This window comes from Pan paniscus, chromosome 5 (genome assembly GCF_029289425.2).
Source record: "Pan paniscus chromosome 5, NHGRI_mPanPan1-v2.0_pri, whole genome shotgun sequence".
Lineage (NCBI taxonomy): Eukaryota > Metazoa > Chordata > Mammalia > Primates > Hominidae > Pan > Pan paniscus.
The window spans coordinates 97183885-97472242 of NC_073254.2; the positions used below are offsets into that span (position 1 = coordinate 97183885).

Sequence of the window (288358 nt, forward strand, 5' to 3'; positions counted from 1 at the left end):
TAACATTCAAGATGGAGAAACAAATTAAGCATTTATATGGACCTATTTCATAAAAAGTAGGCAATAACAAAAGTGTTCAAGTAAGAAAAACAACAGAAAGTCAGAGGAAAATTTTGTCATCTGTTATTTTCCTCCTGGGCATGTGTGTATTTGGTCACTAACTGCACTTATACAGCAGGTGTAAAATAAGGCTGTTCAAAGATATATGAGTATCTTAGTTATAAAATATAAAATTATAACAAAATGAAGATCATAATTTAAAAATTGTAAAATACAATGAATAGTATCACGTAAAGTGGACCTGAAGGACAAAAGCACTGACAAAGTGATTGTCTACTGAAGAAGATAAAATAACATAGCAGAGAAGCACATAAAGGAAAGAACTACTGTAAATGTAATGAGAAATTCATGTCATTGAAATACTCATCTTTAAGAATTTATCAGGCTGGGCACAGTGGCTCATGCCTGTAATCCTAGCACTTTGGGAGGCCGAGGTGGGCGGATCACTTGAGGTCAGGAGTTCAAGACCAGCCTGGCCAACATAGTGAAACCCCACCTCTACTAAAAATACAAAAATTAGCTAGGTGTGGTGGCGTGGGCCTGTAATACCAGCTACTTGAGAGGCTGAGGCACCAGAATCGCTTGAATCCGGGAGGCAGAGGTTGCAGTGAGCTAAGATTACCCCATTGCAATCCAGCCTGGGTGACAGAGTGAGACTCCATCTCAGAAAAGATAAATAAAGAATTTATCAGATGAAGTAAACAAGAATAATCATAGATTTTAAAGATTTTCAATAGTTAATAAAATTTAATATATATAAATATATTTATGTATATGCATGTACATATTTGTGTGCCATATATACTACACATATATGTAATACCTATGCTATACATATAGATGTAGCATATACAAATATGTGGTATACACACACATGCCCAAGTGTTCATTATAGTCTTACGATATGGAATATCTTGGTAAATATGTCTTACATTTGTCAATATATTTACAAAGTAATGGATATTTTAGGTCACAATCTAATTGCCCTAAAATAAAACTAGGTCAGCACAGAAAAGATGGCCAAATAATTTGAAGTTTCTGGGAACTAAGAAACAAAGTTGCTATACCAATAGAATGTTGTCAAATTTCACGGAAACCCCTTCCCAGGCCAACCCCAACTCAATTTCAAGTGCTGATATTCAAAACCACTAAGGATTTCCAGTAAATTATTTTAGGGTTCTTTTATCCCTATGATTTTAGTAGATATTTGAAGTCAAGTTAACCCAAAACCTGGCATGATTTTCTACCAATCAGTAAAAGAGCAAAGCCCCAGGGGACTCAATTAAATTCAATATCAAGATAGAATATGGTGAACATATCTGTGATGAAAAAAATTATCATCAGCTAAGGATGAGCATTTAAAGAATAGTACAGAAGAACTTTATGGGAAGTGTCCAATATATAAAATAGAATATTTCACAATGCACTTTTTATATATAGTCATAGGCAATAATTCAGGCCAGCATACATCTACCTTCCAAAGGAATTATACCAGAAGATTTCCCTTCCTGGAATGCATGATGTAGCACGGTTTCATGTAAGTAAAATTAGAAACCAAAACAGAACTTGCAAGAACAATAGAAATAGAGTTGTTGAGCTCTTTTAGAAACAGAACAGATGGCCTCTAAGGTAAAGAAACTAATAATTCTTGCATGAGCAGGAATCTTTGATATTAGTAATAGGTCAGAGCAATGAGATGGTGAAAAAGGAGAATGGAAATCAAAGCCACAGAAACATGATGAAAAAAGATGATCAAGTTTGTGAACAGGACCACAATTCTCTTTTTTCCTAACTATAAAAGGCTTCAGCCCCCAAGTAATCCATACTAGGAAATGATTGATTAGTAGTAAAATACTACTGCTAAAGTTATCCCAGGACATTATTCCTAATTTTATTGTTACATATCTGAACATTTCTTTGAATTGTTTTCTTCATTTATTTAAAACTTTTTTGTTGCATTTTACTGATATTTTGTGTTATATCATAAAAATAGAAATAAATAGGAAGTCACACATAAAAACATCACCCATAACAAAGCCCACACCAAAATAACATTTTGATTTTATCTATCATCTATCTATCTATCATCTATCTTTTAGCTTAACGTGTTTTGCAAATTTTCTACATCATTAGTCACCTCTATATAGAATGACATATAGCAACATATTGTAATGACAACATATAATTTAGCTATATTTATTCAAAAACAAATACTTAATGAATACTTGCAATGTATCAGGTAGTAAATTAAGTCATATGAGAATTACCAGGTAGCAAATGGTGTCCAATACCAGAGAATACAATAAAATAATAAAGCAGGTTAAGGATAAAAGGGGCAGGATTAGTGTAACTTTTCCATGTAAGGAATAAGAGACCTCACTAAGGTTTCACTTGAGTTGGTACCTGAAGGGAGTGAGAAAGTGAGCCAAGTGAATACATGAGGCAAAAATTGCAGACAGTAAGAAGGGTAAGGCAGGGATGGTGAGGCATGGATGTGTCTGGCATTTGAGAAAAAACAAGGAATTCAAAGACGTTGGGGGGATGGTTGGTAGAAGACATCAGAGAGTGCGACAGGAAAAGCATATTTCAGATGTAGGGTCATGGAGAGGACTTTGAATATGAATTCTGGGTGAGACATTATGCCACCGGAAGATTTTAAGCAAAGAAGTGACATGATCTAACGTATTTTGAAAGTGTCACTGTAGCTACTGTGTTGAGAGTAGGCATTGAGAGAAGGTAAGCCAAAGGACAGAAAAAGGGAGACCAATAGAATAATTAGAATAATTCTGGACTCAGAGATGGGAGCTAGGATCAGATAGAAATGGAGATGATAAGTATTTAGGATCTGCATATACTTTGGAGGTAAAGTCAGTAAGATTTACTAGTAAATTCAATCTTGGGAAAAAGCAAGCATGAATTTAAAAAATATATTTAGCAATAGTTTTGTATTAGACAATTTGATTGAGGTATATTTGTTCTAGATGCAGAAGATGTGACTGGTTTGGCTCATTCAATATCTATGAAGTCCAGTAAAATACCAGACCTGTAACAGATACTCAAGAAATATGTGCTGAATTAGTGAATGAATGTAGGAAACTGTATATTTCTATTTACTGTTTTATAAAGTGAATATATTCCTATTCACTGCTTTATAAAGTGAATAGAATTCACATAGTCATTCTAATATCACATATTGTAAAAGTTCCTGCAAATATCTTTAAGAAATGGTATCTAATCAAAACCCTATGAATATTGCTGTCAGCATTCTGAGGTCCGGGCAGGATGGATAAGATAATTAAGATAACCTTGTCATAGAATAAAGCTGGAACTGAGATAAGCCTGTTAATCTCATTTTATTTAAAAATATCTGCATATTTTGTCTTCTGTCATAGATCCTTAGTTATTTTATAATGTGTACCTCACAGAGTGATGTTTTCCTTACAAATTAAAATATATGTGGATATGAATATGTAAATAAAGTATCTTTTCCTTACATAGATTATAAAAGAGTCATTTAAGGCCATTTAATGCTTCTCTTTGCAGTAGCTCTTATCTCACACAGTATTATCTTTCTCCCATATGAATGTTGTATTAGCAATAGTGAATCTAGATAACCCTTATAATTAATTTTTCCAGACATCAAAAATTTCCAAAAAGTAAAAAATCCAAACATATTTATCTTTTCTTTACTTATACTATTTAAGTCATACCCCAAATCTTCTGATCATAAAGGATTTTATAATTAGATGAAAAATAGGATTAATAGTGGTATTATTTTAAAGTTACAATGCAGAATGAGCTAGCTATGCTTTATATGAGGGCAAAATTTTCCTGAGTTATTTTGCCTTTGTAAATGCCTTCCTTGTGCTTGAGTTACCAAATGCATGTACTCCAGCCTACCATATTGTTACACAAATTGGTTTGGTAAGAAGACCATAGGTTTTTTGTAAGGCAGACTGACATATCTAAAAGTTTGGCTCATTCCAACTAGCCAGGTAATCCTGGGCACATTATTCAATCTCTCTGAGCATCAGTGTTTTCAGAGATGATAAAATGTGCTATTCATGAAGTTTTCCATTCATTCACTTATTTATTTAAAATATTTTAAAGGCCCTACTATCTAATTATTTAAAATAGTTTAAAGGCCCTAATATCTAATAATATCTAATAAAGGCCCTAATATCTAATAATGAATATACCAGAAATCTAGCAGCATCTAAAATATTTGATGTAAGGACACACAAAATAGTTTTCCCTTTCATTTGAAGGATATATAAATACATATATACATACACATTTATATATTTAACACTTCACCATTATATAATTATTTTATTTAAATTATTTTTAAGTAAACATATACTTTACCATATTTTAAATATTTTTTGAAAAATATAAAATATTTATATTTTGATAAATATAAAATATTTATATTTTGAAAAATATAAAATATTTATATTTTGATAAATATAAAATATTTATATTTTGATAAATATAAAATATTAATATTTTATATTTATTAAAATATATTAAAATATATTAAATATAAAATATTTATAAAATATAAATATATTTTTCAAAAAATATTTTGAAAAATATATAAAATATATAAAAATATATTTATAATATATAAAATATATAAAAATATATAAATATTTTATATTTATAAAATATAAATATATATCATATAATATATAATTATAAATATATAATATATATTTAAATGCTTATACATTATATTTTTCTTGTTTGAGATAAGAGCTACTAAAAAGAGAAGCACAAAATGGTATTTAAATGACTTCTCTTACATATATATGAAATTAAAATTTTCATTGGAAAGAAGGTCATGCAAAGAGCAAAACAGAGTTGTTATGTAAGGGACAAGTTTGAGAAAATAAAAACAAAATTTTCAAGTACAAGTAACATTGGCTGGGTATTAAACCTCTCAAAATGTGGCAAGCCAGGTTTCCATCAGCAACCAGAGCAGTCGGCCTTCACCAACACCTTAATGTAACTCTGATGAATGTGTAAGTTAAACATTAAAAGAAGAAACTGGTACCTTGGTACAAAGGCTAGAACATAAAAACAAGTCAATTAAGACCACACCTATGCTTTCTCAGAACCTTAGAGTTTAATTAAAGTAATGGATAAGGTCTTACACACCTTGTACCAGAACCCACTTTAGATAGATAATTTTTCCAAGGGTCTGAAGTAATTGTCTAGACCCAGTACCCTAATTAAAGATTAGATAGAGTAAAACACTTTGGTTTTCGGTTTGTAGGTGCATCGAATGTATACAAGCACTAGAGTACACTTTTAACTTTGAGTTGGTCTGGTGAGTTACTCCGATCTTCTCACTGTAACCAGTTGTAGAAATAAACTCCCTTCTTTCCCAGTCTGCCTGTATCTTGTTATTGGACCGTGAGAACAGACAGCTGGACACCACTCGGTCTGAACTCAGAAATGCTTGGCAAATTTCAGGTGACATTTTGGCTTTAGAAAGAAGTATAATTTCTAGTAAATTTGGTTTTACTATAATACATATGTAGAGTTAGGAAAATCAATAAAATTACTTGAAAGGGCAAAGCCAAGTTATGGTAATATATCTAATTGTGCATTTTAATTTTGTTTTGTATTTTTTATCACTTTTCTTATCAGAACGCTGAATGAACAAAATTATGACATACTAATCACAATGCTAGAGAAAAAGAGATAACTCATTAGTAAATGGTAGTATATATTCAGAAAAATGATCGTTTTTAACTTCTTTAAAAATTCATTTTAGAAAGTAGGGGTAGAGTATTCTGTAACCTAACTCAGATAATCAAAATATAGAGAAAAATTAAATGCAAGATAGAATTTGTTTATTGTCATGATTTTAAAACAGTATACCAGCATTGGTAATTTCTTTCATGATTAAGGAATTGTTCTTTATGAAATGGAATCAATAAAGCTTAAGCAAACTTAAAATAAGCTTAAAATTATAAAATAACATTTCTAGAAGTATTTATTTTGGTAATAACCAAGAAGACCTTTCACGAAAAATTCTTCCTCCTTTCTCTTAATACTGTACAATGAAATTAGTTAAATTATCATATTAAGTAAGGCCTTTGTGTTGCAGAATGGAGGAGTGGGTTAAGAAGAGAAAATCATCTCTTAATGGCAAAATTAGCAAATCTTATGCAATTTCCCATCAAAATGTCATGTTAATCTGTCTAGGCCTAGTTAGAAGCAGACAGGGCATAAAAGTTAACCAAACCTATGGAAAAGAACCAAAGTTTGCAGAAGAGGCAGGCAGCCCACCCTGACACACACCCACTCATTGACTCTCCTCTGCCCCCTCACAAGAAACACTCATGGACCTATGAACAGAAGATATTTGAATAAAAATCTGGTTTGATTTATTCTAATCAGATTTTAGAAATATCAGGTTATTATTACACTTATGAATCACTCTAATTTTTTCTATATATATCTTAAAATGCACTGTAATAGGTAATTTTAATATTATTCAAAGACCATAGACTCTAAATACTTGATGTTTTAATGCATTTTTTAAAAAGAGAAGGGTTTAGATTCTAAATCTACTCACTTGGGAATTGTCTCGTGATGAATATTTGAAAGCTTCTTAGACCTGTGAGCTCTTTTCTAGACTGCAAAATGAAACCTTAGGATCCTAGGAGTGCTTGTGAAACTTCAGCTTTTATACTAGAATTTTAGAGTGTCCAGATTTGTAGGAAAAAGATCATTTTTGTGAGAAAATAAGGCATCTGTGATTGTGTGTGTATATGTGTGTGTGCTTGTGTGCTGGAGTTTAAGCACTGTGGTGGATCAGCAGCCATTAGTATGAAAAATATGTGGTATAAAGGAGAAACTTTGTGTTAAAACTATTGAGGAATTAAGGAGCATCATCAGAAGAGAAGAGACTGGCAGGGCAGCAGGAAGAGGAGCATCATGACAAGAGTCTGGAAGAATTCTTTAATTCTGACATGAATAATGAAAGAAAGCCAGTCACAATAAATCTGGATTTTGATGCCTCATCTAATGTCCAAGAGTTGCTACAATTACTTCAGAGTTTGCGAACCACACATACCACTTAACTCATGGATATCATATTACTGAGGCATATAAGCATATTTGTTTGTGTAAACTGAGATGCAAATTAAATTAGCAATGATAAACCACCTTTTATCTATTAAATTGTCAAGCATAAAAAACAATATTCAGGACCTGGATGTGTATGATAAGATGGGGCTTGTGATTCCATTCTGATAAGGATAAAATCGGCATGAAATATCATGAAAGAAGTTTGGGATTATATATCAATACATTTGAAAATTTTAACATTCTTACTATTTAATGTGGAACCCACTTCCCTAGTATCTCTCAAGAGAATAATAAAATGTGTCAAAGTTTTACAAAAAAAGATAATTAACTGCTGGAACAGTCTGGCTCCTATGAACTTGAAAAACTGGCCCTCCAGCTCTCCACTGGGGGACAAGGCCTCAGATTAAAGAAAAACTTCTGAGAGAAGAATCAAAATTGAGGAGGACAGGGGCAGTAGAGACAAATAAAAAAAAGATCTAAACCAAAGTGGGTGAGGAGTCTAGATGCAGAATATCTCAGAAAGTAAGCTGCCAGCATTTGAGCATTACAGAGAACAGCAGAGGGGAGCCATGTGAAGTTATCAAAGCTTTCTTGAAATGTCCCTTCATCCTAAAAGTGTATGGAGCCTAATTTTACATAAAAATGTACAATATAAAATTATTACAAGAAAAAGAATAAGAAGAATATACCCCAACAATGAAAGCATATCATAAAGATACACCCATAAGAAAGCTAAATGACACTAAGGAAATGATACAAGACATAAAAGAACAATATAACATAAATAAAAATTTAAAAAAATTCAGAAATAATATGTCAGTCTTCAGGAAACAAAAATAAAAATAATTATTTAGAAAATAATACTAAAGTAAGAAGAAAATTATAATGAATAAATGTAGATAATCTTTAAGAGAAACAGAATGTATAAAAGAGTACATTTTAAAAGTAGTATTAAAAATTAGAAGAGATGAAAATAATTTTAAAAAATGACAAATATCAAAGATAGGCAGAAAAGGTTTAAAGTATTTAATAGAAGTCACAGAAATGAAAGCCAAAGCGAGATAATAAAATAACTTCCCTGAAATAATAATTTAAAAGACTTGAAATATATACTGACATAGCAAACCATAAATCTAAGAGTGTTGCCCCAGAGTCACCAATACCATTACACATTCCAGTAAAATTATTAGAAAAGGACAAATTATTTATGCACCTAGAAAATATAGTATTTGACTTATATGGGAAAGTATATTAAATTATCATGACAATTTCCAGAGCCACACTTTAAGAAAGAAGAAAATTGAGAAAAATGTTTAATTTATTCAAGAAAAAAAATGTATAAGCCAATGGTTTTATATCCAAAACAACGACAAAGTGCACAGATAAGCTTTTAACAACATGAAAGCACTCAAAAAATAATGTTCCCATGAGCATTTCCTCCAAAATATACCATAGAATAACATATAGATAACCACAATGACCAGAGAGACCCAGACATAAGGACTGATGTGAGCATTAAACATATGGTTGCCCATAGAATTAAGATGACACGAGAGCTAAGACGAAGACAGTATACAATGACTATGCATTCTGACCATTTGTTTATGAAGGGATTGTGGTAAACAATGGAGAAAGATAAAAAGTAAAATGATCAATAGTCATTTAAGTGCTAATACTTGTACTGTTATTCTAAAAGTAATATATAACAAATGAGAAATTATTGAATATCCAAATTTTATCATCTTCTTCTTTAGAACCAAGAGATAACAAAAACATCAAAGTTCTGTAGTCTTGAGTTTTACATAAAAATATCAATATACATTTTTAAGGTGTTATATCTTGGGTGAATTAAACTACAAAGCGATAGTATTCCATACCAACTAAAATAAAATGATAAATTAAAAAGAACTCTGACTACTCTTAAGTGTAAGTGTGGGAGAAGATGCAGGCCGACTGAAGCATCAATTTTCTTCTAGTGGGACTATGTATTGATCTAACCTCTGGCAAAAACCCTGTTTGATAGTATCTTTTGAATCTGTTACAAGTTTTACTCTTTTGTATAACTACAACAGAATTACATATCTATTTTCACCAAAATATAGGTGTAAACATGTTATTGCTGCATTATTGATAACAGTAAAAAATTAGAAACAACTAAAACGTCAATCAAACTTAGAATAACACATTGTAATATATTCATACAAAAATATATTTAATGAAAAACTGATGTATATAATCACTCCGGTGAATTCCCAAATCATAATATTGAAAGAAGAATGTTAGACACGAAAATCCCACTGCTTTGATTCAATTTATGCAAAGTTTGAAAACAAGCTAAACTAAGCTATGGTGCTAAAAGTTAGGTAATTTATTTTTATTGTGGAAATGGGGTTAATAACTAAGTAGGCCCTGTAAAGGTTTCTGCAGTTTAAAGGTGTTACATTTCTTGAAATGTATAGTGGCTATATGTGTATGCTTTCTATATAATAATTTATCAAATATAGGTGTACACATACACTTGTAAATTTTTCCGTGTGTATGCTATAATAGATAATTGACGCTCTGGTAAACCTTGTATACCCCAGCTACTGAGGATGTCTGAGACTGATAGCTCAGAGGTGACTTCCTCCCTTGAAATTGCCCTTGGCCACAGAGAACTCTATTCTAAAAGTATTCTCCTACTAGGGAGACACCATACTCCGTCACTGGATCATGCAATGATATAAAGGCCTAGACACTATATTTCATGTCAGAAAAACACTGAAGAGCCATTCCAGTTCTAAAGCTTTATTGAAACTGTGTTATGGGTTGACTTCTCTTTCTGCTCAATCCTGCTTTTTTTGGTTCATCACAGATAACATCTACCAAGAGCATTCCCCAATAAATCCTCTCTGCATAAAACTCTCCATCTTAGAGACTATGTCTAGGGAACTTCATATGATTCTGTTGTTACTAGAAGGGGTCCTAGAAAACAAACTGTAGAATAATATTCCAAAGCTGGATCAAAATGTTCAGGCCATCTAGCAATGAGGGCTGCATTGCTGGTGGTAAATGGAGGATGAGTAGACTTCACATTTCACAGTTGATAAAACTGTTGCAAGTAGTGAACTCAGAACTCAAGTGCAGTACTGGTAGAAGAAGACACACTGGCTATGTAATTACTTCTGGAACTTAATGTCATATAGAAAATAGTAAGTATAAGGACTACAAAGTAAATAGACTTTATTGAGAATCATTTTATTTTAATTTAAGCGTTGATAATGATGAGCTCAGGTGATTAATTAGTTATCATTCCAAGGTAAAATGTGAAAGCCAGAAGGATTCTTGGCAGAATCTAAGGAGACTCTAATCATCTGCCACTGGTGGGCAGTCACTAGAGGACTAAATTCAAAAGTTAATAATACAACTAGTGGAGCTTCAGAGATAGTTGGATTCTCAGCCTCAGCAGGTTTCGTAAGCCAATGTCAAGATACTAACAAGAAAGAAATATTCCTCTTAGATTTGGAATGAAGATAATTGATTAGACGTAGATGAAAACCTTGAAGTTCTATTTTCCCCCCAAATGCTCTTTTTTGGTGGAAGCATCTTCTAATTCCTTTGATACAAGACAGTGGTATTATTTTAAAGAAAGCATTGCTTGGAGATAATACAGAAATTTCAAATGACTTAGGTCCTTTAAAAGACAATGCTTCCGTCTAAGACCCCCACACACTAAGGAACTATCCTTTTTCCCTTCCAGGCAAATATTCCAATAATAAGGGTTAAATACCAGCACATTCCAATGAGACAAGTGCTGAACTAGTTAAGGGAAGAAAGAGACTATATGTAAAGGAATTGTAGCAGCTGTCTAATAGGTACCATGGGAGCCAGGCGAACATGAATGAAACTGGATCCTGAAGGTGATGTAAAAAGGAGCATAGAACTTAGAGTTGGATATGAGATACTTTATCAATATGGAGCACTCTCTCATGATATGTAATTTAACACACTGGCAAGGACACCAGGAAACACTGATATATTAGCAGAAAGGCACTAGGGAAGTTTGAAAAAGTAATGGCCCATATAAATGTAGCAGAAGTGCCAGAATTGTGTGACAGATAGAAGACGAAGGCATTAAATGTGCATGCTACAGTGGCATACTATGTAAGATCAGAATAACCATCAGTAAACTATATTCCAAGAAAGATTAGAAGCACAGCTAATTCACTAAAGCAACACGCATTACACTGGTGAAAAAGGCACTGTCATTTCTGAACTCAGTATGGTTCTCCTCTATAGGCCAGGGAATACTGTGACAGGACTGGCCTCCCTGAAAGAAACAGGTATGAGAGTATCCTGAAATAAAAAGAAGCCAGACAGTGGCTCTTAACTGTCAAAGCAAGAAGGACACATTTACCACCCTGGGAACCAAAGCTGAAGTGGCAGGCAGAGGAGGCGTGCACCTCAGAGATGTTATATATATGATTATATATATGCATGATATATGACTAGTGATATGATTATACATATGATTAATATAACACAATATTTTCAAAGACAACTTAGGAAACCATCAAATATGTTTCTAAATTTACATAATTAAAATAAATAAAGAATGGATAATTAGGAGACTGAATGCAACTACACTAATAAAATATTGTTTTCCCTTTCCCAGTCCTAAGACCTGAGTGCAGTTCTCAGATCCAGAATCAGTGGCGTGAGAAAGGATGAGGCAACACCACAAGTATATTAAAAAGTAATTCCTCCTATTCTTTCTGAAAATAACTGACAATTATGTAGTAAATAAGGACATTTGAAGGAAAGGACGTAGCCACACCTTTTGGGGATTATTGGATATGGATCTGAATTGGCATTGATATCTGTGGACCCAAAGCACCACCATTTTCCTCTTGTTAGAGTGACATTATTAATGAAGTTCTGGAACATGTCTGGTTCACTATGGATCTAATGGATCTATGAACTGTCCAGTGGGCATGTTCCTGATTTCTAAATATAACCTGAATAAAGAGACTTGGTAGTTGGCAGAATCCCAACATTGATTTGTTAGTTTGTGTGATAAGAGGTATTATAGTGGGGAAGGCCCATTGGAAACTTCTTAAACTATTCATTTCCCCAGAAAAAAAAATAAGAAACAATATTATATATTTGAAAAAATTGATTAGTGTCACTTTAAAATATTAAAAGATAACTGGTGTCTTGCCTGCTTTGTGCTGCTATAACTGCATAACTGAGACTGGGTAATTTATAATGAACAGAAATTGGTTTGGCTCACTGTTCTGAAGGCTGGGCACTCCAATGGCATGTTTCTGGCATCTGGTCAGCCACTGATGAGAACCTTCTTGCTGGGTCATCCTAGCAGAAGACAGAAAGACAAGAGAGCAAATGAGAGCTAGAGGGGGCCTAACTAGTTTTTATAGCAAATGCATTATTTTGATAACAAACCCATACCTGAGATAACTAACCCACTCCAGTGATAATGGTATTAATCCACTCATGACATCAGAGCCCTTATAACCTAATCGACTCTTTAAAGGTCTCACCTCTAAACACTGTTGCATTGGGGATTAACTTTCCAACACATTGATGTTGCGGGACACATTTCATCCATAGCAACAGGTGTGATTGTCCCCACCAGATTCCCATATAATTCAGTGCTCTAGCCCCTAAAAAAAATAGATTATATGGATCACAGTGGCCTCATATAAACTTTACTTAGTAGTAGCTCTAATTACAGCTATTATGCCAAATACGGTATCTTTGCTAGAGCAGATTAATTTAGCTTATGGCACATGTAGCTATTGACCTGGCTAACAGCTTATTTTCCGTATCATATTTAAAGGAGCATAACAAATAGCGCCACATGAGATGAACAACAGTATATACTTATGATTTAGTCTCAAAGCTGTTAATTTTCTGAAGGTAAACACCCTCTGGACATTCACCAGATAATTACTTTGGTCTATTTTGGTGTTTATATCACGTTGATAGGAGGATGAACAGGAAGTGGCAACTCACAAGGAGGGCGAAGTAAGATACACAGGCCCTAGAGGGTGGGAGATAAACTCTATAAAGATTCAAGAATGTGCCATGTAGGTGAAGTTTTGTGGCTCCAGAAATCCAGGTCATATTGGTACACCCAATCGAATGTATAGGACGAATAATCAAATTTTGCATATCCCACAAGTAAGAAACACAGGACCTCATAAGATGCTGATTTCTGGAGGCAGCATATTCTTGGGAAACTTGGTCCTAATTCATTTCCTCAGTGATTTGAAAGACTGTCAGCTTTCAGTGATACCTAAAGCAAGAAAGGCCTCAAAAGGGACCAGGCTATGGTAAAAGGAGACATTCCACCTAGGTGCTATGACCTGGGAGTCCTTACGGCTCTGCACCATTTTTTACAAAATTTTCAATAATAATGAAATTATTTCATATTTTCACTGTCCAATATAATAACTAATGGTCATAAGTCTGAAATAAAGCTTCCAGCAGGTCCATGGCCACTCTGGAGATTTTGGGGAGAATCCTTCCTTGCCTGTCCTAGATTCTGGTGACTGCTGATATGCCTTGGCATCCCTCATTGTATGTCTCAAAACTCCTTCTGCCCCATTCACACAGATGATTGTCTAGGATAAGCTGCTTCTCTCAAGATCTTTTACTTTATCACATCCTTTGCTATATCCGGTAATATTCACAGGTTATTGATATTAGGATATGAGCATATTTTTTTTCAGAGCCAAATTCAACCCACTACAGGAAGCCTGTGTTATTTGTCAGCTCTTATGAAGCTTATAGATGGGTGCAGATGCAAGAGAGACTACAAATGAACAACAACAACAACAAAAATCAGCCAGCAACTGGTACCTGCAGATAATTGAAGCTATATTATAGAAAGTCACTAGGTAACTGTTTAAGATTAATTTTTCTGGAAAGTCTCTAGGAATTAGACAATAATCCAAATCACAAGAAAAAATTAGGAGTTCAAATACCTTGAGGAAGAGCTTCCTAGGCAAAGGGAAAAGTTAATGTAGAGACAAAAGCTACAACAGGTATGGCATATTAAATAAATGAAAAACAAAACCATATAGCTAGAAAATAGTAGATAAACTTGGAGGTGTAGACATGGACCAAATCATATAGTACCTTGTAAACCAGAGTAAGGAATTTATCGATTAGTAACACTTACGTTCTGTAGCCTCACATAGCTTCCAAATTTCTTAACATAGTAAACATTATGTGTTGCTCCTTAGACACTTGTTGCAATCTGATATCCTTAAAGTAATTTCTTCCTAACCTCTGTTTGTTATCAATGTTGGGATGACGCTTTGCATAAATAATTTATTTCAAATTACTATGTCACCTGAATCGTTATATTAGCACAAGATGTGAAGTGTCTGATTCCAATCATAATTATAAAAATGATTGGTCCATGTTATGTATCTCAAAATCCTTGCTAGTTGATTAATTTGCTGAGTGAAACTTTTTATATTAAAAACTAACAAGTACAAATAAGAAGGTATGCTTTTATTTACATAGCATTTCTCATAAATCAATCAACAAGGGCAGGATAAATTGTTTTGATTGAATAAACAGAGAATTTCCAAAGGTCACTTTCACTTTGTGTTAGAGTAACATATCTGTTTAATTTCTATCTTTGTGGGTACATAGTAGTTGTATATATTTATGGGGTACATTAGATGTTTTGATACAGACATGCAATGCATAATAATCATATCATAGACAATGGGATATTCATCCTTTCAAGCATTTATTCTTTGTGTTACAAACAATTCAATTATATTATTTTATTTATTTCAAAGTGTACATATTGACTATGGTCACATTTGTGCTATCAAATAGTAGGTCTTATTCATTCTTTTTAATTTTTTGTACCCATTAACCATCCCCACCTCCACCAAGCATCCCCCCTACCCTTCCAAGCCTCTGGTAACCATCATTCTATTCTCTATGTCCATAAGTTCGATTGTTTTGATTTTAGAACCCACAAATAAGAGAACATGTGATATCTGTCTTTATTTGCCTGGCTTATTTCACGTAACATAATGATCTCCATTTCCATTCAGACTGATGCAAATGACAGGCTCTCATTCCTTTTTATAGCACAATAGTACTCCATTGTCAACATGTACTACAGTTTATTTATTCACTCATCTGTAGATGGACACTTAAGTTGCTTCCAAATCTTGGCCATTTTGAACAATGCTACAACAAACATAGTAGTGCAGATATCTCTTTGATATATTGATTTCCTTTCTTTTCAGTATATACTCAGCAGTGGGATGGCTGGGTCATGTGGTAACTTTAATTTTACTTTTTTCAAGAACCTCTAAACTGTTTTTCATAGTGACTATACTAATTTACCTTCCCACGAACATTGTACAAGGCTTCCCTTTCCTCCACATCCTCACCATCATTTGTTATTGCCTGTCTTTTGGATATAAGCCATTTTAACTAAGGTGAGATGATATCTCATTGTAGTTTTGATTTGTAGTTCTCTGATGAACAATGATGTAGAGCATCTTTTCATATACTTGCTTGCCATTTTTATGTCTTATTTTGAGAAATATCTATTAATATCTTTTGCCCATTTTCAAATCAGATTATTAGATTTTTTTCCTATGGAATTGTGTGAGCCCCTTATATATTCTGATTTTTAATCTCTTGTCCGACGTATGGATAGTTTGCAAGTATTTTCTCCTACTTTGTGGGTGTTTTTCTTCACTTTCTTCATGTCTTATTTGCTGTGCACCTAGAAAATATAGCATTTGACTTATATGGGAAAGTATATTAAATTATTATGACAATTTCCAGAGCCACGCTTTAAGAAAGAAGAAAATTGAGAAAAATGTTTAATGTATTCAAGAAAAAAAAATGTATAAGCCAATGATTTTATATCCAAAACAACTGACAAAGTGCACAGATAAGCTGTTAACTTTTTAACTTGCTGTGATCCCAATTGTGCATTTTTGCTTTGGTTGCTTGCACTTGTGGGGTATTCCTCAAGAAATTTTTTGCTCAGACTAATTCCCTGGAGATTTTCCCCAGTGTTTTCTTGCAGTAATTTCACTGTTTGAGGTCTTAAATTTAAGTTTTTAATCCATTTTGTTTTGATTTTTGTGAATGGCAAGAGATAGGAATCTAGTTTCATTCTTTTGCATATAGATATTCAGTTTTCTCAGCACCATTTATTGAAGAGATTATCTTTTTCTCAGTGTATGCTCTTGGTAACTTCGTCAAAAATGAGTTCACTGTAGGTGTGTGGATTTGTTTCTGAGTTCTCATTGGTCTATATGTGTGGGGTTTTTTGTTTGTTTGGTTGGTTGGTTGGTTGATTGTTTTTTTTGTTTGTTTTTTGTTTTTCGTTTTTTTGCCAATACCATGCTGTTTTGTTACTATAGCTCTGCAGAATACTTTGAAATCAGATATTGTGATTCCTTTAGTTTTTTTTGTTTTTTTTTGTTTGTTTGTTTGTTTGTTTTGGATAGCTTTTGCTGTTCTGGGTCGTTTGTAGTGGCCTATTAATTTTAAGATTTTTCTCTATTCCTGCAAGGAATGTCATTAGTATTTTGATAGAGATTGCATTGAACCTGTAGATTACTTTGAGTAGTATGGACATTTTACCATATCCATACGGTAAAATTTAACAATTTAAAATATTGTTTTTTTCCAATCCATAAACATGAAATTTTTTTTCACTTTTTGGTATCTTCTTCAGCTTCTTTCATCAATGTTTTATAATTTTCACTACAGAGATCTTACACTTCTTTGGTTAAGTTAATTCCTAGGTATTTAATTATTGGCTATTGTAAATGGGATTACTTTTTTGACATTTTTTCAGATTGTTCACTGTTGGCATATTGGAATGCTACTGAATTTTGTATGTTGATTTTGTGTCTGGCAATTTTAATGAACTTGTTGATCACACATAAAAATGGCGATAGTTTCTAATGGTTTTCTTGTGGAGTCTTTAGGTTTTCCTGAATATAAGATCATATCATCTACAAACATGGATTATTTGATTTCTTCCTTTCCAATTTTGATGCCTTTATTTCTTTCTCTTGTCTGATTGCTCCAGCTAGGACTTCCAGGATTACGTTGAATAACAGTGGTCACAGTGAGCATCCTCATCATGTTCCAGGTCTCGGAGAAAAGGCTTTCAGTTTTTCTCCATTCTGCATGAAATTAGGGTGTGGGTTGGTCATGTGGCTTTTATTATGTTGTTATTCTTCTATAACCAGTTTTTATATTTTTTTATCATGAAGGAATGTTAAACTTTATCAATTGCTTTATAGGCATCAGTTGAAATGATCATATGGGTTTTGTCCTTCATTCTGTTGATATGATGTATCACATTGATTGATTTGCATATGTTAAACCATGCTTGCATCCTGGGATAAACCCTACTTGGTCATGATGAATAATCTTTCTAATGTATTGTTGAATTTGATTTGCTAGTATTGTGTTGAGTATTTTTACATCAATACACATCAGAGTTATTTACCAGTAGTTTTCTTTTTTTGATGTGTCTTTGTCTGGTATTGGTATTAGAGTAATACTGGCTCATATAACGAGTTTGGAAGTATTCCCGCCACCTCAACTTTTAAGAATAGTTCAAGTAGTATTGGTTTTACTTCTTTAAATGTTTGGTAGAATTGAGCAACAAAGACAATGGGTTCTGGGCTTTTCTTTACTGGGAAACTTTTTATTATGGCTTTGATCCCATTACTTGTTGCCGGTCTGTTCAGGTTTTGGATTTCATCATGGTTCAATCTTGGTAGGTTGAATTTGTCCATTTATTTTAGATTTTCCAATTTACTGGCATATAGTTGCTCATCATAGCCTCTAATGATCCTTTGAATTTCTGAAGTATCAATTGTAATGTTTCTTTCATCTCTGATTTTATTTATTTTGGTCTTCTTTCTTTTTTCTTAGTCAGTCTTGCTAAAGGTTTGCCAAATTTGTTAAATGTTTTAATAAAACCAGCTTTTTATTTCATTGATCTTTTGTATTTTTTAATTTTAATTTTATTTATTTCTGCTCTAATCTTTATTTTTTTCTTCTACTAATTTTGGGTTTGATTGGCTCTTGCTTTTCTAGTTCCTTTAGATGCATCACCAGGTGATATATTTGAAGTTTTTCTGCTTTTTAAATGTAAGCACTTAATAGCTATAAAATTTCCTCTTAGTACAGCTTTTCTTGTATCCCATAGGTTTTAGTATGTTGTGTTTCCATTATCATTTGTTTCAAGAAATTTTCAATTTCCTTCTTAATTGCTTCATTGAATCACTGGTCATTCAGCAGCATGTTGTTTAATCTCAATGTATCTTTGTGGTTTCCAAATTTCTATTGTCATCGATTTCTAATTTTACCTTGTTGTGGTCAGAAAAGATGCTTGATTTTATTTTATTTTATTTTTTTATTTTTTATTATTATTATACTTTGAGTTTTAGGGTACATGTGCACAATGTGCAGGTTAGTTACATATGTATACATGTGCCATGCTGGTGTGCTGCACCCATTAACTCGTCATTTAGCATTAGGTATATCTCTTAAAGCTATCCCTCCCCCCTCCCCCCACCCCGCAACAGTACCCAGAGTGTGATGTTCCCCTTCCTGTGTCCATGTGTTCTCATTGTTCAATTCCCATCTATGAGTGAGAATATGGAGTGTTTGGTTTTTTGTTCTTGTGATAGTTTACTGAGAATGATGACTTCCAATTTCATCCATGTCCCTACAAAGGACATGAACTCATCATTTTTTTATGGCTGCATAATATTCCATGGTGTATATGTGCCACATTTTCTTAATCCAGTCTATCATTGATGGACATTTGGGTTGGTTCCAAGTCTTTGCTATTGTGAATAGTGCCTCAATAAACATATGTGTGCATGTGTCTTTATAGCAGCATGATTTATAGTCCTTTGGGTATGTACCCAGTAATGGGATGGCTGAGTCAAATGGTATTTCCAGTTCTAGATCCCTGAGGAATCGCCACACTGTCTTCCACAATGGTTGAACTAGTTTACAGTCCCACCAACAGTGTAAAAGTGTTCCTATTTCTCCACATCCTCTCCAGCACCTGTTGTTTCCTGACTTTTTAATGATTGCCGTTCTAACTGGTGTGAGATGGTATCTCATTGTGGTTTTGATTTGCATTTCTCTGATGGCCAGTGATGATGAGCATTTTTTCATGTGTCTTTTGGCTGCATAAATGTCTTCTTTTGAGAAGTGTCTGTTCATGTCCTTCACCCACTTTTTGATGGGGTTGTTTGTTTTTTTCTTGTAAATTTGTTTGAGTTCATTGTAGATTCTGGATATTAGCCCTTTGTCAGATGAGTAGGTTGCAAAAGTTTTCTCCCATTTTGTAGGTCGCCTGTTCACTCTGATAGTCGTTTCTTTTGCTGTGCAGAAGCTCTTTAGTTTAATTAGATCCCATTTATCCACCATGATCAAGTGGGCTTCATCCCTGGGATGCACAACTGGTTCAATATACGCAAATCAATAAATGTAATCCAGCATATAAACAGAACCAAAGACAAAAACCACATGGTTATCTCAACAGATTCAGAAAATGCCTTTGACAAAATTCAACAACCCTTCATGCTAAAAACTCTCAATAAATTAGGTATTGATGGGACGTATTTCAAAATAATAAGAGCTATCTATGACAAATCCACAGCCAACAGCATACTGAATGGGCAAAAACTGGAAGCATTCCCTTTGAAAACTGGCACAAGACAGGGATGCCCTCTCTCACCACTCCTATTCAACATAGTGTTGGAAGTTCTGGCCAGGGCAATTAGGCAGGAGAAGGAAATAAAGGGCATTCAATTAGGAAAAGAGGAAGTCAAATTGTCCCTGTTTGCAGATGACATGATTGTATATCTAGAAAACCCCACTGTCTCAGCCCAAAATCTCCTTAAGCAGATAAGCAACTTCAGCAAAATCTCAGGATAAAAAATCAATGTACAAAAATCACAAGCATTCTTATACACCAACAACAGACAAACAGACAGCCAAATCATGAGGGAACTCCCATTCACTATTGCTTCAAAGAGAATAAAATACCTAGGAATCCAACTTACAAGGGATGTGAAGGACCTCTTCAAGGAGAACTACAAACCACTGCTCAATGAAATAAAAGAAGATACAAAGAAATGGAAGAACATTCCATGCTCATGGGTAGGAAGAATCAATATCGTGAAAATGGCCATACTGCCCAAGGTAATTTATAGATTCAATGCCATCCCCATCAAGCTACCAATGACTTTCTTCACAGAATTGGAAAAAACTACTTTAAAGTTCATATGGGACCAAAAAAGAGCCCGCATCACCAAGTCAATCCTAAGCCAAAAGAACAAAGCTGGAGGCATCACGCTACCTGACTTCAAACTATACTACAAGGCTACGGTAACCAAAACAGCATGGTACTGGTACCAAAACAGAGATATAGAGCAATGGAACAGAACAGAGCCCTCAGAAATAACGCCGCATATGTACAACTATCTGATCTTTGACAAACCTGAGAAAAACAAGCAATGGGGAAAGGATTCCCTATTTAATAAATGGTGCTGGGAAAATTGGCTAGCCATATGTAGAAAGCTGAAACTGGATCCCTTCCTTACACCTTATACAAAAATTAATTCAAGTGGATTAAAGACTTAAACATTAGACTGAAAACCATAAAAACCCTAGAAGAAAACCTAGGCATTACCATTCAGGACATAGGCATGGGCAAGGACTTCATGTCTACAACACCATGATGCTTGATTTTATTTCAACTTTTTTGAATGCTTTCAGACTTGTTTTGTGACCTAATGTAAGATCTATCCTTGAGAATAATCCATGTGCTGAGGAAAAGAATGTGTATTTCACAGATCTTTGATGAAATGTTCTCTAAATATGTACTAGATCCATTTGTTCTATAGTGCAGATTAAGTTGGGTGTTTCTTTGTTAATTTTCTTTCTGAAAGATCTGTCCAGTGCTGAAAGTGGGGTGATGAAGTCTCCATCTATTATTTTATTGGAGCTTATCTCTCCATTTAGCTCTAATAATATTTGCTTTACATATCTGAGTGCTCCAGTGTTGGGTGCATATATGTTTAAAATTGTTGTGTCCCCTTGCTGAATTAACCTCCTTATCATTATATAGTTACCTTCTTTGTCTCTTCCTAATGTTTTTGTCTTGAAATCTATTTTGTCTAAGTATAGCAACTCCTGCTCTTTTTTGGTTTCCATTGGCATGAACTGTGTTTTTCCATCCCTTTATTTTCAGTCTATGTGTGTCTTTATAGGTGAAGTGCATTTCTTACAGGCAACAGATCAATGGTTCTTGCTTTTTTATTCATCCAGACACTCTATACGTTTTGATTGGTGAATCTATTTACATTCAATGCTATTTTTGATAAGTAAGGATTTAATCCTGCCATTTTTTAACTTTGTTTTCTAGTTGTTTTGTGGTCTCTTTCTTGTGAGACATACCTTTTAAACAATGGTCAGTTTTTCACATGACTTGTTTTTTGTAGTGTAATTTAGAAGGCATTGCTTAAATAAATCTCCTACAATACCTTACGGTGTTTCTGTGAAATTTCCATGGGGTAAAAATATTCATCTTACGAAATTCTTTTCCAAAATGTATATACCTTAAAAAGGTAACATATTAAGCCATTGATGTGCCGTTGTTTAATAAGAGATTAGAAAACAAGTCAATTAATTTACCCAAACACAGGTTGCAAACCAGCTGCTCTTAGCAGAATCTGGCTGCAATCTTGTTTTGTTTGGCTAACAAAAAAGTGTTTGTGCAATGCTTGAATTTTAATGACTTTAAACAAGTGTTTAAATGCTTCTTCCCATTTTCCAGTGACCCTTCTGAATTTCTATCTTGTTTATACCAGGCTCAAATTATGTATTTATGTTATTTTTTAGCATTTGTGTTTGTGACCTCCATCAAAGTACCAATATGTTTATGGAGTGAGAGAAGGCACCACCTCAAGCTAGTGTAGTTGTGCAGCTCACAGAGAACATGTCTAGCAATTATTAGAGTGCCTTTCTAGGTCCTCTTTTATTAACATATCCCCACTCTATGCTGATAATCTCACCCTATGTTGATGACTCTCAAATATACATAGTTGTCCTTTCTTCTGAACTACGATTATATACAATCTTCTCTTGTACTTGGCACTTAGATTTCTGCAGACATCGCCAAAATTTCACTTTCTAGCTTGCCTCTTATGTTTTCCATTTCAGTTAAAGGCCCAGTATTGCTTTAATGTGAGCTACTTGGGGGCAAAGATACCCCTATATCTCTAGCAAAAGAGACCTAGTCTTGGTCATAGTGGGTGCTCCATTTTTGTTTTTAATTTTTTATTTGGAGATAAAACTCACAAGAAGTTGCAAAAATAGTAGTTTTCATGTAACCTTCACTCAACTTTTTCCCCAATAACAACATATTATATAGTCATAGTACATTTTTTAAAGCTAGAAAATTGATATTGGTATAAATATTATTAGTTAAACTATAATTTTTTTCAGATTTTACCAAATTTTACACACACTTGTATTCCAAATTTTACACACATTTGTATTCTTCTTTTTAGGGTATAGTGTGACAAAATTTTATCACATGTATAGATTGGTTTAACAACCACTGCAAACATTACACAAATATGCTACATTGCCGGAAAGAAACTCCCTCTTGCTTCCTCTTCATAGTCAGACTCTACCCTATCCCTAAACCCTAGATACTTATTCTCCATCAATACAGTTTTGTCATTTTGGCAGTGTTGTATAAATGAAATCGTATAATATGTAACCCTTTGAGATGGGCTTTTATTTTCATTCAGCATTATACCCTTTCAATCCATCCTACTTGGTGGGTGCCTGTATAAATATAATTTATTTCTTTATATAGCTAGGTAATATTTCATAGTGTGTATGTATGTATGTACCACAGCTTGTTCATACATTTGCCTATTCAATAACATTTTACTTGTTTTCAGTTTTATCTATTACAAATAAAGCCGCTCTGAACTGTTATGCACAGGTTTTTGAATAGACACAAATTTTTATTTCTTGAGTATAAATATATACACAGAAGTGATCACTAGATCATACAGTAAGTGAATGTTTAACTTCATAAGAAATGGACAAAGAGGTGACAAATACCTCTTCAAGGTGGCTATACCGTTTTACATTCCTACCAGCAAAGTCAGAGAGTTCTAGTAGCTCTGCATCATTGCTAGCACTTGATATTATCAGTATTCTTTTTTTTTATTTTAGTCATTCTCATTGCTGTGTGTGGTATAGGTATCTCATTATGACTCTAATTTGTTCTCTAATCTGGCTTATGATGTGAACATTTTTTATATATTTAGTTGACATCTGCATATGCTTTTTGGTGAAACATCTTTCTCTATATATTGTAGAAGGGATTTGACTAACTTCTTCTGTGCTTTGCAAATGTTATCTCCCAGTCTGTGGCTTAACTTTTTATCCTCTTCACTAGGTGTTTGACGGAAAAATGCTAATTTTGATGAAGTTTCAATTTATCCTTTTTTTCTGGATCACCTTTTTGGTGTCATGTTTAAGAACACTGAAACTAGCCTTTTGTTACAAAGATTTTCTCCTAAAAGATTTATAGTTCAATGTTTTAAATTTGTATCTATTATCCATTTTAAGTAAATTTATGTGTGACATGAAGTTTGGGTTAGATTCATACTGTTTCAAATAATGTATTGAAAAGGCTACTCTTCATCGAATTGCTTTTGCTATATATTTGTGGGTCAATTTATACATTTTCTATTCTGCTCCATTGATTTACATGTCTGTCCCTCCTCCAACACCACACTGACTTAGTTAGGGTGGTTATATAGTTTTAAAATTGGGGAATATAATTCCTTAAACTTTAGTCTTCTTTTTCAATATTATATTTAGCTAGTCTACTTTCTTCATCTTTCATGTAAGTTTTAGAATTAGCTTGTCTATATCTGAAAAACATCGCTACTGAAATTTTGATAACATTGCATTAAAATTATAGATCAATTTAGGGATAATTAATATCTTTACTATGTTGACTCTTCTAATTCATAAATATATGCCTTTCTATTTATGTAGGCCTACTTTAATTTTTCCATCTGTATTTTATAATTGTCAGTCTATGGATATCAGGCATTTTTAAAGTATATAACTATTTCATTTTTTGGAGTAATTTTAAATTGTATTGAATTTAATTTTTATGTTCAACACTGATACAGTCATATGCCACTTAACAATCTTTTGGTCAACATTGAGCCACATCTCTGAAAATCATTCTATAAGTTGTGACATAACAGAACTAAAACATTACTATTACTTATCTACATCATAGCCTTCCTAACATCATAACAATGCATTACTCACATGTTTGTGGGATTCTGATGTAAACAAACCCTCTCAGCTATCAGTTGTATAAAAGTATAGCAATACAATTATGTAACGTACATAATACTTGATAATGATAATAAATTACCATGTTACAGGCTTATGTATTTACTATACTACACATTTTGTCATTTTAGAGTTTACTCTTTCTGCTTGTTAAAAAAGGTAAAATGTAAAAAAGCTTCAGGCAGGTCCTTCAGGAGGTATCCCAAAAGAAGGTATTGTTATCATAGGAGATGACTGCTCCAAGCAGGTCAGAGACCTTCCAGTGAGACAAGATGTGGAGGTGGAAGGCAGTAATATTGATGATTCTTAACCTGTGTGGTGTAGGCTAATGATTGGGTTTGTGTCTTAGCTTTTAACAAAGACATTTAAAAAGTGAAAGAAAAATAAAGAAACAATGTAAAAATAGAAAAAAGGTTAAATAATGACATAAGGAAAGATAATATTTTTGTATAGCTGTACAATGTTTATGTTTAAGTATTACTACAAAGAGTTATGAATTACTGAATTATAAAGAGTCAAAAAGTTAAAAAATTAAGTTTATAGGGAGGCCGAGGCGGGCGGATCAGAAGGTCAGGAGATCGAGACCATCCTGGCTAACATGGTGAAACCCCGTCTCTACTAAAAATACACAAAATTAGCCGGGCACAGTGGCAGGCGCCTGTAGTCCCAGCTACGCAGGAGGCTGAGGCAGGAGAATGGGGTGAACCCGGGAGATGGAACTTGCAGTGAGCCGAGATCGCGCCACTGCACTCCAGCCTGGGTGACAGAGCGAGACTCCGCCTCAAAAAATATATATATATATAAATAATTTAAAAAAATTAAGTTTAGAAAGTAAAAAAGTTAACAGTAAGCTAAGATTAATTGAATATTGATGGTATTTTATTTTTTAATTTAGTGTAGACTAAGTTTATAGTGCTTATAAATTCTATAACAGTGTACAGTAAACTCCTAGGCCCTCACATTCATTTGCCACTCACTCACTGACTCACCCAGAGCAGTTCCCATTTCTGCAAGCTTCATTCATGGTAAGCTCTATTTATATATGTTACATTTCTTTATTCAATCATCCACTGATGTAAACTTGATACCATATCTCTGCTATTGTGAGTAGTGCTGTACATGTATCTTTTCAAAATGATGATTTCTTTTCCTTAGGTAGATACCCAGTAGTGGGATTACTGGATGAAATAGTAGTACTATTTTTAGTTCTTAGAGAAATCTTCTAGCGTTTTATGTAGAGATTGTAAAAATTTACATTCTCACCAAAAATTGTATAACCATTCCTTTTCTCTGCATCTTCACCAACATCTGTTATTTTTTGGCTTTTTAATAACACCCATTCTGACTGGTATAAGATGGCATCTCATCGTGGTTTTAATTTGCATTTCTGTAATGATTAGTGATGATGAGCATTTTTTCATATGCTTCTTGGCCATTTTTATGTCTTCTTTTGCAAAATGTCTATTCATGTCCTTTGCCTACTTTTTAATGGGATTGTTTGTTTTCTTCTTGTTGAGTTGTTTGAATTCCTTGTAGATTCTGGATATTTACCTCATTGGATGCATACTTTGAAAATATTTTCTTTTCCTGTACGTCTTTTTTTTTTTAACTGTTGATTATTTCTTTTGCTGTGAATAAGCTTTTTAGTTGAATTAAGTCCCATTTGTCTATTGTGATTTTTGTTACATTTGCCTTTGAGGCCTTAGTCATAAGTTATATGCCCAAGCCAATATCCAAAAGAGTTTTTCCTAGCTTATTTTGGAGGATTTTTATAGTTTTTGGTCTTACGTTTAAGTCTTTGTATATGGTGAGGGAGAGGGCTACAGCTTTATTCTTTTATATATGGCAATCCAGTTTTCCAAGCACCATATCTTGAATAGGGAGTTCTTTCCCCAGGTTATGTTTTTGTCAACTTTGTCAAAGATCAGTTGGATATAATTATGTTGCTCTATTGGTTCTCTATTCTGTTCCATTGATCAATGTATTTATTTTTGTGCTAGTAGCGTGATGTTTTGGTTACCATAGCCTTGTAGTCTAATTTGGAGTCAGGTACTGTAACGCCTCCAGCTTGTCGTTATTATTTCAGCTTAGAATTGCTCTGGCTATTCAGCCTGTTTTATTGGTTTCATCTAAATTTGAATTTTAGATTTTTTTCTAATTCTATGAAAAGTGAATTTGGTATTTTCATAGGAATTTCAATGAATCTGTAGATTGCTTTGGGCAGTTTGGTCATTTTAATGACATTGTTTCTTTCAATCCATGAACATGGAATGCTTTTACTTCTTTGGTTAAATATATTTCTAGGAATGTCTTAATGATTGTAAATAGGATTCACTACTTGATTTGGTTCTTAGCTTTATCATTATTGGTGTTTAGAACTGCGACTAATTTTTGTATATTTATGTTGTAGCTTGTGACTTTACTAAATTGCTTCATTAAATCTAGCAATCATTTGGAGGCACCTTTAGGGTTTTCTAGATGTAAGATCACATCATCAGCAAATAGAAATAATTTTACTACCTCTTTTTCCAATTCAGATGCATTTTATTTCTTTCTCATTCTTGATTGCTCTGGCTAGGACTTCCAGTACTATGTTAAGGAATAGTGAAAGTGGGTATCCTTGTCTTGTTCAAGATCTCAGGAAAAGTGCTTTCAGCTTTTTCTTGTTAGGAATGATATTTACTCTGGATTTGTTATAAATAGCTTTTAAGTTTTTTTAAACAGGGTCTCACTTTGTTGCCCAGGCTGGAGTGCAGTGGTGCAATCATGGCTCTCTATAGCCTTGACTTCCAAGGCTCAAGTGATCCTCCTACCTCAGCCTCCTGAGTAGATGGGACTACAGGTGTATGCCACCACACTCAGCTAATTTTTGTATTTTCTCTAGAGATGAGGTCTCACTGTGTTGCCCAGGCTAATCTAAAACTCCTTGGCTCAAGTGATCCTCCTGCCTCTCAAAGTGCTGGGATTACAGGTGTGAGCCATCACACCTGGCCATGAATGACTTATTATTTTAAGGAATGTGCCTTTGATGCTTAGTTTGTTGATGGTTTTCATTTGTTGAAGGTTCTCATCATGAAGGGATTCTAACTTTTATTAGGTGCTTTTTTTAATCTATTGAGATGATCATATGGTTTCTGTTTTTAATTCTGTTTATGTGATAAATCACATATATTGAGTTGTGTATTTGAGCCATCCTTGTTTCCCTAGAATAAAACCCACCTGATCACAGTGTATTATCTTTGTGATTTGCTGTTGGATTCCGTTTCCTCATATTTTGTTAAGGATTTTTCATCTATGTTTATTAGAAATATTAGTCTTAAGTTTTCCTTTTCTGTTGTGCTCTTGCCTGGCTTTGATTTCAGGTTAACACTGGCTTTGTAAAGTGAGTTAGAAAGCTTCTTCCTTGATTTTTTTCAAAGCATTTCAGGAGGATTGGTACTAGTTCTTCTTTGCACAGTTGGTAGAGTTTGGCTGTGAATTCATTTGGTCTTCACTTTTTTCTAGGGGTACTAGGGAGATATTATTGATTCATTCTCACTACTTGTTATTGATATGTTCAGGATTTCTACTTCTTGCTGGTTCAATCTTGGGAAGTTTCCAGGAATGTACTCATTTCCTCCTGTTTGTGGACATACAGTTTTCCATAGTAGTCTGATAATTTTTTGTATTTCTGTCATATCAGTTGCAATGTTTCTTTTTAAATTTTTGATTATATCTGCTTGAGTCTTTTTAAAAATTTTATTATTATTATACTTTAAGTTTTAGGGTACATGTGCACAACGTGCAGGTTTGTTACATATGTGTACATGTGCCATGTTGCTGTGCTGCACCCATTAACTCGTAATTTAGCATTAGGTATATCTCCTAATGCTATCACTCCCCCCTTCCCCCACCCCACAACAGTCCCTGGTGTGTGATGTTCCCCTTCCTGTGTCCACGTGTTCTCATTGTTCAATTCCGACCTATGAGTGAGAACATGCAGTGTTTGGTTTTTTGTCCTTGCGATACTTTGCTGAGAATGATGGTTTCCAGCTTCACCCATGTCCCTACAAAGGACATGAACTCATCATTTTTTATGGCTGCATAGTATTCTCTTATCTTGGTTAATATAGCTATTGTTCAATCAATTTTTTGTATCTTTTCAAAGAACAAAAAGAGCAAACTTTTTGTTTTTTTGATCCTTTGTATGATTTTTTCATTCTCAGTTTCATTTAGTTCTTCTCTGATCTTTGTTATTTCCTTTCTTTTGTTAGCTTTGGGTTTGGTTTGTTCTTGTTTTACTTCTTAATTGAGGTAAATGAGATGTTTGGTTGCTAATTTGTGATATTTTGATATAGGCATTTAATACTGTAAACTTCCCTCTTGCACTGCTGTGCTTTATCTCAGAGTTTTTTGTATGTTGTGTTTCCCTTTTTGTTTCAATAAAATTTTCAAAATATGTCTTAATTTTGTTGTTGACCTAAATATTGTTCAGGAGTATGTTGGTTTTTTTTATATTTGTATAATTTCAACAGTTTGTCTTTAATTTATTTTTTAGTTTTATTCCTCTGTGGTCTGACAAAATACTTGGCATAATTTATATTTTTTACATTAATTGAGACTTGTTTTGTAGTATAACATATGGTCTATCTTGGAGAATGTGTCATGTACTGATGAAAAGAATGTGTATTATGCAGTTCTTGGGCAGAAAGCTCTACAAATTAAGTTTATTTGGTCTAAAGTTCAATTTAAATCTACTGTTCTTTCTTGATTTTCTGTTTCAATTATCTTTCTAGTGTTGTCAATGGGGTGTTGAAGTCCTCCACTATTATTGTATTGTTGTCTGTCTCTTTTAGGTCTGGTAAAATTTGTTTCATGAATCTGGGTGCTCCAGTGTTAAGTGCATGTATATTTGGAATTTTCATATCTTCTTGTGAATTGGTCCCTTTACCATGATATGAGTTTCTTTTTCTTTTTTTTTTTTAACTGTTGATGATTTAAAGTATGTTTGATTTGATATAATGGTAGCTACTCCTGCTTGCTTTTTCTTTCCAATTGCATAAAATATCCTTTTCCACCCATTTGCCTTTGGACTGTAACTGTCTTTACCAGTAAGTTGAAGTTTTTTATAAGTAACATATAGTTGGTTTGTATTTTTAATCCATTTCACCAATTTATTTCTAAGTGGAGCATTAAATTTATTTATGTTCAAGGTTAATCTGAGTGTTTTGTTCCTGTCATGATGTTAATTGTTGTCTAGTTGCTGTGTAGATTCATTGTTTTTTTTTCTCTTTTTGTCTTTTAGTTTGCTTGAATTCTGTCATATTGGTGTTTGATTTCTTTCTCTTCTTCACTTGTGAAATTGTTTTTTATACTTGTGAGTTTTATAGTTTTGTGTGATTTTATGATGGTGAGTATCAGTCTTTTGTTTCCATGTTTACAACTTCACTGAACATTGCTTGGAGGTCTGGTCTAGTGGTGATAAAGTCCCTCAGCATCTGCTTGTCAGGGAAAGACTTTATTTCCTCATTTATAAAACTTATTCTAGTAGGACACAAAAATCAGGATTGACATTTTTTTTTCTTTATGCACTTTGAAAATAGAATCCTAATCTTTGCTGGCTTGTACTGCTTCTGCTGAGAAGTTTGCTGTTAGTCTGATGGAGTTACCTTTATAGGTGATAGATGCTTTTCTCCTCCTGATTTTAATATTTTTTTCCTTCACATTGGCCTTAGAAAGTCTGATGACTGTATTTCATGATGAGGTCTTTCCTGCAATGTATTTTTCTGGGTTTTGTTGTGACTTTTGTATCTGGATACCTAAGTCTTTTGCTAGACTAGGGAATTTTTTACTAATTACTTTCCTAAATAAGTTTTCCAAACTTTTTGCTTGACTTATATGTTTGGCCATATTTTGTACTCCTTTTTCATTATTTTTAATTCATTTTTAAAAAATATTTTTGTCTTACTGGATTAATCCAAAAGACTTTTCTTCAAGTTCTGAGATTTATTTTCTTCTGCTTCATCTAGTCTGTTGCTGAAGACTTTATCTATTTTTTGTAATTTCTTCAAGAGATTTTTCATTTTCAGAAGTTCTTTTTGATGTTTTAAAAATCTGTTTATCTGGTAAATTTGTCATTCATGTTCTAGATTGATTTTCTGATTTATTTGTAACCATTTTCAGTTTGTTCTTTATCCTAATTGAGCTTCTTTAAAAATCAGTATTTTGAATTCTGTATCTGGTATTTCAATAACTTCATTTTGCTTAGGACCCATTGCTGGAAAGTTAGTGTGATCCTTTAGGAGTTTCATAAAACAGTTTTTTAAAATAGTTTTAGAATTGTTATTTTGGTTTCTTTTCATCTGCAGTGACTGTCACTTCTTATTTTTGAGTGTACTTTTAAAAATATTGTTTTTAACTTTTAAGTTCAGAGGTATATGTGCTGGTTTGTTACACAGGTAAACTTGTATCATGGAGGTTTGTTGTACAGATTATTTCATCACCCAGGTATTAAGTCTAGTACCCATTATTTATTTTTTTCTGATCATCTCCCTCTTCCCAACCTCTACCCTCTTATAAGTCCCAATGTGATTTGTTTCCCTCTGTAAGTCCCTGTGTTCTCATCATTTAGTTCCCATGTATAAGTGAGAGAATGTGGTGTTTGGTTTTCTGTTCCTGCATTAGTTTGTTAGAAGGTAACGGCCTCCAGCTTTATCCATGTCCCGCAAACAACTTAATCTCATTCTTTTTTTATATCTGCATAGTATTCCATGATGTATATTTACCACATTTTCTTTATCCAGTCTGTCATTGATGGGCATTTAGGTTAACTCTATTCTGTCTTTGATATTCTGAATAGCGCAGTAATGAGCATATGTATGTGTCTTTTTTTTTTTTTTTTTTTTTTTTTTTGGAAATGGAGTTTCGCTCTGTTGCCCAGGCTGGAGTGCAGTGGCACTATCTCAGCTCACTGAAACCCCCACCTCCCAGGTTCAAGCAATTCTCCCTCAGCCTCCCAAGTAGCTGGGATTACAGGCGTGTGCCACAATGTCCAGCTTTTTTTTTTTTTTTTTTTTTTTTTGGATTTTTAGTACAGACAGGGTTTTGCCACGTTGATCAGGCTGGTCTCGAACTCCTGATCTCAAGTGATTCACCCACCTCGGCCTCCCAAAATGCTGGGATTATAGGCATGAGCCACCTCACCTGGCCAGCATGTGTCTTTATAACATAAAAATATATATTCCTTTGGGTATAAACACAGTAATAAGATTGCTGGGTCAAATGGTATTTCTGTATGTTGGTCTTTGAGGAATTTCCACACTATCTTCCACAGTAGTTGAACTAATAGACATTCCCACCAACAGTGTATAAGTACATCTGTTCCTCCACAACCTTACTGGCATCTGTTATTTTTTGACTATTTAGTAATAGCCACTCAGGTTGGTTTGAGATGGTATCTCATTGTGGTTTTTGTTTGCATTTCTCTGATCATCAGTGATGTTGAGTTTTTATCTTTTCATATGATTACTGGTCACATAGATGTTTTCTTAGGAAGTGTCTGTCCATGTCCTTTGCCCATTTTTTATTTTTTTGTGAGTTTGCTTAAGTTCCTTATAGATGCTGGATGTTAGACCTTTGTCAGATGAAGAGTTTGCAAATTTTTTTTCCCATTTTGTAGATTGTCTGTTTGCTCTATTGACAGTTGGCTGGGCAGAAGCTCTTGAGTTTAATTAGATCCCATTTGTCAATTTTTGCTTTTTATGTAATTGCTTTTGGTGTCTTTTCATAAATTTTTTGTCTGTTCCTATGTCCAGAACGTTATTGCCTAAGTTATCTTCCAGGTTTTTTAAAGTTTTGGGTTGGTTTTACATTTAATTCTTTAATTTATCTTGAGCTAATTTTTGTATATGGTATACAAAACGAGTGAGTTTCAGTCTTCTGCATGTGGCTAGCCAGTTATCCCACCACCATTTATCGAATAGGGAATCCTTTCCCCATTGCTTGTTTTTGTCAGATTCAATGAAGATCAGATACTTGTTGGTATGCAGTCTTATGTCTGGGTTCTCTATTCTTTTCCATTGGTCTATGTGTCTGTTTTTGTACGAGTACCATGCTGTTTTGGTTACTCTTGCCCTGTAGTATAGTTTGAAGTCGGGTAGCACAATGCCTCCAGCCATGTTCTTTTTGCTTAGGATTTCTCTGGATATTTGGGCTCTTTTTTGGTTCCATATGAATTTTAAAACAGTTTTTTTTTTCTAGTTCTGTGAAGAATTTCATGGTGGCTTAATAGGAGTAGCATTGAATCTGTAAGCTGTTTTAAGCAGTATGACATTTTAATGATATTGATTATTCCTATCCCATAAGCATAAAATATTTTAACATTTCTTTGTGCTGTCTCTGATTTCTTTGGGCAGTGTTTTGTAGTTCTCCGTGCAGGGCTCTTTCACCTCCCTAGTTAGCGGTATTCCTAGGTATTTTATTATTTTCATGGCAATTGTGAATGGGAGTATGTTCCTCATTTGGCTCTTACCTTGACTGTAGGAATGCTAGTAATTTTATTCACATTTATTTAGTATCCTCAGATTTTGCTGAAGTTGTTTATCAGCTTAAGAATCTTTTGGGCTGAGGCTATGGGGTTTTCTAGATATAAAATCATGTCATCTGCAGACAGGGATAATTTGACTTCCTCTTTTATTTGGATGACTTTTATTTATTTCTCTTGCCTGACTGTCCTGGCCAGAACTTCCAATACTATGTTAAATAGGAGTGGTGAGAGAGGGCGTACTTCTCTTATACTGGTTTTCAAGGAAAATATTTCCAGCTTTTGCACATTTATATGATGTTGGCTGTGTGTTTTTCATACATGCGTCTTATTATTTTGAGGTATGTCCTTTCAATACGAAGTTTATTCAGGGTTGTTAATATGAAGAGATGTTGACATTTGTTGAAAGACCTTTCTGCTTCTATTGAGATAATCATGTTGTTTTTGTCTTTGGTCCTGTTTATGTGATGAATTACATTTAATGATTTGTGTATGTTGAACCAAGTTTGCATCCAGGGATAAAGCCTACTTGACTGTGGTGGATAAACTTTTTGAGGCACTACTGGATTTGGCTAGCCTCACAAGCAGGAATGATTGTTCAGGGTATGGGAGGATCCACTGTTCTCTGCACAGTGTTAGTGCAGGGTTGGGGCACTGGTGGGGATGGGGCTGGCTGGCTCTGTGCTCACCAAGGCTTGCTCTGCAAAGGTGGCAAGCATGGAGAGAGGGGATGGACTGCACTCTCATTTGCTAGTGGTGCAAGTAAAGTAAAACGCACCCATACAGACACATACCAGTCCCATTGCCATGGGCTCAGGGGAAGCTGCAGTATAGGAAGAGAGCATGCAGGCTAGTGTGCGGCCATAGGGGTCACCTCACTGGAGCTCTCTACTGGTCAGGCACAGAAGCTATGGTGTGGGCCCCCAGGGCACCCAAGACTGCCCTGTAAGCAGATGTGGGCAGGCTGGGCCCCTGGGAGAGGCCAGCAGACCAATGGGTGCTCAGGTCCGACCAGCACCATCTGATGTGCAAGACCATCCTGCAAAGATCACATCAAATAGTGCCGCTGGGGCTAAAGTCTCTTATGGGAGAAAGTTGAGCCTAGAAGAATGGCTGTCCCTGGCCATGCTCCACTACAGGTGCTCCAGCACCAACCCTCTGGGCTCCACATCAGCTGGTTGCTGCCCCGCCCCACTTCTTTAAGCAACTCTCCCAGTCATCTCAAGTGTCTGTGGTGGTCGAGGGGTCCCTTCCTGGTGGGGTTTCAGAGCCCATGGTGAGAGTGGGTTGCTCCTTGCCAGTTCAACTCACCCATTGCCTCAGAGCTATTGTGGTTAAAAACGAATCCTGCAATAACAAAAGCCAAAATTGACAAATGGGATCTAATTAAACTAAAGAGCTTCTGCACAGCAAAAGAAACTACCATCAGAGTGAACAGGCAACCTACAACATGGGAGAAAATTTTTGCAACCTACTCATCTGACAAAGGGCTAATATCCAGAATCTACAGTGAACTCAAACAAATTTACAAGAAAAAAACAAACAACCCCATCAAAAAGTGGGCGAAGGACATGAACAGGCACTTCTCAAAAGAAGACATTTATGCAGCCAAAAAACACATGAAAAAATGCTCATCATCACTGGCCATCAGAGAAATGCAAATCAAAACCACTATGAGATATCATCTCACACCAGTTAGAATGGCAATCATTCAAAAGTCAGGAAACAACAGGTGCTGGAGAGGATGTGGAGAAATAGGAACACTTTTACACTGTTGGTGGGACTGTAAACTAGTTCAACCATTGTGGAAGTCAGTGTGGCGATTCCTCAGGGATCTAGAACTAGAAATACCATTTGACCCAGCCATCCCATTACTGGGTATATACCCAAATGACTATAAATCATGCTGCTATAAAGACACATGCACACGTATGTTTATTGCGGCATTATTCACAATAGCAAAGACTTGGAACCAACCCAAATGTCCAACAATGATAGACTGGATTAAGAAAATGTGGCACATATACACCATGGAATACTATGCAGCCATAAAAAATGATGAGTTCATATCCTTTGTAGGGACATGGATGAAATTGGAAACCATCATTCTCAGTAAACTATCGCAAGAACAAAAAACCAAACACCGCATATTCTCACTCATAGGTGGGAATTGAACAATGAGATCACATGGACACAGGAAGGGGAATACCATACTCTGGGGACTGTGGTGGGGAGGGGGGAGGGGGGAGGGATAGCATTGGGAGATATACCTAATGCTAGATGACGAGTTAGTGGGTGCAGCGCACCAGCATGGCACATGTATACATATGTAACTAACCTGCACAATGTGCACATGTACCCTAAAACTTAAAGTATAATTAAAATAAATAAATAAATAAATAAATTAAAAAAAAATAAAAAAAAATAAAAAAAAAAAACAATAACAATTACAGAAATGTAAAAAAAAAAAAAAAAAAAAAAAAAAAAAACGAATCCTGGTGCATGATAGCCCATGCGGGTTCCCAACTTTCTCTCCCTTCATCCCAGCTTCTGTGTCTTTCTTCCGTCCACTCTCCGAGTTTATTTTCACTGGGATAGGACTTTGTTTTCCTTGAGGATGTGACTATAATGTATGTTGATTATTTGGCTTTGCTTCTGTATGTTTTCATGGATTATTTGGCTTTGCTTCTGTATGTTTTCAATGGTGACGCACCGTATGAATTCCTTGGTTATAGATAGCCTTATTGTGGTGGCTCAAATGCTGGTTGTAGAAGTGGTACACTGTGCATGTGAGCAGTCTCACAGCCTCCTGTGAAGCTGAGGTGGCAGGATTTTTAAGAACTGTATGTTTTTCCCAAGTGCCATATAGTTGTGTCAGCAGATTATGTATTGGGTTGTTCAGGCCTACCTCTAGGCCAGTAGATGACGCTAGCAGGCAAAAGCTGGATGTGGAAGTAACAGTAGGCCTTCTGCTTGATCTTTGTTTACCAGGAGTTCTCCAGTGTCTCAGGCAATGGGCAGGGCCATGGAATGTACCGTCACCCGGGCTCCATACTTAGCTCCAGAGTGGGGGAAATGAAGCTGGGCAGAGCTGGACTGGACAAGATGACACGTGAGTCCCCCAATGGCTGGTGCAAGCACCAGCTTCAGTGGGAGTCCAAGGGGCAGCCACCAAATGCCCAGAGATATGCCCAGGCAAGGAGTTGAGAAACCACTGATGCACCAAGTTCCCCGCACAGGAAGGGAGGGGTGGCCCACGCTTTCAATCTAGGCAAGTAGGATTGGGATCAGCCTCCCTCCCACTCCTCGGAATCAGCAGAGTTCAGTCTCTTTCCTAAGAGAGCAAGATGAGGTACCCTGCAATGTCACACACAGACTGGTCCCCAGGTACAAAGCTGTTGCTGTCTGCAATCTTGCCACCCAGGCAAAACTGTGGCTCCAGCAAAATCTCCTCCTGCTCTAGTCCCATGAGGGAGAGAGCCCAATTCCAGTGCCTGCAGCTGGAGTACATTCCACACTTGCCTCTCAGTTCTGCTGATGGGCGCCCTTCCCATACTCCAAACCAAGTGCTTCAATCTCCAGCCCAAGACTTAAATGTACTCAGTGGCCACTGCAGCCAGATTGCCAAATATTACCTGGCTTGGTATGTGCCTGGATAGAGAATGGCATCCTCCTGGGAAAATGCCTGAAGCCTTTTCTAGCGCCCTTCCTTTTCACAGTCACTCAGCCACTCCCCAAGTCAGATCCAGCACTTGGGAGGGACAAGGTGCTCTTCCATGGCCTGGTTGTATGGTTCCCCAGTTGAAAGGTAGATCACAGAGGTACACTCTCTGTCCTTCTCCCATATTGGGGTTACACTCACAGTTCTCAGCCAAATGTGATCATAAAGGCTGCTTGCCCAACTTCTCTTTCCCGGAATCTGAAGTGTACTTCACTTTTCCAATGAATTCTCATTTTCCTTCTTGAATAAAAGATCACTGTGAAATTCCACACACTATTTTGCTATTTACAAGTAGATGAGGCATGCTAACAAAGCCTCTAATCCACCATCTTGGGGAAAAAAATAAGTTCAACCTTTAATCTCAATAGGTGTTGGATTTTTGTTCAAATATTTTTACATCCATTGATAAGAAAATGCGACTTTTCTTCCTTAGACTATTGATGTGGTGGGTGACATTGACTGATTTTCTAATATTAAACCATCCTTGTATGCCTGGACTAAATCCCACTTGGTCATGGTACATTAGTGTTTTAGTATGTTTTAATATATTCATGGGCATTATTTGCTAACATATTTTTGAGAATTTTTGCATCCATATTCATGATGGAAATAGGTCTGTATTTTCTTTTCTTTTTTATTATCTGTATAATTTTGATACAAGGCTAATCCTGACTTTATAACATGAGTTAGGACGTGTAATCTTCTCTTCTATTCTTTGGCACAGATTGTGCAGATTTGGTATTATTTCTCCACTAAGTGTTTGGTAGACTTTATAGTGGATATATCTGAGCCTAGAAATTTATTTTTCAGAAGGCTGTAACTACAAATTCAATTTCCCTAACAGTCATATAGCTATTCAGGTTTTCTAATCTATCTTGTGTAACAAATGAATCACATGCCTATGATTTCAACTGGCTATCCTGGAAACAATGGTGAAATATGGTTTGTTTACTTGCTTTTTCCTTGTATACTTTAGTAATTATTTGGCACTCTTATATTGGTAAGTGCTATGGTTTGTGAGAGGATGCTTTGATCATTCAGTTCTTCATGGTACTAAAGGGATCACACAAAGATCTACAGGAAGAACATTTCAAGTAGAAGCTAGAGCTGTTGCAAATGCTCTGGCATATTAGAGGAACAACAACAATAAAAAAGATTAATGCCACTACAGCTTAGTGAATGACAGAGTAAATGACATGAGGAGAGGAAAGAGAGGTAGGACCTTCTATTTTAATTGTGATAAAAATTATTCTAAATCTTTTTTTTCTTTTTCAGATAGAGTCTCACTCTGTTGCCCAGGCTGGAGTGCAGTGACTCTATCTTGGCTCACTGCAACCTCCACCTCCCAGGTTCAGGTGATTCTCCTACCTCAGCCTCCAGAGTAGCTGGGATTACAGGCATGCAACATCATGCCTGGTTAATTTTGTATTTTTAGTAGAGACAGGATTTTGTCATGTTAGCCGGACTGGTCTGGAACTCCTGAACTCAGGTGATCTGCCCACCTCGGCCTCCCAAAGTGCTGGGATTACAGGTGTGAGCCATGGTGCCCGGCCTCTCTAATTCTGACAGAAACCACTGGAGAGTTGTAAACAAGAAAAGTATATCACCTGATTTGTATTCCTAAAATATTACTTTTGTTAATGTGGAGTGGATGGATTATAGGGAAAAATAATTAAGTAGGAAGACTAGATAGTAGGGTACCACAGTAGTCCAGGTGAAAGACTATGGAGAACTGGATTAGAGTTTTGACAGTAGAAATATGATAAATAATTATATTCAGGGTATGTTTTCAAATAGCACCAACAATTCCTGTTAAAGAATGCTGCAAATACGTGGCCACAAAAATTGCCTTGCCCAATATGTATTGTATTATAATATTATATGTATTATGTTACATATGGTAAGTTTTGTGTAAATATACATTATAATATAAACATTATTAGTTAAAATCATTTTTCAGTTAAAGCAAGGCTCTGTTTTAATTACAGCTACAAGAAGGGATTACAGATGTTTTATTAATATATTGGACAATATGTGGTTAGACAAGTACAAATATTAAAATATAATAATTTAAATATTCAATTAATTATTGCATAGTTTAATAGTGTGATATTGGTGTGCTTTCTCACCAATTCTGTCTAAGTCAATGTTAAACTACACATTTTAGAATTAACTTTCTTTTATGTGATATTCAGAATGACTACATCAATGATTATTTTATGTTCATGTATTTCTTTGCATTAAGTTGGCAGAAAATGGTATGGTATGGCATTTCACTTAATTATTAGTAAACAAATACCTATTGAATTACTTGAATTATTTTGTCTTGGTTGAATATTAAACAATTTGGTAAGGAAAAACAATATTTTAAAACTAAAACAAATGAATGAGTGAGCAATTCCCTGTTAAGGGTATTGTTTTTAGCAAATGGAATAAAGCCAACTATGATTATAGAACCAACTTCTTTGCAGAAAGACTAAATAAACTCTCAAAGACATTCTATTTTCTTTGAGTGAAAAAGGTTTAAGGTAGGGATAAATAATCATTTAAGATAATTTAACATATCTAACAAGTATAAGTAAGTAAATGGGGGGTCCCATTACAGAGATTCTTAATCCTATCTAATTATCTATCTATGGATTTTTGAAAATATTAATGCCTGGTCTCAACCTCAGGACAATTACATCAAAATTGCTAGGAATGCCTAGCATCAGGTTTTGAAGCCCCTTGGATAATTCTGATATGCAAACAAAGTTTAAGCTGTGATTCTTAACTTCAGTATATTGAAATTATCTTGGGAGTTTTAAATAACATTGATGCCCCCCCTGCCTTCCCAGGAGTTTCTGATTTAGTTGGTTTGAAAGGTGTCCTGGGAATTGAAAGTTGCAAAAGCTCCTCCAGGTGATTGTAATGGGATTCCCAGGCGGTAACTACTGTCATTAAACCACTGCATGGTTCGCCCCTACTAGGCAGGTGAAGAGAATGGACCTATTGAAAAAATCCTCACCTGCTCTTATAAATACAACATAGAAAACATACTTATGATGATAAGACTCTTCTCTAAATTCTGGATGAAATTAATGTCCACTTCATTAGGTTTTGTGAGAACTTAATGTAATGTATTAGTACCTTACTCATTAAAAACACTTAATAATGTTGGCTACTATTATTCATACATCAACATCACTAAACTTTAAATGTCTTGTGTGATTTAAGTAAGTCAGTCTGACCTACTCAAAATTGTATGACATCATCCATCCCAGTGTGTGGAACATTAAGTAATAAGTATGTGTTGAAAAAACATATTTATGAATGAGTGAGTGAATGAATGAATTCCTATTGCCATTAGAAATGAGAAATAAGGGCAAAGCTCAAAGGTGGAATTTTTGGGAATATTCATAATAATGGAGAAACAAGAAGAAAGGAAGCCAGAGAATAGTACTATCAGGGAGGGAGAAAGCTGGACTATAAAATGTTTTGTAAGGCAAGACAGAGAGATTTAAACAGGAAGATAACTCTACTGTGTCAAATACGGCAGAAAGACTGACGTTAGCATTTCTCACTAATTCTTATAAAAATGGTATCAATTCAAATTAGCAAAAGACTAGAGGTTTTATGCTCAAAATAAATTAGTCTACAAACTAAGTTACTAGTAAACAATGATTTTAATTAAAATATAAAACAAATCACATTATAAGTAATATACTTTATCAGGCTACTAAAACTCACTGACATCAAGGGCATTGTCATTAGGCTTCCAGCATGTGCTATCCTGACTATTCTGTCTGATTGTGAGAAATTATTTTGTCTGTAGTAAGGTTAAATTTAGAAAACTAGACAGAGAAAGTACTGATCTACAGTTCCTTAAAGAGTAGTCTGTATAAACTGGCTTATAACTTGCTTTGGCTCATTTAACAATATAAGGAAAAGTTTTTTATGTTATCAGTTAATCTTTCGCATCATTATTTTTAATGATTTTATCACCCCCCGCCTTCAAAACGAAATACTAGTCCTTTCTAGGACAAACAGTAGCTTCAAATGTATTGCAATTATAAACCATTCTGGATCTGAAATCACTAAAGATAAAGATTTGCAAGTATCATGAATATGTTCTCAGAACACTTTTTCTTGAAGTTTAATGGTTGCGTCAATAGGAAAGCGCCGTTTTAAAGCTTGTGATATAAATTCTACTAGAAGCAGTGAAAAGGAGTACTGACTTCCACACATCTTCATCAACACTGTGTTTTGTAACTTTTTTTTCTTTCTTTTAATGTCACAAAAAATTGTCACATCATGGTTTTAATTTGCATTCATATGCCTAATGCTGGGTGAATCTTTTGGGAGCTGGTTTGAGAATTTTCACACCCAAAGCTGGAGAGAGTGCTGAACCTGGATGGGTGGGTAGTGCCAGGGACTCAGTTGGAATCTGTTTCTACAAAGAAAGAGAAGGCAGTTTAAACTCAGGAGACCAAAAGTAGACATGATAATCTAAAAATGGAAAGAAAAATATCCAAGAATTAGGCCGTGGACAGTGAGCAGCCAGAGAATGAGACTTTGTGGGAAAGTCTTGCCAAATTGCTTTGAGGAAGATTGTTGACTCACAGTGAGTCTCATGGATCTTCAACAGTGTAGCGCATGAGTGAGAAATCTGTACTTCAAATAGAGGTGTAGGCCAAATACTTTCTAAGAATAGAAAACTTAAAGGAACTCCAGTGCACTGATAACATGAGAAGTGATGCAGGAGTAGAATTGATGCTTGGTTCAGAGCAGCTATGTTAGAACAGTCTTGGTTCAGAGCAGCTATGTTAGAACAGTAAAACTTAAAGAGAATCTAAATACACACCAATAGGGAAGTGGCTTAATGTCTGGCATATTCATAATTAGTACACTGGTAATTAACAAGATGACTTAGATCTAAATGTATTAACACACAAGGATCACTGTGGCATTCCAGGCTGTAAAAATCATGTTGCAAAACAGATTTCTATTACAGACCAATTTATGTTAAACATTTTCCAGTATGTGTATATGTAGAAAAAAAGTCGAACAATATTTCCCAAATAATATAGGAAAATTGGCTAAGAAGAGGGGATCAGTTATGAGATAGTGAGTAGAGGAATGAAAGGGAATTATAGGCTTTTAACCAAATTCCTTGGTAGTATGATTTTATAAGCACATGTGTTCATGAATAATAAATATATTAAAAATAAAATATTTTGTTTCTCCTTTATGAATATACTAACATTGCACATTCTTATTACATTGTTATTTTGAAGGAAACATCAAATATGTAATTTGGCATAGACATAAAAGTGAAAACATTCCCAATAATTGTCTTTGACTAGTATAATCATAACAACTTCCTATTTTCTTGAATTTTGCATTTTTATGATAAGTATTAGAATAATGCATATATTGAAGCAGTTCTCTTATACTGTCTTAGCTGAGGTCTCAAAGACCAAAATCCCTTTCCAAGTGCTGCACTACTTATGCGGGATATGCTGAGATTACAAAATCCATTTCAGCCAATATTAATCCATCTTCCATATTGAAGTTATAAAATAGTAGAGGTGAAATAAAACAATGCTCTTAAACTTTAATTTGTGTACAAATCACTTGGGGATCTTGCTAAAATGCATTAGATCTGAGGGGAGACCTGAGATTGTATAATTTCAACAATTTCTTAGGTCATACTGCGGCTCCACAGACCATACTTCAAGAGTGAAAGAGAAATTTAAGAATAATTTTTGGTGTGCTCTGTGGAGAATAAGAGTGCTTCCTTTTTATATTAAGTCCAGGGACAGAGGCTGCAAGATGATCACTAAAACAGCATGACATAGATCTCATGGAGTTAAGGGACGAAAGCACAGGACTCTGACCTATATCTTAAAAGTCTGAAGAGAGAGGCTCTGACTATATTGCTTTAGGCTGCCAAGACACGGCTGCATGAACAGCAAGTGGCACTTTCATTAACTTGGAAAATGTTTGTTTTCTGGTGTCTAGCTGTGATACCTGTCAATCAGAGCTGGCCTGGAGTTATCTTAAAGACCCTCCTCTAAGAGGGCCAACTGGATGAGCTAAGCAATGAGTCATAAGCAATCAACCAGAAGGATTCCTCAATCATGTTCTCATGACAGAAAAATTAGTTTTCAAATATGCCACTTCTCAAGCATTCCAATGCCCCAGAACAACTCTATCAGTGACATGTATCTGTGCCTTTTAACCTAAAACTTCTTTCTTAAGGGCAGAAACAAGGGCTGGTGAACCTGGAAGGAGGTCAAATGAGGGACGGGGAACTACCCATCTACTTTTTTACCTGAGGTAAACTCAAGTTCAGAGATGAGAAAAAATTTAACTGGGATGTTACAAATTTCAGTTATCACACTAAAATGTATTCTTTAAGATTTTTGAAGTGACCAGACAACTTTCATTATTTAGATGGACTGGGAAAGCAATGGGACTTACACAAAATTTCATTCCAGGGGAGAAAGGAATTGTTAAGCAAACTTAATAGAAAAAAAAGAGTTTCTGTTGTTATCCTCATGTGTGTTGTGCCTTCAAAATAACAGGTCATAATATATATTACATTTATAAATCTTTATGTAAAATAGTTGTGTTAGAATACTATAAAATATTTCCAAGTGTATGTTCTAGGGGTCTTGATAACATATTAACAGTTGTACTTTGTGAAGGATGTATTAAAATACAGTATTATCCAGGCCATTTTTAAATTGAGTATTTGAGAAAAATTATCTGCAAAATTGCAAACTTTTTAGAATGTTCTCCCACCTCAACTCAACCCCTTTACTCCCAGCCACTTCCTTTTCCCAGATCAAGAGGCATCCACAGAAGCCATCTTCATTTATAACCAATCATTCTGATTGTGGCTAATTGCACAAGGGTTGGAAACTTGATCCAAACTGGTTTAATCAGAGTCCCTTCCACTGGAATTTAGAATTTAGTCAATGAGAAAAAGAGAGAGAAAGAGAGAGAGAGAGAAAGGGGGGCTGGTAAATGGATCTATAATATGTAAACTTGATGGCAGTCACATTTCACTAAGTCATTTGAGAGAAATGACACATAGAGAAGGCAGAAGAGAGAGATGGACACAGAAAGTATGCAATCTGGTTTCTCAACAATTAATGCGTCCTCCGCAAGAGCAGTGGCTTTTGCTTATGCTACCGCAGTTAATTTATATGAATTATAACCAAAACAGTCTTAACTAATGCATAGAGATAATGGATACATTGAAATTAAAGGAAGTGCGAGGTCTCAAAGACCAAGGATTATATATGTAAAATGAAAGCTATTTGTAAACTGAAAGTACTCATTCTTAATTTAAAGGTGTGAGCTATATAGTTTTAAAGAAAATGTTCTTTGGTTCAAAACTGTAATATTGGGGTGTAAGAATATTACGTAAAAGAATCCATAAGGTATAGAAAAACTCCAGTTTTCAGCAATACACTTGATCTCCCAGAGCAATTGTTCACTTTCTGAAGCACATCTTCCAGTTTCAGAAGGAAACAGACACTGTTGCAGCTCAATCTGACATGAGACCTGCATAGTTTCATTTTCCTAATTTGGAGGGACCTTTGAAGAAGATTTAATTTCTCATTTAGCTATAGACTTTTATTTTCTAAATAAATGTCATTTCATCCACTCTTCTTCATTTCACCTGTCTCCACCATGATCCATGATAATTTAACTCATCCTAACTATGCTAAATCCCTCAGCAACTGCCCAGTGTTCTTAGGATAAAAATAAAAATTCCTTGCATAATCCATAGAGACATGGCATCATCTGGCCCTACCAATTGCATCTAATATTCTCCTGCTCACTTTATAGAGTTACAGCTTCTTTAATAATCTTTCAGTTTCTTAGGCATTTCAGCTGCTTAGGACACAAGGGTTTTACATAAGCATTTCCCTTTCTTTATGACACTCCTACCTCTCTCCTTCAAACTGTCATTCTCACTAATACTTCCAAACTCATCTCAAAAATTACCATTGCTAGAAAGCCTTCCCAGACCACCACTCCCTCATCAACATAACTGTATTCCCTATTCCTGCATGCTTCCATTAAATATTTTTATTCTATTAGATTATTTATTGCATTTATAAACTCCTCTTCCTTAATGTGAATATTTGAATGTTATGTGCTACCACTTCCTCCCATAATAGAAGGAGAAAATGTATGTTTTCTGCTCTTACTCTTCATTGCTCATTTTTGTATCCCCAGTGTTCTAGCATAGTACCTAGAGTTAAATTTATTAATAGATTAATATAAAAACTAAACAAATGTGGGTTCAGTATTTAGAAAAATCAATTTTATTGAGATACAATTTATATACAATAAAAAGTACTCTTTCTAGGAGTTGGTTCCACATTTTCTAGATGTTAATTATATTGAACTGAGATTTAAAAGGGAAAACAGTACTTTAAAATTTCTTCACAGAATTTCATCATAAAACCACAGGTACTCTGATTGGAGATCAGGATTTTACAATCAATGATATTGGCCTAGGATAGAAAAATTAGGACAAAGCAATTTCATATGATGTAGATTCCTATGGTAAACTGCCATGTTTCCTATCAACAGATTTATTAGGTAATATGACAGATTATGTAAAACAAAAGCTATTTATAAAACTAAAATACTCAATTTTTCATTTAAAACCTCAAAATAAAAGTGAATAATATTTGTGAATAAGAAATGAATATGTCTACCGAGCATGCAAAATCATAGATAAAATGATAAAATATTATAGATAATAAAGTGCCTAAGAAAAGGACCACGGTATTCACTCTAGTTTTTTATAATTATTATTCCTAAAAGTTTTTAACTATAAAATATGTCTGGAAATAAACCAAGATAGTGTAATCATTTTTTTAAAATGGAAGTCCTTGTAGGTAATATGATTACATGCTTAGGACATGCATTAAAACTAGTTTATATGTTGTTACAATAAATAAAGTGATTAAACAAATGTGCTATATATTATATCAGTGTACAAAAATTAATAGTATCATTATATATACTAGTAATAACCATTGGGAAAATAAATAATAACCCATTCACAATAACAACACACCTGTGAAACACCCAGCAATACCTGCATGAATTAAGAGAACATTGGCAGTAGCCTGACAGTACTTCCTGTGGGCCTGTGATGGTGGTAGCCATAGGGTGTGGCTGTTCTACCTTTGGAAAGGGTAAGAAGGAATTGAAAGTACTGCATTTCATGGTTTGCATCAGCACACCCACAGTACAGTAGAACACGGGGTAGACTTCTAAGGTTTTGACTGCATCCCTGGCTCCTAGACAGCACCTCTGGACTCACCTAGGGCCTGGGGGAACTTGCCAACCTGAAGGGAAGAACGAAGCCCCGCTGGCTTCTCCACATGCTGATTGTAAAGCCCCAGGGCCTTGAGGAAACATAAGCAATAGCTAGGTAGTAGTTACAGCAGGCCTTGGGTGAGGCCTGGTGCAGTCCTGGCTTCAGGTCTATCTGACCCAGCACAGACCCAGTGGTGGTGGCCACAGGGTGGCTCAGGTCACTTCACCCCCAGCTCCAGGTAGTTCATAATGAGAGAGAGATTCTATTAGTTTGAGAGAAAGTACGGAAAGAAAACAAGTTTCTGCCTGGTAATCCAGAGAATTCTTCCAGATATTATCCAAGGTCAACAAGGTGGTGCCTCTACAAGTCTGCAAGAGCCACAGTGTTAGTAGGCTTGGGTAACTACATGTTAGTAGGCTTGCCCCTTAATGCAGATATGACTTAGATCACAATACTCAAGATCTTTCAAATATCTAGAAAGTCTTCCCAAAAAGGATTGGTACAAACAAGCTCAGACTGCAAAGATCACAATAAATACCTAACTCTTCAATGTCCAGAAACTGACAAACATCCACAAGCATTAAGACTGTCTACAAAAACATAACCTCTTGAAATGAACTACATCAGGCACCGGAGGCCAATCCCAGAGAGACAGAGATATTTGACCTTTCAGACAGATAATTCAAAACAGCTGTTTTGAGGAAACTCAGTGACATTCAAGACAACAGAGAAGGAATTCAGATAGGAAGTGCACAGAAAAACAAAGAATATTGTAAAACTGTAAATGTTGTGTGTAAACTACTCCTATCTTAAGTAGAAAGACTAAAAGATTATTCAATCAAGAATAATAACTACAACTTTTCAAGACATAGACAGTACAATAAGATAAATAGAAACAACAAAAAGTTAAAAAGTAGGGGGATAAAGATAAGGTGTAGAGTTTTAAAATTAGTTTTCTAATGGTTTATTTATGCAAACAGTATTAAGTTGTTATCAGCTTAAAATAATGTGTTGTAAGATACTATTTGCAAGCCTCGTGGTAACTTGAAATAAAAAAATACAATGAATATATAAAAAATAAAAAAGTAAGAAATTAAATCATAGTAGGGAAAATTGCCTTCACTAAAAGATATAGGAAAGAAGAAAGAGAAGACCAGAAAAGAAATGACAAAATGGCAGGAGTAAGTTCTTACTTAACAACATTGAATGTAGATGAACTAAACTCTCCAATCAAGGATGCAGACTGGCTGAATGGATATAAAAAGAAAAGCCAATGATATGTTGCCTTCAAGAAACACACTTCACCTATAAAGACACATAGACTGAAAATAAATGGATTGAAAAAGGTAGTTCATGTCAATAGAAACCAAAAAAGAACAGGAGTAGCTATACTTAAGGTGGATGAAATAGATTTCAAGACAAAAACTATAAGAATAGACAAAAAAAGGTCATTATAAATGATAAAGGGGTCAATTCAGCAATAGAATATAACAATTTTAAAAACATATGTGCCCAGCACTGGAGCGCTGAGATAATAAAGATAATATTATTAGAGCTAAAGAAAGAGATAGGCTGGTTGTGGTGGCTCACGCCTGTAATCCCAGCACTTTGGGAGGCCGAGGCAGGCAGATCACAAGGTCAGGAGATCGAGACCATCCTGGCTAACACAGTGAAACCCTGTCTCTACTAAAAATACAAAAAAATCAGCCGGGCATGGTGGCAGGCGCCTGTAGTCCCAGCTACTCGGGAGGCTGAGGCAGGAGAATGATGTGAACCTGGGAGGCGGAGCTTACAGTGAGCTGAGATCACACCACTGCACTCCAGCCTGGGCAACAAAGCGAGACTCTGTCAAAAAAAAAAAAAAAACGAAAGGTAAGACTTAGTACAATAATAGCTACAGACTTCAACACCCACTTTAAGCAGCATTGGATGGATCTTCTAAACAGAAAATCAACAAAGAAACACTGCACTTAATCTTATATATAGGATAATCAACCAAGAAACATTGGACCTAATCTTCATATAGACCAAATGGACCTAATAGATATTTACAGAACATTCCATTCAATGGCTGCAGAATACACATTCTTTTCCACAGCACATGGACCATTCTCAAGGATAGACCATATGTTAGGTCACAAAACAAGTCTTAAGACATTCAAAAAAACTGAAATTAGATCAAATATCTTCTCTGACTATGATAAAATAAAACTAGAAATCAGTAACAGGAGGAATTTGGGAAACAATACAAACACATGGAAATTAAACAGTATGCATCTGAATGATCAGTGGGCCAATGAAAAAATTAAGAATGTAATTGAAAATTTTCTTGAAACAAATGATAATGGAAACACAACATACCAAAAAATAACAAGGGTTTTAATGATATGAAAAATTCATTTAAGAAGTAGAAAACCTAGGCAAGGCAGGTGGATCACTTGAGGTCAAGAGTTTGAGCCCAGCCAGACCAACATGGAGAAACCCCATCTCTATTAATAATACAGTTAGCCAGGTGTGGTGGTGCATGCCTGTAGTACATCTACTCGGGAGGCTGAGGCACAAGAATCACTTGAACCCGGGAGATGGAGATTGCAGTGAGCTGAGATTGTGCCACTGCACTCCAGCCTTGGCAACAGAGTAAAACTGTGACACACACACACACACACACTCACACACACAGAAAACCTAATTACCGGAAAAAATAAATGTCATTAAAGGATAATATTTTTCTTTTACTATGTATGACAATTTCATATAAAAACAAATCTCAAACATAAAATGCAAATATTGCACATTGTTAAACATACTCAACTTGAAGATACTGAACAGAAAAAAACAGTTTTGGGCCAGGTGTGATGGTTCGTGCCTGTAAGGCAAACACTTTGGAGGCTGAGGTGGGAGGATTGCTTAAGCCCAGGAGTTCAAAGCCAGCCTAAACAACATAGTGAGACCTTGTCTACAAAAAAAAATAATAAAAAAAAAACCCCTGAAACCCTAAGTGACACAGCAAAAGCAGTATAAGAAGGAAGTTTATAGCTATACGTGCCTACATCAAAAAAGAAGAAAAACATCACATAAACAAACTAATGATGCATTTTAAAGAACTACGATAGCAAGAGCCAACCAGATTCAAAATTAGTAGAAGAAAAGAAATAATCAAGATTAAAGCAGAAATAAATCTGAAATGAAGAAAATAATATATGAAATCAACAAAACAAAGTTGATATTTTGAAAAGATAAAGAAAATTGATAAAGCTTTAGTTAGACTAATTAAGACAAAAAGAGAGAAGACCCAAATAAATAAAATCAGAGATGAAAAAGGAGACACTATAACTAATACTGCAGAAATTTAAAGGATTATTAGAGGCTAGTATGAACAACGTATATGCCAATACGTTCCATTCAAGAAGAAATGGATAAATACCTAGACACATACAAATGACAAAGATTAAACCATGAAGAAATCCAAGGCTTTATCAGACCAATAACAAGTAATAAAATTGAAGCTGTAATAAGTCTCCCATCAAAGAAAAACCCACGCCCGATGGTTTCACTGCTGAATTGTAGCAAACATTTAAAGAACAATTAATATCAATTTTACTTAAACTATTATGAAAAATAAAGATGGAGGGGAAACTTCCAATCTCATTCTCTGAGGCCAGTATCATGCTGATACCAAATCCAGACAGAGACACAACAGAAAAAGATTATAGGCCAATATCACTGATAAATATTGATGCAAGGATCCTCAACAAAGTACTAGCAAATGAAATTTAACAACACATTAAAAAGATTATCCAACTTGACCAAATGGGATTTACTTGAAGTATGCAAAAATGATGAACATATGCACATCTATCAATGTGACACATCATATTAACAGAATGAAGGACAAAAACCATATGAGCATTTAAATTGATGCTGGAAAAGCATATGATAAAATTCAAATGATTTCATTTAAAAAACTCTCAAAAGTCTGGGTATAGAAGTTATTAATACATTTTGCAACATAATAAAAGACACATAGCTAGTATCATACCAAATGGGGAAAAACAAAAGCCTTTTCTCTAAGGTCAGGAACATGACAGCATGTCCAGTTTCACCACTGTTATTCAACATAGTACTGAAAGTCCTGGCCAAGGCAATCAGGCAACAGGAAAAAATAAAGGCATCAAAATTATTCTTGTTTGAAGATGGTGTAATTCTTTTATATTTGGAAACAACTAAATACTCCACACAAAAAAAACTCTTCGAATGGATAAATGAATTCAGCGTGGTTGCAAGGTACAAGATAAAAATTAAAAAATTAATAGCAGTTTGATATGCCAGAGAGATAACAATTTGAAAAATAAATAATTCTACTTACTTTGCAATAGTTACAAAGAAAATAAAATACCTAGGAATTAACTAACCAAACAAGTGAAAAGTCTCTAAAATGAAAACTATAAAATATTGGTTCAGAAAATTGAAGAGGACACAAAAAAGTGGGAAAATATTTTCCAATGGAATAAGCAGTACTGGTAAAACATGCACATTTCCAAAAGCAGTCTATAGAGTCAATGCAATCCCTATCAAAATAGCAATGACATTCTTCACAAAAATAGAAAAATATCCTAAAATTTATATAGAACCACCAAAATTCAAGAATAGCCACAGCTATCCTAAGCAAGCCAAACAAAACTGAAGGAATCACTTTACCTGACTTTAAATTATACTGCAAAGCTATAGTAACAAAAACTGCATGGTATTTCTATAAAGACAGACATATAAATCAATGGAACAGAATAGAGAACCCAAAGCTAAATCCATACATCTCATTTTTGACAAAGATTCCAATAACATATATTAGTAAATGGACATCTTTACCAAATGGTCTGGGAACACTGGATATCCATATGCAGAAAAATGAAACTAGACTCTTATCTCTAACCATGTATGAAAATCCAATCAAACGTATTAAAGACATAAATGTAAGACCTCAAACTATGAAACTACTATTATACAAGAAAGCATCAAGGAAACTCTCTGGGGCATTTGTCTGGGCAAAATTTCTTGAGTAATTCTCTACAAGCAAAAGAAACCAAAGCAAAAAAGGGACAAATCGAATCATATCAAGTTAAAGAACTTTTGTATGGCAAAAGTAACAATCAACAAAGTGAAGAGACAACCCACAGAATGGGAGAAAATATTTGCAAACTACCCCTCTGACAAGAAATTAATAACCAGAATACATAAGGAGCTCAAACAACTATATAGAAAAATGTCTAATAATCCAATTAGAAAATGGGCAAAAGATCTGAATAGACAATTCTCAGATGTACAAATGGAAAACAGGTATGTGAAAAGGTGTGCAACATAATTGATAATCAGAGAAATGCAAATCAAAACTAAAATGAGATATCATCTCACCCCAGTTAAAATGGCATGTATCCAAAAGACAGTCAATAACAAATGCTGGTGAGGGTGTGGTGAAAGGAAACCCTTGAACACTGTTGGTGGAAATGTACCTAAGTAAAACCACTACAGAGGAACCCACAGTTTAGAGGTTCCTCAAAAATCTAAAAATAGAGCTACCATATGATCCAGCAATCCCCCTTTTAGCTATATACCCCAAAGAAAGGAAATCAATATATTGAAGAGATATCTGCACTCCCATGTTTAGTGCAGCACTATTCACAATATTCAAGATTTAGAAGCAATCTAAGTGCCCATCAATCAACGAATGGACAAAGAAAATGTAGTACATATATACAATAAAGTAATGTTCAGCCATAAAAAAGAATGAGATCCAGTCACTTGCAACAACGTGGATGGAACTGGAGGACATTATGTTAAGTGAAATAAGCCAGGCACAGAATGACAAGTATCACATATTCTCATTTATTTGTGGAATCTGAAAATCAAAACAATTCAACTCACGGAGACAGAATAGCAGGATAGGTACCAGAGGCTGGGAAAGGTAGGGGAGGGGCATGTAAGGAGGAAGTGGGAATGGTTAGTGGGTACAAAAATAGAAAGAATGTGTAATACCTACTATTTGCTATCACAACAGGGTGACTATAGTACAAAACTATTTAGTTGTTCATTTTAAAATAACTAAAAGGGTATAACTGGGTTTTTTATAACATAAAGGATAAGTGCTTGAGGTGATGGACAGCCCATTTATCCTGATATGATTCTTAAACATTGCATGCTGATATCAAAATATCTCATGCAACCCATGAATATATACACCTACTATGTACCCACAAAAATTAAAAAATAACCTGCTCAAGCATTCTGACAGTATTTTATGAAGAAAAGTATAAAACCATGTGAGCATATATAAAAGAAAAAAAAGAGAAATATACCATGCTCCTAAACAGAAAAAAAACTTGAAAAATATTAATTTTTTCCTGATTAAATTATAGATTTAGCAGATGTGGGAAGAAAAATATTCTGAAACCCATCTGTAAATAAAAATGAGAATAAGATATTTTTAAAAGTTGATATATGAAGGCTGATTGTATTATACAAATAAAACAGTATGAAACTATAATTATTACATCAGTGCACTTTACAATACAGATATTGATCAATAAAATAAAGTAAAACATGTTTTTTTAAGTAAACATTAGTGTTATTGGTTGAATTGCATCCCTCTCAAAGGACACTGCAATTCTTATCCTCAATAACTATGAATGTGACCCCATTTGGAAATAGGGTATTTAAAGAGGTAATCAAGTTAAGCTGCATTTATTAGAGCAGGCCCTAATCCAATATGATCAGTGTCCTTATAAAATGTGAAAATTTGGACACAGGAAAATGATGCAAAGACACAGTGAAAATGCCACCTGAAGGTGAAAGATTGCGTGATGTATCTACAAGCCAAGAAATGCCAAAGACTACAGGCAAAACACCAGAAAAAAGGAAAAAGCAAAGAAGAACACTAATGTTTACTTTTAAAAAACACTACCTGGTAATGGGATCGCTAGGTTGAATGGTATTTCTGTTTTTAGGTCTTTGACGAATCATCACACTGTATTCCACAATGGTTGAACTAATTTAAACTCCCACCGATGTATAAGTGTTCCTTTTTCTCCACAACCTTTCCAGCATCTATTTTTTGTCTTTTTATTAATAGCCATTCTGACTGGTGTGAGATGGTATCTCATTGTGGTTTTGATCTGCATTTCTCTAATCATCAGTAATGTTGAGCTTTTCTTATATGCTTGCTGGCTGCATGTATCTCTTCTTTTGAAAAGCATCTCCCTGTCCATGGCTTACTTTTTTAAACTTTATTTTAAGTTCATGGGAACATAGGCAGGTTTGCTAAATGGGTAAACTTGTGTCATGGTGGTTTGTTGTACAGATTATGTATGGGTTGTTACTCTCTATGTGCCCATGTGTTCTCATCATTTAGCTCCCACGTATAAGTGAGAACATGCAATATTTGGTTTTCTGTTTCTGCATTAGTTTGCTAAGGATAATGGCATCCAGCTACATCCATGTCTCTGCAAAGGATATAATCTTGTGTTTTTTTATGTCTGCATAGTATTCCACAGTGTATATGTACCACATTTTATTTTGCTCACTTTCTAATGGGGTTGTTTTTTCTTGTAAATTTGTTTTAGTTGCTTATAGAGGCTGGATATTAGACCTATATGAGATTCATAGTTTGCAAAATTTTCTCCCATTCTGCAGGTTGTCTGTTTACTCTGTTGACTGTCTCCTTTGCTGTGTAGAAGCTCTTGAGTTTAATTAGATCCCATTTGTCAATGTTTGCTTTTGCTGCAATTGCTTTAGGTGTCTTTGTCATGAATCTTTTGCCCATTCCTATGTCCAGAATGATATTGCTTAGGTTGTCTTCCAGGGTTTTTACAGTTTTGGGTTTTACATTTAAGTCCTTAATCCATTTTGAGTTAATCTTTGTATATGGTATAAGGAAGGAGTCCAGTTTCAATCTTCTGCATATGGCTAGCCAGTTATCCCAGCACCATTTATTGAATAGAGAGTCCTTTCCCCATTGCTTGTTTTAGTCATGTTCATGGAAGATCAGATTTTTGTATCTGATCTGATAGTGTGCAGCCTTATTTCTGGGTTCTCTATTCTTTTCCATTGGTCTATATGTCCGTTTTTGTACCTGTACCATGCTGTGTTGGTTACTGTAGCCCTGTGGTATAGTTTGAAAAAACTTATTTTAAATATGCTAATTATTTCACTATTTAATGAAGCACTGCCCAACCATACAGTTAAATGAAATAAGATATATCTATGAAATTGAATATTTAAAACCAATAACTTATTTATTCAACAATTATTTATTAAATATGTGGCCGGGCACAGTGGCTCATGCCTGTAATCCCAGCACTTTGGGAGGCTGAAGTGGGCAGATCACTTGAGATCAGGAGTGGGAGACCAGCCTGGCCAACATGGTGAAACCCCATCTCTACTAAAAATACAAAAACTAGCCGGGCGTGGTGCCACATGCCTGTAATCCATACTGGGGAGGCTGAGTCAGGAGAATTGTCTGAACCTGGGAGGTGGAGGTTGTGGTGAGCCGAGATCGCAACACCGCACTCCAACCTGGGTGACAGAGCAAGACTCTGTCTCAAAAAAATAATGCTAAAATAAAAAAAAATTATTATGTACTACACATCAGACATTAGTCTAGGTTCTCTTAATTGAGCAGTCAATAAAACAAGACTCTACTAGAATTTTGGGGTGTGTGTGTGTCTAAAATCAGGGAAAAAAGTAGACTACAGGAAAAGAAATACTTATCACAGGTAATATGAAGAAAACCAAGTAGACTAGGAAGACACACAGTGATGGAATGAGAAACTTTATTTAGATAAAGCTTCTTAAAGGATAGGCTTTCTTATGAGGTGTTATTAGAACAGACGCTCGAATTAAGAGGGAGAGCAAGCCATATATACACTAAGAGAAAGGGCACTGTGAGCAGAGGGGATGGCAAAGGCAAAGACCCCAAAAGAAAGAGGTGTTCTTGGCATGGTTGAGGAAGAACAAGTAGGTATTGGCTGGCTGGTGTGGAGTGAGTGAGAAGAGAGTGGGAGAAAATAAAGTCCCATGGTAAGCCAGGATCATTTATCTCATGGCCAGTACAATGAAAACCCACTGCTTAATAAGTTTTAATAACAGGGGTGATTTGATACTAAGGGTAAAACTTGGAGATATAAAATCAAATAAAAATAATTAAAATACATATAAACAAAATTGTCTCAACTATGTTTACAAATACAGAAAAGGGCTTCGAAGTAAATATGCCAAACAGAATCAAGGATTTGAATGATAATGAGAGATTGGGTGCTTTTTTTCTTTTCACATGCTGCTAAATTTTCCAGAAGTTTTATAGTGAGAACAATTTTTATAATCACAAAAAGATGTTTAAAAAGAAATGTATGCACATGCATAGTTATACATTTTACATTTAGAAAAAATTTCTATTAATTTGAATCTTTGTATAAACCATTTACCTTTCAACTCTCAAAAATTGTTTTAGATTGCTACATCTTTTCATTATTTGTCATTATTTTTCTCTTATTTTTTATGTATTTATATTTTCTTTCTTTATTTCTATGCACAGATTAATGAAATGAAGTCAGGTAACATTACACCAATTGTGGACTGAAAAGTAGATTTGTTTCTAGAACAGAGTAAAATTATTAATGGAAGTGCCGTTTATTAATATAGCTTCCTTTCTTTGAGACTCAAAAATATTAACTGCAACCTAATTGATTTACAGCATCCATTCTACAGACATATTCTAATATTAACTCTAATTTAAGTAGTCCTGTAAAACATTGTGTGGCCTAGCCTACACAATTTGCTAATATGGGTATTGATCAGAATAATCTATACAATAAAAATAAAAGCTCATTTTATTTGTTTATGTCTAGGATTGAAAGTGTCTGGAAGATAGAGACTACAGCTGTGCATTTATATGCCTTTGGTACAATACTATTCCTATTCTTTGTCTCCTTTATTAAAGCACTTTGATGTTGAAAAATGTCTATGACTGACAAAATTCCAGGCAATTATAATTCACTGATTAAAATACATTGAGAAGAAAACGTATATAATACAAACGTTAAGTATGCAGCTCCAGTATAAGGGCATATGTGATCTTTATAATCAAACTATCTTAAAATTCTGAGTTGTATCCCAGAAAATAAAGCATAACATAAAATACAAGGAATGTTTTCCTATTCATAATGGAATTTTGCAGTTCTGCATTTTGCGAAGTATACTTCAAACCTACGCCTTTTGCATTATAGCACAATACCTTTATCAGGAGGGAAGACGTGCCTACTCAATTAGTGTTAGGAATTTCTTTCTTTATTTTTTCTCAGTTAAGATTGTACAAGGGCAAGGGCCCAAGGCAGGAAGACAGAGGAAAAAGAAAACCAGAGGTATCCACATATACAGTGGAAAGAATCTTGGTGCCCTTAGGCATGGAGTTCACAAACTATAATAAAAGATTTATTAACATTGCTGGGCATCTAGGTTTATTCCGTCTTTGCTGTTGTGAATTGTGCTGTGGTGAAAATTACAGTAGAAGACTTGTGTATATCCAGTTCTTATATGTTTTCTTTCCTTTGACCACAAAATTTCACAAACGACTCAATTATTCTCTTATTAATGGTGGATATACACAGGCCTAATTGTCATTATTTCTATATACACTTGCTAGTAGCACCTGAAACATTCTCCTTCTCTCTTGGTGAATTCATCTATAAGCAAAACATGTCAGCACAACTCTAAAAGGCTTTGCAGACATAACAATATAATTCACCTTTGATCCTGTATTTTAACTTTCCTCAAACAACAAAAGCTCAGCTAAAAACCTATCTTTCCATAGGAAACTTGCTCTTGATTCACTAAGGGATGAAATTCAGAGCTTGGAGTGTGATTGCTTTCCTGTAGCTAGCAAAATGTATTAAGTTATCTCTAACATTATCTAACGAAGTGCTTTTATTCAGTGGAGACACTCTCATGAGAACCACGTTGTAAAATGAAAATGCAGCCTTGAGAAATTGCAACTACTCTGAGCCAAAAAAGAGGGTCCTTTATGAATACTGTTTACAAGTAGAATAAAACATAAAAATTTCCCCAAAAGTAGCTTTCATTATCATCCAACAGAAAATTTTTTTTAAAAATCATGGGAAAACAACAGACAATAAACAACTCAGCCGTCCTGTGTGCTAAGGATACAAAGTTGAAAATGTAGCCCTGGGGTAAGGGAACTTACTAGTATTGGGATAGGTGCACTGAGTTGTCAAAAGCATGTAGTTATCATTATAGCTTTATTATTTAAAAGAAAAACATTTCCAAAAACTTCAGATTACTTTAATAGAATACTTCATTACTATTTCATAGCATATTATATTACTATAAAAATGATAACTGAAATGTGGTGAGATGGAGATATACTGTTAAGGAAAATAAGAAATATAAAAACTAGATAGATATATAGACAGATATATAGGATAATACTATTTTAAAGAACTATATTTTATATCTATCCATGTACCAATTAAGAGTGAGAGAAAGAAATACACCAAAATATTGCCATTTTACAAGACCACTGGACCTTTCATTCCAATTTTCAATACAGACAGTGTTAAAGAAATTATAGTCCTTTTTAATGTATGATCATAGAGGCACATATTTTTAAAAATACCATTTAAATCTAACAGATTGCTATATGTGATTACAATACCTAATAATCAAGTATTGTTTATCTCAAGAATGCAAGGATGATTCCATATCAGAAAATATATCCATGTAATTGGCCACAGATAAAAGTAGCAACTCATGATTACTTAAGAGATATAGAAACAGCATCTGGTATAAATCAACACATAGCATGAGGAAGGAAACCAAATAATAAACAGAAGAGAGTTTCATTGATATGGTCAAGTTTCTAATCCAAAACACTGACAGTGAATATTTCATTTAAAATAGACATTTTAGATATAGTCTCCTGTTAAAATAAGGAACAAGACAAGAATGTCCAAAATGTCAGTTATAATTTTTATTGTTTCACAATAATAAGAATACTGGGGTTCTGAAAAAATACAATAGGAAAAGATACATAAGAAGTATCAACTTTGCAAATGAAGAAATTAACTGTTATTGTTTAAAGATAATAAAATAATTTACCAATTATTACCAATTAATTATCGAACCAATAGAATGAATAAGGTATCAGAATTTAGTATGTTTTCTGGAACAAGATCAACATATAAAAATAAATGCTGCTTCTGTATATCAGCCATAACAAACTACAAAATATTACCAGTAGCAAAATATAATTTGTAATATCAGTTAAAAATTAAAATACCTAAGAATCAACAAAGAATACACCAAAAATGTGGAAAATAATCTAAAACTCTAATAATATATAAAACCTTTCAAAATGGAGAGAAATCCCATGCTACTCCATTGGAAGATTAATATTATGAACATTTCAAGTGTTACAAAAGTATTACCAAAAGTCCTAATCATATATCTGCTAGATTTTTAAAATAAATCTAGCAAACATGTTTTATAATTTATGTAAATATATAAAGGCACATGGTTAAGGACTTAAATTATATCACATTCATATATTCTTCTTCAATTAAGGACACTATGAGAAAAGTTAGCAGATGATTGATGGGCTGAAGAGAGATGCCTGTAGTATCTGAAACTGATACAAATATAATATCTAAAGTATACCCAAATGCTTGCAAATCAAAAACAGAAATAAAATTTTATAATAAATTAACAAAAACTATAATCAGGTAAATTATACAAGGTGCTTCAAATGTCCAACCAGTTTTTGAAGAGATCTTCAAATTCATTAATTAGAAATGCAAAATTAAGACGAGTTATCCATTTACACTGAAATGTTTGCAAAAGTTAAAATACTAGCTGTTGCCAAGTATTGTTAGAGATATGATGATAGAAGAGCTCTCCTGTTCCTGTTGTTACTCTTGGGAATAGTCTGATAGTTATTTACATTAAAATCACATATATTCCAGGACTCAGTAATTCAACAGCTGAAAAACTGTTTCAATTATGACTCTATGTGAATATATTCAAGAATATACATTACAGCAGTCTTTGTGTTAACTCCAAGTTGAAGTAAAATGTAGAGAAAGCACACCAGGGATATTATGAAGTTCTTAAAAGCAACAGATTAAAATGTGCAATACAACCTAGATGTCTACATATACTATACAGATATATAAAATATCTATATCTATAACATATATGTATACATATATCTATAATAATATATAATACGGGTATACTATCAATGGATATATATGTCTATGAATATATTTATTTTATATATATATCCATAGATATAGATATACTACTTATGGATATATAGTGAGATATACAGGTCTATATACTATATAGTACATATGAATATATGTCATATATATGGATATATATGATATATAAGATATATATTCATATGTACTATATAGTGTACAGATATATAGCCTATACATCTATGAATATATGACACTATATGTAGATATATACACACACTATATATAGGTACTATATATATAGTATCTATATCTATATATAGCCTATATATCCACAGATATATAGGCTATATATCTACATATCCATGTATGATATACATATGCATATATATACTATATAGTACATATATCTATGAATGTACATATCATATATGGATATATACTATACAGTATATATACCTCTATATATATCTCTCTATATACTATAATATATAGTATACTATATTTTGTGTATATACATATACTATATATATACTACACATATAAATACTATATACACTATATATTGTGTATGTACATATATACACACACTGTATATGTATGAGTATATAGCTATAGACAGATACTATAGATATATTCCCATACATATGGATACCTATATACCATACATATATACCCATATATCAATGGATTCTATATCTATCTATCTATGTCTAGATCTATATATAGATGTCTATCTCTTTTTTCGACCAAAAAAGAAGAAACACTTTTAAGGTACATTCTTTATACCATACTTTTATGACAATAAATAACAGATACATGAGTATGTTACCTATGGATGGGGGAGAAGAATGCAAATGGGAAAAGAATGATGATGTACCATGAACTAAAGAACACAATTAATTCTCTGTACCTGAGAGTCAATAAGAAAAAATACAACAACTATGTTCTATTAAAAGTAAATAAATAAATGCAATCTACAATGAAAGAGAATAAATGATTAGAGGAAAATATGATAAATTAGGTTAAAAAAAACCTGTAGGGTAGAAAAGATAAGTGAGACAACACACGTAGAAGTCAAGTAAAGTTTTCTGGGCATGCTACCTAGGAATTGGGTATTGAAGGTTAAGCAGCAATGTGAAGGAAGAAAATTTAAGATGAAGAAAAAGGGATATTCATAAGGGCTTCTATAATGACAGAATGTTAGATTTTGTGGAAAGCTTTTTCCACATCCACTGAGATGATCATACAGTTACTGTTTTTAATTCTGTTTATGTGGTTAATCACATTTATTGGTTTGCACATGTTGAAAAAGCCTCACATTCTAGGAATGAAGCCTACTTGATCACAGTGGATTAACATTGTGATATGTTGCTGGATTCAATTTCCTAGTATTTGGCTGAGTATGTTTTGTCTCTAGGTTCATCCTAGCAATTGGCCTGTACTTTTGTTGTTTCCTTGTGTCTTTGTCAGGTTTCAGAATGTGTTAGGGAGGATTCTTTCCTCCTCAATATTTTGGAATAGTTTCAGAAGGATTGATACCAACTGTTCTTTGTATATCTGGAAGCACTCTGCTGTGAATTCACTGGGTCTGGGCTTTTGTTGGTTGGTAGATTTTTTATTACTGAATCAATTTAGGAATTTGATATTGGTCTATGCTGGGTTTAAATTTCTTCCTGATTCAATTTTAGAAGGTTGTGTGTTTTAAGAAATTTATCAATTTCCTCTAGATTGTCTAGTTTGTGTGCACAGAAGTGTTCGTAATAGTCTGAGGATCTTTTGTATTTGTGTGGGATCAGTTATAATGTCACCCTTTTTATTTCTGACTGTGCTTATTTGGATCTTCACTCTTTTTTTATTAGTCAAACTAGTCAGTCTATCGATCTTGTTTATTCTTTCAATTAACCAATTTTTTGTTTTGTTGGTACTTGGTATAAATTTTTGTGTCTCAATTTCATTCAGTACTTTTCTGATTTTAGTTATTTCTTTCATTCTGCTATCTTTAGAGTTACTTCATTATTGTTTTTCTAGTTCCTATAGGTGTGATGTTAGATCTTTAATTTGATATCTTTCTAACTTTTTGAGGTAGGCATTTAACTCTAAAATTTTACCTTAAAACTGCTTTTGCTGCATCCCAGAGATTTTGGTATGTTGCATTTCTGTTTAATTTAAATGATTTTTACATTTATTATTTAATTTTATTGTTTATCTAAAAGTCATTCATGAGTAAATTGTTTAATTTCCAGGTAATATGTGGTTTTGAGAGATACTCTTGATATTGATATTGATTTCTATTTTTTTTCCACTAAGAAAGCGGTTGGTATTCCTTTGATTTTTTTTAAATTTATTGAGACTGGCTTAATGGCCAAGCAAGTGATCAATCTTAGAGTATGTTCTATGTGTATATGTGAAGAATGTATATTCTGTATTTGATGGGTGGAGTATTCTGGAGAAACTAGGCATCAAAGAAAAATACCTAAAAATAATAAGTGCCATCTATGACAAACACACAGCCAAAATCATACTTAACAGAGAAAAACTGGAAGCATTCTCCTTGAGAACTGGAACAAGACAAGTATCTTCACTCTCACCACTCTTGTTCAATATAATCATGGAATCTTTGCCAGAGCAATCAGGCAAGAGAAAGAATTAAAATAGATCCAAATAGGAACAGATAAAGCCAAACTCTCTCTTCATTGATGAGATAATTCAATAAATAGAAAACCCCAAAGGCTTGGCCAAAAGGCTCCTGCAACTGATAAATGGCTTCAGTAAACTTTCAGGATACAAAATTATGTACAAAAGTTAGAAGCATTTCTACACCAATCACATTGAAGCTGACAGCCAAATCAAGACTGCAATAACATTTACAGTAGCCTCAAAATACAAATAAACAAAAAATACCTAAAAATATATCTAACTGAGAAAGTGAAAGTTCTCTACAAGTGTAACTACAAAACACTGCTGAAAAAGGTCAGAGATGACACCACAAACAAGTGGAAAAACATATCATGCTCCTGGATTTGAAGAGTCAATATCATTAAAAGGGCCACACTGTCCAAAGCAAACTACATATTTAACATCATTTCTATTACATTACCAAGGTCATTTTTCACATAACTAGAGAAAACTATTCTAAAATTCATATAGAACCAAAAAAGCCTGAATAGCCAACTAAATCCTAAGCAAAAAGAATAAAGCCAGAGGCATCACATTACCCAACTTCAAACTATACTATAAGGCTACTAACATGGTTTGGCTGTGTCCCCACCCAAATCTCATCTTGACTTGTAACTCCTACAACTCCCACATGTCATGGAAGGAACCCAGTGGGAGGTGATTGCATTATGGATGCAGGTGTTTCCTATGCTGTTCTCATGATAGTGAATGAGTCCCATGAGACGTTTAAAAATGGCTTTAAAAATGGGAGTTTTCCTCCACGAGGTCTCTCTTTGCCTGCTGCTATCCATGTAAAATGTGACTTTCTCCTCCTTGCCTTCCACCATGGGAACTAGAGCAAAGGTAACTCTTGTTATGTTTTAGCAAACAGACTGGTGCCATTTTGCCTCTGCCTAGAAATTTGTGAAACTTTGAACTTGAGAGGCATGATTTAGGGTATCTGGCAGAATAGATTTCTAGGCAGCAAAGCATTCAAGAGATAACTTTGGTGCTGGTAAAGGTATTCAGTTTTACAAGAGAAGCAGAGCATAAAAGTTTGGAAAATTTGCAGCCTGACAATGTGATAGAAAAGAAAATCTCATTTTTTGAGGAAAACTTCAAGCTGGCTGTAGAAATTTGCATAAGTAATGAGGAACCAAATGTTAATCTCCAAGACAATGGGAAATATATCTCCAGGGTATGGCAGAGGTCTTCATGGCAGCCTCTCCCATCACAGGCCTGTAGGCCTAGGAGGAAAAATGATTTCATGATCCAGACTCAGGGTCAGTATGCTGTGTGCAGTCTAGGGACTTGGTGCCCTGTGTCCTAGACACTCCACCCATGACTAAAAGGGGCCAAGGTACAGCTTGCACCATGGCATCAGAGGGTGCCAGCTTCAAGCCTTGGCAGCTTCCATGTTGCATTGAGCCTATGGATGCACAGAAGTCAAGAATTTAGATTTGGTAACCTCCCCCTAGATTTCAGAAGATATAGAGAAACACCTGGATGTCCAGGCAGAAGTTTGCTACAAGGGCAGGGCTCTCATGGAGAACCTCTGCCAGAGCAGTGTAGAAGGGAAATGTGGGGTTGGACCCCCCACATAGAGTCCCTACTGGGGCATCACTTAATGGAGCTGTGTGAAGAGGACCACCATCCTCCAGACCCCGGAATGGTAGATCCATGGACAGTTTGTACTGTGTGCTTGGAAAAGCCACACTCAATGCCAGCCCATTAAAGCAGCAAGGAGAGAGGCTGAACCCTGCAGAGCTACAGGGTTGGAGCTGCCCAAGACCATAGAAACCCACCTCTTACATCAGCATGACCTGGATGTGAGACATGGAATCAAAAGAGATCACTTGGACTTTAAGATTTGACTCCCCTGCTGGATTTCAGACTTACATGGGGCCTGTAGTCCCTTTGATTTGGCCAATTTATCCCATTTGGAATGGATGTATTTACCCAATGTCTGTACCTTCCTTGTATCTAGGAAGTAACTAACTTGCTTTTGATTTTACAGGCTCATAACCAGAAGTGACTTGCCTTGTCTCAGATGAGACATTGGACTGTGGGCTTCTGAGTTAATGCTAAAATGAGTTAAGATTTTGGGGGACTGTTGGAAAGGCACGATTCATTTTGAAATGTGAGGACATGAGTTTTGGGAGGAGCCAGGGGCAGAATGATATAGTTTGGCTGTGTCCCTACCCAAATCTCATCTTGAATTGTAACTCCCACAATTCCCACATGTCATGAGAGGAACCCAGTGGGAGGTGATTGAATTATGGGGGCAAGTCTTTCCTGTACTGTTCTCGTGATAGTGAATGAGTCTCATGAGATCTGATGGTTTTAAAAACAGGTGTTTCCCTGCACAAGCTCTCTCTTTGACTGCCATTATCCATGTAAGACAGGACTTGCTTCTCCTTGCCTTCCACCATGATTGTGAGGCCTCCCCAGCCACATGGAACTGTAAGTCTATTAAATCTCTTCTTCTTTCCAGTCTCAGGTACGACTTTATCAGCAGCATAAAAACGGACAAATACAGCTATAGTAACAAAAATAGCATGGTCCTGGTACAAAAGCAGACACATACACTAATGGAAAAGAAAAGGGAACACTTAAATCAAGCCACACACCTACAGACATCTGATCTTCAACAAAGTTGACAAAATTAAGCAACAGGGAAATAATTCTCTACTTAATAAGGTGCCAGAATAGCTGGCTAGCCATGTGCAGAAGAATGAAACTGGGATCTTACCTTTTTCTATATACAAAATTAGTTCAAGATGAATTAAAGATTAAAATGTAAGACCTCAAACTGTAAGAATTCTAGAAGAAAACCTAGGAAACACCATTCTGTACAATGGCCTTGGGAAAGAATGTATAGCTAAGTTCTCAGAAGCAATTGCAATGAAAACAAAAATTGACAATAGGACCTAATTAAACTAAAGAGCTTCTGCACAGCAAAAGAAACTATCAACAGAATAAACATACAACCTACAGAATGAAAGAAAATATTCACAAACTGATCATCCAACAAAGGTCTAATGTCTAGAATCTGTAAGGAACTTAAACATTTCAACAAGCAAAAACCAAATAGCCTCATTAAAAATGGGGAAGGCATGAACAGACGATTCTCAAAAGAAGACATGCTAGTGACCGAAAAACATGAAAAAATGTTCAGCATCACTAATCGTCAGAGAAATACAAATCAAAACTATAATGAGATACCATTTCACACCCATCAGAATGGCTATTATTTAAAAGTCAAAAAACAATACTAGTGAGACTCTGGAGAAAAGGGACCACTTATACACTATTGGTGGGAATGTAAATTAGTTCAGCCACCGTGGACAGATGTTTCCAGATTTTTCAAAACACTTAAAATAGGTCTATCATTTGACCCAGCAATCCTCTTACTGGGTATATATCCAAAAGAAAATAAATCTTTCTACCAAAAACACACATGCACACATAAGTTCTTCACAGCAGTATTCACAATAGCAAAGACATGGAATCCACCTACGTACCCATCAATGGTGAATTATATAAAGAAAATGTCATATATATGCATTATGAAATACTACATAGCCATAAAAAAGAATAAACTCATGTATTTTGCAACAACTGGATGCATCTGGAGGTCATTATTATAAGTAAATTAACAGGGAAATGGAAAAACAAATACTAAACATACTTACAGGAAGGTGCTAAATAATGAGTACTCATGGACATAAAGGTGACAACAATAGACACTGGGGACTACTAGAGGGGTGAGCGAGAGAGGGAGATAAGGGTTGAGAAACTTACTATTAAGTACTATGCTCACCACTGCAGTGACAGGATCAACCATACCCTAAACTGCAGCATCACACAGTACACCTAGGTAACCAACCTGTATGTATACCCCTTGGATCTAAAATAAAAGTTGAAATTATTTTAAACAATATATTCAAAGGCTCAAAAAAGTAAAAGAATGGCCTATTTTTATTGTCTGAGATAAAACAATAAATTTTCTACTTTTTTCATACATATTTTCCTGAGGGTATGATAAAGTAAAATATTAATTTAGATGGAGTTATTTTTAATTTATCTGAACCAATTTTGGCCAATGTTTTGCAAAATGAAATGCATAAATTCACATGTATTTAGCTATTTTAATTCCAACATTTATTCTAAGGTCATTATTCTTTGTAATATAGAAAAAAATTACATTTCTACCAATTCTTTAGGATGAAATTTTTTTTTCACACCTCATGATGCCATCTTGAATAGCAGATGCTTTCAAAAATCGAAAAATATCACTATCTATTAGTCATCATTTCATATCACTATGAATCACCATTTCATTTCACCATTCCCTTAAAAAAATCACATTACAAAGTTTTTATCAGATAAAGTGTTTTGTATTTGTTTTCCTGGCACATGTATATTCTTAATATTTTGGGGCATTCTTGGTCCTGCATGTGTTATCTTATACTATTACTCTTTATGCTTTCATAGCCCCTCCACTTATACCTATTCTGATTCTCAAATCAATATGTTTATCTAGACTTCTCCTCTGAGCCTCATATTCCAGCTCTTTTCTGTTTATCTTCACCTAAAAAGGGATTTGAGTATCTCAAACTCAACATGGTTACAACTGTACTGGTCATAAATTACCCACAAACCTTCCCTAGTTTTATTATCTATTGCAATTAATGTTTAAATGGTCGTCTACGTTAAAAACTGTGGAGGCATCCTTCACTTCTCTTTTTCTTTCATACTCCTCATTCAATCAATCACCAGGTTCAGCTTATTTTACCTGATCATTATTTATCTGTTCAGTCTTTTCCTCTCAGTCCCCATTATCATCCCCTCTAGATCAAACCCTCACTACCTGAAGAGAAGAAGTTATTGACTGCTTAAACTGCTTTTCAGTGTCATCCCCACCCCTGTATTCCAGTGAATTTTCAGAATGAGCTCTCTGAAAAACAATCTGACTTTATAATTTCCATATTTAAATTCCTTCAGCTGATTTTCAGCTTCTCAGGGATACCACCTAATATCCCTACCAGACAGTCATCTTTCATCTACTGAATAATTCAGTTGACTGAAGCAATGATCTTTAAAATCTTATGTTGCACAATTCTATTCGCAAATATTTTAAATACACCTTCATAAGTATATAATTGCTTCATAGCACATAATTGCTATGTTATGCATATCTTAAAATATTTTCCAAAACAAATAAATAAGAACATAAATAAACATGCCAATATTTTTTTTTCTGACAGTGGCCTCATAGATCACATTGTATACTCCTGAGGAGTTTGTAGACCCAATTTGGTGATCACTATACTAAATAGTGTTGTCAGCAAATTGAAGGTCATAGCTTTGATAGTTCTTACGGCCATTTAATATCTTTTTATATATACAGACTATGTCCTTCCTCTCAATCAGGCATGTTAAAAATGCGCAATTGGATCAGAGTACCTTGAGATTTGAAAGGACTTCAATTGTCCTACTGTATTACTTTCAAGAAGTAGTATAGAAAAAATATGGAAAGATCAGTATAAATTTATCCCTACAGCCACCAAACCAGACAACGCATAGAGTCTCAGAAATGCATGCATCATCTGAAAACATGATTCATTACCCTATGGCTCAAAACGGACTTTGAGCCTTTATGTCTTCCTTCAAAAACCCTCCCTTTGAGCTAGCTTTTTAAGTTACTATTTTCAAGCACATCATAAGCTTATTCCTGGCTTCAAACTTTCCCTTGAACCAATTCCCCTACCTGTATGTCTCTCATGTCCCTTTTCTGACTAGATGAGCATTTATATGTGATTATGATTCTCATTCCTCCCTAATGACTTTTGGATAAACTCTTTCACTCAGTCCTCTCTTCTGATTTCAGTACTGCATGTCCAGTCTCTGACAGTCTCTCTTTGTCTTAGCCAGCTTGGGCTGCCATACAAAATACCCTAGACTAGGTGGATTAAACAACAGAAATTAACTTTCTCACAGGTCTGGAGTCAGAAAGACCAAGATCAAGATGTCAGCATGTTTGACTTCTGGTGAGGGCTCTGTTCTTGGCTTACAGATAGCTGCTTTCTTGCTGGTTCCTCACATGGCAGAGAGAGACAGACTGAGCAAGCCCTCTGGTGTCTCTTCTATATATGCAATTATTTCTTAAGGACCTCAACCTAAATACCGGTACATTTGGGGTTAGGGCTACAACATATACCACTGTATCCCTGGCCTTCCAAAATCCATGTCCTTATCACATACAAAATGCATTCATTCCATCCATTAGCTCTAATAATATTAACTTGTCCCAGCATGAACTCTAAAGTCTAAAGTGCAAAGTCTCATCAAAACGTCATCTAAACCAGAAACGGATGAGACTCAAGGAATGTTTCATCCTAAGGCAAAATTCCTCTCATGTGAACTTGTGAAACCAGACAACTTATGTCTGGCTTCCAAAATACAATGGTGGGGCAGACATAAGATAGACATTTTCATTCCAAAAGAAATAAATTGAAATAAAGAAAGTTTGATGTTTCCCAAGCAAATCCAAAATTTAGCAAAGCAATTGCCATTATAGATCTTAAGGCTCAAGAATCATCCTCTTTGACTCAATGCCTTGCCATCTAGCTCCATAAGAGTGGCAGAATCATCCCAGGTTGAGGCCATCTGGCTGCTGAAACTTAGCCAGTGGCCCGGATATATGAATCTCTTTCAGGGTCATTTTTCTCTCTTCTTTAAGAAGAGGATACATTTGCAGCCAAATAACTCTATCGTCTTGTCCTGTCAAATTCAAGAAGTCTGATAGTGTTCTTTCCTTTTGTCCCATCTTCATCCTCTTCAGTATGAACTGGCAGTGTTTCTACCTTCATAATCCTATTAACTCTCTATCAATTAATAGTCTAGCCACACCCATGATGTTCTCTTTAGAACACTGTTTTCTCATTTTTTGAATATAGGTAGGCTACGGATTATCCATATCTTCAAGTTCTAGTTTCTTTTTTCTTTTTAACAAATCCTTCAATTTGACTTTCTCCTTTTACATTTTAATGAAGTCAGGAGGATCCAAGCTGCTTCTTCAATAACATTGCTTAGAAATTTCCTCAGCTAAATATCCAGCTATATTACTCACAAGTTCAACTTTCTACAAAACACTAAAGCACAGTTCAGCCAAGTTATTTGCCACTGTATAAGAATTTCCTTTTCTCCAATTTTCAGTAATATATGCTTCATTTTCATCTGAGACTCACCAAAATCATTCTTAACATCCATATTTCTACGTACCTCAAAACTTTTTCATCCTCTACCCATTACCTAGTTCTAAAGTCCCTTCCTTATGTTTAGGCAATTGTTATAGCAGCACCCTATTTCTTGGTACCAAAAGAACTGCATTACTGTTCTCCAGAGAAACAGAACCAAAGAGAGATTCAGAAAATCTATCTCTATAATGGCTGAATAGGAACAGCTCTGGTCTACAGCTCCCAGCGTGAGCGATGCAGAAGACGGGTGATTTCTGTATTTCCATCTGAGGTACCGGGTTCATCTCACTAGGGAGTGCCAGACAGTGGGTGCATGTCAGTGGGTGCAGCGCACCGTGTGCCAGCCAAAGAACGGCGAGGCATTGCCTCACTCGGGAAGCACAAGGGGTCAGGGAGTTCCCTTTCCTAGTCAAAGAAAGGGGTGACAGACGGCACCTGGAAAATCAGGTCACTCCCACCCGAATACTGCGCTGTTCCGATGGGCTTAAAAAACAGTGCACCAGGAGATTATATCCTGCACATGGCCCGGAGGGTCCTACACCCAAGGAGTCTCGCTGATTGCTAGCACAGCAGTCTGAGATCAATCTGCAAGGCGGCAGCAAGGCTGAGGGAAGGGCACCCGCCATTGCCCAGGCTTGCTTAGGTACACAAAGCAGCCGGGAAGCTCCAACTGGGTGGAGCCCAGCACAGCTCAAGGAGGCCTGCCTGCCTCTGTAGGCTCCACCTCTGGGGGCAGGGCACAGGCAAACAAAAAGACAGCAGTAACCTCTGCAGACTTAAATGTCCCTGTCTGACAGCTTTGAAGAGAGCAGTGGTTCTCCCAGCACACAGCTGGAGATCTGAGAACGGGCAGACTGCCTCCTCAAGTGGGTCCCTGACCCCTGACCCCTGAGCAGCCTAACTGGGAGGCACCCCCCAGTAGGGGCAGACTGACACCTCACACGGCCGGGTACTCCTCTGAGACAAAACTTCCAGAGGAACGATCAGACAGCAGCATTTGCGGTTCACAAAAAACCACTGTTCTGCAGACACTGCTGCGGATACCCAGGCAAACAGGGTCTAGAGTGGACCTCTCGCAAACTCCAACAGACCTGCAGCTGAGGGTACTGTCTGTTAGAAGGAAAACTAATACACAGAAAGGACATCCACACCAAAAACCCACCTGTACATCACCACTGTCAAAGACCAAAAGTAGATAAAACCACAAAGATTGGGAAAAAACAGAACAGAAAAACTGGAAACTCTAAAAAGCAGAGCACCACTCCTCCTCCAAAGGATCACAGTTCCTCACCAGCAATGGAACAAAGCTGGATGGAGAATGACTTTGACGAGTTGAGAGAAGGAGGCTTCAGACAATCAAACTACAAGCTACAGGAGGAAATTCAAACCAAAGGCAAAGAAGTTAAAAACTTTGAAAAAAATTTAGATGAATGTATAACTAGAATAACCAATACAGAGAAGTGCTTAAAGGAGCTGATGGAGCTGAAAGCCAAGGCTTGAGAACTACGTGAAGAATGCAGAAGCCTCAGGAGCTGATGCAATCAACTGGAAGAAAGGTATCAGCGATGGAAGATGAAATGAATGAAATGAAGCGAGAAGGGAAGTTTAGAGAGAAAAAAATAAAAAGAAATGAACAAAGCCTCCAAGAAATATGGGACTATGTGAAAAGACCAAATCTACGTCCGACTGGTGTACCTGAAAGTGACGGGGAGAATGCAACCAAGTTGGAAAACACTCTGCAGGATATTATCCAGGAGAACTTCCCCAGTCTAGCAAGGCAGGCCAACATTCAGATTCAGGAAATACAGAGAATGCCATAAAGATACTCCTCGAGAAGAGCAACTCCAAGACACATAATTGTCAGATTCACCAAAGTTGAAATGAAGGAAAAAATGTTAAGGGCAGCCAGAGAGAAAGATCGGGTTACCCACAAAGGGAAGCCCATCAGACTAACAGCAGATCTCTCGGCAGAAACTCTACAAGCCAGAAGAGAGTGGGGGCCAATATTCAACATTCTTAAAGAAAAGAATTTTCAAGCCAGAATTTCAAATCCAGCCAAACTAAGCTTCATAGGTGAAGGAGAAATAAAATACTTTACAGACAAGCAAATTCTGAGAGATTTTGTCACCACCAGGCCTGCCCTAAAAGAGCTCCTGAAGGAAGCACTAAACAAGGAAAGGAACAACCGGTACCAGCTGCAGCAAAATCATGCCAAAATGTAAAGACCATTGAGACTAGGAAGAAACTGCATCAACTAACGAGCAAAATCACCAGCTAACATCATAATGACAGGTTCAAATTCACACATAATAATATTAACTTTAAATGTAAATGGACTAACTGCTCCAATTAAAAGACACAGACTGGCAAATTGGATAAAGAGTCAAGACCCATCATTGTGCTGTATTCAGGAAACCCATCTCACAGGCAGAGACACACATAGGCTCGAAATAAAAGGATGGAGGAAGATCTACCAAGCAAATGGAAAACAAAAAAAGGCAGGGGTTGCAATCCTAGTCTCTGATAAAACACACTTTAAACCAACAAAGATCAAAAGAGACAAAGAAGGCCATTACATAATGGCAAAGGGATCAATTCAACAAGAAGAGCTAACTATCATAAATATATGTGCACCCAATACAGGAGCACCCAGATTCATAAAGCAAGTCCTGAGTGACCTACAAAGAGACTTAGACTCCCACACATTAATAATGGGAGACTATAACACCCCACTGTCAACATTAGACAGATCAACAAGACAGAAAGTCAACAAGGATACCCAGGAATTGAACTCAGCTGTGCACCAAGCGGACCTAATAGGCATCTACAGAACTCTCCACCCCAAATCAACAGAATATACATTTTTTTCAGCACCACACCACACCTATTCCAAAATTGACCACATACTTGGAAGTAAAGCACTCCTCAGCACAGGTAAAAGAACAGAAATTCTAACAAACTATCTCTCAGACCACAGTGCAATCAAACTAGAACTCGGGATTAACAAACTCACTAAAAACCGCTCAACTACATGGAAACTGAACAACCTGCTCCTGAATGACTACTGGCTACATAACGAAATGAAGGCAGAAATAAAGATGTTCTTTGAAACCAATGAGAACAAAGACACGACATAACAGAATCTCTGGGACACATTCAAAGTCGTATGTAGAGGGAAATTTATAGCACTAAATGCCCACAAGAGAAAGCAGGAAAGATCTAAAATTGACACCCTAACATCACAACTGAAAGAACTAGAAAAGCAAGAGCAAACACATTCAAAAGCTAGCAGAAGGCAAGAAATAACTAAAATCAGAGCAGCACTGAAGGAAATAGAGACACAAAAAACCCTTAAAAAAATTAATGAATCCAGGAGCTGGTTTTTTGAAAGGATCAACAAAATTGACAGACCGCTAGCAAGACTAATAAAGAAAAAAAGAGAGAAGAATCAAATAGATGCAACAAAAAATGATAAAGGGGATATCACCACCGATCCCACAGAAATACAAACTACCATCACAGAATACTACAAACACCTCTACGCAAATAAACTAGAAAATCTAGAAGAAATGGATAAATTCCATGACACATACACTCTCCCAGGATGAAACCAAGAAGAAGTTGACTCTCTGAATAGACCAATAACAGGATCTGAAATTGTGGCAATAATCAATAGCTTACCAACCAAAAAGAGTCCAGGACCAGATGGATTCACAGCCAAATTCTACCAGCAGTACAAGGAGGAACTGGTAACATTCCTTCTGAAACTACTCCAATCAGGAGAAAAAGAGAGAATCCTCCCTAACTCATTTTATGAGGCCAGCATCATCCTGATACCAAAGCCGGGCAGAGACACAACCAAAAAAGAGAATTTTAGACCAATATCCTTGATGAACATTGATGCAAAAATCCTCAATAAAATACTGGCAAACCTAATCCAGCAGCACATCAAAAAGCTGATCCACCATGATCAAGTGGGCTTCATCCCTGGGATGCAAGACTGGTTCAATATACGCAAATCAATAAATGTAAACCAGCATATAAACAGAACCAAAGACAAAAACCACATGATTATCTCAATAGATGCAGAAAAGGCTTTTGACAAAATTCAACAACACTTCATGCTACAAACTCTCAATAAATTAGGTACTGATGGGACGGATCTCAAAATAATAAGAGCTATCTATCACAAACCCACAGCCAATATCATACTGAATGGGCAAAAACTGGAAGCATTCCCTTTGAAAACTAGCACAAGACAGGGATGCCCTCTCTCACCACTCCTATTCAACATAGTCTTGGAAGTTCTGGCCAGGGCAATTAGGCAGGAGAAGGAAATAAAGGGTATTCAATTAGGAAAGGAGGAGGTCAAATTGTCCCTGTTTGCAGATGACATGATTGTATATCTAGAAAACCCCATTGTCTCAGCCCCAAATCTCCTTAAGCTGATAAGCAACTTCAGCAAAGTCTCAGGATACAAAATCAATGTACAAAAATCACAAGCATTCTTATACACCAACAACAGACACACAGAGAGCCAAATCATGAGTGAACTCCCATTCACAATTGCTTCAAAGAGAATAAAATACCTAGGAATCCAACTTACAAGAGATGTGAAGGACCTCTTCAAGGAGAACTGCAAACCACTGCTCAATGAAATAAAAGAGGATACAAACAAATGGAAGAACATTCCATGCTCATGGGTAAGAAGAATCAATATCGTGAAAGTGGCCATACTGCCCAAGGTAATTTATAGATTCAATGCCATCCCCAACAAGCTACCAATGACTTCAGAATTGGAAAAACTACTTTAAAGTTCATATGGAACCAAAAAAGAGCCTGCATCGCCAAGTCAATCCTAAGCCAAAAGAACAAAGCTGGAGACATCACGCTACCTGACTTCAAACTATACTACAAGGCTACAGTAACCAAAACAGCATGGTACCGGTACCAAAACAGAGATATAGATCAATGGAACAGAACAGAGCCCTCAGATATAATGCCGTATATCTACAACTATCTGATCTTTGACAAACCTGACAAAAACAAGAAATGGGGAAAGGATTCCCTATTTAATAAGTGGTGCTGGGAAAACTGGCTAGCCACATGTAGAAAGCTGAAACTGGATCCCTTCCTTACATCTTATACAAAAATCAATTCAAGATGGATTAAAGACTTAAACGTTAGACCTAAAACCATAAAAACCCTAGAAGAAAACCTAGGCATTACCATTCAGGACATAGGCACAGGCAAGGACTTCATTTCTAAAACACCAAAAGCAATGGCAACAAAAGCCAAAATTGACAAATGGGATCTAATTAAACTAAAGAGCTTCTGCACAGCAAAACAAACTACCATCAGAGTGAACAGGCAACCCACAAAACAGGAGAAAATTTTTGCAACCTACTCATCTGACAAAGGGCTAATATCCAGAATCTACAATGAACTCAAACAAATTTACAAGAAAAAAACAAACAACCACATCAAAAAGTGGGTGAAGGACATGAACAGACACTTCTCAAAAGAAGACATTTATGCAGCCAAAAAACACATGAAAAAAGGCTTACCATCACTGGCCGTCAGAGAAATGCAAATCAAAACCACAATGAGATATCATCTCACACCAGTTAGAATGGCAATCATTAAAAAGTCAGGAAACAACAGGTGCTGGAGAGGATGTGGAGAAATAGGAACACTTTCACACTGTTGGTGGGACTGTAAACTAGTTCAACCATTGTGGAAGTCAGTGTGGCGATTCCTCAGGGATCTAGAACTAGAAATACCATTTGACCCAGCCATCCCATTACTGGGTATATACCCAAAGGACTATAAATCATGCTGCTATAAAGACACATGCACACGTATGTTTATTGCGGCACTATTCACAATAGCAAAGACTTGGAACCAACCCAAATGTCCAACAATGATAGACTGGATTAAGAAAATGTGGCACATATACACCATGGAATACTATGCAGCCATAAAAAATGATGAGTTCATATCCTTTGTAGGGACATGGATGAAATTGGAAACCATCATTCTCAGTAAACTATCGCAAGAACAAAAAACCAAACACCGCATGTTCTCACTCATAGGTGGGAATTGAACAATGAGATCACATGGACACAGGAAGGGGAATATCATACTCTGGGGACGGTGGTGGGGAGGGGGGAGGGGGGAGGGATAGCATTGGGAGATATACCTAATGCTAGATGACGAGTTAGTGGGTGCAGCGCACCAGCATGGCACATGTATACATATGTAACTAACCTGCACAATGTGCACATGTACCCTAAAACTTAAAGTATAATAAAAATAAATAAATAAATAAATAAAAAAAGAAAAAAAAAAAAGAAAATGTGGCACATATACACCATGGAATACTATGCAGCCATAAAAAATGATGAGTTCATGTCCTTTGTAGGGACATGGATGAAATTGGAAATCATCATTCTCAGTAAACTATCACAAGAACAAAAAACAAAACACCGCATATTCTCACTCATAGGTGGGAATTGAACAATGAGAACACATGGACACAGGAAGGGGAACATCACACTCTGGGGACTGTTGTGGGGTGGGGGGAGGGGGGAGGGATAGCACTGGGTGTTATACCTAATGCTAGATGACGAGTTAGTGGGTGCAGCGCATCAGCATGTCACATGTATACACATGTAACTAACCTGCACATTGTGCACATGTACCCTAAAACTGAAAGTATAATAATAATAAAAAACGAGCAAACAAGCAAAAAAATAAATAAAAAATAAAGAAAAAGAATATAAAATTACAAATGTAAATAAGTCAGATCCTTGGAAGGGCTGTGGCTGGACAGTTCAGGGAGATCCCAGACAGGGGTAATTATCTAAGGAAGGAAGGAAGGCGAATCTCTGCTGTGTTCCCTGTGTTGGGCAAAGAAATGCAACTGACCTTGCTGTAATATGGACTCTGCTTTTGGTGAAAAAAAAAAAAAAAAGAAAATCTATATCTATATCTATTCAATCTATCTTTATATCTACATTTATCATCCTATCTATAAAGAAAAAGAGAGAGAGATTTACCGATTTATTACAAGAAACTGGCTCACGTCATTTTGGAGGTTGAGACATCTCATGATCTGCAGTTGGCAAACTGGAGATCCAGGAAAGCCAATATGTTTTTCCAATCATAGTCCAAAACCTAGGAAGACCAGTGTTCCTACTCAAGCAGTCAGGCAGAAGTTCCTCCTTACTCAAACTTTTGGTTCTACTTGTGTTTCTAATTGACTAGATTAAGCCAGCTCACATTAGAAAGAACAATCTGCTTTATACTCACTCTACCTAATCAAATGTTACTATCATCCAGAAACACCCTCAGAGACACACTCAAAGTAATCTCTGACCAAATGTCTGGACATTCTGTGACCCAGTTAATTTGACAGATAAAATTAATCATCACATACCTGATGCTCCAAGTAGTCAGGACAAAACTGAACTCAACTGCATAGATTGGAAGGTTATAGTTTCTACTGAAGGCTGATGAGAAAATCTAGAGCATGAATATGATGAGTCGTTCCCAGTTCACTCAATTACAATTTCTTTCCCTGAGCATTTTAATATTGACCAGCTGTTTCAATTCTAATCTCTCTTATAGATTGTCATTCTCAGCCTCATTATTCAAAAGTTCATCTTTGGCTTTTCCCTCACTGTTCCTGCGGCAGGCCAAGAAACTAGCATTTGGCTTGGTCCTTGTCATCCCTTCCTTAGCAAAATGTCTGCCTGTTAAGCACTGGCTGCTGGTGAGTATGCTGTGATACTGGCTTATGTAAGCACTCTCTAGATGGCCTCATCTGCTGCTTACTATGAATGCTTGTGCCCTCTCAAAATGTATATGTTGAAGTTGTAACCTCCAAGGTGATGGTATTAAGAGGTGGGGTTCAGAAGGTAATTAGATCATGAGGGCTTCAAACTCATGAATGGAATTTATGCCCTATAAAAGGGGCCTGAGGGAGACTGTTGGCCTCCTCCTCCATGCGAGGACACAGCAAGAAGGCATTGTTCTGTGAACCAGGAAGTGGGAACTTGCTGGATCTGTTGGTGCTTTGATCTTGTACTTCCCAGACTCCACAACTGTGAGAAATACATTGCTGTTTCTTTATGAGCTACTCAGTTTATGCTATTTTATTATAGCATCCCTAAAAGAATATGACACCTACCACCTGCAAGAAGGGTTGAACAGCATTGCATTGACAAAAGATAGAAATATTTCATTGATTTGTTACTTTTACTCCCAGCATTATAGACAGTATCATATACTTATGCATTTCCCAATCAATTATATTAAACTGGTGATTTTACTTCTCAAGTATTTTTTTCATGACACACATTATTTGCCACCTTGTTTATTCACAAATTGAATTCAGTCTTCTAATATCTGGGAAGCCCCGTCTAAAATAGCACCTCAGTTTTGTCACTATTTCCAATATCTCATCAGTTTTGAGTGATGAGAAATTCTGTTTTATCAATGCATTGAGAATTAATCAGTCTCTCTGGGATAGATTCAAGCTAACCAATCTCAAGGGGCTAATGCATAAAATTGAAATTAAAATGTATTCATTTACATAAAAAGACTCTTCCAAGTAGAATGAATATCTACATTTAATGGTTAGTTTATTCTTTCCCTGTGGAACAGCCACATGGATAGTCAAATTAAAATCTGAAGGTTGTTTGATAAGTATCGTATCAGAACACCAGGAAATAGGCAATCTAGCTGTGTCCTTGGTAAAAATAATTAGAGGTTTTCTCTTCTACTCTGTTTATATATGCCCCTTGGATGGCAAATATTCATCTTTTTGAGGGAGAGTATTCTTTTTCATGAATAATAATATGGCAGAATGACCAATTTAGCCCCAATTTAGCCTCCCAGAAATGTGTTATATTTTAAATAGTGTTCACCTTCTTTTGCTCACACATTTTATATAGTTAATACAATAAGCTAGACTACAATATTTTTTAGTTAATTGAATTAGACCTCTACTTATAACAACTCATTTAATCTAAAATTGAAATATACTAGAAGGAGGGACAAGGTATTTTAAAGAACAATGGTGAAAACCACAGTAAAACAAAAATCTCATAACTGTTCATGGTTTGCAGATGGAATTATATATAATTTAATTTTTAAAATAATTTTATTTTTAATTTTTATGGGTACATAGTAGGTGTATATATTTATTGGGTATAGAAGATACTTTGATACAGGTATAAAATATGTAATAATCACATCAAGGTAAATGGGCTATTCATCACCTCAAGCATTTATCATTTCTTTGTGTTACAAACATTCCAATTATACTCTTAGTTATTTTAAAATGTACCATAAATTAATGATGATTGCAGTCACCCTGTTGTGCTATCAAATAATAGATCTCATTTTTTCTATCTAACTATTTCTGTACCCATTAATGATCCCCATTGCCCCTGCACTCCACTACCTTTCCAACCTTCTGGTAACCATTATTCTACTCTGTGTCTACATGAGTTCAATTGTTTTTACCTTTAGCTCCCACAAATAAATGAGAATGTGCCAAGTTTGTTTTTCTGTGCCTGGCTTATCTCATTTTGCATAATGTCATCCTCCAGTTCCATCCATGTTGTAACAAATGACAGGATCTCATTCTTTTTGTATGGCTGATTAGTTCTCCATTGTGTATATGTACCACATTTTCTTTATGAATTTGTCTGTTGATGACATGTAAGTTTTTCCAAATCTTGGCTATTGTGAATAGTGCTTCAATAAACATGGGAATGTAGATATCCTTTCAAAATACTGATTTCCTTCCTTTGGGTATACTCCCAACAGTGGGATTGTGGGATCATATGATAGTTCTATTTTTAGTTTTTAGAGCAACCTCCACACTGTTCTCCTTAGTGGTTGTAGTAGTTGTAATTCCCTCCAACAATGTAGGAGGATTCCCTTTTCTCCACATCCCCACCAGCATTCATTTTTATCTGTCTTTTAGATAAAAGCCATTTTTACTAGGGTGAAATGGTATTTCATTGTAGTTTTGATTTGTATTTCTCTGATCATCATTGCTGTTGAACACCTTTTAATACATCTGTTTGCCATTTGTATGCCTCATTATTAGAAATATCTATTCAAATATTTGCCCTTTTTAAATTCAGGTTTATTAGACTTTTTCTTATAGAGTTGTTTGAACTCCTTATATATTCTGGTTATTAATTTCTTGTCAGATGGCTAGTTGTCAAATATTTTCTCACATTTTGTGGGTTGTTTCTTTACTTTTTTATGTTTCCAATGCTGTGTGAAAGCTTTTTCACTTGATATGATTCCATTTGTCCATTTTTGCTTTGGTTGCCTGTGCTTGTGGAGAATTACTCAAGAAATCTTTGCCCAAACTAATGTCCTGGAGAGTTTATCAATGTGTTCTTTAAGTAGTTTCACAGTATGAGGTTTTAGATATAAGTCTTTAATCAATTTGAATTTGATTTTTGTATATAGTGAGAGATAGGGGTCTAGTTTCTTTCTTCTGTGTCTGGATATCCAGTTTACCCAGCACTATTTATTGAAGAGACTATCCTTTTCCTAATATATGTTATTGGCACCTTTGTTGAAGATGAGTTCACTATAGATGTATGGATTTGGATTTGTTTTTGGATTTGTGTCTCTGTGTCTATTTTTATGCCAGTACCATGATGTTCTGTAGTATAACTGGAAGTCAGGTAATGTGATTACTCCAGTATTGTTCCTTTTGCTCAGGATGGCTTTGGATATTCTGGGTCTTTTGTAGTTCCACTTAAATTTTAGGATTTTTTTCTATGTCTGTGAAAAATGTCATTGATATTTGGTAGGGATTGCATTGAATCTGTAGATTACTTTGGGTAATGTAGACATTTTACCAATGTTGATGCTTCCAATCCACAAACATAGAATAGTTTTCCATTTTTTCGTTGTCTGCTTCAATTTCTGGTATCAACTTTATAGTTTTCATCGTAGATAACTTTCCCTCCTTTGATTTAGTTTATTGCTAGGTATGTATTTTTTTAACTTTGTAAATGGAATTACTTTCTTAATTCCTTTTTGGGTTGTTGCTGCTGGAACATAAAAATGCTACTGATTTTTGTATGCTGATTTTGTATCCTGCATTTTTATTGAATTTGTTTACCAGTCCAAATACTTTTTTGGTGGAGTCTTTAGATTTTTCAGCAGTAACATTTTTGTGTGTATATTTCTATCCCAAATCAATTTATTACTACGAAGTTATGCTTTTTGGTATTTCTTTTTTAAAAGAGCAGTTAATGGATGTTGTAGAAAAGCAAAGCTCCATTTCACCTTCCATTTTAAAAATAAAGGCATAAAATCATTGTCCTGTGATTGATTGTTCACACCTTTTAGTTTCAACTTTTAGTTTTCTTAAAATTTTTGATACAAGATATTTAATTGCAACATAGTTGAAACATTTAGCATGGCAACAAGAAGTTTATTTGTTTATTTTTTCATTTGTTTATTTACATTAAGTAAGTTCAGAAAATGAAGTTTCAGTGAGCTGAAGGAAATGAATATGTATATTGGGATTGGAAAGAGAATGTCCCATATCCTTTTTATGGGCCTAAAATGTATATTCTTTGTACATTTTTCACTTTAAAAATAGGTATTTTGTTTATTTGTTTGAAGCAAATTTTTATTGCTATGCTTAACTTATATGTGCACCATTACCTTAGAAGAGTATAAATTATAACTAACAATGAAAACAAATTTATAGCACCTATGCCCAGCCTACGGCAGGAGGTAATAACTATGGGACTCTTTATATAGACCCCAAACCCTGGCCACACAGCAGTAGAATGGTGGCAATTTGGACTAAAAATTTTTGACAGGGTGCAGTGGTTCACACCTGTAATCCCAGCACTTTGGGAGGTCGAAGCAGGCAGATCACGAGGTCCAGAGTTCGAGATCAGCCTGGCCAACATGGCAAAATCCTGTCTCTACTAAAAATACAAAAATTAGCTTGGAGTGGTGGCGAATGCCTGTAATCCCAGCTACCCAGGAGGCTGAGGCAGGAGAATTGTTGAGCCCAGGAGGCAGAGGTTGCAGTGAGCCAAGATCGTGCCACTGCGCTCCAGCCTGGGCAACAGAGTGAGACTCCGTCTTCCCCCACCCCCCAAATAATAATCATAATAATAATAGTAATAATTTCAAGCCAAGCCTCTATGCGACAGCCATGATTGTAAACATTAAAATAGTTGGTAGTCAGATAATTATATGACTTATCTTTGATTTGTAGCCCTAGACTTGCCATATTTGTAAGATGAACAAAAAATAGGTAAACAAGGGAAATACAATATTTATTTGGCCTAATTTAGTTTATGAGAGAAGAAAAAGAACTCACTCTTCCTTAATAGCAAGATGCTGGGATCAATCTTTGTTATTCTTTGTCTTCAAAGCAATAGCCACATAAAGACCTAATAGAGTGATAAGAAGAAGGGATAAAAAAGATACGAGTAATGGAAAGGATTCTTAACACTTCTAATTTCATTTCACTGTCTCCCTCTTTTTCTTTTTGCACTAGCCATCTGAGTACGTGAGTTGCTATATTTAATCATCACAGTTTGGGGCAAATGGTAGTTGTGCTGTCATTTTTTAAACCTTGAACATGAGTCATTTAAAAATGAAAGGATAATTTGAATACTTGGAATTTAGGCAGCTGGGAGATGGATGAAACTAAGCAAACAGGCAAGGTGAAGCATGTAGTTTAACTCATTGACTGAGATCATTTGACTTTCTATATTGGAAGTGTTATTAGATAAGCCCTATATCCATTCAGAAAGATAATGCTGACTTGGACTCAACTAAAACAACTGACAAGGAAACTAAACACTTATCAAACATGGCTTTAGTTAGCATATCCTCTTTACCAGAGTGCATTTAGTTCCCGACATTACTGGAAGACATTGATTTTTAAAAATAAACAATTAGAATTCATTTTATCCTACTGCCTCCAGTCAGCAAAATTGATCAAGCTATCATCTAGTGCAATCCATTCCAAACTAAATTATTAAAAAAGAAAAGAAAAAAAAATCCCTAAACACACACTTTCAGAATATATTAGGAAACTATATTCCTCCATGATTTTTCATATACTGCATTTCCTTCGGTATTATAAATGCAACCAGCAGTTCAGTTTTCATTGGTTAGTTTGTGGTTTATGGGCACTAATGTCCCTTATGTCATGTAACAATTTAGAGGCTGGAAGGCCTAATTCAAAGGCCTCCTTCATGTTTCTGCTGAAGCAACAGTAAAATACTAAGTAGCTAAAAACTGAGTCACCATAGAAATATACATTTATCAAACAGGAGGAAACAAGAGAGAGAATGGAGAAATAAGATCCTGAGGGCCGTGGTACTGAGCCCACAGGCTTTTAACCAGAGAGAAATGATGTTCTTTAAGAGCTAAATTTGTGAAAAATGACAGAGCCTAGTATTTATACTATTTCTTTTATTTAAGTTAAATAAAAGGATGGCAAAAAGACAGGCTATCTAGATTTTTTTTTAAATTTTGTTCTGTTTTCGTCCAAATATGACAAATCCCTGCTGTTCTAAGCAGTGTATTACAGATTCTCAAATTTAATTAGCAAGCACACAGCAGACACCTGGAAAAAAAGATAGAAGAATAATCTTTTGCAGTAGCCAACTATTTCTCAGTTCAGAGCATTTAAAAAAAAAAAAGACTCCCCAACTAATCCACTAGTCCTCATGGCCGTTGTGTATCGACCAAATCGAGCACTGACCCAGCACTATAGCCTCAGACTCCTCAAGCCTTCAAACTTCCAAAGCTAGGGATCTTGCTTTCAATGCAATCGCCCAAAACCTAAGTAGAAATCAGTCATGATAGTTATATTACTTCAAACTAGTTGTCATGATGATGGCCCCAAACAGCATTGCTTAAGTTAGCAGTTCTCAAAGAGCTTCAGCATCACTTTGGAACTTGTTAGAAATGCAAATGCTTACATCCCACCCCAAACCTACTAAATCGGAAACTCTGAGTTTTGACAAACCTCCAGGTGATTCCGATGCAGGCTCAAATGTGGGAACTACTGACGTATATTTAGAGGTTGATAATAAATGGTTATTTAATATGAAAGACAATTGACTTTGAAAACAGTCTCAAAAGAAAAGTTTTAAAAATAACAACGAGCAAATTGAGGACCATATTAGAGATTCAGTCCAGAATACAAATGGTAAAGAGAGGTCATCAGAGGATAAAGCGAAGAAAGAAATTAGATAGCAATGGAGGTGACTCAAGACTGTTTGGAAAAAAAGGGAAAAAGTGAGATAAAAATGAGTATTGATTTTCCTTTCTTCCTTGTTAAATCTTGGATGTTTTCAGCCACATGCAAGCCTTAGGTAGAGAGTCTATTTATGGCCTATGGATACGCCACAGTTGAAGACCAGAAATGACACTTGAGCTGAGACATATTCAAGAGTTTGTCTGTCTGCCTCTAAGACTTTGTCTGTGTTCTTTGGCAGGGCTCGATAGTCCTGGAAGTATGTGTTTACTCTTAATATATAGGTCAAGAACTTGAAGAAATTTTCATAAGAAATAAATGCATGTCTTTAATTGAGAGGCAAGTGCACCTCATGGGTTTGCAGGCCAAGCCAGGATGAATTAAGTATTCCTGGCTGCAGGTGAGGTGAAAGGGCTTTTAGACACAGGGGCTTCCCAGGAATAGTCATTGCCTATAAGCAAGCCACAGAGTGTTTAGAAAAGGTGTTAGACAGAATTTTCTCTTAATTGAACATTTAAACATGAATCCAGGGCAAGTGGGTCCCTAATATATATGGTATTTATGGAAGAATTTGAAAAGAAGAATGCATCAACTTGACAAAATTATCTGAAAATCAGTACTTGAAGGAAATTTGCATAAAATATACTTACACAGGTTGCTACTAAATATGAAAGTAAAAACAGAGAGAGACTACCTTGACACATACAGTGTATACTTGGGCAAAGGTGCTTTGGTATGTTTGTTGCATACTTACTCAACTTCTTTACCTTCTTCTCCACAGATTGTCTACCTTTCAGAAGCTTTTTCTACCAGATGATGAAGTTAATCATGTATTTCTTCTTTTAAAGATATTAGGCAAGTTTCCATTCAGCCAAAATGTCTAATCAAATATTTAAACATTCAAAACATAATTGAATAGTAAAATAATACAGCTTCCTATAAAACAAGACAAATAAAATACTTATAATATTTACTATGAATCAAATACTTTCAAAATCTCCCTTATTGGTGGATACAGATATTGCCAGATTTTACAAGTGAGAAAATTAGAGCTCATGAGGTTAAGCTACTTGCCAAAGACAACAAACAGAAGCCTAAATTGTCAAAGCAGCATTAGAACTCAAAATAGTGAGCATGAAACAAAGGCATACTCTCTTTATACTCCTTCAAAAAGAGGGACATCAATGGGTATAATAATCATTAGGCAGAAAGAATTAAATGTTTTGCATAGCTATTTTATTGATTACTTATTGTTTTTAATCCTCTAAGTCAGTGTTTTCCAGGAGAAATATAATGTGAATCGCATATGTACTTGTAAATTTCTCTACTGGCCACATTAAATACATAAAAACAAATAAGTGACATTTTAAAAATGTATTTTAGCTAGTTGCAGTGGTGCACTCCTGTAATCCCAGCTACTGGGAGGGTGAAAAGGGAAGATCACTTGAGGCCAAGAATTCAAGACCAGCATGGGCAACATAGCCAGACCCCATCTCAAAAAAAGTATTTTATTTAACATACTATATAAAAAAATTATCATTTCAAAATGCAATCAATATAAAAAGTATTCATAGTATATTTTACATTCTCTTTTATACATTGTGTCTTGGAATCAGTGTGCATTTAACACATAACACATCTCAATTTGAACTAGCCACCTAAGTTAGTGATTACCATATTAGACATTTCAGCTCTTTGTGTTTTTTGAACACCAGGATCTATACAACATGGAGTTATGTTCTAAGATGAACTGATAATAAGACCATGGTTTTTGTTCTTATGGCTCCTTTACTATTCTTGGAAATAAAATAACCTGCCATGTTTGTTAAGCACTCTCCCCACCCACCGAAAAAATAATAATAATAACAAACCACTCTTTAGTGATTTCTTTTCTGAAGGTTTTTCTTTTTTCAGCAAAAGAGATGACTCCTCCATAAATAATGATGTTCTTATTAAGAAAAAATGGGGGAAAAAACAACAAACTAAAACAAGAAAATAAAATAATAAAAAAAAACTTATGTGATAGATGTCCAATGCCCAAAAGGTGAAATGTTGCAGGTTTAAGAAAAACATACAGAAAGATTATGCTAGAATTGATACTTAGTTAATGAACTGTGGAGACTTCCTTAGTAGAGAAAATTGAAGAAGTGATGGTATTAAAAGACTTCCTAGAGTCCTGACCAGAGAGTTTCTAGCAGTGGTTAATTGCCAAGCTCCAGAGGAGAGTAAAGCAGGCAGCTCAAATGGCTGCTAGAAAGACGGGCAGTTGGCTTCTTGCCTTTTAGAAAAAATGTGAAGTTGGCCAAAAAAAAAAAAAAAAAAGCTATCTTGAAAAGAAAAATGAGTTTTCCCTTGGAATTTTGTGGTGTAGAGCATCACTCTCTCAGATATAAAGGTCAGAACTTTCATCTCTGATAATAGGGTCAGGACCGAGACCTGCATCAAGAGACTATTGACTCTCTCCATCAACCTGTTAGTGGATTTTGTGGTCTGATATTCCAACCCAAGCCCCATTCCCAGATGGATCTGCACATTTCTGTAAGAAGTTAGCCTCAAGTCATTAATTAAATCATACAGTGGAGATTTATTGAGTGTCTAATGGGAGTTAGGCATTGCTAGGTCATGAGGGGTCACAACTGAACTTAGATATGTAAAAAAGTCTGAGAGAAAGACAATGGTAGCTGTCTCTTCTGACCCTTAAGGGCATAATGGCATCCTCAGAGGTCTCAGGAAGGAAGTGAAGTAGGAGGAGAGCCTTGAAGCATAAACGGAAGCATAAAATATTGGTGGAGTGGGGCAATCCTGACACAGGAGGAAGCTTCTTGCCTGAATTCCCAACCAGCATCACTTATCAATAGGATAACTATGCCTCATGGATTGCCTAAGAAAATCCAAGTTTGCTTGTATCCTAAAGAAATTATCAACTATATCTTTGATTCTCAAGGTGCTGTTCTCTAGGTTCCTTTGAATAGTAAACTTTATAGTCACTCTACTTATCAAATATCAGAGGCCTTGTTGAATGATAAACTCATTTTTGTAAAACTGTAAATGAGGACATAATCATCAACTGCTTCCTAATAAATGTCACCTGATCAAATGCACATACAAAGGAGATTTTTAGATGTTCATATACATGGCAGATGAAGTAACCTGGAAGTGGCTATGTGTGCATGTGTGTGCACTTACATGTCATGTGTACATGTGTACATATATTATGTCATGTGGCATTAAGTATAATTTTTAAAAAGAATAAAAAATAGAATAGAGAGTGACAGTTGGCAAATAAGTGCTATTTTATAGATGGAGGTCAGAAAGTCTTTCTTAAAGAGAAAAATTTAACAACAAAAACAAAAACCCCGGAAGATAAGTAATCAAGCCAGAAGGATCTATAGTGGGGAAGCACCCCAGACAGGGAAAACAGCAAGTACAAAAACTCCAAGATGAGAGAAATCTTGGCATGTATGATGAATAGCAAGGTGGCCAGAGTGGCTGGAGATGAGAAAATGAGTGGAAGAATGATCACTGTTGAAGCCAGAGGGATAGTAAGCAACCAAGTCATAGTGGGCTTTATATGTCATGGAGAGTAAATTTGGGTTTAGTTTTGAAAACTCTAGGAATGCACAGAAAGAATTTTGAGCAGTAGACTGATAGGATGTGGCTTAGATTTTAGAGGAATTATTCTAGCTGCTATATGGAAAATGGACTGAAAGTGGAAGGGGGATGGGAATAGTTAGAAGGCCTGAGTATTTTCTTTACTGTTTATTCACTTGTTACTGCAGCATAGAAGCATATTTCATTATTTTCTTTGATGACTTTACTTGATTTCAATATTCTCTTCATTTAAAAGAGTGTTTTCTCATTTTAGCACAATTTATTTCATCTTTCCAGCGACACAAATTGACAATAGGACTTTCCCTTTTCATATTCTAGGGTCATTGAGACTGAACATAAGCCCTACCTTCTCCTCATGCTAAAGACTTAAAAGGCATTAGATTGTTAATTTCAAAAAGTAAAATGGATCATTGTCTCTTATAAAGTCCCTTCATTCTTCTCTGAAATTATCCTCTCTTTTTCAAACATTTTCCCTTGAGATTCCAGTACCCCTCACTTTCTACATATTTCTGCATCCAGACAACACATGTGTACTTATTCTCCATAGACTACTCACATTCTGGATCTATCCCTTTCTTCACTTTCCCAACACAGTGTTATCTCCTTTGTGGCCTGTCAAGAATGCTGAATGGTTTGTGATAGCATCCTACTTGTAAACTAATGAGTTAGCCTGCTTCAGTTTCATGGATGCTGGTAGAAAATATGAAACACTTGTTCAGAGAAAAAAGTCTTCATTACTCACAGCACAGCAAGCAGCATGAGTTTACTGGTTACATTTGTTCCTTTTGGCACTCAAGTCACATGGAAATGATATATAGAAATCTAGATGGATGCTCCACACAGTGGGTTTTGTTAAGGAATTTCAAGCTTAGGAAAAAGTCTTTTATAATGGGCTGCAAGAAACCTACCTAAACTTGGCTTTGGTGAAATACATTAATTTATTATACTAGGCAGAAAACAATTTCTTGCTCTGGAAAGAGACACCATTTCTATCTTCCAAGGTAGTTTGCAATTGAAAAAAATCTTTGAAAAGAACAAAGGGCAGTCAGTGACCTTACTGTCAAGACATGCAGAAACATAAAAGACTCATAGACAATTATTTCCCAATATGGTCTCCTGAAGAGCCCAGCTAGATGAATGCAGTTAATATGATAGCCAATGCTATGATGATAATAGATAATTGATAGTTATTAGCTAATGCCAGGGGTACCTACATTTTAACAAGTGATTCCTAGACCTCTATCAGAAAAGATTACAGTGAAAATGATCTGAATTCTGGGAATTCTAACCCTATTAACAGATTACCTAGTAATAATGATGTAGATAAAGTGGCTTTATTCAACATACTTTTATTCCAAATAAGTAAAGGGTCACCATGTCAGTTAAAAACTACCAATAAATTTCTGTTAGAAAGCTCATTATATGAAAATATCCCATTGATATCCAGGAAGCAAAGTAGCTTTCCTAGTGTTACTCATTTTACATGAATAATTATTAATTATTGAGACAATTAACTGGTGTATAATTAAAGAACAGATTTTTCCATAATTGTAAATATTTCTGTGCATGTTTTTGTTGAAAATCATGTGTCAATATATATTTATTTGCAAATGTGTAAGTGTTGGCTCTGGCTGCTTACCTGCTGCAGTAAGATTTATTTTAACAATGTTTACAAATTATTCATGCATAATAAAAATATTTTTTCTAGTTTATCAGTAAACACCTCATTTCCAAATAGTGGTTGTTTTAAAGAAAATAAAATCTAAGGGTAAAGAATTGTATGCTGTTTAAAAAAACTTACTGACATAAAGGATACTATTTACAAGCAAGTTGATGTAAGTTCAGAGATATCATCCTTATACTGTAATCTTACACAAGCAGTACAATTCAGCAACTAATTATCAAAGAAATTGAAAAGAATCTTCTAGGACTCCACTTATGGAGACTGGATAATATTAACATATTCTCTATTGACTCTCCAGGGAAAGCAGAATTTGAAAATAGTCTCTTATTTAATGCATCATCTCCCAAAAATTAGTGTTAATTAATATTTTTTCTTATTTCCCTTATACTTCTATCATATTACATAAACTCTTTAAAGAGCCTGAATAGCCAAGGCAATCCTAAGCAAAAAGACCAAAGCTGGAGATACTATGTTACCTGTCTTCAAACTATACTACCAGGCTATAGTAACCAAAACAGCATGGTACTGGTACAAAAACACAGACCAACAGAACAGATTAGAGAACCCACAAATAAAGCCACACACAACCATTTGCTCTTTGACAAAACCAACAATAACAAGCAATAGGAAAAGGACTCCTTATTCAATAAATAGTGCTGAAATAAAAGGCTAGCAATATGCAAAAGAGTAAAATTGGACGCCTTCCTTACACCATATGCAAAAATCAACTCAAGATGGATTAAAGACTTAAATGTAAAACCTAAAATTATAAAAACCCTGGAAGAAAACTTAAGAACTATCATTCTGGACATAAGACCTAGAAAAAAATTCACGGTGAAGATGCCAAAAGCAATTGCAACAAAAGCAAAAGTTGACAAATAGGACCTAATCAAACTAAAGAACTTCTGTACAGCAAAACAAAGTGTCAACAGAGTAAACAGATAACCTATAGAATGGGAGAAAATATTTGCAAACTGCATTTGACAGTGGTCTAATATCCAGAATGTGTAAGGAACTTAAACAAATTTATAAAAAAAGAACATGCAACCCCATTAAAAATTGGGCACAGGGCATAAACAAACACTTCTCAAAAGAAGACATACATGCTGCCAACAAGCATATAAAAACTGCTCAACATCACTGATTATTAGAGAGATGCAAATCAAAACCACAATGAGATACCATCTCACACCAGTCAGAATGGCTACTATGAAAACATCAAAAGATATCAGATGCTGGCAAGGTTGCAGAGAAAAAGTAATGCTTACACACTGTTGGTGGGAGTGTAAATTAGTTCAGCCATTGCAAAAAGCAGTGTGTCAATTCCTCAAAAATCTTGAAGCAGAAATACCAGTCCATTTAGCAATCCCATAACTGGGTATATACTCAAAGGGATATAAATTATTCTACCATAAAGACATATCCATGCATATGTTCACTGAAGCACTATTCACAGTAGCAAAAACATGGAATCAACCTAAATTCCCATCAGTGGTAGGCTAGATACAAAAAATATGGTACATATGGTACATATACACCATGGAATGCTATGAAGCCATAAAAAAAGAATGAGATCGTGTCCTTTCTAGGGACGTGGTTGGAGGTGGAGGCCACTCTCCTAAGCAAACTAATGCAGGAACAGAAAACCAAATACTGCATGTTCTCACTTATAAGTGGGAGCTAAACAATGAGAATGCATGGACACAAAGTTGGAAACAACAGACACTGGAATCTACTTAGGGTGGTGGGTGGGAGGAAGGCAAGGATCAGAAAGGCTACTTAGTCAATACTATACTTATTGCCTGAGTTAAAAAATAATCTATACACCAAAGCCCTGTGAACACACAGTTTACCTATATAAGAAAACTTCAGATGTATCCCCGAACCTAAAATAAAAGTTTTTTTTTTTTTTTTTCTTGAGATGGAGTTTTGCTCTTGTTGCCCAGGCTGGAGTGCAATGGCATGATCTCGGCTCACTGTAAGCTCCACCTCCCCAGTTCAAGTGATTCTCCTGTCTCAGCCTCCTGAGTAGCTGGGATTACAGGCACCTGCCACTATGCCTGGCTAATTTTTGGTATTTTTAATAGAGACAGGGTTTCACCATGTTGACCAGGGTGGTCTCAAACTCCTGACCTCAGGTAATCTACCTGCCTCGGCCTCCCAAAATGCTGGGATTACAGGCATGAGCCACTGTGCCTGGCCTAAAATAAAATTAAAAAAAAAAAACTAATATACACATTGAGACACTAAGGGCAAAGAAAACATTTAAATATTGATATGGTTTGGCTCTGTGTCCCCACCCAAATCTCATCTTGTAGCTCCCATAATTCCCACATGTTGTGGGACAGACCCAGTGGTAGATTATTGAATTATGGGGGCAGGTTGTTCCTGTGCTGTTCTCGTGATAGCAAATAAATCTCATGAGATGTGACAGTATTATAATGGGGAGTATCCCAGCACAAGCTCTCTTTGCCTGCCACCATCCACATAAAATGTGATTTGCTCCTCCTTGCCTTCCACCATGATTGTGAGGTCTCCCCAACCACGTGGACCTATGAATCCAATTAAAACTCTTTCTTTTGTAAATTGCCCAGTCTCTGGTATGTCTTTATCGGCAGCGTGAAACAGACCAATAAAGTAAATTGGTGCCAATAGAGTGGGACATTGCTGAAAAGATACTCAAAAATGTGGAAGCAACTTTAGAACTGGGTAACAGGCAGAGGTTGGAAGAGTTTGGAAGGCTCAGAAGACAGACAGATGTGGGAAAGTTTTGAATTTCCTAGAGACTTGTTGAATGGCTTTGACAAAATTGCTGATAGTGATATGAACAATAAGGTCCAGTCTGGGGTGGTCTCAGATGGAAAGGAACTTGTTAACTGGAGTAAAGGTGACTCTTGTTATGTTTTCGTAAATAAACAGGTGGCATTTTGCCCCGCCCCAGATATTTGTGGAACTTTGAACTTGAGAGAGATTATTTAGGGTAACTGGCGGAAGAAATTCCTAAGCAGCAAAGAACTCAAGAGGTTACTTGGGGGCTCTTAAAGACATTCAGTTTCAAAAGGGAAACACAGCATAAAGGTTTGTAAAATTTGCAGCCTGACAATGTGATAGCAAAGAAAATCCCATTTTCTGAGAAGAAATTCAAGCTGGCTGCAGAAATTTGCATGAGTAACGAGGAGACAAATGTTAATCCCCAAGACAATGGAGAAAATGTCTCCAGGGCATGGCAGAGGTCTTCAAGGCAGCCTCTCCAATCACAGGCCCAGAAGCCTAGGAGGAAAAAATGGTTTTGTGGGCTGGGCCAAGGGTCCCCATGCTGTGTTCATCCTAGGCACTTGGTGCCCTGTGTCCCAGCTGCTCCACCTGTGACTAAAAGGGGCCAATGTACAGGTTAGGCTGTTGCTTCAGAGGGTGGAAGCCCTAAGGCTTGGCAGCTGCCACATGGTGTTGAGCCTGTGGGTGCACAGAAGTCAAGGATTGAGGTTTGGGAACCTCCACCTCGATTTAAGAAGATGTATGGAAATGCCTGGATGCCAATGCAGAAGTTTGATACAGGGGTGGGGCCCTCATGAAAAATCCCTAGAAGGGAAATGTGGGCTTGGAGCCCCCACACAGGGTCCTTACTGGGGCAACACCTAGTGGAGCTGTGAGAAGAGGGCCACTGTCCTCCAGACCCCAGAATGGTAGATCCATTAACAGCTTGCACTGTGTGCCTGGAAAAGCTGCAGACACTCAATGCCAGCCCATGAAAGCAGCCAGGACGGATGCTGTACCCTGCAAAACCACAAAAGCGGAGCTGCCCAAGACCATGGGAACCCACCTCTTGCATCAGCATGACCCGGATGCACGACATGGAGTCAAAGGATATCATTTCAGAACTTTAAGATTTGACTCCCGGCTCGATTCTGGAATTGCATGGTGTCTGTAGCCCCTTCATTTTGGCCAATTTCTCATATTTGGAATGACTATATTTATCCAATGCCTGTACTCACATTGCATCTAGGAAGTAACTAACTTGCATCTGATTTTATGGGCTCATAGGCAGAAAGGACTTGCATTGTTTCAGATGAGACCTTGGACTTGGACTTTTGGGTTAATGCTGAAGTGAGTTGAGACTTTGGGGGGCTGTTGGGAAGGCATGATTGGTTTTGAAATGTGAAGATATGAGGTTCGGGAGGGGCCAGGGGCAGAATGATATGGTTTGCTTCTGTGTCCCCACCCAAATCTCATCTTGTAGCTCCCATAATTCCTACCTGCTGTGGGAGGGACCTGGTGGGAGATGACTGAATTGTGGTTATGGGGGTGGGTCTTTCCATTGCTGTTCTCAAATAAGTCTCAAGAGATCTAATGGAATTATAAGGGGGAGTTTCCCTGCACAAGCTCTCTTTGCCTGCCAACATCCATGTAAGATGTGACTTGCTCCTCCTTGTCTTCTACCATGATTGTGAGGCCTCCCCAGCCATGTGGAACTGTGAGTCCAATTAAACCTCTTTCTTTTATAAATTGCCCCGTCTCAGGTATGTCTTTATCAACAGCATGGAAACACACTAATTCAAATATCATATTATATCTTTTACCGCACACACTTGTCAAGTGTTACATGTGGTGAATAACTATTTTATGCATTATTTTATTTAATCTTTCAAGCAAACTTGGGCCTGAAAACTGAAGTTTGTTTCTCTAAGTAACACAGCTAGTTTGCTTTAGAGCTTAGACACAAATCTTTGCTTGTCTAGATGACTGAGCTTAATCAAGTAAACTTTCCTCTAACTTACAAAGTAAGAAAAGAGGGCAAGACTTATATTGTAGTAAATGTTATGGGATTTGTTTGCTAATACCTCATTTTCAAATTTCTAGCTTTCTCTTATTTTATTGACAGAAAAAAAGTGTTGGCATGCATTTGCATTAAGATATGAAAGATAAGAGATAAAAGCTTCTTTTCCTTTTTTCCTTCATTGGAATTCAGAGCAAAGCATGGCACTTCAAATTAAGGACTACCATCTTTTATTGAGATTATTTGGATACCCTGCATCCAGTTCTCAAAATAATCATTTAAAAACAACTAAGACAACATTAACAGAGATTAGAAATAGCTATCTACATTGGGACAGTTTCTGTGTAGAAATGTCCTTACATCTAATTCCATGTCAATGAAGATAGATAAATATATAATTAAGTACTGTTGCACATGCAAATCCAAAAAGCTCACATGGATCTTTAATGGTTGGCAGAGTTGGAGGCCTTGTATTTTTACCATAAAGGGGTAGAAGTCATTAGCTCCATGCCCAAAAGAACCTGGTTTGTCATCAACAAAACAAAACCATACAGATTTTGTCATCCTAAAGTCATGTGAAGATAATAATACCAATAGATAAATGTCAAAGGAGGTCAATATAAAAGCTCACTCCTCCTTTAACGCAGGATTGGAAATGAACAATAAAATTATTCCAGGCAGAGAGAAAATTAAAGTCTCTGTTAGGCAAACCCCAGAGGTTCTTTCAACTGGGACTTCTTAATTATCACTTCAGTTGAATTGCAAGAATTCAGGCATGTGGTAGGAAATCCTCTTTCTTGGTTATTTCTTGAGAGTACAAAAAGAGAGAATACACTATATTTTTAGAAGACAAAGCTCAAAAATAATTTTTCTCCATGGTAAGAGAAAGGAAAGAGAGAGAGACACTGAAAGAGAGTGTGCTTCTGTCATTAACACATTAAACTAATTGAATTAAAAAGAGTCGATGCTTACTATGAGTCTGTGGTAGGGGAAGGGGTAGCATTCAAAGATGTGGGGTGTGATAATCATACTCCTCATTTCACAATATGTTATCATCATCAGTCCATACAGTCCCTCTACTGTTTTATTTTATTTCAGCTTCCCACCCTGTTTGCAAATCCGTATTCCCGTTTCCCTCTATAGCTATAAGAACCCATCTGGTAGCTTGATAATTACTTAAATATGCATATGTCTTCATCAAATAAGTGCACTGTTTTGTTTTAAATGGTATTATGCTATAAATTGCATTCTGTGTCTTCTTTCACTCCACACTAGAGATCTAGTCATGTTACCATATACACATTTAGAGTGTCCATGTGTTGACTGTAGCTGCTACAGAGAACACTACAGTATGCAGTGGCTGCATTTTATTTATCCTTCCCTGAAAGTATACCTAGTTTGCTTCCAGCTCTCTACTATCCGGAACATAACAAGAATAATTGTCCCTGTTTATGTTTCTTACAATCTGTTTGTGAACTAATTGGTTTATATATCCAGGAGTGCTACCTATAGTGACACTGAAGATACACATTCTTAATTCTGTTAAATACTGCCAGATTTATTTTTTTAAAAAAACAATTTTCAAAAAACATTAGACTTGTACCAGAACATAGTGCCATAATTTTGGCATGAGAATTTTTACCCCAAAACTTATTGTCAACATTGTTATTATTGTTTTTCTAGTTTTTGTGATTCAGATGAATATGCATGTTATTTCAATTTGCATTTTTCAAATTTGCTACTGACTTTTAGCATCTCCATATGCTTGTTATATACGTGAGTTTCCGAATCTATGAATTACCTATTAAAATCTTCTTATCTTTTAGCCATCTTTTTAACTGGGTATTCTGCCATATATTCCTTGGTTTTGAAATATTTCACTTTACAGTAAATATATAAATCCCTTTTGTGGTTTTAAGAATTGTAAATATCTTTTCCTAAACAGTCATCTATTATCTATCAATTTTGTTCATGTAATCTCATTGACCTCAGAGCTATTATCTTAATATCAACAAATCAATCAAGTTTTTTGACATATGATCTATGCTTTTTGGACCTTTTAAAAAAATCTACCCACTTTTAAGTGACAAAAATATTCTCATAAATGTTGTTTTATTAGCCTTATACTTTTGTTTTTTACATTTACAGTTTTTACGTATGGTATAAGCTAAGTATCTTGCTTTGAATTTGTTTATATTTGAGACAGCTTCCTAACCCTACCTCATTTTTTTGTTGTACTGGTTTTACTACCAATCGATTTTCTATACTTATGTAGTTCTTTTCCTGATATCACTATTCTGCTCTACTGCTCTATTTTTCTATTCCTGAACCAGTTCCATTTGTGTTATTATCATAAATTTTAAGTAGATTTTTAAAATATGGTTGGGCAAGTTCTTACTTGGCTTTTCTTTTTTAAAATTGACTTACCTATCTTTTATTCATTATTCTTGCACATATATTTTAGAATATGCTTGTCCAAAATTATTTAGTTCTGAAATCATCTAGTTGGAATTTTTATTCTAATTGCTTAATAGTTTTGGGAGAGATTGAAAATCTTTGTACTCGAGTGAATTCAACAATGATTAGGCCAGGCGCAGTGGCTCACACCTGTAATCCCAGCACTTTGGGAGGCTGAGGTGGGTGGATCACTTGATGTCAGGAGTTTAAGACCAGCCTGACCAACATGGTGAAACCCATCAGTACTGAAAATACAAAAAAAAAAAAAAATAGCCAGATGTGGTGGTGCACATCTGTAATCCCAGCTACTTGGGAGGCTGACGCAGGAGAATTGCTTGAACCCGGGAGGCAGAGGTTGCTGTGAGCTGAGATTGCACCACTGCACTCCAGCCTGGGCAACAAGAGCAAAACTCAATCTCAAAACAAACAACAACAAAAACGATGATAGTAGTATATCTCTCCAATTATTGTGATTTCATGTTCTTTAATAAAGTTTTTAAAATTATTATAAATTCTCTCTTGCTTTTACTATGTTTACTATTAATTTACTGCTTGCATAGAGGAATACTATAACTAAACCACATTAAAGTCCTACATTAGAATTCACCATTTGTTTCTTCTAAGACACATTAATACCTATGTTGGCCTATGTATTAGTCAGTTTTCATGCTGTTGATAAAGACATACTCGAGACTGAGTAATTTACAAAGAAAGAGATTTAATGGACTCACAGTTCCAAGTGGCTGGGGAGGCTTCACAATCATGGCAGAAGGCCATGAGAACAGCATGGGGGAAACTGTCCCATGATTCAATTATCTCCCACTGGGTCCCTCCCACAACACATAGGAATTATGGAAGCCACAATTCAAGATGAGGTTTGGGTGGGGACACAGCTAAACCATAACAGCCTATAATACATAATTTTCAGAAAACATTTTAATATATTTGTGTTATAATACTTAATATATTTGCTTTATATTCGTGAGGGAAGTATTAAAGTGATAAAATTATTTAGAAAAGTAAAGTAATGTTTTGGAAAAAAGGTTGTGCAAGGGAATCTAGGCTTTAGAAATTGATCTCCACATTGAAAAAAATAAAGAAATAAAATTAAAGAAAAATAAATCTATATTACAAAAGTTATCTTCCAGTTAGTCAATTTATGGTGGAAAATTAACTATTTTCATCAGATATTTACTATATTTGCAAAGGTTATTCTGTATCTTAGACATAGGCACTATGAAAGTCAGGAATACTGGTGGATTTTTAGGAAGTCAATCAGTAACTTACAGAAAAGTCTCAAAGCTAATTTATTTGGGAGACCAGAAGTATACAGGGTTACCATGTATTTTTTGTTTATTTCAGTTTTAAAGGTGCCATTTTCACTCTATGATTGTGGTTTGTGATGTGCACACTATCTTATAGAGGCAAGAAAAGGTGTCAGATTTGGTTCCATATTGAATGCCACAAAGAATACAGATTGCTTTAAACAAGTCATTCTTGATTAAAGATTTTTCTTAAATCTGACAGTTTTTAAAAAAATTTCTAAAGTAGCAACAGTTTTACTTTTTCTTATACAATGATACATTTTTCAGAGGTCTTCTTACTGTGAAATAAATTACTTCTTTTAAGCTAGGTGGATCTCTTCACCTAAATTCACCTTCCCACACCCCACAACAACATTCTTAGAAATCTTGCAGACTTTCAAGTTAAATGTGACTCTCAGGAGGACAATAAAACCATGCTCTTAGGATATAAACTATTTATTAATTTGTTCAACAAATATTTACTGAATGCCTACCAAGTGTTTGGTACTGTTTTAGGCAGGGAGAGTCAGCTGTTACCAAGTAAAAGCAAATCAGCCTCTTTTGTTCTCTTAATAACTTCTTTAGACTTCAAATCAGATTGAACTGACATCTGAGAAGAGAGTGAGAAATTATTCTCAGAGAAAACACAAGTCTTAACTTTTGAAATTAGCAAACAGTGTTTGTGTTATCCTGTATCACCAACCACTCTACCTCTCTAGGTCATTCCACTCCAAGAAGCTCTCTCACTGATAGTTTCACTTCTGTAGTGAATTTCACTTTCCCTATCCATAGGCCTAATCAATCTGTGCCTCAGGCTTTCTATTCCATTTCCATCCCTTCTCTACTGCTGGAATATAATAACTAAATAAAATAAATAAATAAATAAATTTTTCTTACATTAATAGGATCAATGTACTGTACCTGAGCATACATGAACAAAGTCTATTAGTCCAGGCACAATTATTGACACAGAAACTTACCTGGCCCTAACCCCCAAAGGCAAATAGAGTACTCTACTTAGACTGACAATGTTTTATTATGTTTTTAAATGTCTAAATGCAGAGAAAATCCAAAGGTTCTAATTATTTTCCCTGTCTAGATATGAACATGTTAGATTGGTAGATAGATATATGTGTGTGTGTGTGTGTGTGTGTGTGTGTATGTATGTATATCTTCCTATCTACATCTATGTTATATACCAATCTTATAGATTATATATAGATATAATCTATAAAATCATATAAAATATATTATTGCAGACTTATAGATTATATAATAAATATATATATTTATTATATCTATATAATCTATAAGATAGGTAGATTATATATATATCGATAGATAGACATAATCTCTCTATAGATAGCTTATATACATATAGCTGGAAATTCTTAGAGGTCTTCTAGTTTTTCTCTCCTTTGTCAGGATGCAAATTTGTACTACTATTTAATTAAATTATTTTACTCAATAGTGACATAATAACAATAATCATTATTTTCTGGCTTCAAGAGATCTCCTCAACTGGGATCCAGTAACTCAACCTAGTTTAAAATCTCTAATATAAATAATATCTTCTATTTATTGTCCTGTTTGAGAAGATTTGCATATTTTTTTTCCATTTTACTCTCCTAACAACCTTATCAAGTAGATATCATCATCATCTTAAAGCAGGAGCATGGAAGATTAAATAGTTTGAGTATTTTGCCTAAATTAATGCAGCTAGTGTGTATTTTGCCAAAACTGGAAACAAAGTTTCTGATTTCAAAAACCACGATTTTTAATAAGATGCTGGAAAATCTCTTGGCCTGTAAACTTTAGAATTTAGGTACTGTGTTAATAGCCAGATCACAATTCTTGACAAATAGTTTACCATAATTGAACTCACTAAACATTTAGATGAAAAAAATTAATATGTAAAAGGTAAAGTTTACATCTTCCAAAATTAAAGACCAACCTATTATATAGTCTGTTTTGTTCTCAATAAATTATGGAATTGGGTTATCAAATAGATAACTTAGATGAAAAGCAAGAAAATGTAGGGTACAATTATATGTATCAGTTATGACCAGGCCACAGATCTAGTAGCACATTTGTACCTAGTCTTAAAAAACAAACAAAGAAACAAAACAAAAAAACTTTCATCTGTTTCAAACGGCAAGGGGCAAAACACACTTTTAAACAAAAGACCTCATTTTGATTAAAGCAAACGATCATTTCCCTCAAACCCTTCTCTCAGAAGGAAAAGAGGGTGGATCTCTAGTGGAAGGCATCTCCTATATTTTCATGCAAAAGTTACCACCCCCAAATGGAGAGAAAGGAATGTAAGAGCTCATCTCAGCAAATTTGGTTCCAATACAATACTAAGTCAGCTTCTTCTAGTCACCATACCCGACCATGGATTCCAGCAGTAACTGCAGTGGGCACGGCTGCAAAGTGAAGACTTCTGTATAGAGCCTCTCAGAAAAGGAGCCTTGAGATATCCCATTTCTTATAAGGCTGAGTACAAGTGTGGCCCCATCAGTCACTCTGGTGAAACCTGCTATTTGGAGAGCTTGTCCAAATGGCCCCAACCAATCACTCAATTATGCTGATTCAAACTTCAGACAAACATTTATATCAACATAATAAAACTCTTTACAGATGGTGGGGGGCATTAGATGCTTCTACCAATTTAGTCAATAATGTGAAAATCAATTCCAGAAAGTCACAAAATAGGATGAATTACATAGAGAAAAACAGAACAACAATGTGTAACTGAAAGCTACATAAAGGCTAATGAGTCCTTTTAATTTATATTTACCAAACTGTAAATCTTTTTTCCCCTTTACTTTGAAATATATGAAAGGACATAAGTATATATATATATATATATATATATATATATATATATATATACTTATGTCATATATATATATATATAAAATAACATCAATACTTAAAATTATCCAACTTAAGAGCAAAAATCTGCTAACAACACTAAATCAGTTATACCCTTTTAGATCATGGTGAAGGGAGTGAAACCTATGTCATCAAAGTCATTTGAGCCAACTGATGAGTCATTTAAGGGTGAACCACATTGTCAGTATGGATTTTTCCATAGACCATTAATGACTCTTTCAGCCTTTATCAGAATTTTGGCTTTTGCAGAAGTGCATTCATATTTTGGATAGCCATTTAGTACCTGCTATAATAGTTATATTCAAGAAAAATCAAATGCTCTTGATTTTAAAATACTTTATCAGACTAGAGATTTGCCTTCACCAAAAGGCAGAAAATATGAATGATTATTTATTCAAAAAATATTTACTGAGTGCTTGCTTATTGAGGCATTGGAGATACAACAGTACACAAAATAGATGAAGACTTTTCTTTGATAAAGCACACATTCTAATGTTTGTGTGTTGGGGAGAGGGCTGATACGGTTTGGCTCTGTGTCCCAATCCAAATCTCATCTCAAATTGTAATCCCCACATGTCAAGGGAGGGACCTGGTGGGAGGTGATTGGATCATGGGAGCCATTTCACCCATGCTGTTCTTGTGATAGTGAGTTATCACAAGATCTGATGGTTTCAAAGTATGATACTTCTCACCTCTCTCTCTCCTGCCACCATGTAAGACACACCTTGCTTCCCCTTCACCATCCACCATGATTATAAGTTTCCTGAGGCATCCCCAGCCATGTGGTACTGTGAGTCAATTAAACCTCTTTGCTTCATAAATTACCCAGTCTCAGGTAGTATCTTTAAGGCAGTGTGTGAATGAACTAATACAAGGGCTCAGTTTACAAAATAATTAAATCAATAAATAAGCAAAATCACATGAGATTATATAAATAAAATGCTGTAAGATGGTGTGCTAGGGAATGAATAGGGCTACATTAGAGATGGAGAGAAAACAATAACTTCTGCAAAAATTGATTGGCCAGATGAGTCATCCATGGGAAGATCTGGCAGCAGATCTGGAGCAAAGCATTCCAGGCAGAGAAGAAAGCCAGAGAAGACCCTGATGCAGGAAGGGAGCTTGGCATGATGAAGTCAACAAATGAAAGCCAGTGTATCTGGAGAAATAAGCTGTGGCAATCAGCTGAAACTGGGCATTGTGGGCATGGGCAATGGCAATGCTGTAAGAGGAAATAAGAAATAACTACTGAAGTCTTTCAAGTGCACTCAGGAGCAAGTCACTGAGGTCTGAGTGCTTTTTATCAGTTTGCCAGCTTGCACCAAGTTGGTGCTGCCTTTCTCTACCTCTGCTGAACTTCTAGCTGCAGTGTGTTGTTCCCTGGAAACACAGCTTTCATTATCACTACATTGTTAAGTAGGTGGTAATGTCATTATGTCAGCCTTTATGAAAGAAATTACCACCAAAAGGCACAGAGTGCAGGGTCTGGGAAATTGCTCCTTCAACCAGCCCAGCAGGAATGAGGAATGCTTTTCTGCTGACTGTTAAGCTCAGAAAAGACCCAAACCCCAGGGCTTTAACCCCTCTCTATTCTGATTTAGTCTCAGGAATAGTCTTAAAGACTCTGGCTCCTTCTCATTGGCAAACCAGGACACAAATCTCTGTTCAGAAACTAATGATTACAGAACTCACATTCAAGGTGTAAATAATCTTCCATTTGATCTGCATCAACTGAAATAGTTCTTTGGTAACATTTGGGGAAGGGGTAGAACCTAATTCTGAGTGCAGACAACAACATGTTATAAAACATTTCTTCCAAAATGGATTTCTTTGTCTCCTTCCAAGATTTGCAATACAGAGGCAAAGACAGAGATAGAGGTAGAGACAAACTTTTACTTCATGATTTTCCCCCAATCAGTGCCTCATACATATAGCACAAGACAGCCTTCAAACAGCACACATGGTAGGGTAAAACTCCACAAATACATTATTTATAGTCACAGATATCTTTTACTCCCTGTTACCTGCTGTTTATGTAGAACTAAAAAATTTGAAAAGAACAATCTCTCATATTGGAAAGAAGATCTATTTTGAGTATTTGCCACCAGAAATCAGCTTTCCCCCTTTTGTTTATTCTAATAAGGTAATCACACTGCTAGGAGCAAATAATTGTAACTCAACCCAGAGCACAAATGTAATTCCAGAATTCAACAGAAGCATGGGAGACTTTGGGATGAATTTCTTCCACAGCACAAATGCTGGGTCTAAAATTCAAGGATCCAGAGAGGGGGTTACCCAGAGCAAAAGCTATACTTCATTACTGAAGGGATTTGGTTGAGAAAATACACAAGCTGTACCCCCATTGCCATCAGTGCAATGATTGTTTTATAACTTCTTCCTCAACCCCTCAACCTGCTATCCACAGTTACTGAATGCATCAAAGTGGAGCTATCCATTATTTTCTAGGGTAGTTGTTTTTTATCCAATGTAAAATTTTACAAATTATAAAAGGCATACAGAGTTCAAAGTTATTATTGAGTATGTCTAAAACCCTTTTGAGTTATAGACATGAGTACTTATGAGTACTTTGTAATTGCTTTTTGTTAATTACAAAATTAACTTTTTTTAAAAAAAGGACTAAAGGCAAAGTAACCTGGACTACATTTGACAAATACCAAATGTGTAGAACTTTTCACAGCATTTTAACATTTAGGAGAATAGCAATTACATGGCAATTTGTAATGCTAAGGTTTGAATCTGATGAACATTTACTTTTTGAACATTTAGAATCCACAAACTTCTTTACTTTCTATTTTGAACATAACATATTTTTAAATTACTTCCCTTTGTGTTGGAAATATTGTAAGAGAAAAAGTTAAATAATACATTTCAGCTCTTTATTTCCTATAGTAAATTCCCAATAATGTCCTTCAATGGAAATAGAAAAGTAAGTTTTATATTAGTGTACTAACTGGAAAGACAGAGACAGAAGCTACATGCTTCTTAGATCTACCTGAACCTTTCAATAAAAAAAGCCAAAAATCAAAGGACCACATGTCAAATGGTACTATGAAAAGGAGGAAAAACAAAAGGTGGGAAAACATAAGCTACTAGTTAAATGTAATATTAATTATCAAAGTGAACCAAAAGATAATAACCAAAAAAGAGAAAACTACAAATATTATAAGGGTACTACCATAAAGATAACCATTAAAATCAATATACAATATTTCTTTAAACAAAACAACTAGATAAATAACAAATAAAGTAGAAACCCTAGGGAAAGCCTACTAATATAATATTTAGCTAAGAAGAGAAAAAAGTAAATATATGCACATATGTGTATGCAAATATACACATATTTTATATATGTATATATGATACATACATGGAGATATATGTAAATATATGCAATACTAAAACAAGAAAGGGTAAACTCTAACATATGTTCTAATGATTATCTCTATGGGATACATACACTGTATATATTATGGGATTAAGTAATTGAGTGTGCAATTTTCAGGTTCTATCATTCACAGAGTGGTCAGGATTATTATTGTGGGAGAAAGGAGAGACATATATAAATTAGAAGAAAGTATGATCTAAATGTTTGTCCCCACAAAATGCACATGTTGAAATTGAATCCCCAGTGTGACAGTATTAAAAGATGTGGCCTTTGGGAGGTGATCAAATCATGAGGGCAGCCCGCATGAATAAAATCTATGCCCTTATAAAAGAGACTTGAGGGAACTTCTCAGTTTTTGCCCCTTCCACCACTTGAGGACAGAGCAAGAAGATGCCATCTTTGAAACAGAAAACAGCAGGCTCTCCCAGACACTGAATCTGCTGGCATTCTTATGACCTATCATCTCTTAAACGGCTAGCTCTTCCACCTTGGGAAGGCACAGCAAGAAGAATCCATCTATGAGGATCAGGAATGGGCTCTTACTAGACAATTAATCTGCTGGCACATTGATCTTAGACTTTCCAAACTCCAGAACTGAAGAGCAATGAAATCCGTTGTAAATTTCCCAGTCCCTTAAGTATTTTGTTATGGCAGCATGAATGAACTAAGACATTAAGAACTCTGTATTCTACATTTTAATGAAAACTATCAATTTTTATTTATTATTTAGTATTTAATCTTTAAAAAATAAGCATTCAAATTTATTTCCTAGGTTCACTGAAGATGCCTGTAAATAGTAATAATCTAATAGGAATCAATACCTCTAATATGTAGATTCAGTTTTTCAAATATCCCTTCCTACTAAAATAAACACGAATTCTTTGGAGTAATGGATAATTCCATACTTAAGGCTTAAAATATGCTAGATCCACATGTTTTACTAAACAATAAGAAGTCCACCAAAGTAGAGTAGATGTGATGGTAAATACTGAGTGTCAACTTGATTGGATTGAAGGATGCCAATTATTAATCTTGGGTGTGTCTGTGAGGTTGTTGCTAAAAGAGATTAACATTTGAGTCGGTGGGCTGGGAAAGGCAGACCCACTCTTAATCTGGGTGGATACAATCTAATCAGCTATCAGAATGGCTAGAATATAAAGAAGGCAGAAAAACAGGAAAAAACTAGACTGGTCTAGCTTTCCAGCCTACATGTTTCTCTTGTGCTGGATGCTTCCTGCCCTCCAACATCAGACTCCAGACTCCTCAGTTTTGGAACTGAGACTGGCTTCCTTTCTCCTCAGCTTGCAGGTGGCTTATTGTGGGACCCTGTGATTGTGTGAGTTAATACTACTTAATAAACTCATAAAAAATATATATATATATGTATCTCCTATTAGTTCTGTTCCTCTAGAGAACTCTGACTAATACAGATTTTGGTGCCAAGAGTGGTTCTAGAGGAACAGAATATTAAGGACAGAGTTCTTTCATTGGTTTTGAGGTTGCTGGATTTGGCAGCTTAATATGATTAGACCCAAAAATGCTAAGCATTATACTTCTAATATTATGGAGAATATTGATAGTCCTTGGCATGAACTGTTTAGATAGTTATGCAAAATAAATGCATTTGACACTGCTGACGCACTGTTCATGAGAGAAAAGGTGTTTAGTGCCTCTATACAAAATACTTTTGACTATATGTGGAGAACTAAGGATTATAATTAAGTTGGTTGGTTGTTCCTAAGTTCACTGGACAAAGTGATGAAAGAAAATTATGAATTCAGGGATTCTAACTCCTGGCTTCATAAGCAGATACTGAGCCTCAAATCTGTTAAGATTACCCTGAGTGAGAGTCTTATCTCCTTTAGAGAAAGAGCTGAAATTGTGGAAAAACAGACACAAGTTCTTATCATGTAAGTGGCTGACCTGCAACAAAAGGTGCATGCACAGCTTTGCCAAGTGTCTACTGTTAAAGTGAGGGAATTGATTGGAAAAAAATGGGACCCTGTAACTTGGAATGGTGATTTGTGGGAGGACCCTGATGAAGCTGGGGACACTGAGCTTGTAAACGCTGATGAACCTTTTTTGCTAGAAGAAACAGCTTCCCCATCCCCAGTAGTGGCAACATCCCCTCCCGGACCCATGCTGCCATCAGCCTTTCCACTTTTGTCTGAGGAGATAAACCCTGTGCTGCCTGAAGCAACAGTGATGGCCTCCCCTGAGGCAGTTGCCAGGCAAGATAATGTTGATTCTCCTCAGGAGCCACCCTCAACACCCCTGTCTGCTTCTAGACCTATAATTAAAGTCCTGGTGGGCCCCTAAAGGTGAAGTTCATAGTGTGACCCATGAGGAGGTGTGCTACACTTGAAAAGAACTGCTTGAGTTTTCTAATTTATATAAGCAGAAATCTGGAGAACTGGCATGGAAATGGATATTAAGAGTGTGGGATAATGGTAGAAGGAACACCATTGAATCAGGCTGAATTTATTGATTTGGGCCCACGAAGTAGGGATCCTGCATTTAATGTTGCAGTTCAGGGAGTTAAAGAAGGTTCTAATAGTTCTTTGGCTAACTGAAATATGGATTAAAATATGGCCCACTGTGAGAGAGCTGGAAATGTCTGATCTCTTTTGGTTTAATGCAGAGGAAGGTATCCAAAGGCTTAGGGAGATTAGGATGGTGGAGCACATTAGTCACTTTAGACCTACTCATCCCAGCTAGGAGGGTCCAGAAGATATATCTTTGACAAATGCTTTGTGAAATAGATTTGTGAAGGCAGCACCTGCATCTTTGAAGAGTCCTGCAATTACTCTTCTCTGTATATCACATCTAACAGTGGAAACCATAGTCACTCAACTATAAAATTTAAATACAATGGGAATAATTAGATCCCGAGGTAGCAGGGGCCAAGTGGCAGCACTCAACCATCAAAGACAAGGTGGACATAGCTACCATAATGGACAGCAGAGGCAAAGCAGCAATCAGAATAGTCTGACTTGTGTAGAACTCTGGCATTGGCTAATTAATCACGGTGTTCCTAGAAGTGAAATTGATAGGAGGCCTACTGCATTCCTACTTAATTTATATAAGCAGAAACTTTAAGGTTGAATGGATAAAAGACTAATTTGTATTATAAAAACAGAGAATCACAGCCCCTCAATCAATATCCTCATTTGGGTGTGTTACTCCAGCCCATTTATTGAGTGACCCGGACTATCAGGAATGGACAAAAGACTAATTTGAATTATAAAAACAGAGAATCACAGCCTCTCAATCAATTTCCAGACTTGAGCAAGTTTACAGACCTAGAACTCATTAAGTGAAGGGGAGGCTGGGTCCCCTTAAGGAAGGACCCCACTGTACTACCAACAATTTATGATGTTAATCTTTCTCCTGTCTTTCCCCAAGGAGATCCCCAGCTTTCTACCAGGATAACTGCATTGAGGAAAGGGAAATGATGAGAAATTTAAGGGACTACTCGACCCTGGAGCTAAGCTGATATTGATTCCAGGGTACCCAAAACATTATTGTGGGCCTCCAGTTAATGTAGGGGCTTATGGAGGTCAGCAATAATGGAGTTTTAGCTCAGGTCTAATGTCCAGTGGGTCCAGTGGGTCCTGGGACTCATCCTGTGGTCATTTCCCTAGTGCCAGAATGCATAATTGATATAGACATATTTAGCAGTTGGCAGAACCCCCACATAGGCTCTATGATTGGTAGAGTGAGGGCTATTATAGTGGGAAAGGCCAAATGGAAGCTATCAGAGCTGCCTCTACCTAGAAAAATAGTAAGTCAAATACAATATAGTATCACTGGAGGGATTGCGGAGATTAGTGCCACCATCAAGGACTTGAATGATGCACGGGTGGTATTCCCACCACATCTGCATTCAACTCTCCTATTTGGCCTGTGCAGAAGACAGATGGATCTTGGAGAATGACAGTAGATTATCATAAGCTTAACCAAGTGGTGACTCCAATTATAGCTCCTATACCAGATGTGATTTCATTGCTTGAGCAAATCAACACAGCTCCTAGTACCTGGTATGCAGCCATTGAGTTGGCAAATGTCTTTTTCTCCATTCATATCCATAAAGCCCACCAGAAGCAATTTGCCTTCAGCTAGCCAGGTCAGCAATATATTCTTACTGTCCTACCACAGGGGTATTATCACCTCTCCAGCTTTGTGTCATAATCTTATTCACTTTTCACTTCCACAAGATATCAAACTGGTCCAATACATTGATGACATTATGCTGACTGGATCTAGTGAGCAAGAAGTAGCAAACACACTAGACTTATTGGTGAGACATTTTTGTGCCAGAAGGTAGGAAATAAATCCCACTAAATTCCAGGGAACTTCTACTTCAATAAAATTTTTAGGGGTCCAGTGGTGTGGGGACTGTTGACATATTCCTTTTATGGTGAAGGATAAGTTGCTGCATTTGACCCCTCCTACAATCAAGAAAGAGGCACAATGGCTAGTGGGCCTATCTGGATTTTGGAAGCAACACACTCCTCATTTGGGTGTGTTACTCCAGCCCCTTTATTGAGTGACTTGGACTATCCAGATGAAATCAGTCTACTACTCCACAACAGAAGTAAAGAGTATGCATGAAATACAGGAGATCCATTAGGACATCTCTTAGTATTACTATGCCCTGTGATTAAGGTCAATGGGAAACTACAACAGCCCAATCCAGGCAAGACCACAAATGGCACAGACCATTCAGGAATGAAGGTTTGGGCCACTCCACCAGGAAAAAAAAAAAAAAAACAGAACCTGCTGAGGTGTTTGCTGAAGGCAAAGGGAATACAGAATGGGTAGTAGAAGAAGGTAGTCAGCAATACCAGGTACGACCACATGACCATCTGCAGAAATGAGGACCATAATTGTCATGAGTATTTCCTCCTTTTCTTAAAAACGTGTTTGTGCATGTATACACTTGTACTAACAAAATATACTTTATTTCCTTTTCCCTTTTTCATGTGATGCAAGATTTATTGACTTCATGTCAGCATTTAAGTATTGTTAACTTTATGTAATAGTATTTGGGTTGGGGATTGGTGTGTTTCCAGTTGTACAAAGTATAGTTGTATTATGTTAGGCATAATAATGACCTTATTATTGTCTTTATTAGAAGATTATGTATGATCTCCGGAGATGTGTGTGGGTTCAAGTTGACAAGGGGTGGACTTGTGATGGTTAAAACTGAATGTCAACTTGATTGGATTGAAGGATACAAAGTATTGTTCCTGGGTGTGTCTGTGAGGGTGTTGCCAGAGGAGATTAACATTTGAGTCAGTGGGCTGGCAAAGGCAGACCACCCTTAATCTGGGTGGGCACCATCTAATCAGCTCCAGTGTGACTAGAATATAAAGCAGACAGAAAAATGTGAAAAGGCTAGACTGGCCTAGTCTCCCAGCCTACATCTTTCTCTGGTGCTGGATGCTTCAAACCCTCAAACATCAAACTCAAAGTTCTGCTTTGGAACTTGGATTGGCTTCCTTGCTCCTCAGGTTGCAGATGACCTATTGTGGGGCCTTGTGATCATGTGAGTTAATACTACTTAAAAAACTCCCATATATATATACACATATATGCACACACACACATATGTGTGCATATATGTGTATATATATGTGTATGTATATTAGGATATTATATAATAGGATATATATATATACACACACATATATATCTCCTATTATTTCTGTCCCTCTAGAGAACCCCAACTAATACAGTAGGGTTCTATCTAAAGATTCAAGTGTAATTTGAACCATTTCCAACTGGCCAAAGTTGGGACACTTTGAGTAATAATGATAATAATTGCAATGCATTGAAGTATCAAATATATTTTAACTCTTTAATTCATTATAATAATCAAAAAGAAAAGTCATTGTTAATGGATATCAATAAAATAATTCATTAGTTTGAAAAGTAGAAAATTAAGGACAGAATTTAGGTATTTATTTTGACTCCTCTGTACTAATTGTATATAGCCAAGGAAGGAAATTATTTTATAGAAATATTTCAGTAATAAATAAAGCAAGGCCAGTTTTAGGATATCACTTTTTCACAGGTACTAATAAATGAATTGATATAGAAACTAAGTATCAATTGAGTATCACAAAAATGATACTGACATATGATACTTGTCATATGACAGAAAATCAAATCTCCATTTTTGATAATTTTTTGACAAAAATGTTGAATCTAAATTTTATTACTATTTGAGATCCAACCACTAACTTATAAGAAATACACAGGATGGAAGAACATGCAGTATGATACTACAGGGATAAAATCAGCAAAATCCAGACTTTGCAACACTCTTCAGAACAGAAGACAAATAATCTTTAACAATATATTGAAAAGGAAAAATTACAGAAGACCTACAATATAAAAGAAAATTAAGGGTTATATTAACCAATTTCAATACATGTAATTTGTTTGTATCTTGACTCAACAAGAAAAATAATGATGTATATGTAACAATTGAAAATATGAACACTGAAATTAAGAAATTATTGTTAAAATTTTTAGGATGACATTTGTGATTTTGTTAAAATAGTAATTTAGTACCTATATTTAATGATATATATAGAAATATTTAGAGATGAATTCATATACTTACTTCAAGACAATATGCAGGGTGGAGGTGGAATGGGAAAGAGAAATTGGTAAAGGTATAGCTCAAATAAGATTGACCAAGAGTTGACAATTATTGAAGCAGAGTTGTTGGTTCTTGGGAATTCCCCATTCTGCTGAATCTATTTTTTATATTTTTGTATGTTTGCTATTTTTCATTAAAAACATGACGAACTGATAAATTGAAGGCAAATGATAAGGTGCATTTTGATAAATGTTCATAGATAACTGCATTACATACTATATAAAAACATGTTACGGTATTTATGGCATGCCTATCTTCCCAGCTACTCAGGGGACTGAGGCAGGAGGACTGCTTGAGCCCATGAGTTCGAGACTGCAGTGAGCTATGATCACGAGACTGCATCATGTTAGCCAATGTGAGTGATTATGACCAATGCACCTACTGAAAAGCAATTTTGCAGGGGAAAAATGATAGTGGAGATTGTGACATTCAGGCTACGGGATATTAAATAGGTAGGAAAGTTCTGAAATAAATATTTTTTGTCATGAAATGTGTCTGCCTTGTGTATTTCTCACTATGGCCCTAGCACAGTGACTGTTGTATATTAAACCCTAAGTAAATATTTTTTAAACTACACAATTGACTGTATCCTAAATCAAACAAAATAGAAATCCCAACAAAAATAATTTAGTAAACCTAAAGGGGATCAATCATAATGAGAATAATATTATCCCTATATTACTGGTAATGTAAGTTCTAACAGGCTCTATAGAAATTAAATTAATTTGCAGAAATAGAGATTTAGAGTACATTAAGGGGGTAGATATATTGCATTAAGGGGATACAGATTTTCAGTGTATCTTTTTTCTCCCTATCACTTACAAATTAGAGGCATCAACCTCTGGGGCAGAGAAGCTCAAATTTCTCATATGTAAGTGAGGGCAACAATTATAAGAAAACTCGGAAGATAAAAGTTCACTTCGCAGACTAAATTTGTATTTACTGAATATGATTAAAATATTAAAGAATGACCATATCAAATTTCAACTTTTTCTATAATTTTATAGAGTGCTAAAATTGTATCATTTATTCAAGCATTGTTTCACATACATGTATTGTCAGAGAGTGTTTTCAGTGTCAGAGATTCAGTAATTACTAAAGAACACACTTTATTTTGAATAGCTTGTACTGAAAGGGAGAAGGCTAATAAATACGCAAAAAATTACAGAACAATGTGGTGATTTATGATAAAGATATGCAGATAGCAGCAGACAAGAGAAAATGAGCCTCATTCAGGAAGGGAGTTGAGGGAATACAGGGCATTCCAGGCATAGAACATAATGAGGAAAAGGTCTGGAGTGGAGGTAAGGTAGGGTGGCTAGAGAGGGGGAGGAGGATAATAATATGACAATACGCAATCCTTTTATCACCAGTAGATAAAATATGATACAAGTAATCATATCCAATTCAACCTACAGAGTTATTGTATTGATATTAAAAATTTATGTCATTTCCATTAGCTATAAACGCTCCTTCAGAACAAGGACTGATGATTTTGCTCACCATTATACTCTTGGCATCTAACACATTTTCTAGCCCATAATATGTGGAAGGGGAAAATTTGTTAAATAGAGAAACAGACGGATGAACAGATGAATGAATGAATGGCTTGTTATTTTCAATGAGATTTCAGTAAGCATTTATGGATATTAAAGTTTACCCTTCTTTTGGATTAACCCTTAGCATAGAGCCCTTGAAGTTTAAATATTTCAAAATGGCTTTGAAAACATTCACAAACATTTTAAGGCATAGCCAAGTGGTAGCAGCTGCAAACAAGCAGCTGAAACTAAGTAGAACTTCTTCAGCGACTGCCCAGTCATGGCTTGCCTCTGCAAGCCTGGCCTCCTTTGTAGACCAGGAGGACTTTCGTGTGTGTGTTCACGCATTTATTCCGTAAGTACCTATTCAGTGCCTGCTATGTGCTGGCACTATTCTAAACACTGGAGATATGGAAACAATTTGTACACACATGCACATGTAAACCTGCCCTCACAGAGCATACATCTGAGTCGGGGAGACAGATAATTAGTAAAACATAAAGTATTTCAGCTGGCAATAAGAGCTATGGACAAAAATTAAGGAAAGAAGGGGCAGGGAGAGTGACGGTGAACCACAGGCCATTGAGCTACATTGGGAGGAGATGCCCTGTGAGGGAAGGGACGACCTGCTGCACTTTTTGAATACTGACATAAACATGAACTAAGGGCATGAGATTTACCCTTTTGGCTCAAGGTAGTTTTGGCAAGGCAAGGTGAAGGTGGAGAGAGAGGGTTGCTTGGACCATGTGGTACACACTCCGGGTGTTGAAGTGAGAGGGACAATCTTACCTGGAACCCTTCACGACTTCAGCCACATTCCAACTGCTTCCATGCTTTTTTGGAGGGGTGGGTGAGCAGGCAGACTCCAGACACATGCCTGCCTAGTAATTATATTAAGCTCAATACTCTAATCATATATCCTTTTTCAAATAGTTATAAGACTTATCAATACATCCAAAGACAATGATTTTAACAAGAATTATTTTGAGATACACTAATAGGGACCACTGCCTTTCAGATCAATGAATTAATTACATTGATTAAAATCTTACAGGCCAGGCGCAGGGGCTCACGCCTGTAATCCCAGCACTTTGGGAAGCCGAGGTGGGCGGATCACGAGGTTAGGAGTTCGAGACCAGTCTGGCCAACATAGTGAAACCCTGTCTCTACTAAAAATACGCAAAAAATTAGCCAAGTGTGGTGGTGTGCGCCTGTAATCCCAGCTACTCAGGAGGCTGAGGGCGGAGAATCGCGTGAACCCGGGAGACGGATGTTGCAGTGAGCCAAGATCGTGCCACTGCACTCCAGCCTGGGTGACAGAATGAGACTCTGTCTCAAAAAAAAAAAAATCTTACAGACTCACTTCAATTTTCATTATCCCAAAGCCCTATTAGTTAATTAATGTGATTCTGTTTTGATCTCTAACATCTTCTTATAAATTTTAGGGTAAATACCACATCTTTATTAAAAAGAGACATACATGTACTCTGAGCATATGAGTCAATACAGAACTAAAGATGAAGCAAAAAGTGATTTCACAGATTCCCAATACTGTCAGGATTCTAGGGGATGTCAGCTTTTATATGGACACTGTAGAAGCAAATTAAGCAACAAATTAGAGTATCTGTCTTATTCTTCTTGACTCTTTGACAAGCAGACAATAAAGATGCAGTTTATAAAAACAAATTTCAGAATAAAATAATAAGCGTCCATTTCAAAAGGAAAAAGAAATGCTGAGAAACTTCCTTGTATAAAGCAGAATAAATGGTACCCTGAAACCTACAATCTGGATTAGAAGAAAAGATTTCACTCTATGCAATTTAATAGCATTGCAAAACAACAACCTCAGACCTGTCCCTTGAGGCAGTACATGATTAAGTGTCAAATGAGAGGCGCAAGTAACTCAAGTATCAGTTTACAGATAAAGAAGAGCTTATTTGGATTTACAATGTTTAGGGTAGGTTTGAGAAGAAGGTTAGATACTTGAACAAGGATGGATGGAGAGAAATGGAAGAGGGAATTCCAAGTGGGGTGAACAGAATGTGAAGAAATAGAAAAGTGAAAAATTAGTCTTCTTTCAAATTTATTCTCAAAGTGGGGGCAGGGTTGGAGGTATTGCAGCAAGAACACAGTAGGATAGGAACAAGGCATTAAATTTGTGTGAGTATAGCTACAGAATTCTTAGTGATCTTAAAAGATGGAAAGGAACCATTCTGTGTTAGTCCATTCTCGCACTGCTATAAAGAACTACCTGAGACTGGTAGTTCTCCAAGCTTTATAGGAAGCATGGCTGGGGAGGCCTCAGGAAACTTTAAATCATGGCAGAAGGCAAAGGGGAAGAAGGCACATCTCACATGGCTGAAGCAGGGGGAAGCCAGCAAGAGGGGAGGTGCTACACACTTTTAAACAACCAGATCTCATGAGAACTCTATCATGAGAACAGCACCAAAGGGGAAAATTTACCTCCATGATCCAATCACCTCTCACCAGGCCCCACCTCAAACACTGGGGATTACAACTTGACATGAGATTTGGGTGGGGACACAAATCCAAGCCACATCACATTCCATACCTAAAATAAGTTTCCTTCCTTCCTTCTTTTTTTTTTCTTTCTGTTTTTCAACATGACCAAATCAAGCTTTGGACAAGGAATAGGCACAATGTCTCGCTGCACTGAGAAAAAACCAATACCCTTTCCGTTCTTTATAATTTTAAATACAGCCAGAAGAAAGAGTCATGCTCTCAGGTCTTGCTAACAGGCCACTGTATAAGCCTTCTTGGAAGTACATTGTATTTCTGGAGCTGCAGAGCTACTAAGCCTGTGAAGTACTCAAGGACTTTTTTTTTCTCCCTGAACTGTGCTTATGAATGAGGAAAGTGTGGCTCACACGCCGTACTTGTCTTCATCCTCCCAAGAGAGAACCTAAGGTCTTAAATAACAATTAAAAACATAGAACTTACTCATTTCTTCAGGAAAATGAGAAACCACAGGCTGTACTCTGACTTACCAAAGAATCTTTTTGAAGACTAAAAGTCTCTGAGCGGGAAGAGGATAAAAGGAAGCTGTAGCATTATTCAGACTTCTCTTTTGTTCAAGTTTTATGTAACAACTAGAAGCACCCAACAAATTTTAGATCCAGCTTGTGTATAGTATAATTTTAGCTGAAAATCATATTTTGAGCTATTTGTAAGGTTAAAAACTTCCGATTTGTTTTGATAATTGAAAGACATAGTTATTAAAACTTGGCAAGAATTATGCCGAGACCCATGAAAATTTACTACGCCAGCAATGGTTAAGCTGTTTTTCATGAAAAACAAGATATTATAATATTAATATGAGTTTTTACTGTGTATTACAACTTTGCATATATTATCTCTCTTGAAGTTCACAACTTCTACTTTTTGAAGTAGGAGTCATTGTAGGGAAAGTGAGGCTTAAAGAGGCTGAACTAAGTTGCCCAAGGACACCGGGGCTAATCAGTGGTTGAAGAAGAATCCAGACCTAAGTGGTTTTGCTCCAGCATTGTTCCCCACTAAACTCCACTGCCTTCCTTCCCATTAGGAGCTCTTATATGAATGGGAACGTTCCTAATTCTCTTAATTTGTATTTCTTGACATTGTTGCTTTGTGCCTTCTCCCATCAAGTAATATTAGTGTCCATCTGCTTGAGATAACAGAATAGAGTCTAGGAATTGGTCACCAAAAAAGGTTATGGAAACAAGTCCAGAGCCAATGCAAGGAGCTCTTTCTGGAGGAGGCTGAGTGTGGAGATGAGGGGTCCTTCCTCAGGACCTGACCAACACACCAGAGGGCGCATCTGTAAGGCTTCAATCTGGTATAAGCTGATATAAATATTAGGATGATGCTTCTGATGCTGCACCAGAGGTACATTTAACTTGAAGATAGGCATCATTGGGAAGGATAGTATAGAATTCTCCCTGCAGTCTCCAGCCGAATGCATGGGCCTTAGCACAGAATAAAATACTAACTGCTTAATAGAACAACGTTAATCCCGAACAAACTATTTTCTCTCGTTCCCCTACCCAAATAGACAATAACAACAACAAAAAAATACAATTTAATAATAAGAATGACTCCCTGCTATTCTATGCTCCTGTTGCAGAATACTTTGACATAGTCTTGTCAGACTATGAGTCTGATAAACTGAAAATGTGAAAGTAGAGAAAAATTTCTAGAGAGAGAATAGTAAGTACTATTTTGTATTTATATATATATTTTACCTGTATCATTACAGTTGATGTTCCAATATGATACTAAATAGAGAAATTATAGAAGGGTGGGGAGAAATTATTGATTCTTGCCACAAACTAATATTTATTGAGCAGCAATATTTATACGCCTGCTACTATAATTTGTATTATAGAAAATAAGAAAGCAGTTTCCACAGATCCACTAGCTATTGACTTAAAATAATTAAAGTCTCACATATAATATGACATACCAAGGGGAATATTCCTATTGTTTCCATACTCTACATTTTCGCAATTCGGAAATTGCTCAGTCTAAATTTAGGATAAGCCAAATAACCTGAGGAACATATTATCATTTCTTTTATTTCTCCATAAACTTTTCATTTTCTTCCCTCAGTAAGTGAATACAAGGCTGACATTTAAAGCAATGACTCCCCTTTCCCTAGGTTATGCACTAGTGTTTATAAATCCCTGAAGGAATTAGATTCACGGGCAGATTCGTTAAATTACATACATAATACATTTAGATTCCCTCTGCTCTGTGGCTTGTCTTTTTATGATTACCTCTGCTACTACCTCCACATGATGAATCTTTTCATCATGTTACATAGATTTATCGTGAAGTGAACGAACTTGACATCCTGATGACTCTATACTCTTCTTTCTCAAAGTTCTACTTTGAACCTTAATAAATCTGTAATTGAAGCAGCTCCATTTAAAAACTATTCCTTTAAGTCCAAAATATAATCATATTAAGTAGCTCTTATTACCCAGAAAGACACCCTAAGAGTAACACTAAACACTTAAAAGTAATATTAATAAATGTGTCTGTGTAGTTACAAACTCAGTTTCCCAGACTGGTCAGAAATGCAGATTGAACAGGCGCAGCCTGCACCACCACGACAGAGGGGCCAGCAAGGATCTGATGGCTTCATTAGTAAATTCTATACTTGCTGTCACTTACCTGAAATTAAACCAGTGGGACTCCTTTTTCATTTTTCTTTTTATTGTATTGCATTTATATGTTCATCCTCATAAAAAAAATTTAAAATCAGGGTGTATGTGCATCACCTGATATGTATAATCACAAAAATTAAAAAGAAAAAAGCATGTGTTTGATTTGGGAACCATAAAGTGAAAATGAAAAGAAGGACCACAGGGCAATGGACACTTAAACTGAGTAAAAAGGGGGTGTCTCCAAGGGGCTCAAGTGCATTGGGGGCCAAATGCAAACTTCAGCTAATTCAGAGGTACACTCATGGCTAACTGAGTTGCATCAAAATGAAATAAATTCTGAACAACAACGTCCTATCACAGTACTGGTAACTCATCTCCATACTCTGATGCCCCAACTTCCTATAACTTAATATTTTTTCAAAATTTTACTCATTCATTCAACAAATATTTATTAAAAAGAGAAATACTTATTAAGAATATGTCTGACATATTATGATCCAATGTTCTAAGTGCTAGGGTTATAGCTACGAATTTGATGGGCAAAAGTCACTCAGGGGACTTACATTCTAGCTTTAAAATTTATCCTCTAAATTTAATTTCACTACACTATTTCCTATTAGCTAGATCTATCATAGATCTCTCTAAAAGCCACGGGGCACTTTTGCTTACAGATTATAAGTCGGGTATTTTCTCAAATAGTGAAATAAATTAAATCTTTTTTATTATCTACAAAAGTGTCTTTGCTCTGAATGAGCAAGTAAATTAATTTATCTGTGCCAGGACATCTGCTTCTCTTGTTAAGAAAGTACAGTCCCTACTCTCTGCATGATGCCACTCCCCAAAATAGACATTTAATGACTTTAAGTAAAGAATATTATTCTCATTTTGGACCCTACAAAGTTAAACAAAAATATTAGAGTTATTCTTCTCATGTTTCTTCCTAATACCCCACATTTTACCCAAAGCAGATTATTTGTAATTCATTGAAATAGTCAGAATTAGGGCTTAGCTGCCATGTGTGGACATAATGAGAGATGGGGAAAAGCCTCCAGAACAGACCTACAAACTAGAATGAGATAAGAACTCTGGTTCCATTCACGGTAGTATAGATGAAATGCTAGCCAGGCAGGTGTTCCTATTCAGGGTAGTCCGAGGTATAGAGGTCAAGTTCAAGTTCAGATTGTCCACTTACTAGACATATATCTGCCCTTCTACAATTTACTTAATATCTCTAAGTCTTAGTTTCCTCACTTGTAAAACAAACATTGTAATTATGTTGATGCCAGAAATTGTTATGACTACCAGAGGAAACATTCTCCTGTTCTTATATTGGCAATTGTGGACAATCACTCTATCTCCAAGAGAGGACACTGCTAAACGTCACTGCCTCCTCTCTAGCATTTTTTCCCTTGCTTACTGATATGTAAAGAAGAGGAATGACATTCTAATTAGACCTAAGCAAAGCCCGATATATGCAATCACATTAACCCTGAGTGGTGTCACAGCATGAAACAAAAGAAGAGGGCCTGGGCTTATCTCTCTATTGCTATTCTAATTACTAACAAGGGTTTTTATCTCTCCTACCCAGGTAGTAAAACAGACTGTCTAACGGTCTACCTGGAGGACTACCTGGCTGTCTTCCTCCTCTGTTTCTGGAATTCTTCATCCTTTGATAATTAAATTTCTGATGAGGTTTTGTGGCATCTCCAAGTAAAAACGCCATGTCTGTGTGCCAACTTTATGAACAAATGTCTCAAGATATAGCTATGAGAATAGGGAGAGGTCTTCTTTTCAGTAAAACCATAAACATGGTCTCCAGTCCAACTTTACTAGAAATAGGACTAATGCTGTGCTTTGCTTTCAATTGGCACTATACATCTATTTCTCAAATTGTTAAAAACTTAGATAACTAGGGATTCCTAAATCCCATAAAGGAAGAGTATACAAACTATGTATATGAGTTCAAAGGCAATAATCTGGTCCCTATAAGAATTGGTAAGAACAGATGGGCCATCAATACTGGAATTACTGAAAAGGCCAGGAAGAGAAAAGCTTGTTACTTAAATGGAGCTGCAAGCTGTGGTCTTGGCCACAGCCACAATGAAAGATCCTAGCTCTTAGAACTTGGGATGGAAAGGAAGAGCAGAATTAGCTGTAAGATTGAGATTTTTGACAAGAGCCCTTTTTGAAGACTGATAATGCTGGGTCCATATCCTAAAGAAGTATTGTTTCCTTAGCCAGAGATGTTTTTAACCTTTGCTGTAGCCATTTAGAGGACAGACAGGAGGTGAGTCATAAGGAAAACCATAAGTTTGATGAATAGATAATTAACTATAATACTTGTCCCAATTGATCTAAATTTGAAATCCCTTTTACCCCATGCAGATATTCTAGAAAGGTTCAACTCAATGCAGTAGCTTTACTTAGGAAGATCTAATATATCCTATAAAAATATTGCTTTGGGTAGATCAGTGTTACGATGTCACATACCTCCAGGGGTCAACCATGAGGTGCACATGGGCAAATGCAGCCAGATGCAGGGAATCTGAAAAGGAACAATGAGGGAAAAGAAGGGAAAATCTCTAGAGCACACAGGGCAGCTGATAATAAGCCAGCAACAGGGACCTCTTCAGGATATTATTTCCTAAGAAGAGCCAGAAATCCAAGTTTTTAGAGTTTTTAAGGTATGGCATTAAGCAATTTTTATGTTGATAACTAAATTTAATTTTAAAAAGATACACATGTTTGTGGGAATATCATGGCTTCAGAATGAAGCACTGGAGTTGTTATAGGGCTGAGAAATATTATTTTTAAATTCATGGTTCACAAGTCAATTTGATTATGACGTAGATCAACTACAACTTTGCCTACACATTTTTTAATATAAACTAAATGATTTCATCCGCTTTGTAAGTATCAAGGATACATACACCACTTAAGTATTGAATATATAGGATATAATGTATCTTATGATAAGTTACGAAGATGGTAACTAAAAATGGATATGAGTGGGAGAGTGAGCAGAAGAGGCAGGTTTGAAGACAGAAAAAAAGAGAGCGAGTGGTAAGGACAGAGTTAAAAAGCAGAGGGGAAAAAATTATGCTGAAAAGAAACACGCCAAGGAAGAAAGAAGCAATTCATGCAGTGGAAAAGCGTACAGAAAGCAGTATAAGAAATTTTGAGTTGACATTAATTCAGTTTTACTTTGCTATGTACTTTATTTACTCTCTAATTAATGCAAATTAATAAAAATATGTCAAGTATCTTCAGATGTCTGGCATTAAGTGAAAGAGATGCGGTAGTGGAAAAAATAGGACCATGGACTCAAGATTACATTTTAGTGAGAAAACATAAGATGAGCAGATTAGAAAATGAATATATAACATGTCAACTGACAAATGTTGTAGAAGAAAGATACCATAGCAGGACTGGGAGAGCTCACACTTAGAGGATTGTTTCTTTGGCTAGGTGGTCAGGGAAGACCTCTGAAGAATTAATGTTTTAGCATAAATCTTAAGGAAGTAAAGGGGCTGTGCATAAAATTAATTTAATATATATTAACTCAGCTCTATGAGGGTAAGACATGGGTCTATCTTGTTCACCATTGACTCCTCCTTGCTTTGCATACTGCTTAACATACAATAATGAACTCTGGGAGGGATAACCAAAATAGCCTTTATTAGCCTCTGGACAGACAGAAGAGGGGACAGAGTTATATCCCTTCAAACCCTGAAAGAGCTCAAGGCAATCATATTAGTTTTCTAGGGCTGCCATAAATATTAATTAATGGTATTAACTAATAAATACCATAGAATGGGTGACTTGAACAAAAGAAATTTATTTTCTCATAGTTCTAGAGGCCACAAATTCAAAATTAAGGTAACATCAAGGCTGGTTTCTTGTGAAGCCTCTCCTGACTTGTACACAGCCACCTTCTTCCTGTGTTCTCACATGGCCTTTACTCTGTGTGTATGTGGACAGAGAGAGAGTCTTTCTGGTGTCTTTTTTCTCTTCTTAAAAAGACACGAGTATAGAAGATGGCCTAATAGGAACAGCTCCAGTCTACAGCTCCCAGCATGAGCGACGCGCAAGATGGGTGATTTCTGCATTTCCAGCTGAGGTACCGGGTTCATCTCACTGGGGCTTGTCAGACAGTGGGGGCAGGACAGTGGGTGCAGCCCACTAAGTGTGAGCTGATGTAGGGCAAGGAATTGCCTCACCCGGGAAGCGCAAGGGGTCAGGGAATTCCCTTTCCTAGCCAAGGGAAGCAGTGACAGATGGCACCTGGAAAATCGGGTCACTCCCACCATAATAGGGCGCTTTTCCAACAGTCTTAGCAAACGGCACACCAGGAGGTTATATACCGCGCCAGGCTCAGAGCGTCCCACACCCTCAGAGCCTCACTGATTGCTAGCACAGCAGTCTGAGATCGATCTGCAAGGTGGCAGCAAGACTGGGGGAGGTGCCCCCGCCATTGCTGAGGCGTGAGTAGGTAAACAAAGCGGCCTGGAAGCTTGAAATGAGTGGAGCCCACCACAGCTCAAGGAGGCCTGCCTGGCTATGTAGACTCCACCTCTGGGGGCAGGGCATAGCTAAACAAAAGGCAGCAGAAACCTCTGCAGACTTAAATGTCCCTGTCTGACAGCTTTGAAGTGAGTAGTGGTTCTCCCAGCATGGAGTTTGAGATCTGAGAATGGACAGACTGCCTCCTCAAGTGGGTCCCTGACTCCCGAGTAGCCTAACTGGGAGGCACCCTCCAGTAGGGGCAGACTGACACCTCACACGGCAGGGTACCCCTCTGAGATGAAGCTTCCAGAGGAACAATCAGGCAGCAATATTTGATGTTCAGCAATATTCACTGTTCTGCAGCCTCTGCTGCTGATACCCAGGCAAACAGGGTCAGGAGTAGACCTCCGGCAAACTCCAACAGACCTGCAGCTGAGGGTCCTGACTGTTAGAAGGAAAACTAACAAACAGAAAGGACATCCACACCAAAAACCCATCTGTACATCACCATCATCAAAGACCAAAGGTAGATAAAACCACAAAGATGGGGAAAAAACAGAGCAGAAAAGCTGAAAACTCTAAAAATCAGAGCACCTCTCCCCCTCTGAAGGAATGCAGCTCCTCACCAGCAACGGAACAAAACTGGACAAAGAATGACTTTGAAGAGTTGAGAGAAGAAGCCTTCAGAAGATCAAACTTCTCCAAGGTAAAGGAGGAAGTTTGAACCCATCGCAAAGAAGCTAAAAACCTTGAACAAAGATTAGATGAATGGCTAACTAAAATAACCAATGTAGAGAAGTCCTTAAATGACCTGATGGAGCTGAAAAACATGGCATCAGAACTACGTGATGAATGCACAAGCCTCAGTAGCCGATTCAATCAACTGGAAGAAAGGGTATGAGTGATTGAAGATCAAATGAATGAAATGAAGCGAGAAGAGAAGTTTAGAGAAAAAAGAGTAAAAAGAAACGAACAAAGCCTCCAAGAAATATGGGACTATGTGAAAAGACCAAATCTACGTCTGACTGGTATACCTGAAGTGGTGGGGAGAACAGAACCAAGTTGGAAAACACTGCAGGATATTATCCAGGAGAACTTTCCCAACCTAGCAAGGCAGGCCAACATTCAAATTCAGGAAATACAGAGAATTCCACAAAGACACTCCTCAAGAAGAGCAACTCCAAGACACAAAATTGTCAGATTCACCAAAGTTGAAATGAAGGAAAAAATGTTAAGGGCAGCCAGAGAGAAAGGTCAAGTTACCCACAAAGGGAAGCCCATCAGACTAACAGCAGATCTCTCAGCAGAAACTCTACAAGCCAGATGAGAGTGGGGGCCAATATTCAACATTCTTCAGGAAAAGAATTTTCAACCCAGAATTTCATATCCAGCCAAACTAAGCTTCATAAGTGAAGGAGAAATAAAATAGTTTACAGACAAGCAAATGCTGAGAGATTTTGCTACCACTAGGCCCGCCCTACGAGAGCTCATGAAGGAAGCACTAAACATGGAAAGGAACAACTGGTACCAGCCACTGCAAAAATATGCCAAATTGTAAAGACCATCAATGCTAGGAAGAAACTGCATCAACTAACGAGCAAAATAACCAGAGAACATCATAATGACAGGATCAAATTCACACATAACAATATTAACCTTAAATGTAAATGGGCTAAATGTTCCAATTCAAAGACACAGACTGGCAAACTGGATAAAGAGTCAAGACCCATCAGTGTGCTGTATTCAGGAGACCCATCTCACGTGGAGAGACACACATAGGCTCAAAATAAAGGGATGGAGGAAGATCTACCAAGCAAATGGAAAATAAAAAAAGGCAGGGGTTGCAATCCTAGTCTCTGACAAAACAGACTTTAAACCAACAAAGATCAAAAGAGACAAAGAAGGCCATTACATAATGGTAAAGGGATCAATTCAACAAGAAGAGCTAACTATCCTAAACATATTTGCACCCAATACAGGAGCACCCAGATTCATAAAGCAAGTCCTTAGAGACCTACAAGAGACTTAGACTCCCACACAATAGTAACGGGAGACTTTAACACCCCACTGTCAACATTAGACAGATCCACCGCACACAAAGTTAACAAGGATATCCAGGAATTGAACTCAGCTCTGCACCAAGTGGACCTAATAGACATCTACATAACTCTCCACCCCAAATCAAAAGAATATACATTCTTCTCAGCACCACATCACACATATTCCAAAATTGACCACATAGTTGGAAGTAAAGCACTCCTCAGCAAATGTAAAAGAACAGAAATTATAACAAACTGTCTCTCAGACCACAGTGTAATCAAACTAGAACTCAGGATTAAGAAACTCACTCAAAACCGCTCAGCTACATGTAAACTGAACAACTTACTCCTGAATGACCACTGGGTACATAACAAAATGAAGGCAGAAATAAAGATGTTCTTTGAAACCAATGAGGACAAAGACACAACATACCAGAATCTCTGGGACATATTTAAAGCAGTGTGTAGAGGGAAATTTATTGCACTAAATGCCCACAAGAGAAAGCAGGAAAGATCTAAAATTGACACCCTAACATCACAATTAAAAGAACTAGAGAAGCAAGAGCAAACACATTCAAAAGCTAGCAGAAGACAAGAAATAACTAAGATCAGAGCAGAACTGAAGGAGATAGAGACACAAAAAACCCTTCAAAAAATCAATGAATCCAGGAGCTGGTTTTTTGAAAAGATCAACAAAATTGATAGACTGCTAGCAAGACTAATAAAGAAGAAAAGAGAGAAGAATCAAATAGATGCAATAATAAATGATAAAGGGGATATCACCACCAATCCCACAGAAATACAAACTACCATCAGAGAATACTATAAACACCTCTACGCAAATAAACTAGAAAATCTAGAAGAAACGGATAAATTCCTGGACACATACACCCTCCCAAGACTAAACCAGGAAGAAGTTGAATCCCTGAATAGACCAATAACAGGCTCTGAAATTGAGGCAATAATTAATAGACTACCAAACAAAAAAAGTCCAGGACCAGATGGATTCACAGCTGAATTCTATCAGAGATACAAGGAGGAGCTGGTGCCATTCCTTCTAAAACGATTCCAATCAATAGAAAAAGAGAGAATCCTCCCTAATTCATTTTATGAGGCCAGCATCATCCTGATACCAAAGCCTGACAGAGACACACCAAAAAAAAAGAGAATTTTAGACCAATATCCCTGAGGAACATCAATGCAAAAATCCTCAATAAAATACTGGAAAACCGAATCCAGCAGCACATCAAAAAGCTTATCCACCATGATCAAGTGGGCTTCATCCCTGGGATGCAAGGCTGGTTCAACATATGCAAATCAATAAACTTTATCCAGCATATAAACGGAACCAAAGACAAAAACCACATGATTATCTCAATAGATGCAGAAAAGGCCTTTGACAAAATTCAACAGCCCTTCATGCTAACAACTCAATAAATTAGGTATTGATGGGACGTATCTCAAAATAATAAGAGCTATTTATGACAAACCCACAGCCAATATCACACTGAATGGGCAAAAACTGGAAGCATTCCCTTTGAAAACTGGCACAAGACTGTCCTCTTTCACCACTCCTATTCAACATAGTGTTGGAAGTTCTGGCCAGGGCAATCAGGCAGGAGAAAGAAATGAAGGTTATCAATTAGGAAAAGAGGAAGTCAAATTGTCCCTGTTTGCAGATGACATGATTGTATATTTAGAACATCCCATCGTCTCAGCCCAAAATCTCCTTAAGCTGATAAGCAACTTCAGCAAAGTCTCAGGATACAAAATCAATGTGCAAAAATAACAAGCATTCTTATATACCAATAGCAGACAAACAGAGAGCCAAATCATGAGTGAACTCCCATTCACAATTGCTTCAAAGAGAATAAAATACCTAGGAATCCAACTTACAAGGGATGTGAAGGACCTCTTCAAGGAGAACTACAAACCACTGCCCAACGAAATAAAACAGGACACAAACAAATGGAAGAACATTCCATGCTCATGGATAGAAAGAATCAAGATCATGAAAATGGCCATACTGCCCAAGGTAATTTACAGATTCAATGCCATCCCCATCAAGCTACCAATGACTTTCTTCACAGAATTGGAAAAAACTACTTTAAAGCTCATATGGAACCAAAAAAGGGCCCGCATTGCCAAGACAATCCTAAGCCAAAAGAACAAAGCTGGAGACATCACGCTACCTGACTTCAAACTATACTACAAGGCTACAGTAACCAAAACAGCATGGTACGGGTACCAAAACAGAGATATAGACCAATGGAACAGAACACAGACCTCAGAAATAATACCATACATCTACAACCATCTGATCTTTGACAAACCTGACAAAAACAAGAAATGGGGAAAGGATTCCCTATTTAATAAATGGTGCTGGGGAAACTGGCTAGCCATACGTAGAAAGCTGAAACTGGATCCCTTCCTTACACCTTATACAAAAATTAATTGAAGTTCGATTAGAGACTTAAACGTTAGACCTAAAACCATAAAAACCCTAGAAGAAAACCTAGGCAATACCATTCAGGACACAGGCATGGGAAAGGACTTCATGTCTAAAACACCAAAAGCAATGGCAACAAAAGCCAAAATTGACAAATGGGATCTAATTAAACTGAAGAGCTTCTGCACAGCAAAAGAAACTACCATCAGAGTGAACAGGCAACCTACAGAATGGGAGAAAATGTTTGCAATCTACTCATCTGACAAAGGGCTAATATCCAGAATCTACAAAGGACTCAAACAAATTTACAAGAAAAAAACAAACAACCCCATCAACAAGTGGGTGAAGGATACGAACAGAGACTTCTCAAAAGAAGACATTTATGCAGCCAACAGACACATGAAAAAATGCTCATCATCACTGGCCATCAGAGAAATGCAAATCAAAACCACAATGAGATACCATCTCAAACCAGTTAGAATGGCGATCATTAAAAAGTCAGGAAACAACAGGTACTGGTGCTGGAGAGGATGTGGAGAAATAGGAACACTTTTACACTGTCGGTGGGACTGTAAACTAGTTCAACCATTGTGGAAGACAGTGTGGTGATGCCTCAAGGATCTAGAACTAGAAGTACCATTTGACCCAGCCATCCCACTACTGGGTATATACCCAAAGGATTATAAATCAAGCTGCTATAAAGACACATGCACACGTATGTTTATTGCGGCACTATTCATAATAGCAAAGACTTGGAACCAACCCAAATGTCCATCAATGATAGACTGGATTAAGAAAATGTGGCACATATACACCATGGAATACTATGCAGCCATAAAAAAGGATGAGTTCATGTCCTTTGTAGGAACATGGATGAAGCTGGAAACCATCATTCTCAGCAAACTATCGCAAGGACAAAAAGCCAAACACTGCATGTTCTCATTCATAGGTGGGAATTGAACAATGTAAACACTTGGACACAGGGTGGGGAACATCACACACCAGGGCCTGTCATGGGGTGGGCGGAGCAGGGAGGGATAGCATTAGGAGATATACCTAATGTAAATGACGAGTTAATGGGTGCAGCACACCGACATGGTGCATGTATACATATGTAACAAACCTGCACATTGTGCACATGTACCCTAGAACTTAAAGCATAAAAAAAAAAAAAGACACCAGTCCTGTTGGATTAGGGTGCTACTCTCATGACCTTATTTAATCTTAATTACCTTCTTAAAGGCTCTACCTCCAAAAACAGTCACACTGGGGGTTCAGGCTTTAATATATGAATGGGGAGGGGGCACCACTCAGTTCATAGCACATTTCTCTGCTTCCTACCCTAATTCATGTCCTTCCCACATGCAAAATACATTCACCTCATACCAACAGCCACAAAAGTCTTAACGAATTCAAGCATCAATTCCAAGTTCAAAGTCTCATCTAAATATTATCTAAGTCAGGTATGGGTGAGACTTTAGGTATGATTCATTCTGAGGCAAAATTACAGTTTCTATCTCTAAACTTTTTAACTAGACACATTATATGATTCCAAACTACGGTGACAGGACAGGTGTAGGATATATATTGTCATTTCAAAAGGAAGAAATCAGAAAAAAGAAAGGGATGACCGGTCCCAAGAAAGTCCAAAATCTAGAAAGGCAAATTATTCTAGATCTTAAAGCTCAATAATATTCCTCTTTGTCTTGATGCTCTTCCTGCAGGCCCAGTCCAGTGGCAACATCACTCCCACAGCCCAAGACTGCAGCCTTGCCCCCTCAGTTCTGGGCAGAGGTCTTGCTCTTGGGGCACTGGGCAGATATGGCTTGGCCTGCTAAAACCAAGTAGGAGGTCCCACCCTATGAAACTGAGACTTGCCCTCCAGGAGTGTAGTGAGAGTGGTAGCTCTGATAACCACTGGGGATTCCGTTTTCTTGAAAGATAAAGCATGTTGGAGCCCAATAGCTCTATTGTCCAGTCCTGTGGAATCTCAGATGCCTGAAAGCCTTTTTTTATTTCATCTTTTTATCTTCCCTTCAGTCCAAACTGGCAGTGTCTTAGCTAATGTAATTCCACCTCTATTGCTGGTGCTGCTTAGATGGGTGATTAACTCCATGGATAATCTCCCTATGGACTGATTGTCCAGCCATCTTTGATGTTCTCTCTGGAAAACATTTTCTCATTTTTTTGCAATATGGATAGAATGATAGATTTTCCAGATCTTCAAGTTCTGGTTCCACTTTAACAGCTTTTTTTTTTTTTTTCATTTTCTTCCTTTCTTTCTTTCTCTTTCTTTCTTTCTTTCTCTTTTCTTTCTTTCTCCTTCCTTCCTTCCTTCCTCTCTCTCTTTCTTTCTTTCTCTCTCTCTCTTTCCTTCCTTCCTTCTTTCTATCTCTCTTTTTCTTTCTTTTAAATTGAGACAGGATCTTGGTTTGTCACCCAGGCTGGAGTACAGTGGCTCAGCTCACTGCAATCTCGATCTTCTGGGCTCAAGTGATCCTTCTGCCTCAGCCTCCCAAGTAGCTGGGACCACAAGTGCATGCTACCAACAGGCCTGACTATTTTTTTTTTCTATTTTTTTTGTAGATACAGGGCCTTGCTATGCTGCCCAGGCTGGTCTCAAACTCCCGAGTTCAAGCGATCTTGCCTTGGCCTCCCAAAGTCCTGAGAGTACAAGAGTGAGCCACCACACCCAGCCAAGAAATTTTTCAGTTTCTCTCTCTCCTTTTGCATTTTACTCTAAGAACTAAAGAGAAATAAGGCCAGATTATCAACACGTCTAGAAAACATGTTCTCTCTTCTCCAAAATAATAAAAAACAAATAGTTCATCCAAATTCTTTGCCACTGTATGAAAAGAATGTCTTTCCTTCAGCTTCTAATAACATGTTTTTCACTTCCACCTGAGACCTCACTAGAATCACCCTTAGCATTTATATTTCTAGGAAGAGTCCCTTCAAAGCACCATAGGCTTTTTCTAGCATGCACCTCAAAACTCTTTCAGCCTGCACTCAGCACCTAGTTCCAAAGTACTCCACATTTTTAGACATTTATTACAGTAGCACCGCACTTTGTGGTGCCAACATTCATGGGTTTCTGGGAATACCGTAACAAAATACCATAGACCAGGTGGTTTAAACAGCAGAAGTTTGTTTTCTCACAATTATGAAGTCCAAGTTCAAGATGCTTGGTCAGGGTGGGCTTCTGCTGAAGCCTCTTTTCCTGACTTGTATACAGCCACCTTCTTGCTATGTCCTCATATGGCCTTTCCTCTGAGTGTGTACAAAAGACAGAGAGAGAGAGATATTTCTAGTGTCTCTTCCTCTTCTGATGAGAACAAGAGTCCTATTGGATTGCAGCCCCACCCTTATGAACTCATGTAACCTTTATTACCTCCCTGAAGGCTGATTCTGCACGTACAATCACTTTGGGGATTAAGGCTCTAATGCATACACACTTTAGTCCATAACAGCCACTGTATCCTGGAACACTAATTAGGGTTCGTTAATTGCAAGCAATAGATACTGATTGCAACTCATTTCACCCAAAAGTAGTGTGCTGATAGGATGTGAGGGACAAGGCTGCCTTTGCCCGAGGCTCGTACCCTCTGCAGTTGGGCAGTGCATAACCCATTTGATCATAATCCACAGGTTTACTCCAGAATCTCACAGAACTGAAGAAAATGATGAAAACCATACTTTGGAAGTTCAAAGCTCAGAGATGCTTTAGAGACTTAAAAGCAGGAACTAATGGAAAGTCTCTTCAGGTTGTTGCCTTCATGGTGAATCAACTCCAGTCATTTTCAGTCTTTGTTTCTGCAATCTAGATAAAAGTTTTGGAAAGAAAGAGTGTGATTGCTCTTGGGTCACACACAAATCTCTTCGTAAAGAGAGGTCAGGAAGCCTGATGGATAGACCTACTGAGTCTTTCATCAATGAGTCTAGGGTGGTGCCCAAAGCTAAATCAAGTTGCTCTTAACAGAAACAGAAATACTGAACTCTGGACAGCCAAAATTATAAAAGCTAAAAATTCTAGTAGAGAAGAAAATGAGCCCAGCAGCCCACATATGGGAATTGGAATCCCAGTTCTGCCATGTGTTCACCAGCTCTGTGATGTAGCATAACTTCTTTAACTGATTTGTACCCCAAATTATTTATCTGTAAATGAATGAAAATTCTCAAATTGATTCATAAAAATGTTTATTTAATTTATAAAATCACCTAAAGCAATACCTGACAATCTGCAATATTCAAAAAATATTAGCTAATATTATTTTGAGACTGAACATCCTCATTCATAATCTAACATATATTCTGCTTTTAAAAAGTTTCCCTTGAGATGATTTTATCACATGATTAGTATTAAACATAAGACATTCAACACAATTAAGATTTACATGACCCTCTCTCTCTCTCCCTCTCTCTCTCTCACACACACACACACACTCACATATACAAACACACACACACACACACACACACACCTACAGTGGTAGGTCTCATAAATTTCTCCCTAAGAATGTTCCCGAAAAATGTTTTAAAAATTGCCTGTGATAAAATTCTAATTGTGAAAATTCAAACTTGCTCAAAGGCCAGAGATCAAAGCAAATAATAAAATGTGTTTAACAGGCTAGGAAGGACAGTTGTTGAATGAGTGTGGGTCTCAGTAACTGTTGTATGAAATTATTTTTATTCAATGTCAGGCAGAGGAAATAAACACCAAGTTAATGAAATTTTTACATGATACAAAATAAGGAGACACTGCAAGTGTTGGAAAAGCCTAAGAACCAAAAACAATGATGCCATAACAGGAAAAATTAAAAGGGAAGAAAATAAAATTTAGATAAACAATAATAGAATAGCTGAAGAAACAAAATTAAATCGAGAAGAAGACACCTAAGTTATAGCACTTGTTGCAGTGCACTTCGTAAAATTGTTTACATAATCATCTCCATTGCTCAGCTGAAAGCATGATGAGACATTAAGTCATTTAATTAAAAAAAAAAACTATTGAGTAAGGACTATGCACCAGGTGCAGTGTTAGTCAGTAGGAACACCAATGAACAAGTTCAAGTCCTAGCTAGTGAATGCACATTCAATTTAATTCATTTATATACCACCAGCATCCAACATAGAAACCTACCACATGAAGAAAGAAAGGAATACACAGCCATTTTTCCAGTGATAGATGGATAAGTCCAGGAATGCTCATAGTCAAATGTATCTAAAAGGATATTTAGGAATAGCACATATTTATTGAGACTAAATATGTGCCAGACATTGTTTTCATGGCTTGGCTTGCATTCTCCTTCAATCTTCACCCAGATGATGACACATTGTGCTCATGTTATAGTTGAGGAAACTGACAGTGGAAATTAAATGACTCTTCCAACCACATGTAAGCTAATAAGCAGTGGAGCTGAGATTCAAACCAGGTCTATCTGATTGAGTACTTTTATTTTTTTAATTAATCTATATTTTTTGAAATGGAGTCTCACTCTGTCGCCCAGGCTGGAGTGTGATCTCGGCTCACTGCAACCTCCACCTCCCAGGTTCAAGTGATTCTCCTGCCTCAGCCCCCCAAGTAGCTGGGACTGTAGGCACCTGTCATTATGCCCAGCTAATTTTTGTATTTTTGTAGAGAAGGGGTTTCACCAGTTGGCCAGGCTGATCTTGAACTCCTGACATCAGGTGATCAGCCCAACTCAGCCTCCCAGAGTGCTGGTATTACAGGGGTGAGCCACCAAGCCCGGCCTGATTGAGTACTTTTAAATTCTTATAGATGTTTTTAATTTTTAGGAGATAGGACACATCTAAGAGCAACCTCAGTGAATAGCAACCCCTTTTAGTGAACATGCAGGTGACTATGATGCAGGCACAATTGGAAAACTGTAAACAAACAAACAAAAACAAAACTTCAACCGGCAGTCGGCATTAGTGATTATTTCATTTAATTCATTGTTAACTCTTCTTAACATTTAACTTAAATTATATTGAACATGATCACTGCTTCTTTATCCTGAACTAAACTCACCTTTGTGAAGTCTTTGTAAAATATTTATAGCCAATATTTCAATTGATCCTTATAACAAGTATATGAAATAGGTTGTGGATAAGGATTTTAAGAAGCATTTTTTTACCTTCTATACAAATTTGCAAGATGAGATTTTAGAAAGTCAATTGACTTGTCCAAGGGCATATAAAGAGGTCGAGATTTTTGTAATCATCATCTCCACCCCAGCTTCCCTAGTGCATTTTCCTAATTTAGTTTGCACAGAAAATTCATTCATCTTAGAGAGGTTTGTTGTACATTTCTGTTACTTGTGGTGAAATGAAAAGAGCTGTTAATATTTCAAAGATGTGAGACTTATCCTAAAGTGAGTGTATATAAGACTGTGAATGCTAACTTCTAAAATTCTCCATAAATGCTGAAGAGAACAAACAAGAATAGACCTCAGGAAAATAGTCTGAAGTCAAAGAGCAGAATTGCTCCAGAAATCAGTATCACCAAAGGAGACAAATGGCTGAAAACTGAAGACAAATTAGAATTGCACACAATGTAATACAGTACCCAGACAGGCAGTGATTTTCAAGGCTGCATATGAAGAGACATTAGATCCTAGGATGGGAAAGTAATAGCCTTTTCCTACAAAACTCTGGGGAGACTGCATCAGATAACAGTGTCTGAGGTAATACAGCCTCATCAAGAGTGCGAGAGACAGGCAACAGAAATGACTAGGGAGGGGAAACATCAATTTCCAAGTTAGGCCTAAGGAGCTAAATGTGTATAGATTGGTGATGTAATGACAATGAGGCCCATGAGTCTGAACAGTAATACCATTTTTCCACAGAAAAAAAGATGTTATTTAGTCTAATTTATGTGAGTTTATAAAAAGAAACTGACCACCGAGACTTAGGACAAAAGGAAACAAAGAGGTTATTTCCATGTTTCTAAGAATGATATTGAAAATACATAAAAATAAAATTGTTCCTTAATTTATTTTTTAAATTTAATTTGACAGATAACATTGTCAGATGTTAAAAATAAAATTGTTCCTTAATTTATTTTTTAAATTTGACAGATAACACATACAAATAACATATTTCTGTGTGTGTGTGTGTGTATATATATACATATATATAATATATATATAGTGGAATGGTTAAACCTAGCTAATGAACAAATGCATTGTCTCGCATAGTTATAATTTTTGTGATAAGAGCACTCAATGTTTCCTAATTTTATATTTTTCAAGAATATATTATCATTAACTATTATCACCTTGCTGTACAATAGATCTCTCAAAATTCAATCCTCCTATTTTACCGTAATTACGTATCCTTTGATCAACCTCTCTAGATCCTCCCCTCCCTGATAGCCATCCCAGCCTCTGGTAACCATCATTCTACTCTCTATTTCTATGAGATCAACTCTTTGATTCCACTTATGAGTGAGATGGTGTGGCATGTGTCTTTCTGTGACTGATTTATTTCACTTAACATAATGCTTTCCAGGTTTATTCATGTTGATGATAATGACTAGATTTTGTTCTTTTCTGTGGCTGAATAGTATTCCACTGTGTATATATACTACAATGTCTTTATCCATTCTTTTATTTATTTATTTATTTTTTTTTTTTTTTTTTGAGACGGAATCTCACTCTGTTGCCCAGGCTGGAGTGCAGTGGTGTGATCTCCGCTCACTGCAAGCTCCACCTCGCCAGTTCACGCCATTCTCCTGCCTCAGCCTCGCGAGTAGCTGGGACTACAGGCGCCCACCATGATGCCTGGCTAATTTTTTTGTATTTTTAGTAGAGACGGGGTTTCACCGTGTTAGCCAGGATGGTCTCGATCTCCTGACCTAGTGAGCCGCCTGCCTCGGCCTCCCAAAGTGCTAGGATTACAGGTGTGAGCCACCGCACCCGGCCTATCTATTCTTTTGTTGATGGACACTCAGGTTAATTCCATATCTCAATGGCAAACATTTTTGTTCATTTATTTATTCACTCAGTAAACTTTCATTGGATAACTGCTATATGTGAGGCATTGTATTAGGGCTTGGAGTAGAAAAATAAGTGAGATTTTATATCTGCCCTTGAGGAATTTATTTCTAATTTAAAATGCCATTTTTAAAAAAGCAATATGTGACTTAAAATGTACTTATCTGTATGGTGATGAAAATAGGCACATACAAGAGAGGTGAGTTTATCATTTTTTCAAGAGTGGAGTAAGAAATAAAAAATAATACTGTTTTAGAAAACTTCATACTTTCTCTCACTTGGTTTATAACATAAAGTTCCCATACTGTTATACCCTCTTCAAAAACATTTTAATGGCAACAGAATGTCATGGAGTGAAAGTGTTCATAACCTACTGGCAGTGGGGTTGGGGACTGGACATAGTACCATGCTACACTACACGGTGACAGTAAAACAGGCCACTCTGTGTATGGGCATCCTAGGATGTAAGCCCCACCATGAGGAATGTCACACTTTTCCAGGGGCTGTGAAGAAGATTTGAGGCCAGATTGTCTTCCATTGGTAGACAGGCAAGATTGCCTCTATATCATGCTTTAAGGGTTCAGGATAGTTTTTACAGCCAAACTTTGGAGCAGTCACACATCTGTCGTAAAACGAAAGCAGGTGTTCATTGAGATGGGCATAGCAGGTGCTGCCTCCTGCTGGAGCCTTGCCACAAAGGTCAACCGGGTACCCATTGTTCTTGTTCAACTTTTCACTAGCATTAGTGCCATCATCTCACCATTTCCTTTAGTACCTAGGGTGGTGATGTGTTCACTGCTCACAAATCCTGTGGGTTGCCATGACCGTTTCCACACACACTCTAAAAGGGGTGCAGGGCTAATAAGTTAATTCTACAAAGAATATCAAGTATTTATTTAATAGTAACAGTGAGTAACCCATATGTAAAGCCCTATTTTCCATCCATGAATTCATTTTATCTTCAGAATACCTTCAGAGGAAAATATAATTATCCTCCATTTTATAGATGAGAAAACCGAGCAGATTATTTGATGGCTTAGGTACCCTATCCAAAGTCACTGAGCAGGGCTGTGAAGGAGTCAGTATTGGCATCTAAGCCATCTGGTTATGGAGACTGACTGCTTAATCACTATGTTGCCTGCACTTCAGGACTATGATTATGCCTGCCTACTTACTGGTGAGTGCCATGAGACAACATCCCTGCTAGCGGAGTGTACACACTATTGGAGCCAAAGGTGCTCCAGTAAAAGTTCATTAAACCAACAACCCTCTTTACTAGAGCCCTATGTTCTTATTAAGAAAGGGAATAAGGAATTTCAGTTCTAATCAGGACACTTGGCCTCCAAGTGGGAATAATCTTTGACCCTCATCTGTTTTCATTAATGTTCTGCCTGTTGGGTCAGCTAAATGCCAGCTCTCCCAAGCATCTGAAGTGGATACATTACAAAGTGAGTACAATTTAGAAGATATGAGGTAGATACAAGAAAAGTCCTTGATGAGGAATTGTCTTAGTCTGTTTAGGGTGCTATAACAAAAACACTAGAAAGTTGGTAACTTATAAACAAATATTTATTTTTCAGTTATGGAAGCTGGGAAGTCCAGGCCATGGCACAGCAGATCTGGTGTCTGGCGAGGGCCCTTGTATTAGGTGCCTCTCACTATGTCCTCACATGGTGGAAAGGCGAGATAGCTCTTTTGGGTCTCTTTTATAAAGGCACTAGTCCCATTCATGAGGGATCTGACTTAATGACTAATCACTACCCAAATGCCCTGACTTCTAATACACATTGAGGATCCTATCACACTGAGGATTAGGTTTTGATGTATAAATTGGGGGTGGAGAGGCACTAACATTCAGACTATACCAGGAATCAAAAGAAGAATCACAGAAGCAAAAAGCAAATTCTGACAGCGGTACCAACAGATTGAGATAATAAAAAAATAAATAAACTGAGATACAGGCTGGGAATTAAATTGGACTTTAATCAAGGAAGGTATTCAGGAGCTGTTGCAAAAATTTCTAGTTATGATTCAAGGAGGCACCGTTTAAAACCCAAAAGCTTATTCTTGCCCCCCGTTCTTATCAACATGACAGTAAAACATTCCTTTGTGCTTGCTCTCCCACAGACACTGCTCTTAGTGCTATAATACATTGAACATGAATATTTATATGTATTAATTTCACCAACAACCCTGTATGGTAAATATAGTATCACCTTCATTTTAAAATGAGAAAACTGATACCCAAAGTAATAAAATGATGTTGCCAAGATCACTCAGCTGGTATGTGACAGAGACAGAATTTAAAGCTAAGTGGTTTTGTTCCAGAGTATATGTCATTAACTATTATATTACACTTCTTCTCAAGGGATAGATAGAATTTATCCATTGTGTTTGCCCAGAGTCATTTCACTGGTGCACATTGGTGTCTGGTACATATGATAAGAGAAAAATGGTTCATATACTTACTACAGCAAAATTAGTATGGAATATTCCAACATACTTTACCAAAAACACAGCTTTACAGGGTAATTTTATGTTCTCTCTACGCCTGCAGCTTTAAAAAAGAAAATCCCAACCAATGGCCTGTATTAGCAATATCTGAGGTCACCTTTCAACATACTAAATAGCACTACAAGGCATGTGGGGACAGATCTTGTTTTATAAATGAGATTCCTCTTAAAAATCTCATCTAAGCACATTATCGCCAAGTAATGGTAGCTATGCCAAAAATTGAAAGACTTATTCTTGGTTCTATTTGTAATTATTGGCAATCAACTCCACTAAATTTTACCATATTTACCAAAATGATGAAAATTTACTCCCTCTTTTATTACTTTCAGTTTTTCTGGGGACTCTAAATATTTTCTCCACACAAAGCTTTCAGATCCAACCTTACATCCTTAACAAGTGGCTACTCTATCCAGTCAATGCAACATTTGAATGGCAACCAATACTGATTCCATGAAATTGGTATAAGCCAGTAGAGTCATCAAGGGAGAAATCATCTTATGTCAAGAGCACCCCAAGGCCTGCCTCTAAGTCTTTAATCAGTGCTATAGATTGGATGTTTGACCCTCCAAACTTCATGCCAAAATTTGATCCACAGTGCTTGAGGCGGGGCCTAACTGGAGGTGTTTGGTCATGGGGTCAGATACCCCATAAATATTAGATTAACGCCATCCCTCAAGAGTGAGTGAGTTGTCCTATCAGTTTCCTTGGAAACTAAAGTTATAAAGAGCTCAGTATCTCCCTCCCTTCTCGCCTACTTCCTTTATCACCATGTGGTCTCTGCACACCCTTCCTTTCCGCAATGAGTGGAAGCAGCCCGAGGCCCTCATCAGAAGCAGGTGCTGGCACCATGCTTTTTGTGCAGCCTGCAGAACCATGAGCCAAATAGACCTCTTTTCTTTATAAATTACCCAGCCTCAGGTATTCCTTTATAGAAACAGAAAACAAAGACAATCAGACTAAGACAATCAGCTAAACTTAGTGGTCTCAGGATCAAGAGGATCAAGGAGAGGTGCTATCTGTTACAACCCTACATTTTAAACAACACACTCATAACACCAATATACTCTCAGTAGTTGCAAAATCATCTCAAATTCTCTTCATTTGTTTTCAACACATTCCTATCTTGGAGCCCAGACCCTAAGCTTGCCTCACTTAGAAATTTAAACATTCTTAGCTGAGAAAAATAAATCATTCCAAGTTACGGAAATTTTAAACACAATTTTGGGTGTAAATGTTGCTCATAACATAGAAGGCAAAGCCATTTAAAAATTATCTGAATAAAGTTCGGAAATTTTTGTTGCAGAATGTCATCAAACTTTTTCATAATAAGTGATTCCTCAGCCCAGTACCAGAAGATTTTAACATTCATTAAAATTTCAAGTGTGCAGAGTTGCATTCCAGAAAGGACTCCTTAAGTTTAAGAATGTGTGGTGGTAGCTAATTTTATGTGTCAACTTGATTGAGCTAAAGAATACCCAGATAGTTGATGAAAACATTTCTCAGTGTGTCTGCAAGGGTGTTCCTGTAAGACATTAGAATTTGAGTCAGTAGATTGAGTAAAGAAGATCCATCCACTATCACTAATGTGGATGGACATCATCCAATCTGTGAGGAAGGGCAAATTCTCTCTCTCTCTCTTCTTGAGCTGGTGCATCCATCTTTTCCTGTGTAAGAGAGTATCAGGACTCCAGGTTCCGGAGCCTTTGGTTTCAGGGACTTACACCAGCAGTCCTTTTACCCACTGGGTTCTCAGGCCTTTAACCTCAGGCTAAATTACACCACCGACTTTCTTCGTTCTCCAGCTTGAAGACAGCATATTGTGGGACATCTTGGCCATCATAATTTTGTGAACAGATTTCTATAATAAATTTCCTCATACACAGACACACACACACACACACACACACATATATATACTATATATCCTATTGGTTATGTTTCTATGGATAACCCTGAATAATACAATTATTTAGTACAATTTTCATAATTGTTACACAAAATATACTTCTCTGTCTTTAAATTCTGAGTCACTCCTTTGTCCACTTCACTAAGAGATAAAATGACAAATTCCCTTCTATTTCCCAAGGTTAACTTGTACATCTGCCCTAAATACTATACTCTGCCACTTCCTCTGAGATACTTGACCCTAAATAATTTCTCTCTCTTTACTATTTCCTACCATGTTTTCCAATATATTAGATCGGTACTACAAGAAAAAAAATTAAAATCTTTCAATGATCGCTTCTTCACGCTAACAACCAGTTTCTCTCAAATTACTTAAATTTCTTAAACATATTTTATTAACCCTTCACTCTCCCAAGACTTACTAGTTTTACCACTTCTCTGTAATCTGTTTCTCTCTGCACAAGTAAAATTGCTGCTTTAAAGTTCGATGATGACTTTTTAAACATAAACACCAACAGATTTTTAAAATATATAAACTCCTGTTTCTCTCTCTGTAGCACTGTATGTTGGCCAGAGTGTAAGGTGTTTTGGCTATATCAATAAATTACTTTTTCTTCATTGAAACTCTAATCACTTCTTAGCTCAATAACTCTTTTGGTTTTATTTGTCCCATCCCAAACTCATCTATTCTAATGATTCTTACCTAAGACTGTATAACATACCCACTTGAGGATTTTTTTTTAATATAACTGTTCCTATGCCTCACCAAGGCCAGTTAAATCAGAATTACTTATGCCAAGATTGGAAATGATAAATAAATACGTATACTGAATGAATGGAAGAACTGTAGAATGAGAATTGTGGGAATATTATCAATAGAAAACAGAAACATTTGAAGGCAAAGCAGAATGTAAAATTAATTAGATAAGTTGTTCCCTGAAAGAATTACATGTTAAAATCACCCATGGAGTACCTTTATCCCGAGTCAATAACCCTTTATTGTTTTTATTTGTCCCATCCCATCTATGCATTAGGAGAGATGAGTTTGGGATGGGACAAATAAAATCAATAAAGAGTTATTGAGCTAAGAAGTGATCAGAGTTTCAATAAAGAAAGAAAATAATTTATTGTTCCTATGCCTCACCAAGACCAGTTAAATAAAAAATTTCTTATGACAAGATTTGAGTGTGTTGTCATATAGGTATCTTGTCATAACTGTTGGGAATCGATTTTTTTAAATTACTTCAACAGCTGCCCCCTGAGCAATTTTAATGTGGGGAACCACTTATCCAACAATTTCACATTCTGCCTTGCCTTCAAATCTTTCTATTTTCTATTGATAATATTCATACAATTCTCATTCTACACTCCCTCCATTCATGCAACATACATATATATATATATATATATATTTATATTTATATATATTTACCATTTGGTACCTATTAATAGATGTATGTTATATGCTAGATACAAAGAGTGTCAAGATGAAATATGGCTCATAGCCCATTGGATAATTGGGTAATAGAGGTTAGAATTATAGATGCTTAGGAGGTAGAAAATGCAAAGTTACAAAAACTTAACTAAAAAATACATTCACTTTTCTCTGACAAAAGACAAATTTCACAGGAAAAACAATTTCATAGGTAGAATCATCCTCTGTGAGTCATTGAGTGTGAAGGATAAAGGAGAAAAATTAAAGATAAACAGATTTTAGAGTGTGTGTGAATGACTAATAGATTTTAATGCCTTTAATCAATATATCATAGGAGAGGGAAATTAATTAATTCACTCTGATGCACTCAGTAGTTCAGAAGCCAATAAAAAATCTAAATGGAGATATGCATTATGCCATTGTAAATGCAAATATGAATTTAAAAAATTATAGATTTGAGCCCCTTACTTCTGTCACAGAGCTCATGACCTTTCTTCTTGTTTTCTCCGTCTAAGGCACACCAACCCTCTTTCTTATTTGACTGTGTCATACTGTTGTCTCTGCACAGAACTCTCTGCTGTCTCTTAACCTAGCCAATTCCTTCTCACCTTTTTAGTTCCAACTTTCTTGTCTCTTCCAACTACTCACAGTACAAAGGTAACCCCATTATGTGCTCTCATACAATTATAAACTTCTCTTCATTACCTCTTATTATAAATGTAAGTATCTAATTATGTAACCATTTGTTTAATCTATCTCCACACTGAAAGCTATATGCTATGTGAGAGTGAGCAGGGGTCATACCTGCTTCACTATCCCCCACCCTTTTTCTCATCATTCACAAAAGCAGATCACAGGATTTTGAACATATAATGAACATATAAAGAAATTAAGAAATATTAATTAAATAAATGAATTAAGGAAGGAATAAAACAAAGAGATTATTTGTTACCTTGGTACAGCTATGTTTAGTTTTCATTGTTACTGCTGTGATTTTGAGATGGAGGGGACTTGAGATTATTTTATACCTTCTATATTATGTTCAGCGAGAGGTCTTTCAATCTTTCATCTCCATATGTGATCACTCTCAAGTTTCACTATTAGTCCTAAAATAAAACACATTCAAACTTTAACCCATCTTCTCCCTACAAAACTTACATTATACGTTTAAATTTCTTTCAATAGCACCACCATACTACCATATCTTAACACTTAAAATAATAAAATAAAACTAAAATCCAGATTTTTATTTTTTAATTATAATACCATCTCCAGGTAATACATAAGCACTGTTTATCTATACTTTATAAGACCTTTCAAATCTATCTCAACCTTCTATTACCCAAATTACACCTCTGATTTCAGTCCATGGCACTGCATGTTCAAAATTATTTTAGTAGTATAATTTCTTGTTTTATTTTTCTTCCATTCCTTCAATGTATTTCTTATGACTTTCCCAGATTAATCTTTCTGCAATAGTATTTTTTTAACCATTATTAAGTTTCTTCCTTTATGGGCTCTTTCACATTAATCCCACTGATGTCCAAATATCAGTTGATAGCAAACCCAGAAACTTTGTCTTAGCCCCATGTAATATTTTATCTCTCTCTTATCTCTATCTCTACCTCTACCTCTGTCTCTGTCTCTCTATCTCTATCTCTCTCAGCTAGTGATATTATTTTGTGTGCTATTGAGGGATTAAAACCCACTCAAAGTATATCCCTAATCTCATTAATAGCAAACATAAAAAGCTATCATAATTTTCATCTTTCATCCGTTTCTTAGATTGAAAATGAGTCCTCTTTTCAAGAGCTAAACCCCCTCCATTTTTGCTCTGGATCTCATTTTTTTCTGTCTTTTCAGGAACTATTTCCCTTCTATTATTATTTTCATTCTACATTATTAGGTTCTCCTTCTCTACTAAGTTGTTTGCATTAATGTAAGACTGTACTCTTTTCCCTTTAATCTTAAAAAAAGTATATAAAAATATCCCAGCTACCACCCACTTACTTTCTAGCTAAACCTCAAAAGACCCATCTGTCTTATGCACACTTTCTCTTCTTCCTCCTCTACATTTTACTCTTCAATCTACTGCCATCTGGCACTGCCCCTACTTCACAAAGGCTTATGTAAAGTTTATGTTGCTTATCTCAAAGAACCTCTACATTACCATAGAAAAATGGACGTTTTTCTAATACTACTACACTTGTCTGCCATATTCATCACAGTTAATTACCTCTTCCTACTTGAAACATTTATCTTTATCAGCTGTTGTAACAGCACCCTCTCATGATTTTTTTTCTACCTCACTGTCACCTTTTTTCATGTTTTTTCATTGACTCCTTCTCTACACAACCACTAAATGATGCTTTCAATTAGAACTAGATCCTATGTCTCTTCTCTTTTTCTCCTCATGCTGTCCCATGCCTTTATCTCCAACTCGTTAGTGAATTCTAATGTCGTTGATTCAGCCTTGTCTTCTGAAGTTCTGGCTAAGAAGTATATTCCACCACTCTACTTGCCATCTCTATTTGCTTACTGCTTAGGGAATCTCAGGCTTAACATGACCAAAATCAAATTCCTAGTTAAATTCCTCACAAATATCCCCCCCCATTCTTCACCATAAAAACAAATTGCATGATTACCCAATCTATTCAAGCCATAATCTTGGAGATGTCTCTTTTTCTCCCAAAACATAAAATCTAATATATTAGAATTTCTTGCTGAGTCTGCATCAAAAACATGTCTCCATGTATTCACATTGCTCCATCTTCATAGCCTCCACCTTGGTCGAAGTTATTATCATCTCTTCTTAATTGTAGTAAATATTTCTTAATTAGTTCCTCTACTTTCATTCTTCTTCTACCCAATGCATTATCCCCTTGTCAATCAGCAAAATATGTATGTCTTCTTGCAAGTCTCATACCTAAAACAAAAACTGTAATGTCTTACCTTAGCATTTAGAATAAAATACCCATCCTTTATTATGACATCACACATGCTTTTCCCAGTCCCACATGATATTCCAGTTAACACCTGGAATAACTAATAGATTTATTTCACAGTGAGATCTTGCCACTCTCCCTTTCATTCACTAACCTCCAACCTCATTTACCTTCCGTTCATTTCTCAAGAATACTAAGTAGCTCTTCTTCTTACATTTTTGAGAGTTTTCTCTCCTTGAAATATTCCCATTCTTTGGTCTTCTAAAACTTATATCTTCTAAAACACTATTTATCACTATTTGAAATCAACCTCATTTATCTATTTGTCAATCATTATTATATTTCTTCCCATTAAATTTGTATTCCATGAAGGCAGGATAAACGTTGAACTGATTGATATATAGTATCTGATATGGTTTGGCTGTGTCCCCACCCAAATCTCATCTTGAATTGTAACTTCCACAATTCCCATGTGTTATGGGAGGAACCTGGTGGGAGGTAAATTGAGTTATGGGGGTGGGTCTTTCCCATGCTGTTCCCATGGTAGTGAATATGTCTCATGAGATCTGACAGTTTTAAAAAAGGGAATTTTCCTGCACAAGCTCTCTCTTTTTGCCTGCTGCCATCCATGTAAGATGTGACTTGCTCCTCCTTGCCTTCCGCCATGATTGTGAGGCCCCCCCAACCATGTGTAACTGTAAGTTCATTAAACCCTTTTCCTTCATAAATTATCCAGTATCAATGTGTCTTTATTAACAGCATGAAAACAGACTAATACAGTAAATTAGTATCAGGAGTGGGATGCTACTGAAAAGACACACAAAAATGTGGAAGTGACTTTGGAACTGGGTAACAGGCAGAGGTTGGAACAGTTTGGAGGGCTCAGAAGAAGACAGACAAATGTGGGAAAAGATACTCAAAAATGTGGAAGCGACTTTAGAATGGGGTAACAGGCAGAGGTTGGAACAGTTTGGCGGGCCGAGAAGAAGACAGACAAATGTGGGAAAGTTTGGAACTTCCTACAGACTTGTTGAATGGCTTTGACAAAAATGCTGATAGTGACATGAACAATAAGGTCCAGTCTGAGGTGGCCTCAGATGGAGATGAGGAACTTGTTAACTGGAGTAAAGTGACTCTTGTTATGTTTTAGCAAAGAGACTGATGGCATTTTGGCCCTTTCCTAGAAATTTTTGGAACTTTGAACTTGAGAGAGATGAATTACAGTATCTGGCTGAAGAAATTTCTAAACAGCAAAGCATTCAAGAGGTGACCTGTGTGCTGTTAAAGGCATTCAGTTTTATAAGGAAAGAAGAGAATAAAAGTTCAGAAAATGTGCAGCCTGACAATGCGATAGAAAAGAAAATCCCATTTTCTGAGGAGAAATTCAAGCAGGCTGCAGAAATTTGCATAAGTAACAAAGAGCTGAATATTAATCTCCAGGACAACAGGGAAAATGTCTCCAGGACATGTCAGAGGTCTTCACGGCAGGCATTACCAACACAGACCTGAAGGCCTAGGAGGAAAAAGTGGTTTCATAGGGTGGGCTCAGGGTCCCTGTGCTGTGTGCAGCCTAGAGACTTGGTGCCCTGAATCCAAACCGCTACAGCCATGGCTGAAAGGGGCCAATGTAGAGCTCAGGTCATGGCTTCAGCGGGTGCCACCCCCAAGACTTGGCAACTTCCATGTAGTGTTGAGCCTGCAAGTACACAGAAGTCAAGAATTGGAGTTGGGGAACCTCTGTTTAGGTTTCAAAAGATGTATGGAAATGCCTGGATGTCCAGGCAGAAGTTTGCTGCAAGGGTGCGGCCCTCATGGAGAACCTCTGCTTGGGCAGTGTAAAAGGGAAATGTGAGGCTGGAGCACCCACACAGAGTCCCTACGGGGGCATCACTTAGTGGAGCCATGAGAACACGGCCTCCGTCCTTCAGACCCCAGAATGGTAGATCCACTGACACCTTGCACTGTGCACTTGGAAAAGCTGCAGATACTCAACACCAGCCCATGAAAGCAGCTGGGAGGGAAGCTGTACCCTGCAGAGCCACAGCAGTGGAACTGCCCAAGACCATGGGAAACCACCTCTTGCATCAGCATGACCTGGAGGTGAGACATGGAGCCAAAGGAGATCACTTTGGAGCTTTAAGATTTGACTGCCCCACTGGATTTTGAACTTGCATGGGACCTGTAGTCCCTTTGTTTTGGCCAATTTCTCCCATTTGGAATGGCTGTATTTACCTAATGCCTATACCCCCATTGTATCTAGGAAGTAACTAACTTGCTTTTGATTTTACAGGTTCATTGACGGAAGAGACTTGCCTTGCTCAGATGAGATGTTGGACTGTGGAATTTTGAGTTAATGCTGAAATGAGTTAAGAGTTTGAGGGACTGTTGGGAAGGCATGATTGGTTTTGAAATGTGAGGACATGAGATTTGGGAGAGGCCAGGGGTGGAATGATATGGTTTGGTTGTGTCTCCACCCAAATTTCATCTTAAATTGTAACTCCCACAATTCCCACATGTCATAGGAGGAACCTGGTGGGAGGTGACTGAATCATGAGGGCAGGTCTTTTCTTTGCTGTCCTCATGGCAGTGAATAAGTTTCATGAGATCTGATGATTTTATAAACTAGTTTCCCTGCACAAGCTCTCATTATTTGCCTGCTGCCATCATGTAAAATGTGACTTGCTCTTCCTTGCCTTCTGCCATACTTGTGTGGCCTCCCCAGCTATGTGGAACTGTAAGTCCATTAAACCTTTTTCCTGTATAAATTACCCAGTCTCGGGTATGTCTTTATTAGCAGCATGAAAACAAACTAATACAGTATCCATCAACCAAATGTTTTTCAACTGTCAATTAGTGATACTAAATTAAAGCATAAATCACTAAATACTTCCATCCAAAGTCATTTGAACAAAAAAACTAGGATAATACATAAACTTTCATGTTTTATAGTAAAACAAATTAGTTAGTATTTTCTATAGTGAAATGTTGCCCAAAAACTCTATAGACACTATGATATTAAAATTTTTTTATTTTGAGGAAAGGAAGAAACATAATGGTAGACAGAAAAAAAATCTTCCAAGTTTTATGCCATTCACATTGAAAGAGGTGTTTTTATGAGCAAATGTTACAAAAAATAATGTAGTTCTTATCATTGTTTAATCCAAATATTAACACCTAGAATAATTGATGAACATATTTAAAGAATAAGATGTGGTGACATTTTTATGATTCAGCAGGATATTACAGTTCAGCTAGAATAGAGCACAGTCATTGTGTTCATCTCTTTTTTGCTGATTTTTATGCAGTTTTTATACAAGTGAATACAATGAAAATAAAATAATTTCAAAACACTTGACACATACATAACAAAGGTGCCCTAAAGTATTTCCATCAGTTTTTAGCATCTCATCATATTAATTTATAGCAAAACAGTGGCTTCTAAGTTTATTAGGCAAAATAAATTTTAATAATTGCTCCAGGAACAGATTCTTTTATAAAATGAAGATTTATTGTGTTAAATCTGTCATTCCAAGTTGCCCAGGAAAGCACAAGTCACCAATGAAGATGCCAAGATCTTTCAAACAGTATTGGCAAATGAAGTGCATTAGACAATTTTATTTAAATAATTAGTGTTGGATTGAAGATGTTTCAGAGTTATTTTTCTTTTTGCAAAAAAAAGAAAAACTTTTTCTTGAAATAATTTAAATTTAATGAAAAGTTATAAGGATAAAACAGATAACTACATATTTTACACAGATTCATGAATTATTAACTTCTTGCTACATTTTAACATTCTCTCTATATCTATATTTAGATCTATCTATCTATATACATATAATTACTCTTTATGGACTATTTCAGTATAACCTGCATACAATATGTTGCTTTACCATTTGATACTTAAGGAATTTTTCCAACAGTAAGAATGGGAATTTTCAGTACCATTCAAAATGGAATAAGATAGCAAGGGCCTGGTCACAACTGTAAATTCTGAAATGAATAAACTCATCAACTACCCGAGGACTCTGAAAAGGTAAAGAAGAACAGAAAGATAAAGGGGCAATTTAAAACTTGAAGAAGGACCAGCAACAGCACATTTCATAAGTTGTTTGTTTTGTTTTGTTTTCTCTATTTATTTCTAAGCCTGCACCCAAGAAAGATCTAGTAGCTCAGGTTATCAAACTGTGCAGTGAACACTGGAAGGAAAACATTTTCTACCCTGGGGCCAGGAAAAGTGGGGAGTACTGGGTGAATTTTTTTTTTTTTTTTTTTTGCAGCCCTGCTGCAAAGCAAACCCTATTGCAGAGATGAATCAGTCTTGTAGTAGCAGAGGTGGAGCCATAGGTATATAAAATTTCAATGTGAAACCTGTGTCTATGGCTAGATAAGCCAAGAAAAGGAGTGACTGCTGTCTAAAAAGTGCATGGCATGAATTTTCTAATTTTTTTTCTCTCCTTTCTCTCACAACTTCGCCTTGTGGGTAATAATCCCCAGTCAGTCAGATTTGCCAACTCGGCCGGATAAAACTATGAAAGAAGCTAATTTTTCTGGCCAAAGAAACTGGGAAAGAGGATCCTTGGTAGCCAGAGGTTATAGGTAAATTCAGAGAGGATAGAACTTGGGAAGGAATTCGATAATTATGTATATAAACCAAGACAACTACTGGACTTACCCACAACCTGGGTATGTGTGAAAAAGGCCCCCAAAAGCATAGTGAAGGTTTTGAGAACCACTACCAACTTCTAGAAATCAAAGAGTGGCATGGTAACATTCAAACACTATAACAGAGGCTTCAAAAACTTAATTGATAATGGAATCATTGCTGGCAGAAGGCAAGAAAGAACTTGCAGTTAGGCCGAACCAGGTTGATTACCAAGAAAAACAACATCAGCAATAGCAGCAACAAATCAATATTATCTGGAGGATTTAAACAGGATCCAAATTTTCATAACAAAATGATCTATACAGTGAGGATACAATCTAAAATTACATGGCATAAATACATCATAGAGAATATGATCTATGACTATACCCAATTCTCAAGGAAAAAGACAACCAACTGATGATAAACCTGATTTGACTCACATGTAGGAATTATCGCACAAAGACTTTGAAGAAGCTATGATAACCATGAGGCAAGGTAGACATTAAGCTTGCTTAAAATGAATGGAGAGAGAGTTCTGAGCAGACAAATAGAAACTTTAAAACAACTAACTGGAAATTTCAGAAATAAAAATATATTATCTAAAGTAGAAAATTCACTAAATAGGCTCAGTAGCAGAATGGCAACAACAGAGAAAAAAAGTTAATGATCTTGAATATAGAACAAAAGAAATTATCTGATTTGTGGAATCAACAGATACAATACTTTTTAAAAAATATCAAAGCCTCCAGAGCTTATGATACAGTAACAAAAGGCTAACGATTTATGTCTTTGAAGTTTCAGAAGCAGAGGAGAAAGACAATGCAGAAAAAATACCAACTTTTATTTTAAGTTCAGGGGTACATGGGCCGGTTTGTTACACAGATAAACCTGTGTGGTGGAAGACTGTTGTACAGATTATTTTATCCCCCAGGTATTAAGCCTAGTAACCATTAGTTGTTTATCCTGATCTTCTCCCTCTTAACACCTTCCATATATATGCACCAATACAGATGAACCAAGATTTACAAAGCAAGTTTTTAGAAACCTTCAAAGAGACTTAGAATCCCACACAATAACAGTGGGAGTCTTTAACACCCCACTGAAAATATTAGATAGATCACTGAGACAGAAAATTAACAAAGATATTCAGGACCTGAACTCAGCACTGGATCAAATGGACCTGAAGGAAATCTACAGAATTCTTCATCCCAAAACAATAGAATATACATTCTTCTCATTGACACATGACACTTACTTTAAAATTGATCATATAATTGAAAGTAAGACACTCCTCACCAAATGCAAAAAACTAAAATCATAACAGCCTGTTAGAACAAAGTGCAATTACATTAGACCTCAAGACTAACAAATTCAGACAAAACCAACAATTACATGGAAATTGAATAAGCTGTTCCCGAATGACTTTTGGGTAAATAATGAAATTAAGGCAGAAATCAAAAACTTCTTTAAAACTAATGAGAACAAAAATACAAAGTACCAGAATTTGAGACACAGCTAAGGCAGTGTTAAGAGGGAAATGCATAGCACTAAATGCCTATATTAAAAATTTAGAAAGATTTCAAGGTAACAACCTAACATCACAACTAAAAAAACTAGAGAACCAAGAGCAAAGAAATACCGAAGCACACAGAAGACAAGAAATAACCAAAATCAGAGATAAACTGAAGGCACTAGAGACATGAAAAACCATTCAAATGATCAACAAATCAAGCAGCTGTTTTTTTGAAAAAATAAAAAATAAAATAGATTACTAGCTAGATTAATAATGAAGAAAAGAGAGAAGATTCAAATAAACACAATCAGAAACAATAAAGGGGATATTACAACTGACCCCACAGAAATACAAACAACCATTAGAGAATATTATAAACATCTCTGTGCCCACAAACTAGAAAATCTAGAAGAAATGGATAAAATACTTGACACAGACACCATGCCAAGACTGAACCAGGAAGAGATTAAATCCCTGAACAGACCAATAATGTGTTCTGAAATTGAGGCAATAATAGCCTACCAACAAAAAGAAGCCCAGAACCAAACAGATTCACAGCTGAATTCTACCAGATGTACAAAGAAGAGCTGGTACCATTCCTACTGAAACTATTTCAAAAAACTGAGGAAGAAAAACTCCTCACTAATGCATTCTATGAGGCCAGCATCATCCTAATACCAAAACCTGGAAGAGATACAAAAAAACAAAAACCTTCAGGCCAGTATCCTTCATGTACATTGATGTAAAAATCCTCAACTAGATACTGGCAAATTGAATCTAGGAGCACAGTTTATCCCCCACGATAAAACAGTTTATCCCCCACGATCAAGTAGGCTTCATCCCAAGAATGCAAGGTTGGTTCAACACATGCAAATCAATAAATGTGATTCATCACATAAACAAAGCTAAAGACCAAAACAACATGATAATCTCAAAAGACGTAGAAAGGGATTTCAATAAAATTCAACATCCCACGTTAAAAACTCTCAATAAACTAGGTGTTAAAGAAACATACCTCAAAATAATAAAAGCCAAATGCACAGCCAACATTATACTGAATGGGCAAAAGCTGGAAGCATTCCCCTTGAAAACTGGCACAAGACAAGGATGCCTTCTCTCACCATGTCTATTCAACATAGTATTGGAAGTTCTGGCCAGGGCAATCAGGTAAGAGAATGAAATAAAACATATTTAAATAGAAAGAGAGACAGTCAAAGTATCTTTGTTTGCAGATGACATGATTTTATATCTAGAAAACCCCATCATCTCAGCCCAAAAGCTTCTTAAGCTGATAAGCAACTTCAGCAAAGTCTCAGGATATAAAATAAATGTGCAAAAATGGCTAGCATTCCTATACACCAACAACAGGCAAGCCAAGGGCCAAAGAATAAAATACCTAGAAACATAGCTAACTAGGAAGGCAAAAGATCTCCACAAGGAGAACTACAAACCATTGCTCAAAGAAAGCAGTGATGCACATACAAATAAAAAAAATTCCATGCTATGGATAGGAAGAATCAATATCATTAAAATGGCCATACTGCCCAAAGTAATTTATAGATTCAATGGTATTCTCATTAAACTACCACTGACATTCTTCAGAGAACTAGGAAAAGAAAACTATTTTACAACTTAGATGGAACCAAAAAGAGCCCAAAAAGCCAAGGCACTGCAATCCTAAGCAAAAGGAACATAGCTGGAGGCATCATGCTATCCAACTTCAAACTATACTACAGGGCTGTAGTAACCAAAACAGCATGATACTGATACAATAACAGACACCTAGACCAATGGAACAGAATAGAGAACCCAGAAATTAGACCACACACCTACAACTATCTGATCTACAACAAACCTGACAAAACAAGCAATGGGGAAAGGATACCCTCTTCAATAAATGGTGCTGGGACAATTTGCTCACCACATGTAGAAGATTGAAACTAGATCCCTTCCTCATACCATATACAAAAAAATAACTCAAGATGGATTAAAGACTTAAATGTAAAAGCCCCACACTCTAAATGATGCAGGATTTTCCTCAGCCTCTTCATCAGACTTGCAACAGTGGTGCCCTGTTTACTTGGCACACCACGCTCAATCCCTTGCAGGAGGGAGCATGTGAGCAAGTTAGTGAGGGATCCATCTTGCTGCCAACAGAAACAAGCTCCATGCAGGGCCAGTGGCAGTGCCCCAGTAGGGGTGCCTGTGACCCTGAAGCCCCAGAGAACATGTTACAATGCTCTTTTAGCTCCACTGTGTGTATCAGTTCACTTGGCTCCTTGCCTTATTGTGTGGGGGTGGCTGTTTTTCACCAGCAAGGGCAAAGGGCCAGCGTGACATCATTTTTTGGGTATCCACAGCGGTGGATCCCAAGCTCTTGTCTGGCATCCAAGAAGAATAAGGTCATGTGGACACTTGAAGGATGATGAAGGCAGAGAATTTTATTTAGCAACGGAAATGGCTCTCAGTGGAGAGGGGAGCTGGAGAGGGGATGAGATGGGCAGGTATTCTTCCCCTGAAGTCCTGTCAGCTCTTCCCTGAAGTCAAGACATCTCTCCAAAGTCAAGTCACCTTTTTCATCCGAAGTACAGCCGTCTCTCTAAAGTCAAGTTGCCTCTCTCTCCCCTACCAACTGAGCTTAGGGTCTTTATAGGCACAGGATGGGGGAGCAGGGCTGGCCATAGTAGTTTTGGAAAAGGCAACATTAGACTGGCAAAAAGGCATTATTCAAAAAGAACCAATCAGGAGAGAGTGGGCAAACAAAATAGAAGTTCTCATTTTGGGCTGTGGGTTTCAGGCTTTTTGGCTTGAAGGTGAGGTTTCACCAAGGACTTGTCCCTGTCAGCCTCCTGCCTCTATCATAAAAACTCTAGAAATCAACCTGGGCGATGCCATTCAGAACATAGGAATGGGAAAAGATTTCATGACAAAGACACCAAAAGCAACTGAAACAACAGCAAAAATTGACAAATAAGGTCTAATTAAACTAAAGAACTTCTGCACAGCAAAAGAAACTATCAACAGAGTAAACAGAAAAAACCTTTTTTTGAGAAAACAGAAATCTTTCCAAGTTTGGTGAAAGATATAAATAAGTGATTGGAGAAACTCATCAAATCAAAATAAAATAAAGTCAAAGAAAACTATGTCCAGGTAATTCATAAATTAAACTACTGAAAATATAAGCTGAAGAAAAAAACTTAATTCAATATATATAAAAGAAAATGGGATATTAATGGGACAGCTGTGGAGGCTAGTAGACCATGTCTGAAACATCTTTAAAACAACCCAGTATTCTTCATCCAACAAAACATTTTGCAGTAATGAAGTGAACTATATATAACTTTAGACGAAGGAAAACCAAGAGAACTTGTTGCCAGCAGTCCTGCTCTAAAACAATGCTAAAGAAAGTTGTTCAGGCTGAAGGATAATGAAACTAGAGGCCAGGCACGGTGGCTCACACCTGAAATCCCAGCACTTTGGGCCAAGGCAGGCAGATCACCTGAGGTTGGGAGTTTGAGATCAGGCTGGCCAACGTGGTGAAACCCTGTCTCTACTAAAAATACAAAAATTAGCCAGGTGTGGTGGCACTCGTCTGTAATCCCAGCTACTTGGGAGGCTGAGGCACGAGAATTTCTTGAACCTGGGAGGCAGAGGTCGCAGTTAACTACACCACTGCACTCCAGCCTGGGCACAGAGTGTCACTCCGTCAAAAAAAAAAAAGAAATGAAAACTAGAGGTAAACTTTAAACTTCAAGAATAAAAGATACATGGTAAATATGTTGGTAAAAATAAAAATCATTTTTCCTCTTACGTTTTAAAAATATGTATGACAAATAAAATGAAAATTTACACCTTTTTTACTGTGATTTTCTGTGTATGTAGATAAATACATAAACCTATAAGCAGGAGAGTAAAGAAAGCTACAAATAAGAATATTTTTATACCCATAGTAATGTTGCAAATTCAGAAAAATTAAGATTGTTAAAATCATTTAATTGAGTATACAGTATATATTCTAATTTCATTACCTATCACAATAATTTATTTTATGGCACTTTTCCCTACAGGACAATATCTACTTTAGGATTACATGTTGCAATTACTCAGGTTTCTTTAATCTCCTGTAATCTGGAAGAATGCCTTTGCTTTTCTTTGTGTTTCATAACATTAACAGCTTAAAAGATACTGGATAATTCTTTATTATTATTATTATTATTATTATTATTATTATTTTGAGAAGGAGACTTGCTCTGTCACCCAGGCTGGAGTGCAGTGGCATGATCTTGGCTCACTGCAACCTCTGCCTCCTGGGTTCAAGCGATTCTCCTGCATCAGCCTCCCGAGTAGCTGGGATTACAGGCGCATGCCACCATGCCTGGCTAATTTTTGTATTTTTAGTAGAGATGGGGTTTCACCATGTTGGCCAGGCTGGTCTCGAACTCCTGACCTCAGGTGATCCACCCGCCTCGGCCTCCCAAAGTGCTGGGATTACAGGCATGAGGCACCGCACCCGGCCCTGGATAATTATTTTATAGAATATTCCCGTTTGGTTTTGTCTGATGTCTCTTCATAATCAGTTCAAGTAATGTATTCCCACCTCTAGGTATATTGTGTAAAAAATATTTTGATCTTTACAGAATATCCCATTTGGAGGCACATGGCATCTGCCTACACTTTATTGGTTACGTTAATTTTGATCACAAGGTCAGAATGTTCTCTAGTTTCCTCACTGAATAGCTACTATTTTTGCTTTGCAACTAATAAGCAATCTATGGGTAGACATTGAAATTATGCAGATATCCTAATCTCCATCAAATTTTGCTCCCCTAGATTTAATACTGATTCATGATTCTTGAAATATTTAAAATGCTAATTGCAAAACAATAATTCTCCAACTCTATTACTCCACGTATATTTATCAATCTGCATTTTTCTATAAGAGAAACTTATCTAATCTATCTAGCTAATAAACTCCTATTTTTTACAAAAAGTTATAATTTATTATTGAACACATTTCATTTGATATTCAAAGTGAACCAAATTTGGTCAGTGGGAATCTCGTTAATCTTTCTCCTGCATCCCCTTCAGTTTTTTTTACACTACTTATTTTGCAGCATAACAATAAATTCTGGGCTCACCTTGGACCTTTTCTGCCCCAGGCATGGAATGAGCCATTTTTCCAAGGAGGTCTAATCCTTTATAGTGGGAAATGGTATTTATAAACCAAAATTTCGGCAGCTAGGTATACTTATTACTACTAGATCATCATCACTTTTAGGTCGTTTAGTGGACAGAGATAAGATATAGGTACAGATTTTTAGTTTAGTTCAGTTTAATTTCCCTAATTTGAGTCAAATTGTTTTCCTAATATTTCCCTAATTAGTCAAAGTCTTATTGTCTAGTAGTTATTTAGCTATTTTCTTTACTGGTTCATTGTGGTTGTTATTCACTTACAATAATAGTTGGGTTCTTTTCCTTCTGTTTGCAGTTCATTTTAGAATTCTTTTTATCTTTGTTGATTTAATTTTGAATGATTAGAATATGAATGTGCTTCCAAAACTAATAAAAAAGTATACTCAAAAGAAGTGTTATTCTATCCCTTTTCCCCTAGCCTGACATCATAACTCACCAATTTCACAGGGTTCTAGTTATCCATCCTGTGTTTTTCTCTAACAAAAATAAGCAAATTCATGTAGTTTTTCTTGTTCCTTCATCTTTCTTATGCAATGGAAAAAATAATTTACTTTTCTAATATATTACATATTATAAAATATATCACAATACTTTTGTAAATAAATTCAATCAGTTTATAGATGTCTTTTTCATTTTTTGTCACAGCTGAACAGTATCTATTTGGTTGTGTGCACCATACCTAATTTAAACATTTCCCTGTATTTGGACATTTAAATTAACATTTTATAATTACAAACAATTTTTAATAAATAACATTGACACATGCTATTTTTGTATGGTTGGAGGTGTATCTTCAGAGTTAATTCCCAAAATATAGATTGGTGAGTCAAAGGATAAACACATATGTAGAATTTTAGGCTTTGCCAAATTCCCCTCTGTAGTGGTTGTATCGTTTTAGTTTCACCAATAACGTCTGAGATGGACAATTTCCCAAGAGTTTCATCAACATAGACCTAGTAAAATATACTGTCAAGCTTTTGAATTTTGTCCAGTATTTCAGTTATCTTATGAGTAAAGCTGAACATCTGTTCATATATTTAAAAATTTTAAAATTCTACGTATGTGTCTACAGATGTATATGTCTATTCATGCCATTTGCCTATTTTTCTGTAAGATTTTTTCTTCCTCAAAATTATTAAAATTTCTTTATATATTGGGAATATTAACTTCATATCTGTGTTAGATGTTGAAAATATTTTCTTCCAGTTTGTCAATTGCCTTTTGATTTTGCTTATGATGTTCTTATGATGAAAAGTTTGTATTTTCCATACAAATTTTAATGAATGTACAATATTTATTATAAATATATAATCATTTATTTACATAAATATGTATAAGCATTTATACACACTTATGTATACCTAAATAAATATTTATAAAACAAATACATACAAAGTCTGAAGTAATTATGCTTATTTGTACTGTATCCGAATTTTGTGATATGTAGCTAGAAAGCCTTTCCCTACACTGTCATAAAGAAATTCATTCAAGTTTACCTCTAGTACTTCAACAGTTTTATATTTTATAATCAGAACTCTGATTTATTTGAAATTTATTCTGTGTATGTTTTGAAGGAAATGTCTAATTTTATTTTTCAAAAATGTATCTAAATGTTCCAACATCATTTGCTTAAAAACTGAACTTTGTCCTATTTGAGATGTTTCTTTACCATGTGCTATATTTGCATACGTACTTGGGTTTATTTCTGGAATTATTTGTTTAGTCATGTGCCAATCATACATATTTTCATTATAAAGACTTTGTAGTATATTAACATATTGTAAAAGATGATTTCTACACAAAGCTCTACCTTTCCAGTAGTGTCTTATCTATTTTTAGCTTTAAAATGTACAAGTTGAGTTTATATAGGCATGAATTATGAATTAATTATCACAATCAAGATAATTAACATTCATCATTTCACATAGTTACAATCTTCTTGTGTGTGGATGTATCTGTGTGTGTGTGCGTGTGGTGAGAATATTTCAGCAAATTTAAAACATATAATATGGTATTATTAACCATAGTCACAGTGCTGTACATTATATTTTGAGAACTTTTGTATATTGCATAACTAAAACTTTATACCCCTTCACTAACATTTTTCCTTTTTCCCTCCCTTCGCCTCTGGCAACCACCATTCTATTCTCTTTTCCTAATAGTTTGACTATTTTATGTTTCACATGTTATTGAGAAGAAGGAACATTTTAGCCTCTTTTTACAAGGCCAGCATCACTCTAAAACCAAAGCTCAACGAACATGTCAAAAAAAGAAAAACTACAGTCCATATCCTTAATAAACATAGATGAAAAATCCCCAATAAAATACTAGCAAACAGAATTCAACAGCACATTGAAAGGACCATACACCTTTGGTATCCCAAATATGTAGAAACTAAATAATATAGCTGTGAACAACCATCGGATCAAAAAGGAAATCAAAAGGGAATTTAAAAAGTATCTAGCAACAAATGAAGTGAGAACACAACATACCGGAAATTATAACCCATAAGTAAAAGCAGTGCTTTTGGAGCAAAATGGAGCAAGAAATTCCTACCTTTAGAAAGAAGAAAGATCTCAAATACATAACCTAGGTTTAAATCTTAATAAACTAGGACAAGAAGGACAAACAAATCTCAAAGCCAGAAGAAGAAAATAAATAATAAAGATTAGAGAAAAACTAAAATAGTAAAAAGTAAAGAAAAAACTACAAAACTAAGTTGTTTTTTGAAAAGATAAACAAAATTGACAAATTCTTAGCTAGACTAAGACAAAGGACCCAAAATCAGAAATGAAGGAGGAGACACTATAATAGATGCCTCAGAAATAAAAATATTCATAAGGGGCTATTATGAACAATTATATGCCAACAAACTGAATAGCCTAGAAGGAATAAACACATTCCTAAACACATACAATCTGCCAAGACTGAATTAAGAAGAAATCGAAAGCCTGAACAGATCAATAACAAATAAGGAGACAGAATCAGTAATCAAAAACCTCCCAACAAAGAAAATCCCAGGACCAGATGGCTTCATGGGTAAATTCTACCAAATATTCAAAGAAGAATTAATATCAACCCTTTCAAACTCTTCCAAAAATACACAAGCAAAGGAAGCACTGTAAACTCATTTTATGAGGCTAGCATCACTCTGATGCCAAAACCTAGCTATATTTATGTGTAAATTTTCCTAGTCAACTTGATTAGCTCCGGAGAAAACTCTATGGTATTTTTATTCATATCACATTGTCTATAAATTAATTTAGGGAGAATTTATATCTTGATGCTGTTTTGATATCCTAAAGAGGTATTTTTTTCAATATTACTTTTGTAAAATTCCAGAGTATTTGATATTTTTATGTGTTCCAACATTTATGTTAAATTTATTTCTAAGTATTTTATCATATTTGTTGTTATCACAATTAAACTCTTCGTTTTGTTCAATATTCTATAGACTTGGTTTTGATATCCTTGACAGTTTTGATGAGTGCTGGCTAGGTATTTTGTAGAATGCTCCTCTGTGGGAATTTGTTTGATGTTTTTCTTTTGTTTAAATTGGATTTGTGGGCGTTTTCTTCAGTGAAGGGGAGAGATCACAGAGATCAAGCGTCATTTTTATTACCTCACTCACACAAGATCATATCAACGTGAATTATTATTTACAGCATTAACTTTAATTCCCTGGCTGAACTAGTACTGATCAGGATTCTCCACTGTAGGTGACTCTTTTCTTGCCCTTTCCATATTCTGTTTATTCACTTTCTATAGCATACTTTTTGAAAGACAATCACTTAAGAAGTGGGGATTTATGTTACTCCTCCTTTAGAGAAGAATATCAACATAAATTATTTGAAATTATTCGACATAGGAGATTTGTATATTTTCCTCTATTTATTTATTTATTTATTCAATCATTTGCATATGTGTCTATGGATTTATGAATATTTAATTTATACTTTGGGCTATAGTCCAACACTACATTATTTATCTTGTTACTCAAATTCTTCCAGCTTTGACAATCACGAACTATTTCAGTTTGCTCCTGTGTACTTTTGATATACCCATTCATTGTGGGGTTTGATTTTTTTAGTTCACCATATTCACCATACTGTCTGGCTCTACAAGATGCTCTAGACTTATCTCATAAATTTTCTTCTCCAGTGCTAGACCACCCATTTGTTTAAGAAGCCATGACATATTTTATTGGAGAATAGTATTAAAAATAAAGATCTGTTCCATAAAAACACATCGCCTTTGGAGTAACATTGCTTCTTTGCTGACAGAGCAAGAACATGTCAGTTTCTGTAATTCAATTTTAAAAAACTTTTGAGATAAAAATTGTGCCCTGTGTCAGTTTGTTTGAAGAATACTCTGAGATTGCAAGGTATTATATTTTAACTTTTTTCATTTTCAAAAAAAAAATGTACCTGGTTGACTCAGCCTTTTCATAATTTTATTTAACCAAAAAATGTAAAGCATAACTATATACTGTGATTAATATAATTCTGAAACTATAATCCATAACCATGAATTTAAAATGGCTACATTCATTAAATTATTTTTACTGATTCGCTTACTTTAAAAATCATAATTATCCTGAACTTTAATTTTAGAAAATAAATGAATACAAATTTCACTGATATCTTTTCATAATCATATTTTTGCATAATATTTATTTGACAATTGGTATGATCTAAAAAAAAGTTTGAAAACACATGTATGATCAAGAGAATATCCTAGGCTATTTTGGACTCAGAGTAAATTTTTATTAACACTTTACTTTGTTTATAATCTCTCCCTGAGGAGAACATTAAACCTCTATACCTACAGTTGTGGAATCTTGAATTGGCTAGATGCACTAAATGTGAGTGTGATTTAAACTATTTTATTTTTGTATAAGTTTGTCTTGTGTAACTAAACCAAAATCTCTGTGAAAGTTGAAATTATTATATTTCTATTTTGTGTGTGTGATCCATTGCTCTTGTCACTCAATTCAGTTGAAGAATGAAGAAGAGTCCTTATGTATACATTGTATAGAATTGTCCTAGAAGTAAACATATCTTAAAATAGATTTCATAGTAGGAAATAAATGGGAGCAAGACAATCTCATTTTTTTTCTTTCTCTATGTTAACTTGCACAAAGTTGACTATTGTTTCTGGAAACAATAAATAATAACATTTACAAGTCTAACACATCCTCATGTAACCAAAGATAAAGACACATATTTCTCTTAACATCCCCAGATAGCTACATTAGCAGACTCAAGCTATGGTAGAATATGAACCCTTGGAAACACCTTATTCCATGAAGACATTCAGTACTTGCGTTGCTAATTTACCAGCACTCAAGTATAAATGACAACGCAAGTAGGACTTTCAGAAATTTTAAAAACAAATAAATTAGAGTCTAAAGTTTCAGACACAGTAGCTATATCATAGTCTGGGGAGAAACCCAAAATAGAGAAGAACCAGTGACAGAGATCAGAGTGTAGAAAATCTGGATATGGTAAATTATAGACCCTCGCACTATCACTGAAATTTTTCCCTCCAATGGAGATATATTTTCTCAGCTATTCATCTTGCCACATACATACTCCTTTCCTCTCACTCCCTCTCCAAATATAAAAAAAAAAAAAGAAGACCACACAAGGTCAAAATTATTTGCCTGTTTTTCCTGATTTCTGCCTAACTTTCTCCTCTTCTTTTTCCTAGGAAACGAAGGGGAAATGGGGAAGGGGAAATCTCATTTTCCTGGAAAGTGGACGATTCTTTCAGATTATTGCATTGAAGACAGAAAGTAACTCAGATGCTATTTCTGCTTTCTAAGCAGCATTTGCAAAATGAAATGGAGGATGTAAAGTGGGATATTTTCAGGTTCTCTCTTTAATGTGTTCAGGGTCCCAAAGGATTCTGACTCACCTGAATCCATTGAGTATGTTTTCTTTGATTAAGGAGATCCAGAGCCACACTTATTAAAAAGCCTCTGCCATTATCCTTGCCAAGTACTTTTATTCCTTTGCCATCAGTTTAGGGACCAGGAGTTTCTTGTCCCCAAAGACAGTTTTAGAGACACCAAACTTCTGTTTTATACAGTTATCCCTTTAAAGTGTCTTCAACACAGTATATGTCTTCTGATTATAGTATTAAATAATGTTTACTTTTATTGTGTAGAGATATATAATTACAAGCAATGTCTAATAGGAATACTGAACAGAGAGTTCTCTAACTGAATGGCTATCACATGTATTTACTTCCTACCAATGTGCACAGTAATTTAGTAATCATTGTAATCAGTGGACACAGTCATCCTTTTCCCCCTCTTAACAGGAAGTCCAGTTCAGGCTGTTGGTACTCCCTAGAATTCTCTTTTCTCTTTTTCCTGTTGTTTTCTCTCTTTCTATCACATTACCCTCTGTTATAAAGGAAGCGAGATCATTCCTGACCTAATCTCCAGGTGTAAATTTGCTAATACTACGACAATCTTTTCATTTTGTTCAGGGGAATGTGAAATGCAGAGAACGTTAACATTTTGCCAAATCATATATATATATATGTGTGTGTCTGTGTGTGTGTATATATATGTATATATATACACACACATTTATATCATATAGGTATATATGATATATATATGATATATGTATATATGATATAGGTATATGATAGATGATATATGAATATATATACACATATACGTATATATATATTAGTTACTAGAAAATTATCAGATTAGATTTTTTTAAATATAATTTTTAAATTATAAGTAATGAAACTAAAAGTAAATATTATAGAGCTGATGAGAATAAAGACTGGAATGAATTATATTGCACAAATAGTAAATAAAATCCAGTTTCATTGGACAAAATATACTTCAAGGAAAAGTTATTGATGGGAAATCAGAGATACAAATAACATTAATAAAAAGAAACAAGAATGATATAAAATACTCACTATACATTTATTAGGTCACAAACAAAATCTCATGAATTTTCTCCAAAAAATCAGTATCATAGAGTCCATGTTCACTGCCTGCAATTCAGTGTGATTAGAATTCAAAACAAAATGTTTGCTAAAATATAACATTCAAAAGCTAAAATGTTAACTTTAAATAATTCATAAGCTAAAGTGGAAATCAGGAAGACATTACAAAATATTTAAGCTTGAAATAAGCCAAAAGTACAATAAAATGCTTGAGTATTACAAAATTAGGTAAGAACAATATTTGAATGTTAAAAGGTATTTGAAGAACAAAATTTTCAATTCTAGTGATTAGACATAAAATCAGCAATAAAATAAGCCCATTTAACCACAATAAGGATATAATTATAAAGAAGAGTAGTGATTGAAATATGAAAATATATTTTAAAAAGAAATAAAGTTAACTAAAAAACGAGATGGAAAAAACAGTAACTGCAAAAACTCCTGGCAAATATGATTAAATAGAGTCAATCTATCCAGCTTCGTAGAACCTACATTGTAAGTGAAGTAAAACAAAATATCTAGTAAATAAGCCCTTGGTTTAACTGTTCTTTGTATTCAAAACACAGCCTTTGCCCTTGGCAGGGCATGAGGGGAGACAGAAGAGCAAGTTCATTGCCTCTGTTTCTAACCAATTTTGTGTAAAGTTCACTGGACGTTATTTTACAAGCGACTGTATTGATAAATGCTTGCTTTTTAAATTCTTTCTACAGGTATTTCAGAAGGCAGTCTAACTAAGTAGAGATATAAACTCCCTGTTTCATACTCCATTTGGTTTCCAACACCTGCTCTCAGAAAAGAAGCTGATATTAACAATAGTGTTAAAAAATTTTATTCTACTCAAGGATAGCTCATGCAAAATTTGACTTCTATCAATGGCATAAAAGGTTCAGATATAGTGAGGTTCAGGACAAGGAGGGGAGGTGTGCCTCACTCAAGGGAAATTATAATATACATGCAGACACTGGTTTATCTGGGCTAAGCCCAGAGTCACTGCCTCCTTCCCTAAAATGTGTCTCCAGGCACTCTCCACAAACTCAAAGACTATGGCCTTAAACCTGGCATGGTCTATCTCATCAATTAAGAGTCTAATTAGTATTTGGCCTTTCTAAAGTCTATTAGGCAATTCTCTTAGAACACTCTTACACAAAGTCATTTTTGTTCTAGTTATCATCGGTTTTTGTTTCCGTTAACATCTTAGGAAGACCTTATGCTCACAACATTCCAGGAAATATTTTATGCCTCCCAGCAAAATTTGTTCTTTTATGGTTATTGAAGGACCTCTTAGCAAAGAAAATAAAGTAGATGACTAAGTGCAAAACATTCATTAAAGTGTTCTTCAAACATGTTTTGTATGAAAAAAATGATTTGACTACAGAGAATGATTGGTATGTCAAGAATTTCATTTCAGGCAACAATTTTGTTATTAGAACAAGCTTCAGTTGTCTACACGTTGGTTTTGTTCAGAAGATGTAAAGCAAGATAAATAGAAAAGAGAACTTCGAATGCTGTTATCTGCCATGCAGGTCTTCCTTTGTAAGTACAGATAACAACAGTGCTAATAATTTTTTTCATTTCCTTGGGTGCTAAATCTCCTTCTCACTGCCCACGATGCCCTTTACACCGTAGCCACTGCTCCAGCAGCTCCAGAGACCTGAACAAATAATCAAGCCATTTGTCTCTTGGGAGGAAAAAATATACTCTTATCTTTAAACTCAGTTTCTTGCATGTCTTGCAAGGAATGACTGAAGTCTAAAGTGTTTCTTATAGTCCAGGATGCCTCAAGAATGAAAGTCATTTAAAATAGAGGCATTTTATCCTGCAGCCAGTTCTCTAGATAGGTGATTGCTTAAGAAACAATAGAAGGGGGAATGTTGGGAGTAGCTAAGTTCACATGTGTGCAGCAATACACTGCTGTCCCTAAGTGAAGACCCAGAGCTGGATTTCATGTGATGCTCCTGCAGCCCCACAAGATAAATGTAACTTCTGCATGCAGATTACAGTTTTACAGGCATGTATATGTATTCTATCAACAACTCTGGAATTTTCACAAGTGAAGCATTTCTTGCTCTCCTTACATAATTGCCAAGTATCATTTAAAAATACATCCCAGCATTTGAAATACAGAATTTCCATGACAGAAGAGACAGGTCATCATGGTTAAATGATATGATAAAAAGTGTCCCAATTCAAAAGTGAGAAAACCTGAATGTTAATTATAACTTTCTTAGGGTCTCCCAACTACAAAGAAGAGATAGCATCTGCCCACCATGGGTGTTATAAAAATATAAGGAGTGGGTATAGGAAAGGGCACTTTGAAAAACATGGACTGTTATAAAAGCAGTGACACCCAAACTTCAGTGTGCATCAAGATTTGTTAAAACATAGATTTCTGGGTTCTAGCCCCAGGATTTCTGACTCAGTGGGTGTGGGTTAGGGCTGAAAATGTGCATTTCTAAAGTACCAGGTGATGCAGATGTTGCAGGTCTGGGTAGCACACTTTGAAAATAACTGATATAAATCAATTGCTTTCAAGCTACATTCAACAAAGCCTGAGAACCCTAGGGGGTATCTAGAAGGTCTCACATAAGGGTCAGCCAAGAAATGTTTCAATGGGCAAGGCTGGAGTCTCCTGGTTCAGCATTTCACTCTCAGCCTGGACCCCCACGAATCTCTGCTTCAAACACAGTAGCTAGTCACGCTTTTTTTTTTATCTTTGCCATTATTGGGGTTATAGGTAATATTCTATTTAAAAGAACTGTTAAAATAATGGATTTGAAAAAAGTTTATCAAAGTGATAACACAATGAACTGTACATCTTTTATATCTTATCAAAACTGTAATGGTGTTTATAAATTATCTGAGTAATTTGATCAAATAGAATACCTGAATTAAATATTATGACCTCAAAATCTGAAAGTTTTGAGTTTGCCTCATTTATCTTTCTTTCCCTAAGTATTTAGGACATTCTAAATTGTTTTAAGTAGGGATGTTGAGGCACTTCCGCAGAAATGGCTATTTCCATATTTGGGGCAAGAAATGTACAAGACAAGCCTGGGAAATCTTAGTTTACCAGGAAGAAAAGTTTTCAAATGACTAGTCAGAGTCATGACATGCAACCTAGGAACCAACATGAAGGGCCTGCTACTAGTAATGTTGGACCAATTTTGTTATTAAAATAATATTGATTGCAATTGATTAAAATAAATCATATATAAAATTACTGTATTGTTAAATTATTTTTTAAAAGTCCCTATTGGCCAGCATTGCTGACTACTAGTGCACCAATTCATTAAGAAAAATAAAGGAAAATGTTCAAGCATTTATTCTATAATTACTAAATGGCTTGATTTTCAGAATAACCAATAGAAAGTGAGGAAAAATTGTTCTTTATAGAAAAGGTTCAGCTTAAAAAATGCAAGAAGCATGATAGAATTAGAAAATCACCCAAAGTAAGCTAATGGCCCTAAGAAATAATTATTAAATGGAATTTAAAGGCATTAAGTGAAATGTTAATGAGAAACTTTGTGGTATAAATTAGGTTAACCCCACCTGTACCCACTGATCAACTTCAGCATTCACTAAAAACACAAGAACAAGACATTGTGTTTCAAGATATCCTTCAAGGGGAAGTTGAAAGCATCCACCCCATATGGGACGTATTTTTGCCAAATAATGTGTCTGAATCTAATCACTCCTCCACATCTAACTACAAGTTCACGGAGAATAGAAGAAAAATTAATTACATCAAAGGAAATGCTCATCCAAATGTGGAAACTGAAGCATTCCATTGAATAAGAGAACTGGTTTCTCCAACATAGCAATGGCATCAAAAGTAGGGTGTGGGCTGCACAGTTGGAGTTGAAACAGAAACAAATCACAACAATGAGAACTTAATTTGATTCTAATTTGACAAACAATTATCTATAATCATATGTTTGTGTAAAATTGGAAATATTTTAATATAGATAAGATGTTGGGTATTAGTAATGGAATATTATTAATATATGTGATGATGGCATAGGAATTATATACACTCTTAGAAACCATTACGGGCCCCAAAGAGCGGAGTTGTTAAATTTTTTTAATTGACAGATGAAATTGTATGCATTTATTGTGTCCAACAGGATGTTTTGAAGTATATGTACATTGTGGAATAGTTAATTCTAGGTAATCAGCAAATGTATTGCCTTACATAGGTATTACTTTTGTAATGAGAAAACTTAACATTCATTCTCTTTGCATTTTTTAAGAATAAAATATATCATCATTAACTATAATCACCATGCTTTCATAATAGAGCTCCTGGCCTTATTTCTCCTACTTTACTGTAATTATCCAACTTATGACCAACTTCTCTCCATTGTCTCCTTCCTGCTAACCACCCCAGCCTCTGGTAAATTCCATTCTATTTTTCTACTTTTATGAGATGAACTTTTTAAGACTCTGCGTATAAGTGAGATCATGTGGTATTTGTCTTTCTGTGCCTGGCTTATTTCACTTAACGTAATACCCTCCAGATTCTTCCATATTGTTGTAAATGACTGGACTTTATTCTTTTTTATGGCTGAATAGCATTCCATTCTGTACACATACCACATTTTCTTTACTCATCTGTTGATGGACATTTAGGTTGATTCCCTATCTTAGCCATGGAGAACAGTGCTGCAATAAACTGAATGTGCATGTATCTCTTTGACAACTGATTTTATTTCCTTTGAATAATACCCAGTAGTGAGATTGCTGGGTCACATGGAAGTTCTATTTTTACTTTTTTGAGGAACCTCCACACAGTTTTCCATAATGGCATAATAGTAATTTCTGTACTAATTTACATTTCCACCCACAGTGTGTAAAGGGTTCCTTTTTATCCACATCCTTGCCAATACTGGCTATCTTCTGTCTTTCCACTAACAGCCACTCTACCCGGGGTAAGGTGATATCTCATTATGGTTTTGATTGGCATTTTCTTCATAATTAGTGATGTTGAACATCTCTTCATATGCCTGTAGGCTATTTGTATCTTCGTTGGAGAAACGTCAAAGAGCTTTTTTATAACATATGAGTTATATCTATCAATATTCACCATATTAGAATTAATATACACATTTAAACATATTTACTTATAAATTGTTTTTAAAATAACAGGCTGGACTCAATGGCTCATAACTGTAATCCTAGCACATTGGGAGGCTGAGGCAAGAGCATTGCTTGAGACCAGAACTTTGAAACCAACCCGGGAAACACAGCAAGACCAAGTCCCTACAAAAATTTAAAAATTGGTGTGGCAACGGACTCCTGTAGTCCTAGCTGCTCAGGAGGCTAAGGCAAGAGTATCGCTTGAGCCCAGGTGTTCAAGGCTGCAGTGAGCTACGATAGTGTCACTGTACCCCAGCATAGGTGTCAGAGTGAGACCCTTTCTCAAAAATAATAATAGTGCTAATAATAGTAAAGACATTATATGTTAATATAAATAACATAGATTTTGTTCTAAAAAACTATTTTCTATAAAATTGTTCAGGAGAGTAACATTGTTTTATTAATGCATTTGAAAATTTCTTTCATTTTTCTTAAGAGAAGAAAGATTCTTATATCTGTTTCTTTATCCAATGTATTGCAATATCTTGTTTTGGTTGAAATATATGAAGAAAATGCAGCCTTACAAAAACAACTACTTAGAAAAGGAAGGAGTATTTAATAACCTTTTCAAATAACTTTGAATATTCTTCTTTGATGTGACACCAAGATCTTATAAGTATTATTCCTTAAATATTAGTTGCAGTATAGAATCTGAATCTATATGATCATTTTTTATACTCCCTTACATATTCTATTATAATAAAATCCATTGGTTCATCTTGCATTATAATTTTATTTTAAAATTTTTAATTATTACAGGTATATAGTAGGTGTATATACTTATAGATGAACTATTTTGAAATAGGCATACAAATCGTAATAATCACATAAGGGTAAATGGGTATCTATCACCTCAAGCATTTATAATTTCTTTGTGTTATTAACATTCCAATTATACTCTTTAGTTACCAGCTTATAATTTAAATGGTTATATTTTCCATGTCTGATTTTATAAAATCTGACATTGGCCATTTGAGAAATGTTGGTTCACCAAATTGCATGGTTCATCTAAATGTTGGCATGTTTCATCATATAATTTCAAAATATCACATTTTAAATATTACAACATATATTAGAAAAGTCTTTACATATTGGAAAGCCATGAAGCTCATGATGGTGGATAAAAATTTTCCAAAATTCTAATTTTTGCTTGAAAATTTAAATTTTATAATTGGCAATAAATATTGTCTGTTTTTTCTTGACCTGATGAGCTCTTTTGTTTGTTTCCCAGAAAATTTGGCCTAATATCCAAATGTTTCAAAGCACGTTTGTCTGTCTATCATTCTTTCAAGTAAAGGTAATGTCCAATTTTTTATAAAGTTGCTAATTTCAGCTCACAGATCAAAAAATTATACAAATGCTTCTTTTTTTTCTGAAACAACCATTCCGTTTTGCCAACTGACAGAAGCGCTCTATTCAAATCGCCTCTTTTGTCACACAAAATATTAAAGAATAGTGTATATAAAGTCAGAGATTTAACACAATTAATGTATTATGGCTCCACTATGAGCATTTTTAAGTGAAACTATTTTTATGTTTTTAAAAATATTTAACTATGAGTGGATGACAGTAAAGAAAACAATGATTACAGGAACAGTTTAGTACTAGTGGTTTGATTCTAGGCCAAGACATTCTCAGTTTTATTTACCATTGCTTCTGCACCATCAGTGAAAACGTCAACACAGTGAAAAAGGCAAATAACTTAGTATTATTATCAAAGCAATGTTTGACCTCATTGTCTGCATGGGAAGCACTAGTCTTGTTTAAACTTCTCTTGATTATCTAGCAAATATATGAATAAATGTCATCAGTGGAAAATGCTATTGTAATCAAAAGTTGTTTTTTTTTTTCTAAACAACCCTTTCCTACACTCAATAGTTTTCATAAAAAGTAGTTAGGTTTATACAGAAATTGTTAAAACAGAACTTTGATCTAGAATTTTAAGCTTGAAAAGAGCTTCTTAGAAGTTTTATTAACATGCAAAATTAATGATTATGAGGCTTCTTTGACAAAAATAATAAAAAGCTGTGAGCACAACAGGGTTTTTCTTTGTATGAGATTTGCTAGGTGGGAAACATGCTATGAAGGTATAAGTTGCTTCAAAGTATCAGTTACATGTTTCCCACCTAGCAAATCTTATACAGAGAAAAGCTCTGATATGCTCACAACTTGCAAATCAATGAATTCAGTATTATCTGAGATACATACAAAGCTAGCCCAAAAATGTAACCTGTATCTCAGTGGCAACATGTAGAGAAAGTGAGGGTTTGTAGATACAGAAGCATTTTTCTTCATCCTTTGAGTTTATTTTCCTTTTTATAGAGAACATCACTGAGCATTACTGAAACTGCCTACTGTTTTTAATTTTCTTCTCTTTATCAACTTCTTACCAGCTCTGCAGACCCAAATCTAAATACTACTTTTATATCATTATTTCCTCTATTTTTTCACATATGGATTTTTATTCACCTACTCCTTCAGAAATTGACAGGTTAAGAAAAATAATTGAAGAAACATGTTAAATGAAATTTAATATAGAAAAGTAGCAATGGAGAGATCTCATCTATTTTATGAATTTCTAGGAATTAGAGACAGGAGGTTTCTGATAACCCAAGTCCTTTATTTACCTCTAAAAGTTTCACAATAGAGGCTGGGCGCGGTGGCTCATGCCTGTAAATCCAGCACTTTGGGAGGCCAAGGAGGGTGGATCATGAGGTCAGGAGATCGAGACCATCCTGGCTAACACAGTGAAACCCTATCTCTACTAAAAATACAAAAAATTAGCTGGGTGTGGTGGCGGGCGCCTGTAGTGCTAGCTACTCGGGAGGCTGAGGCAGGAGAATGGCGTGAACCCCGGAGGTGGAACTTGCAGTGAGCCGAGATTGCGCCACTGCACTCCAGCCTGGGGGACAGAGCCAGACTCCGTCTCAAAAAAAAAAAAAAAAAAAGTTTCACAATACAAAGAGAGGTAAAGAACTGACACAAGATAGACAGATGTGCAAGATATAAAATAAATACCCTATGTCAAGTGTTTACAAGCATTTATAAAGTTTATACTTATATAATTAAATTAAATAAGTCTTATTTTTTTAGAAATACGTGTATTGAACCCAAACACCTGTCTAATTCCAAATCCTCTTTTCTCTACTTTGTTTCACTCACTCATTCACTTTGAAGAATTTCTACCCAAAGCTTTATGGTTTCCTTGGTAATATAATTAACATAGTAAACATAATGCATTTGTATTATGGAATGAAACATATTTCCTTGCATTCTAATTAAGGATTCATTTATTATTTCTAGTCACAACAGAATGAAAAAAGATTTGGGCTCTCAGACCCCACACCATCTGCATTCCTAATGACAACAGAAATCATGTTGGCACATTCAGAAGGGCAAATCCTTTTAGAAATATGTTTTATTTTAGCAGGCAGCAATGTGATTACATAAAATATCTAAAAGTATATGTGCCCTCGCAGAAACACTTTTTCTAACACTATTTATAAAGGCATAAATAACTGGATAGTAAATACAAGTGCATTGTATAGTCAATGTGTTCTGTTTCTTTATGTTAACTTAAAAGAATTCAGCATAAACTCCAAGAAGTTTTTCAGTTGGATAGAATAATTTGATAAGAGATTATACTTCTCTTAGTTATATATTTAATAAAACTTACTGGGGGATAATTTTTTTCTAGCATTTTCTACATTGTCACTGATCTTTAGTGGCCACTCTACTTCTTTTCTTTTCTTTTCTCGAGTTATTGGGAAACAAAAGGAAACAATTCAAATACACCAGGTACTATCACCTAATACCTTTCCCTTGACCCTTTCGAATTCACACCTGTAATCCCAGCTACTCGGGATATATTACTATGTCAAGAACTGAACTCCTTTAGTCCTTTGCTCAAGTATTTAAATCCACAGAATAAGTGGAAGAAATTTTCTCTTGATTCTACAGGTCCATTTACCTCAGGCATTAACCACTTCAGAAGTTGCACACTAAGGATCACTAACAGTTAAAAAGCATCCTTCACTTGAGTCACTGAATATTGCTTAGCCTCTTATTGGTTAATGTATTTAACCACTACATGTCTATCTTTGTTTTGCCTTTTAAAATATTATTACAATTAGTGAGGCACATAGGCTACCTGCCTCTCTGATAAGGATTTTCAACATCATAACAGTTCTTAGATATGAGATAAGATCACTTGAGAAATATTTAAAATAGAAATGCCTCCCAAAGAGGAACCTCTAGAAATGAGACTTGGCACAGGTATTATTAAAATTTCCCCATATAATCCTGATGCACATCTCTAGTTAAGAAACAGTATGTTCATTCTTCAGTAAAACATTCAAATGCTTTATTGTGTCTTGTATTTCAATTAACAATTGTTTGTGAATACTGCTAGAAGAATCTAGAATTATTAATTTGAATAGTGCACTTAGCTCTTTAAGCAGATGTTCTATCCCATTATGTTTTCCAGACTGCATTTCAACATTTACTTTGGATACCTTTTATGGTCAATGGTTACTACACATGAGACAATATAATGTATAACAGCAGGAAATAAGTTTTGTTTTGTTTGTTTTTAATTTTAATTTTTGTGGTTATATAGTAAGTATATATATTTATGAAGTACATGGGATATTTTGATACAGACATACGATAAGTAATAATCACATCAAGGCAAATCAGGTATTCAACACCTCAAGCATTTATCCTTTATGTTAAATTCAATTACACTCTTTCAGTTAAGTTTTAAATGGACAACAAACTATAATTGACTATAGTCACTCTATTGTGCTATCAAATACTAGGTCTTACTCATCCTTTCTATTTTTTGTATCCATTAAACATCCACACTCAACTCCCCCACTATCCTTCCCAGTCTCGTAACCATCTTTTGACTCTATCTCCATGAGTTTAATCGTTTTGATTTTAGGTCCCACAAGTAAGTGAGAAAAACATGTGAAGTTTGTCTTTTTGTCCCTGGCTTATTTCACTTAAATTAATGACCTTCCATTCCATCCATGATGTTACAAATGACAGGATCTCATTCTTTTTTAGAACTGAACAGTACTCCATTGCATATTAGTACCACATTTGCTTTATTCATTCATCTGCTGGTGGACACTTAGGTTGCTTCCAAATCTTGACTACTGTAAATACTGCCGCAACAAACCTAAGAGTGCAGATATGTCTTGGATATACTCATTTCCTTTCTTTTGGGTATATAGCAGTGGAATTGCTGAATCATATAGTACCTATTTAGGGTTTTTTGTTTGTTTGGGAGATGGAGTCTCGCTCTGTCACCCAGGCTGGAATGCAGTGGCACAATCTCGGCTCACTGCAACCTCTGTCTCCTGGGTTCAAGCGATTCTCCCACTTCAGCCTCCTGAGTAGCTGGGATTACAGGTGTGCTCCACCATGCCTGGATAATTTTTTATTTTTAGTAGAGACAGGGTTTTGCAATGTTGGCCAGGCTGATCTTGAACTCCTGGCCTCAGGTGATCCACCCACCTTGGCCTCCCAAATTGCTGGGATTACAGGCATGAGCCACCATGCCTGGCCTCTTTTCTAATTTTTTAGGAACTTCCAAACTGTTCTCCATACTGGTTGTTCTGATTTACACTCTCACCAACAGTATACAGGGTTCTCTTTTCTTCACATCCTCGCCAGCTGCTGCTCTTGCCTGACTTTTGGTTAAAAGCCATTTTTACTAGGATGAGATGATACTTCCTTGTAGTTTTGATTTGCCTTTTTGTGATGATGAATGATGTTGAACACCTTTTCATATGCTTATTTGCCATTAGTATGTCTTCTTTTGAGAAATGTCTATTCAGATCTTTTACCCATTTTAAAATCTGATTATTATTTTTCCTATCATTTGTGCTTCTTATATAGGCTGATTATTAATCTCTTGTCAGATGGGTAGTTTGCCAATATTTCCTCCCATTTTGTTGGTTGTTTCTTCATGTTGTTTCTTCATGTTGTTGATATTTTTTCTTTGCTGTGCAGAATCTTTTTAACCTGATGTGATCCCATTTTTCCATTTTTGCTTTGATTGCCTGTGCTTATGGTGTATTACTCAAGAATTATGTTTGCCCATTTAACTGACCTGGAGAGTTTCTTCAACATTTTCTTGTGGTAGTTTCACATTTTGAGCTCTTAGGTCTTTAATCTGCTATGATTTGATTTTTGTATATGGTGAGAGATAGGTGTCTAGTTTCATTCTTCTGCGTATGGACACCCAGTTTTCCCAGCACCATATATTGAAGAGACTGTCCTTTCCCCAATGTATGTTTTTGGCACCTCTGTCAAAAATGCATTGACTGTAGATGTATAGATTTGTTTCTGGGTTCTCTATTCTGTTTTGTTGGTCTACGTGTTTATGCCAGTACCATGCTATTTTGCTTACTGTAGCTCTGTGGTATAATTAGAAGTAAGGTAATGTGATTCCTCCAGTTTTGTTCTTTTTGCTCAGGATAGCTTTGGCTCTTCTGGGTCTTTTGTGGCTCCATATAAATTTTAGAACTGTTGTTTCTATTTCTTTAAAAAATGTCACTGGTATTTTGATAGGCATTGCATTGAATCTGTAGATCGCTTTGGGTACTGTGGACGTTTTAACTATATTGATTCTTCTAATCTATGAACACGAAATATGTTTTCATTTTTTTTCTATCCTCTTTAATTTATTTCACCAGTGTTTTATAGTTTTCATTTTAGAGATCTTTCACTTCTTTGGCTAAGTTAATTCTAGGTACTTAATTTTATTTGTGGCTATTGTAAATGGAAATACTTTCTTGATTTCTCTTCAGATTTTTCACTGGTGGCATATGGAAATGCTATCGATTTTTGTATGTTGATTTTGTATCCTGCAACTTTGTTGAATTTATCAGTTGTAATAATTTTTCAGTGGAGTCTTTAGGTTTTTTCAAATATAAGATTATATCATCAGCAAGGATAATTTGACTTCCACCTTTCCAATATGGATGCCCTTTATTTCCTTCTCTTGTCTGATTCCTGTAGTTAGGACTTCCAGTACTATGTTGCATAACAGTAGTGACAGTGGGCATCCTCATCATGTGCCAGATCTTAAAGAAAAGGCTTTCATTTTTTCCCCATTCAGTAGGATACTAGTTGTGGGTCTGTTATATATGGCTGTGTTATAATAAGGTGTGTTCCTTATACATCCAGCCTTTTTTAGAGTTTTTATCATGACCGAATGCTCAATTTTGTCAAATTTTTTTTCATGAACCATTTAAATGATCATGTGGTTTTTGTCCTTCATTCTCTTGATGTGACTGTACTGAACCATCCTTGTATCTCTGGGATAAATCACATTTGGTCACGATGAATGAACTTTTTAATGTGTTCTTGAATTAGATTTTCTAGTATTTTGTTAAGGATTTTTTCATCAGTGTTCATCAGATATATTGTCCTGTAGTGTTTTTTTTTTGACACGTGTTTATTTGGTTTTGATATTTTGATATGAGGGAAATACTGGCCTCATAGAGTGAGTTTGGAAGTTATTCTCTTTGCCTCTATCTTAAATAATAATTTGAATAGGTTTGGTATTTATTCTTCTTTAAATGTTTGATAAAATTCAGCAGGGATGCCATTGGCTCTCAATATTTTATTTGCTGAGAGACTTTATTATGGCTTTGATCTCATTACTTGTTATTTGTTTGCTCAGATTTTAAATTTCTTCATGGTTCAATCTTGGTAGGTTGCATGTGTCAAGGAATTTATCCATTTCTTCTAGGTTTCCCCATTTATTGACATATAGTTGCACTTACTAACCTCTAATGATCCTTTGAATTTCTGCTGTATTGGTGTCTTCTTTTTCGTCTCTGATCTTGTTTGTGTGGGTCTTCTCTGTATTTTTCTTAGTTAATCTGCCTATTGGTTTGTCAATTTTATCTTTTTTTATAAAAAAACAATTTATTTCATTGACCTTTTGTATTGTTTTTTCATTTCAATTTCATTTATTTCTGCTCTGATCTTTATTATTTCTTTTATTCTACTCACTTTATTATTTATTTTCTTCTGATCTTCCTTTTCTACTTCTTTAACATATGTCAATAGGTTACTAATTCAGCTTTTCTTCTTTTTTGAAGTAGGCACTTATAGCTATAAACTTTCCTCATAGTATCCCTTTTGTTGTATCCCATAGGTTTTGGTATGTTGTGTTTCTATTATAATTTGTTTCAAAAAATTTTTCAATTTTCTTCTTTGTCTTTCCATTGACCCATTGGTGATTCAGCAGCATATTGTTTAATTTTCATGTGTTTGTCTAGTTTCCAAAATTTCTCTTCTTATTGATTTCTAGTTTTATTCCATTGTGGTCAGAAAAGATACTTGATATTATTTCAATTATTTTGAACGTTTTAGGGCTTGCTTTGTGTCCTAGCCTATAGTCTGTCCTTGAGAATAATCCATGTGCTGAGAAGAATTTTTATTCAGCAGCCATTGGATGAAATATTCTTTAAATATCTGTTAGGTCCATTGGGTCTATAGGGTAGACTAGATTTCATGTTTCTTTGCTGGTTTACTGTTTAGATAATCTGTCTAATGCTGAAAGTGGTGTGTCGAAGTGTCTGGATATTATTGGACATAGTTCTCTCTCTCCATTTAGCTCTGTTTAGCTCTAATATTTGCTTGATATGTCTGGGTGCTCCAGTGTTGGGTGTACACATATTTATAATCATTATATCCTCTTGCTGAATTGAACCCAGAATCATGACATAGAGTTCTTCTTTTCTTCTTTTTCTTGTCTTATATATAATTTTTGTCTTGAAAGCTATTGTGTCTGCTATAAGCATAGCTACTCCTGCTCCTATTTTTTTTTTTTTTTTTGGTATCCATTGGCATGGAACATCTTTTTCCATATCTTATTTTCAGTCTATGTGTATCTTTATAGGGGAAGTGTGTTTCTTGTAGGCAACAGATCACTGGGCCTTGTTTTTTATCCACTCAGCCACTCTCTCTTTTGATGAGACAGTTTAGTCCATTTATATTCAATATTATCATTGATAAGTAAGAACGTACTGCTGTCATTTTGTCATTTATTTTCTGGTTGTTTTGTGGTCTTCTCTTCCCTCTTTTCTGCCTTCCTCTCTTTCTTTCAGTGAAGGGAATTTTCACCAGTGATATGATTTAATTTCTTAATTTTTATTTTGTGTGTATCTGTTGTATGTTTTTACATTTGCGATTACTATGAGGCTTGCAAATACCATATTATAAGACATTATTTTATACTGATGACAACATAACACTGATTGCAAAAACAAACAAGCAAAAAGAAAATAAATAAAAATTCAAAATATCTTATTGTACTCCCCACTTCTCTCCTCAAGCCAAAGGAAGGTGTCTCTTTTGGAGCCGTGAGCTTTGCTGCCTGGGTTTGGGGAAGGGGTAATATAAGCACTCCCTTGACTGCCCCACTGGTGTCTCACCAAGTGATGTGTCCCCCAGTTTCACTGGCTCCCAGCCCAGCACAGCACTAGGACTTGTCCATGAGTTGCAGACTTTGTAGTCTAGATAACCTTTTATGTTTATTTAGAACCCCAAAGCACTGTAGCCTGCATGTTGAGTCTTGCCAAAATTCAAGTTCCAATTGCTGGGATGGGTGATTCCCCTCTAGTTAGGGCTGGGCTAAATGCTCTCTCTGTGGGGAATGGCTGATTTCTGCACAATGTTGGCAGCACAGTGTTCCAGTGCAAAGTCCCACAATTCCTGCACTCTCACTGCCCATGTGCCCAGATTATTTATCCATGCCATGCAACTGCTACTGGAGATGTTGGAGGAGAGGTGACTTTGGTGATTCAAGACTGTCTTTTCTACTCTCTCCAGTGCCTCTTTCAGAGACATAAAGTGAAAACCAAGTACTGTGATCACTTGCCTGAATTGGTTCTTGGCTTTCTATATTTGGCTAGTTGTTAAATTTGGTGTTACTGTGGGATGAGTAGAGGCTTCCATTCAGCCATCTTGCTTAACCTCCTCAGAAATGAGTTTGTCTTGCTAATTACTGGATCCACATTTCTTAGCCCAGTGTAAACTTATAAAGGAAGCTCAATAAATGCTGATAAATGAATCATAAACTTTCGTATAACAGGCCATCCACCTTTTGGTAAGGGTACTCCTCAATTCAGCAAGAAAATATACTATTTCTAAAACACATTCTATATGTTATGATTTGCATAATGGCTTGTGACTTGCATAAATGACATCCTTCGTAACTATTCAAATCATCATTGAAATACAGGTTATCAGACTTGCCCTACTTGTGTAGCAAATCCACAGTTTACGTAAATTATAGGAAAGGCAAGATTCAGTCGCTCATTAAGTCTTTCAATTTAAATCCCCCCCTCATGTTTGTGAAGTTTAAACCAATCTATTGCTGTAATTATGGATGCTCTCTTGAAGCAATAGCATGAAGGTTTTGCAATTGGCCTTTGGAACCTCCAAGGAAACTGCTTGGAATTTTTGTTGCTTGTTTTGTTTTGTTTGAGACAAAGTGACTTACTCCGTCACCCAGGCTAAGTGCAATGGCATGATCGCAGCTCACTGCAACCTCAAAATCTTGGGCCCAAGTGATCCTCCTATCTCAGCCTCCTGAGTGGCTGGGACTACAGGTGCACATCACTATGCTGGCTAAGCCTTGGAATTTTCATCATCCAACATCATCCACGAGAGAGTATTAAAATGGCCAACATGGTTTCTCATCTGTATGGGTATGTGGTTTTATTTAAATATATTCTTCTGGATTCTGAGAATCAAATCAACCCTTTATGTTTATAATGCCGTTACTTGTAAAATCAATAAGTAATATTCATTTTGCAGGTTAACAAGGACAGTCCCTTTGCTTTTAAAGTATACATTTAGTATGTATTTCCATCTTAATAATAAAGATTTTCTTTGCATGTTGGAAAGTCATAGATTTGTTTTTTGTTTTTTTAATGTAATGAGATTCCTTAGTTACTTAGAAACGTTTTTCATATCTATATCATGATAAAATAGTGTACAAGCTGGAAGATATATTTACAATAAGTATAGATATTACTATTAAAACATATAGCTGGACATGATGGCTCACATCTGTACTCCTAGCACTTTGGAGGCCAAGGCAGGTGGATCACTTGAGGCCAGGAGTTCGAGACCAACCTAAACAACATGGTGAGACCCTGTCTCTTCCAAAAAGACAAAAAAAAATTTGGCTGGACATGGTGGTGCATGCCTATAATCCCAACTCCTTGGGAGGTTGAGGCACAAGAATCACTTGAACCTGGGAGGCAGATGTTGCAGTGAGCCAAGATCTTGCCACTGTACTTCAGCCTGGATGAAAGAGCAAGACTCTATCTCAAACAACAACTACAACAACAAAAACAGACCAAGGGGACATAATGTGTGAGAGCTATCAATTTAGCCAAATAAACAGAATGAGTTGTTGGTGGTTCAGATGTTATAACATGTCTAACATATAATATTCCTTGATTAAGATACAAGACATCAACAAATAATATTCTATCAGGATTTCTAGGAGGAACATCTGTAAAGTTAGTAGAGGACATGCTTATAGCATAAAGAAATGTTAAACAGTCATGAAATTCACCTTTAACAAAAGAATGATGTAAAATAGTTTAATTCAGACTGGATTAGCATTTGGAGGTTTTATGGAAAGGAGACTATAAAAGAACTTTGGAGAGTGTAACTCAGCTGGCCAAAAGTTGTTGAGCTTTTTGTTACTTTGTTTTGTTTTGTTTTTTGTTCCCCCAAAGATTGTAAGGCTCCTATAGCATACGGATCTTATATACTAAAAGGCCAAGCTTGAAAAATGCTGATAAGAATTACATTAATTAGGCTGACACAATTACAGGTTATAAACAAGATGATATGCTTAAATAAGATTAAAACAAACTGTAAGATATGTAATGAGTTTATCATGATTTTCCAGTTTCTGGGTAAACTTTTTTTTTTTTTTTTTGAGATGGAGTTTCGCCCTGTCGCCCAGTCTGGAGTGCAGTGGCGCGATCTCAGCTCAATGCAAGCTCCACCTCCCTGGTTCATGCCATTCTCCTGCCTCAGCCTCCCTCCCGAGTAGCTGGGACTACAGGCACTCACCACCACGCCCGGCTAATTTTTTGTATTTTTAGTAGTGACGGGGTTTCACCGTCTTAGGCAGGATGGTCTCGAATTTCTGACTATGTGATCCATCTGCCTTGGCCTCCCAAAGTGCTGCAATTACAGGCTTTATGCACAAAAGTGAGTACAGTTTAACATAGCTAGGCTATCCCAAATTTAGAGGATTTCTCTTATGTTTCATTAATGAAGAAGAAGGCAACTTCCACTTCCAGCCATGACAGAGTAACAGGGACTGATATATTGTCCAACTCTAAAATAACCAGTAAACTGGTAAAATATATGAGATAATTTTCAGACATTGGATTACAGTCAACACAGAGTTGTGATACTCAGAGGATTTGGGATTCATGATCCTTCATTTAAGGAGTTAGGAAAGAGTAACAATAGTTACAAGAAAGATGAAATAACTATTTCAAATATGTTTCCCTAAAATTTTCTGTGTTACTATGCTGGGTGTAATGTCAGTGTTTGATATTTGTGCTATATGCTCCCTGTTAATTAAAAACCAATGAAAACTTATGGTAAATGTATAACTCTAAAACTTCAGACATTCTTAGGATAGTGGGAAAGATGGTGTGTATTATAAGAAAATCTGTTGATGAACTGATGAACATTCCTCAGAGGATTCACATTTTAATAATGAAAACTAGTTATAAGCGTCCAAATACCTTTAGTGTAATAAGCACTATAATAAAACGATGTACAAAGTTTTATGAAAGCCAAGAACAGGCAGAAAAAAAGCTATGTCTGACCTATGACCTTACAGATTTTGATGTTTTAGATGGAGACTGAAATATAAGTGGGAAATTCCTTAACAGAGAAAAATTTGTGTTTATTTTGTATGCTTCTATTAAACAAATGTCTAGCAAATGAGTATTATTTGTTTAATAAATAAATAGATGTTGTGGAATGAAAATAGGTAAAATAACATGGAAAGAAATAGGTATTATTTCACTAATAATACCTAAGGGAAGATTATGTCTGAAAAGCAGGCTAATCTAGTTGACTAAGTAATATTAATAGTTAAGTAATACTATCTTTTAAAGTAATTCACTGACTACCAGAAAAGTGTCTTTTAGGGCAGCCAATATGGTTCACATGTAGGAAAATAATAGCCCACAAATAAAATTTTCACACTTTCTGCTAAAATTAGGCCATAGTAGAAAAGTCTCACACTCTTTTATTTGAAAAATTATTTCAGAAGCAATGATTCCCTAAGCTAAGTCTTCCATTAGTATCCATGACAACCTTATTTTCATCCAAATAAAAATGGACATTCATTATCATCATGGAAAATAGGTATAATAGCAACAATGCTAGGATAGAAATTGGGATAATTGGGATTTAGTTTAACCTATACATTAATAATTAACATGGCTTTGAACAAACCCAGGTAGCATGAGAAGGACTACACAGTCTTTATGGCCTCTCTCCAAATCAGATATGCTGTGACCTTGGTAAACATAGAACAGATCATTTTTTCTTGATGTTTCAGATGTGCATTTTCAAGTTTTTTACATGTGTTTTGTGCACTTGCACACCTGTAAATGTGTGTTTGTGTGTGCATAGTATACCATACTTCTTGTCTCAGAAACAAGAATATAACCAGTTTAGGTAGGAACTTCTTTGACAGGCATGTGTTTTCCTTTAATAAATAAACCACACTTCAGGGTATTAAACTAACTCCCAGGTTTCGTGTACCTAGGCCAATAAATATGTCAGCTCTATCTTGCTGTTGATGTCAGTTATAATTTTATTTTCTAGTTCTTTCTAATTAATAGACTAGTAAGTCAGTGAAAGAATAAATAAAACCAAGACCAATCACCTGAAAGAAGAATAGTTTTCAGAATTTTGTCTGTGTGAGTCTTAAATTTATAATTGCATTTTTTTCTGCTAAGACCTATTAGAAGTTCAAAAAATATATGATGAATAGGTAGGTATTTCAATAAAAATATGTTAAGTTTGATGTTGATAGAAAGAAGCAGTCTTAGTATTAAAATGCAATTGCTTTGACCAATGGCAGATGAAATTTTCTTAGTACATAACTTTCTCTTGCTTTAAAAAATTTTTAATCACATTAAAACATTCTCTTTAGAAAAGGTTAAGTGGTATAGAAATAGACAAAGCAAAATAGGAGCCTCTCCACTACCAACTATTGCTACCACTTCCTTTAAACAGGTAAGCCACTGCCAGAGATCCAGTATGCTTTCTGCTTTCTGTCAGGCCTCTCTATGTGTACAGATTTATTTTTATACATAGATTTCACATGTAAATTAAAATCATTGTATGTATGCTATGCTTCCTGTGTAATTATTATAACTTACATGTCTTTCTGTGTTGGTACATTTAGGTTCCTCTCATTGTCTCTAACAGATACAAGAGTGTGACTATGCCCATATTTCTGTGTTCTCAACAAAACGTGACATTTTCAAACTTAAAATATGTATTAATGTTATAGATGAAAACAATCTCACTTTTTTAAATTCTCAAATACAACTGTGATTCAGCACTTTTTATGTTTATTAGACAGTCGCATTCTCTTTGTGAATGACTGATGAAAGCCTTTCCACATTTTTTAATTGAGCTCCTTGTCCTTTTACAGTCTCTATATATTCTGCATAGAAATCCTTTTCAGTTAAATGTATTGCACAGATTTTCTTCTAGTTTGCTAATTGTCTTTTAACTTTGTATGTAAAATCCTTATTGATCTACTGTGAACTTGCATGTCATCTGATCTAGCATTCTTTCCTGTGGCTGCTAGGTTATGTCTTACTCAGGAAAGCATTTCTCATTTTAAGATTATTTTTCAGATTAATGTTTTCTTTAATTTTGTTTTAGTTTGTTTTTTGTGTGTTTTACACTTGGTCTTAATTCACCTGGAGTTATGTTTTGTCAGGGAATGAGGTAGCAGTGCGTCTAACCTGTTTTTTCCTCCAGATGAATAACCCATTTTTCTAATTTAAAATAATGTATTTTCTCTGACCCACCTGGCAAGCCTAGTTTAAAATTCTATATATATCATCAACCAAATTCTTATGTAAAAATATCTCTTTATGAATGCTATTTAAAGCAATGTTTTTCTACTTGTCTTTTAATGTCTCAATATAATTTCTAAAATTACTACAGCTTTTAGGTATAATTAAGTATATGGTAATGTAGGTCACAGCACACTGGGATTTTTTTCAAAATATTAGCATTATTTTGCAATTTTTCCTTATAGAGTGATTTTAAATTTTGTCAAATTTTATAAATTATCCTCCTTGCATCCAGTAGAAATGACATTGAATTCATAGAATTTACATTAATAGTAAGGCTCTTTAATTGATTGATTTGCATACCTCCCTCGGAAAAGTTTTTTTAATAAAGGAACAATTCTTAGACTTATTCCTATGTGTTTTATTTTCTTGCAATAGTAAAATAGATTGATTTCTTCTGTTCCTGAATAAATTCTGATGTATTTTTAAGCAGAAAAAGTTCTATTTATTTTGGATGTTGATCTTTTTTTAGCTACCTTAATAGACTATCTTATGAGTTATAATTTTTTAATTGATTTACTTAGATTTTATAAATAAACAGTAATAGTGCCTTCAAATGGTTACAAGTGCTTTTCTTTTTTTTCTCTTGTTAATCTCCAGTGAAATACTGAATAGTAGCAGTGACAATGGGCAATCTTTTCTTACTGTACAGTCTTTGTTGAGAATATAATTAATTTTTTACTATCACATATGTTCCTTAGTGTAGTTTTGTTTTTACCTTTATACTGAAATAGAGACTGTGCTTGTGCCCTTTGCTTACTGAAATTTAAATCTGTTTAATTATAACTAGGTGTGAATATCATCTAAAGCTCTTTATATTAAGCCTTTTTGCAATCCTGGACCAAACTCTACTGTGTCATAATGTTCTCTCTCAATTTCTCTTTGCAAACACACTAGTTTGCACTATCCTTGGAATAAACTAGTCTTGAAGTGGGATAGTACTGCAAGGACCTAGAACCTTAATCTAATCTGTTTGAAGGGCCAAAAAAAAATTGTATTCATGTCTCTTAGTCTCTAAACTTCAACTCTATTAAAAGATGCTTGTGGTGGAAAGTCATCATTTTGCTGTTGAAATACAAAAACAAGTGTAACGAGACAGTTATCTAAAACAATCAGATGCTTTTGTCTTATATGTCAAATGTAAGTGCACTAGTTTTGGGAATCTAACTTTCAACTAACTCAAATATCAGGGAGGCTTTTGCTAAAAGATTTTTGCTTTTTCATAAGGGGCAAATAAAACAATATAATAATTTTTTTCCTCTTTTTCTATGTTTCTTTAAGATTTATTTAACCCTTATCTATAGGTTCAGACCTTTACACACCATTAGTGTGTGAGTAATAGTCCTAAGAAGATGAATTAAAGAAATTCTACACTAGCAGCTCATCATCATTATTTCGCCTCATTGCAAGTTGCAAGTCCCTTATCCTCAATTACACTTCTCTCCTTTCAGTAGATGAAGGGCTGCCCTAAAATAAAGACCCTCTAGTTTGGTCCCCAGTGATTTTATTCCCTCATTGTAATTCATCCATTTTGTCATTGGGTACATATTTATTGAGCAACTATTAGTTATCCAGTACCGTCCTCAGTGCTGGGGACAGAGTGGGGACTAAGGCAAGGTGCTCATCCTTATGACATTTGCATTATAGTGGGAGGAATGAGTGGGGGTGAATTGACAATAAGAAAATAAATGATAAAGATTGAAACATGCTTATAGAAAATAAAAAGAAATGATTTGAAAGACGGAGGAAGGCCCATCTGAAGAGGTAAAATTTGAAATGAGACCTGAATGGTAAGAAGGAGCTGTCCATGGTAAAATTCTTATGAAAGATGATTACTAGTAGAGGTGAAAGTATCAGCTATAGACCCAGGGAAGGAATGAGGTTGATAGATTCAAGGAATAGAAATAAGGGAAAGCCTCAGGAACCATATTTACTTCCTACTGAGCTCTGCCTATTCCCTTCCAATAGACACTTTGGAAATCATAACTTATTACAAGGCCAGACTACCCACTGGGAAGTGTCATGGAACACTAATCATAATTAAATGCAGCCTTCTTTCTGTTTTGTCATATTTTCATCATTATCTTAGCATATTCCTCATGATGCTAATTAGGGTCTGTTTTTTAGCTCTTTGTCTCCAGCACTGCGCTGTGAAAACCTTAATCCTTAACTGAAGAGTCTGTCTTATTTAGTTGTGCCTTAGGCTCCTATTGGCTAACAAAGTATTTTTAACATAGTATTAGATACTAAAGAAACTCTTACATTATCCATTATTTTCTAATATACTCATATGAATAATGGTATAAAAACGTCGTGGAGGAAAATTAGGTAGTGTCAGAAAATATAAAAAGATTATAGGATAAATATAATTTCTCTAAAAATTTATATATTACAAAATCTCCATCCTTTAGTTAAATATATCTAGATTTCAGTAACTATGACGGGTGATCAAGAATAACAGAAAATACCACATTTGGGAAAGTATTTGCTCATGTGAGTGCAGTAAACATTTTGTAAGGCATTGCTAAATTTATAAGGTACATTTTGGTACAGAACATATTTTTGGGACTCATTGCAGAAAAATTCGTAGAATGGCAAGGGAAAATTCTAAAGGCAAACAAAATGTTTGAAAATATGTTCGAAAAAGAAATGTGGTTTATGAAAAAAATTAAATAATTATCTGGAAAAGAGACAGCAATCCCTCTCTTTTAACAAGAAAGAAGTAGTGGAATTTTGCCCCTTTTGAGTTTTGTTGACTAGGTTTTATTGATTGACTTCAGGTAACAGGTCTCAAATTCTAATTGACTTTGTTTATGTATATGCAGGGCAAATTGTAGTACTATTTGAATAAATAACATGGATTTTGTTTTAACCAAAAATTACTCATTAAAGTTATATGAGTATCACTCTCCAAGTGATTCTCAAAATTGCCATGACCCTTTCCTCCACCTTTCATATTTTTCTATATATTGCTACTTGTGGCCAGTAGGCTGAAACTATGCTTATTTTGAAATCAAATAACAATAAATGTCTGCATAGTATTCCATGGTGTTAGGTGCCACATTTTCTTAATCCACTCTATCATTGTTGGACATTTGCTTGGTTCCAAGTATTTGCTATTGTGAATAATGCCACAATAAACATACGTGTCCATGTGTCTTTATAACCGCATGATTTATAATCCTTTGCTTATATATCCAGTAATGGGATTGCTGGGTCAAATGGTATTTCTAGTTCTAGATCCCTGATCGCCACACTGACTTCCACAATGGTTGAACTAGTTTACAGTCCCACCAACAGTGTAAAAGTGTTCCTGTTTCTCCACATCCTCTCCAGCACCTGCTGTTTCCTGACTTTTTAATGATCGCCATTCTAACTGGTGTGAGATGGTATCTCATTGTGGTTTTGATTTGCATTTCTCTGATGGCCAGTGATGATGAGCATTTTTTCATGTGTCTTTTGACTGCATAAATGTCTTCTTTTGAGAAGTGTCTGTTCATATCCTTTGCCCACTTTTTGATGGGGTTGTTTGTTTTTTTCTTGTAAATTTGTTTGACACGGATGAAGCTGGAAACCATCATTCTCAGCAAACTATCGCAAGGACAAAAAACCAAACACCACATGTTCTCACTCATAGGTAGGAATCGAACAATGAGAACACATGGACACAGGAAGGGGAACATCACACACTGGGGCCTGTTGTGGGGTAGGGGGAGGGGGGAGGGATAGCATTAGGAGATATACCTAATGTTAAATGACAAGTTAATGGGTGCAGCACACCAACACGGCACATGTATACATATGTAAGAAACCTGAACGTTGTGCACATGTACCCTAAAACTTAAAGTATAATAAAAAAATAAAATTAAATAAAATAAATAAAATAAAATAAAAATAAAAAATAAAAAAATAAAATAGATGTCTTACTTCAACTAAACCATGTAAAACCCAGTAAATACTTTGCGTAAATTGACAAGTCTTTAAAAAGAAGGTTTGTTTAAGTATGCCAGGCTGGTGGAAAGAACTTTGATTTCTATCAGAAGGACTAGATTTTACTTCCAAATCAGTTAAGAATAACATTATATGATCTTACAAATATTCTATCAGTTATCTTTAATCCACAGTAAAGTAAAATACACTTTACGTTTCCCTTTTATTTTATAATATAAATGATATCATTAACAACCTACTAAAGTTGCTATTTGCACTAACTTAGTAAAGCACATCATAATGGCAACTAATGAAGATTGAATGCTTACAGTAAGTGAGGTATGGTGATAACAGTTTCACATACATAAAAATACATAATACATAGTTCCTTTTTTATCTTTAAGATTTACAACTGAGGATATTAAGGCTTAAAGTATGTTATTAATTTGCCCAAGGTCATGGAGCCAGTAAATGGCTGAGCCAAAATTTCAGTTTAGAGTGTTCAATTAAAAAATATGCCCTTAAATGCTGTAATATGATTATCTTCGCTTTATGCTCTTTTATCTAATCTCCCATGTAACACATTGCACACATTTGCAGGAGAGTTTATATGATTTGAGAGTATAATAAGTGGCCACAAAACAGAATGCTTCTCTGTGTGTGGCTAACTGATCTATTCAGAAATAAAAAATGTAACATCCTCTATTCACCTGAGTTTACTGGTCTTGACTGCAGGAACAGATGGCATGCCAGGGACTATGCAATAGCACATAAACATTCTGGAATGGAGTAAATGGGAACATATGACTAAAAGCAACATTGCCACAGCTTTAGAACCAACTCTACGTTTTTCCTTCTCTTTCAGCAATTTATTTGCTAAGTGATTATATTATGCATGATATTTACGGACACATTTGGCATATTTTGACCATAATCATCATCATGAAAGAATGCATGCTTAGATCAACTGAATTATTAATATATCAAACTATTACTAATATTACCATTACAAATAATATTACATTAAGAATTTCATAAACATGGCAAATGTATTTCAACAATATTATTGTGTTTGGTACTTAAAAAGATTTGAAACAGCTCTTGTAATTATGATTAAGTCAATTATCCCCCAATTATTTGATAAATTTAATGTTATTACAATCAAGTTCTCAGGGCATTCTTTTTCTTGTAACAATTTGGTATATCAATATTTAGTTTCATCTAAAGAATAAAGAAGTAGGGGATTTCCCTACTACATATAAAATATATTAAAACCATAGTAATAAAATGTATGGTACTAGTATTTGAATAGATGTATTTGAAAGAGAATAGAAAATCTAGAAATAGATACTTAGATATATGGACAATTCATTATTATGATGGCTAAACTTGATTTCAGTGAGAATAGAATAAATTATTCACTAAAATATGCTGGGACAAATTGGGACAAATTGTTACGACAGATGAGTCAATACTGAATGAGAGTTGCTGTTGTCCCACAGTCTTGTCAGCATTTGATGTTAACAGTGTTTGGGATTTTAGCCATCCTAATAGGTGTGCAGCAGTATTTTTTTTTTTTTTTTTTTTTTTTTTTTTTGAGATGGAGCCTTACTCTGTCGCCCAGGCTGGGGTGCAGTGGCACAATCTCTGCTCACTGCAAGTTCCGCCTTCTGGGTTCACGCCATTCTCCTGCCTCAGCCTCCCGAATAGATAGGACTACAGGCACCCGCCACCACGCCCAGCTAATTTTTTGTATTTTTAGTACAGACAGGGTTTCACCATGTTAGCCAGGAATGATGGTTTTCTTATGCCCGTATTAGCCACCTGGCACAGCACATACTGAAACATATTTTATTCTTAAAGGGACAAAATCTCACACAGTACAGTTTTTTTCTTCCAAGAAGGGACTCCAACCAGATCTTCCTGCTTTCAGTCACTCTCCAGTGCTCTCAGATAGTTATTTTATTTTAATTTCGCGTCTAGAGTTTGTGGTTGTTATTTGTCCCAATAGGAGCTATTCCACCATTGCAAAAACTGAAAATTTTGAAGCAATGTTTTCGGTAGCAAAAAATTGCATATAACCCAGTGTCCACCGGCAGTGGTACAGTTACATAAATTGTGTTATAATCACAAAAAGGAGTGTTAAGCAACCCTAAAAATGAATGAGTTATAGCTATATCCCACAGCATAAGTGAATGTTATATAATATTTGGTGTTAGACATATTATGCCACTTCAGAAACAATATATGATAATCTTTATGACTAAAGAGAACACCGGCTTAATACTACACATTCTAACACTGCCATCGGTCCAAAGCAGGGATCAGCAAACTTTTTTTGTAAGGAGCTAGATGACAAATATTTTAGACTTTGCAGGCTACAGGGTCTTTGTTGCAACTGCTTACCTTCATCAAAATATGAAATCAACCACAGACAATACACCAATAAATGATTGTATTGGGCATGGCTGTGTTCCAATAAATTTTTATCTCCAAAAACAGGCAGGGGGTTGGATTTAGTCCATGATCATAGTTGCCGATCCTTGTTCTGGATGATTTCCAAGAGCACCTCTGAGCTACTACAGAAAAGCTTTCTGCAGTTTTTAGAATATTTTTAAAATATACTAAAATATACTACAGAAAAGCTTTTTGTAGTAGCTCAGAGACTCAGTCTGCTTTGATCCTTTGGCACCTCAGAATCAGGGCTTCTCCAAGATCACAATATCATTTTAAAAAGAGCACTGGAGGCAATTTTATACCAACAATTAATTGTTGCAGTCCAGAATGTATACACACTACTTCTGCTCAGGGTCTGTTTCTCAAAATTGACCTTGTGTTCCAAACCAAGTATGAGAAAGCTGAGAAAGAGAGGAGAACACTTGTGAACATTAGAATTGTCTAACTTAATGCTGAGGGGAAAAGACATCCCACATGATTATACACAGCATAAGCAGTATATTATAGTGTAAAATCCAGCAAAAAAATCAATAACATTGGTGTGTATTTAAAGATATGTTATGATAACAAAAGGTCAAAAACGCAAATAAGTGATCAACTCAAAATTAAGCATGCTAATTTGCTGTAGACAGCAGTAATAGACTAATATAATGGAAGAGCACACAGGTACAATTAAACTAGTGGTGTTAATTCTTAGACTAAGCAATGTGTTTAAGAATGTTTATTAGAAAAGAAAATATTTGTGTTATGAGAATTATACAGTCAGAGATTATATATTACTTCTCTCACAAAATAAAACTTTAGGACAAGTTATATCTTTATATTACATGCTTACATTGCACATTACCTGTCCTCACTGTAATTTTAGAAGTTTTTATATATTTGTTGAATAATCATTGCTTCCATTACATGGAAAGCTCTATGAGAAAATGGCTATGTCTGTCTTTTTCTTCTTATCTTTCCAATGCCCATGATGATTTCTACATCATTATAGGTATTTTTAAAATAATTGAATAAGTGAACTTGAAAGCACAGAAAATAAAATGAAAAAATTGCTTAAATATCTCATACTTAAAACAACTCAATATAAAATATAGGTTACTTAATTTTAGATTTTTTGCTATTATTTTTTCTTCATTTGTATTACATAGTTATGATCACACATTTATTTTCATTTTGCTTTTTTTACTTAACATGACAACGTAAGTCATTTCCATATTAATATAATCACTAATATAATAATTTTATAGAACTTTATTTCTGAATGTTCCATTCAGAAATGTTTCTACAGTCAGCTTACCGATTTCTCTAGTAAATAGTAGAGATATAGTTTTGTCACTGTTGGGGTTACCATGATTAAAAAATATGAGAATAAACATTTTTGAGAGCTTTTATGACTGTTTTTTTATCTTAGGTGATATATTCATAATACAAATTCTGGTGAAATTTTATGATAATTTTACAGATTTTTAATGATTATTGAAAAGTCAACATTTACCTCTGACTTTATTTAATAAAAATTCAACTGTGATCTGATAACTAGATTAATGGCCTGCTAAATTAACGGATTTAGGTATTTGTTATTGTTATTTAGTATTGGATGATATATTTTTTCCAGTAGTGGACACTGTAAATACTATAGAAAAATAAATTGTTAGAACTTAAGTATCTTTAGACAGAAAGCATGCCAGGGAAGAAAGAATCTTGATTCTTCTGGAGGGTAGTTTCGAAAAGCACAGCAGAGTTTCAGCTAGCCAAGCAATTCCCTTGAGGACAAATGTAGAGTATAACGGCAAGAAAGAGTTGGTTCCAAGAATTCTTATGGAAGATGAAATTATAAAGATAACTGCAAGCTATATGAATTGCATTTACTGTTCTCCTAATTGAGAAGGGGCATTCAAAATCCAGGTATTAAGGACTCAGTAATATGTAATATGTGCATCCAGGAGTATCTCCATGAACTCCAAACCTCTCACTTTAGCCTAGTCCTGCTTATTTCCAGAAAAGATAACCAAATCAATTTTATTTAAATGCTAAATGAATGAAAAAAAACTTAAATAGTGTGTAAGAGTAGCCATAAAATGCTATAAAATGCTTGACAAAGTGGGTTGCTTTCTTTTTAAAGATGCAAGAATGATGACACAGATTTTGAATGTTGGATAATCATTAGCTATCATTTTTGGAACTGACAGAAGAAGAATGGAGAAACAACTTTGCATACTTTTTCTGAGGCATATATGACCATATTGTACTTAAGTGACCAAATATCTTTGGTCCAACTGACTCATGATTTTCACCTTCCTATGACATGGATATAAATTTAGAAAAAAATATTTAGAATTGTTTTTTCACCTGAAACTAATTTTTAGATTTTTCAGAGGCCTCTGGAAAAAAAATACTGTTTTACCTTATGAAAAATGAATGCAAGAAATAATTAGTTATTTGGTAACTCCATATTTATTAATTAGCTCAGCACAATTAGAAGAGCTTTTTGGGAACAGTGGTCAAACCAGAAGAGAAACTTTGTCCTTTCTATGTTAATTTTGCACATTTAAAATATTACTAATATAAATATTTTAGAGACAGTAATGTACATAAAGGCCCTAGAGACTTGTCAATGTGCTTACTTTCCATAATACGTTCTTACCCTCAGAGAAAATGCCGATTAATTTCTTATGAAATGGTGAGATATTGTACCTTAGTAAAGAATATGACTTTCCTCCAGTCTGATATTGTTGGTTACTGTAATAAATTAATCACAACCATTTAGTCTTAAAAAGGGAAAATTATATTAAAATTTTTGAAATAAGATAATATTTATGCTTTTAATTATGAGAGTTAGAATATTTTACTTCACTTCACTATAAAGGGACATGCTAGAACAAAAACTAAATTTCCTTTTATAGGGACATAAAAACACAAGACACATTTACTGTGGCTTTGTGCTTGTCTATCATTACGGAAAGATAAAGTATGTGTTTAACGAAGAAACAGAAGATAACATTCATCTGGCACTTGTTTGTGTTTTCACTAATGTCTATTATTCTCAAAGGCCATGAAGATATGGTCTAGGCTAGTTTTCAAAAAATAGGCAGCATATAATCAATTCTTCAGATTAAATCTTACTTCCAAGGTCAACATTTAAAATGGTTACCAATATTGTCCCTCTGGTTAAAGCTATTTTGTGACTCCTTGGCCTTGTCCTCCTGGACTTATTTACCTCAATATTCCACAATTGCTAAGAACCAACCCCCACAAGCCTAGTATGAATTAGGCCCCAGTATGCACAGTCATTAGTAAGGACTGACTGAAATGGAAGTAGAATGTGAAAGAAGAGATCTTGCTGTCACACACCTCTGTAAAGATCCATATGAATGTCACCCATATGAATGACAACCTTCTCTCTCTTTATAAGGGTGTTTATTCAGAATACTTTTTCATGAAATAATGATCTCATAATTTGTATCTTTTACATCCTATACTCAATGGCTACTATTTAATTGCTATTCACCAAACTCTGGCTATGTGCTTTTTAAACATTATTGCTGAATAAGAAAGGTAGATAGTTCTATTTCCAATAGAAAATTCACAAGTTAGTGCTTAGAAAAGTTAAATCCCTTGTCTAAATTAAATATATATAATATATATGATAATTATATATTATAATTATCATATATTATGTGTGTGTGTATATATATATACACACAAATATATATATATATATATTTGGTAGCATATCCACTATGCAAACTTAGGTATCTTAGATATTTTTTTAAAATGTTATTTTCTTTATGACATTTTGCCTTCTAGTAAAATTTTAAGTGTAGAAGAATTTTGGAAACATGCCTTGTCACCTTTAATCTTGAACAAACTGTCTTATCTAGTGCAAATACATTTAAAGGCAGCTTTTTCTTCATTTAAGCATTTGATCAATGTGATGAACATGTTTACAGTGTCTAAATGCTAAAGTATAAGATAAACTTAATTTATGTCTTTATAAAAAGTGATATTTCTTTTTTCAATTCAGTATCACTAATGAAAATCCCATTCAGTAGTTAATCATGGTCAAACAGCAAGTTCTAGAGGCCAGGAATGGAACCCTGTTAGAGATAATTGGTAAATCAACATTAACAAGTGATTGCTTTGCTGTTTGTCAACCCTGTCAAAACACTGAATAGAATTTTTTAAAATGTTTTATGTGTATTATGACCGTCGAAAAGAAAGTTTGTATTTTCTTATGACCACATGAAGGAAAGTTTAAATTTTCTTAATCCCATTTGAAATCACTTTTAATAAATTATGTGATACCAGTAGTTGAACATAAATATCTCATTGCAGTGTATTCTAGCTAACTCTTTGGAATTCAAACAAGTTTTTTGTAGTAGATGAAAAATAATATTGGTATGAGGCATGTTTATTAAAACTTTGCTGATCTTGCAATAAATTTTGTCTCGCATAGGATGTTTGTCTTCTTAGTGAAGCATAGAGAAGAGGACAACAGACATGATACAGTGAACACACTTGAAAAAGACCTTGCGATATCAGAAGCATGTGCTATAAATTTATTCTGTCTTTCCCCAAAGGGATTTGCAGCTATTTACAAGAGCACGAGCACATGAGGAAATGGAAAAATCCTGATATTTCTTGGACTATTTGGGTTCTACTGTTTTTATCCTAATCTAACACTTGGGAATCCAGAACACTTTAGTCCACAGGTCCAAGTGGTAGTTTATTGAAATTGGTAATAAGTGGCTAATTAACTAACTCTTTTCATGTGGTCCAGTGAATCTTTGAACCAAACAAGTTGTCACCTTGATTCCCAAATTAAGACAAGAATAAATATAATCGGAACCTGAGACAGTATCCATAATAACTCTCTGTTCTCTGGTCTAAAAGATAATATGGATGGAAGAGCCAATAGGAAGATTCTGATCATCATTCTTCCTCTCAAAAAAGTAAAACATTTGTAAAATCTCACGGTTGAGTGAAATTAGTGCCACTGATAAAAGCAAGAGATATAGCGGTGTTAGTTGCAATCATATCATGATTTCACATGTCTATTGTTCCATGCAGAAGGTTGGTGGATCTTGGAGAATGAGTAAATTACCATAAATTCAATAAGTTAGTGATTCAAGTTGCTGATATTATTTCACATTTTACGCATTATCACATTGTATTCATGTGGTGTCTTCTTGGGCATATCAACATAACTCTCAGCAAGTTATATGCAAGTATTAATCTTGAATATGTTTTCTTCCTCTATCCCAAAAGTTATCAAAATAATCAGGATTCATTTATTTAGTAAGGGTAGCACTGTATCTTTATTAACTTGCTTGCATGGATCTGTGTCACTCAAGACATTTTAATCTTCAATCTTCTCACCAAGGCTGTACACTACTCTACTACCTTGATAATATCAGGTTCCCAAGATCTGATGAACAGAAAACAACAGGTCTGCCAGGTGGCTGGGAAAACACTATTTCTAGAGGATAGGAAATAAATAAATAAATATTATGAAAACACAGGAGCAGGATTCCTGAGTGAAACTCTGGAGAATTTAGAAGTCTACAAATATTGGGATATTCCTTTCAAAATGAAAGATAGTTTGCTTCACCTTGCACTCTATAGCACAAAGAATGAAAAATAACACATAGTACATTCTTTTGGATTTTTCCAGGAAAAATATAATTTATCTGTGTGTGTTGCTCTGATTCATTTACAGAGTAGCCCAAAATGATACCAGTATTGAGAGAAAAAGAAAAAAGAAAAGATAGCCAAACTGATTTGGGCTTTATGCCAGTAGCCTCTCACTGAAACCTTATGACCTAAGGAATCCAATATTGTTCAAAGTGTCTGTGGCATACCTGGATAATATATGGCATTTGTGGTAAGCCCACACTCAGAAAATCATAGCAAAGTTTCTATGTTTTTAAAGTAAAGTCAGACCTTCACTGACAAGTAATTATTCTCCTTTAGAGAAATAATTATTGGCTTACTCCTGAGTCCTGGTAGAGACTGAATGCCTAATTATAAAACTCGGTAGGCAGGTAACCTGAGCTGCCTATCATGTCTGGATGTTATCAGATTGTATGAGCCTGAGAAATCAAGCATGTTCTTCAGCCCTAAATCATGAAGCAAAAATGTGAACAGAATCTGAAAGCACATGTATGTTACTTTAATAAATAACTAATGCCTCCACTGAATTTACACCTGACATAATTCTACCCCTCCCTCAACACATAACTGCAGAAGGAGGAGCATGCTGTAAATGAGAGCCAAAAGATTTCCTGAAGACCTTCCATAGTACACTGGAAATAGGAAAAGAAGAGTTGTAGCGTTTCAGTCCGACTCACGAGTTGAATTATGTAGCATCTAATTCTTCTGGCAAAAGATAAAACGGCTGGATAAAACAAAGATAAAAATCTACATAAGTAGGGGGTGGACAATTGTTTGGACAGAGAAGAACTTGGAAAAAAACTGGTATGTTGGGATTGGTTACTAGGATGTTTTAGAAAGAAGTATATAGATGGAACTTTTGAAATGGATTCAGAGTGTGAGGATATTATGCAACATGTAAAATGTGAATGTTCACTAAAACTAGTTGGGACTCTCAATTCTCTAGTGGTTCTCAGTTGGCCTCTCTTCCAAGCTTCCTTACTGCTTGGCCAATGAACTCCACAATCTTGCTGGCAGAGTCAGATGCTATGTGGCAACAAATACTTCCCTACTCCACAGCTTACTGGCTTTCGCCTCTGCTGAATATTTAAATTGCCAGAACCAGTGAAAGAGACCAAATCTAAATGTGTTAATCTCTGATGATCCAGCCAACCACAGATTTTGGATTAAAATATTGGGCCTCTTCCATCATGAAGGGGATAATAGATTTTTCAAACTAGACTAGGCATTTACTCTGGATTAGGATTTTTCTTCCATTCCTGCCAGCAACTCCATCTCTGGGCTTACATAATGCTTTATTTACAATGTTGCTTCTGACCAAATTACTAATTTTATGTGGACACAACTGAGATAATGGCCTAAAAATCATAGAATTTACTGTCTTACCATGTACCTTATCCCACAGAATCACGTGGCCTTACGGAGAGTTGAAATTGTCTGAAAACTGAATGGAAGTAAGACCATAGGTAACATCTAATAAATTAGACTGCTATCCAATGTGAAGTGTGTGTATTCTCTGAATCAGGCCAGAGTGTGTGTTACAACTGTCACTCTCATACCTAATGAAACCTTCACAAGGTGTTTCCATTCTTCCATTTCTGGGTCCTGCTAGCCTGTATTAGGGCCTTGATGAGAAGTTTTAGAACACAAGGATAAGCTACTCCATCAGAAGACCCTACAATGGTCTCACTGAATTGGAGTCTCAAATTGCCATTTGTCCATTTCAAGCTCTTCATACTGCAGGTCAAAGATGCAAAATAGAAGGTATCGATCTTGATTATCTAGGAGAAACAGGTTTGCTGGGGATACGGTTGTAGTATATTTAGACCCCAAGGTCTTATCTTGGGTGCCTCCTAGTCTGACACATACAGAAGTAAAATTTATTGGAAGACTCCGGAAACCTCAGAGACTGCAGAAACATCACACAGGTAGGACCACCAATAAATTCTATTCTTTAGAAATCATAGTTGGATTTACTTCATCATGGAAAAAGCCTCAACTGCCTGCAGTGTTGGCTGATGAAGGAAAATAAAATATTAAATGATTAATGGAGAATGAAAGCATAAATATCAGAAGTAGCCTTCTGACAACAGCAGAAAAATAATGTCTTAATTCAGGTTCTCTAGAAAGTATAGCTTAAGGCACAGTTTATATAGTAATGTTTTAGGGATGAGTGTTCAATTCCAGGAAAGCAATAGTGAAAGGAAAAAAAAAGAAATGACTCAGAAAGAAGGAGAAGCAAAAAAAGAGTAGTGCATTTTATACTTTCCGAGTTTCTTAAAAGAACCCAGTGATTTCTAGGTCAAGGGAGTTTTTAGAGAAACCATATAAAACCATTACCTCTAGGAATGGTCCGTTATAGGCAGGAAGGGGATGCAATGAATCTACTGGATACTTCACACTCTCTTTCACTGGTCAAAGTTCAACCAATGGGTAGATAAGAGCCCCTCTCTTCCAGCTTGTGTTAATCAGCCCCTCTTACTAACTTTGGAAAAGTCAGAGATTTAGTGGTTTTATTTGTAATGAACCTGGGCACTGGGGCCGATAGACTATGTGGGGCCTGGCAAAAGCCCAGACCTTGAACTGAAGGAGGCTGACACTATCTGTAATGTTAGGAGGTGAAGTGAAGTCCATAATAGACAGGGCTTAGTGACTGTTGGGAGCTATTCTATCCTAATGTAAGGTAAGTCCTTGTATTAAATGGTTCTCACGCTGCTGATAAAGACATAACCAAGGCTGGGAACTTTACAAAGAAAAAGAGGTTTAATGGACTCACAGTTCCACGTGGCTGAAGAGGCCTCACAATCATGGAGGGAGGTGAAAGGCACATCTTAGGTGGCAACAGGCAAGATAGAATGAGATCCAACTGGACGGGGTTTCCCTTATATAACCACCAAATCTCGTGAGACTTATTTACTACCACGAGAACAGAATGGGGGAAACTGCCCCCATGATTCAATTATCTCCCACTGCTTTCTCCCACAACCTGAGGGAATTATGGGAGCTATAATCCAAGATGAGATGTGGGTGGGGACACAGCCAAACTATATCAGTCCTGAAGGCCTAGAGTACAGGTAGGTCCTCAGAATGTACTAGCACATAGACTTGATTGTGAACTCATGAGCTGTGGTATCTACTCGTATCTGTACCCTTTCAGTGTCACGATCTGATTTAAGTGATTTTAACTTGTTTATATTTGTTCCCTTTCTCTGTTCCTTTCTTCTTAGATGCAGGGTATGTAGGTAGTGGCTAGTTTTAACAGTTTTTAGTTCATAGTTTAGAGAATATCCAAAAGCAATAACTAGAGGAGGAATAAAAACAATATGAGAATTTGACCTTGAAGAAGATGGCATTAACTGTTGAAATTTTTGTTAACAACATTTGGAGACAAAGAAAAGCAAAATTATACTTGTATAAGTGATATTTGCATTGTTTTAGCTACATGCATATTGTTATTGTTTGGAAGTTTGAGGTTGGAAGGAGTCTTTTGAATTGGAACAGATGAAGCATTGGCTCATATTTCCCAATATCTTGTGAGCTTTACGTATATTAATTTTAAGGATGACATGGTATTTGCATTTATTTTATAAATAGATATAACAACTTCAGACATTTCAAATTAATTTTTCACTTTGTCAAAACTACAAATACACACATGCATGCACATACACACATACATATATATAGTTAACAAAAAACTCACTCAAGAATGTCATAAAGTATAGCAAAACTAAGATATGCTGAACAATACAATCAGCTAAACCTTTGTTTACATTGGAATTTAAATTGCATATTTTGGAGTATACCCAAACTTGAAAACAGAGAAAATTACAAATTATGCCAAAATAACCACATTTAAAGAAATTTTGGAATTTTTAATAAGTGAATCTCACTAAAAGAGAAATATAATTAGAATTTTATGTAAAGAGATCCTAGTTTGTATCCTCTCCAACTTCCTTGATAGAAATCTTGAACTTTATTTTTGCTTAAATAAAATATTAATTCATAGTATTTTCAACTTTTAGAAAGATTGGAGGTGGCAAACTGTCTTTTAATATGTTAAAAGAGGAAAACTGGTTATTTAAATATGATTTTTATCTACCAGAAATTTATATTTTTTTCTATCCACAGCCAAATGTCATTTCAAAATCATTTCAATTTCTTGTCAGAAAGCCACTGGACCAACTAGAGCACTTTAGCCAAGTGGTAAAAAATATTGCTCATAACAGGTGCACTGTATTCTCTAACCATCCTGTGATAGGCCAAATCATTTTCTGCAAAGTTAATGCCATATTGGAAAGAGAATAATAGCCACAAGCATAAAAACAAGCAATATCATATAACATTTTCTGATTATAAAAGTAATATATTAATGTAGAAAATTCCCAAAGTTGAGATAATTTTAACAAGAAAATAATATAGTTTATTATATCATTCACAGTTAATTTATGATACTCTAATAAGGTAAACTTCTGGTTACATGTAAATATAAATGTGTATGTATACATTTTTGAGATAATATATAATTTTGAGGATTATATTTGATGTGTATAAAAGTATATAAAATTTTTGCATTATAGTGTTTATCCTTCCTTACTGTTTTAAAGACTATGATCTATAATATGTACCTCACATTTCATGTGGATACACTATAATTTTCTGATTGAACATTTTATTGCTTATCTGTATTATGACAAATAATGTAGGATAAAGATCCTGTTATATTATTTTCTTTCTTTTTTTTTTATTTTTAGGATAAGATTCTCAGAAAATTCTCAGATAAATGCTCAGAAAAGATATGAACAATTTTACATTTTTGATAACTGGATATTGTATTTCTTACCTGAAAGGTTCTAGTAGTTTAGATTTCTAAGAGCAGGGTACTATATTTCCAGTTTCAGTGCAACTACACCAAAACTATAATTTTTCTTTTTAATTTAAAAAAAATACAAACTATGTTTAATTTATATGTTTGTATAGTAGTAATTTTAAAATCAAAGTTTAGCAATTTTTACTTTTCCCTTATGAATTGCCTTTCACAATCTCTATCTGGATTTTCATAATTTTCTTATTAATTTGTAATACCAGTTCCTTATGTATTAAATATACTAAGTATATATAACACAATTTTTTTCTAGATTTTTAGTTTCTTAAAATAATTTGTATTACATCTTAAAGAGAACATTTCCAAGTTTGAACTAGATTTACCTATCAATTTTTATTTATTTATTTTCTTACCCATTAAGCTGAGAAAGTTAGATAAAAAATTAATCATACTTATCTCTACTTTCTTATGGTTTTACCTTCTGCTCTTAAGTATTTTATCCATCTGGACTATATTTTGGTGCTCAGGTAATTTTTTAAAAAATAAATAATTACTCCAGCTCCATGTATTGATGAATCCTTCTTTATAAATATTAGTTTTAAGTATAAATAAAGAATATTTTAAGGCTTTCTGGCCTATTCCAATACTTTGTCTATTTGTTCAGAAACATTACATCATTTTAGTTATTTTTTCCTCTATAAAAATATGTAACTGTCTAAAAGAAACATAAATCTCCTTTTTAGTTTTTCAGAATTGTCTTGTCCCCTCTATCCATGTATTTTCTCAGATAATTTGTAAAAGTCCCTTGTCCAAGTTCATATTTTTACTGAATGGTCCATTCTATTGAATTCTATTGAAATCCCATTGAAATGTTTCTGCAAATAGTCAAGCTCACTTTGATGACTTTATAATATTTTGTAACTTTTTAGTCATTCATCTTTCAAATTTAGCACATACTATGTATATATAAGGTATTATATGTATATAGCTTTACATTGTGTATATGTGTATATATGTGTGTATGTATTTTTGGATTACATATAAGAATATGTGTGTGTATGTGTGTATAAAAGAAATATATGTAAAAGAATATATATGTATGTATGTGTGTAACTATCAGTCTACTTCCCATTCTTGCATTAAAATATTTTTAGCATCTATGGATGTAAAATTTTTAACTATCCATTTTGTGGACAGTAAAGAAGTTTTTCTCTAATAAAATACTGAGATTTTGCATTATAATTCATTCTGAAGTATGCAGTTGGATTTCATTTTATTTGCATATTTTTCTTTAATTTTTATAAAAGATTATCTCTAGTTTTGTTTTTGTTTCAAGCTCTCAAATCTACTTTAAAATGGTGAAAATATTTTCTACATCTTTCTATCATTTTATACTCTAGATGAGTTTACATATTATAAGAAGTATCTTTCACATCAATTTTTGTTTGTTTTTAACTCACTGAAAAAATCTGGTTCCTGCATTATTTCTGGTAGTAATTTTGTTATAGCTTTTTTTTCTCTATCTCTGTTTTCTATGCTTGTTGGTTAACTCATCTTTTGGGTAATTTTTTAAAATTTTACTAAATAGGAAATCTTTCTTTTGACCTTGTATAAATATTTTGAAACATATTTTGTTGTGTGTGTATGTTTTAAATTTATTCTACTTTGTAATATTCTCTGATACGTTTAACTTCACTTGTTTCTCAATGATTTAATGATTCAAATACAAAATATAAAACAAAACAACAGTCCACTAATTTACTAAGAATGTCCCTCAAAAGCATATTTCTACAAAATCTCATCACAGTATTTCAGATTAGAGTCCATAGAATATTTGGGTTACATCTTGCTATGGCTGCTTTTGATTTTTTAAACACACGCTTTTGCTTTTCTTTCAGACCATTTATTTTGAAAAGACAACTTTGCTTCTTATGTACCTTTCATAACATGCTATTGTCTTTTTAAAAATTGTCTTAAATCACTCACAAAGGAAATTTCACTCTTTGGAATGACATTATTTCACTTTTAAAGTAATAGCGGCATATAGATTTTCATTTGGAAGTTTTTGGTATTTACGAAGAAATAGATTAGGAGAACAATAACAACTACAAAATCTTTGCTAACTGCCATCTAAATAAGAAGGAAGGCAAGGACAAAACGCAATTGACCCATTCCTGATTAAAGCAAAAATGTGAGGACAAAAAATCTATTTTAAGGCAACCAAAGAATATGGAAAGTGACTTCTATGATTCACCTGTCAAAGGTGAATACCCTTGTTTCTGAAGACAAGCCAGCTGAGAGATTATAAATGCTTTGTAGTTTCTTTCCGCAAGCATTGGAACAGAAAAATCTAATTGTTAACAAAAAGCACACTGAGATTTTACACTTACTTGAGTCAGCTTTTGCCAATTTCTGCTGTTGCATATTTTCTTACCAATAAAATAGTACCACTGTTACATAAATTGCTTATTCTGCTTACCATGGAAATTTTCTATTAATCTGTAAACATGATAAAACTATATTACAAAATAGTTTTTAGGGGTCTATTTTTTAAAAGGTTTCCCCAAGTTTTATATGATGAACTCTTGCAACCCTATTCTATAGTTTTACAAAGAAATTTTTTTATTCATATACAATCCTCATATTCTCCTGTTTGGGTAAGAACTTGTTTCACATGCATTTTTGAGTGAAATCTATTTCAAGAAAAGTCAATGTTGGATGGCTTTTTAGATGTTTAAATAATATCCCAATGTGAATAACAGTCTATATTCTACTGCATGGCCTTTTTGTTTATTCTAGATTTTAGATTATGATTATTGTGTGGATTATATTAAACTAGAAAAAAGAAGATAGGACAGGGTAAGGCAATGAATATTTCTGTTCCACTTAAGAGGGCTTTTAATTAATCATAGAAACTTACTGAAAATACTCCATTGTTTTCCAATATTTTGAGTACCAAAGAAACTGACATCTTGACACTTGTGAGTTTAAAAGAAAATATCAAAGAAAATTTTATTTGGTTGTTTTCCTGCATTTAACCAATAAAAGAAACTGGGAAAGTGAAAAAAATGAAAGTAAACTAAATATTCTATTTATTCTTCCTTCATATTGTAATAAATTAATGTCAAACTTTATGTGTTTAGAAACATACCATGCCACATATATATATCATTTATAATCAACCTGAGACTGTTTTGAGAGTGAAAAAGAATACTTTAATAATTATTCTAGGAAAGCAGGCTAAAACAGGACTCTCCCAGGCAAACTAGAAAGCATAGCTAAAATACTATAATGGCTTGTCTTTAAAACATTAATTTACTTCTATTTTCATGAAATATTAAAATATAATTTTTCTTCTAGTAGTTTCATATCTTAGATTTTTCTTTAATTCATTTTGGTTTGATTTTTGTATATGAAGAAAGATAGGGACCTTGTTTTATTCTTCTGCAGGTGGATATCCAGTTTCCCAGCACCAATTATTGAAGAGATTGTCCTTTCTCTAATGTATATTTTTGGTGCCTTTAACACAAATGAGTTGACTGTAAATGCAGGGATTTATTTCTGGGTTCTCTACTCTGTTCCATTGGTCTATGGGTCTGTTTCAGTGCCAATACCATGCTGCCTTGGTTACTATAGGTTTGTAGTGTAACTTGAATACAGGCAATGTGAATACTCTAACTTTATTCTTTTTCTTGATTTTTAATTTTTGTGGGTATATAATGGGTGTATATATTTATAAGGTAAATGAGATATTTTAATACAAGCATGCATTACATAATATAAACTCATGTAAAATAGGGTATCCTTCCACTTAAGAATTTATTCTTTGTGTTATAAACAATCCAATTATATTCTTTTAGTTATTTTAGAATGTATAGTTAAATTATTATTGACTAGAGCCACCCTTTTGTGATATCAAATAATACTAGGTCCTACTGATTCTTTTTTTTCTGTACCAGTTAACAATCCCACCTCCTTCCCACTTTCCCATTACCCTTCCCAGCTCTGGTAACCATTATTCTACTCTCTATGTTCACGAATTCACCTGTTTCGATTTTTGAATCCCGCAAGTAAGTGAGAACATGCAATGTTTGTCTTTCTGTGCCTAGATCATTTCATTTAACATAATGACCTCCAGTTCTGATGGCAGTGGTGGCCCAACTGGAGTGGCTGCTGCAAGGACTCCAGTTGCAGTGGGGGAGGTACCGCCTGGGCTGCACACTCCGCAGAGCCAGCAGGGGCTGGGAACAGGTGATCCCAGTGGGAGCCCCACACTCTACCGAGTTGGCGGGGCAGGAGAACATGCTCTTGGGCACAGCTGTAAGTGCCCAGGCACATCTCCAGACCCAGGCATTCCTACACTCTCGGGGGTCTGAGAAGCCTCTTGCCCCTGCAGGCTTGTAAGTGCCTGCTCCTGCTATCTGGCCTCTCTCAACTCCCAGCATCCAAACTGGTGTGAAACAAAGTTGTGGCACCCAAACAGGTGTGGAGCAAAGTTGTGGTCGAGCCCGGGCGCTGCTGTGACATAGCCAGGTGTAAGTGCACTCAGGGCAGTGCTGACACACTAGCCCCCTACCGCTCTGCCCCCCTCTGAACTTTGGGTGCCAAGGAGTGGAGAATGGAAGCAAGGGGTGCTGGGGGCGGCTTGGCATGTGCTTGAGGGTACTCTTTGGTGCAGACAAGCCTGGGCATCATGGATGGCATGTTGATGGTGGTGGGAGGCAGAAAGATTCCTAGGCAGGAAGGGGTGGGTCCCTGGTGAAACCCAACCTTTAATCCAGGGATGGCCTGAAGCTTGGAGGCCAGCCTGCCAGTTTCGTGTGGAGTCAGGACTGGAGCCAGAACTTCACTGATGCCTTTAGGCCAATCAGATGGTGCTTTTTCCCAGCCCGCCTACGGCTGCCCATGAATCAACCAGCACACACTTCCTCCATTCTGAGCACATAAAGAGACCACATTCAGCCAGATTTAGACCCTTTGGGATGACCTGCCTGAGGAAAGGAGCTACCCACTTCAGGTCTCCTGAGAACTGTTCTGTTGCTCAATAAAGCACCTCTCCACCTTGCTCACCCACCAATTGTCTGCATAACCTCATTCTTCTTGGACATGGGACAACTTGAGACCTGCTGAGTGGCAGGAGTGGAAGGAGTTGTAACATGTACCAGGCCGGCTCATTGAGCTGCAGGCAGTGACACACTCCCAGACTGTGGGAGTGAAGAGTGGCAACCCTTCCAGGGGCCCAGACCTCAGGGTTCCCTGAGCAAAAGCTGCTATAATACTATAGCCCTCCTGCCCTCCCCTGGTGCCTGAGAAGCAGTGACAGGGCTGGGCCAGCCCAGGAGCCACAGGCTGGAGTTGGGTGGTGGGATTGAAAGAGCTATAACAAAAATGGGCTGAAACACGCCCCCCTGAAACATGCCCTTCAGCTCACTGTGCTCCAGGCAGCAAGAAGGAGAGAAGAGCTTTGGCCCTTCTGGGGTTCCAGACCTTGGGGCTTCCCAAGCCTGGGCTGTGACATACTGTAACACTGTCTTTGGGGGTCTACCATCCTGGAGTCTTCAAGCTTTGGGGCATGAGCAAACCCAAGCAGAGGTGCCGCCAGCCACAGAAGTTTCTGGCTGGTGAAGCCATACCCTAAGGATCCTGTGACAGTTCCATTCATGTTATTGTGAAACAGGATCTCATTCTTTTTTATGGCTGAATAATAATCCATTGTGTATAGGTACCACATTTGCTTTATCCATTCATCTGTTGGTGGACTCAGCTTACTTCCAAATCTTGGCTATTGTGAACAGTGCTGCAAAAAACATGTGAATGCAGGTATCTTTTTAATGTACTGTTTTCCTTCATTTTGGGGATATATATATGTAGCAGTGGGATTGCTGGATCACATGGTGGCTCTACTTTTAAGTTTTTGAGGGAAATTCACACTGATCTCCATAATGGTTTTAATAATTCATATTCTCACCAACAGTGTACAAGGATTCTCATTTTTCCACTTGCCCATTTTGCTTTGGTTGCCTGTGCTTATGGGATATTACTCAAGAAATCTTTGCCCAGTACAATGCACTGAAGTTTCCCCAAAGTTTTCTTGTAGTAGTTTCATAGCTTGAGGTCTTAGATTTATGTCTTTAACCCATTTTGATTTTATTTTTGTATATTGTGAGAGATAGACATCTAGTTTCATTTTTCTCCACATGGATATACAGTGTTCCCAGGATCATTTACTGAGGAGATTGTTTTTTCCCCAGTATATACTGTTGGCACCTCAGTCAAAAATTAGTTCATTGTCAGTAGGCAGATTTGTTTCTGGGTTCTCTATTTTGTTCCATTGGTTTATGTGTCTGTTTTTATGTCACTACCGTGCTGCTTTGGTTACTATAGCTCTGTAATATAATTTGAAGTCAGGTAATGTGATTCTTCCAGTTTCATTCTCTTTGCTCAGGATAGCTTTTGATACTCTGAGTCTTTTGTGGTTCCATATAAATTTTAGGATTATTTTTTCTATTTTACTGAAGAATGTCATTGGCATATTGATAGGGATTGCATTGAATTTGTAGATTGCTTTGGGTACTATGGACATTTTAACAATATTGATTCTTCCAATTTATGAACATAAAATATATTTCCAATCTTTTGTGTTGTCTTGTTTCTTTCATCATTGTTTTATAGTTTTAGTTGTAGAGATCTTTCAATATTTGGTTAACTCCTAGGTATTTAATTTTATTTATGACTATTGTAAATGGGGATACTTTTTAATGTCTTTTTCAGATTGTTCAATGTTGATATATAGAAATGAAACTAATTTTTGTGTGTTGATTTTGTATCTGGCAACATTACAGAACTTGTTTATCCGTTCTAATAGTTCTTTTATGGAGTCTTCAGGGCTTTTTAACATAGATTATATCATTTGAAAACACGGATAATTTGACTTCTTCCTTTTCAATTTGGATGCCCTGTCTTTCTCTTGTCAGTTTGCTCCAGCTAAGTCTTCCATTATTATGTTGAATATTGAGTTTTGAATGTGGGCATCTTTGTTGTGTTTTGAATCTTAAAGGAAAGGCTATCAGTGTTCTCCTTCAGAATGCTACTACTGTGGGTCTGTCATACGTGGCATTTTTAAGTTAAGATAAATTCCTTCTACACTCATTTTTTGAGGGTTTGCATCATGAAGAAATGTTGAATTTTACCAAGTGCTTTTTCAGCATCAATTGAAATGATTATGTGGTTTTTGTCCTTTATTTTGTTCATATGATATATCACACTGATAGATTTGCATATATTGAACCATCCTGGCATCCCTGGGATAAATCACCCTTGGATCTGATAAACAATCTTTTTAATGCATTGTTGAATTTGTTTTGCTAGTTTTTTTTAGTACTTTTGCATTAGTATGCATCAGAGATATTGGCCTATAGTTTTCTTTTTTTTAATGTGTCTTTATCTGGTTTTGGTATCATGGTAATGCTGGCCTTGTAGAATGAGTTTCCAAGTATTCCCTCCTTCTCTATTTTTAGGAAGAGTCTGAGTAGGATTGGCACTAGTTCTTCAAATGTTTGGTAGAATTCAGTAGTGAAGCCATTGGGTCCTGACCTTTTTATTTCCTGGGAGAAATTTTATCACAGAATAAATCTCATTATTTGTTATTGGTCTGTTCAGGTTTCGGATTTCCTCATTGTTTAATCTTGGTAGGTTGTATGTTTCCATGAATTTATTTCTTCTAGGCTTTTCAATTTATTGGTATATAGTTACTCATAGTAGCCCATAATGATCCTTTGAATTTCTCAGAATCAGTTGTAATGTCTCATTTTTAATATCTGATTTTATTTACTTGAGTCTTTTCACTTTTTATTAGTCTAGATAAAGATTTGTCAGTTTTGATTGTTTTTTCAGAAAATAACTTTTTGTTTTGTTGATCTTGTATAGTGTTTTCTTCACTTCATTTCCATGTATTTCTGCTCTGGTCTTTATTATCTCTTTTCTTTTACTAATTTTGGGTTTGGATTGCTCTTTCATTTTTAGTTTCTTAAGATGCATCATTAGATTATTTATTGGAAGTTTTTATTCTTTTTTTATTTATATTATAATATTTATATTATTTATTTGTAACTAATAGTTATAAATTTGCCTCTTAGGACTTTTCCCCTGTATCTCATAGGTTTTGAAATGATATGTTTGCATTATAATTTGTTTCAATAAATTTTTAAATTTTCTTCTTAATTTTTTTATTGACACACTTGTCATTCACAAACATATTGTTTAATTTTCATGTTTGTATAGTTTCCCAAATTCCTCTTATTGTTGATTTCTAGTTTTATTCCATTGTGGTCAAAGAAGATGCTTGATATTATTTCAATTTTTTGAAAGTTTTAAGATTTGTTTTTTGACTGAACATATGGTCTATCCTTGAGAGTGATTATGTGCTGATGAAAAGAAACTGTAAGTCTGTATATAGCTATAAAGTCCATTTCTTTTATAGTGAAGATTAAGTCTGATGTTTCTTTGTTGATTTTCTGTCTGGAAAATCTGTCCAATTCTGAAAGTGGGGTGTTGAAGGCTCCAACTATTATTGTATTGATTTTGTGAAAGGAAAATATCTTGGGGCCCCAAAATCACTAAGCTAAAGGAAAAAGTCAAGCTGGGAACTGCTTAGGGCAGATCTGCCTCTCATTCTATTCAAAGTCTCCCTTTTGCTCACTGAGATAAATGCATATCTGGCTGCCTTTGGAGAGGCTAATCAGAAACTCAAAAGAATGCAAACATTTGTCTCTGTTCTACCTACAACCTGTAAGCCCCCTCCTGCTTCCAGTTGTCTTGCCTTTCCAGACTGAACCAATGATCATCTTACATGTTTACTGATGTCTCATTTCCCCCTAAAATGTATAAAACTAAGTTCTGTTCTGAACATGTTGGGTACATGTCATCAGGACCTCCTGACACTGTGTCATGGGCATGTGTGCCCTCAACCTTGGAAAAATAAATTTTCTAAATTAATTGTGACCTGTCTCAAATTCTTGGGGCTCATAAGATTTCTCTCTTTTTAACTCTAATAATATTATATTTATCTGAGTGCTCCAGTGTTGGGTGCACATATATTAATAATTTTTGTATCCTCTTGCTCAATTGACCCCTTTATCACTATATGGTGAATTTCTTTGTCTCTTCTTACAAATTTGTCTTGAAATTTATTTTGTCTGATATTAATATAGCTACTCTTGCTTTTCTTTTGTTTCCATTGACATGAACTATCTTTTTTTTTTTGAGACTGAGTTTCACTCTGTTGCCCAGGCTGGAGTGCAGTGGTGCGATCTGGGCTCACTGCAAGCTCCACCTCCCAGGGCATGAACTATCTTTTTACATCCCTTTAATTTTATTCTATGTGTATCTTTTTAGGTGCAATGTGTTTTTGTAGGCAACAAATCATTGGGTCTTGTTTTTTTATCCACTCCATGTCTTTTGATTGGAGAGTTCAGTCCAATTAAACTCAGTGTTATTACTGATAAGTAAGGAGTTACTCCTGCCATTCTGTTACTTGTTTTCTGGTTGTTTTGCGGCCTTTTTTTCTTTCCTTCCTCCATGTCTTCCTTTAAGAAAAGGTAATTTTTCTCTCGTGGCATGATTTAATTTCTTCATTTCTATTTTTTTATATCCATGGTATATTTTTTGATTTGTGGCTATCATTAGGCTTGCAAATAATATCTTATGACCCATTATTTTAAACTGATAATTTAACACTGATTGCATAAACAAATACATGAAAATAATAGTAATAAGAACTCCACACTTTAACTTTGTCCCTTTTTAATTTTTATTGATTTTCTTTAGCTTTATTGTATTGTGTCTAAAAAAGTTGTTGTAGTTATTATTTTTTATGGATTTATCATTTAGTCTTTCTGCCTAAGAGTAGTTTACATATAACAATTACAATGTTATAATATTCTATGGTTTTCTGTGTGCTTACTACTACCAGTGAGTTTTGTAGCTTCTGATGATTTCTTCTTACCCATTAGCAACCTTTTCTTTCATGCTGAAGAACTCCCATTAGCATTTCTTTTAGTACAAGTCTCCTGTTAATGAAAGCCCTCAACTTTTGTCTTCTGGAAAAGTCTTTATTTCTCCTTAATGGTTGAAGGATATTTTCATGAGATATGCTATTCTAGGGTAAACGTTGTTTTCTTTCAGCACTTTATGTCATGCCACTCTCTCCTGGTCTGCAGGGTTGCCACTTAAAAGTCTGCTGCCAGACATATTGGAGCTCCATTGCAGGTTGTTTCTTTTTTCTTGCTATTTTTAGGATCCTTTCTTTATCCTTGATCTTCAGGAGTTTTATTATTAAACACCATCAGATAGCCTTCTTTTGGTTAAATCTGCTTGATGTTCTATAACCTTCTTGTACTTGGATATTGATATCGTTGTCTAGTTTTGGAAGGTTCTTTGTTATTATCCCTTTAAATAAACTTTCTACACCAATCTCTTTCTCTACCTCCTCTTAAAGGCCAGTAACTCTTAGATTTGCCTTTTTGAGGCTATTTTCTAGATCTCAGAGGTGTATTTTATCATTTTTTTCTTTTATCTCCTTTATCTGTGTATTTTCAGATGCCCCGTCTTCAAGCTCACTAACTCTTTCTTCTGCTTGATTAATGCTGCTATTAAAGAACTGTCATGCATTCTTGAGTATGCCAATTGCATTTGAAATGCCAGAATTTCTGCTTGATTTTGTAAAATTATTCCAATCTCTTTGTTAAATTTATCTGATAAAATCCTGAAGTTCTTATCTGTGTTATCTTTAATTTCTTCAAGTTTCCTCAAGACATCTATTTTTACTTCTCTCTCTGAAAGGTCACATATCTCTGTTTCCTTGACATTGGTCCCTTGTGCCTTATTTAGCTCATCTGGTGAGGTCATGTTTTCCTGGATGCTCTTAATGCTTGTGGATGCTCATATGTCCAGGCATTAAAGAGTTTGGTATTTATTGTAGTCTTCACAGTCTGGGCTGTTTTGTGTCTTTTCTTCTTGAGAAGGCTTCCCAGGCATTCAAAGGGACTTGGGCCCCAAGCTCAGTAACAGTGTGGCTTTTGCAGACTCATGGAGGAACAGCCTTCTTGGTGTTGGATAAGACCCAGAAGAATTCTCTTGATTATTAGGAAGAAATTATTTTTCTTTTCCATTACTTTCTCCCAAACAAACAGTCTCTCTTTCTGTGCTGAGCTGCCTCCAACTAGTGGTGTCATGATGCAAGCGCCCCTGTGGCCACCACCAATAGGATTAAGCTGATTCAGAACTGAAGCCAGAGTCCAAGGTGTCACACAAGGCTCGCTGTAACCACTACCTAACTACTACTTATGTTCACTCAAGGCCCTAGAGCTCTATAATTAGCAGGTAATGAAGCCAGCTATGTTTGTGTTCTCCCCTTCAGGGCAGCAAGCTTCCTCTGGCCCCAGGCAAGTCCAGAGATGATGACTGGCAGCCAAGGATTAGAATCAAAAATCTTAGAAATTTACCTGATATTCTACGTTACTGTGGCTAAACTGGCATTCAAACCACAATACAAGGTCCTTCTTGCCCTTCCCTTCCCTTTCCACAGGCAGAGGAACCTCTCCCTGTGGCCACCACCACCAGCAGCCCATGGGAGCTTCTGCCATGACACTGCCGAGGTTCTTCAGTCAGCTCGTGGTGAATGCCACCAGGCCTGTGATTCACCCTTCAGGTAAGTGAAATCCCCTCTGGTCCAGGGCAGGTCCAGAAATACTCTCTAAGAGCCTATGCCTGGACTCAGAGACACCAAGAGGCTGCCTGTTGCTCTACCCCACTGTGGCTTAGCTGGTACCTAAGGTTCAAGACAAAGTCCCCTTTACCTCTGCAATTGTCAAATAGGAGTCTTTCACAATCACCACAGTTGGGAATGTGATGGGTCATACCTGAAATAAGCATGTCTCAGAGTCCAAGGTCTATGGTGTACTAGGTCTATGGTGTCCAAGACCTATGGTGTATAGTCCAAGGTCTATGGTGTATCCCTTAAAGTTTATTTAAAGGGATAATAACAAAGAACTTCCCAAAACTAGACAACGATATCAATATCGAAGTACAAGAAGGTTATAGAACATCAAGCAGATTTAACCAAAAGAAGGCTATCTGATGGTGTTTAATAATAAAACTCCTGAAGATCAAGGATAAAGAAAGGATCCTAAAAATAGCAAGAAAAAAGAAACAACCTGCAATGGAGCTCCAATATGTCTGGCAGCAGACTTTTAAGCGGCAACCTTACAGACCAGGAGAGAGTGGCATAACATAAAGTGCTGAAAGAAAACAATGTTTACCCTATCTGGGTATTGCTGCTGGTTATTCAGGGCCCAAGGGCTCTTTAATCAGCAGGCGATGAATCCTGCCAGAACTATTCATAGTTCCTGTCCTTCAAGGTAGCAGATTCCCTTTTGGCTTTTGGCCCAGGGTATATCTAGAAATGTTGTCCATGAGCCAGACCCTGGAATGGGGGCCTCAAGACCCTGCCCAGTGCCCTTATCCTACTGTGTCTGAGCTAGTATCAAAGATACATACAAAGTCCTCTTTACTGTTCACTCTCCTCTCCTTAAACAGAAGGAAGAAGTCACTTTCTTTGCTGTTAGCTGCACTGCATGCAGTAGGGGGTGAAATGGCACAAGCACTCCCTTAACCATGTCAGCTCGTTATCTCCCTAGGTCACATGCCAGCCTAGTTCACTGGCTCTGAGCCCAGCTCAGTACTAAAAGTTGCCTAGGAATTACAGTCCTAGTGTTCTATACTGCCTTTCAAGTTTACATAGGATCCAAGAGCACTTTGGCGTGCAGTGGCAAGGCTTGCTGAGAAACTCAAGTTTTGACCACTGGGATGGGCACTTTCCCTCTGGCTAGGTCTGGTCCTAATGCTCCCTCCCTGTGTGGGCACTGGCTAAGCCCAGAGCAGCTTTCCTCTCTGCTATGACAAGGAAGCACTAAGTCCAATGTAAAGTCTCCCAGTTGCTATGCTTTCCCTCTCCCACGTGCAAAAACTCTCCATGCAACATGGCTGCTGCCAGGAGATGGGGAAGTAGTGGCAATTGAAAACTGTCTACCCTGTCCTAAATACCCCTTTTAGAGATTTTCAGTTAAAACTAGATACTGTGATTTTTTTTTACCTGATTTTTGGTTATTGCAATGGTGCTTTTCTATGTGCAGATAGTTGTTAAAATCTGGTGTTCCTGCAGGGTGATAAATGATGTAGGCTTCCATTCCACCATCCTGCTGCACCCTCCCAGCTTTATTCGTTTTGCTTAGGATCATTTTGGCTATTCTGGGTCTTTTTTTGGTTTCATGTAAATTTTAAGATTATTATTTTCTATTTCTGTGAAGAATGTAATTGGTATTTTGATAGGCATTGCATTGAATACATAGATTGCTTTAGGAAATATAAACATTTTAACAATATTCATTCTTCCAATCCATGATCATGGGATGTCTTTCCAATTTTGTGTCCTTTTCAATTTCTTTCATCAATATTTTATTGTTTTCATTGTAGAGATTTTATTTTACTTTTTTGGTTCAGTTTATTCTTTGGTATTTTATTTTATTTGTAACTATTGTAAATGGGATTGCTTTCTTGATTTCTTTTTCAGATTGTTCACTGTTGGCATATAGAAATATTACTAATTTTGTATGTTTTTTTTTATCCTGCAACTTTACTGAACTTATCACTTCTAACTTTTTTTTTTGCAGATTCCTTAGGTTTTTCTAAATATAAGATTATGTCATGGACAGACAAAAATAATTTGACTTGTTCCTTTCCAGTTTGAATGTGTTTTATTTATTTATTTTGTTTAATTGTTCTAGCTAAGATTTCCAATACTATGTTGAACAAAAGTAGTAAAAGTGAGTGTCTGTTTTAGAGGAAAGGCTGCCTGACCATTTTACCCAATTAAGTATGATACTAGCTGTGGGCTTGTTGTGTATGGATTTTATCATGTTGGGGTATGTTCCTTTTCTACTCTGTTTTTTGAGAGTTTTTATCACAAAGGGATGTTGAATTTTATCAAAATAGATTTTCCAACATCTATTAAAATGATCACATGGATTTTGTCCTTGAATCTCTTGATGAAACTACTAAATGAAAACATTAGAGAAGCACTCTGGAAAAACGGTCTAGGCAACAATTTCTTGAATAAGACTTCAAAAGCACAGGCAACAGAAGCAAAATTAGAAGTATGGGATCACATCAACCTAAAAAACTTCTGTGAGCAAAGAGATCAGCCAAGTGAAGAGACAACCCATGGAATGAGATAAAATATTTACCAACTACCCAATTGACAATGGATTAAAAGTCAAAATATATACAGACGTCAAACAACTCAATAGGGAAAAACAATCTGATTTTTAAAATGGGCAAAAGATATGAATAGACATTTCTCAAAAGAAGACATACAAATGACAAACAGGCATATGAAAAGGTGCTCAACATCACCGGTCATTGGAGAAATGCAAATCAAAACTACAAATGAGACATCATCCCATCCTAGTTATAACGGCTTTTATCGAAAAGATAGTCAAGGGGCCAGGGAAGATGTTGCATCTTGTGTTATGGTGGCTATGCTTTGACCTATGCAGCCTCTTGGAGCAGGCAGAGGCCCTGAGCCCTGTGGGTTCTCCAGAGCAGAGTTGGCCATACGAAGTGCTGCGCAGGCAGAACCTGGTGTTGATAGGAAGCAATTTTAGCATCCTCCTTATAACAGCCATCCTTATGGCATTTTAGGTCTATAAGCCCATTTAGCATCAGTAACAGCCAAGCAAATAAGTTCTTCCACAATCATTTGGGAATAGGTTAAGTTATGTTGCACAAGTGCCAGTGCAGAAGCTGGATAAAGAGCTTTCCTACTTGGAAATGACTTTTGGTCTGAACAGTTGGTAAATGCTAAACCCTAAATTATTTAGAAAAAAAAATCCACTAGCAATTATTTTTTCCTAACACTGTAATGCAAATATTAGGTTGATGCAAAAGTAATTGCAATTTTTGCCATTAAAAACAATGATAGAAACACAATTACTTTTGCACCACCTTAATAATTTACCACTGAGTCTGCTTCTTGGTATTTCTTTTCCAACTGTACTTGTTAAAAGTAAGACCTGAAGTTTCCAAAGTTCATTGTTAAAGATGGAGTGCTTACAAGAAAGAAAACATGGTTAGCTTGTGAGTATCTGTAAGAATCACACTGGAAAGAACTAATTATTAATGCTTGAAAATACTAATAAAAGGGAGACTTACAGTGTAGACATTCTGTATTTAAGAGCTATTTGGTCATAGCGGGCTAAGAATCACAAATGGTTGTGTGTGTGTGTGTGTGTGTGTGTGTGTGTGTGTGTGTGTGTGTATTCCATCTGGGTTGGCCTAGAATTCTCTGGTTGAAAAGTGGTGTCAGCTGTGGGGAGCTTGGGCCATCAATCAATCCTCATCTGTATCTGGTCCTGCACTCAGGTCTCTCCTTGAAGTCAGGGTCACATCAGGTAGACGACCTGTTACTATGTGCACCCTTGGCTTGGAAGACCCTAGGTATGCATTGGAAATGTTACTAGTCGGCCCATCACAAAAAGGGCTCCAACCTGCTCAGACACATTAATCTCCTTGTGCTGCACTTAAGTGTTTCCAGCCTGTGGTCTGCAACCTGAGGCAGATTTTCTCATATTTGGAATCTAAGAGAGGGCCAGCAGGATCTCCTTTCAGCCCTATGTCGGGAGGGCCCAAGGAACAGAAGGACATGTTCACTGTATGAGCCAATGTGTGTTTACACAAATTTCATCTCAGCTTTGGAAATGCTGCTATTAGTTTGTACCCTTGGTGATCTGTGTCCCCCTATTGAAATGATACTTTCATACTTAAAGTGGTTATTGATATTTATTTTAACATGCTAGATTCAATTTTATTTGTTATTAAATTGACGTGTTTATCTTGTGCTTCATTCAAGCACTGATTTTTTTTATCAGGTATTTAATGTGAAATAATTGATGTAGAATACTGTAACTATTTAAAAATTTTGTAATCTTGTAACATTAAACCATTGAAATAGTTACTGTTCTGTGCTTTTGTGCAAAATGTCAATTAAAACTAAAGTAAAACCCTACAGGAAAAAAAAAGGCAATAATGGATGCTGGTGAAGATGTGGAAAAAAAGGAACCTTCATGCACTGTTGGTGGGAATGTAAATTAATAAAGCCACTATGGAGAACAGCATGTAGTTTTCTCAGAAAAAAACTAAAAATAGAACTACCATGGATCGACCACTGGGTATGTATCCAAAAGAAAGAAAATCAGTATTATCAAAGAGATGTCTGCACTCTCAAATATACTGCAGCACTATTAACAGTAGCCAGGATAACGGAATCAACATAAGTGTCCATCATTAGATGAATGGATAAAGAAAATGTAGTACATATACACAATGGAATATTATCCAACCATAAAACAGAATGAAATCCTGTCATTCATGGCAACATGAATGAACCTGGAGGATATTATGTTAAGTGAAATAAACCATGAACAGATAGACAAATATCACGTTCTCACTCCCATGTGGGAGCTAAAATGTAATTTAATTCACAGAAATAGAAAGTAGAATGATGGTTACCAGAGGCTGGGAAGAGTAGTGGGGAGGGGAGGAAAGGGGGATGATTAATGGGTACAAAAATACAGTTAGATGGAAGGAATAAGATCTAGTGTTTAGTAGCACATGAGGTGATGATAGCTAACAATAACTTACTGTATATTTTGAAATAACTAAGAGTGGAATTAGAATTTTGCTAATAAAAAGAAATGATAAATACTTAAGGTGATGAATATTCCAATTATCCTGATTTTTATCTTTACATATTATATACTTGGGTCAAAATATTACAGGTGCCCTATAAATATGTCTAAGTATTATGTATTCACAGTAATTGAAAGTTTTAAAAAGAGTTTTGAGTTATGCTCTAATTTATGCAAAATATCTGGTCTTGTGAAAATGGAATGTAATTTTGCAATTAGATAGATGTAGAAATACCATAAATGTATGTTTTATTTTTATTGATACATAATAATTGTATATATTTATGGGATACATGTGATGTTTTGATATATGCATACAATGTGTAATGACCAAATCAGCATAATTGAGATACCCATCAACTCAAACATCTGTCATTTAATTCTGCTGCAAATATCATCTTCAATTGGTAGAAACATTAAATACATTAGTTTGAAGTTTTAATAAACATTCCCTTATTTAATGAGATTTAAATAAGAAATTATACAAAAAGAACACATTTTAAAAACTTTTCAGAATATGCTTTTGTAATCAGGCCTGAAGTACCTATTATGAACACTGTAATTTTTAATGTTGAATTTTCATAAAGTTGTGCACATCTACAGTGCATTTTTTAAACAGACTTTTAAAATTATGTATAAATGTTTTATCATGCAGTCACTGCCAAATAAAATGTATCTATAAGTGTAAAACACTAAATATTGTTTTGAGTGTTTTTGCTTTTATTGATGAATTTTAACTTCTATTGGTAAATGCAAGGTCCATGAGTAGTTTGTTAATCTTAACTTTTCTTAACTAATCTTACTTATAGAATGTATTATGTAAATCATGGTATGTAACTAATGTATTTGTGTTCTATTTCTAATAAAAATATAAACATTTTTGAAGTAAAAATAGCAATATGTTCATAAAAAATAAAAATGAAATGGTCCTTGAAAAATATCTTTTATTCTTCCTTTTTCTTACTTTTTTCATTTTTCATGAGTTTGTAACAAGAGTTCTTAATCTTTTGTTATGACCATGGCATATATATATATATATATATATATATATATATACCATATATATGACATATATACAGAGTTCTCTCTATATATTACATATAATTAATTTACTTAATATATTATATATTATATGATATACATTATATATAGTACAATAGATATATATAAACTATATATAATATAATACATATTATATATAGCTCTCTCTCTCTCTCTCTCTATATATATATATATATTTTTTTTTTTTTTTTTTGAGTTGGAGTCTCAACTCTTGCCCAGGCTGGAGTACAGTAATGTGATCTCGGCTTACTGCAGCCTGGACCTCCCTGGGCTCAGTTGATTCTCCCACCTAAGCCTCCCAAGTAACTGAGACTACAGATGTACACTACCACATCTGGCTAATTTTTTTATTTTGTAGACATGAGGATTCACCATGTTGCACATGCGGGTCTCAAACTTGTGGGCTCAAGCCATCTGCCCACCTTTGCCTCCCAAACTGCTAGGATTACAGATGTGTGCCACCATACCAGACCATAATGTTTTTAAATGCATAAAATAACATATAAATTATAAATACAGGCCGGACGTAGTGCCTCACTCCTGTAATCCCAGCACTTTGGGAGGCTGAGGCAGGCGGATCACTTGAGGCCAGGAGTTCGAGACCAGCCTGGCCAACAGGGTGAAACCCAATCTCTACTAAAAATAATACAAAATTAGCCAGGCGTAGTGGTGGGCACCTGTAATCCCAGCTACGGGGGAGGCTGAGGCAGGAGACTCGCTTGAACCTGGGAGATGGAGGTTGCAGTGAGCTGAGATCGCACCATTGCATGGCAGCCTGGGCGACAGAGCAAGACTCTGTTTCAAAAAAAATATATGTAAATACAAACAGTAATTTTGAAGTGCAGGTATCAAAACATTCAAAATGTATTTGCATTTGCGGTATGGTAATATATATGCTTCTTTATTAAAGCACAAAATTGCAAGACATTGGAGATGGTCTAATAACTACTATAACTCTGAAGTGACTATAAATGTAAATAGTACTTTCTGTTCTATGTTATGGAGAAATATAATTTCTATTGATGACAAATTAGACTCTGATAATATTACTATTATTATTATTTTATAATTTCAACCTTATTTTAGATACAGAATATACATACACAGGTTTGTTACATAGGTATATTGCATGATGCTGAGGTTTAGGGTATAAATCCTGTCATCCAGGTCAGGAGCATAGTACCCAAGGGGCAATTTTTCAACTCTCCTTTCCTCCCTTTCCTGCTAGTAGTCCACTGGGTCTATTGATTTCATCCTTGCATCCATGAATACTCAATGTTTAGCTCCCACTTATAAGTGAGAATATGCGATATTTGGTTTTCTGTTCTGGCATATATTCAGTTAAGATAATGGCCTCCAGCTGTATCCATGTCACTGCAAAGGACATGATTGTATTGCTTTTTATGGCTGCATAGAATTCCATGGTGTATATGTACCACATTTTCTTTATCCATTCATCCAATGATGAACACTCAGGTTCATTCCATGTCTTTGCTATTGTACTATTAGTAATATTACTTAAATATTTTACCTAAATTGTTTAAAAAATCTAAATTTCAATTAGAAATTAGTGAAAATAAAGATGCATTTATTCTTTTCCAAATTCAAGGACTTTCTAAATGATTGAATCCAATTTAAGGATACCTGGCTTAACATAATTATGAGAAAGCCAAAATAGTAAAAGCTCAACTAGGTTCTAAAAATTACAGTTGTCTTATAAATTGACCCTTCTATAATTTGTGTCTTTGCTTTTCATAATCACAGAAAAATTAACTATATATATATAAATTTTCTGTAATACTTTACTAAGATATTGGACTCACAGCTGTGGAAAAACTACATAATTCTGGAAATTAATTATCAAAGCTGCCCAAATTACTCAATTACGACCTGCTTAGAGATAAAAATCCTCATTTACTATGCTATGGTGAAGTGGATACTGCTTTCTTTTTTTTTTTAATGAGCTGCAGTTATTAGACAAGCAGTAAGTAATAGCATTGAGATCTGGGCCAATCAGCATTTGAATCCTGAAAATATGGCACATTTTTCTGAATTAAAATGAAACAAGTTAAACTTTTCACTAATTAGTGAAACAGCATCATTTATGTAAAATGGTGATGAACTACAATGGATCAACTTTAGACAAGGTCATATTTCAAATAAAAGTACTCTGCCACTTTTATTAAGATTCCATTAAGATCAGAAGTGGTGTTACTCATTTTCAGAAATGTTTTCAGAATTATCAAGGGATGAACAAATTTTTGTTCACCTAATAAAGTTCCTTAGCATAAGTTCAAATCAATCCAAATTAAACTTCTTCAACCCATCAGCTTTTTATTTTTTTTAATCATACAGAGGAAGAATTATCTGAATGATTTTTTACACAATGCAATGAATGGAGGAACAATTAAACTGTGTACCCTGTGCATATATACATACATATATATGTGTGTGTGTGTGTGTGTGTATACATAATATGTGTGTATATGTGTGTATATATATATAATATATATAAAATGAGAGATAGGAAGTGTGAGCTAACACAAATTTATGAACAAACAAAATGTATCCATAATAAAAAGAATGCATATGATAGTATTTTGTTGTAAATGTCTTATCTTAAATTACCTTTAATATATGCTAAGAATTTGGCCAAAGTGCTCTAAGATGCTAGAAACAAAAGTGTGCTTGTTTAACAGAAAGTATGTGTGCATGTGTGTATGTTTATATATGTTATATATACATGTTATATATATCATATACGTGTGTGTATATATAGAGAGAGATAATACAAACACACACATATATGTATGTATATGCGTAAAGGCATATATATACCTTTTCTCCTGAATTTGCCTGTGTTTGCTATTGGGTTTAGTTACATAAGGCTTTAATCAAGAGGTTATCCTAAGGCTTTTGAATTATTTAGAGAGCTATCCAGACTCCACTGGCCTGGATCAGAAGCCATTGGTCCCATCAGAAGCCATCTTTTCATGTTAAGTCTGGGGAATTGACTGGATGGTTAACACAACAACAGGAAAGACAAACAACTGGAGCTCAAGAACATTAGAAGTTTGGGGTTCAAACAACAACAAGACCACATCTCTATCCCTATCTCTGTTTCTCTTTGATTATTATTCCATTTCTTCTCTTAGACTGGCATCTTCCCAAAGGTCTAGAATCAGAATCATAAGCCCTTGCACTTCCCATACTTCATAATTCACATTTTTGCTCCATACTATATTTTATATATTACATGTTAAATATAGTTTAACATGATCTTTTGACACACTTCTAAAATTTGTGAAGAAGAATTCAGGTTAGCCTGTCTTTGCTTAGGGACCAGCCACAGTGCAATTTAACCATGGCCACCTAGACAATACACTACAAACAACATTCCTGTTGGAAAGATAAATCTGCAGGGTAGAAAGGAGTAATTGGCCAAGATAAGAGACTACTCTTTAATAAGGAAGCAGTGCTTAAAAGATAAAACAATATATGTCCACTGCAAGATATGCAATGTAAAAAAAAAATAATAATTTAAGAGTGGTAATATGAGATTTTAAGTATATAGACTATATTATAAATTTTTTATATTTTCTTTGGCATAGTGAAATAAATAAAAAATAATGTAATTACTGGAACAGCATAGATAAGACTTTTAAGTAAGAGAAAAAACTTTAAAGGTAAGAAAAAGTTTTGGCCGGGCATAGTGGTTCACACCTGTAATCCCAGCACTTTGGGAGGCCGAGGAGGGCGAATTACCTGAGGTCAGGAGTTCAAGACCAGCCTAGCCAACATGGCGAAACCCTGTCTCTACTAAAAATACAAAAATTAACCAGCCGTGGTGGCACATACCTGTAATCCCAGCTGCTCCGGAGGCTGAGGCAGGAGAATTGCTTGAGCCCGGGAGACGGAGGTTGCAGTGAGCCGAGATCATGCCACTCAAGCCTGGCTGACACAGTGAAACTCTGTCTCAAAAAAAAAAAAAAAAGTTTTAATGAACAACATTTTATTTCTAATCTTTCTGGCTGATAAAAAACATAACTACAATAAAATGACAATTGTTAAAAGTAAAATCATAAAGCATTCTCAAATGCATACCAACGTAAAGAAAATTACATTGTTACGTAATTACCAATTCAAATTCAAGGGAAAATATAATCAATGATTCAATGCATTTTTAAGGACAACTGTATACAATAAAAGGGTGCGATTCTTCATATAATATTTAAGAAATTTCATACAAAGATACTAATGGATCAAATTATGCACAATAAAAACTCAGTAAACACATAAGCTATTAATGGAAGCACAGTTTTGTGATGAATTTAACTGTATTCAAACAACTTTGACATAACAAACACACAATAAATAAAGATATAAAGAATGAAGATAATATGTTAAACTTGAAAATTTGTATCTTACAAAACTAAAACTTTTCAAGTATCCCCATTCTGAAATGAATGGATGCTATATTAGGCCACAGGGTCAGTATCAGTAACTTCTTTTTTTTTTTTTTTTTTTTTTTTTTTAGATGGAGTCTCGCTCTGTCGCCCAGACTGGAGTGCAGTGGCGCGATCCAATCTCGGCTCACTGCAAGCTCCACCTCGCAGGTTCACGGCCATTCTCCTACCTCAGCCTCCTGAGTAGCTGGGACTACATGCGCCCACCACCATGCCCGGCTAATTTTTTTTTTTTTTTTGCATTTTCTTAAAATATTATGTGAACTATAATAGTTGCCCACAATGCAATAAACCAGAAACCAATCATGGAAGGATAAAACAATGAGCGATTAAAACTTAGAAATACTGCTGGGCGCAGTGGCTCACGCCTGTAATCCCGGCACTTTGGGAGGCTGAGGCTGGCCAATCACGAGGTCACAAGTTTGAGACCAGCCTGACCAACATGGTGAAACCCCATCTCTATTAAAAGTACAAAAAAAAAAAAATTAGCCCGGCACGGTGGTGCGTGTTTGTAATCCCAGCTACTCAGGAGGCTGAGGTAGAAGAATTGCTTGAACCCAGGAGGTGGAGGTTGCATGCAGTGAGCCGAGATCACACCATTGCACTCCAGCCTGGGCGACAGAGTGAGACTCCGTCTAAAAAAACCAAAACAAAACAAAACTTAGAAATACAATATCTGAAATTCTACTGTATTAAAGAAAACTCTATTATGTTTACTGTATTAAGACCACATTAATGGAATATTCATAAAATAACATGGGCCTTGATAGTGAAATGTGATGATCATGTAAGAGAAGAAAATATATTATTTTTATTTATTGCATCAATGTATTGATCAATAATATTCATAAATTTGTAACAATTAATGACAATACATGTCAAAAGCCAACAAAATCAGAATTGATTCTTAAAAGGAATCTGATAAAACTGGAACTAAACTATTATTTAAATTTGGTAAATATTCTCTCTTTTTAAAAAGTGTCTATAGTTTATTTTTTAATTTTTTAAATTTTAATTTTTGTGGAAACATAGTAGGTGTACATATTTATGGAGTACAAGAGATGTTTTGACACAGGGATGCAATGTGAAATAAGCATATCATGAAAGATAGAGTATCCATCCCCTCCAGCATTTATCCATTGTGCAAACAATCTAATTACACTATTATTTTAAAATGTGCAGTTACTATTGACCATAGTCACCTGGCAGTGATATCAAATAGTAGGTCTTATTAATTCTTTCGATATTTTGTATCCATAACCATCTGCAACTACCCCAAAACCCCCCACTACCCTTCATATTCTCTGGTAACCATTCTTCTATTCTTTATCTTCATGAGTTCAATTGTTTTGTTTTTTAGATCACACAAATAAGTGAGAGCATGAGATGTTTGTCTTTCTGTGTCTGGCTTATTTCACTTAACATAATGATCTCCAGTTCCATCTACGTTGTTGCAAGTGGCTGGATCTCATTCTTTTATATGGCTGAATAATACACATTGTGTCTATGTACCACAGTTGCTTTATCCATTCCTCTGTTGACGGACACTTAGGTTGCTTCCAGTTGATAGCTATGGAGTGTAGATATCTCTTGGATATACTGAATTTCTTTCTTTTGGGCGTATACCCAGGAGGGGGATTGCTGGATCATATGTTTGCAATGTTTAGTTTCCTGAGTAATTTCCAAACTGTTCTCCGTAGTGGTTGTACCAATTTACATTCCCACCAGCAGTTCCCTTTTGTCCACATACTTTTCAGCATTTGTTATTGCCTGTCTTTTGGATACAAACCGTTTGTTTTAAGAAGGCTTTTTAGATACTTGAAATCACTAGGGTGTTGCAATCTAAGCTGTTTCTGCTTTAGGGAACACCCCAAACTCAGTAACACTGTTGTTCTTGCAGACTTGTAGAGGTACTTCTTTGATGATCTTGTACAAGATAGAGAAGAAGTCTCTGGATTACCAGGCAGAGCCACTTGTTCTCTTCCCTTACTTTTCCCAAAACATACAGTCTCTCTCTCTGTTCTGAGCCACCTAAAGCTGGGGTTGGAGTGACACAAGCACCCCTGTGGCCATCATAACTATGACGGAGCTGGGTCAGACCTGAAGCTAGCACAGTGCTAGGTCTTGCCCAGGGCCTGCTGTGGGTGAGCATCAGCTGAGTTTAGTCTGGGTCTTCTTTCTGTTCTAACAGAACAGCTCTCAATTCAATGCCTCTGCACCAAGCTGCTGTTGCTGGGGATGAAGGAGGGATGGCAGCAGCTATTTTGGTGGAGTTTTCTATTCTGCCATCTTGCTCTGCCTCCAGTACTACCTTTTTTTAAATAACAGAAAAATAATAAAACACTAAACAAATTCCAGTTAATATCAACATTCACATAAAAAATTCTTCATGATTATTATTTGATGACTTTTTCTGAAAGATCTAGATAAAACCAAACATAAACATGGAGAGTAGCCACTGGAGAAAAGGTGATGAAATTAATGTAAAACACGGGTATATTGAAAACACCCCCAAAAACCTGATAAAGTCCTAGAATTAACAAGTGAGTTGAGCAGAAAGTCTTGAATGTGTCATAAATATTGAAAACCCAGTCACTTTTCTATGCCAGTCATAATCAATTTTGTTTTTATGGAACACAGAATCCATTTACAGTAACAAAAACGAACTTTAAAAGATGCTAAAATACGTAGAAAGAAATTCAACAAAATATTTGTGACCGACTTGTAGTTATGAAAATTTTATTAATTACTAAAAGCAGTGATTTACATAAGTAGACATTTCTTATTTCTCAGTATTAAAATTACAGGAATTCCAATTAGTTTATAGACTCAATCCTCAGATAATTAAAATTTCAATCTAATTATAGGGAAGTGTAATATAGCAAATTAAGTACATAGCATTCCAAGAAAAATTAAGAGATGAAATAATTGTAAAAGTTTTGAAAAAATAAATATCTTGACAGAGAATTACTTTATCAACACTTGAAATACAATAAAATTGTAATATATAAAATAGTATGAGTACAAAATCGAATACTCATAACAGTAGAAAAATGACACTCTTGTAATTATCATTCCATTTTTACTTATTTGTACTTTCAATAAATCTGATAATCGATGTTGAGCACTTTTTCATATGCCTGTTTCCCATTTATATGTCTTCTTTTGAGGAATGTCTATCCAAATTGTCTGCCTATTTTTTTGTTTAGATTATTAGGTCTTTTCCTATAAGTTGTTTGAGCTACTTCTATATTCTGGTTATTAATCCCTTGTCAGATGGGTAGTTTGCAAATATTTTCTCCCATTCTGTGGATTGTCTCTTCACTTTGTTGATGGTTTTCTTTGCTGTGTAGATGCTTTTTAACCTGAAATGATCACATGTGATCATCAAGGAAGTGCAAATAAAAGCTACAATGACATGTTATCTCACCCTAGTTAAAATGGCTTTTATCCAAAAGACAGGCAATAACAAATGCTGGTGAGCATCTGGGCAAAAGGGAACTCTGGTACACTGTTAGTGGAAATGTAAATTAGTACAACTATTGACAACCATTTGGAAATTCCTCAAAAAAACAAAACTAGAGTTACCACATGATCCAGTAATTCCACTGCTGGGTATACACCTAAAATAAAGGAAATTAGTATATCAAAGAGAGACCTGCACTCTCATATTTGTTTCAGCACTGCTCACAATAAATAAGATTTGGAAGCAACCCAAGTGTCCATCAACAGATGAATGGATAAAGAAAATGCAGTACATACACACAATGTAGCATTTTTCAGCCTTAAAAACAAATGAGATCCTTTCATTTGCAACAACATGGAAGGAATTGGAAATCATTATGTTAAGTGAAATAAGCCAGGCACAGAAAGACAAGCATCACATGTTCTCATTAATTTGTGGAATCTAAAAATCAAAACAATTTAAACTCATGGACATACAGAGTAGGGCTGGGAAGGGTATTGAGCGGTTGGTGGGGAGGTAGGGATGCTTAACGGGTAAAAAAAAAAAAAATAGAAACAATGACTAAGATCTACTATTTGATAGTACAAATAGGGTGACTATAGTAAATAATAACTTAATTGTACATTTTTTAAATAACTAAAAGAATGTAATTGGATTGTAACAAAAAGAATAAATCATTGAGGGGATGCATATCCCATTCTCCATGATGTAATACTTATACACTGTATGCCTGTATCAAAACACCTCAAGTACCCCATAAATATATATACCTGCTATGTCCCCACTAAAAGTTAAAATTAAAAAATAAACAAATATAAATTTTAAAATAAATAATTAATTAAAAAATCTGAGGCATACAATAAAATATTTATCATTGGTTATGGGAAAATTGGGAAATTTGGGGCAAAGAACATAGCTATAACTGCAATTTTTACCATGTACTCTAATAATAAATCCACCTTGACTAAATTGCTAATTGAAACAAGTCAAAACTATTTTAAACAAAATGAACAAAAATTTAATTAGTTTGGAATTAGGAAAGATTTGCTCAGAATAAAATCAATGGAAGATATTATAAAGTAAATGAAGGATGGATTTAACTATATTTAATCAAAAATAGATAATCCCAAAGAACTGGGGGGATATACATTTATTGCAAATATGACAAGAAAAGTTTTTATTCTCAATAAGTAAACAAATATTTTATGAATAAAGAATGCAGGCAACACTACAACTGAAAATTTAGTGGGAGAAAAAAGCATAAATATTCCTACAGAAAAATTTAAATGAGAGATTGATATATAACAACTTGTCAATATTCACAGTAATCAAAATAGTGGATATTTTTTAAAAGATACCATATGTCAACAAAGCTGCTAAAACATGAAAACTAGTAAACACTATTACTATCTAGCTGATGGAGATTATAGTGATTATGAAGTGGTAATAATCTGTGATGATAGAGGGGCTTCCTTAACGACCCCAAATACCACAAACTTGAAACAAGTCTATCAACATTATGAAACAGCATTTGGTCATAGTGTCAATATTTTATCAGACAAACTCATGTAAGACCTCAGCTAAGAAGCAGTCACCTGAAAACGGTTACACTGTGGAATTCATTATCAAGAACTGTGATGGTGGAACTTTGGCATGCTGTCCCTATACTCACTGTGGCCTGCTAATGTACCTGTAATGTGCTCAGCTGCAGCTGTGGTGGCTTCTTTGCTGCAGCAACCCCTATGGTATAACTGGGGGATTGATCCTCTTCTCATGTTCTCTGAGATTAATCTTGGTTATTACTTTTTATTTGAAATGACCTTGAGAGAATTCTGTTTGTTATAACTAAGTATACTGATTATTTCAGAAGTTGGTGCTAGTTTAGTTGCATACAACTGTTTCTTAAATAAATAAATCTAAATCTGGGATTATTTTTCTTGCTTCATTGGATCTGAGGTAGTAAGATTATAACTTCTAATACAAATTGAGACTCCATGCTATAACATGCTCTGGCTAGATAGATTTCTCATTTATTATCACCTGTGGTCACTTGGCACTAAGTGACATTCATGGCAAGAGTTTGAAAGACTCAATGTGTAATTATATAAAACCATATAATGAGCATGAGGACTATGAAATGGATTAATGGCTTCCTAACAGCACTGGAGAAGTATAGAAAAAGGATGGCAAACTCAAATTTTTTTATTCAAAGCAGAGTCAGAAAATCAGGGATTTTTGGTGACTGTGCTAAATGAATTTTTTATCACTTGCAGCCATAGGAATAAGAATGCAAAAAAAGAAGCTGGCATACAACTCTATGGTTGTCAATTTATAACATCAGTTGAATTACAACTTTGCCAAATCTCTTATGTAAATGTTAAAAATGACATATTGGGAATGATATATTATCCAAGAAATGAAATCAGAATTTGTGGAAAGATACACACAGTTTAAAGTAATGGTTTACAACTGCAAGTACTGCCAGACCCAGAGGGCTCCTATAGTATGTGGAGATTCTTCTAATTAGGCATGCTACTGGCCTTTAGCACTTGGATACTAGGGTTTTTTTGTTTTTGTTTTTGTTTTTTTGAGACAGAGTCTCGCTCTGTCGCCCAGGCTGGAGTGCTGTGGCGCATCTCGGCTCACTGCAAGCTCCGCCTCCAGGTTCATGCCATTCTCCTGCCTCAGCCTCCCCAGTAGCTGGGACTACAGGCTCCTGCCACCATGCCCGGCTAATTTTTTTCTATTTTTAGTAGAGATGAGGTTTCACCGTGTTAGCCAGGATGGTCTCGATCTCCTGACCTCGTGATCCGCCCGCCTCGGCCTCCCAAAGTGCTGGGATTACAGGCGTGAGCCACCGCGCCCAGCTGGTACTAGGGATTTTAAATGTCCTAAAATATGGCGGGGGGAAATCTTGCCCAAAAAAGAATTGCTCCGTCTAAAATGCCTGTAGCACTCCTATTGAAATCACTAGCTTTGAGTAATAATAACTCCCCAGTTTGACTGAGCTTCCCTTTACTGCAGAACCATCCTCTGGACTCCTGGTAGATGTGGCTGTTACGGTCTTGCTTGAAGACACTTTGATAACCTTATCCAAACAGTTAGCTTGAAAAGTGAAACCATTAGAATTAAGTCTAGCTTCATTATCAGAAAACATCTTACATTACTTAATCAAATTAGAATTGTTTTTCCCCTTACCTAAAAGTAGTCTAAAAACAGATAGTCAAGAACTTGGAATGGATTTTTCATGGTCATTAGCATCCCAGGATCCAATTATCTTTCTATTTCTCATCTTTAGTGTACTGTCACATTGTCCAAGATGACACTTTAAGCTCCAGTCCTAGTTCTAATAAAAGACTGCATGAGAGGAAGAGGGATAAAGAAGGATGAACTCCCCCACCTTTGAGGAAGCTTCTCAGAAAGACCATATGTCTATATTGCTCTCATAGACAAGACTTGGTCATACAGAAAGTCTAGGTGCAAAGGTTGGTGAAATGAAATATTTGCCTTAAGACATATGGTTGTCCATCTAAAAAGTGGGGTCTGGGATCAATGTGGAAAAGTATAAATGTTGTGATATACAATTAATAGCTTCTGCCACACAAAATCAATCCAATTTCTCCTTGCCCTCTCATAAGCCATCCTTGCTTCTAGACTCTGGGATGAAAAGATTTATGCACTAAGATTCAATATGTTACTAAAACAGTTTGACTGCGTTTCCACCCAAAATCTCATCTTGAATTGCAATCCCCATAATCTCCATAATCCCCATGTTTCAAGGGTGGGACCAGGTGGAGGAAATTGGGTCATGGGGGCAGTTTCCCTCATGCTGTTCTCATGGTAGTAACTGAGTTCTCACAAGATCTGCTGGTTTTATAAGTGTCTGTAATTTCCCCTGCTTGTACTCACTCCATTCCTCCACACTGTGAAGAAGGTACCTGCTTCCCCTTTGCCTTCCACCATGATTGTAAGTTTCCTGAGCCCTCTTCAACAATTCAGAACTGTGAGTCAATTAAACTTCTTTCCTTTATAAGTTAACCAGTCTCTAGTATTTCTTCGTAGCAGTGTGAGAACTGACTAATACAGTTGCTAATTGATATCATTTAATATTTGGAAACTATGTGGTGCAAATGGATTTTAAGAGTTACCACTCTTAAATAAAGAAGGAGACTAAAGAAGGAAAAACACATCTGATTGAATTTACTGATAGAGACATTTATAAAAAATTTCGAATTCAGTGTACTAGCTGAGGTAGGTGAAAGTAGCTTTAATTTTCTCCACTGTTTTACTGAAAAATGTACTTCCTAGTAGTTCACTTCCTAGTGAACTAAAGTTTGAGAAAATTTAAAGAGTTAAAGTAATCCAATGGTATATGGAGAAATAAAGGTTCTGTAAATTTATTATGTAAAACTTACTATGATTTTACAACTAAGAATATTGATTCATATTGAAATTGGTCCCAGTAGTAAGACAGAAGGTGATCTTTCCACCATAATACTGAGAAATACACTGGAGATGGAAGGGCTTAAATCTTTGAAAAATGTTACAGTGGATAATTTTTGTAAGATAAGTACACTGGTAGAAGATTCTGATATTAATGGGCTTCTTAATTTTTTTTTTTTTTTGAAACAGAGTTTCACTCTTGTTGCCCAGGCTGGAGTGCAGTGGTGCAATCTCAGCTCACTGCACCCTCCACCTCCCAGGTTCCGGCGATTCTCCCACCTCAGCCTCCCAAATAGCTGGGATTACAGGCGCCCACTACCACACCCAGCTAAATTTTTTTTGTATTTTTAGTAGAGAGGGGGTTTTACCATGTTGGCCAGGCTGGTCTCGAACTCCTGGCCTCAGGTGATCTGCCCACCTCAGCCTCCCAAAGTGCTGGGATTACAGGTGTGAGCCACTGCGCCCGGCCAGCCTTCTTAATTTTAAAGAATATGAAGGAATTATTGGCTGGCAGAGGCCAAATTGTGCTACTTAATTCATAGGCAGAAGTAACCACGACTCCTGTAATACTCAGTAGGGGTGGTGTGGCAATCAAAATAATACTACCTATAGAGATGACTGAAATCATTATTTGCCATGAAATCGACATGTTCAAATACATGCAAAGCCAATTAAGGTCTATGCACTTGCCATAAGTAAATACATTCTCAGTCTGATGACAGAGATGTAACATTAATACCATTACAATAGTCACAGCCCCTTGACTAATCCCAGATTTGAGTCAGTTCAGGACTGAGAGTTCCTTGGATACATGAAGGAAAAGATAAACCTAAAGAAAGACTTGCAGTAACAATCTGTATAGTACATTTTTCTCCTAGCACTTTTCAATATAACTTTTATCTTACAGTGGCATAACTGTGGACTGGGTAAAAGGAAAAAAAAAACACCATTCCAAATTGATTGGGTTGTATGGTCACTGCTCAGAGTAGGGACTGATATAACTTGTGTGGTCTATCTATTCAGTTATGTATGTGAATCATATTATGAGAAAAATCTACCAAACTGGTGAAATGACATGTCAGAGGCTACCCTTTCCCATGTGTTTCATGTAATGAGCAGTTTAGAAGGAGGTTGATCAGGGATCTGTACTTCTGTGCACTGCATCTGCATTTAGGCAGGAAAAAGAAAGTGAGGCAAAAGACAAAGTCAAATATTTTCTTCACATGACTTTGCCAGCTTTATTCTGGAAGTACAGTCCTCTTCAGGTGCTTCTGAAATCCCCTTAGCCAGAACTGTCACATAATCGTAGCTGGAGAAAGGACAGGCATTCAAGTACTGTTTTGGCATTGGCAGAAAAGAGCAATACTGAAGCAGGAACAAATCATGCTTCAGGTGGAAAATAGAGCTTAAACAAATTTCATCTCATTTGGGGCCCAATGGGATCCCAAGCCCAACTTGTGTTAAAATCTTGCTTTTTTCAAGAATGTAGATAAAAAGATAAACTTCTGAACCAGCATTCACTAATGGAGTTAAGAATATTTTGATAAAGCTAAGAAAAGCCTCTTGAGCACACCGTATCAAAATAATAAACAAAAATACTATACATCTCTGTGGGAGTCACCACTAAAGACTGGAAAAAATAGGCATGATGATTCCCAACATATCACCATTTAACTTGACTGGCATGTGCAGACAGAGGACTCTTGGAAATTTTATGTAATTAACATAAACTTAATCAGGTAGTGATTCCAATCACAGCTGCTATCCCAGAAGGGGACTATTTCCTAGGAAATCACCACAGTTCTGGATACCTGATATGTATTTATTGATCTGACTCTTTTTTTTCCACTTCCATCTCAGTTAGAAAATCCTAGAAGCTATTTATTTTCACCTGACAGGTACAGCTGCACACACCCAGCATACTACAGCAGGTTTTTACTAGCTCTTCATAACTGGACCACAATTTAGTCCACAGGATGCTTGATCATCCCACAGTCTCCAAGGCATCATTCTGATCTTCTTTGGTCATTACATCATGCTCAGAAAATGTAGCGAAACAGAAAATGAAACTACAGATGCCTTTGTAAGACAGGTGTCAGAAAGTAGGTGATACATGGCACTAGCCAACTTAAGTAAAGCTAATGGCCAAGGAGTCCAAGGCATGTTTCCCATTTTTCTTAGCCTGTGTCATTTCATAAAGCAGAGTCTGATGCATGCAGGTAGTTTATTTAGGAAGTGATCCAAGGAAACAGAAGTGAAGGACTTGGAAAAGTAAAACAAGAAAGGAAAGAGAACCATTTTATTGAGTCAGTCAATTCACCTTAGACCTTCTAAGTTGTAGAGAATGTGCCTCTGAACTCTTTCCCTAAGGAATAGAAAGAGAACAATTTATTCACCAGCTCCATTTCCCTTTGGTCAACATACGTAGTTGCGAAGTCATGAAATTGTGAAGCCATGAAATCTGAGTATGTTTCCACTGGGTTCCATGCCATATGGTGAGAGTTGCCACAGGACAGGAAGTAAGAAATATATGGTACTGTCCTGCTTTCTGTGGAGCTCTGAAATATACCTCAAAATTATCTGCTTGGGCATATATTGAGCATTGTCCAGCCCCAATTATTTACAGACTGCCCATAAGGCATGCTATAGTTTCAGTGTTTTTCCCCTTCAAATCTTATGTTGAAACTTGATTCCCAATGTCAGAGATGAGGCCTACTGGGAGGTGTGTCTATCATAAGGGTGGATCCCTCACGAAAAGACTAATACCTCCCTTTGGGTTTGAGTTCTCACTATATTAGTTCCCTCAAAAGCTGGCTGTAAAAAGAGCCTGGAATCTTCCTCCTCTCTTTTGCTTCCTCTCTTCTCATGTGATCTTCACACATCAGTAGGCCTCTCACCTTCTACCATGCATGGAAGCAACTTGAGGCCCTCACTTAAAGCAGATGCTGGTGCCATGCTCATTGTACATCCTGAAGAATCATGTGCCGAATAAACACCTTGTCCTTACTTGTCCTTATGATGTCCCAGCCTCATGAATTCCTTTATAGCAAAACAAAATAGACCGACAGAAAATTGGTACTAGGAGTGGGGTTTCACACTGCCAGTGGCTCTATAATTATGGGGTCTAGAGTACACTGGCCCTGCTCTCACAGCTCCACTAGGTACTTCCCTAGCAGAGGCTCTCTGGAGTGGCTCTGCCATGTGAAGCTTTTCAATGCATCTTTTAAAACCTAGACGGAAGATGCCAATCATCCACCACTCTTGCATTCTGGGTGCTTGCAAATGTAACACCACATGGATGCCACTAAATCTTATGGCTTGTACCCTCTGGAGTGGCAGCCTGATCAGTACCTGGAGTCATCTGCAGATAGAGCCAATGTGACCAGGATGCAGGTAGCAGCATCCTGAGGTGGTGCAGAGGGCAACAGAGCTACAGGCAGCATCCTGAGGTGGTGCAGGGCAACAGAGCTACAGGCCTCTTTCTTGAAACACTTCTATTCTCCTAGACCTCTGGGTCTTTGATGGGAGGCACATCCTCAAAGATTTCTGAAATGCCTTTGGGGTCTTTTGCTCATTGCCTTGACTGGTAGCACCTGGCTCCATTTTATCTGTGCTATCTAGCAAGTGGTTGCTTTATAGCACCCTTGGATTCCTTTCCTGAAAACTTTCTTTTCTTCTCTACCACATGACCATATTGTAAACTTTTTTTTTTAATTTATACACTCTATCTCTCTTTTAATTATAAGTTCCACCTTTAGGTCATTGCTTTGCTGCCCTTTCTTATCATAAGCTGTTATAAGTAATCACACCACTTCTTAAACGTTTTGGTGCTTAAAAATTTCTTCCAGATACCCTGGATCATCACTCTTAAGTTCAGCTTTCTACAAAACCCTAAGGCATGAACACAATGCAGTGAACTTCTTTTCTATGGTATAACAAGGGTTACCTTTTTGGGGGGTGGGGGTGGGGGCAGGATGGAGTTTCGCTCTTACTGCCCAGGCTGGAGTGCAGTGGCACAATCTTGGCTCACTGCAACCTCCACCTTCCGGTTTCAAGCGATTCTCCTGCCTCAGCCTCCCAAGTAGCTGGGACTACAGGCATGTGCCACCACGCCCAGCTAATTTTTGTATTTTTAGTAGAGACGGGGTTTCATCATGTTGGTCAGAATGGTTTCAATCTCTTGACCTCGTGATCCACCTGCCTCGGCCTCCCAAAGTACTGGGATTACAGGCGTGAGCCACTGTGCCAGGCCAAGGTTTACCTTTTCTACAGTTCCCCAAAAGTTTCTCATTTCCATCTGAGACCTCATCAGCATAACCTTTACTATGTTTCTATAAGCATTTTGTCACAACCACTCAACCAGTTTCTAAGATGCTCCAAACTTTGCTCATCTTTTAGTCCTCTTTTGAACACACCAAACTCTTCCAACCTCTGCCCATTACCCAGTTCTAAAGCTGCTTATACATTTGCAGGTATCTTTATAGCAACACCTCACTTCTTAGTACTAATATTTTGTTTCTATATGAGATGTTTGATTTAAAATTTTATATAAAGCTTCCAGAAAGCATTTACCTTGCAAATTCTAACTCAAAGTAGAAGATACAGTATTTGGTGAAACTCTTTCCATTTTCAAGATAACAAATGGCACATTTGGATATGTTGTTACAACCCATTTGTTGAATGACCCAAAGGCTGCCAGCTTTGAATGGGTCTTGAACAAAAGACGGCTCTCTGCTATGACTGATATGACTAGACCACAGATGCAATGTTCTTGAAATATCTATGCCAGATTGTGATGCTGAATAATGACTCTCGCATTTTGGTAAAAAATTTACAGCAGATGTCCCTAAAGTTTGAAAGTAAATATTCTTTTGATAGGCAGCTTTTGCCTTGCTTCTAAGCTCCAATAAAAATGGAATGCTTAACTTCTAGGAGAGAATCATGAACCTGAACTACCTTTATTAACTGGGTATTATCTTATCAAGCCTCACAACTGTGATGTCCTCAGCAGCATACAAAGTGAATGTAGTGTATATGAGAGTGAGTATAGGTAGGTGCTAAATGCACAAGGGAGTTTCATAAGCAGGTTTCTCCTGTGAATGTTGTGCCTAAACTTCCACTGCCAACCCAGTCTTGACCCCTGCTTTGGGTTTGATGGGGTTCCCTATGATCAGATAATTGAGAAGAAAACATTTTAGCCAGTTATTCAGGTTTCTTGGCAGGACACAGTGGCACTTGATAGAAGTAGATTTATGTGGCGGTCCCGCTTATGTGACCATGAAGGGCACACTGATGTCAGAAAATATTAATGGTAACCAGAAATTCCAATAGTCATTGTTGTGATTCATTGATTCCTGGGAAATAGTCTGGTAGATAACCAAGAACTTGGAAGGAATAAGACTGGATGATTGAAGACAAGGTGGTTTGAGAACAAGATATGTAGTAGACTGGGTCTTAAATGTAGGAATATTTTTATACTATGTGAATGTTTTCTAAAAATGTTTCTACTGCAAATGAGGCTTTCGATAATCAAATAGATATAATGATCTGCTCTGTGGATATTAATCCACCTCATTGTACAGCCAACTCAGTGAGTGTTCATTAAGCTTATTAGCAAGCGGTCCATGTTGAAAAGAACAGATGTTATGCATGGGCTCAATAGATTTTCCCTCTCCAAGACTGACCTGGCTACTAGTACAGTTGAATGTTCAATTTGCCAGTAGCTGTGTCTGACCTGATCCTTTAATAAGTAACAAACCCTAGGGGATCAGTCAGCCAGCTAGTGGAAGGTTAATTATACTAGACTTTTTTTTTTTCATAAATGAGATAGCAATTTGTCCTCGCTGGAATAGATACTTCATACAAATTTTGATTTTTTTTTCTCAGTTTGCTAATCTTCTGATAGTAATACCATCTGCAGGCTTTATTCAATTCCATATGAAGCATCATGATATCACACTCAAAATTTTTATGACCTAGGAATTTATTTTTCAGCGAAATAAGTAACTAATCTTCTACCTTTAATATGCTTTTTATGCTCATTTTATTGCTTTCAATGCTCAAATTTTATTTTCTTTCTGCAAAGCATCTTTGCTATCTATTCAAGAGATATTTTCTGGAATCAAATATGCTATTTAGCCAAATAAATATAGAAATATGATAAAGGCAACAAGCATGTTAAAACATGCATTAAGTTTCCTTGGCTCATTGAACATTTGTCCTTATAAAGGTAATGAAATGTACAGTGAAAAGCTTGTAGAAAGTCTCAGAAAAATTTTAGCTATCTTCAAATACCAGGGTATGGCAAATTCCCCACTGGGATTCTGATGCATAGGCATGAGTCTTCCCAGAGGTCACAAGAATATTTTGAACATCATTTCCTTAAGATGTTTGCTATGGTAATAAAATGAATAGAACTACTGAGAGATCCAGAAGCTATTAAAAAAATGATTTTTTATGCAGATGGTATATCATAGACTATTAATATCAATATATAGTTTCACCATCATTTCCTAAAGAAGCACAAAACTTAGCAACAATAGTTTAGAATTCTTGTGAACATACATGTAGCTAAATTGTAAACCACAGGGTACATATGTTAACAGAAATCTTATTTTATTATCAAATAAAATGCACTAACCATAATTTTTTAAAAAGAAAAAAACACTTTTTCTCAACTGCCCATTATTTGTAAAACTCATAAAACAAGTTATCTTCTCTTTTCTCTGCCTTGCTATGGGGAGTTGGAAAACATGATACATTAAAACCATGAAAATTTGTGCCATATATTGCTAAAATGTATTCATTTGATTGCTGAAATGGTTTGGATGTCTTGTCCCCTCCAAATCTCATGTTGAAATGTGACCTCCAATGTTGGAGGTGGGGCTTAATGGGAGGTATTTAGGTCATGAGTGTAGTAGGTCCCTCATGAATATCTTGGTGCTGTCCTCAACATAATGAGTGAGTTCTCAGTCTGAGTTCATACACAATCTGGTTGTTTAAAAGACTGGCACCTCCTTCCTCTCTCTCTTGCTCCCTCTCTCTTGCTCCTTCCCTTGCCATGTGACATGATGGCTCCTCTTCACCTTCCACCACGACTGTAAATGCCCTGAGGCCCTCACCAGAAGCAGATATCAGCACTATCCTTCATGTACAGCCTGCAGAACTGTGAGCCAAATAAACCTCTTTTCTTTATAAATTACCCAGCCTCAGGTCTTTCTTTCTAGCAGTGCAAATGGACTAATATAATTGCACAGAACTATTCTTTTTATCGAACTTCCCATAAAAGAGCTTGTAATTGCTCAATTATCCTCTTATAATGATTTCAAACTTCTGTAAGTATACATACCATCCATGTGCTTTAACTGTGAACTTTCTGTACTATTTCTAAAACAACCATATGCATTTGAAGCATATGTTAATTTAAAAAGATTAGCAATATGTATATTATGCATTAAACAACCAAATTCCATTACTGCTCTGTCACTGTTTCTTCATGAAGCCAAACACACAGTTGATTCAATATATTATACACATATAAACGTTTACCTATACAAGTGGCTGGTATTACCTAGGCCTTTTTTGGATTGTTTCATTAGTTTGGTATGTTAATAGAATAAAAACAGAACTTTTTTCACTTTATCACTTTAAGCAAAACATGCTCTCAGATTGTTACGGCTCACTGAATGAATTATTATATTTTTCTTTCCCTAGGACATCCATAGTGCAACAATGAAAGCAGATATTCTGAAAGAAGTCACAGCTGAAGGTAGGCTGGTTAGGAATGGGAAAGGAGTAGCTGGGAGGTTGGAGGGATAACAGAGAAAGTTCCAAAGGTTGATTATAAACTACCAAGATAACGGGCAATTATGTGTCAGATTGGGGTTTTAATATTAGCTCTGACATAATTTACCACCTTGAGGTTAGGGAAATGTTTAATCTTTGAATAATTAGAATGTATCATTACATCAAATGTAACGAATCTCAGTCCACCAACTATAGCAAGCAAAAAGTGGCATACATTTAAGACAACAAATGCCCCAGTTTGTGGAAGAAAAACCACTGGACCCAAATTCTACATGTTTATGTTAAAGTTGATATATAGTTATATCAGTCCCTTTGACAGTAATCTAGCAATCTAAGAACTAATTGAATCTTCTGTCATTAGACTCCAGATCTGTTGACACTTTGGGCCATATAATTCTTTGTTGTAGGGGACCATCCTCTGCATTGTAGACAGCTTAACAGCATATTTGGCTGACATGCACTGGATGCCAGCAGGATCCCCCTCCTTGCCCTTGTGAAAAGAAAAAGTGTCTCCAAACTTTACCAAGTATCCCCTGGGGGCAAAACTTCTCATTGTTGAAAATCACTGCATTAGACATATTGAGACAATCTTAATCTGGTCAATTGTGTTGACACAAACTGTTAGAGGAAGAATAATTATTAACATTTGTGTCTAGTCAACTGATCTGGTCACATAAATTCTGTATGTGAATTCATTTTGTTTACCACCAAAGCACAAAGACTTTTCAGATAACTTTAAATAATATTGTACAAGTATAGGGGTTCAGAGTAGCAAGTGAATAATTAAATTTACCTAGAATGTGGAGAAATTGGGTTTGGAATATTCATGACACTAGTTCTATTTCTAATGTTTAGTGACTACCACTGAATAATTTATGTCTTATTATTAGAACACCAGGAGTTATGACACATATTTTTTGTGAAGTTTGCCAACTTTGGACTTTTCAAGCATCAAAATTCAACTCTGTATATTTATAGCTAAACTAGGAACCAGGAAATTTAGATGATTTGGCCATGTCCATAAAGTCACTTCACTGCAAAACAGGAATTGTGGTCTGATATTCTGGCAAATACTTTGATCTTATTTCCATGTACAATAGCATTTCTCAAAGATTAGACAGTGGTAGGGTAATGAGAAGCCATTGATGAAGTATAAATTGATCCCCAATTCAACACTTTTATTTCATTCTTTGGAGCAACTGATATTCACTTCCTAATATTTCCTTTTTGTCTTAGGTCTGAAATGGTTACTTGCTTTTAATACTTAAAATTGGCATAAAGAACCACTAAATTAGGTATTCATTTTTAAAAAGTGTTGTGTACTACTGGAGTTTATTGAAAACTTCAATTTAGCAACCTACTAAACTGTCCTCATAAATATAATATTTGTTAATGTTGCAAACTCCTAATTATGCAAGTTTTTAAATTCTTACAATTTGGAGAAAGAGTACTTTGTTCTCAAGGCACCCTGTTTTTCCCCCTGAATTCAGCAAATGAAATGAACAAAATATTACAGAAAAGGAACATTAAGTGACCCTAACATAGGAAAAGATGTTTAAAACATTAAAGTTATGAGATATATTTTGAATCTGTCAGATTAAAAAAGATCAAAACATCTGATAACACCTTCTGTTAGTAAGGATGTGTACTCACAGGTAATCTTATACAGTGCTAGTGAAAAACTTGAATTGCTATTTCTGAAACGGGTGTGGTTCGCTTCTTCAGTGCCCCGCTGCTCAAACCTCTAGGGGAGCTTACAGACGGGCAGGCTGTGGGGCTCCAAGCCCACGGTAGTGTCTAGGGGTGAATGTTTAGGCCTCCTGAAGCCCCAGTGGGCGTGTGTTACAGGGCGCTCTCTTAGTTTGCAGTCTATAGGCGGCTTGTGTTAACCAGCTCAATTAGACTCTTTACCTTGTTGCAAGTACAGAGGGCCTTCCGTATCCTGGGATTTCTTCGCTGTGCTCTTTTGCCGGCGCTCGTCAAAAAGTCCTCTCCATGACCAGCCACTTGCATCTTCTTCCCCTATGAATTCCTCACGAAGTCCAGCCACTTGTGCGTGTGTGCCTTCTAGGGCCTGGAGTTTTTACAGGCACAGGATGGGGGAATGGCGGACCAAGGTGGTCTTGGGAAATGCAAAATTTAGGTGGAAGGCAGGAGTGCCTTTCCTCAGCTGGGTCCATGGGGGTGGAGCCCTAGCCAGGGACTACGCCCTCCTCTACCCAGCACTTCCCTTCCCCGCTTCCGTATCATTTAAAGGGACTACGCTCTTCCCTTCCCAGCAATCCTGTGTTACTCTATGGAGAGTTTGGCAAAAATTTTAAACGCATATAACATTTGTCCCAGAAATTTCACTTCTAGCACTTTATCTTACAAATATATTCACATAGGAGGAAATGATATATATACAAGAATATTCACTGAAGCATTGTAGGCAATATCAAGGATTGGAAATGTCCTAATATTCACCAATAGATAACAGGAAAATAAATTAGGATTCTTTCTAACCCATTATAAAAGAATGAGGCAGAACTTTATGTAATGACAAAGAATAATCTCCACAAAAATGTTGCTAAATACAAAGAAATTATTACAAGTCATGCTGCAATTTATTATTACTAAAGGAAATATATCGTCTGTGCTTATATGCATTGAATATCTCTAGGACATCACACAGATAAATAAAATGAAATGAAAACTGAAAGATGATACAGGCTTGGGCAGAGAAGTAGGTGGCTGGGGAGATATGGAGAGCAGAATTCTTCTTTTCATGATACCCTTTTTGAACTGTTTGAATTCAAGCTATGCATTTCAAAGTATATTAATAATCCTCCCAGAACTGTGGCCCCATTCCCAGGCTCTTCCGATCCTTCAATGATACATGAAGTTTCTACTCTCTGGGAAATTATTGGCTCACACTAACAGAAGGCTGGCCAATATTGCAAAAACAACAGCTAATCCAGACTTCCCTTATCCTACAGAGCTCAGCAAATACTTGATGTCACTACTCTTCCCTTTGCTTGCTAACAACTGAAGGGGTATTTTACAGAAGAAAACTAGCAGGCTAATGAGTGTCAACCTCTGTTGCACAGGGACTATAAAACTGACCCCTAAATACAAAGATAATTAATTATTTGATGTCTCTTGAGTCTAGACTTTGCCCAGAACCAGGCTCTAGTTTTTTATTATTAGTTGTTCCTTAAAGGCTAAATGGCTGTGTAGAATAAATAGAACAGGGGAAGCTGAAAATAATCTGATGCTCTCCAGACTGGGAATTATCATGACACATAGAATTTCTTTCTACCAAGTATAAAGCACTTGTCATTTAACAAGAAGAAACTGGCGTGTTAATGCAACCCCCATTTTCTGGAATGAAGAGAACAAGTTAAATATTAAGAGAGAGATGTAGTGCCTTAGGAGTCACTAAGAGTTATGGCTGTCCATGCTTTGAATGTAGACCCTTCTCTGGGCCATAGTGAAATATAAAGATCATTCACTATTAGCCCCTGTAAAATTACTTGTGATGATCCTGATTTTGAATGACAGAAGATATCCAGCCAGTTGAAACAGATATCAGAATGTCAAGTGTTTCTTTTTGTTGTTGTTTTGCTTGTTTTTTAAGGAATTCTTCCTGGAAGCCAGAAACACAATATTGTAGTCTCATATGTTCTTGACATCACTGATGGGAGATTATTTGCTTAAAAAGTATATTCAAGCCCATCCTCTGCCAAACATCTTGCCATCCCCAATATTCTGTTTATTCTCAGCCTGCCCATAATACAGATTGTATTTCTGCTCTTCCTCTCAAAACACTGTTTGTATCAATAAGTTCCGACTATTCTTGGAACTCTCATTTCCATCCAACAATCTTCATCACTTCCTATGTTATTTTCCACTGTGATTTGCCCCTCAAAGCCCTGTATATGCTAGATCTATGATAGACAAATTTCCACCTGTCTGCTCTGAAATTTTTCTCAACATCTATCATCTTCTTGAACTTCAAAAAGTTTGAATATTTTTCAAAAATTCACTATTTCAACCCCTTCTCTTACTCTTGCTCAAGAGAGTCTCAAGTTTTTTCCTGGGCTCTAACTCCCTGAGAGATAAGAAAGCACGTTATTTTTTGTCCCAGTAAATCCTCCAGATAAGAAATCTATCTAATTGCACAGAGATGCTAGAGAAAGGCACAGAAAAATGTTGATCTCATCTATTTTTTATCTCCATCAGGGCTCTCTCTGTTGCTAAATAAACCTTTTACCTATCACCTACTTATTCTTCATTGCATTCTCTACTGTGTCTCTTATACACTTTATTTTCTCTTCTATCCACTCATATTTTGTTATCTTCTTAATCTCAATAAATGATCTCATTTTATTCTTTCTACAAGACTGTTTATCCAGCGATATAACACTAAATGTTTATTTCAATCATCAAACCTTGAGATATACATTTTAAAAAAACTCAGATAACCAATTTCTCAAAAAATATGTAGTATTGAAACCAGTTTATTAAAACATCTTTAACAGTTAGTTGGCACAGGTCCTAGAATAGAGTATGTTACGGGTGGAAGAGATCTGAGTTACTCTGAGTTACTGGCGGTGTGTCCATATGAGTCCATAGCAACTTCAGTCCTTACCTCCTCAGAAGAAAGACTTTGACTGAAGAGCATAAAGCAGAAAAAGAGACCCAGGTGAGTTCCAGAGCAGGGGTGGAAGTTTTTTTTAAAAGGCTTTAGAACAGGAAAGAAAGGGAGGTGTGCCTGGAAGAAATCCAAATGGCCACTGAGGTTGAAGAGAGAAAAGAGAAGAGAAGGGCCTTTAACCTTGATCCTGGGACTTTATAGGTTCACCTCTTGGTCATGATTCTTCCCTTAGGGTGGGCTTCCTGCATGCAGTGTCCTCCTTACCCTAAGGAATTGAGCACGCCCAGTGTGTTTAGGGAGTTACATGCATGCCCATCTGAGTCTTTCTTCCTTTTTCCGGTGGGTGTACCCAGATCATACTTCCTTATTTTTTGTCTCTTAATTTGCATGCCCAGGACGTTTCTTCTCCCTGGGGCCTGCATTCAGTTAACATTTTGATGTTAATAGGTGTGGACTATCAGGAAATGCCCTCTCCCTGGCGCTGGCAAATTATCATTTTTAGAAAGCCAATGAAATAATTGTTGAACCATAAGAAAACCAGTAAGTGTTTTAGTCTTCAATGTGCTAATTCATTTTCAAAAATATCATCAGCTTTATAGTTCCTAGGAAGTTAGGATTCTGTACATCTTCAAGAGAAAAGAAAATGGGCAAAGAACCAACTTTCAGGGAGGGCTTCTTAGAAAATATTGTTTCAGGCCACTGCTGGAACAAGCAGCTATATCCCAATGCATCACATCATATTTATCTCCATCTCCAGATAGATACATATTATATCATTGCTTGCTCATAACTATGACCATGATTCATCAATAAAATAAGTTATTATGTTGAGTGTGATGTGTTTACCATGGGACAAGTTAGGATAGGTATCCAACATTCACACATACTCTCCATCTTAATACTTAAGAAGTTCATCTCGTTTCTCCAGAAAAACCTATTTTTTGAGTTAGATTAAAAAGTTGAAAATTGTATTTGCTGAATGAGGCTAATTCTCCAAAAATAAAGTAAATGAACTACTAAATGAAAGAGTCAACAAGGAGAATGACCATCTATTGCTGTCGCATGTGGGTGGCTTTGACTTGAGAGTTGCAAAAGAACTGGGTGTGCCTCACTGAAGTTTGCCAGGCTCTCACTTAGATGTTTGGGTCTACAATTGTATGACTATCTTCATAGCAAAATCATGTGTTAAGAAAAGTGCAGCAACAACAATATTAAATTTTGTTTTTGCAAATAAAGATTTTTATTAGTGCTAATGGTAGCTAAAATGTGTAAATATTATTTTACATGTAAATATTCAACAAATGTTTTGAAGTATCTATTAAGTGGTAGGTGGTAAAGGTGCCACAGTCAATAAGACAAATGAAATTCCTGCTTTCGCTCTAGTTTGGGAAGTCGACTAATCTTCAAATAGATAACCATAAGCATTTGTCAGCTAATAAAAGATACTATGGGAAAAAAAGAAGCCAAGAGTTAGAATGTGATTATGAGTATAATTTGTATTTTGGAGCACAGACTTATTGCAATTAGAATTTCCCAAAAGAGATCTGCCTTTGCTCTCTTTTAGTATTATTTTTCTATTTCATTTTAAGCTTATTTCATCCACTTAAAACAGTCAAAATGCCAACATTACATATTTCAAAGTACAGAAATTAGAAAATTGCAGACATTATGCCAGTAAAATACTAAGATCCAATGTAAATTGGAAATTATCTAAGCTATGCTGTCTCTTAAACTTTGCACTTTCACCCCAGACTAGATTCAAATTGTCATTAATTGCATTCTGTCAACTTTTGAGTTAGATCAGGGAGTCTTTAATTTGCAAGCCAGGATGCTATTTTGTGATGCTGCACAGTGCTTACTGCTTGCTACCTTCTACCCTGAAGGGAACTGCAGTTTCAGGAATGGGTTGACATATCAATTACTTTGTAATCAGTGTATAACGTCCTTTGAGCATTTGATGCCAGATTCTACTGTTATTTAGAAAGTCAATAGAAAGTCCTCCTGGAATACAGGTCTGTAGGACACAGAACAAGATGAGAAACTTCAACTTATTGTAAGCTGCAAAATGACTATTGTCTCCAAGCCAGACCTTCCTGACTGATTATTTTCCCAGAGGAAAGGATCCTCGTTGCTTCCTGTGGGCAAGTCTGTAAGCAGAAGCATTAGTAGTCCTGGCCGACCCCACCAAAGCAAGACCATGCCATCCCTGCTTGCACATGTGTGGCAAGTATATTCTGGCCCAACAATTGCCAAGCAAGCAACTTACTGATTCTCAAATCAGAAGATAAGCCTGGAAAGGATCTTAAGTTCATCTAATTTAACTTCTGTAATACAACTTTTTGTGTGCTGACTTGACCCAGCTTTGAGGTCCTGGCTAGAGGCCAGTTGTTACCTTTTTTGAGTAGCCAATTAAGTTCACATCTCAACCACTTCCCTTATCTGACTTTCACACTCCAGGCCACTGTGCACCTGCCCTAATTGCCCCACGGCCAGGTACCAGATAACCAGAGGCAAACCTTATGACCAGAGCCAGCTGATATTATGCAAATTAGCCAATACTGAACTTGTTTACCCTGCATCACCCTTTTCTTCCTGCAGAAACCACAAAAAAGGTGCTTGTTCACAGTGTCCCATTCTTCCTCTGCCTCATGCTTCCCTCATTCCCAGGGTGGCAAGTCTGTGTTTTTCCCAGGGAAATGTGAGTAACAAAACTATGAAACTCTTTCTGGTTTCTCTCTTTTGATGTGCATCCGGCCTCACCATACCTCACTCAGGGTAACATGGTTAACACTACCTCTTCATCTTCTCAAAGAGAAAAGGAATATACAGACAAGACAGGTGAATTGCCTAAGGTCTCATAGGTAGTTCTTGGCACAGGTGGGTCCAGAACTCAGGTTTCTGATTGCAACCTCCTAGTTTACTGTACTTTTCTTTAAGTTTCACATGAAAAGTAGTGATCACCAGAGAATTAAAAACATAATAAAATAGTTATAATATCCCTAATTTACTGAGCAACTACTGGAACTTTTTTATTGTGTTTGCCACTGTATATACACAATAATTCTCCAAGGTGTATATTATAAAACTTTTTTGTACTTTAGAAAACTGAGACAGAAAGGGGAATCACCTTTTGATCATGATGCCACTTTCTACTTCATCATATAAAAAGTGATTCACAGAGTCACAATTCAAATACTGAAGCTTCCAAATCAGTACAACAGCCATCACCTTCCTCAAATGATATGAAGCCCATTGCTAAAAAATAAAAATAAAAGTACGGGCTACAGTTCAGATATATTTAAAGGCCAACCACTCATAACCGTATAATAAAAATTTGACTTGTCCTGATTTCTCCCAAATGCTAGCTCTAATCATAAATGAAACAGAAAATGTAAGCTTTATATCCTTGTCAGCATGATTCAGTGAAATTAAACCAATCAGCTATAGACAGATCATCTTAAACTGCTCTACTTGCCCTAAAAAAGAATATTAATACGTAACAGCCAATCACAGAAAAGGTCAAAATACCTCCTCCTTCTTGCTTTATAAATTGTGCTGTAACTGCTATGAGCAGGGCTTCTTATCACTTTTGGCTTGAGATCTCCTGGTTCATGAACCAAGAGTATGCACAAGAAACTTTTAAAATTTTTCTACCTTGCTCTGAATGTATTTTTGACATCATAAAAATCAAAGATTCTTCTTTGTACACTGGAGAAAGAGAAAAAATCAAAGAGAGAGAAAATAAATGATATAATACTTATGAACTATTTAATTTTAATGGACCCACAGAGGAAAACTAGCATAATTTTACATGAGAATATGTACTATCTATTCCTCCCTCTTTTCCTTTATTTATATGTGTCTTAGACCTCTTTTTTCTTATATTTATTGAATTTTTCTGATATGCCAGGCACTGTTCCAAGTACTCTATCTGTAATCCTCACAACAATCCAATGATGTATTATAATTATCCCCATTTTACAGATTAGGAAATGGAGGGACTCAGCTACTAAGCCAAGCAGTGTGGCTCCAGAACCTGCCCTCTGAGCCACTATACTTGTCCTTTTATGTGATGCATGCTCAGAAATCTGATGTATCTGGCATTTTATCCAGTGAAGACATCCAACTAAAATGTTCAGGGAAGACTAGAGATTATAAATAATTTCACCACATTTGTTCAAAATTGTCTCTATAATATCCCCAAGGTATGTTTCTGCTTTCTGAAAGTCAGAATGGAGAGAAAGCTCTTACTGAACTGTTATTTGAATCTGAGCTACAGATAAAGTGGAAACCAAAGGATTCTCTTAGGAACCAAATTCCCTAGTTATCCGAGGAAGGTGGAGTTGGACTTTGGAAGAATACATTTTCTCTGCTGTGACACTGGAAAGACTATTGCTCATTTCAAAGCTGACAGTAAAGTCATGCTCGATATTGATGCAGATTGGATTGTAGCAGATTTGTGGGTAGGATTTTTCATTGGGAATGTAGGAGGAAAGTGTAGTATCATGGAAAGACAGCTGTCTTTGGAGTAAGGAGCCAATTTCGCTTGTGCCTACTTACTTGGGCTGTGGTTTTCTCCTCTGAGTTTTTAAATTGTTAAGATTCAATAAATTATAGAAGATGCTGGAAAACTGAAATATAAAGAACCAAATAGAGGACCCAATGGCTATGGGAAGTATCTCTTTGGCCTAGAGGTGATATCGTATTGTGACAGAAAGGGAAACAAGGTGATAAACACCAAGGAGAGAGGAATACATTCTCAGGCAGCGTCAAAGAGGCTTTCCAGGTACAATTGCTTTGATCCAGCTGCATGCAATGCCCAAGCTGTTAAGTGTGGAGCTTCTCAGGAAGCAAACTTGCCTCTAACTGCTCTTGCTTTGCTCCTCTTTCAGCTTTTGCAAGACTTGAGGATAACTGGGCAATTTAATAGCCAATAAGAGTTCTCTTCACAAAAAAGAAGTAAATAGTTTTCTACAAAAATACTGTAGCTCTGCCTATGTTCAGATTCTCTCTAGGGTAGGAGTCAGCAAACTACAGCCCAGAGACCAAACCAGTCCTCTTCCTGTTTTGGTAAATAAAAAGTTTTATTGGAAGACAGTCATACCTATTTGTTTACCAATGGCTCAATGCCATTTACCAATGCTGTTTCAACAACAGCAGGGTTGTGAAGGTGAGACAGAAACCGTATGGGCCACAGAGCAAAAGTACTTACTGTGGAGCTCTTTTTAGAATAAGTTTGCTGACTCCTGCATTAGAAGATCTTAAAGGTAACTCTGGCTCAAGGGATTCCTCTATTACTTGTCCTCCTAAACTGCAGAGGTACCAACATGGTCAGTGGCATCCTCTCAATACTTATTCACTCATAGTCCAAGGGTATTCTCAAGATCAAACAAGTCTCAGGGGAATATATGTTCTTTCCACTACATAAGGCCTCTAACTACCATATCACCTGATTATTCTTCTTTCTGAAGTTTGCTACACAGTGTTCACATCTCTGATATTACCTCAGTTCTGACAAGAGATGCAGGGATGTGATTTATAGCAAAGCAAGCAATCATAAAAAATACCCCAAATGAGCCTCAGTGTAGCTCAAATATTTATGCAAACTTTCATGATAACTCATGTTAACCAGTTTGGTGAAATATTATTAGATAGAAAGTAACCTACTTTTCCTTCACTCAGCAAGCAGTCTTGTTACAAAATTATATAACGTGCCTTAATTAGCAGAAATTATTCTATAACAATATAGCAAACTTTAAGTAGGTAGACTAAATTTAGACATTAAAAATTGTAGGGAACCATCATTAGGAAACCCATACATGGTATCCACAGCTGTTGACTGATAAAGTCACTTCTTGCTGCTTGCACCTTCTGTTTCCCAGGCCTCTTCCTCAGACACAAGATCTTACAAGATACTAGGAACTCTTTCAATTCTTCCTTAAACAAATATTCATTACTCCTCTGCTCTTCAGACATGGCTTTCAATTTATTTCCTCCCCTTATTTCTGTCTTTGATAAGATTTCGCTAAGAAGCAACTGGCCTAGTCTTCTATGTTGCCTGTCCAGTTTCCTCCTCACAGGTGGGCTTTTAAACCCCAGGAAAAGGAGCACTCCATGAATTCACCATCAGATCCTTGATGAAATGCACAAAATTCCTTTTATTGTATATAGTTACACTCTTGTCTTTTCTATCTTTTTGTTTAACCTTTTATCTTCCCTGGAATGCCGTGCCATAGTCAAGTTCTGGGTTACTGCCCCATTGGTTAGATAATTTCATTGATCAAAATAAGAAGATAAGCTTTCATTTTAATGGAATGAAATGCAATATATCTAAAAAGAGCAGATATGAAAATATTAGAGTGTCCCACTTACTAGAGTACACACAATTTTAGATATCATTGCACGTGTATTATACTGTATGTTTTGTACATACACACGTATATAATGGCTATAATGTAAAATAATAATTTTTTTGGCTAACATCAAATATACTTAGAAGCTACTGTTCAGGTGTCTTTCCTCCCCTTCCTACCTTATTTTTAAAAGTTCTTTCATTTCATCATTACATTAGGAGTTATATTAGATGAGTCAGGCTTTAAGACTCCAGATAATATTTGAGAGCCAAAAATCACCCTTAAAGATTACTTTGTTATTTTAACTGTTCCTTTAGATCAATTTAGTTGAACAACTGTTATATCTGTTTTTGGCCCAAACACAGGAGGAAACTTCTACAATGTGAAATAAAATGCCACCGAAGGGCTAGAAATTTAATTACTAATTAAGGTCTTTATATTTATAAATTAATCATGTAATGGCTACCTTAGTATAATTCTAAAATGAACATTGATTTAACATTTGTAACTCTCTTATTCATAATGCACAGGCTTAATTAGATCATTGTTTTTAAGCAACTAAGTAAATTATTCTTTGAAACTGAAGTAATATATTTGAGAAGGAAGTTTAAACAAATAATATTTCCAAATAATTGAAAAGAGCATTATTTCCACTGATGTAGAAATCCACAGTGTCTCTCAACCATTGTAGATAATGGCAATGACAATCCAGTCAAATGAACTTAATTACATTCTGATACTATAGTAATTTGTGGTTCATGAGACAATGCATAGCTAAGACTCTGGCTTTTATGAATACTTTTATCATTTCCTCCTAAAACTCCAATTAACTGACTTGGTAAAACTGTATTTTTAAAAAAATTGGTCAATAAGGTAAAGAGTTTTCTATCACTTAAAAAATCCTTTGTTTTCTTTTTCAAATAGATCACAGTACAATCCTGACTTTTATCTTCACATTTTCAAGACCCACATTTGTCATTCATCAATGACATTATTGAATCTTGTTCTCTTTGTCTGAATGTAACTTGAATTAGATGATTTCTGGGGACCCTTTCAATTTTTAAAATGCTTACTCTAACTCATAAGACACTATGACCTGGATCTGCCTGTCTCTGTAAACTGCCTAATGCCACTCGCTACCTGAGTCATGAGGCCCCAGTCATGGGTTGGCCAACATCCCCAACAGACATCAAGCTGCTCCCCAGATGATGCCCTTGCCCAGGTTCTTCCATTCATCTTGAGCACTCTTTCCTTGGTCCACCTTGCTAGATCCTGCATATGAACCAGACCTCACCTAAATGCACGCTCTTCAGGAAAGCTTTCATCGATCTTCCTTACTTAAGTAGGCCCCACCCTACTCTCTATCCTAAGACCTTGTCTCCTACTTTCCTTCCATACATCAGAATATGCCCCCTATCCCCCAACAATGTAATTTTGTCTTACTAGGATGTAAGTTCCATGAGAACAAAAAACTTTTCTATATTATTTTATCATTATTTTCTCATCAGAGAGCATAGTTTTTGGTATGTAGGATAGCAATAAATTTTTGTTTAAATAAGTTGTTGAAGTAATCATTGAATTATGTAAGTTAACGATGTTAATGCCTTTGAAAGTTAAATGCCTTTGAAAAATCTTTTTAAAGGTATTCCCTCTATGATGCCTATCTCCTGCTCTCAGATCCAGGTTGGAGGATAGGATTTTACAATTGTCTCTTTATCCTATAATATTCAGTGACCAAATGTTAAATCAAGATGCTGGCTATTTCCTTATTCATTTTGCAGTCGTCTAGACATGGACTTTCTTCTTTCTTTATTGTTTCATTTTCAAAGTAGCCTCCTAATTAATTTATTTATTAATATTGGCAGTAAGCTCTTATTATGTATTAAGCATTATTCTAAATGCAAGAACAATAGCAATTAATAAAACAGACAAAAATCTTTGCTTTCATGAAGTTTCCACTCAAGTTTCTAAACATAAACTTCCTTAAAGAGTAAGAATACATGTTATTAGCCTTTATTTCCCTAGAAGCATCTGGTATGATGTCTTGCACATAATGAACAATCAAAAAATGTTTTTTGAAATAAATGAGATGTTAGCCAGAGTAATTATGCAAGTTAAAAGAAAGCACACAAATTGGAAAGAAAAAAGTAAAATTACCCTTGTGAAAAATGGATATAATATTGTATGTAGAAAATTCACTGAGATTCTACACACACACACCCTCACAAAATTGTTAGAACTAACATAAAAATTTAACAAAGCAACATAATATAAAGTCAACACATAATAATAATCAGTTGTATTACTGGACACTAACAATAAGCAACCTGAAAAGGTAATTACAAAAGCACATTTATTTACAACAGGATCAAAAAGAATAAGATACTTAGGAATTAACCTAGAAGGGGAAAGACTTCTACAGTAAAAATTAGAAAAGCATTGTCAAAGGAAATTAAAGAAGATATAAATAAATATAGACATCTCATGTTCATGGGTTGGAAGACATAATAAGCTGTTCATACTACTTAAAACAATCTATGGATTCAGTGCAATTTCTATTAAAATGCCAATGATTTTTTTTGCAGAAATAAAGAAATAGAAAAGCTCATCCTAAAATGCATATGCAATCTCAAGGAACCCTGATCAGCCTAAACAATCTTGAAAAACAAGAATAAAGCTGGAAGATTCACCCTCAGTGATTTCAAAACTTACTACAAAGCTACAGTAACCCAAACAGTGAGGTACTGGCATAAAGACAGATATATAGTCCAATGGAATAGAATAGAGCCCAGAAGTAAACTCTCACATATATGTTCCAATAATCTTTGACAGAATGTCAACTTATTCAATGGAGAAAGGTCATCTTTTTTAATAAATAGTCCTAGGAAAACTGGATATCTATGTACAAATCAATAAAGTTGAATGCTTATATAACACTGTATTTAAAAAATAATTAAAAATGGATCAGAGACCTAAATTTAACACCTAAAACTATCAAATTATAAGAAAAAAACATAGGGCAAAGGGTTCACAACATTCAATTTAAAAGTGATTTCTAATGTAGATGACAGGTTGATGGGTGCAGCAAACCACCATGGTGCACGTACACCTATGTAACAAACCTGCACGTTCTGCACATGTATCCCAGAACTTAAAGTATAATTTAAAATAAATAAAATAAAATAAAAATAATGAAATAAAATACAAAAGAGTTGACGTCAAAAAAATAAAAGTGATTTCTTAGTTATCACTTTTAAGATATTATTTTAAAGATATACTTTAAAAAAATCTTTTTAAAAAGGCATAGGCGGGCCAGGCGTGGTGGCTCATGCCTGTAATCCCGGCACTTTGGGAGGCCAAGGTGGGCAGATCACGAGGTCGGGAGTTCGAGACCAGCCTGGGCAACGCAGTGAAACCCCGGCTCTATTAAAATACAAAAAAAATTAGCCAGGCATGGTGGCGTGTGCCTGTAATCCCAGCTACTCAGGAGGCTGAGGCAAGAGAATCGCTTGAACCCAGGAGATGGAGGTTGCTGTCAGCAGAGATCGTGCCATTGCACTCCAGCCTGGGTGACAGAGCAAGACTCTGTCTCAAAAAAATAAATAAAGTAAAATAAAATAAAATAAAATAAAAAGGAATAGGCAACAAAAGAAAAAATTAAACTTCATGAAATTTTTGAAATCTGTGTACATTAAAATACACTATCGACAGAGTGAAGAGGCAAAAAACAATGGAATAAAATATTGCAAATCATATATTTTATAAAAAAAAAACTAGAATATAGAGTACTCCTAAAACTCAACAGTGAAAAGCAAACAACCTGATTAAAAAATCAGCAAAGAACTTGAATAAACATTTCTCCAAAGATGACATACAAATGGCCAATGAGCACATGAAAAGATGCTCAACAATATAAATCATTAGAAAAATGCAAATAAAAGGAGACACTGGCAACCAAAGCAAACAAAGGTTACAACCAACAAAGTAAAGAGATAACCCACAGAATGGGGGAAAATATTTGCAAAGTACTCCTGTGACAAGGGATTAATAACCAGAATATATAGAGATTTCAAACAACTCTATAGGAAAAACATTTAATAATCTGACCAAAAAAATGGGCAAAAGATTTGAATGGACATTTCTCAAAAGAAGATATAAAAGTGTCAAACAGGCATATAAAAATGTGCTCAACATCACTGATCATCAGAGAAATGCAAATCAAAACTACAATGAGATATAATCCCACCCTGGTTAAAATGGTTTGTATTCAAAAGACAGACAATAACAAATGCTGGTGAGGATGTGGAGAAAAGGAAACCTTGATACCCTGTTGGTGGGAATGTAAATTAGTACAACCACTGTGGAAAAAGTTTGGAAGTTTCTCAAAAAATTAAAAATTGAGCTACCATATGATCCAGCAATCCCAGTGCTGGGTATATACCCAAAACAAAGGAAATCAGTATATCAAAGAGATATCTGCACTCCTATGTTTGTTGCAGCATTGTTTAAAATAGCTAAGATTTGGAAGCAAATTATGTGTTCATCAGCAGATAAATGGATAAAGAAAATATTGTACATCTACACAATAGAGTACTATTTAATCATATAAAAGAATGAGATCCAGTCATTTGCAACAACATGGATGGAACTGAAGATAACTACGTCAAGTAAGTCAGGTGCAGAAAGGCAAACATCACGTTCTCACTTATTTGTGGGATTTAAAAATAAATCATTTGAACTCAAGGACGTAGAAAGTAGAAGTATTGTACCAGAGGCTGGGAAGAGTAGTGGGGGTTGTAGGGGAGTTGGGGATGGTTAATGGGTACAAAACAAAAAAGAAAAAATAAATAAGACCTAGTATTAGGGTGACTATAATCAATAATAATTGTATTTTTAAAATAACTTTAAAATATAATTGGATTATTTGTAACACAAAGGATAAATGCTTGAGAGGATGGATACCCTACTCTCAATGATGTGCTTATTTTAAGAGTTAAAGAATGAGGAAAGAAACCCAAAAAGTGGCTCAACAGTGAAATACTGTTTAGGATTTCTGGCCGATTTCAGTCAGGAGCACTCTCTTATAGACTAAGAGTATTTATTGGTTTCAGGGTGAGAGAGTTATCTTGCAACCCAGGCCTGGAATGTTTCTGTGTGGGGGAGAAGTTTATGGTAGAGACGGAATGTCTGAGGGGAGGTTATCTTGGGGCTGACATCTCTCTGACCAGAGGGGAGGTTATCTCAGGGCAGGCCTGTCTCTAGTGGGGGAGGGGTTTATCTTATGTTTGGAATGTTTCTGGTCATAGATGTTATTTGTGATTTATGGTCAAGCTGACCTTAGCCATTAGGCTGATGCCCTTTGGATTTAGGCAGTTTTTGATCAAGGTGAACTTTAAAATGGCAGCGCTTGTCCAAGATGGTGACGCTCCTCGCTCCTATTCTGTAAATCCATCCCTATAGTTATAAAAAGGACCAGGGGGCGTGTTCTTTCTGGCTACTTCCTGCTGATGAGGGAATGGAGAGTTTCCACTGTTGGTGGAAATGTAAAAATAGTATAGCCACTGTGGAAAGTAGTATGGAAGTTCCTCAAAACATTAAAAATAGAATTACTATATTATGCAGCAAGTTCACATCTGGATATATACAAAAAGATGGAAGCAACAGAAGTATCCATTGAAAGATGAATAGATAACAAAATGTTATATATACATACAATGGACTATTATTCAGCCTTAAAAAGGAAGGAAATTTTGACATATGCTACAAGATGGATGAACTTTGAGGACATCATGCTAAGTGAAATAAGCCAGCCGCAAAAAGACAAATACTATATTATTCCACTTATATGAGTGTATTCATTAAGGTTCTCTGGAGGAACAGAACTAATAGCATACATGTATATATTAAAGGGAGTTTATTAAGGAAAATTGACTCACAGGATCACAAGGTGAAGTCCCACAATACACCGTCTGCAAGCTGAGGAGGTAGGAAAGCAGTAGTGGCTCAGTCTGAGTCCAAAAGCCTCAAAAGTAGGGAAGCCAACAGTGCAGCCTTCAGTTTATGGCCACAGGCCTGAGAGCCCCCGGCAAACCATGGGTGTAAGTCCAAGAGTCTAAAGGCCAAAGAACCTGGAGTCTGCTGTCCAAGGGTAGGAAGCATCCAGCATGGGAGAAAGATGAAAGACAGAACTCAGCAAGCCAATTTATCCCTTCTTCCTCTGTCTGATTTGTTCTAGCCACACTGGCAGCTGATTGGATGGTGCCCACCCACACTAAGGGTGGGTCTTCCTCTCCCAGTCCACTGACTCAAATGATAATCTCCTCTGGCAATACCCTCACGGATACACCCAGAAACCACATTTTACCAGCTATCTAGGCATCCTTCATCCTTCAAATCCAATCAAGTTGACACCTAATATTAACCATCACAATGAGGTAGCTAAAGTAGTCAAAAATCATACAGACAGAAAGTAGAATGGTGGTCTCCAAGGGCTGGAAGGGGACGGGAAATGGGGAGTTATTGTTTCATGGATTCAGAGTTTTAATGTTATAAGAAGAAAAGAATTATAAAGATGAATGGTAATAATGGTTGCGGGAATATTCTGAATGTATTTAATACCACTGAACTATATACTTAAAAATAAGATGTAAATTTTGTATTATGTGTATTTTACCACAATAAAAAATAAATTATGGAAAATAACATAATAAAACATAACAAAATCAAACTGAAACTGCTAGTCTTGCAAACGGAGATCAAACAGCTTCAAATGAGGTTTGGAAAGCCATGGCTCAGATTAACATATACGATATTGTTTTTCACTTTTCTCATCACCACCTCCCTCCGTTCATCCCCTTCCAGCACATATAAAAACACTGAATATCGGGCCAGGGGCGGTGGCTCATGCCTGTAATCTCAGCACTTTGGGAGACCGAGGCGGGGGGGCGGGGGGATCACCTGAGATTGGGTGTTCGAGACCAGCCTGACCAACATGGCAAAACCCCGTCTCTACTAAAAATACAAAATTAGCTGGATGTGGTGGTGCATGCCTGTAATCCCAGCTACTTGGGAGGCTGAGGCAGGAGAATCTCTTGAACCCGGGAGGCGAGGCGGATGTTGCAGTGAGCCGAGATTGCGCCATTGCCCTCCAGCCTGGGCAACAAGAGCGAAACTGTCTCGAAAAAATTTAAAAAAATAAAAAAAATTAAAAAAAAAACACACTGAATATCTCATTAAGTACAGGGCCCTGTACATTCTGCTTCCACCATGGCTTTATTTCTGTTCTTATTGCTACAACTCAATCCAAATTCTAGACCCCTTTGGCTCATTCTCAATCTCTACAGCAAAATAACTTTCAATGTGTCCAGCTCTTCCAATCCATTTTATACTGTGTTGCCAGATTAATGTTCCTGATTCCTAGTTTTCATCACTTTAGTAGTCTTCCCAGTGTCTTCAGTATCTTTCTACTGCTTGTCTAATTCTGTGTACACCTTAATCTATTGATCAAGAGTCCCCAAAGTATAATCTGAAATTATTTTTTTCTTTGTTTTTAGAGACAGAGTTTCACTCTGTTGCTAAGGCTGGAGTGCAGTGGTACAATCATAGCTCTCTGTAACCTAGAACTCCCGGGTCAAGCGGTTCTCCCACCTCAGCCTTCCAAGTAGCTAGGACTATTAGCACACACCACCATGCCCAGCGAATTTTTAAAAAATTGTTTCCTAGAGAAAGGATCTCACTATGTTGCCCAGGCAGGTCTCTAAGTCCTGGACTCAAGTGATCCTCCCATCTTGGCCTCCTAAGGTGCCAGGATTACATGTGCAAGCCACGGCCACAGTACCTGGCCTGAAATTACTTTTTAAGCCTACATTTTACCATTTTTCTTTGAATTTTTTTATAATCTATCTAATTAGAACTACATTACCCAATCCTCTTCTGACTGACCTCTCATAACACACACTCATGTACACATACACATTTTTAAAATTCCCATTGGAAAAATAGTAACTGTATTTATTAAAGACACAGGTACCACACTGCTTGCCTCATAGAGTTGTTACTAGAATTAAATGACTTGGTACATGCAAAGTTCCTATAACAGTGAGTGGCTGAAAATACACTATCAAGAAACATTACATAGTGTCAAAATTCTACTGATTGTTCAGAAATGGGAAGCCTTTTTAACCTCCCCAAATGGATGTGATCATTTCTTTGAATCTTTCTGGTATTTTGTGGGCCATTTTATGGCATTTAATATGTTCTCTCTCATTTTTTCTCAAACCTGTGATTCCCTTTTCTTATACTATTAAGTCCCTTAAAATTAGATAATCTGTGTAACTAATCTTTATATACAGCTTCTAAAATAATAGCTGGTACATACTTAGAGGTTAATACTAAATTTTTAAATAAAGAGAACCATACTGTTACTGGAAAAAGAACTTGTTTTACATATTTATAAACTTTCTATGTTCTATATCTTACCTACATGTATTTTAAATCAGTGGTTCTCAATGGCAGATTGGAGATCCTTTATATAAAAATTATTTTCATAATAATGCTAAGACATTGGTTGTCTTTTTCATTCTTATTCTCTCATAACTATTCAGTGAAGTTTTCCAGAGACTACATGTTATGTGACAATGTTGATAATGTGATAATAGAACAGATTGAATGCAAAAGCAAGTAAGAGAATTTAACTGTCTTCTCTTAAACATTTAAAGAAGCATTTATATCTTTAGAAACACCACACTTCAGAAGAGATGCTTTAATTTGTTTAATTTAATTTCAGACTGCTTAGTTTGGTTAATTCCATGGGCTTAAAACCCGCTGTTTGGTTATTAGTGTCCACAAAACAAGTGCTGAAGACAAAGATAAGCAGGAGTACCACCATAAGAATTCATTTAGGAGAGGTGCACTTTGGTCATGAAAAAAAGGAAAAGGATATTTGGAAGAAGCAAAAAATTGTGAAAAATAATCAGTGTTATATCAAAATGCTTGGGTTATACTCTGATTTTCTACCTCTAGGTCATTTCAATCCTAAAATCTTCTAAGGCATTACGCGCAATTGGATTAACAATGAGTTTGAAATCAGAGAAGGTATAAGTTGGAATTGTGGCTATTTATATTTGGCCGAGTTCTTTAGAATCTTCAATTCTCTGTTTCATTAGTAATTGGAAATAATAATAATAATTGCTAACACACATTATTTACTTCTGCTAAAAGCTTTAGTCTTCATTTAATTTTTAAAACATAATAAAAAATAAGACAGGCTTTACTATTATTGTTCTCAATTTACAAGTAAGAAAATTTAATTTTAGAAAGAAAAAGTAACAAGGCAAAGGAACACAGATGATTAGTCTCTTAGCAGAGATTTAAATCTGTGCAATCTGGGTGGTCTAACTTAAGAAGCCTCACTCAAACAGTTAATTGTAAAAAGTAAAAACGTATTAATATTTACAAAGCTCATATAAATAAATAAATGAACTGCATCTGTTTTGGAGAAAATCCTTTGTAAACTTAAAAAAATGCCTGAATGATAATTATTATGACTTTAAGTTTTCTGTTTATTTCCTGTGATGTCATTTTCTTCCAAAATGTAAGTTTATTGATATTTATGCCAGTGATTTTTGTTAATAAAATGCATGGTATATAAGGGGCTTTGAGAAACCTTCCAGAAAGGGAACATTAAGTGTGTCTGTGTGTGTTGGGGCAGGGGGGTGTGGTGTGTATGTGTTTATGTAATTAATCCAGTTTCTCAAAATGATTCAATAATGGCAACCTTTATATCTATAACATTAATTTCTAAACCAAAGCATTAGTATTCAGCAGAATGCATAAACTGACCTAAGTATTCACCCCATATTATTAAAAGCTGTCATAAACAATGTTTTTAATTAATGTATACCTTTCCATTAGGTAGATATAACATGATTCTCACAGTTTTTCTCCTCTACCGGAGTATAGTTTGATCTTAATTTTCAGCTTTTATAAATAACGCTAATATGAACATCCTTGAGTAGTTTTCCTCTGTATGGGGCATAAACCTTTTATAATAGTTTTTCAGCTCCACGTCAAACCGATTTGTAACAGTAGATGAGAATGTTCATTGTGCTATGTCCTAATTGTCCAGTGCTCATTAACCTTACTTAAAAACACACAATTTTGTTTGTTTGATAGGCCTCAGAAATTTGAATTCACTGTTTTTTATCATTTGAGCTTTCTGGTTATAAATGAAGTTAATTTTTTTTTTAGTTTTATCAATTTGCATTTCCTCTTATGTAGTCTGCCTTTTTTGTATATGTTTATTGACACTGTAGTTTTCTAATTATTTTTTATGAGAGATTTATATATATAAATACATCTAGCCCCTTTTAGTCATATATATTTGTATTTATTGCTTTGTAAAACGTTCCTTGTCTATTGATTCTTTGACAGATAATAATTGTGTATATTTATGGGATACAATGTGATGTTTTGATGTATACATACAGTATTGGAAGATACAATTAAGACAATTAATATATTCATCACCATATCAATTTATCCACTTTTGTGGTAATGTTAAGAATCTCTTCTTTTAGCAATTTTGAAATATAAAATTCATTATTGTTAACTATGAACATCATTCAGTGCAACTAGAACATATTCCTCCAGTCTAACTGAAACTTTGTACCCTTTGATCATCAAAGAGTACAACTTTGTACCCTTTGATCCTCCTTTCTCCCACCTCATCCCAAGCCTCTGGTAACTACCTTTTTACTCTCTGCTTCTGTGAGTTCCTCTGTTTTTAGATTTGCCATGTAAATCAGATCATATAAATGAGGTCATACAGACCATATTTGTCTTTCTGTGCTTGGCCTATTTAACTTAACATAATGTTGTCCAGTTTTATTCATGTTTCCTGAATGACAGAATATCCTTATTGTCTAAGGTTGTATGGTATTCCATCATGCATATATACCACGTTTTTCTTTATCCATTCATTTGTTAATGGACACTTAGATTGCTTCCATATCTTGGCTATAGTGAATAATGCTGAAATCAATATGAGAGTGTAGATATCTCTTCAATATACCAGTTTCAATTCCTTTGGATATATACACAGAAGTGAAATCTGCTAGATCAAATGGTAATTCTATTTTTAGTTTTTGAGTAAACACTATACCATCTTCCAAAATGGCTATTCTTACTAATAGTGTACAAGTGTTCCCCTTTTTGTTCACATTCTCACCAACACGTTACCTTTCATCTTTTTGATAACAGCCATTCTGAAGGGTATAGAGTCATATCTCACTGTGGTTTTAATTTGTATTTCCCTGATAGTTAGAGACTTTTAAGCATTTTAACATATTTTTGGCCCTTCATATTGCTTATTTGGAGAAATGCCTGTTAAGATCTTTTGTCCATCTTCTAATTATTTGATTTTTTTTGATATTGACTTGTTTGAGCACCTTACACAGACACCTTATCAGATGTATGGTTTGCACATATTTTCCCTCAATACTTGGTTTGTCTCTTCAATCTCTTGTTTCCTTTGCTGTGCAGAAGCATTTTTTATTATGATGTAATCCCATTTGTCTGTTTTTGCTTTTGTTGCCTTTGCTTTTAGAACCCTATCAAAGAAATAATTTCCAAGACCAATGTCATGGAGTTTTTTTGTGTGTGTATGTTCTCTTCTAGTAGTTTTACAATTTCAGGTCTTAAATGTAAATATGTTATCTGTTTTAAGTTTATTTTTGTATATGTTGTGAAATAAAGGTCCAGTTTTATTTTTATTCGTGTGAATATCATGTTTTCACAACACTATTTATTGAAAAGACTGCCATTCCCCCATTGTATGTTTTTGAAACCTTTAATAAAAATCAATTGACTGTGAATAATTAAGTTTATTTCTGGGCTTCCTTTCCTTTCCATTAGTCTATGTCTTTTCCATTAGTCTGCTTTTATGCCGGTGCAATGCTGTTTTGATTACAATAGCTTTATAATATATTATGAAATAAGAAAATGTGATGCCTCCAGCTTTGTTCTTTTAGCTCAAGATTTCTTTAGCTATTCACGATCTTTTCTGGTTTTAACCTAATTTTAGATTTTTTTTTCTATTTCTGTGAAAAAATGACACTAGAATTTCGAGAGAAATTTTATTGAATTTGTAGATCATGTTGGGTATTAGGGACATCATATTAATTATTTCAATCCATAAACATGGATAGCTTTCCATTTATTTGTGACTTCTTCAATTTCTTTCATCAATGTTTTATACTTTTCAGTGTATAGATCTTTTATCTTCTTTGTTAAATTTACTCCTAAGTGGTTTTTATGCTACTTGTGAAAGAAAAATAAATCCTGAGGCCCCCAAATCACTAAGCTAAAGGGAAAAGTCAACCTGGGAACTGCTTAGGACCAACCTACCTCCCATTCTATTCAAAGTCACCTCTCTGCTCACTGAGATAAATGAATATCTGATTGCCTCCTTTTGAGAGGCCAATCAGAAATTCAAAATAATGCAATCATTGGTCTCTTATCTACCTATGACCTGGAAGTCCTCTCCCCACTTTTACTTAGAGTTGTCTTCCCACTTTTACTTAGAGTTGTCAAGTCTTCCCACTTTTACTCAGAGTTGTCTCACCTTTCCAGACCAAACCAATGTTCAGCTTGCATATGTTGATTGATGTTTCATGTCTCCCTAGAATATACAAAAGTAAACTGCATTCTGCCTACAGAGGGCAATCGGGGTGGTTTAACTTAAGAACCCTCACTCAAACAGTTAATTATTAAAAGAGTAAAATTCTTGGATTGTTTATACATTGTTCTCCTTACATCGATAAGCATCTTTATAACTGTTTTTTTTTTTTTGAGTTTTCTGTAAGATGAATCATTTTTCCATTTTATTAGGTTTGGATTTCAGAGATTTATCTTGTTCTTTTATACGTGACATATTTCTCTGTTTCATTTTCCTTGATTCTCTGTGTTGGTTTCTGCACATTATGTAAAAGGACCAACTCTTCCAAATTTGTTAGGCTGTGCTTGTGTAGAAGGTTATCCTCCCTAATCACCCCAGCCAGAGATTCTAAGTGCCTCAAACACTCTTTGCTTGTCCAACCTGATGCCTTTGTTCTTGGTAACACCCAAGAAATTAGAGAATGAAAAGTTGTGCTATTACCTTGATGTAGTGTGATAGAAGCCAGTATCTTGAAATGCAGCTGCAGACGTTGGGGTATGGAATGTGCATTCCACTTTCTCCTCTCCTTGCAGAGAAGCTGAGAGGCAGAGTTTGTCTTCTACTTATTCTGCCCTACACTAAGGAGAGAATCTGAAGCAGATATCTATACTTTTTATCAGACTGCTCATTTTCAACCTAGGGAGATAGCTGCTTAGTGTTTGAAAGTTTATTTGTCACCATTGTGTTATTTGTGGTCTAGGAGACTCAGGAGTGCAGAGCTCTGACAAATCCCAGAGCCAGGTGACTTAGGAGCCAGTCCTTTGGATGAAGGATGTAAAAGTTGGGGCACTGCATGCAGGCAGAAACTAATTCCAGAGAAAGTCTGCAGATCTTGAGGTATTTCTGGGACAAGCCAGGGAAAAAAGTGCTGGGAGTGCCCACTCTCTGGTTCAAGCAATTATAAGTCTCACACCCTCCTAGCCGGAGGATATTCCTCGTCTGGAGTTATCACTGAAGCCAGGAGAAAAGGCACAAGAAATGTCTCCTTTCTCCTTCAGGCACATGTAGATTCCTCAGCCTCCCTAAATGAGAAATTGGAGAACTTTATCTCAATAATTTATTTAAGGTGGAAGCCAGAGAAGAGGATGCAGAGATGTCCTCCCTCCTATTCTTGCTGTATGAGACCTCCAGTCACTCTTCATGGAGAGTTTCTAGAGCTGGAATTATCACTGGAGCAAGCCAGGGAAGAAGGTGTGAGGAATAGCATCCCTCCCGTTTATGCTCAAAGGGCTTTATTCTTTATTAGCTAGGTAAGCTTCCAAATAGTGCTCATTGGAGGCAAGAACAACAGGGAAATAATAGGAAAGCATGAGGTCAAACCTTTTTCAGAAGAAAAGTAGAAGCTAGGCTGATCCCAGGGTCTGCAGCAGCTGGGAGTGCTCATATGGTTCAAAACCCCTTTGTTCTTTGTGATTGAAGGAAATCTTTCAATGTCCTATTCTTGCCTTTCCTCAAGCATAATGATTTAAGATCCAAGCCCTTTAGCAAGGACTTTAAAAGTTGGGTACTACATGTTCCTTCACCCTTCAACAAAAAGGTGGGAGTTGGGGTTTCCTTCTCAATTACGAGGTGCTGTGCTCAGGGTGGAGTTTCATGTATGAGTGTTTCTTCACTTTTTCTGCTCATTTTGACATGGATATTTTCTCAGGCTTTTTTTTTGTGTAGGAGTCTTTCAACTGCATTCTGGCTTTCTCGCTGAGAGAACTGATCCATGTGTAGGTGTTTACTTGATGTGTCTGTGGGAAGAGAAATGGTCAGGAGCCTCCTATTCTGCCGTTTTCTGAATTCTCTCTCCTCTTGTCAATTAATTTTGTACTGTGTGTTTTAATTTGTAGAACTGCATGTGAGTTAAATTGTTCTGCATTTCTCACTACATTTTTTTCTATTGCTCTTATAAAGTTGACCCTATAGTCACTATTCACTTCCCTTTTCTAGTACAATTTTTAAATCTCATCATTTAGTTCATAATTCTAAAACTAGTATAAAAAAATAAAATAAAATAAGGCAAAACTCCAACAGAAAGCAATAATACTAGCCACTAATTGGGTTCCTTATATGTACCAGACACTCTTCAGGATCTGGGGTTGTAGAAATAAATCTGATATTATCTGTCCTCAGGCCATGTAAATTCTAAAGAAAGAAAAGAACAAAGTATTTAATAACATCAAAATGATTTTAAATTCATTACTATATTAGTATATCTGTGTTGCTATTTTCACTTGAATATTTTTATATTGTACTTCCAAACCTGCTATTAGCCATAGATGATGTGGGTTTTGATATATAGGTGATTATTATTATTCACAGTACCTGTGTTCTTTAAGGTCACTGTGAACAATGAATTCGCAAATATTGAGTCTGTGACTCTAGGAAAAATATAGGGTTAGGTTTCCGAAAGCTTCTGGTACCATGTTTTCATCAGTCAGTTTATAACCTTGTTTCATGTGTTTTTATGTTTAAAGACACCTTATTTAGCATATATTATTGATTCATCAACATTAAACTCACGGCCAATGGCACTATAACTTATACCTGAACAAATCTGATCTAACATATGTATTTCCTCTATAAGGTACATCACAGCCTTCTTGTGCGTAGCAACAGTGGACTATACTTCAACACTACACTTTGGGATCATTTTAAGTAATGAAATCACTAACAAAAAACCACAAAAATGAAAAAAAAGGTATTAAATACCTCACAAAAAGCACACTTGCTTACAATATGAGAGCTGAAACAAGAAGGCAGAGCCTTGCCTTGTTTAACCTCAGCCAGGAATATGCCACCCAAAATTTGAATGTGCCACTCAAAATTTTTGCCACCCTGTGCACATCTGCAAATTAACACAAAACATGGCAAGCATTGATTTGGGGGTTACAAATAAATTTGAGTTAATAGGCAGATTTGCAAAGACAGAATCAAGAATAATGACAATTGACTCCACTCAGGTTTTATCCAGCCAATTTATTGGACTTTTTTTTTTTTTTTGAGACAGGATCTCCTTTTGTCACCCATGCTGGAGTGCAGTGGTACAATCATGGCTAACCACAACCTCAAATTGCTAGACTTAAGCCATCTTACCACCTCAGCCTCCTGAGAAGCTGGGACTACAGGCACAAACCACCATACGCAGGTGATTTAAAAAAATTTTTTTTTCTAGAGATCGGGTCTCACTATGTTGCCAAGGCTGGGACATTCTTGTTAATTTATCATCAACATTTTCAATTGATTCTTTTATTTTCTGTGTATCTAATCACATATTATAGAAAGAACAGTGATCTCATCTCATCATTCCCATTGACATTTCAAATTAGGTTCCATTCTGTTATCAAAAGTAATATATTTATTCACTATTATTTCAATCTTGTCAATTACATTTTATAACTTCACTGTGTCTTTTTTATTAGCTTTAAAAAGGCCTACTTGTGTTTCTGTCAGTTTTTGACTTATTTTTCAGAAATATGATCTTAATGTGATCAGCACATTCTGCTTTTCCTTTTACCCAATGTAGTGTTCTGTCAAGGAGACAGACTGCTAGCATTGATGCAATGCTTGTTCAGTTTTGTGCATGACTTGACAAGATTTCTATATTTATCATCCATGCTCAAACAGCAATCCTCGAGACTATGACAAATTAAAAGGAAAAAACGAGTGGATTCTAATGTTGTCAGCATCAATGTTTTAAAGTAAAATATGCCTGTGAGGAACTTACCCATGCAACTGTACTGGGGATGGCTAACTTGATCTGAGATGGCACCACCAAGGTTGCTATCATATTACTAGGATAATATTCATTGCTTGTGGCAGGTTTTGTTGAAACTGATGGATGTGTTCAAGCCACCCTGTCAGATGCAGGTTCCTTTTCCCCTAATGTCTGCCATTTACATTTTCATCATTGTTACCATAAGTCCCTTCCTTGATTGCCTTTGTCCATTACCCTCATGGCCAACCCCAAGACTTTACTCACAACTAATTAAAGAACTCCAAAGCTTTTTCTCTCACTTTTAATAAGCTAAAAAAGTTCCATTGCACTCCTTTCTTAAATTGGGAATATTTTCATGGAAAATATTATACTTCTTATGGTAAGTTTAAAAGAATTGAGAAATAACTTTTTAGTAACTTGGTGTTGAGATTTAAAACCTTGATGATTAGGAATAAGTGATATGCAAAAAAAAAATGAAATAATTAGTATATGTTGTTTAATTTTTTAAAGATATAAACATCATTTTATATCTCAGAATTTTGTTGCAACATTTTTGGAAAATGCTATATTTTTACATGAATAAAAATCAAGACTAGTGAGAACACTGTGAAAATTCAGGTGATTTACTTAGAATGGCCCTCTAAAATCAGGCTGCCTCCTTGTCTGAAAGCCTGAGTTTTTCCTCATTGTCTCCATAGGGTGCTTTCTCATACTTCTATTCAGAGATCATTCAAGTATAAAGAATACCAAATAACTTCAGAACTCATATTAACTCGCTGATGTGCAGGTTAAAAAAAATGAATGATAAGCCCTTGGTGCAAATCAAGTGGTTCTGAATTAAATAATATTTGCACCACAGTTATACAAAAAATACATATATAATAGCTAACGTAAATTATTTAAGCCATGTCATGTGTCTAAATGGAGTTAGCAGGGTGAAGTTGGTGGGATGATGTATTTTATGGTTTAAATTATTAATCCAAAAGAGTATTCAGTGCTCAAGTCATCAATTGGATGCTATTACTTATATTTCTTCCAAGACACACACACACACACACACACCACACTACACACATTGAATCATCCAGAATCAGCAGTCTCAAAATATCTTTCTTCTGATATTTTGAAGGGCTGATCCTTTTTCCGCAAAATGACACTGCGATAATCTACTCCCATTTCTTTTTTTCTGACTTTCTCTGATTCATGTTAGCTAGAATGTGCTGCTCTTGCCACCATCATGCAGTTTCCCTGTGGTCTCAGCCCTCATTGGATTGCTGCTTAGTCAACTCCCTTCTCATTTTTTTTTTTTTTTTTTGCTAACCTCATTCTCATTTAATCAGGTGAATATCCCTTCTGTTCTCTACAAAATTGTTCTTTCAACAACTTTCCTGACTTTGAATACAACAATACTATAATTAATGTATTTGCTTCCCACATCTTTGCCAATTTATAACTCTAATTTCTTCTCAAATTCAGGTGCCAATTTACCATTTCCAATCATTCCTCCATTCTTAAAGCTTTACTGATTGACTTCGTTCCTCTAGCCAACAAGTTGTCCACACATTTGAGTTCGATGAGAAATATTTATATTTATATTTATTACTATTTGGAGCTGTACTAGCATTCTTCAGGTATTTCAACTCTGTACTTCTGATACAATTATACTGTAACTTATTTGAGGGGAAAGACCAGTTTTTCTATTATTTTCTGGTTTTTATAGCATTTATCACAAGTATTATACAAAAGATATTCTGCATGTCTACTGAATGAATGATGTGTTAAAATATCCAATGATGTATTTGTAAATATCCCATTTTTTTCAAAGCAGCATTTGAGATGGCACTTGTACTAAGTGGAATCCTAGGTGGGTATTTGGAAATATGTGTCTCTTTATACACATGTTGGTATATTTATTTTAACAGTGTATTATAATTAATTTTAGCAATATCCAGCCACTTTTGCATCAGAAATAATTAAGTCAAGAGGATAAAAAATAATTGATCAATGTCACCATAAGATTAAGACTAAAGATAATTGTGCAACTATTTATAGCTTAAGTTGTGTGGCCTGTTTTTTTGTTTGTTTTTATTTTACTTTAAGTTCTGGGATACATGTGCAGAACATGAAGGTGTCTTACATAGGTATACATGTGCCATGGTGGTTTGCTACACCTATCAACCCGTCATCTAGGTTTTAAGTCCCTGCATGTATTTGTCCTAATGCTCTCCCTCCCCTTGACCCTACTACCTGACAGGCCCTGGTATGTGATGTTCCCCTCCCCGTGTCCATGTGTTCTCATTGTTCAACTCCTATTTATGAGTGAGAACATGCGGTGTTTGGTTTTCTGATCCTGTGTTAGTTTGCTGAGAATGATGGTTTCCAGCTTCGTCCATGTCCCTGCAAAGGACATGAACTCATTCTTTTTTATGGCTGCATAGTATTCCAGGGTATATGTGTGATGTGGCCTGTTTCAAAAGATCTTTTTTCTTCCCTTTAATCTTTCAAAGTTGTTTTCACTAACCGATTTCTTTCATTTAATGAACATTAATTAAGAAATTACTTAAGCTCTCTGACTCTGGTTTCCTCAACTGTAAGATGTGTTAGGCAATGAGGATAATACATGAGTAAAACCGAGCACTGCCTTCAAGATGTTTATCTACTAAGGAATTCAAGATGAGGTGGGAATATGCATACTTTTTTGATCTATAAATTCACTTTCTTGGTATTTATTTTAAGTAAATAATCCCTAATGCATGGAAATATTTTCATTTCATGGTTGCAAACATATTCACTTAAACTTCTTTTGAATGTTAGAATAGCAATCTTGACTATTCAGAGTAATAATTAAATGTTAACTGAGCAATAAATTGTAGAAGGAAAGATATTTCTTAGATTTAATGTCTTTTCTTGTATTCATTCTGAAAGACATTAAGCATTTTGATCCAACCCAATGGCTTCAATTTCTAGGCTCATACCAAAGTAATGCATACAATTTGCTCCAAGCTGCACAAAAGCCCATTTCATACTCACCAAAACTGTTAGCCTATGCTTAAGTTTGGAAGTTCGCCCTCTCATCATTTCTGTCTCTCATTTGCTTCTTATAATGAATATTATTTTTATGATAATAAAAATCTTGCATTTAGAATAACAGGCCTGATGTTAGTAATTAAATTAAAAAATAAAATTTCCTCTTTATCAGTCATGACCAGGCATGATACAAAACACAATACCATTCCTCATGGTCAGCTACCACTATATACTATTGTAGCTGACTCATATTAATGCCATATGAACACTTAAAACTTTATGTCAGACCAAATTATCTGTTCACAAAATAGCAGAAGCATGACATGTATGTTTCATGTCTACCACCTAAGCAATTTGCTTGCCGCCACGTTTCACCTTATCTTGTTGGAGTTTAACTCAGTATTATTACTGCACTAATATAAGGCCCTAGGCTTATAGTAATTCAACACAGTGAATACTACATATATTTATTAGATAGTCTATATTTTCAAAATTGAAAACTAGAGGCCCTTAGGTATGCTACCTAAGTGTGCGAAAAAGGTACGCTACTTAGTGTGCAAAAACAATCGTTTGTACGTTATGTGGATAGGATGAGAAAATACAAGGAAACTTTCAGGTTTAGGGTAGAGATAGTTATTCTCAGCAAAGGCTTAGCTGAGTCTATAGTATACTCTTTGTTAGCCTAAGATAGGTACTCTTCCTATTCCAGGAAGAGTATTCTGACATTCCACTCAACTTTAATTAACTGCGTCCTGTTTTAACATCATCATAATTGAAAGAATATGTTTAGCTATTTGAGGCAAAAAGAAAAGAAAATGAAAAATGAAACAAAAGAATTGATTAAATATTTAAAATTTGTAAAGCCAAAAAAGAGCAAATTATATAAATGAACAATTAAATCAACAGGAATTTCAAATTTTAAAAATGTAGAAAATATATTAAAACATATTTTGAAATACTCAAGTTCACTGGCAATCAGAAAAATGCAATTCAAAACAAAAACATAAAATGTGAATCTACAAATGTAAAACATTCAGTGCTAATAAGAGTGCAGAAAATCAGGGCCTCTCAATGACTAGAAGGAGCATAAACTAGTAAAACTTTCTGGAGAGTAATTTAGCAATATTCAATAATGGATTTAAAAATATAAAGACTTTCGGACCTATAAGTTTTATTTATAATCATGTATAATGAGGAAATAATCATAGATTTGTAAACATATCTACTTAGCTTCAAATATATTTATCATGAGGCTATTTGCAGTAATGAAAAATGCCCAAAAATGGTTAAATGGTTTAATCAACAATGTAAATTTGTACAATGCCACATAGGCATTAATTATGTTGTAGGAGATTACATGGTTACATGATAGACTACAAGATATATTGTGAAATAAAAAATACACGTTTTAGAGCTCTGACACTAAACATCTTGAAAGCTGACACTCTTATCCTTAAAACAAGAAAAAGCTGAGCTGGTGTCAATCAGAGAACTATGGTCACAGGTCATATTGGCAACTTGAAACCTGGAGACTTGGGAATGCTTAGTGAAATACAACAATTGAGAACTGGAGTAGAAGTTAATGGAGCTATAAACTGGCAGGAACACTGAAATGGTAATGTTAATGAATTGGGGGAGGCAAAGAGTGAATTAGCTTGAGAATGAAAACCTCCTAGGGCTACCATTTTAGGAGACCTCACCACACTTTTGTGGAATTTCCCTCTAGGAATTCTACCAGGTTCTCATAGTTAGGATTTGAGAAAAATCCCTTGGTTTTGGGAAAATAGCCATTTTGAAATAGGCCTAGACCCTCTGTACAATCAATGCCTACTCTCCAAGGAATTTGCCAGAACTCAATTTTGAAACTTCACCTCAGCAGGCACAGAAAGTTTCTCCCAACTGGATCATCCTCAAGCATTCCTGTGTCACCTAAGCCTAAGTAGGGGTGGGGCGGGGAGTGGGAAACATAGTCATCAGGAGCCAAAGCTTTAAGGAAACAGATTGAGAATATTGTAGCCAGGGAAGGGTTAAGGGAAGTAGGGAATGGTCAAAAGCTACATGATTGGATTTGGAAAATTACAGTTCCAACACATCAACCCACGGAAAGACTACAATTTAATCAGATTATAGAACAGCGCTCCTCTCCCCTGCCTTACCACCACACCAACCGGGCTTCAATATAATAATTGTATTATAGCAGAAGGATTTGCAAGACATAGACTCTTCCTAAGTAGTACTCAGGGGAGCCCAAAATCAAGAGGAAAGTCAAAAACAAGGACTATAGAGGAATTTGAAGACTGTGATACCTATAACTACATCAAACAATAAACACAGCCCAACTCCTAGCCAGATTAACAGAAATCCTCACACTACATGCCTATTACCCCATTTCCTATTACCCTAAGCAATGTGGTCAGCTTTCAACAAAAAATTACAAGACATGATAAAAGGCAAGATAAAATACTGTAAAGATAAAACACAGTTATCAAAACTAGAGTATATAAAACAGATGTTGAAATAACCAGAGAATTTAAAATAATTGATATGCTAATTGATAATTGATATGCTTTTTCTGATGGAAAAAGTAGATAATATGAAGAAAAAGATGAATAATTTAAGTACAGAGACGAAGACTCTCAGAATTAAAAGGAAATGCAGAAATCAAAACACAATAACAGGAATGAATAATGCTCTCAATCGGCTCATCAGTAGACTGGACATGTAACTGAGAATTTTAGCTTTGAAATGTATTTTAAAATGCATTTTTCTCCTTTCTCTTTAGTCTTAAGATGCAACTTTGAAACAAACTTGTTTTGTTTCAAACAAAAACCTTGTTTTCCCTTATTCTTACAATATAGCCTTAAAACATATTTTGAAACTCTGTCCCTTTCCCACCAAACACCTCTCTGCACCGTGCACACTCATCTAACTGCGGCTTGTTAAGAAATTCCAGGGGTTAATTTTAAACACACCTGGTGTAGAAACCCAGCTAGTTCTCCTTCACCTAGAATTTACCTCAGTACAGATAATCTACAGCCTGGCTGCAACTGACATAGCACCAGCCAGCACTCCAGGTGGACAATAACTCAAAATGACGATCAGAGCAAGACACACAGACCTGCACCCTCCCTCACTCCTACGTATTTCCTATACCAACCTTCCCCTTTTTAAATCCCTGCCTTCAGCTCAAAACTGGAGATGGTTTATTTGAGGAGTGAGCCTGGCCATCTCTCACCTGCTAGAATTTGATTAATAAAGCTGATTTCTTTTCACCACATCTCATGTATTGTGTTTTGGCTTCCAAGCAGCAAGCAGCGTTACTTGCATTCGGTTACACTATGGCCTCTTGCAGTTGGTTTGAGTTTCTGTGAAAAAGAAATAAGGGGCCGGGCACAGTGGCGCACGCATGTAATCCCAGCACTTTGGGAGGCCTAGGCGGGCAGATCACCAGGTCAGGAGATCGAGACCATCCTGGCTAACACGGTGAAACCCCACCTCTACTAAGAATATAAAAAATTAGCCGGGCGTGGTGGCGGGCGCCTGTAGTCCCAGCTACTCAGGAGGCTGAGGCAGGAGAATGGCCTGAATCCGGGAGGCGGAGCTTTCAGTGAGCCGAGATCACGCCACTGCACTCCAGCCTGGGCGACAGACCGAGACTCCGTCTCAAAAAAAAAAAAAAAAAAAAAAAAAAAAAAAAAAAAAAGAAAAGAAAGGAAATAAAGGGTGAGAAGATGTTGCAATTGTTCATTTTATAAAAATATACACGTGCACAGGTATTTTAGGGGCTCATGTTACTAAAGGCAGCATGAGCTGGAATAGAGGCTTCCAGCCATGGAGTAATAATCCAGTTATGGCTAAGAATTAGAAACATGACAAATACTTGGAGACTGCATACCTTAATATAAGTGCAAAAGCTATTTCAAATGACTCAGTTTGTCACAAGTGGGAACATGTGGCACGTGGAACAGTAGGGGAATAGCAGGTTTGCTGTGGAGCTTCAATAGTAAGAGCATCAGCTCTAGAGTCAGCCTGTCAGGAATCTAAACTTGGCTTTGCCACGTAATGGCTATAAAATCTTGAGCTGCACTGTGCTTCAGGTTCCTCACTTGTCAAATGAGAGAGCTAATAGTACCTGTGGTATATGGTACCATATATTATACCATACATGGTACCAATATTAAAAAGATATTCATGAAAATAACCCATAACAAGCATACATCATAATGCTTCACACATAAGTGATCAATAAATAATCATTCCTCATTTCCATCATTTACTGAGTACTTATGTGTGAAGTATTATGATCATTTACTGTGTACTTATGTGTGAAGCATTATGATATATGCTTGTTATGGGTTATTTTCATTTACAGAGACTGTAACTGACAAAATACATAAGTGCATATGTAAGTGCTAGCCCTTTTAGGGCATTATAAAATAGCTGAAGGATACTTAAAAAATGAGACTGAGCTCCTGCTTTCTTGTAATCAAGGACTGAGAAACCAGTAGATATCTGAGTTACCTTTAAAAAAAGTCAGCAGGGGAAATTCATTAAACACAAATAACTCAAGGTCAAACAATTCAAGAAACTGGCCCAAATTTTTAGTACCAAAGTATTGTGAAATTCTAATGCTTTCACTTTTTCTTTCCCATAATGTTTGTTCTTCAAAATACAATGGAGGAAGAATGAGGATTTGCTCTGAATCTGGATGATATAAGAAGACAGAGCACCAGGATAAAAGTCAGGAAATGTGGATGCCAGTCTCCATTCCAAGGTCCTCCTGGGGGTAAGTCATTTTACATCTCTGAGCCTCAGTTACTTTAGCTTAAAAATAAAAATATTCTGATACTTATTATTCTATAATGGTAAGCGTTATGCTATGAACATCTCTGGTCTGGCTGTCAGGAGTAGATCTGAATCCTAGCTTTATATTTTCAGGCCATGTGATCTTGAGGTCACTTCACATTTTGGTCATTTCTTTCCATAGATGCACTTTACTTCTCTGATGGTTCACTGTCATAGTGCTAAGGAATGTCAGAAATTTAATGTCTTTAAATTATTATTTAACATGCTACATTAAGACAAATTAAAATGTAATATACAAAGAGGAAATCAAAGATCATTTTGCAGATTATCTTTGGTTTCACTGAATTTCCCATATTGGATAAATCTCCTTTAATGCATTTAGTTCCATTCCTACATTAAAGATGAAAAAGATTTTGAGTTAAATATGACCTTTGAAACTGTGCTAACCCTGGCTATTTTGTATTTATACTAGAAAAACCAACCTAAGAAGATATGTTTAGGAAGTTGAGATAATTGTATTCTTTTTCATCTCAGCTCTGCCTAATATGATCAAATTTATCTTTTCAAGACCCATTTATTTTATGTAATCTAAATTAGTTCTTCCAAAGTACTAAGTTACTAATTTGAAATAGATGAACAGGATTTTGATTGAAGGCTTAGAAAAATTTACATATCATACATTCTTTATTCCTATAGCTCAAACAGTCTTACTCATTTTATGTATCAATATCATAATATAGAGTTAGAAAGAGAAATAGTCTCACAAAATCTAGCACTGGCATCAAAACAAAACATTTTCTAAAAGTCAATTTTCAGTAAATACTTATATACCATCCTAATAGTTGGAGGCTTCTTGAACTAGTCAGACTACTGTCAAAACCTGTAAATTAGCAAAGGATTCTCACCAGCTTTTCCTGTGTTCACTAAAGCCAAGACTCTAACATATCTGATGATCAAATGATCAGGACTATCCTCTGATAAACAGAAAATGTGATAGAAGCTTTTACAAAACATAGTGTATTTTATGTGATAACTGTTGCTAAAATCACAAAGTTACTTTAACTACCCCAGTGGTGGTGAGTTTCCGCTGGGTGTGAAAATTAACTACGTTTTTAAAGTGATGAAACTTCTGAGCTTAGGATGACTTCTCTTTCAAAAGTATATCCTCGAAATTCTGAGGCTTATGTAGCCTTACTTCCTCAGTCTTTTAATCATCTTTCTGTCCCACAATTCTCTTATTTATTCTTTTTCTACTGTAGAAACAGCAGGTCCATATTTCTGACTGTGCAGGAATTGGAGGCCCACACCAAGCAGTGTGACATACTTGAATGACAAAATAATGGAGTGATCCCAGGGACTCAGGAGTCATGGCAGAGGAATTTATTGCTTAGCAAACCAGACAAATGTCAAGAGTCTTACCAGATGCAGATGGTGAGTAGGACTGTTGAAAAATCAAAATTGCTTTGCTATAATTCTTTTAAATTGGTTTCAACAAAAATATTAATTAATTCGCCCATTTATTTGTTTGATTGATTGACATAACAGCTTTCTGGCCAATCACTAAGTGGCAATTACAGTCAGCTGGTCACACTAAAGGGACATAGAAACATAAAACTCAGGAGAAATATAAAACTTCTACTGGAGAATAATCATCTGCTATTCTGAATTGACATTCAGATGCATTTCTATCATCATTTTTTTTCTCAGAGAGGAAAGTGACACATGATGGCATAGTTTTGAAAGTAAAATAAAAATAATGATATATTACTAAAAAAACTAGATTAATGAACTGCATATATGTAGTCCAGACACCATATTTAAAATTTTGGCTTTGGAGCCTTTATTTGAAGGAAATGTGAGTAACTGATCATGTTCTCATTAGCACTAGGTAGAGTTTGACGAGCACTTGAATTAATTTCAAATATGTTGTAAGGAGCCAAATATAAACTATACAGTATGTATTTAAATTGGAAGAAGTACTCAGCTTATGTCATAATAAAAATCACTCCTGCTACCATAAGGAGTTACTACCATGATGACATATTTATCAGTTTCCACACAGTAAGAACCTACCATAAAAACTAAAAAGAAGAGTTTATTGTTGGTGTTTTTAATATAATACCTGAAAATGAAATAGTATGAAGGTGATATCCCTTTTCTAATCATAAATGCGGGTATGTTGTTCCTAGCTAGCAGGATACCAACATTCAAAAAATATTAGAAAACTTTTTGAGTAGTCATTCATATGGTCCAGACTAGCAATAAAGGGAGACATTTTATCCCATAAACTAGCTTGATCCCAACTAACCAGACCATTCAATTTACCAACATGATTTTAAAATAAAAATTATACACAGTATATTTAGAGAAAGAAACAAATGAAAATAAAATAAGACCAGGTTTTTAGAATTTTTTCTTCTTTTTAATTCCGTTGTCTAATTTAATCAAATTTTTAATTTCTTCTTGAGTCAGTTTCAGTAATTTGGATGTCTTTCTAGGAATGTATTCATTTCATCTAGTTTATCTACTTGGCTGATATACAATTGTTCCAGTATTCCTTAATATTTCTTACTTCAATGAGGTCATTGTAACATTTCTTCTCTCATTCTTGACTTCACTATTTTTCTCTCTCTTTCTGCCTCCCTCTGTCTCTTGCTTTTTCTTGGTCATTCTACCTAAAGGTTTGTCAATTTTATTGATCTCTTTATATAACTGGATTTTGATTTTGTTGGCCTTCTATATTGTTCTATTATTTATTTCCTGTATTCCTACTGTAGTCTTCAATTTTTAATCTTTGCTTTGTTTCAGGGTTAATTTTCTCTTATTTTTAGTGTTTGAAGGTGGAAATTTAAGTTGTTGAATTGACATCTTTAGTTTCATTGGACTACTCATAGCTACAAATTTCCTTAGCACTTTTGTCTGCTTTCCATAAGCCTTAGTATGTTGTGTTTTTATTTACAGCAAAGTGTTTTAAAATTTCCCTGTGATTTCTTCTTTGCTGTACTGATTATTTAGGAGTGTGTCATTTAATTTCCACATATATGTGAATTTCTCATACTTCCTTCATAATTGAGTTCTAAGTTTATTCCACTGTGGTCAGAGAACATACTTTGTGTTATTTTCATCCTTTGACATTTACTTAGACTTGTCTTACAGACTAAATATGGTCTATCATGGACAGCATTTTATGGACTTGAAAAGAATGTGTATTCTTCTGTTGGATGGAACCTTCTATTAGATAACTATTAAATATAGTTAGTTTACAGTGTTGTTCAAGTCTCCTATTTCTGTCTAGTTACTTTATATAATATCAAAAGTGAGGTATTGAAGTCTCCAACTATTATTGTTGAATTGTTCATTTCCCCTTTAACTCTGTCAGTTTTGCTTCCTATATTTTGGACTTCGATACTAGGTGCAAGACATAATTATTATATCTTCTCGATGCCATCTCAGGCAGTCAAAATATGTAACAGTTTTCTCTGATTGTTTTTGACAGATGCTCTGGGGAAGAGACTGCTCTCACTAGGTAAGCTTCAAGCCAGGTCAAGTAAAAACAACCTTGCCAGCAAGATCCATCAGTGAGGTAACATAGTGATAATTAGGAATGGGTATCTGGAGGAACACTAACTCCATTGTACCCTGCCAACAGCTGCCAAATTGCTGTTTCCACTGTGATTGTGGGCTGTTTGCTTTTAAGACTCCCATAGAACTGGGCAATAGGGTATGGAAATAAGAAAAGTTAAACTGCTATAAAGCTTACTCTTCTTACTTAGATTCAGCTGTTTTTACAGATTTTGGCAAGGCTTTGGTTAACTTCCAGAGTTCTAAAAAAGCTTCTGAAAATTTTTGCCACTCTTATCACTTTTATGTGGGGAAGAATATTTGGAGGTCCTTTCCATTTTTACTGACATCATCTTTTTATTGAGTTTAGTATATTTTGCAATGTTTTAATGCATGGCCTCAAATTACACAAACTTCAGCCCACTTTATTGCTGGATCTATTCTGATCTATAGCTGAACACTAAGAACAATAATGATTTTTCACAACAGCTAATATTATTGAGTTTTTTGTATGTAACATGCATAAGGGTAAATTGTTTATATGCAATGGTTCTTTTAAAACAGCAGTCTAATAGGTTAAAGTATTCCTCAGTCTCTCTTTTTACAAATATAGAAACAAATACTTAGGTAGCTTCTCCATCACCACAGAGTTAATGGTAGCCAGGAACTAAACCCAAGAAAGCCTTTACTCTCATGTGCATATTCTTATGCATGCACTCTAAAAACTAAAATTTGAAGCTGCGTAATAATGTCAATAAAGATTTGGCTTCTCTATATAGGATGCTTCATCAAAGAGTCACATAAAGGTGGAGGAAATATTTACTTTTAATTTAGAAGTTGGTTTGGATAGCTACTCTCAGAAATATCTATTTTGAAAGATTTCTAGGAATACCTTTAAGAAAACAATGTCTCGGCAGGACAATTAGAACAATGGGTTAGGGCATTCCTGGTTACTAAGACAGTGTGTAGACAGTGTGTAACATCACTTTGTCTATGAATGCAACAGTATTTGGAAGTAGCTACAAAAGAAGGAAAATATAACCCCCATTTTGTAGGTTGCTAATTGTTTGCTTTTAGATTTTTAATTTGATTATTTACTGTTGTTAAATGTTTTGGCTTTAAAATTAGGGTGAGCCCATATACACCATGGAATACTATGCAGCCACAAAAAGGATGAGTTCATGTCCTTTGCAGGGACATAGATGAAGCTGGAAACCATCATTCTCAGCAAACTAACACAGGAACAGAAAACCAAACACCACATGTTCTCACTCATAAGTGGGAGTTGAACAATGAGAGCACATGGACACAGGGAGGGAAACATCACACACTGGGGCCTATCGTGGGGTGGATAGCATTAGGAGAAATACCTAATGTAGATGACAAGTTGATGGGTGCAGGAACCCACCATGGCACGTGCATACCTAAGTAACAAACCTACACATTCTGCACATGTATCCCAGAACTTGAAGTATAATAGTAATAAAAAAAATTAGAGTGAGCCTTATTTCTTATTTTCCACTTTCCTATTATTATATGTACTTGAAACCTCCTATTCCCCTTCTGTTGCCATTTTGAACATCCATTTAAATTATGAAATATTTATAAATTATGAAATATTGATATACTTTTGGTCTAAATTAAAGATGTCAGAAGACTTTCATCATTAATTCTACAAAATTCTGATGTGAATTTCATCTCAACTTAGCCCTTAGAGTCTCAGTTAAATAAATATTAACTGATATTATTTCAATTTGACTTCAAAAGTAATTTTAATCATTTCATGTAAGTATCTTCAGAATTCTATTTTGATTTTTTGATGACTTTCCATATGATTCCTTTGAGTAGAAAGCCCTTTTAACTATTGCTTATCCAAATTACCCAACCTTTAAATTTCAGTATAAAAGTTGATTCCTCTATGATACATTCCTGACTTTCCACCTTCTGTACATCACTGGACTTTGTTTGCCCCTTTGTAACTGCATTTTTCACACTGGTATATAATTGTTTATTTACCTGTCATATGTCAAACCAGACAAAAATTTCTTTGAGAGAAAGGGCTGAGCTCCATTCAACACATATATACAGGATCTGATGAATATGAAAAGCATCATAAATATTTTAGAATTAATAAAAGAGTAAAATTAATTTTAAAACTCATTAATTTGAAATAACAGAGTTGTTGGCTAGTCTGACTCTGTGAAAATTCTGACTTATATAAGATTTTATAAAACAGCAACTATATGGCCGGGCGCGGTGGCTCACGCCTGTAATCCCAGCACTTTGGGAGGCCGAGGCGGGCGGATCACGAGGTCAGGAGATCGAGACCATCCTGGCTAACACGGTGAAACCCCGTCTCTACTAAAAACACAAAAAATTAGCCTGGCGTGGTAGCCGGCGCCTGTAGTCCCAGCTACTCGGGAGGCTGAGGCAGGAGAATGGCGTGAACCCGGGAGGCGGAGCTTGCAGTGAGCCGAGATCGCGCCACTGCACTCCAGCCTGGGTGACAGAGCGAGACTCCGTCTCAAAAAAAAAAAAAAAAAAAAAAAAAAACAGCAACTATATTTAAGGAAATAGTTTCTGTTACTTTCAAACATGGAATATATCATAAGATAAAAGGCTAATTCACCAGTGATATCTGGTCAAATTAATTTCCAATAAGTTACAGTTCATATACTTTAAAAACTACCAGGTCATTAATGCAATAGTTTTTTTATATACAAAAAAGGTCATTGATTCCTAATGGTAGATACAGAAAATAGGACCTTAATTTCCAAGTCAGGCAACCTACAGAATGGGAGAAAATTTCTGCAATCTACTCATCTGACAAAGGGCTAATATTCAGAATCTACAATGAACTCAAACAAATTTACAGGGAAAAAACAAACAACCCCATCAAAAAGTGGGCGAAAACTAGGAACAGACACTTCTCAAAAGAAAACATTTATGCAGCCAAAAGACACATGAAAAAATGCTCATCATCACTGGCCATCAGAGAAGTGCAAATCAAAACCACAATGAGATACCATCTCACACCAGTTAGAATGGCAATCATTAAAAAGTCAGGAAACAACAGGTGCTGGAGAGGATGTGGAGAAATAGGAACACTTTTACACTGTTGGTGGGACTGTAAACTACTTCAACCATTGTGGAAGTCAGTGTGGCGATTCCTCAGGGATCTAGAACTAAAAATACCATTTGACCCAGCCATCCCATTACTGGGTATATACCCAAAGGATTATAAAACATGCTGCTATAAAGACACATGCACACGTATGTTTATTGTGGCACTATTCACAATAGCAAAGACTTGGAACCAACCCAAATGTCCAACAATGATAGACTGGATTAAGAAAATGTGGCACATATACACCATGGAATACTACACAGCCATAAAAAATGATGAGTTCATGTCCTTTGTAGGGACATGGATGAAGCTGGAAACCATCATTCTCAGCAAACTATCGCAAGAACAAAAAGCCAAACACCGCATGTTCTCACTCATAGATGGGAATTGAACAATGAGAACACATGGACACAGGAAGGGGAACATCACACACCGCGGCCTGTTGTGGGGTGGGGGGAGGGGGGAGGGATAACACTAGGAGATATACCTAATGTAAATGCCGAGTTAATGGGTGCAGCACCCCAACATGGCACATGTATACATATGTAACAAACCTGCATGTTGTGCACACATACCCTAAAACTTAAAGTATAATAAAAAAAAATTTTTTTTAAAGTTTGCAAAAAATATGGCAAAGGATTTATATACTTAATATAGAAAGAATTTTTAAAAACAAAAATAAGTGTAATGGCAAACATAAGCTAATGATAAAAATAGGCAATTCATATAAAATATATACATAAAAATTTTAACCAACTAGTAATTAGAGATAGGCAAATTTTTAAAAATAAGACTTTTTGCCAATCAAATTGACAAAGTGTACTTTGTTTTCTAAATAATACTCCACACTGGGGAACGTGGTGTGAGAAGAGAGTCCTTATCATTGCTAGTGGGAGTATCAATTATTACATTTCTGGAAAACAAACAAACAAAAAAAAGAAGCTATTCATTTTAATTGCATTCTAAAGCCATAATAGTAAGGAAGCAATTATTAAATATTTTTATTCAAGATATGTTATTGATTTTTGCAAAAAAGAACAGAAATATCTCAACAGAAATTTTTCATATAAAAGGAATTTTATTACAGTTACTTTCCATTATTCCATATGGCCTCATGTACTCTGTATGCTGTGTATTTATAAAATGAGAGAAAAGCAAAAGGTTAGTTGTAAACACATTTGACTCCATAAATGATTTTTTACATTTTTTTGGTGTCAGCTGCAATTGTGTTTGAAGTGTCTATTTTAAAATCAGTTCCAGTATGGGATTAAAGAAAAAAAAAAACAAAGTAATGTGTGAAATAATTTATTTCTATTACTAATTTGAGGCTTGTCAGGTCACTGGCAAAGTTGCCCAAGCATTTGAAGAGCTTTAACCTAACAAGTAAAATTACATTGTTCTGAAATAAAGTGTCATCTGATATGACGTTAACTTGCACCTTTGGGGTGTCTGGATATTGCTATTCAGGTCACTGAGAGAAGAGGAAACATACACAAAGCTGCATGAAAAAGATAATTCACCTTATGTAAGTGAATATTTTATAGATTTTGTAGATAAAATAGATTTTTCATCTTTTCACTAAATAATAGTTACTATATCTTCCTTACATATTTTTTCAGTAGCGTGGTTCTTAGCCCATGAAAAAATACATGGTATTATCTCATTCTATTTATAGAATATAAATCTATTCTATAAATATATTTTGAACATATTTATAGTATATGTTCAAAATAACCCATCAGAATACCTCTGGGCATATGTAAAAAGGAAAAACTCAAAATCACTTATGAAAAGGGAGAAAAAGCTTAGATATTTTTTCTTTCTTGGGAATAGTGGAAGCTTAATTAATATATTTTTGAAATTATATAACATCAAATACCATCCAATCTGGTTTTCTTAGTATCTAGTGTGCTAAGGGAATTTAGGATATTTTTGTACTATGTATTTGTCTTCTGTCCATATTTATTACATTCTTATAGCATTTATATTTTAACTTAAAATTATAGTTTTTATATTTTTACACATGCACATAAGCTGTTGCAATAGGCATATTTTAATGAGTGCAATGAATAAATAAAATGTGATTTTTACTTCTGCTGCCTCTACTGATCTTATTTTCTGCAATCACAACTGTTTTTTATTACTAATATTAATAATAATAATTGCTTTTTCCTTCCCTCCAAAAATGCAATAATAATGTGAGTGCTGTATCACATTTTTAAAAATCCAGAAACATAGTTGAAATAAGTGAGCAGTTTACATATAATTTTGATGAACATTTCCTCAAAGTCTAAAAGCTCTTTGGAAATAATGATGAGCTATGTGTCAATTTAGAAACAGTCATTGTCAATTTTTCTATATCCTCCAGAATCTTTGAATATAAACCAAATCCTTTTCTTGTTCTTTGTTATGAAGGCATAGATTTTATCTACACACAAAAGGAATAGGGCAATAGCACACTATATTTGTAACTTATTGCACATTATTAAACTCTGCTCAAATCCCACCTTTTTCATATGATCTTTCCATTTAACATGTCATTATTAATTTATATAACTTTCATAATAGTTTAACCTATATATGCCTCTCTCTCTATCTCTGTATATATACACACATGTATATAATATATTTATAATTTCTGTAGTTTTCATTAGAACTTAGGACTAAGGGCATGAGGAATCTTTCACATTTCTAATATTGATGTCATTCTTAACATAGCCCCTATGAATTTGTTTTATTAATGTATTTATGAATTCTTAATATAGAAAAATAGCTTCTTTCCAGATTCCTTTCCAACATTTTTAAGACTTCATTATTTGCTTTTGTTCATCTTTGCCTCACCTAGCAGGCAGAGACAATACCTAATGCAGAAGGTCCCTAATTTATGATGGTTTAACTTACTACTTTTAGACTTTACAATGGTGCAAAAACAATACACATTTAATAGAAACCGTACCTCAACTACCCACACGACCCTTTTGTTTTTCACTTTCAGTACAGTATTTAATAAATTTTGTGAGTTACTCAACACTTGATTATAAAATAGGCTTTGTGTTAGATGATTTTGCCCAATTGTAGACTAATGTATGTGTTCTAAACATGTTTAAGGTAGGCTAGGCTAAACAATGACGTTTGGTAGATTAGGTGTGTTAAACAGATTTTCAACTTATGAAATTTTTAATTTACAATGGGTTTATCTGAATGTAACTCCCATTATAAGTTGAAGAGGTACAATCATGAAATGCTAACCCTACCTGGGGGCTGCTTAACATGAGCTCTCTGCATGGAGATATTTATCTACTCAGTAGGGGAGTTTCCATAAGCAGAGCAGCTTCACTTCTGTAAATGAGGAATTCTGCCATTTGGGTGGATGGGAGCAATGAGCAGTGAAAAAATGAAAATGGTTGGTGGCAAACATTGGATGCCACTGGTAAAGAAGCCCTGAGATAAATACTTAAGTTCCTTCCGCTGGACAACAGCTAGACAATGGCCTGTAAAGAAGGGAGAAATTGTGACAACTGATTCTCTCCAGTGTCAGTCAAAATTTTGCAGTCACTCTCAAAACCATGAGTGTGCAAAATAATATTTATCAGCTTCATATTCTAAACCATATAAAATAAATTAACTCTCTCCTCCCTTATAATGTAAATGCTTCTGCAATGTAAACAGCAGTTTACATATCATATGAATAAAAATAATCTTAGTAAAGCTCCACAGCACAATATTTAATACAGATGGTTCCCAAGTTACAATGATTTAACACAATTTTTAGACCCCATCCTAATTTTTTAATATTAGCTGTTCTCTTCTCTTAATTTCCAGTTTTTAAAATGTTAATTATTCATCAACATTTGTGAATCCTATAATCTAATATGTGTATAGAAAGAAACACAAAATTGGAGAGAATTGATTTATGGCAAAGACCTGAGAAGGTCTCAGAGGCCAGCCATAGGTACAGCAAATAGCAGCTTTGAGGCTTCACATTGCAAAAGTTTGTTGCAAGTCAATACATAAAGTGTCTATGCACAGACACACAGAACATTGGCATTCAAACATCTACTCCTAGACAAGATGAGATCTGAGGTGTATTTTCTGAACTATTTAAACTGAAGATGGTCCTAGTAAAAATGTGGCCTGGGGCTGATTATAGAAATTAATTGATGGTGTCAAAAGACAAAACTAAAATAAATTTAGTTTAAAAATCGAATTGTCTTTTATTAGCAATTCTAAAATCAGTCAACATCTCATTCTATGAAATAGAATGGGTTTTCCACTGGACATTATAGAATGGTTGGTTTTTTTAAGGAAACCTCAATTTTTTAAAGTGGGGTTGGTTAACAGGTCACTGTTGGTCACTTTCTTTGTAAGGGTTAAAATGGAGCTGATTTTCTTATTATTCTGACTCAAGTAGAATAAGTTCTTTCTGATTGTTTGCTGTCAATGTCCTGCATTCAGGAAAAACTGAAAGATCTATTTTGGGACCTCCTTGCACTTAGCATTAGTGACTCCATTTTGGTTTGGTCTGGTCTGCTGGGACCAAGTGCAGGAGGCTAGTCCAAAACAATGACTTCCCATAAACTGTCTTTCATAGTAGCCAATAAGATGGTCAAATGCTCAGACTTCCTTGGCCATCTCACAAGTGGAATTCTAGTAGCCAGTCCTTAGCACTTAGCCAGAGCTCAAACATATCTCTATTGGAGAAATTCAACAGGAACAGGGAAAAGATCTCCATACATCTGCTTCTGCCTACCCAAATGGAAACTTACTTGTCACAAGCATCATTTGGGTACCTGATCTCTTTTTTAGTGTCTCACATCTAAATAGAAGAAAGACAAAGAATTACGTCTATTTGAAGAGAGCTTTTAACTCAAGAAATAGCCTAAATTAATAAAAGAACCAATGAAAGTAATGGAGGGCAACAAAATAAAACTCTTGTTAGTATCTTCAGAGGGGGATGATGAGGAAGACATTCCATCCACAAAATAAGAACAAGTTGCTATGTGTATTAGCCTTCTATTGCTGTGTAATAAATTACCGCAAACTTGTGGCTTAGTACAACATACATTTGTTATCCCACAATATTTCTGCTCGGGTCTCACAGCACTGCAGTCAGGTGTGGTCTTCTGAGTAATAGGAGTGAAATAAAAATTATTCTTTCTGATTATCAGCCTTCTGTTATTTGATTTATTATAATAATGTGGTTGTGGTTTTAAATTTTAAGCTTGTTAACCATATAGAAGCATCTCCTACTATAGCTGTTTTGGGGACATAATTGAATATAATTCAGATATAGGCATACATTGGTGATACTGTATGTTCAGCTCCAGACCACCACAATAAGGCAAGTATTGAAACAAAGCAAGTCACACATTTTTTAGCTTCCTAGTGCATATAAAAGTTATGTTTACACTACACTGTAGTCTATTAAGTATGCAAAAACATTATATCTAAAAAGCAATGCATTTACCTTAATTAAAAATTATGTTATTACTAAAAAATGCTAATAATCATCTGAGCCTTCAGAGAGTTGTAATCTTTTTGCTGGTGAAGGGTCTTGTCTTGATGTTGATGGCTGCTGACTGATCAGAATGGTCGTTGCTGAAGACTGTAGTGGCTGTGGAAATTTTTAAAAAGAAGACAAGATGAAGTTTTCAGTATCAACTGTCTCTTCCTTTAATAAAAGATTTATCTATAGAATGTGATGTTCTTTGATAGCATGTTACCCACAGCAGAACTTCTTTCAAAAATCAAGTCAATCCTGTCACTGCTTTATCAACTAAGTTTATGTAATATTCTGCATCTTTTGTTGTAATTTCTAAAATGTTCACAGCATATTTACCAGAAGTAGATTCCATCTCAACAAACAACTTTCTTTGCCCATTTATTAAAAAAAAATCCTCACAAAAATCCTCATGCATTTACGTTTATCATGAAAAAGTTTGCAGCAATTCAGTCACATCTTCAGTCTCTACTTCTAATTCTAGTTATCTTGCTATGTCCACCATATCTGCAGTGACTTCTTCCCCCTTGAACCCTTAAATTCATCCATGAGGGTTGGAATCAACTTCTTCTAAAGTCCTGTTACTGTTCACATTTTGACCTTCTCCCATGAATTAAAAATGTATTTAATAGCATCTAGAATGGTGAATTCTTTCTAGGAGATTTTCAATTGACTTCGCCCACATCCATCAGAGGAATCACTATCTGTGGCAGCTATAGTCTTACATAATGTATTTTGTATGTAATAAAACTAGAATATCAAAATTGCCCCTTGACCTATGAGCTACAGAATGGATGTTGTGTTAAAAGGCATAGAAAAAAAAAACATTAATTTCCTTGTACATTTCTACCACAGCTCTTGGGTGACCAGGTACATTGTCAATGAAAAGTAACATTTTGAAAGGAATCTTTTCTTCTGAGCAGCAGGTCTCAACAGTGGGCTTAAAATATCCAGTAACTCATGATGTAAACAAATGCGCTCTCATCCAGGTTGTTGTTCCATTGTTAGAGGAACACAGGCAGAAGAAATGTAGCATAATTCTTAAGGGTCCTAGAATTTTCAGGATGGTAAATTAAAACTGCCTTCAGTTAAAATCACCAATGGCATTAGTCCCTAACAAGAGAGTAAACCTGTCCTCGAAAACTTTGAAGCCAGGCATTGACTTCTCTCTAGCTAGATGGTATCTTCTTTCAATAGAAGGTTTTTTCAAAAAAAATCTACCTTGAATATCTGTTGTTTAATGTAGTCATCTTCATCCATTATCTTAGCTAGATCTTCAGATAACTTGCTGCAGTTTCTCCATGTGCACTTGCTGCTTCACCTTGCTATTTTATCTTATAGAGACAGCTTCTTTTCTTAAACTTCATGAACCAACCCCTGCTAGCTCCAAACTTTTTTCTGCAACTTCCTCACCTCTCTCAGCCTTCATAGAATTGAAAATAGCTAGGACCTGGCTCTGGATTATACTCTGGCTTAAGGGAATGTTGTGGCTGGTTTGATTTTCTATTCAGATCCCTCAAACTTTATCCATATTAGCAATAAGGCTGTTTCACTCTCTTATCATTCTTGTGTTCATTCAAGTAGCATTTTTAATTTCCTTCAAGAACTTTTGCTTTGCATTCACAACTTTGCTGTCTTGTACAAGAGGCCTAGCTTTCAGCCTATCTCACCTTTCAACATGCCCACTTCACTAAGTGTAATCATTTTTACCTCTTAATTTAAAGTGAGAGGCATGTGACTCTCTCTTTCACTTGAACACTTAGAGGCCAGTGTAGGGTTAATAATTAGCTTAACTCTAATGTTGCTGTGTCTCAGGAAATAGGGACATTCAGACATGACCAGTTAGTTGGTGGAGCAGCAGTCAGAACACACACAACATTTACCAATGAAGTTCATAATCTTATATGGACACAGTTTGTGTATTACATGCCTCTTAAAGAAGATACAAACACTAAAGGGACCCACACATGACAATCAAGAAAAGAGGAGGCAAACATCAGCAGACTGGTCATTCCTTCACTCTTTCCATGCTCTACTTCAGAAGCCTCCCATGTCCCTCAGGGTATTTCAGAAGATCTGTTCTGGGAGTTACTGTTACTGCCTTTAGAGAGCTGCCAGACTTGAGGTATCCCTTAGGATCATTTTATCTTCTCAAAAAAGCCAATCCAGGAGTTAAAGGGGAGGTGAAATGGGAAGTAGTCTCTAGTAATGGAAATAAAAGATGAGGACGTCAGCAGAAAGGAAAAGTAGTTCACCCCTTCTCCAGCAAAATCATGAGGGTTTGGGATGGTCATAAAAGCATCCTAGCATCACGCAGGCAGCCAAACTGCGAGCACTTAGTGATTCCAAAATGGATCCCAGAAGGACAATTCCATTTATCACATAAGAACTTTAGGGAGGCAGAACATTTAGAAAATCTGTCCAGGAAGCTCTCCCACAACTTCAGGCTCTGTAAACTAGTTTCTAGATACAAAATACATACATATCCAAAATTTGGCAAAATGGGAAGAGTGGGCTTGCCAATTTCATAAAGAAGAAATGAATTAATGTTGTTTTAATTAAATCTATTTAATATAACTCTGGCAATAATTCCTGTCCAGTATCTCAGCTATTTCCAAGAGTGCTGAGAAAAGTGAAATATGCCAACACAGCCATATTCTATGAGCTGATTACTTGAAAAATAGTTGCATATAACAAATACAAATTGCAATAATACAAACGCTCTATTTTTATATATATATATATATATATATACACAAAGAAAAAAAAACTTTAACTTCCTTTTTGATGGCCATTTACTGTGTAGCTAAGAAGTTTCAGGCCTACACCTGATACCAAACATAATGTCTGACCTTAAGAAGTTAGCTAGTGAAGAAGACAGAATCATAAATTAAACACTGCATTCAGATGAGGCACAAAGGTGGGCGGCACTTGGCTAGGGCAGCTGAAGAGAACTTCTCTTTTATGGTAAGAACATGAGAGTCATCCTTGGGGAAGTGGCCTTGAGATGAAGGCGAAATGAAAGTTAGCTTGATTCCAAAATCAAGTGAAAGACAGCAGAGTGGATAACTGTCAGGATGCTGTTTAGTGGGCACAACAAAAGTCAACTGGCATAGAGCACAGAACTAGCGTAGCTTAAAAGAACAGAATTTTGTTTTGCTTTGTTTTCTTCTTACATAATAAACTCTCCTAAGGTAGAAAGCTTGACGCTAACACAGCTGTAAAAGGAGTTGATGGAGGACACAGTCTCCTTTTATCTTCCTGCTCCACCAATCTTAGCATGCAGTTTGCTCTCTTGGCTGTTAAACCTCCAAGCATCATTACCCATTTCAGACAGAAAGAAGCGGGGAAAGGTGAAGAAGAGAAAAGAAACATGGCCCTCCATCTTTCTGTTTTTACTAGAAGAATAATAGTTTTTCCAGATGTCTTACCCAGTAGATTGTGGGTATTTTATCATGGACCAAAGCTTGATTGCATGGCCATCTTTAAAGGCAAGGAAATCCAGGGACATGAGTATTTCTAACTTGGCACATTGCCTCCCCCACCAAAATGGGGTTTTCCCAGTGAGAAGGAGAAAGCAGATACTGTATTGGAAACTACCACCAGGAGTGCCACTTCAGAGAAGATAGAGTAGATTATTGTTTCTTATACTTCCCACTAACTGCAACTAAAACATTCGGAGAGTATGTGTAAAACAAACATAAGATTGCAAAAGGTAAAGAAAACATAGACTTGCTAGGGACCTTGAGACTCAAGGGACAATATGGTGGCGAGTCCTCCGAGTTTTGCCTCACATATCACAAATGTGGAGCTGAGGAAGCTTGCAACCCAGATATGTCAACAAGTTCAGATAAAAAGAAAAAGGTCCCAACAAAACCCTTTAGGCAAATGACCAGGAAAGGAGCATCCTAGCAAGAGAAAATTTTCAGATGATAACCACTCTACTACAGCTAAACACTGAAAAAAATAAAAAATAAAAAAATAAAAAAATAAAAACTGTGGCCTCACCCATATGCCAGAAAAAGCTGAGTGGGGAGTCAAGATTTCCAATGTAGTGAAGCTGTTAAGAGGTACTACAAAACCCCTACTGGGCAATGTAAAGAGGGCCAACTAGGAAGCTGAAACTTTTTTCCCTGCTGTCCAGGACATCCCCTCACCTTCCCACTCCTCCGTCACTACCATCAGTGGAAAGCCTGAATTTGCAACATCACCTCGTAACATTACCTGCTGGGAAAGCGTTGCAGGAGGCCTAGTGGAAAGTAGAGACTTGCAGCAGCACCCAGGGTTAACAAGACCACCTACTCCCACTTAGAAAGAAGAGTACTCCCTTCCTCTTGTGTGTCAATTAAGGGCAATAGGAAATGAGAATTCTACCTTGAC

At 35.6% G+C, this 288358-nt stretch overlaps 1 protein-coding gene across 3 annotated transcripts; it reads right to left on the reverse strand.

Annotated features, from left to right (window-relative positions):
- Positions 1–10402: 10402 nt before the first annotated feature.
- On the reverse strand, positions 10403–238754 carry LOC129398018 (putative uncharacterized protein CCDC28A-AS1). 3 transcript variants are annotated; one of them, XR_010112445.1, is made up of 5 exons: positions 238459–238754; positions 220225–220337; positions 142665–142945; positions 140972–141125; positions 10403–12519 (listed from the first exon to the last, which is right to left on the reverse strand). XR_010112445.1 is itself a non-coding variant. In XM_063605389.1 (3 exons), the coding sequence occupies exons 1-3, from the start codon at positions 238558–238560 to the stop codon at positions 141107–141109; spliced, it is 234 nt and encodes a 77-aa protein (XP_063461459.1). In that variant the 5' UTR covers positions 238561–238712; the 3' UTR covers positions 140981–141106. The 3 variants fall into 3 exon arrangements, 1 of the variants encoding a protein (XP_063461459.1); XR_010112446.1 differs by lacking the exon at positions 142665–142945 and having other exon boundaries at positions 12440–12519; positions 238459–238741; XM_063605389.1 differs by lacking the exons at positions 10403–12519; positions 142665–142945 and having other exon boundaries at positions 140981–141125; positions 238459–238712.
- Positions 238755–288358: the final 49604 nt, after the last annotated feature.

What these genes read in the sequence shown, in the direction of transcription:
- LOC129398018 (XM_063605389.1), bottom strand. Translation starts at nt 238,560, where the DNA reads ATGCAAGTGGCTGGTCATGGAGAGGACTTTTTGACGAGCGCCGGCAAA. An exon ending in CCCTCTGTACTTGCAACAAG is followed by an intron (nt 220,338 to 238,458) that starts GTAAAGAGTCTA and finishes TTTTTGAGACAG; the next exon opens with AGTTTCACTGTGTCAGCCAG.